This window comes from Rana temporaria, chromosome 1, assembly GCF_905171775.1.
Source record: "Rana temporaria chromosome 1, aRanTem1.1, whole genome shotgun sequence".
Lineage (NCBI taxonomy): Eukaryota > Metazoa > Chordata > Amphibia > Anura > Ranidae > Rana > Rana temporaria.
In genome coordinates, this window is record NC_053489.1 from 204,339,972 (window position 1) to 204,612,460 (window position 272,489).

At 42.8% G+C, this 272,489-nt stretch overlaps 3 protein-coding genes and 1 non-coding gene across 8 annotated transcripts; 1 reads left to right on the plus strand and 3 right to left on the minus strand.

Moving 5' to 3' along the window:
- Nucleotides 1-15,901: 15,901 nt before the first annotated feature.
- Nucleotides 15,902-149,703, minus strand: ZDHHC8 (zinc finger DHHC-type palmitoyltransferase 8). 3 transcript variants are annotated; one of them, XM_040347835.1, is made up of 11 exons: nucleotides 149,641-149,703; nucleotides 63,456-63,577; nucleotides 60,249-60,406; nucleotides 57,164-57,336; nucleotides 54,959-55,061; nucleotides 54,744-54,835; nucleotides 40,552-40,684; nucleotides 40,346-40,469; nucleotides 39,529-39,638; nucleotides 36,549-37,582; nucleotides 15,902-17,931 (listed from the first exon to the last, which is right to left on the minus strand). In XM_040347835.1, the coding sequence occupies exons 1-11, from the start codon at nucleotides 149,676-149,678 to the stop codon at nucleotides 17,751-17,753; spliced, it is 2,268 nt and encodes a 755-aa protein (XP_040203769.1). In that variant the 5' UTR covers nucleotides 149,679-149,703; the 3' UTR covers nucleotides 15,902-17,750. The 3 variants fall into 3 exon arrangements, with proteins under 3 accessions (XP_040203769.1, XP_040203765.1, XP_040203764.1); XM_040347831.1 differs by lacking the exon at nucleotides 149,641-149,703 and adding an exon at nucleotides 149,525-149,630; XM_040347830.1 differs by lacking the exon at nucleotides 149,641-149,703 and adding an exon at nucleotides 149,243-149,513.
- Nucleotides 149,704-199,376: 49,673 nt separating this feature from the next.
- Nucleotides 199,377-216,974, minus strand: RANBP1 (RAN binding protein 1). 2 transcript variants are annotated; one of them, XM_040347850.1, is made up of 6 exons: nucleotides 216,808-216,974; nucleotides 206,309-206,445; nucleotides 205,355-205,512; nucleotides 204,193-204,321; nucleotides 201,596-201,661; nucleotides 199,377-199,956 (listed from the first exon to the last, which is right to left on the minus strand). In XM_040347850.1, exons 1-6 carry the CDS (start codon nucleotides 216,820-216,822, stop codon nucleotides 199,826-199,828), a joined length of 636 nt encoding a protein of 211 aa, XP_040203784.1. In that variant the 5' UTR covers nucleotides 216,823-216,974; the 3' UTR covers nucleotides 199,377-199,825. The 2 variants fall into 2 exon arrangements, with proteins under 2 accessions (XP_040203784.1, XP_040203788.1); XM_040347854.1 differs by having other exon boundaries at nucleotides 199,377-199,953; nucleotides 216,808-216,972.
- LOC120925426 lies at nucleotides 201,431-201,561 on the minus strand. Its single transcript, XR_005746699.1, has one exon. It is a non-coding gene; the product is annotated as a small nucleolar RNA SNORA77 (small nucleolar RNA).
- Nucleotides 216,975-217,166: 192 nt separating the features above from the next.
- Nucleotides 217,167-251,666, plus strand: TRMT2A (tRNA methyltransferase 2 homolog A). 2 transcript variants are annotated; one of them, XM_040347841.1, is made up of 13 exons: nucleotides 217,167-217,292; nucleotides 227,653-227,818; nucleotides 232,989-233,690; nucleotides 234,258-234,366; nucleotides 238,571-238,752; nucleotides 242,483-242,597; nucleotides 242,832-242,947; nucleotides 245,582-245,693; nucleotides 246,782-246,904; nucleotides 247,021-247,096; nucleotides 249,534-249,650; nucleotides 250,295-250,391; nucleotides 251,390-251,666. In XM_040347841.1, the coding sequence occupies exons 1-13, from the start codon at nucleotides 217,265-217,267 to the stop codon at nucleotides 251,607-251,609; spliced, it is 2,163 nt and encodes a 720-aa protein (XP_040203775.1). In that variant the 5' UTR covers nucleotides 217,167-217,264; the 3' UTR covers nucleotides 251,610-251,666. The 2 variants fall into 2 exon arrangements, with proteins under 2 accessions (XP_040203775.1, XP_040203778.1); XM_040347844.1 differs by lacking the exon at nucleotides 227,653-227,818 and having other exon boundaries at nucleotides 217,186-217,292.
- The last annotated feature ends 20,823 nt before the right edge of the window (nucleotides 251,667-272,489 follow it).

The window sequence follows — 272,489 nt, forward strand, 5'->3', positions numbered from 1 at the left end:
TTCTCTAAACAGATATTAGACAAGCACCATACCTTAAGCTCAGGACCTCCACAACACCCTTCCTTCTTCCAGTGTGAATGTTTATAGTCGGGTCCAATTTATTGTCTTAAAGGATAACTACCCCCCAGTATTGTTTTAATATATTGCTGCTTAACATTCTTTACACATGGTGGCTGAATTTGTTTTTATTTTTCAGACTTAAAATATTTTAGGCAAGTACAGAAAATACTGATTGATCATGCCAGAAATGCACTGTTATGCAAATTTCTAATCTCTCCCTCTTTCATGTAACGAAGATGAACAAAGGCAAACATGGTTGACATCCAGCATGGGTGACAAGAAAAAGCTCCCTCCATAGATATAGTGGAGCAGTGAGCGCAGTCAATCAGTGACAACAAATGTGTTATTCCCAAGATCACGAGGTAAAATTACCAAGTTAAAAAAAAAAAAAAACGCACACATGATCTTTTTTTTTTTTTTAAAACAAACACACATTAACCACATCTCGCTCAGCCTATAGCAGAATGATGGACGGGCGGTGATTTCATTATCCTACACGTCATATGACGTCCAGCAGAATAAGCTGCTAACATGCGCCCGTGATGATCGTTAGTGTGGTGTGTCACTCTGACTATGACCTAGGTTCTTTACCATGTGATCAGCTGTGTCCAATCATAGCGGATCGCATCACAACCAGGAAGTGCAGGCTGACAGGGCACAAGTAGAGGAGAGCCGATCAGAAACGCTCCTGACAGGGAGGGGGTTTGCATTGATAATCAGCGAATTATCAGTGCAGACCCATCAGCAGTGCCCACAAGGATGCCCATCAGAAAATCCTATCAGTGCTGTATATGAAGGCCTCCTCATCAGTGCCCATCAGTTAAGGAGAAAACGTATTTACAACATTTTATAACAGAAATTAAAAGGGAAACTTTTTTTAACCACTTCCTGCCGGGCCTATAGCAAATGGCAGCGGTTCAGTTATCACTACTGGGAGTTATATGATGTCCTGCATCATATAACTCTGCGATCGGTGCACACCACTACATCGATCTTGCTAAAAAGCCTCTGACGGAGGCTCTTTACCATGTGATCACTCGTGTCTGACAGACGCGAGTATAGGAGAGTCAATCGGCTGCTCTCCTGACATGGAGGTCTGTGCTGATTGTTTATCAGCGCAGCCCCCCCCCCCTCGGATGGCACAATGGACCACCAGGGAAGGCCACAACACTGGACCACATGTATGGCATATCCCTGGTGGTCTAGGGTGGCAATCCGTGCCCAGGCGGCTGCCAATCACTGGTGGCAGTGCCCACCAGTGATGCCCAGTGTCAGCTATCAATGCCACCCATCAGTGCAGCCTTTCAGTGCCCAGTGTCACCTATCGGTGCCACCTATCAATACCCATCAGTACTACATATCAGTATCGCCCATCGGTGCCGCCTTATCAGTGCAGCTTATCAGTGAAGGAGAAAACATATTTATTTACAAAATTTTAGAACCAAATTTTCGTTCTTTTTTTATTCGATTAGCAAAAAATAAAAAAACAGAGGTGATTAAGTCTGGTATTGAAGTGGTTAAGTTTGTTTCGCAAAAAAAAAAAAAAAAACAGTGGTGGTCAGATACGACCAAAAGAAATTTGTGGGAAAGAAAATGCTAAAAATTTAATTTGGGTACAGTGTTGCATGACTGCGCAATTGTCAGTCAAAATGCGACAACACTGAAAGCTGAAAATTGGACTGGGCAGGAAGGGGGTGAAAGTGCCCAGTATTGAAGTGTTTAAAGATACATGGAAAGGTTTTCTAAAAGCTAGATATATAGCACAGAGGATGCTTTATTTCAGAAACAATTTAATTAAAACTGTTGAAATAAATCTTCTAATAAAGGAGTATAGATTTTGATTTGTGCTACTAAATTCTGTAAACAATGGTCTTCTTTTATCAAAGCAAACATAGCCTGTAAAATGAGTAAATTCCCCTAAAGCTCCCTCTGCTGGCTAAAAAGAAAATTAACATGCAATATTGAATGTTTTCATATTACTTCTCTGGTGAGTGCCTAACATTTCTCATTATGTAGCATGGTGATGGACACATTTTATTACTGGATTTTTTTTAATTTCATTTTCTTTTGTTGTTACAGTTGGCCACTATTCTTTAGTTGTAATGGAGTGCTAGATCTTGTATTAATTACAACACATCTTGGTAGAGAATATATAAATTTACCCGTGCTAACACTATTAACCACTTGACCACTGGGCACGAAAACCCCCTTAATCACCAGACCAATTTTCAGCTTTCGGTGCTCTCACAATTTGAATGACAATTACTCAGTCATACAACATTGTACCCATCTGAAATTTTTGTCCTTTTTTTCCCACAAATAGAGCTTTCTTTTGGTGGTATTTGATCACCTCTGCGGTTTTTATTTTTTGCGCTATAAAAGAAAAAAGACTGAAAATTCTGTAAAAAAAAAAAAAAAAAAATCTAGTTTCTGTCATATTAGCAGGTTATTTCTCACACACAGCATATGCATACTACAAATTACACCCCAAAACACATTCTGCTATTCCTCCCGAGTATAGCGATACCACATGTGTGCGACTTTTACACAGCGTGGCCACATAGAGAGGCCCAACATGCAGGGAGCACCATCAGGCGTTCTGGAGCACCCAGGCCAATTCTGACATTTCTCTCCTACATGTAAAAATCATCATTTATTTGCTAAAAAAATTACATAGAAACCCAAAACATTATATATGCTTTTTTTTCAAAGACCCTAGAGAATACAATGGCGGTTGTTGCAACTTTTTATCTTGCACGGTATTTTCGCAGCAATTTTTTGAACGCGTGTTTTTAAAAAAAAAACAGTTTTGTGCTTAAAAAAAAAAAAAAAACAGTAAAGTTAGCCCAATGTTTTTGCATAATATGAAAGATGAAGTTACGCCGAGTAAATAGATACCCAACATGTCACCCTTCAAAATTGCACACGCTCGTGAAATTGCGCCAAACGTTGCTACTTAAAAATCCCCATAGGCGACGTATTGCAAGGTATTGGAGTATTGAGGGTATTGCGGAGTATTGGGGGGGTATTGCAGAGTATGGGGGGGTATTGCAGAGTATGGGGGGGGGGTATTGCAGAGTATGGGGGGGGGGATTGCAGAGTATGGGGGGGTATTGCAGAGTATGGGGGGGGGTATTGCAGAGTATGGGGGGGGTATTGCAGAGTATGGGGGGGGGGATTGCAGAGTATGGGGGGGGGTATTGCAGAGTATGGGGGGGGTATTGCAGGGTATGGGGGGGGGGTATTGCAGAGTATGGGTGGGTATTGCAGAGTATGGGGGGGTGGGTATTGCAGAGTATGGGTGGGTGGGTATTGCAGAGTATGGGGGGGTGGGTATTGCAGAGTAAAATAAAAAAAATGATGAGTGCAATACTCTGCAATACCCCACCCCATACTCTGCAATACCCCACCCCATACTCTGCAATACCCCACCCCATACTCTGCAATACCCACCCCCCCAGGGTGGGTATTGCAGAGTATGGGGTGGGGTATTGCAGAGTATGGGGTGGGGTATTGCAGAGTATTGCACTCATCATCATTTTTATTTTGCAGAGTATTGCGCAGGGATGGCTGGATCTGTGACTGCAATTGTCACAGATCCAGCCCACAGTGCGGCGGCTGCTGCTGCCGCCCGATCCCCCCCCCCTCCCTCTCCTCTCACACTGTACCGAACGGTACAGAGAGGAGAGGGAGGAACCGGCGTCATTACATGACGCCGGTTTGTTTCCAAGTGATCGCGCCGTCATTGGACGGCGCGATCACGTGGTAAGGAGCCGCTTCCATTGGCTCCTTACCGCGAGTGCTGTTGCTGCGGGTCCCGTAGACCCGGCGAGCACCGGCGATCGCGTGTGCGCGCCCGCTCGGGCGCGCACAACGCAGTCTCTGGGAGGACGTACATTGACGCCCTCCTAGAGTACAGGAACCGCTCTGTAGCCGTATTTTGGCTATAGGGCGGTTACCAACTGGTTAATGTATCAATAAATTAAAAACGGAGTTCCACCCAAAATTGGAACTTTCGCTTATCCCACTCCTCAACCCCTTATATGCCACATTTGGCATGTCATTTTTTTGGAGGGGGGGGAGTGGGGGCTTCAGGAGGAGTGGGACTTCCTGTCCCACTTCCTCCTTCCGCCGAGAGACTGGTTAGGCGATTAAGCTTAATCGCCTACAGCAGCCCCTCCCTGTAGGCGATTGCCTAGGACACGTCACAGGTCCTAGGCGATCTCCTGTCCAATCAGACGGCGCAGCCCTGGGCCACGCCGCGTGCAGTGGGTGCCCGGCCGTGAAGCCGAAAGCTGTCACGGCCGGGTGCCCACAGTTGAAATGAAGACGCCGGCCGGGGAGGGGGGGAGAGGAGCGGACCCCCGGCCGGCGCGTCGCTGGAACGCTGGAGCAGGTAAGTGTATGTTTATTAAAAGCCAGCAGCTACACTTTTTGTAGCTGCTGACTTAAACATAAAAATTGGCTGGAACACCCCTTTAATGTGCCAAAATAATAAAACATGCTTGACATGAAAACCAAAATTGTGTTTTTGTGATAAACTATCAAAACAGAGTTCCAAAGCATCGTAAATGAGCGGAAAGTCTCCAGTTTTCATCATCCAATCACGTGCATGTAAAAACATTTTTTTACATTTTTTCCTTGCACGTGATTGGGTATTCTTTGCAAGCACAGTTGTCCTCTGCAAGTGCAGCTGCACCAGAGTTTAGTAAATGAGATGAAGCTTCTCTTTGCAAAGTTGGGGGCTATGGATGCGAGATCTCAGCACAGTAGTTTATATGTTCAACTGCTGGTCACAGGAAACTTTTGCTGTTGTGAGCTCTTTTCAGAGCAGGTAGTAGGTTAGAATGCCAGATACTGCTAGGTTGAAGGACTTTTGCTCTCCCTGTTGTATCCTTTATTTAATATTGTGACAAACACCCCATAGTGGGTGGGCAAAAAAAAAAAATTGCACATATGGCAATGAAACCTTGTTAATAATGTACATAGGAAGCCTTTTTTTTTTTTACCGTCATGCATTCAATTCATAAAAGGGGAGGGGGACTTCTGTGCAGCAGCCCCGGGAACTCTCCCTGCTCATTGGCTGAGGCAACAGCAGGAGCCATTGGTTATTCACAGCCAGTGAGCCAATGAGAAGAGAGAGAGAGAGGGGCTGCCACAGCTCTGTGTGTGAATGGACACGCAGAGCAGCAGTTTGGTAGCAAGCCTGCTTAGGTGGCCCAATTTCAACCTGCTTATTTTGGGTGCATTCAGCAGAAGGGCAGGGGACTTAATTGCCTTTGATATTACTTTAACCACTTGCAGCAAAAGGACCTTGCCCCTTTTTGCGATTCGGCACTGCGTCCCTTTAACTGACAATTGCGCGGTCGTGCAACGTGGCTCCCAAACTAAATCGGAGTCCTTTTTTCCCCACAAATAGAGCTTTCTTTTGGTGGTATTTGATCACCTCTGCAGTTTTTATTTTTTGCGCTATAAACAAAAATAGAGCGACAATTTTGAAAAAAATTCAATATTTTTTACTTTTTGCTATAATAAATATCCCCCAAGAATATATAAAAAACATTTTTTTTCCTCAGTTTAGGCCGATATGTATTCTTCTACCTATTTTTGGTAAAAAAAAAAAGAAAAAAAAAAGAAATCACAATAAGCGTTTATCGGTTGGTTTGCGCAAAATTTATAGCGTTTACAAAATAGGGGATAGTTTTATTGCATTTTTATTAATAATTTTTTTTTTTACTACTAATGGCGGCGATCAGCGATTTTTTCGTGACTGCGACGTTATGGCGGACACTTCGGACAATTTTGACACATTTTTGGGACCATTGTCATTTTCACAGCAACAAATGCTTTTAAAATGCACTGTTTATTGTGAAAATGACAATTGTAGTTTGGGAGTTAACCACAGGGGGCGCTGATGGGGTTATGTGTGAACTGAAGTGTGTTTACAACTGTAGGGGGTGTGGCTGTAGGTGTGACGTCATAGATTGTGTCCCCCTATAAAAAGGGATGACACGATCGATGCTGCCGCCACAGTGAAGAACGGGGAAGCCGTGTTTACACACGGCTCCCCCCGTTCTTCAGCTCCGGGGACCGATCGCAGGACTCCAGCAGCATCGGGTCCGCGGGTCCCACGACTGGGTACTAGTACAGGACCTACCTGTATGTACATGTGCCCAGCCGTGCCATTCTGCCGACGTATATGTGCAGGAGGCGGTCCTTAAGTTGTTAACTAATATCCACCCCCTGATTAAATTCAGTTTGGATGGACTGGCTCTTACATAAGCACAGTGTTTTGGATTTAAAGACATGTAGTTACTATCTAGTGTGGCATACTAGCCCTTATGGTCCTACTACTTTGAGTGGGAAAAACACAATCCAAAGAAATCACTATCATTCTAAACACTGACCTGACACAAATAACAATTTGGTCCTGTTTGGGTATGGACTGCTTTTCAGGCTGCACCATGAATATACTTCCTGCAATACCCTTTGTCAATTTTAGAATCACAGCATGCACAGTAACCAGCCAATACAGTAGGCCTGAATAATACCAAACGCATAAACAGGTGGATGAACAAAACAATTTCCCTTTTACAAAAAACAAAAAAAACTTTTAATGAAATAGGACAAAAATATCTTGAAGTAACTTAAAAATACAGAGATTTTGGCAAGTTATAAAAGAAAATACAGAAAACAGCAGAAAAAAAATTACTTAAATTGGGTTAATTACAGTACTAAAAAAACAAGCCTCTTCTTTAATACAAGGAAAAATAAATACTTTGCTTTAACAGTTAAATTAGCTCATGCAATGCTTTTATTTTATTTATTGTTTATTTACACATACGCACAACTCATACGAAACTGCTGCGAGTGTTCACATTATGCAACTATTTTCTTAAATTTTTTTCCAGGACCCAAAAAAACTGGGCAACACTTTTTCCCGCAGCAGGAAGCTAAATCCATTCATGGCGGTGGTCAACTGTAGATGGCAAGATAATTTCAGCTGGCAACAAGTCTATCAAATGGTCATCTCCCACACCCCAACTGTAGACATAAAATCTATCATTTACATTTTATTTTTATATGCTCTCTCACGTCCAATTGCATTGTGATTTTTGCAGTGCTTGATTACATTTGTTATTGTCAATAAAAAAAAAATACTGCAATAGAAATGGTCATCTGTAACAAATGCAAAAGATTAAAAGGTGAACAGGTGAACTTGAACATGAGCTTTAAGAATATCTAAGCAGTTAATTTGTACATTCAATATAAAATTGTTTAAGGTTCATGAGAAATTTCCTACTCATCAACCAAGCAGACATTTATTCCTTTATTTGGCAACTTTTTTTTTTATAATTATTGTGGGCAACTGCAATGGAAACAGTTTGTTTGCTTCAGATATATTAAATCACCAAGGTAGGAAAAATCAATCCACACAACATGGCTCAAGTGAGCTGCGATTTTGCAAAAAAGAAACAATTCAAACAATATGGTTCCAGTCAGTTGGGCTATTTTTTGTGTCGGTTGTAGAATACAAGGAAGGTATACCCAAGGAAACCCATACATTACATTCACACAAACTCTTTAAAATGGACCTATACTCAGAGACCAGGTGCCAAGGTTAAATAAAATAAAGGAGCATCGGAGTTCAGAAGGGCCTCCCCCACAACAAAAAACATAAGCCCAGAAATTAAAGAAGACTAGAGAATCATTTTCTGCAAGAAAGAAAGTATTTCAGCCCTTTGATTCCTACCTTTTCAAGAAATATTGTTAAAGCAACCCTGTCATGGTAAAAGAAAATGGTACCCTGCAAGAGAAGAGCCATTATACTTATGTCTCCAGCAGCTTGTGTCTTCTAACTTCCTTATGGTTCACTTCAACATTTCCGTGAGTATTGAATGCCTGTGTTCCCACCATGCACCGTGGTTCCTTCCCCCAAACCCTATGTCACTACAGGAGACAACATTAAAGGAGTGGTCAAAGAAAGGTACCACATGACCCGGGAAGTGGAAGTACATGGGCAGCCGACATTCACGGAAGAGTTGAAAGCTGAAGAGACCAACAAAGGCTGCAGTGCTAAAAACAGAGGAGGAAATGTAGGAGACTGGGTTGTCAGAAATCTCTTCTTTCAGCTCACTTTTTTAAAGTGGTTGTAAACCCTCGGGGACAAGTTACACCTACAGGTAAGCCTAGATCAAGGCTTACCTGTAGGTGCTTGCAATATCTCCGAGACCTACACGCTGTGCAGTTTCAAGCCGGGTCATGCAGTGAAAAGCAGCTCCCGCAGGCATGCAACGTCACGCGACTCCGGCCATTTAGAGAGCTGGCGTTCGCGGCCCCCGGAAGAAGAGGGGGGGTGAAGATGGATGCTCGCTGCCAGTGTGGAAGATGGTGACATCGCAAGCTTCTAGTAGCCCATTATGCTTTAGCTTTGCAGGGAAAGATAGAGGAAGTAAACCCCATCAGGGTTTACTTCCTCTTTAATGGTCAGTTCACGGCACAATTTCTGTGTTCTAGGAGAGTTTCTAAATGTGCTTTTTTTGATGCATGCCAGTGCATTTTTCCTCTTGTTTGTTTTTTTTTTTTATTCAGGACATGCATGTTCTGGTGCGTTTTGTATGGATTTTGCCATGTTCCAGATGTGTTCCATAAATTAAAAAAAAATGCAGCATGTTCTACTTTTGTTGCCTGCACTGTAATGCACTACACTGGTGTGAACTAGGGCCATTGGAATACATGGAAATCTGCTTCACTGCCGGTTTCCCTTACTTACAATTCCGGCACCTGAACCAGAAGACGATTGACAAATCGGCTCAGGGGAAGACATCACAGGATCCCTGGACAGGCAAGTATACTTATATTGAAAGTCAGCAGCTACAGTATTTGTAGCTACTGACATTTTTTTTTTAGCTAGTCTTTAATATAACATTATCACCAAATAAACAAGCCTATGTGACGTTCTCTGGTCTAGAAGAGCTATATAGGCACAAGAGCTGAAGTGATTAAGATTCTTTTACTCTGACAGGGCTGATTAAACATAATTTGTAAAGTTTTAGTGCAGGCCCATTTGAAGAATCGCAGGAGAAAAGTATATGTATTTGCTGTAACGTTTGAATACAATAATCTCTCGAAATCTTGTACCGTCTGGACATAGTTTAAATTAGCATCTGATCATGAAAATAACTGGTTACAGACAATTATATTAAATGGATTCTAACCACTTTTACAAGATACCAGATAAAAGCGTATGTAGATCAACTTGCAACAAGGGGGAAGAGGCGAAGTTGCCCATAACAACCAATCATGTTTTCATATAGACAAAAGCAAACATCCGATTGCTTGCTATGGGTGTCACCGTTTTTAATAAAACTGCTGAATGTTTGCACATCTGTAATATATGGCAGTTGAGAATTTGGAAAATCTAAAAGCATTGTCACTAATATTTTAAAATGCATCGTCACTTGGAAAAATAAAGAAACAAAAAATTGAGATTTACAAAAGAATAAAAGGACAATCTTACAAACACATTTGTTATTCATTTTTCTTCTTTTAAACAGGTATCAATATGAGCATACAGTATAAAGAAATAGACAAAAATAATAGGGGCATTTATTAAACAGTTACAGTCAGAAATTACTTCATATAAATTTACATATTTTGGGGTACCAGGCAAACACAGACATTTTCAGATGCTTGGTTGACATTTACAGACATAACGGAAATAGCAGATTAAAAGACCAAAAAGGGCAAATGGCAAAGAGCCAACATCTTGAACCAGTTTACATAAGTAATATTAGGAACGCGTGACAGTTATAAATATTGATTGTATTGTATAAAGTGTGGTGTGTTTTCACCATTACAGAGCTGTGTGATAATTTATATACAATTACTACACTATCAATACACTCTCAACAACAATGAAGGGATACATTGCATTTTTCCAGAAAACCTAATGAAATGATTGCACCTTGTGTAGGTGTAAAATACCTACAGGATAATGTGGATTCAATCAGTCCTGAAAGAAATGTAGAAAATGCCACTGTGGACTTATTTTAGAAGATGCTAAAGGCCTGCTATGCTGTTCAAGTTACTCGGAGTCATTGACCTAGGACAATAACATCGGTCAGTAGTTCTGACCTCGGCTGTTACAAACTAGCTCAATGTCAGACAATGCATAATCAAGATTAAAGATCAGCATGAAACGTTCACTTTAAAGCAGATTCAATGAAAGGACTCCTAAAGATGCTGAAATGATTCCTTTCTCCCATCAGAAAAAAAAAGTTGTTTATTCACTGGTTGCCATGAGCTACTGCAGACGACTTTTCATGGCCTCATTAGTTAGGCCAAATTGTGTAGTAGATCAAAGAAAAATGCATAAAATGCAGTAATATTAGCCAATTAGCAATGGTTTCCGATTTACCTTAGGCCACTTTCACACGTGCATCATCTGCTCAGTCACATTCTTGCCAAGAAAAAAAACGGACTCCATTTACATCAGTTTATATCCATTTTTTGTCCACTTTAGTTTTTTAAATGGAACAAAAATGCAGACTTGTTTGGTTAGAAAAACAGACCTAAACAAATGAAAAACTGTTGTAAATGGACATCTATTTACATACGTCTGCCATTAGGAATGCATTGCTGCCCTTTTCCTCACCCAACAGATGAATGAAAAATAGACAGACTGAACGCCAAATGAAAGGGGCCTAAAGCAAATCTGCGTTAGCCTAGGTTCACATTATAGCAATCTCAGACATCGCATGTGATTCGCACCTGCACTGTAGGTGCTGTTCATATGCGATGTCTGAGCATTAAGAGTTCAGCCATACAGTTTGGTGCAGGGACTTCTTTCCCCCCCACACATGTTCTCACCCATGCAATCCGATTCCTGTACGAATCCACAGTTCACACTGCAATCTGTGAACCGTTCTGGGGGTGTTATTAACATTGTATTGACACCCACAGTAGTTTGCAGTGTGAACTGTCTGCGGGAGAGAAGCGATGCAGGAACACGCTGGTTTCCGCATCGCACTAGTCTGAATCTAGGCTTAAAGTGGTTGTAAAGGCATCAGTTTTTTTTTTTAACCTTAATGCATTCTCTGCAATAAAGGTATAAAATCTTTTTTTGTGCAGCTCTTCCCTTAACTCCTCCTTATACTTACCTGAGCCTGAAAGCAGGGAGCAGCGCCAAGCCACACTGGTTGCGTCAACAGACATACACAGAACTCGTGCCACCATAGTAAGCAGCTTCTCTTGTGCACAGAGCTGGTAAATATGACACGTTTGTTAAAAAAAAAAAAAAAAAAAAGCCTTTACAATTACTTACATTTTAAAGTGTATTTCCACTTTTGCAGTCATATTGGGGTAACACCTACTTTATTTTTGTAACACGTCCCTATTCAAATAGCATAACTTAACGAAAATATAAAAAAATTCTAGCTGATGTATTTTAGATGCTCTATTATGGACCCTTGTAGCATGGAGAAAACCTACATAGTTCTCTTTGTTTATGAGGGGCTGGGTTGTGTGTTTGTCCTCTTTAACCCTGTCTGTATGCATGTTAATGAAGACAGACTGAGGACAGACTCACTCTGACATCGATCAAAAAAATTTGCAGTCAGGCATGACACCTTCTGCTGAGAAACATCCAAGGTAATGAAAAAAATATATAAAAATGATGCATGCTTTTTGAATAGGAACACATCATATAATGGGGTTTTCTCAAATTTGCCTGCAAATGTAGAAATATAGGTTTGCATTTATGGCGGTTTAATATGCCATTTGGGTCTTGTCTGCATCAGGTTGCTGTCCAGGGACATTTAATATGCAAGTATTCAGTTTCTGAAGTTGCACTTCATCCACCCCTACTCGTCTATCCTCATGACGGATAGCCTCAGTGACCAATAGTGAGGCACCAGTGATTAGGCCAGGGCCAAGAGTGATTTAAGCAACTACAGTCATTGAGGTCAATTTACTAAAGGCAAATATACTGTGCGCTGCTCTAGATCCAAGGGGACACTGCTGATTTCTATCATTCAATCATTTACAAACAAGGCATGTTTTTATTTTCCTTGTATGTTATTGGGTATTCTTTGCAAAGTGAAGCTTTACCTCATTTACCAAGCTCTGGAGCAAGTGCACTTGCAGTGCACAGTGTATTTGCCTTTAGCAAATCAACTTCATTATCTGTTTATTAGACATCCCTAGTGTAAAGGGCTTCTGGAGAGAACTATACCGGCTCTGGCAAGAATTTAAGCGAACCTAAATTCACTTTATAAACTTATGAAAACTGATTGGTTGCTAGTGTTTGCTGCACTGCTGCTTCACAAATAAACCCCTCAAACTAAGGCTGGCTATACACGGTGCAAATTACTTTTCTGCAACCGCAGGTTGCAGGAAAGAAATTTGCACGATTCCCCCATCAACACGGACAGTGTCGACAGGAAATCCCTCCAGCCGAGCAAATGTCTGCCCCTCCCCAGAAGCAGCCTCTAGCCATAATTGTAAAATAATCCCGCAGGCTGGTTGTACCAAAGGTGATCATATAGGTACATTCAGCCTGCCCATTAACGGTTTAAATCTTGGTTGGTTCATGCTGAACCTGCTGAAATTTGAACTGTGTAAGGCCGGCCTAAGATTTCCAAATTGTTTTAAAAGTTTGGCTTTATTCCGCTAGTCAAAATTTAGTGGTGTGGTCAATATTTATAGCACAGGTCAGTGTAAGACCAGTGTAGTTATGATGTTCACTAGAATGTATGAAATGAAAACAGGAAGTTTAGGCATCGCAATAATGGTCTGGTGTGTGTATAAAGTTGCTAGCAGCAGGAAGAGGTAGAAATGCTAAAACATAGATCCATGGTGAGACTTTACATGGACCTTATTGCAAATAGGAAAGGTAAATCTACAGTAATTATTCAAAGGCTATGAAAAGTAAATATATCTAGTCTCTATACAGTGTTTAAAGCTGAAGCTTAGTTTTTTCCTTGGTATACTGCACCAGAGACATAACTTGCCTCTCATGAAGAGTGTCCTACATTTCTTGCTGACTGCTTCTTATTGTAGAAGCTCTGAACTTCTGGTGCTGCATGGGTTAAGAACAGTGTCTGTGAAAGCTTCCCAACACCAACCACCCCCTCATCCATTTAGAAAATGCTTTGTATTGATTTTACAGAATGCAACACATTCTGTGAGTAGAGGAGGGAACCCTATCGTTTATCTAGGAGGGTAGGCGTTGAGAGACTTTTGCAACCACAGCTCTTAACCCATGCAGTGCCAGAAGCTCCAAGGAAGATCTGACATCAGTGATAGGGAGGATTTCTACAATAAGAAGCAGCCAGCAGGACATTGGACACCCTTCATTCCCTCATGCATTATAGCAAAAAAAAAAAAAAAAAATGAACTTCAGCTTTAAATAACAAAAAGTAGGAATATTGAATGCATATACATTGCAGTAAATACAAGTTTTTTTTTTTTTTTTTTACCAAGGAGTAATTTAAAAGAGAAACTGTCAACATAGAAATATCTTATCTGCTTCTGTTGGCTTGAAGCTAAAAGCCTCATTGCAGTCACCTCCATCTTTTACTACTTAAAGGGGTTGTAAAGGTTCGTTTTTTATGTTCATGGGTTCTCTTCATAGGTTTTCATAGGTTCCTTTAAGCTAGTGCATTGTTGGTTCACTTACCTTTTCCTTCCATTTCTCTTCTAAATTATTTTTTTTCTTTGTTTTCTTTGTCTGAATTTCTCACTTCCTGTTCCTCCTCAGTAAGCTGTTCTGGCTGACTAACTACCGCTCGGATGATGGTGTGAAGTTTACTGAGGAGAAACAGGAAGTGATAAATTCAGACAAAAAAAAAAAAAAACATTTAGAAGGGAAATCGGAGAAAAAGGTAAGTGAACCAACAATGCACTAGCTTAAAGGAACCTATTTAGAAAATAAAAAAGCTGGCCATACTTGGCTCAAAAAAAAAAAAAAAATGGAAGGAGCCAAGTGGAAAGATGTTGGCCAAACAATGACTGCATCCTGACAGTTTTTGTATTCAAGCAGTCTGTCTAGAAAAATCTATGCATGTATGGCTATCCTTAGTGTCATTGCCCTAAACAAGCAAGTCAGAGTCTCCAAGGGTTTGTGTGTTACTGAAAAAAATATAAAAGGTTAACCAACACAGAACACCCTCTCCACCACCCTACCACCCACTGTATTTACTACCAGGGCTGCCAAGATGTCTGAGCTCCCACAGCCAGTCCAGCAATTCATGCTCTTCTGTGAATCGCATCCGGCATGGACCAGATCTATTCTGATTAGTCAGCGTTCCTCACAGTGATGGCACTGACCAATCAGAATTGCTCTTGTCCTTCCTAGTAGCGCTGATGGAGAAAAGTGGGGATTTCAAATCCCTGGACCGCTGGGCCAGTTGCCCCCGCAGCTTGGCAACCCTGGAGATAAATGCCGGGGTGGGGGTGGGTCAAGTGTCTGTTCACCATTACAGAAAAATTGTAAATGGTGAACTAACCCTTCTAGGAAATATAGGCATAATGAAACTTGCAGCTTAACAAGTTACTAATTACGTTTTTCATACTTTTATCCTAACAAGTTTGCGTAAGTTTCTCCCCCCCCCCCATCTTTACAGCAGCACATTGCAGTAACTGGTGCCAATACACCATCGTTGGTGCAATGCAGCGTTATTAAATTAAAATGGCAACCCATTACACCATTACTGCAACTCACAGGGTGGGTAATTTCAGATTTTTTGAGCCAGGTTCGTGACTTGGCAGCCCATTCATAATGAATGGGCTACCTTATTGAAATGCGTAATATAGCACAGCAACGGCCTAAGAAAAGTGAAGGGGGCCTCAGATTGGAGACTTGTAATGAACACCAAAATATAACATAGCCATTTACTGGGAACTGGGCACTGCAACAGTTATCTATTTTCTAATGAATTAAAAGTATGATTTTTACAATATAAGACACTTTATCTTACTGTGTTTTGCACTTATAAAGTCTTTAATACTACATTTGGGGGGAAAAAAGACTTTGGTTCAGGGAGAAACAAGCACATCATCCTTATCTATGTGGTCTGAACTACCCAATCCACTGTCTAAGTCCTCATGCGACTAGTTTCTAGGACCCTTAGCAGACTTTTAGTTTTCTCTATAGTACAGAATTCTCCTAAGGTTTGTACACGTAAATATCTAATACTGGTATAAGAGAAGGGTACTGTGATTCTTAAAAAAATAAACCACAGTGGGACTTGTAGCCAGATTGGGTTCAGACAAAAAAAAAAAAAAAAAAAGAAAAAGTACTACTTACCACTATGTATGCACCCCCAGATAGTCTTTATTTAAATTGCAAGTCGTTCCTTAGCAGCACCATTCTCTGTTCCACACCTACCCCATCCATTCAATAATCTGCATAAAAAGCTTAGTGAAAACATTGATTAGAAAGTGTCTGTGCGTTTACCCAACATATTTGCAGTTTAATACAGTCTGCTGCAAACTGCAGGGTGGTGATAAAAAAAAAAAAAGGCCCATATATTTAGGCTGAATCAAGATTTTTTTTTTTTTTTTTTAGGCAACAGCCTGAAAATAAAATATGAGCTACCAACAAAAATTGTGACAACTCTTTTCCAATTTTTTTTATTATTATTTACTAGTCTACCTTAAAATAGTCCAATTTCATTGTGATAAGACAAACATAGTAAATACACAATATTTCCTTCATTAAAATAAATTAGGAAAAAGGTCATGTAAAACAGAAGGGAAAAAAAAACTGAAGCAAAGCATAATAACCAAGTCTCAGTTTTCATTTGATAACCTGAGCCAGGAAAAAAACAGACATTAATGCTTACTTGCGGCTATGTGCTATAGCTCCATTTATTTGCGCAAGGAAGGGTAATATTACCCTGATGAAGCCCTAACCTTTTAGAAAAAAATAAAAATAAAAATAAATAAAAAAAGAACATATTTTATAAGATCCATGTTGGTAGGGACACATGGCATACATTAAAATGTTTTGTTTTTTTTTAAAAAAGAGTAAATATAACAAATATGATTTCTGCTCAATGCCATAGTTCATAAATAGTTTATTAGGATTTTTTTTTATAGATCGGAAATGGAGGACTTCTCTTTCCAAATGGTACTTTGACTCTAAATTGTGTTTCAGCATATTTTTACTTCTGTTTGCACTTCAACTTCTTCATCCTCTGTTACTTGGAAGTAACAACTGTTCCTGTAAATCTCCTTGATAAATAGCAATTTGGTAACGATCTTTGAGTGTTGCTCGGACTTATCAAGAATTTGATTCACTACATTGGCAAGTAGAGGAGCATCCCACTACGAAAATTAGGAGTGGCACAGCACCACGTTGCTTTACCCCTCGTTTCAGAGGCAATGGTTAAGGCAGGATAACATCTGCATGTATTATAACACTGATGTACCACGGCAACGGAGCAAAAAAAAAAAAAACAAACACACTATGCACATACACGCACTCACACAAAATAACATGTTTGCAAGAGTTCATATATAAAATAAAATGTAAAAGTTACAAACTGCTCCTGGATAAAAAAAATATACTGCAGTTTCACAGATTGTTTGTGTTGTATTTTCTTGCTCTAATACTTAAATATACAAATGAAACCCGCGTTACTGGCAATACATGACATGGGTAAACCATATAAACTATCTGTAAATAATCATTTACCAAAGCTTTTATTTTTTGGGTGGACAGGTTGTATAAAAACAGACAAAGCAGTATTATGGGATAATTTAGCAGTCAGCCTCTGAATGCAGGAAGTAGTAACATGATACCATCCGATTACTAATTTACCCTCAAAATGGCTACTGCCAATAGGTGCCTGTGGTTAGAATCATTTAAAGGAAGCACTACCAATGGCGGTTTAGCACTGTGATGTAATAATTATTCTCACCTGTGGCTGCATTACAATGATCCTTCTGTCCCACGCACTGATGCAGCACTTCGTTCTGTTAGCCTGCCACTCTTATCACCTGTTTTTTTCCTATAGAGGTCTTAAAGATATACAGTTACTGCAAGCACAGGATGCTGTAGGGTGAAGAAAACCAGAAAGCAAGACTGATGCCATCCACACCCTACCGCAACAGGCTTCAAAATGGATGAAAATTGAGTGCACACTATTCTGCTGCTTTTTGAGTCATCCTTCCACAACAAAACAGTATATTGTACTGCATAATCCCCTGAAATAACAGATTTTCAAGCACATGCATTCATACACACAGTTATTTTCACCATGGTCAATATGTGAAGAATGAACAGAACACTCGGGCAGTTTTTTTGTCTGGATTCATAGATCTTAGGAAATCTTTCATGAATGTTATTCTCACTCTGAAAATCAGAAAAAAAAAATGAAAATAACTTGAAATAAAAAAAAAGAAAACAGTTGTCCCACACGTCTCACATCACAAGTTTAAAACATTTCTTCTGTGTTTGTTGGACAGACACACGTACAATGGCTTAATTTTTCTTTTTTTCCTCCGAATATGACCAGTCTTCTTTTTAATAACCATTGTTTTCATAATCCGAGGTCCTTCATCAGTCATATTTAAAGCTCCCATTGACCGTTTAAGAATTCTCTCCTTCGTTTAAGTCTTCGGAACGGTCAGAAAATATGCCTTGTAGATTATTAGTTCATCACCTTCAGGCATGTCAAGTGCTACACGGATATTTCATATGTAGTGCCTCCAACTCCTGTTACCTTCTTAACACTAGAATGCCTGGAAGGACTCACTGCGTTGGTGCTTTGTGAGCTGGACGTGGATCCCAGCCGACACTCAGGCCTTGATAATCCCTTTGGCTGTCCATTTATCTTACTATGAGGCATCTTTAGGTCCTCCCTAGAGAGAAGAGAAGAATACTAAATAGTATTTATTCAAATAAGGAAAAAACCTTTACAAGGATTTACATTCATATTTATTAGCAAACGTGTCTGGTCATGTAAAATGTTTTTGGCCTCTGACTATTTCATTAGACAAAGGTATGCACCACTATCTAAAATCGTACAATATTTTAGCCGGACGCCCATTATTTGGTCAAGTGTGCCAACTTGATTCATCTATTATGGTGGGCAGAAAAAAACATCTGTCAATAGTGAATCAGGGAAGTGAAGACATGGAGGAAGAAAGACACACACACACACGAGCTGCAGCTGCTCATGAACTGTGGATGACAGAAAAGTAGGAAGACTAACAACCGATTGTGGACCAGGGGTGGATGCAAGAGAAGGCAAAATAGCAACCAAGTGGGGACAAGAAAGCGAAACGCATGAGAAACTGATCACACTAAAAGATGGAGTGGAGAGAGGAGTAGTGGCGGACTGATTAGCTTTAAAAAAAGAAAACAGAAGGAAGTAGGGCATGGGCTGAAAAACAACCGGACAAAGCGAGGAGAAAGAGGAATCGGGTCATACACAGGTAAAATAGGAAGGTGGTGTCTGTGCATGACCCGAGGAGGTGAGGGCCAAGACAAAGAGGATTGTTGCTGGGGGTATGCAAGCACAGTGGGAGCCAATCATGGACAGGGATGAGAAGAGGTCAAGCAAGACCTGGCCCTTGTAGAGGCGTGAAGTAGAGAGGGAAGGGACAGCTAATTGCAGCCAACTAGGAGAGAATGCAGAGCAGGGGCTGTTCATGGGCCGATGAGAGGGCAGGGAGGGAGCTAAACATTATTTAGGTGAAGGGGCAAGAGTACAAACCTAATTGAGATACACAGATTGAGTAGATAGATTGGGAGCTTATCCAAGGTCAAAAGGGAGAGGGGGGTGGCAGAGATTGTGGAATTTTAGGAGAGGAAGCAATGCAGGAGTCACATACAGGGGATGTGTTGAAGGAGAAGTCGATCATGGCTAGAGGGTGCAGTTCACTAAAAACACATTGCATTCTTCATCCTCCATCTACATATTCCAGTGCTCCTTTATGCTCCAAGGTAGGACAGGGTATATTCAGCTGACCAAAGTTTTAAATCAAAATTGTGGCATAGATGAACAAAGTTTGCAAGTAAAAACAGAATTTATAGATTGGCATGCTGTGGTGTTCCATGATATAGTACTAAAGGGGTAGAGAAACGTCACCCAGGGCTGGTTCACACTTGTACAGAGAGCTGCATGTTTCTGTACAATGGCTTTCTGTGTGCCCAGTTCACACTCCGAGGAGTGCGGGAAACTGTAATACATTTGCATATTTCTGCATCGCTCCGCAGCCGCATATATCTCTGTTTTTTAGGCACAGCAGATGAGCTGCAGTGCATAGAAATGAATGCACTGCATTCCTCTGTCAGAGGCTCTTTACCGAGATCGGTGTAGCAGTGTGTCAGACTGACACCACCGATCGCCGCAATGCACAGCCCCATGTGACGCCCAGTCAGGATAACTGAACCACTGCCTGGCCGTCAAGTGGTTAAAAGAGGCTGCAGGAATATGTGGAAAGTACTGGCTGTGTGGTACATGTGACAATATCCTGTATTCTTCATATGTCTGGGCTATGGGGTAAAGTGGCAAGTCAGAAGCCTTTTCTTATGAAGAAAAACATCTAAGCCCAGCTAAATGTTGCAAAAACACATCTTAAGCCTCCATATTGGCACAAAACCTTCAAGCTTCTGCAAGAAAGCGGAACATGAATAGGTACTTCAACTTTTAGCATGACAACGACCCAAACCATACATCGAAAATCAACAGAGGAATGGCTTCACCAGAAGATTAAAGTTTTGGAATGGCCCAGCCAGAGCCCAGACCTAAATATGATTGAAAATCTATGGGGTGATCTGAAGAGGGCTGTGCACAGGAGATGCCCTCGCAATCTGACAGATTTGGAGGGTTTTTGCAAAGAACAGTAGGCAAATATTGCCAAGTCAAGATGTAAGATGCTGATAGACTCGTACCCAAAAAGACTGAGTGCTGTACAAAATCAAAAGGTGCTTCAACAAAGTATTAGTTTAAGGGTGTGCACACTTATGCAACCATATTATTTAATTTCTTTATTTTAACTTCCCTCCACCTAAAAGATTTCAGTTTGTTGTTCAACGGAGTTGTACAGTTTATAGGTTACATTATGACCCCTTTCACACAGAGGTGCTTTGCAAGCGCTATAGCGCTAAAAATAGCGCCTGCAAAGCGCCCTGAAAGAGCGGCTCCAATCACTCCAGTGTGAAAGCCTGAGGGCTTTCACACTGGAGCGGTGCACTGGCAGGGAGTCAGAAAAAGTCCTGCCAGCAGCTTCTTTGGAGCACATTAGGAGCGGTAAACTCACCGCTCCTAAAGCGTCCCTGCCCATTGAAATCAATGCGCAGCGGCATCGAAACGCTAGCAAAGCGCTGCTATAACGCCGCTTTGCCGGCAGTTTTAACCATTTTTCATCCGCTAGCATCCGAAAGGCGCCACAAAAATTACGGTAAAACACAGCTATTTTTGCCGCTGATGCCTGGGGGCTTTTAGTGTGAAAGCAGCCTAAAAGGTGGAAAAAGTTCTGAAATTATTTAGCTGTCTCATTTTTTTACATCACAGAAACTTGACATTTTAACAGGGATGTGTAGACTTTTTATATCCACTGTAGGTGATGTAAAGGGATCTCCAAACTACAGTGATTGCGGTGATACCAAAAATAGGTAAAGATCCCATTGATTGTGCCAGTTATTGTCCCATATCCCTGTTAAACCTGGATGTTAAAATCCTCGCTCTACGATTAGGACCACTTCTTCGGGAGCTCATTGGCCTGGTAGAGAAGCCAAAGACAACGTGACCAAAGCCCTCCTCCTAATTCATGTGGCAAGAACTAGAGACATTGAAGGCTTTCTCCTCTCCACTGATACAGAGAAGGCCTTTGATCGTGTTGCCTGGGACTTTATGATGGCAGTGTGAAGGCATGTGGGGCTAGGCCCACATATGCCATCTTGGATCTCTGCGTTGTACCAAAACCCCTAAACTCGCTAAACTCTATTTTACTAAAGTTCTTATGGAACCCAACAGAAACCTAAAATTAGTCTTAAAAGTCATTGTAAACCCTCATTTATTCTTATTTTTTTAAATAACATATCATACTTAAAAAAAAAGTTAAAAAAAAGGGGGTAATGCTGCGCTGTGTGTATATATATATATATATATATATATATATATATATATATATATATATATATATATATATATATAATATTATACTATACACACACACACCAGCCAAAAAAAATTGCTTTTTTTATTGAAATGTACAGTTTAATGTCCCAATGTACTCTGAAATAAAAGCCTAGAGCAAAAACATTTAAATAAAAATGGATAGCCTGAAATCAAAGTAGCCATTTTTTTTTTAATGATGATACAAAATCATAGAAGTATTTCTTCAGTTAGACCAAATATTGTTTAGAAAGTGCTTCCAAACATTGTTGCTAAATTTCCTACAAATATGTTGCACTTGAAGATTGCTTTGCTTTCACCCAACACTAGCTCAATTGGATTGGACTGGCACCTTCTCAGTACCAAAGAAGTGATCAGGTGGCTCTATAGCCACCAAGATCGCTTTTACTGAAAAAAAACAAAAAAAAAAACAGGAGGAGGAGACGTCTGAAAAAGAATGGTATCCCTGCTGAAGCTGCATCCACGTGAAGTCCAGGCTGTGTATATACTGACTACGGATGTCAAGTGAATAAAAAGAGATTTTTAATACAGCTTACCTGTAAAATCTTTTTCTTGGAGTACATCACGGGACACAGAGCGGCATTCATTACTATATGGGTTATATGGAGTACCTTCAGGTGATGGACACTGGCAATCTCAAACAGGAAATGCCCCTCCCTATATAACCCCCTCCCATAGGAGGAGTACCTCAGTTTTGTAGCAAGCAGTATGCCTCCCAAAATGGTCCTCAAAAGAGGGGTGGGAGCCCTGTGTCCCGTGATGTACTCCAAGAAAAAGATTTTACAGGTAAGCTGTATTAAAAATCTCTTTTTCTTTATCGTTACATCACGGGACACAGAGCGGCATTCATTACTATATGGGATGTCCCAAAGCAATGCTTACAATGAGGGGAGGGAGAACATCTCCAAGACAAAAGGATTTAATTTAGAGAAATACTCAAATCATAATAAATCCAACTTAGTTGAGAAAAATAATCTTAAATTTTAAATTTAACTCAAAAAAGAGGAGCCCCCGGAATCCGAGGGTCTCAAACTGCAGCCTGCAGCACTGCCTGCCCAAAGGCTGTATCAGAATTCCTTCTTACGTCCAACTGGTAGAATTTTGTAAACGTGTGGACAGAAGACCAGGTTGCCGCCTTGCAAACTTGAGCCATAGAGATTTGGTGGTGTGCTGCCCAGGAGGCGCCCATGGCCCTAGTAGAATGAGCCTTTAATGATACTGGGGGAGGCAACCCTTTCAAGCCGTAGGCCTGAGTGATTAATTGCTTAATCCACCTAGAAATGGTGGACCTTGCAGCTGCCTGCCCCTTCTTGGGCCCATCCGGTAATATGAACAGCACATCCGTTTTCCGGATCTTCTTTGTAGCTTTAAGATAGGCCTTCATGGCCCTGACGATATCCAAGGTATGCAGCAACCCTTCCTTTCTGGAAGTAGGTTTAGGGAAGAAGGATGGTAATACCAAATCCTGGTTCAAATGAAAACTGGATATAACCTTCGGTAGGAAGGAAGGATGAGGGCGGAGAACGACCTTGTCCTTATGTAAAATAAGATATGGTTCCTTACAGGATAAGGCTGCCAGTTCCGATACTCTTCTTGCGGAAACTATGGCGACCAAAAATACTAACTTCCTTGTCAGTAAAACCAAAGGAATTTCAGCCAACGGCTCAAACAGTTGTTTCTGTAAACTTGACAGAACAAGGTTTAAATCCCACGGGCAAAGCGGGGATTTAACTGGAGGTTTAATACGTAAGACCCCTTGAAGGAAGGTCTTAACCAGCGAGTGGGTGGCCAGCGGCCGCTGAAACCACACTGACAGAGCAGAAATCTGTCCTTTGATTGTGCTTAATGCCAATCCTTTATCCACTCCTAGCTGGAGAAAACTTAAAACTCTATCAATGGTGAATTTGCGAGGAAGCCATAGCTTGGACTCACACCAGCCTACATAGGCCTTCCAGACCCTGTAATAAATCACCCTAGAGACCGGTTTCCTGGCTCTGATTAGGGTAGAGATTACTTTCTGAGACAGACCTCTACCCCTGAGAATCAGGGATTCAGCTTCCAGGCCGTCAAATTTAGATGCCGTAAGGCAGGGTGGAGGATCGGACCTTGCGATAGCAGGTCTGGCCGTAGAGGAAGAGTCCAAGGGTCTCCCACTACCATCCTTAAGATTAGTGAGTACCATGCCCTTCTGGGCCATGCTGGAGCTACCAGGATGACTGGTATGTGCTCCACCCTGATCCTGCGCAGCAGGCGGGGTAGTAACTGAAGCGGGGGAAACGCATAAAGAAGTTTGAACTGATGCCAAGGGCAAACCAGCGCATCGGTTCCGCAGGCCATCGGATCCCTTGAGCGGGACATGAACCTGTCTAGCTTCTTGTTGAGTCTCGATGCCATGACATCCACGTCCGGCACTCCCCATCCTTGGCAGAGTGCTTGAAAGATTTGTGGATGCAGAGACCATTCCCCCGGCCATAGAGTCTGGCGGCTTAAGAAGTCCGCCTGAAAGTTGTCCACTCCGGGAATGAATATTGCCGATATGCAGGGCACATGAGCCTCTGCCCATAGGAGAATCAAGCTCACCTCTCTCTGAGCGGCTTGACTCCTGGTTCCCCCTTGGTGATTTATGTATGCCACGGCCGTGGCATTGTCTGATTGAATTCTCACCGGGAACCCCTGCAATTTTGACGTCCAAGCCCTGAGGGCTAGTCGAGCAGCTCTGAGCTCCAAGATGTTGATGGGCAACTGCTCCTCTAGCTTTGCCCAAGTACCTTGGCGAGTGCAACCATCCAAAATTGCTCCCCAGCCTGTCAGGCTGGCATCTGTGGTCACTATCTTCCAAGCCACTGGGCTGAAAGATCTCCCCTTCAGTAGGTTCTGAGGGTCTAACCACCAACACAGACTTTGTCGGACTCTTGATGAGAGCGGCAACGGGATATCCAAGGCCTGTGGCCTTCTGCTCCATGCTGACAGGATGGCTGCCTGCAGGATGCGAGTGTGACTCTGGGCGTATGGTACCGCCTCGAATGTGGCCACCATCTTGCCTAGTAACCTCATACATAGGCGAATAGTCGGTTCCCTTTTTGCTTAGAACCAGTAGGATTAATTCCTTGATGGCTTTGACCTTCCTCAGAGGTAGAAACACTCTTTGTTGTTCTGTGTCTAATCTCATGCCGAGATATTCCAACTGCCTTGTGGGCAGGAAAGCTGACTTTTCTCGATTTAGGACCCAGCCGAACTTCTCGAGGTATTGGACCGCGAGGGCCACTGCTCGCTCCAAGCCGGGAGACGAGTGATCTATGACTAGGAGGTCGTCCAGGTATGCTAGGATCGTGACCCCTTGGATCCTTAGTTTGGCTAGGATTGGAGCTAGGACCTTCGTGAACACCCGGGGGGCCGTAGCCAACCCGAAGGGAAGCGCCACGAATTGGAAGTGACGCGAAGCCACCATGAAGCGTAGATATTTTTGATGTGGCTGATAAATTGGAACATGAAGGTAGGCATCCTTTATGTCTATGGACGCCATGAAGTCGTCCTTTTGGAGTGTGGCAGCTGCTGACCGCACGGATTCCATCCGAAATGAGCGGATCTTTAGGTATGCATTTACCATCTTTAGGTCCAAAATTGGCCTGACATCTCCATTGGACTTCGGGATGATGAATAGGTTGGAGTAGAAACCTAGCCCCTGTTCCAGGACTGGTACCTCTACTATTACTTCCTGGGAAAGTAGATGATTTAATGCCGACATTAATGCGGCTCCTTTCTCCGGATCGTTTGGAATCCTCAACTCCTGGAAATGAGGAGGAGGAAACTTTAGGAAATCTAATTTGTAGCCCGTGGCCACGGAAGACCGTACCCACTCGTCGGGAATGCTGGCTTCCCAAACCTCTGAAAAGAGTCGCAGCCTTCCCCCCACCTTCGTGGGTGGGGGCGCCCCTTCATAAGGGCTTGGGGGCTGGTTTTGCTGGTTTGCGAAACCACTGCTTTCTGCCTCTAGCAGCTTGTCCTTGAGACTTGCTGTTGAAGCCGAAGTTTGCTTTCGCAGGAGGCCGTCGATACTGTTTGGCATTAGAGGGCCCCTGCCCAGGGGAGTACTGTCGTTTAAACGCAGGCCCCTGAAACTTCTTCTTAGTTGGCAAGAGAGTACTTTTGCCGTTTGAAATGGTCTGAATGTATTTATCTAGGTCTTCTCCGAAGAGTCGTCCTCCATAGAAGGGAAACCCTACCAGGAGCTTCTTGCATGGGGGCTCGGCCTCCCAGCTCTTTAACCATAAGAGTCTTCTCATATGGATAAGGGATAACGATAAACGTGACGCTTGCTGGATAGAATCCTTAATTGCGTCTACTGTAAAACATATGGCCCTAGGGACATCCGAAAATTCTTCTGCCTGCTGGGCAGGAATAAGTTTAAGCATCTGCTTAATTTGATCCGATAATGCTTGAGCAACCCCAATCGCAGCCACAGCTGGCTGTACTACTGCCCCTGCCGTAGTGAAGGAGTTCTTAAGTAGTGCTTCCAAGCGTTTATCAACTGGATCCTTGAATACCTGTATGTTTTCTACAGGGCATGTTAACGACTTGTTAACACATGAGATGGCTGCGTCCACTGCAGGAGTAGCCCATTTCTTGGAAAATTTATCTTCCATATAGGGCAGAGAATCTCTTAGGTGGTAAGAAGATTTTATCTGGCTTGTTCCAATCTTGGAACAAAACTCCCTCTAATAGAGGGTGGATCGGAAACACTGCATTGCTTTGAGGCGCCCTCAGTGAGCCCAAAGCTGAAACCGTCGATACCTGGAGATCTGGTACTGGCAAGTTGAATGCATTATGGACCAAGTCCGTTAAGGCTTGAATCCACCAGCCCTCCCCTTGGGAGACTGCTCCAGACTCCTCTGTATCCGGATCTTCGATCCCTGAACCTACTTGGTCCTTGTCCAAGAGATCGTCCAATTCCCCTGAGGAAAGGACCTCCTCTTCTGAGGGTCCACGCTCGGGCGACGGAGATCTAATCCGTTTACTGCCCCGCATAGCTGTGGCTATCATTTTTCCCATTCTTTTCTCCATCTCTCTTAAAGAGGTGAGTAATACCTCGTCCGTGACCATCTTAGGGGTGGACTGACCCGCGCCAGCTCCAGCCCCAGATCCCGATGGCCCCAAGGCTCCCTGTGGGGAAAGCAGCGGCATAGCTTTGTCCGAGACCTCAGACTCTCTGGGGGAATCCCCACCTCTTGTACCCTCTGACCCGGATGCCATGGTACAATACCGAGGTACACCTGCTACCTATTGGTACTTGGAACTATAAAAGTTAATTGCCCAAACACCTGTTTGGGGGATAAAAAATGCTTCCTCTCCCCTAGATGACCTTTTTTTTTTTTTTTTTTTTTTTTTTGTTTCAAATCCAGGAAAGAAAAATCATTCTGTCCCCCTGAGTAGTATTGCAAGAAAAACTATGAGATGGAAAGAAACAGCCCATTTCTAGGCTTGAAAACAGTCTTCTGAAGACTGCAATATTCTTTTTGGCCACTGTGTGTCCTCGGCGCCCCGTGCTGCCGCTCTGGTCTTTCCTCCCCAGTTCCAATGTATCGAATGCTGTTTGGAACGAAAAAGGAAGGGCCGCCCCTTCCTTAAACCACTGACCCGCCCTTCCCCCCTCAGCTAAACGGCGCGAATTGCGCCTATAACACGTGAACGCGCCTCAGAACAGGCTCTGAGGAGGAAGACTGATGGAGCATCGCCTGGAGGCTTGCAGGTAAGCATAGCTCTCTGACACACACATACACTTTATATTACACAGGCCCTACTCAAATGCTTTTCCAACACTACAAGGGAGGTCACTTCTTATGGGGAAAAAATACACATAGAGCCATCCTATCATTAAGATATGTGACTAGTTTGCCAGATGCAGCGCATAACTTTAGGCATGTCCCCTGTGACCCCCCAGAAAAAACCTGCTAAGAACCAAGTTCCGCAAGTTTTCCCCTCACTTACCTGCTCCATGCCGCAGGACTTTGCAAGCAAGAGGCCCAATCTTCCCCCATCTCCGTGGGGATGTCTAGACCTTCAGGCCCTGGGTTCCTATGAAGGATCCACTGTCCTGGGCCCATATAGCACTCTGGCAACAGAAACATTAGGCACCCAAAGGTTTCTAAGTTCTGGGCCCAGGGTCCAGCTCTCTAAAAAGAAAAGCATTATGGGCTATACCCCAAGGGTTTGGGGTCCGGTTACTGACCACTTTAGCGCTGAGGCCTTTGGACAGAACCGGTTAGCTCACCTAATCCCAAGGATGCGGAGGCAAGCTAAACCATGACCAACACCTAAGACACTGGCGTAAAAACTGAGGTACTCCTCCTATGGGAGGGGGTTATATAGGGAGGGGCATTTCCTGTTTGAGATTGCCAGTGTCCATCACCTGAAGGTACTCCATATAACCCATATAGTAATGAATGCCGCTCTGTGTCCCGTGATGTAACGATAAAGAAAGCAGGTATATGCATTTAGCGTTTCCAATCACATCCAAAACACGCAGAATTCTATTTTATGTAAACACAGATTATTAGCCGCTTCTCAGTGCTGGGAAACGTTCAGCTTAAAGGTCACCACTGAAAAAACATTACCCACATTCATATGCCTTTAGAAATGTCCGCTAAAAGAACATAAGTGGAGGTCTGACAGAGCTAATGTCAAGTGATATTAATGTTTTTTTTTTTATTTATTTTCAAACATGTTATACTTACCTGCTCTGTGCAGTGGTTTTGTACAGAGCAGCCCAGATCCTCTTCCGGGTCCCTTTCCGGTGCTCCTGGCCCCTCCCTCCCGATGGGTGCCCCCACAGCAAGCAGCTTGCTATGGGGGCACCCAAGACGCTGCTGTGCAAGTCCATTCAGACACAGAGCCATGGCTCGGCCTTGCCCCCTCTCTCCCATTGGCTTACTGACTTAGATTGGCAGCAGCAGGAGCCAATGGCGCCAGCTGCTGTTTCTCAGCCAATGAGAAGGGAGAGACAGCCGAGACTCTCGTGCAACATCGCTGGATCGAGATGGGGCTCGGGTAATTATTAGGGGGGCTGAGGGGGGTTGCTGCACACAGATTTTTTTTATGTTAATGCATAGAATGCATTAAGATAAAAACCCTTCAGCCTTATAACCATTTTAAGGTATTTGCAAGCATCTTTGGATGGATGCTCTTCACTAAATAGCTTTGCTTCTCAACATCCATGGGAGTTCAGGGTAACAGAAATCTTCACTGACAGAAACAGAGGATGCCTTTTGTGCCAATTACTGGATCACTGCTAAAACGCATGCAGTGAACAAACTCAGAACAATCAATCTGTACATTTTCAATCGTTTTCTTTTTTGGTTGAGAAGGAAAACACTATTCACGGCATGTGTAGATTTCAGTATGTAGGCAATGGATGTGTTACTGGTGTCTTGGGGGTTTTCTACAGCTCATTGCCTTTGGATCCCCACAGACTGTTTAGTATGACATCATTCTTAATTGGATCAAGCTGGCCAACTTGTACTCCAAAGATAAATGCAACTCTCCGAATCGGGACATTTACAAAACAAGCAATGCTTTTCTGCATCGTTGGGTCTTCACAAAATGTATTCGTTAGCCAACATACGTAGGACTGCCACTACTGGCAGGCTGAAACTGTTACTTGCCTGGCTGCCTCTGGGATTAAACAAGTATGCAGTAAAATATGCAAAACTCATGAGTTGCATGCATTTTTGTGCTCAGCGTCTCAGAGAGCAAGGATGATGTGAGAAAGGCATCACAGCCAGGGAACTAGTATAAAAAAGGTTCATAATTGCAGCTTTGCATATATGCTGTCTCCTAACTTGTGCCACGGTTTAAAAAGGCTGTTTACCGATGCAGACAAAGCAAAAAGAAACATTTTAATACCAGACCCCACAGCTGCTAAAATGTACCTTCCCTTTGCTCCCAGGAATGTTCTGCAGGGATTTTTTTGCTTTAATATTACTTGTACAGGGGACTCCTGACTGAGAAAGAAGGTTGAGTCGCTACTGAGATAGAATGTGTTAATGGATGCTTAAATTACTGACCATGGATGCAAATCTTTCTATTTTTGGTTTACAGATCTGAAATGTATCTTTATTCACGGTGTACACTGACTCATAGAAAAAGCAAGTTAAGATACAGTGCCTTGCGAAAGTATTCGGCCCCCTTGAACTCTGCGACCTTTTGCCACATTTCAGGCTTCAAACATAAAGATATAAAACTGTAATTTTTTTTGAAGAATCAACAACAAGTGGGACACAATCATGAAGTGGAACGAAATTTATTGGATATTTCAAACTTTTTTAACAAATAAAAAACTGAAAAATTGGGCGTGCAAAATTATTCAGCCCCTTTACTTTCAGTGCAGCAAACTCTCTCCAGAAGTTCAGTGAGGATCTCTGAATGATCCAATGTTGACCTAAGTGACTAATGATGATAAATAGAATCCACCTGTCTGTAATAAAGTCTTTGTATAAATGCACCTGCACTACGATAGTCCCAGAGGTCCGTTTAAAGCGCAGAGAGCATCATGAAGAACAAGGAACACACCAGGCAGGTCCGAGATACTGTTGTGGAGAAGTTTAAAGCCGGATTTGTATACAAAAAGATTTCCCAAGCTTTAAACATCCCAAGGAGCACTGTGCAAGCGATAATATTGAAATGGAAGGAGTATCAGACCACTGCAAATCTACTAAGACCTGACCGTCCCTCTAAACTTTCAGCTCATACAAGGAGAAGACCAATCAGAGATGTAGCCAAGAGGCCCATGATCACTCTGGATGAACTGCAGAGATCTACAGATGAGGTGGGAGACTCTGTCCATAGGACAACAATCAGTCGTATACTGCACAAATCTGGCCTTTATGGAAGAGTGGCAAGAAAAAAGCCATTTCTTAAAGATATCCATAAAAAGTGTCGTTTAACCGGTTAACGCCCACCGCATGTATATGTACGTCCACAGAATGGCACGTACAGGCATATGGGCGTACATGTACGTCCCTGCCTTTCCGCGGTCTCCGACCCCCCCCCCCCGTACATGCGGCGGAAAACCGCCGGGAGCGATCCGGGACGAGGGCGCAGCAATTTGTTTTTAGCCGCTTCCTCGCGATCGATCCCTGGAGCTGAAGAACGGGGAGAGCCGTATGTAAACACGGCTTCCCCGTGCTTCACTGTGGCGGCTGCATCGATCGAGTCATCCCTTTTATAGGGAGACTCGATCGATGATGTCAGAACTACAGCCACACCCCCTTACAGTTGTAAACACACACTAGGCGAACCCTAACTCCTTCAGCGCCCCCTGTGGTTAACTCCCAAACTGCAACGGTCATTTTCACAATAAACAATGCAATTTAAATGCATTTTTTGCTGTGAAAAGGACAATGGTCCCAAAAATGTGTCAAAATTGTCCGAAGTGTCCGCCATAATGTCGCAGTCACGAAAAAAAGACGCTGATCGCCGCCATTCGTAGTAAAAAAAATAATAAAAACTATCCCCTATTTTGTAAACGCTATAAATTTTGCGCAAACCAATCGATAAACGCTTATTGCGATTTTTTTTACCAAAAACTGGTAGAAGAATACATATCGGCCTGAACTGAGGAAAAAAATAAATGATATATGTTTTTGGGGGATATTTATTATAGCAAAAAGTAAAAAATATTGAATTTTTTTTAAAATTGTCGCTCTATTTTTGTTTATAGCGCAAAACATTAAATACAGCAGGAGGTGATCAAATACCACCAAAAGAAAGCTATATTTGTGGGAAAAAAAGGACTTCAATTTTGTTTGGGAGCCACGTCGCACGACCACGCAATTGTCTGTTAAAGCGACGCAGTGCTGAATCGCAAAACCTGGCCTGGGCCTTAAGTGGTTAAAGTTTGCCACAAGCCACCTGGGAGACACACCAAACATGTGGAAGAAGGTGCTCTGGTCAGATGAAACCAAAATCTAACTTTTTGGCAACAATGCAAAACGTTATGTTTGGCGTAAAAGCAACACAGCTCATCACCCTGAACACACCATCCCCACTGTCAAACATGGTGGTGGCAGCATCCTGGTTTGGGCCTGCTTTTCTTCAGCAGGGACAGGGAAGATGGTTAAAATTGATGGGAAGATGGATGGAGCCAAATACAGGACCATTCTGGAAGAAAACCTGATGGAGTCTGCAAAAGACCTGAGACTGGGACAGAGATTTGTCTTCCAACAAGACAATGATCCAAAACATAAAGCAAAATCTACAATGGAATGGGTCACAAATAAACATATCCAGGTGTTCGAATGGCCAAGTCAAAGTCCAGACCTGAATCCAATCGAGAATCTGTGGAAAGAACTGAAAACTGCTGTTCACAAACGCTCTCCATCCAACCTCACTGAGCTCGAGCGGTTTTGCAAGGAGGAATGGGCAAAAATTTTAGTCTCTCGATGTGCAAAACTGATAGAGACATACCCCAAGCGACTTACAGCTGTAATCGCAGCAAAAGGTGGCGCTACAAAGTATTAACTTAAGGGGGCTGAATAATTTTGCACGCCCAATTTTTCAGTTTTTTGTTAAAAAAGTTTGAAATATCCAATAAATTTCGTTCCACTTCATGATTGTGTCCCACTTGTTGATTCTTCAAAAAAAATTACAGTTTTATATCTTTATGTTTGAAGCCTGAAATGTGGCAAAGGGTCGCAGAGTTCAAGGGGGCCGAATACTTTCGCAAGGCACTGTATGTAAAAACAAGCAAAACACTGTACTGATAAAAATTATGTCTTTTGCACTGCAAAATCAGATGTCCAGACTAAAATAAATTAGGCTTCAGCATATGGATACTTTCATATATGTATGGTCCATTCCCTTAAAGGGGTTGTAAACTCTCCAGGTTTTTCACCTTCATGCATTCTTTGATGCAACAGCCCCTAGAGCCTCCCTTTTACTTACCTGAACCCAGTCTTTCCAGCAGCAGGGAAGAGCACACCAGCTCCAGACAGTTTCTCAGGTCCCGTTTGGATAAATGGATAGCAGAGCAGCCATTGGCTCCCACTGCTGTCAATTAAATCTAATGATGCGGGAGCCAGGGGGGCTGGGCCGAGTCCTGCTGTCTGTGTCAATGGACGCAGCAGCAGGACACGGGAGCACGCCCACACGAGTACCTTGAGGGAGAGCGGCTCTCCTACGGGGCACTCAAAAATAGGAGGAGCCAGGAGCGCTGCTGAGGGACCCCAGAAGAGGAGGATCAGGTCCACTCTGTGCAAAATCAACTGCACAGAGGAGGCAAGTATGATAGGTTTGTTTTTTTAAACCGTCATTAAACCCACATCATAAACTATGAATAAATGCTGAATTACATGTGGTGCATACTCCGTTTTTATGCTGAGCATGTCCCCCCCTATCAAATCTGAGCAGCCCATGTGACTACAGAGTCACACATTTGGGCACAGTAGTAAATGACAGACCACTCCCTCCCTCCTCCATGCCCACTAACCATCTAAACACAATGGGTGTGGGATATTACATGTAGATTAATAGAGGCTTCGCCTCCCTCTTATGCCAAGTTATAGGCTGAAGGGAGGGGTGATGACAACCTGTGACTGGCAGAAATCCGCCAACACTGTTATTTCCACCAAAAAATAAGGATTTGATTTGAAATATATATTTGTATGCCAATTTAAAACAGGTTTAATATTTATTTTTACTTTGTACTCCAAAGGCTGTTATAGTCACTATCTCTGGTCTCCCACAGAACATGGAAATGTAAATATTTTAGTAAATATAAACTGATAAATACCTTTTCTCATTAGCAACACATAGCAGTCTTGTGACCTGTATCAGTACCTAGTGAAGCTTGTAGGAGGAGTTTTCATTCTCCCCCAATCCTCTGTCTGGACAATGCTGATCACATGCACTCTCCCATTAGAAAAAAAAAACTCCCTAGCAATACACACCAAACTGAGCATGTGCAACCAGTCCACAAGGCTCTGCAAGTATCAGGTTATTTTTTTTAGAGACAGTGGAAGAGGAAGCGGATCAGAGAGACAGGATCAATACCCGTCCCCCCCCAATACTTACCTGAGCCCAATCTCGATCCAGCGCTGTACATGAGAGCAGCAGATCTCTCCTTCCTCATTGGCTCCTGCTGCTGTCAATCACAGCCAGTGAGAAGGGAGTAGGGCCGAGCAAGGAGGAGAGGGGAGGGAGGAGGAGGATGCTCTGTGCAAAACCACTGGGGGTTTACAATCACCAAGTGTTTTTGATGCTCTCAATCATTTTCATAATTTCCTGTTCCTCCAACATATTACTGGACAGGTTGTGAGGGGGAAATCTCTCAAATAGCAATGTAAACATGACAGGAAGATCATATATGCATCACATTTTAAAATAATATAGTGATAGAAAATGTGATAAGGCACCCCCTAGAGCATTCCCATAATATATGTACTTGGTTACAAAGAATAGTCACACAAATACATAAAAATGTAAAAATAAACATACCTATCCCTTCCCATTAAAAACAGGACTATGATGTTCGTTTTCCAACAGACTCTAGTCAGTCACCCCATTACATTCTATTCACCCACAGGGAGAGAACGCATAGCAACAGTAATTTTACAAAAATAAATCTAAACACAACAAAACACACACAAAAAAACCTCAGTCTACTATCCATCTTCATGCATACTTTAGCATATTGTTTTCTCAGCGTTACAAACCTTTTTTATGAGACCTGTACTAAACGAAATAAGCAAATTTTGGCTGTCATACTAATGTAATATTTCCGGTATTTTCTGATTCATTGACCTGGAAGAAGTATGCAAAGCAGGAGCTCTGACTTCCCATGCATGCTTGTTCCGTGTCAGTGATTTAGGACAACTAAAGCTAAAGGGCATGAAATTGGTATTTTCTAAAGGAAATCAGCAATAGTAACATACTTTTTCCCAGTGGCGCAAACAAACGAAAAAATTCTGAAAAACACTTAAAAAAAACATCAATTGCAGCCTCACTGTGCCCATCAATTGCAGCCTCACTGTGCCCATCAATTGCAGCCTCACTGTGCCCAAAAAGTTTTGGCATTACCAATATAAAATGTACCCATTGACATATGCAGCAGACAAGGAAGGAAAAAGCTAAATTATTTTTTTTGAAGAGGATGCTCCCCAATTCAAAAAAAGGCAAAGGGATAAACAGAGATCAATATTCATATTTCTTCTGCTGGATCTTTAACATGTTATCAGCAGGAGTGCCATCAGGCATTTCAGGTCGTAAAACTGGGCAAATCAAAATTCTGGTGCTCAACTATATTTTCTGGGATTACACAATTTTTTTTTTTATTGCCATACTACAACTTTAGGCTAGAGTCACATCTATGCAACTCTGAGCCGCGTTTGCGTAGGCATGGCAGCCCATTCCTTTTAATGGGTTACTGAGTCTATTTTCCATGTAGGAAAAACGTTCCTGCACCTGTTTTAAAACGCAGCCGGAAGGACTATGATTTCCAGAAACTGAAAACGCTCTGCCGTTTCAGGTAGATACTTAGGGGAGCCATCAAGAATAAATAGTAGACCCACAAATCTGCAAAGCAGCAATAGTGCAGTTTGGCTGTGGGTGGTTGCTAGCCTAAAGCAGAACTTTACCCAATTTTAAATGGCTTGCTCTCCTGCCTTCTCCACCCTCTCAAAAAACTTTCTGGCTCTGGCCTAGGTCACAAAGACATCATGGCCCCCTGCATGCACAGAGATGGAAGAGCCTCACGGCAGGTCTGTGCATGTGCTGGATCTCATTTAGGAATGGCAGTGCTGGATAGGCGAAGGGAGAGCTTTTGCTTCAAGCGAGACAACGCTGGACTCCATAGTCCAGTAAGTATGCTTTTTTTTTTATTTTTTAAGACAGGGACAAGAGTTAGGGACTTTTGAGCGTAGGTTAGGTAAAGTCAAGTTTAACTGTAAAACATTGTGGGTTTGCGATGTCACCATCACCTTACGAAGACCCCATGTCTGAAACATTGTGCTTAAAAACTGTAGTATGGCAATAAAATGAAGCAACTCCAGAAAATAAAAAAACCTAACCCTAGGATTTTGTTGTTACTTTGTACTTAGTATAATTGTTATATCCATGATGTGTAACAATATATATATATATATTTTTTTATGTTATCAAAGAGTAACTCTTTTGTTGAGGAAAAAAAAAAACATTCCTCTGTGAGTGATCTACGTACAGTACAAGGATTTTGACAAACTTTGCAGCAGATTCCTACCTTCTGTTTTTCTGAATAAATCCTTGTGTCCATGTGCAAAAGTGTGTCTAATGGGAGGGGTTTCTTAATTATCAACCAGCTGCTTCACCTGCAAAGCTCTAATAAAGAAAACTGCAGGGCCTGCATCCCTTTAGATGCGTTTTCCTATTTGGAGCATCGCACCAAAAATATTTTTGTTGCAAGGGATGTCTGAAATCTAACTTGTATTTTAGTGAAGACTTCTGGTATAATCAGTGAGCCAATCACACAAGCAGGAAATGTTGTTTATGGGGGGCGTTCTGTACACATTCTGTGTAAAGAACACCTTCAGGTAGCCATATTGCATAGCATTTTACAGAGGGTTAAAACTGTTGCAGATTGAAAAAGGAAAGGTAATTTTTATTAACATTCAAATACAATAGGACATCTTAACCACTACTTACTATATTAAACCCCTTCCTAAACTGACGGTGAAAATCTTTCTTCCAGCTGATGCCGCTTATCATTTGTAAAGTCTTTGTGATGAAAAGTATACATGTTAAAAGGAGTTGTAAATAAAATAAAAAATGTATGCTGAAATGACTGTTTACAGGGTATAGAGACATAATAGTTAACCGATTCCTTTTAAAAACGATTAAAAATAGATAAAAATCAATCATATAATGTACCTGTAGTTTCTAGTTTCGTTTTGCATGTTGTTTCCTGCCTCTCTGCTGTACAGAGCCACAGAGCCAATACAGGGCAGTGATGGTTTGGAAAACGAAACAGATTGGTGCTGAGGGGTTTTAGACACACAGTAATCACACCTTCTTAAAGTTAGTGATCACAGAGAGAAAGCTCCCAGCACTGTGGTTATCAGGAAACAGACAACCAGGAAGTGTGGAGATCAGAGAAGAATTACAGCAACTTGAGAGCAATAACGAACAATGATGACATGAAAACAGCACTGCATTAAGGTAAAGGAAGCTATTAAAGGTAAAGATTTTTTTTTTTTTTTTATAAACCCTTTAAACTGTGCTTGGAAATATTTAAACACATTAATAGTACATTGTGATTTAATGCAGTTACAATCCAAAGATACAGATCTGTACCACAGAACATCTTACCTTTGACCCGTAATGGAAGGTCCTTCTGCAAATTCCATGGTGTTAAGAAATGTGACAGATTTTGCTCCTCCATAAGAGGGAGACCTAGGTATACCAGAGGGTGATGATGGAGCCTGATGGCCAGGCGACTTGTATGACCCATTGCTCACTCGCCCTTGTAAGGGTTGGTGACTTTGTATATTGTTATTGGCTAGGTCGGCCTGTAAAGAGGTGGTGGAAGTCCTAGGTGCTCTGGAGACTGTACTGGAAAGAGAGGATACAGAGGACTGAAGAATAGGATTTCTGGAACTGAAAGTGACCGCCCCAGTCAGCAGATTGTCCCTAGAACCATACCGTCCTGGAGCAGCACGTGGATTCTCTGAGAGTGAGCTGACCTGCTGTAGGCTGTATGTGCTCGGAGTATCATAGACCCCTGAGTCTGCAAACACAGAATCTGTGTGAGAATGTAACAACTTCTCCCGTTCCTCCATCTCCTTTCTTTCCTGGATAGAGGCCATAATGGATTTGGAGAGGTTATCATAGCGCACAGGAGAAGGTTCTCTCTGATGTCCAGACGCCCTGCTCAGTACAGGGCTGAAACTTTGCACCGGTTGGCGCTCTGCTCCTCGTAGGTGGCACATTTTGGCAGACATATATGGTGAGTGGTATCCCACAGAACCAGTGGCAGTGTGAGCAGTACATTTAGCAGATGCTGGAGACATTGGGTTGAGTAAGCTGTCATAAGATAAGCTCCCATTGCGGTTAGACAGGGCATTGGGGGAAAATACACTCTTGTACGGAGTATTGGGATCACCCTCAGATTTCACCATTTGGAGTGGAATCTTCACAGACTCCCGACGCCCCGTATTCTTCAGGCTCAGCGAGCGTGTGTTGGCAGTGAAGCTGTCTATCTGCAGAGGGGATGACTGGTAAGACTTATGTAGGGAGTTCTTACGATAATCGTGGACATCTAGGTTGGGCTCCGACTGATAATCATGAGTGCGGCAATCTTCCTCCAAGAAAACACGGTCCTTTAGATTTTCTTGCATAGAAATCTATAATGAGAGAAAAACCTTAATGTGTGTTTACAGGTTCTCTTGCTACCAATACAAGAGTAAAACAGTATTGTCCAATTGGGGGGGGGGGGGCGACTGGTTTCCAGCTATTAAAAATTCAACAATTTGTAATTTCTCAAAACAAAATATTGCTTCTGTTTAGATAGATTTGAAAGCAGTCCGTACCATCTAAAGCAGTCTTTACACTTTGTGAGAATGGACAGTCGTATGGCTACATGCACTGTACATCCATAACTCTACACAAAATACATTGTGAGAACAATTACACAATATATTACCTACCTAAATCGCTATAAAAAGCAGTGGTGGCATCCCAAGCCATTTCTTCTTCTTCAAAAACGGACCTATATTGGCTAGTCTATTCCAGTCACTCAGCCAGACAGTCAGACAGTCAGTGACACCTCATGAATGGCAGCTCTCTGCTATGGAGAACAGATTCCACCCATGTGGACCACAGTCTGGTTTACTTCAGTCAAATAGCTTGCTTGATGGTGTAGAACTAGCAAACCCCTTAGTTGTACCAGCTTAGTATTGTATTAACAGCACTGTGTTAAAGGATCACTAAAGGAAAACATTTTTTTTGCTGAAATGACCGTTTACAGGGTATAGAGACATAATAGTTAACCGATTCCTTTTAAAAACGATTAAAAATAGATAAAAATCAATCATATAATGTACCTCTTAGATGCAAAAACGAAACTGAAAGTAGTTTAGTCTTTGCATGTTATTTCATGCCTCTGTGCTGGACAGTGCCATAGAGAGTCATGGCTAGGAAAACTAAACTAAACTCTCCCATGACTTTTTTCATAAGGAGCCAGACAACCAGGAAGTGTCCAGAACAGAGCAGTTTTACAGCAACATCAGAGCAAAAATGAGCAATGAGGACGTGAAACCAGGACTGCAGTAAGGTAAAGGAAGCTATTTAGCTAAAAAAAAAAAAATTCCTTTAGTGACTCTTTAACTAAACATTTTAACTTTTGTTAGGGTTGGTCTTCAATGTTTCCATAATTGTCCACTGCATCCAATTGAGACTAGACTTTAAGGTCAGATGCATGGTGCAGTGTGGGATACAAATACCCAAACCAAATGCACTTGGAATAATCAACATCAGAGTCTTTAAAGTGGATGTAAACCCAATTTTTTTCTTTTTGGTTTTGATGTCGCAATGTAGAGTATAAGATTTCTTATCATCTGTGCCCAGTCTTGCCACACAGAGTTAATCTAGCTATGAGCAATCCTCTTTTATTGTTCAGTGAAATAAAACAGACTTACAGAGGAAAACCTTGGTCTGTTCCGCCCCCTTGCTGTGAATGACAGATTATTTACATATCTCATGCACTAGCTTCAGACAGGCATTATTTTTTAAATTCCCACCCCCACTCCTTTTCTGAAGTCATGTGGTTACTTTTCTGGATTTTGACTGGATGTTAGTGATCACAGCAGAATTCAGTGTAAGAAATACATAGGAAAAAATGCATGTTGATAAGTGGAGTGTAGAGGTGGGCGGAGAGTCTACTAACATCACAACTCCACCCACCAAGCTCCAGACAACAGATCCACTCACAGAATCTGCAGTTTTACAGGTCTCATAACAGACAGAGGGGAGACATTTGACAGGTAAGGATATATGAAGGAGGCATGTATATCCTTATAGATTAGCACTATGGCAATAGTTTAGAAAGGATGAGAGTGGGTTTACATTCACTTTAAGTAACACATGGAAATATATCAACCAATTCCTGCTTGTGTAAAAAATACCCCTATTTTCATAGAAAATTCCTACATATGCCATGAAGTCATGAGTTATAAAGGCATTTGAAAAACAAATGTACAAAAGACAGAATGTCAAGTCATGATCTAGAATGATTTTCAAGAACAAACATCAATGAGTGGAAAACACATGATGTACACTATTTCCCATTTACCTGTTCTGTAGCTGGATGGTAATGAACTTTGGGGTTTGCTCCAAACCCTGGACGATATTTATACATGGCTGGAGTCGGAGGGCTGATCATTTTTGGTGATAATCCACTGTCTGAAAGTAGAAATATTAAAATGCACATTGAGGAAGGGGGGAGTTATAATTCAAAGAATCTTACTCTAATGTCACTCTTGTGACCTCAGTAGAAATTATACTATAATCCTTGTGGATATTTTGAAATGCAAAAAAAATATTAAAAAGATAGATATTTCTTCATACAGTGAAAAAGGCAGCTTTGAAATGTAAGAATACTACATTTCGAGAACAAAGGACACATAATTGTGACTAGGAGCAGCAGCTGCGACCGTGAAGAACACAACATTTGCCTTTTCCTTCCTGTCCTCTCATCTGTTCACAAAACTTCTAGAATTCTTCCAGTATGCAAGGTGCTCTGCGAATGGACAGGGGGGAGTCTGTCAGTGATCCACTTCTAGCTGATTCATAGAATGCCTTGGATTTTAAAAGAATACTAGGAATTTTGAGAATGCACAATGGGAAAGGAAGTGGAAGATAAACAGTCACAGCCGCTGCTCTTAACCCCTGCAGTGCCAGAACAACTGTGGGGAGTATTCAGCATTACTGGAGGGAGGATTTTTAAAGTAACCAGCAGTACATGGGATATTCTTTACATATGCGCTTGGTGCTCTGTGCACAAACCTTTTTCGCCAAAGTTTAGCTTTAATAACCACTGCCCTGGCACAAGTGAACTTTATTTAGAATTTCCAGTGGCATTGAATTTTGTATAAAAGCACGTTACTTGCCTCTACCTTCACCGTTTCCCAGAGGTCCCTTCAGGTCTGAATATATGGTGAGGTCACCTTTAGGAGGTAGAGGTGGCTGTATATCCAGAGACTTATCATTTATGCCTTCTAGACTACCTTTGGACTAAAATGAAAAAAAGGAAAGACAGTTAGGCTATAAACATTTTCTGCTACATAAAGTTACTGACAAATTACAAAAATATCACCTTGGAACGGTGCAAGTTAGCTTGGATGCCATTGTCGCTGATCTTGACCGTTATCTGCCTTTCTGACAGATCTTGATGAATGAATGGAGGTTTCAGTGTGATTTGGGGTCTTTTCTTTGGTTCAACCACATACCTTTTAAAACAAAAGAAACCACTCTGTTAGACTTTAATTTTAGATAAGGAAACGGTCACTGTATATTGCAACATTTGCCTTAATCATTCCGGTTTCTTTATTATTAGGTACCCTTAAAGTCTTGCTAAACCCAGGACCCTGCATTCACTATATCTGGTCTACCACAGTACACAAAAAATGGAAATGCAATTACCTGCTAAATACCTTTGTTTTTTTTTGTTTTTTTTTGAGAAAACACCACCTCTCTAGAAATACACACCAAACTGAGCATGTGCAGCCTGACTTCATAGGCTCTGTGTTATCAGGAAATTATCAGGGGACAGTGGAAGGAGGGGAAGATCAGAGAAGCTAGGATAAAACAACCTTTTTACAGAATGCAGAGGATTAAACTCTTAGGTTCCACAGTGAGTATAACCAGCATACTTTACTGCATATACATACCGATTTTACTGTTGTGGATTTAGTAACACAAAATGTATCCCATGATAGCTTTTATATCAAAATATACGTCACAGCATTATAATAATAATTTCCAAAATAGAACAGTGATATTAGCAAGGTACAGGTACAAAGCAATATACATTTACTAGGGCAGTGGAAATTAACTATTATTTTTTTTGATCGATCAAAATTCTTTTGATCGGTACTCACCTCTCCGCCAGAGTTCCGTTGGAGATCCGGTGACATCACGGACACCGGCGGGGCTTGCCGTGTCCATCTGAAGGGCTCCTTTTCTGTGCCTTCATATCTGCATTGCCGGCGGGACCTTACTATCTGCCACACGCAAGGGCTGTTACACTTCCCTCTATCAACCTGGGATTCTACAGCCATCCACCATCCACTGACTCCCGTGCGTGTGCCCGGCGGGCTCGATCGCCGCCGGGACCGGGAGCTGTGTGTGTAAACACACAGCTCCCGGTCCTGTCAGGGGGAGAAATGCTGATCCTCTGTTCATACAATGTATGAACAGAAGAAGATCAGTGTTTCCCCTAGTGAGGCCACCCCCCCCCCCACAGTAAGAACACACCCAGGGACATACTTAACCCCTTCCCCGCCCCCTAGTCTTAACCCCTTCACTGCCAGTGGCATTTTTATAGTAATCCAATGCATTTTTATAGCACTGATCGCTATAAAAATGCCAATGGTCCCAAAAATGTGTCAAAAGTGTCCGCCATAATGTCGCAGTACCGAAAAAAAACAAAAAAAAAAAAACGCTGATCGCCGCCATTACTGGTAAAAAAAAAAATATTAATAAAAATGCCATAAAAATACCCCCCATTTTGTAAACGCTATAACGTTTGTGCAAACCAATCAATAAACGCTTATTGCGATTTTTTTTTACGAAAAATATGTAGAAGAATACGTATCGGCCTAAACGGAGGAAAAAAAATGTTTTTTTTTATATATTTTTGGGGGATATTTATTATAGCAAAAAGTAAAAAATATAATTTTTTTTCAAAATTGTCACTCTATTTTTGTTTATAGCGCAAAAAATAAAAAACGCAGAGGTGATAGAATACCACCAAACGAAAGTGTGGGAAAGTGTGGGAAAAAAAGGATGCCAATTTTGTTTGGGAGCCACGTCGCACGACCGCGCAATTGTCAGTTAAAGCGGCGCAGTACCGAATCGCAAAAAGTGGTTAATGCTATTCCCATCGAGCACTGCCTTTATGTGTTTTTTGTATCCTGCTATCCATTTTTCCAGTGGTTGGTAGCTGCACTGGGAATCAGCCTGCAAGGAGATCAGCTAAAAGTAGTTGCATCTGTATGTGCGTTAATTAATCAAAATTGGTCGATTAGAAAAAAAAAAGCGATTAAAATGAACATTTTAATCAGTAACAGCCCTAAAATTTTGTAGTAGATTTTGGCCAAAAAGTTAGCCAACCCATAAAGAATGTTAGAAAGTGCCAATAAGTTTGACTCTTTTTAAAGGAAACCATTCCCTCTAAACTATGGCTTTCAACATTACACTTTTTTTTTTTTTTTTAAGCCATGATAAATTTTACTGATAAAATGCACTACTGTCTTTCTTAGATTGTTGCTTAGCAGCAAATGCTATAAGAATGTTTCTAGATGCAATAATGGATGCCTGACTAGGTTTTCCAATATCATACTAACAGACACAGATTGCAGATAACATAGGCATGTTGTTTAGGTCTACAATAAAAAATTTCACTCGTCTTCTTGAAAAATCCTAGAACCCAGGACAGAATTTTTACCAGGACTAGCTTTTCAGACTGCTTTTTTCTTACCTGCTCAGTGTGATCATAATACATCTTAGAAGACCGATACAAAATTAAGAACTTTCTTTTAAACTCCTTTACTTTTTATTTAACTTACGGTACTATTTCTTTAAAATGCTCATATACCAGCTCTCGGATTCTCTTTAGATCTTTTCTCCCCTTTTCTCTTTCATCCATCTCCTTTGCCTATTCTTCCTCTTTTCATTCTGCTGGGAAATATTGGTTTGAGAGAATCCTATATTTCCTCAAACTCCCCACTAACCCCTACCTTGATTTTTATTAGGGATCGAACGATATCGTTTTTTCAGTGCCGATGCGATAGCGATATTTCAGCCACCTCTCCTGCCGATAGCCGATATTTTGTACATTTAAACAAAAAAAAAAAATCTACACTGTCATACATTTTCTTTGTTTTTTTTATCACTGTTATTGCTGTTACAAGGGAGTGACAGTAATAGGCATGCGAGGGGTACTCTTTATGGAGAGATCGGGGGTCTATAAGACCCCAAACCCCTCCTCTGCACTTCAAAGTATTAAAAACTTCAAGATCTGCATTTTTGAATACTTTATTTTTTAAAGCTGGCACCTTTAAGATGCCAGTAATCCGGTAAGTGATGTTATGCTTCCGGATTACTAGATTAGAGGTAGACCGATATATCGGTCGGCCGATATTTGGCCGTTTTTAAGAAATCGTCATCGGCCGATTATTGTAAAAAAATCGGCCGATTTTCAGCTGCCATGCTAAACCCCGCTCCACCTCCAGCAGCACGAGAAATTAATCCTTCAGCCTGGTAGCCTGCGCGCCGACCCCCCCCCCCCTCTACCTCGGCGGGCTGTACTGTACCATAAAGCAAACTTGTCACAAGCCCGAGCAACTGCAGTAGTTGTCTGCACGAAGAGATCACACTTGTTATGCTTCCTGCATGCTGGGATGGTGGTGGGATTACTGAACATAGGTTCTAGGCTACGGCTCCAGCCATAGCCTAGAGCCCATGTTCAGTAATCCCGCCACCTTCCCAGCATGCAGGAAGCTTTTGTGATCTCTTCGCGCAGACAACTTGTACTGCAGCTGCTCGGGCTTGTGACAAGTTTGCTTTCTGCTACAGTACAGCCCGCCGAGGTAGAGGGGGGGGGGAGGTTCGGCGCTCAGGCTACCAGCAGCGTGGCTGAAGGATTCATTTCTCGTGCTGCTGGAGACTGGGGTAATGTACAGTATTACTATCATCTCTGATAGGTGCCTCGGCTCTCTAGTGATTGTACATAGTACTCCAACTCACGTGGGAGCTCACAGGTGTCATCCAATGGACAGTGTGTACATGTCAGAGCACACCCCTCTCCTGTATGCACACTAATTTTATATATATCCATCCCCACCCACGGCCAGCTCCATCCATCCACCCCCCTCTACAAAGCATCTCCCACCCATGGCCAGCTCCATCCATCCATCCCCCTTCACCATCCATCCCCCACCCATGGCCAGCTCCATCCACCACCCTCCCTCCACAGCCAGCACCATCCATCTCTCCCCCTCCACAATGCATCCCCCACCCACGGCCAGCTCCATCCCTCCATCCCCCTCCACTATGCATCCCCCACCCACGGCCAGCTCCATCCATCCCCCTTCCCTCCATCCACAGCCAGCACCATCCATATCTTCCCCTCCACAACACATCCCCCCTCCACGGCCAGCAGCATCCAGCCATCCCCCTCCACAACGCATCCCCCACCCACGCCCAGCACCATTCATCCACCCCCCTCCACAATGCATCCCCCAGGCACAGCCAGCACCATCTTTCCCCCTCCACAACGCATCTCCCCACCCACGCCCAGCACCATCCATCCTCCTCCACAATGCATCCCAATCCAAAAATCGGCCGAAAATATCGGCCGCAAAAATCGGCAACATATATCGGCCATCGGCTGCCCCGATTTCTAAATATCTGCATCGGCCAGAGAAAAACCCATATCGGTCGACCTCTATACTAGATCCGAGACCCAAACAAAGCATCAGCTTTACCCGCTTCTACGATGATCTCGCTACGCTCAAACTCTTCCTTTTCAATGGCAAACTAAGGGCTTCTCCTACTTGGGGGTTACGATCCCTGCCAACTTGTCCAAACTATGGGCCAGATTCACGTAGGGGAGTGGTGGCGTAACGTATACGTTACACCGCCGCAAGTTTTCATCGCAAGTGCATGATTCACAAAGCACTTGAATGAATGAATGAATGAATGACTTGTATAGCGCAACTCATGCGAACTGAATCGCCTCTGGGCGCTTTTTCCAGCCAGAGTCTGCTTGGCTGGTGCGGTCATTTTATCCCGTAGGATTTCGACACGCTGGGACACACAGTCATACACACAGATATACATATATATACTGGGCCAATTTTGGACAAGATCCAATTTACCTACCAGCATGTCTTTGCGATGAAAACTACGCCGGCAGCCTCCGGCGCAAGGCGGGCCAATTCAAATGGGCGTGTGCCATTTAAATTAGGCGTGCTCCCGCGGCGGACCTACTGCGCATGCTCCGTTTCACAAATTCCCGTTGTGCTTTGCGCGCCGTGACGTAATTTTTTCGAACGGCGACGCGCGTAGCGTACTTCCGTATTCCCGGACGTGTTATGCAAACGACGTTAAATTTCAACGCGGGAACGACGGCCATACATTAGACAGCAATACGTTTGTTGACTAAAGTTAGGGCACCCAAAACGACGACTAAATTTGCGACGAGAAACTAGACTAGCGGCGACGTAGCAAACGCGAAAATCCGTTGTGGATCGCCGTAACTCCTAATTTGCATACCCGACGCTGGTTTACGACGCAAACTCCCCCCAGCGGCGGCCGCGGTACTGCATCCTGAGATCCGACAGTGTAAAACAATTACACCTGTCGGATCTTATGGATATCTATGCGTAACCGATTCTATGAATCAGTCGCATAGATAGAAACAGAGATACGACGGCGTATCAGGAGATACGCCGTCGTATCCCTTTTGTGAATCTGGCCCTATGTTCCCCTCCTTTTTTGGGTTTGGAAGGATTTGGAGTCTTGGGAAGGCTCCTCTTTACCTTGGTTTGGACGCATTAAAATACTATTAAATTGTATACCCTACCCAAATCATACCCATCCTAGTACCCAAATAATTGTTTGCTTCCCTGCGTTCCCTTTCTATCAGATTTCTCTGGAACCAGGGCCTAGAGTTAAATATAACCTGCTTACACTTCCAAAACTTTAGGGGGGTACGGGACTACCCAATTATGAGATTACAATGCTGCTCTTTAGAGTGGTTTCCACGTCCTTTCATGAAGGCTTCTGTCATGATTGAACAGGACTAAAGCCTTGTACACACAATCGGATTTTCCGCAGACAAAACTGACTTTTGTCCGAAGGGCGTGTGCCTGGATTTTGTCTTGCATACAAAAGGCACACAATTGTCGGCCAACAAACACGAACATAGTGAGTGTTCAAGCTCTTTAGCGCCACCATTTGGGCACCTTCTACTAATGTTGTGTTTGGTGAGCATTGCTTCCGAGCATGCCGTTTGGATTTTCGTCTGATGGACTTGTGTACACAGGATCGGAAAATCCGACAACAGACCGTTGTCCACGAAAATTTTTAAAGCCTGCCATCCAACATTTGTCCGCGGAAAATCCGACAACAATTGTCCGATGGAACTTACAAATGGTCGGATTTTCCGAAAATCCGATCGTGTGTACGAGGCTTTAACCCCTAGTTCATTTACGCACACTTTCTGGGGTTATACAGGTGATACTTGAAAAATTAGAATAGCGTGCAAAAGTTCATTTATTTCACCAATGCAACTTAAAAGGTGAAACTAATATACGAGATAGACTCATTACATGCAAAGCAAGATAGTTCAAGCCGTGATTTGTTATAATTGTGATGATTATGGCTTACAGAAAACCCCCAATCCACAATCTCAGGAAATTTGAATATTGTGAAAAGGTGCAATATTCTATTCTAAAAGTGCCCCTTACACAGCAGCTTCAGACATGGGCTCCCTGGAGCAGAGAACCGGGGGGGAGGGGGGTGGATGTGCTGCTGCCTCAAATTGAAGAGGGGGGGTGTAGAATTGAGAAGCGGGGGGTGCCACGAAAAAAATATATATTTAAAAAAGGGGGCCCTGGGGACCTCTTCTGGGCCCTTTAATAATAATAAAAAAAAATTATATATATATATCCCAGACGATGATTGAGAACAATCCATGACAGGTCTCAGCTTTGCAAAGGGGGCAGTGCATGCTATAAATTCTGCAGGGTGCCCAAACTTTTGCAAACTTCCAGATGCCATTTTTTTGTTTTCTGTCATTTCGAAAGTGTAAATGATGTAAATAAAATCTAACTTTTTTTTGACATATTATAAGAATGTCTAATCTGTAATTTGATGCCTTTTGGAGATTTTTCCATCTTTCCTTGGCTTTGTTATGCACATTAATACAAATTTTTACCTGGGGGGCCCAAACTTTTCGATCCCCACTGTATTAGTTTCACCTTTTAAGTTGCATTAGTGAAATAAATGAAGTTTTGCTCAAAATTAAAATTTTTCGAGTATCACCTGTAATCACGCTTAACCTCTTCCTCACTGCTGACATTTGCTGCTCTTAGGCTATGTTCGGTCTTATCCTCAGATGCCTCCCCTTCAACTACTTTATTATTCGACAACCCCGGCGTTCCCCAGGGTATAGGAGTCCCTACGTTGGGATCATTCATACGCTCAAAATGGCATCAGGCACGCGCGTTTGTTCGACATCAAGTGCAAACCTCAGCAGTCCCTGCGGTTATGTGCGATTTGGCTTGCTACCCTTCACCTATCTTCATTCACAAAATCATTGCTCCTTTCTTCCCAAATACGTCTCCCTTACACCGAATTTGAAAAACTGTGTTCCCTCCAGGACACGCCAAGACATCTACTTTCATCCCTATACGATTTAATTTAAGCCCTATACCTATACCAGGATGTGGTCCGCACATCTGGGAAAGGAATTCGAGGGCAGAGTGGAAGACCTCATTTAATTTTACTCACAAATCTACCATCTCCTGCCACTCACAAGAAAAGAACTACAAGATCCTATCACGGTGGTACAGGGGTCCTTTACACAGAATCTTAACGTCTACACCTGCCTCATGCTGGCACTGTGGCACAGCTTCAAGCACTTGCTTACCAATGAACCTTTATATGGCATTGTTTACTGACACAAGTCTAGCTGTGGGCGATAGCCATTGAGCGGACTCACTACTTCACTTAACTATTTGATGTCATTCGTCTATATTTTGAATGTTTGAAAATTTAATAAAAATCTACTAAATTAGAAATTATCTACCGTCATAAACAGACCGATACAATTTGAATTGATGCTGGCTTACAAAAATCACTCCATCACCATCTTTAGTAGAAAATGGAAAATGTGGTTATTCCACCCTGGAGCTTCCACCTACCTAAAAGAATGTAAAATTTGAATCTATCCCACTGTCGGAAAAAACTATCATCCAATTAAGCATTATGTCGGTGTAGAACAATATTTCAGTTATTCTTTATCCTATGGTTTTCCTATTATTTGAATTCCCCCTTTCTAATATTATTTCCCTAATTAAAGTTTGCAGAGGCTGAACCATTGTTTATCATGATGACCTACCAGTCCTACAGTTTGACCCATTAGGGGTAGACTGGTCTAGGCCATCAAGGCCCGACCAAAATCTAAAACTTTATGCCTTTACAGTTTATTGTATTACAATGTTGTGTAATATATGTAGCAACTTTGGTCCTTGTTTGTCATGTTCTTAATGGATAAAATAAAAAACAATTAAAAAAGGTATTAAAAATAAATAAATAATTTGTAATAAAAAAAAAATTTCAACCCTAAAATGCTCATGTTCCACCATACAGTTTAATTACAAGGAAACAACGCTTTATTAAAAATGTGCAAGAATTGTGCACAATTTGGGAAATTAGTTACACCTGCTCCATATGGCATTTTTTTTTTAAATAGGCAAGACACCAATAATGAATTGTTCATTTTGAAGTGAGTAGTCCTACAAATGTACTGTGTGTTGTTATCCAGCCTTTAATATTAGTTCAAACATGAGGCAGGGTAACTCAATAGAAATTTTGCAATAATTTTGTTTAAAATTTTAATTATTTGGTTGTTTTATCACTAAATATAAGGAAGAACTTCTTGTAAAAATGAAACTGGTAAAATGCTCATACATGAGTCGTTTTACCTGCCAAAAATGTTTGTGTTCAGCAAGTCATGTAATCCAAGCATTTGTGCTCAAGATAACAAACAGGTTGGTAACCTTGTTTTATCCACTGTAGTTAAGCAGTACTACATTGATTTAAAATGGATGAGAAGCAGCAGGCCAATGAAATCTGTGAGTAATGTGGGTTAAAATTTGTATGTCTGTTATAGGGGGGTTCTAGGGGAAGGCAGGGACAGACAATGGGGGGAAGCATGTGTGAGAAATTATAAGATGCTAAGCTTGTTCAAGAATAGGTTTTCTGAATGTAGGCAACAATAATATGGGTCAATGGAGGTCAATAAAAATTACTCTGGACTGCTGAGCGCTTGAGCGGTGATAAAGGAAGGGCACCCTGTAGGGTAATATCCATGGATCAGGGAAGAGGAGACACCATAGGGTTGATTTACTAAAACTGGAGTGTGAAAAATCTAGTGCAAACAGAAGGAAAAGCACAGATGACTTATAAGTGAAGCTGTATAGCAGGGATGTATTACAAGTAAAATTAGAACTACACATCCTTGGTCTGCCAGTACGTTCCACGGATCAGGAAGCTCCTGAATCCACTGGCCCCGACCACCTGCACAACTGGATAAATGTCAACGTCCCTTAGGGACCACCTGGACAGCACTGCGAAGGGCCGTACCCTACACAGTGCCTAGCTACTGTACATGCATGATTTTAAAGCGGAGTTCCACCCATAAGTGGAACTTCCACTTAAACCACTCCTCGCCCCTTTACATGCCACATTTGGCATGTAATATTTTTTTGGGGGGGGCTTCAGTAGGAGTGGGACTTCCTGTCCCACTTCCTCCTTCCACCCAGGCACCGCTTAGGCGACTCGTCATATCGCCTTTAGGCGGCCCCTCCCTGTAGGTGATCGCCTGGGACATGTTACAGGTCCCAGGCGATCGCCTGTCCACTCAGGGAGCGCAGCGCATGCGCAGTGAGTGCCCAGCCGTGAACCTGAAAGCCGTCACGGCTGGGTGCCCACAGTTAGAATGGAGGAACTGGCAGTGAGGGGGGAGAAGACTGAACCCCTGGGCATCCGCGTCGCTGGACAGTAGAACAGGATACTGTCTGTTTATTAAAGGTCAGCAGCTACACTTTTTGTAGCTGCTGACTTTTAATAAACATAAAAAAAAAACGGAAATCCATTTTAACCACTTCGTTACCGAGCCTGTTTTTCAGATTCAGTGTTTACGAGACTAAAACAGTTTTTTTTGCTATAATATTACTTAAAACCCCCAAACATTATATATATATTTTTTTCTAACACCCTAGAGAATAAAATGGCAGTCATTGCAATACTTTTTGTCACACCGTATTTGCGCAGCGGTCTTACAAGCGCACTTTTTTTGGAAAAAATTCACTTTTTTAAATAAAAAAATAACACAACAATAAATGTGGCCCAATTTTTTTATATATTGTGAAAGATAATGTTACGCCGAGTAAAATGATACCCAACATGTTACGCTTAAAAATTGCGCCCGCTCGTGGCATGGCGTCAAACTTTTACCCTTAAAAATCTTGATAGGCGACGTTTAAAAAATTCTACAGGCTGCATTTTTTGAGTTACAGAGTAGGCCTAAGGCTAAAATTATTGCTCTCGCTCTAACAATCGCGGCGATACCTCACTTGTGTGGTTTGAATACCGTTTTCATATGTCGGCGCTACTCGCGTATACGTTCGCTTCTACGCGCGAGCTCGTCGGGACGGGGCGCTTTAAAAAAAATTTTTTTTGCTTTTCGCATTTATTTTTAATTATTTTACAATTTTTAACACTGAAATAAAAAAAAATAAAAAAATTATCACTTTTATTCCTATTACAAGGAATGTAAACATCCCTTGTAATAGAAAAAAAGCATGACAGGTCCTCTTAAATATGAGATCTGGGGTCAAAAAGACCTCAGATCTCATATTTGGGCTTAAATGCAAAAAAAAAAAAAAAAAAAATTTGGAAATGTCATTTTTTCAAATGACAAAAAAAAAAAATGTCTCTTTAAGAGGCTGGGCGGGACTGACGTTTTGACGTCACTTCCGCCCAGCAGAGCTATGGGGACGGACGAAGGAGATTTTTCCTTCAGTCTCGTCCCCGCTCAGCTGCCGGACACATCCGATCCCCTCCGCCGCTACCGACGGCTCCGGTAAGCGGCGGAGGGCGCGGGACAGCGGCGGGAGGGGGGGGGCCCTCTCCCGCCACCGATGACGGCGATCTCGCGGCGAATTCGCCACGGAGACCGCCGTTATCGTGTACAGGACCGTCGGCACTAAAGATGGATACCTCAGTTGTGGCAGCAGCTGCTGCCGTTACTGAGATATCCATCTTTAAAAACAGGACGTCATTTGACTATGGGCCAGTAACCAAGTGGTTAACTACACTTGTAAGGTAGTTCTAATTTTACTTGTAAACAGAGTGGATAAAAAAAAACAAAAATCCAAATAATCAAATTTTTGGGATTCCAAATACATTTTGGGGATTTTTTATCACATTTATTTTAATAAAATGCTTTTGGAGTAAAAACCTAAATATAGTTTTCTATTCAAGATACATTAATAATTTAGTTTATTCAGCATGAAATGGAGCGTAGTTCATTCAATGAATACAAGCTCTGTAAGCTGAGATAAAATGCACTGCATTAATGCATTCACACAATATCACAGTAACCATGAGATAAAACAAAGTTCAGGAATATTCATTTATCCCATTGTTTTGAAAATCTATGTACATTGCAAACTGTATGATTAAATCGGTTCTGATAGCGCCGTTTTACAAACCCAACATCTTTTTATTCTAAATAGAATTTTTAATATTTGCAAACAAAATTAAGGTTTCCCCAACTACCAGCAAGAACGAATGCTTACATTTAAAGCGCACCTGTCATTTCAGATCCATCATGGCAGCGCCTGTTGGCAGTCATCAATTTACCTGCTGCCGCCACGTCCCTCACCTTGGTGTGTCAATGCCGCATCCCCAGCAATCCCATTAAAGTGAATGGGACGGTCGGCGATTCAGCAGCGGGTCAGAGGAGCCGCTGTGGGACAGAGATGACAGTTGCCCTTTAAAAATTATGATTTAAAATCAAGCCTTTTTACTAGCAATTTAAATCGACTTGATTTAAATCAAACCCCACCCTGCTTGTAATAAAATCCATACTATACAGCTACAATTAGAAGACGCTTGTGCTTTTCCTTCTAGAACAATTTCTTGTCTCAGTGAGCTATACACGGATCCTTTATGGACTTCATTTTCTAATGGACTCTGGTGCATGAGCCTTTTTTTTTTTACAGTTTGCCACATATACTTTTCATAAACTGGTTCCTTCTTAACATGAACATTGTTTGCAGAGCCAAGTGCCCATCTTGCGCCAATAATCATCCCCTTTCCTTGTGCAAAATCTAATGCAGCTGTTCATAGAAACCAATTGCCTACCAGTTTTTAAAAAGCTGAAGCAAGAAGCTGATTGGCTACCATGTACAGCTACACCAGATTTTACACTCCAGTTTTAATAAATCAACCCCCATGTACAGGGTATAGTGTCTATAAGCTAAAAGGAGATGGCACTTAATATGGCGATCATACACTGATAGGCGTCTTTTTCTGTCCAGACTGCACGCTGAACGAAAATAAAACACCAGATTCTTCCGTCCACACTATACAGCGCAGGTGGATAAATCTCCTGCTACAACTACCCCATCAATGGCTGGATCTGATTGAATGAAGACTATTTCCAGTTAGCAATTTTTCACCTGGCACCTTTGAAAAGGTGAAAGATGGGACAAAAGACTAAACAATATGTCCTGAAACTACTCTATTTCACCTGTGCCATACAGCCTATTAGATGTTCCAGACATCGCTTAACTTCAATATCCCATCGCAAAAATTAGGATCAAAATACATTTAAAAGCATTTTTTTATATAACTTGTTTAAATGTGTTTTTATATCTGCTTGGGGTTCAGCTTTAACAAAGCATTTAACCACTTAAAGACCTCAGGTGTTTTTCAGATTTGGTGTTTGCAAGACTAAAACATTTTTTTCTGCTAGAAAATTACTTAAAACCCCCAAACATTATATATTTTTTTTTTCTAACACCCTAGAGAATAAAATGGCGGTCATTGCAATACTTTTTGTCACACCGTATTTGCGCAGCAGTCTTACAAGCGCACTTTTTTTGGAAAAAATTCACTTTTTTTAATTAAAAAATAAGACAACAATAAATTTGGCCCAATTTTTCTATATATTGTGAAAGATAATGTTACGCCGAGTAAAATGATACCCAACATGTCACGCTTTAAAATTGCGCCCGCTCGTGGCATGGCGTCAAACTTTTACCCTTAAAAATCTAGATAGGCGACGTTTAAAAAATTCTATAAGTTGCATTTTTTGAGCTACAGAGTAGCTCTAGGGCTATAATTATTGCTCTCGCTCTAACGATCGCGGCGATACCTCACTTGTGTGATTTGAACACCGTTTTCATATGCGGGCGCTACTCACGTATGCGTTCGCTTCTGCACGCGAGCTCGTCAGGACGGGGCGCTTTAAAAAAATTTTTTTTTTGTTTTCTTATTTAATTTTATTGATTTTATTATTTTTTACACTAAAATATAAAAAAAAAAAAAAATGATCACTTTTATTCCTATTACAAGGAATGTAAACATCCCTTGTAATAGAAAAAAGCATGACAGGTCCTCTTAAATATGAGATCTGGGGTCAAAAAGACCTCAGATCTCATATTTAGGCTTAAATGCAAAAAAAAAAAAAAAAAAAGGAAAATTTGTCATTTAAAAAAATGACAGAAAAAAAATTGTCTCTTTAAGAGGCTGGGCGGGACTGACGTTTTGACGTCACTTCCGCCCAGCAGAGCTATGAGGACGGGTGGGGGCCATCTTGCCCTCACTCAAGTCCTCACTCTCCTGGCGGCAGCATCGGATCTCCTCCGCCGCTACCGACGGCTCCGGTAAGCGGCGGAGGGCGCGGAAAAGCGGCGGGAGGGGGGGGGCCCCTCTCCCGCCACCGATAACGGCGATCTCGCGGCGAATCCGCCGCGGAGACCGCCGTTATCGTTTACACGGCCGCCAGCTGAAAACATGGATATCTCAGTTGTGGCAGCAGCTGCTGCCGTTACTGAGATATCCATGTTTAAAAAGAGGACGTACATATACAGTGGGGGGTCCGTAAGTGGTTAAAATGGGGTTGAGAACTAATCACAGATTCTCGCTCCCAGCAAATATATCATTCTCTGGAATATTCATACAAGGTACACACTTTGTATTTGGTGTAGAAGTATTTTCACTTACCCTTATATCCATATCAGATTCATACCATAAACCGTCATGTAATGACTATTTTTTAGAAGTTGCGATTTCATTAAAATAAAAGTCCCCCCCCCCTTGTAGATTTTCATACTCCTTTACTATCCAAAACTAGTTGTATGAAGAGGCACCAACCCACAGAGCTGGGTATGGTCTCTCGAATTATGTAAAAATGTGTCGTTTGGAGTGTTTTGGAGATTTGTGTCAGATTTGGAGTGTTCTACTTCACAGTGACTCTCTTACCTGGGTGACAATGGACTGCATAGCACATGCTGTATGTTCCCACAGCATCCTCTGGTAAAAGGATTGACGCCTCCACGGAACTTCCCAGTCACCTAGGCAGAAGTACAAAGCCATGATATAAGAAAACAGCAAACGATACATTGTAAATATAGCCAGAGAAGGGGGACAAGAAAAATAGGTCATGAACATTTCTAAATGTTAGACACCGTTATTACCTGCTCATTGGTGGTGCGGCCTCTAACAACCAGCACTATATGGAATCCGGTGAGGCCAATGACAGGGATGAAGAACAGTCCGGTCACACACATGACTGATATTCTGAGCACAAGTGCTAAGGAATTCTGCTTTATGTTATGTTGTTTGATTGTTGCAATATAGTATTTTCAGGCTCATTTAATAATACATCTTTTCCTTATAGCTGGTATTGTCAGAAAATACCATTAGTTTACTGTAGAATGAAACACCAAACTCGCAATTCCATCTGACTATAACATGACGTCTTGTCCTAATATTAGGTTCTTTAAACGAAGAACTGGCAACCCTGCAGCTAACCGGAAACTATAATGCCACGTAGACACGACCGTTTTTCGGGTTGTAAAAAAGTACGTATTTTTTTTTTTATGTCATTAAAAACAATCGTGTGTGGGCTCCAGAGCATTTTTCACGAAATAAAAAATGGGCATTAAAAATTTCGAACATGCTCTAATTTTTTTCGTCGTTTTTTACGTTGTAAAAAATGGTCATGTGTGGGCTTTAACGATGTGAAAAACCCACGCATGCTCAGAAGCAAGTTATGAGACGGGAGCGCTAGTTCTGGTAAAACTAGCATTCGTAATGGAGTAAGCACATTCATCACTAACAGACTGAAAAGCGCGAATCGTCTTTTACAAACACGAAATCAGCTAAAGCAGCCCAAAGGGTGGCGCCATCCGCATGGAACTTCCCCTTTATAGTGCCGTTGTACGTCACCGTGCTTTGCTAGAGCATTTTTTTTCACAATTGTGTGTAGGCAAGGGCGTTTTAATGATCGGGTTGAAAAAAACGTTGTTTCTTCTATCTAGACCCTTAAAAAGTAAATTTTTTACAACCCAAAAAACGGTCGTGTATACGCGGCATAAGTCTTGGAAAGTCTAAAGCCAACCATACATTAGAACATTTTGGAACAACTATTTTTTACAAAAATTCTCCAGTACATTCCACGACAGATTTTGAAGCAAATAGACTTTCCTGAACAAAAAACACATTCACTGTTAGACATGTGCTTATTCGATAAAAAATTTCCATCCTGCACCTTCAATTTTTTCTCTACTGTGATCGAACAAGCATGTCAACTGGACCCCACTATTTGAAAATCTAACAAACATCTTTTAGTCTAGGTTCATGTCTATGCGGCTGCTCTTGATGTGTTTTTCAGGCACTTTTACAGTGCGTTTTTAAACCCTTGGTTTTTTATGCATTTTTGCATGCAGTTTTCATGCGTTTAACCTTTTTTTTGCTCTTTAAAACACACTGCATATAGCCGGTTGCCAAGCAGGGGGCCAGAAAGCCGGCATCCACGTCCTTAACAACCGATGAGTCATCAGCTGTCAGTGTGGTTTCCCGCTGACAGCTAAATTAAAAAAAAAAAAAAAAAATGCAGACAAAAAAAATTTAATAAGAAAAAAACAGCTTTGAGTCAGACCCACGTTTGCAGAAGCACCTTGACAGAGTTGTACTTCTACAAAGACTTCTGCTTTTAATATGACTAGGTGGAGGTTTGAATTTAACACAATAGGAGCAGTTTCTTGGCATGCACTGTCCAGAGGATTTACATGTCGGCTACAATTAGGATCTTCAAAAGATCTGACTGTTATGCCGCGTACACACGATCGCTTATCCCGTCGGAAAAAGTCAGATGTGAGCTTTTGGACGAGAATTCCGACCGCGTGTATGCTCCATCTGACTTTTTCTGTCAGGATTTCCACCAGAAAAAGTTTGAGAGCAGGTTCTTTATTTTCCTGACAAAAAAAAGTCCTAGCGGAAAAAACATTCGTCTGTGTGGAATTCCGACGCGCAAAAAAACATGCACGCTCAGAATCAAGCAGAAGAGCCAAACTGCCTATTGAACTTCATTTATCTTGGCTCGTCGTACGTCACCGCGTTCTTGACTGGCGGAATTTGGTGTGACCGTGTGTATGCAAGAGAAGCTTGAGCGGAATTCCGTCGGAAAAAAACATCCAAGGTTTTTGCGATGGGAAAACCGATCGTGTGTGCGCGGCATTAGAGGATCTTGTGTAAGAGCACCTTAAAATTGAGAAGTATATCGGTTTTGTGCAGTAACATTTTCTAGCATGCACATTAAAACACAAAACAAATGAATAATAAAAAAAAAACTATATGTATTCTAAAAACACACACACAAATCTTTGTAGATAGGATACGTAATACTGGTGTGGGCCTCTCCCAACATCTCCAGATGGTGGAGGACAAATATGAGGCCAAACGAAAACACCCCGACCATATGGGTGCTAAGAGATATAAGGAACAGAAAGAAATAGCGGTAGTTTCTGCGTCCTATGCAGTTATTCACCCAGGGGCAGTGATGGTCAAAATCCTACAATTGGAGAAAGAAAAACACAAAACAAAGATGTATAAATGCACTAATGATTTACAAAAATACACAGTCTCAAATTATATATACGGTACACATAAAACAATTACCTCAAGGAAGGAATTGGTTGGAACCCTCAAAATATCTGTATGAGTAACCATTTTAACTCAGAAAACTTAATGTACACAAGGTTTGTTAATGCCATAAGGACATCCTTTGTAGTATAGAGGGTATACACACCAGAGCCGATGTTTTTATAACTGTACTTAAAATTTCATGTCATTTTGGATCAATAATTTTTTTTATATACTCAACTGACTAATATTTTGTATTCCTTGCTGACTAATGCCCTTGGGAGCTTTTTGTTTTTGGTTTTCCTCAAAATACAGTATCTTGACCTTCAAAAAAAAAAAAAAAAAATCTGATTAATTTTCTTCTTTTCCATTAATTATTAAATAATCTCCCAGAATTACATTCATTGTAGTCATCAGGCATACTGTCTTGTGCACAGCATCAATCTGTTTAATTATGAAAGTTTGTCTACTTAAGGCTGATGATGACCTGTAAATGGACAGTTTTTAGCATGTGAAATTTAGTCTATATGGTGATTTGTCACATCATCCTAAAGCTTGGTACACACCAATTTTTTTTTTTCATTCAACCCAGCGGGTTGTACAAAATGAAAAAAACTGTCCAGTCCGGTCGGAGACGCTGAAGTTAGTGCAGCAAACTTCTCCGCTGAGCTACTGTGTTGACAGGGGCAAGCCCCCCCCCCCCCCCGCCAGAGCACACTGATCAGCGCTCTCTGTCATTGGCTGAGAGCGCTGATCGGTAGTCGGTCAGCTGCTGGTTTTCCAGACCAACCTACGTACGACATACACATGGGCCGATGTCCTGTGTGTACCAGTCTTTAGTTTAACGTGATTGTGAAGGTTTAATTTAGAGTTGCACCGATACGGGTATCTATACATCTAAAGCTAAAAACTTTTTTATTCTCCCATTTAGGATAGAGCAGGGAATAGGTAAAACCTTGCCAGCTTTTTCCTATGTTCAATTAAGGATATTTTTTTTTACTTCCTGTCCTGTAACCGCAACAGGAACTAGGGGGGGGGGGGGGGGAACAAAAAACTCCAAAATCCTCTCTCAGTTGTAATCACAATAAGTGCCCCCCCATGGAAGGATTTCCCCCCTTTTCCATTTCTAGTGGAAAGTCAAAATTTCAACGATTCCCATCACTATCTTTCTGAGCAGCAATGATCACAAGGAGAAAACGGGATGCATTTCCCAAATAGAGAGACACAACAATAAAAACCTGACAATTATTTTAATTCTTGCCTGCTTTATCTAAAACTAGGCTTTGATATATTTAAAATAACCCAAGCAATACCTCAAAAAAATGTCAGTCACTTTAACAGCATGTTTTTATAGGGAGATATTTTTTTTTTTTTTTCGGTTGACCTATTAAAGTAAACTCCTTAGGCCGGGTACACACTTTTGTAGTGTGCGAACACAATGCACACTGACAAGCGTTACTTCGTCCATCAACTTGCATGGTGTTAGGGCCTTCCATCCATTTCAATTTTCTCCTTAAAATGCAACAAAAACATGCATGTACTTTTATTTTTCAAAGCCAGTGCACAATAACACACTGTATTGCTTTACCATGTACTTTGTGAGCTAAACCACACGTTGGTAATACATGTTGAGTATATGTATTATAGTGCTACTGATATCCTGCAGCCTTATTAAACCACTTCTGAGAGTACGTTGTGCAACCTTGCACAAGACTGACTTCCTGATAGTAACAACAGCAGACCATGTCAGTGCAATATGCTGCTTGTAATCTTAACCAGGAGCATGTGACTGAGTCAGAACGTAGGAGCGCAGCAGTTGTCACCCCAAAACAGGAAGTGCCTGAACCAGAGCAATATTTTTGAAAGCTGTCAATTTCAAACAGTGAACGTATGAAAGGGATAACTTCTTCCTTCCTTCCTTCCTTCTTGGCCGGTTTCATTTATGCCATCCCCGACCCCGGCTACTCAGGTTTGGGACTTGGGAATCATTGTGGATTCCAAATTGTCATTGAAGGCACAGGTAAATCAGGTGGTAAGCGTATGTTACTACCAACTGAAACTCCTGCGTTCTACATTGCATTTCATTGACGAGGTGGACAAAGTCCACGTGATTAATGCTTTTATTGGTAGTCGGCTGGACTATTGTAACGCGCTATACATGGGGTGTTCAAAAACCCTTCTGCATAAGCTTCAACTGATCCAAAACGCTGCAGCTAGGTTATTAACGGGTGTGGGTCGTAGGGACCATATTACACCTTCTCCGAAAGCCCTGCATTGGCTACCTGTTGCTGAACGGGTTTTGTTCAAAGTGGGTTGTATCGTCCACAAAGCTATCCATAAGATAGGCCCAGGGTATTTGCAAGAAAAATTTACCTGTTACGTTCCCAACAGATCATTGAGATCTGCTGATCAGGCAAATCTGACTGTCCTTAAATTTAGAAGAACTAAATGTGGAGGGAGGACGCTGGATGCGCAGGGTTCAATATTCTGGAACTCTCTACCTCTATACATAAGACGTGAGAAGGATTTATTAAAATTCAGGAAGTTTTTAAAAACGTTTTTATTTCTTCAAGTGTATGGCCCTAATTAGGGTAAGATAGTAGTATTTTTAGTTCTTTTAAGTGTTATTATGTGGTTTTATATTGTTATCTTACAGTAATGAGAGATGCGTTTTGTACTTGTATATGTTGGTTCTATGAGCGCATCGAGGCCTTCTGGTAATGACTGCGCTCCCAATAAGCATTTTAATAAATAAATAAATAATCTGATTGCTATGAGCGTCAAACAGCACCACATCCCCTCTGTTTTTTTTTTACCAATTGTTGTAAACACAGGACTTACCTCCACACAGTTGTCACAGACACTGCAATGTGAACAGCGAGGTGGACGATAGAAGTGACAGGTAGCGCACCACTTCATCCGTACTTGTATTCTTTTGATTTCCACATTCTTGTAGAGGGGAGCTCGAAAGTCATCGTCCTTATCTTCATCCTCATCAGCTTAGGAAAAAAAATGAATATTCATCAGTAAAATTATCTGGTCACAGAAATTTACAATTTTACAGTATAGAAGGGAAATAAAAAAACATGGACTTGTGAGATGCTTAAAAGGGGTTGTAAGATGCTTAAAAGGGGTTGTAAAGGTTCGTTTTTTATTTTCTAAATTGGTTCCTTTAAGATAGTGCATTGCTGGTTCACTTACTTTTTCCTTCGATTTCCCTTCTAAATGTTTATTTTCTTTGTTTTCTTTGTCTGAATTTCTTACTTCCTATTCCTCCCCAGTAAGATGTTCTGGCTGACTAACCCCCATGAATGATGGGGGCAAGCTTACTGAGGAAAAACAGGAAGTGAGAAATTCAGACAAAGAAAAAAAAAAATTTAAAAGGGAAATCGAACGAAAAAGGTAAGTGAACCAACAATGCACTAGCTTAACCTGCCTGGCGGTATCCCCGAGCGTGACTCGGGGTGGGTTTTTCATGCTGCGATCGGTATCACCGAGTCACGCTCGGGGTAGCTATGCAGAGCCTACAGCGTGCGCTGGCTTACCTTGTCCTGGATCCAGCGATGCCACCGCGCTGTGTGAGCGAGCGGGACCTCGCTCGATTCACACAGCGTCCTCCTGTTCCGCCAATCTCCGTTCCCTGCGACGTTACGACGCACGGGAGCGGAGATCGGCGCCAAATTCAAAAACGTACACAAACACTATACATACAGTATACTGTAATCTTATAGATTACAGTACTGTACAGTACTTGTCCCTAGTGGTCTGCCCAGTGCCCTACATGTCATTTTATATAATAAAAAGTGTCCCTTTATGTCAAAAATTTGTTTTAGATCAGCTAAAAAACAGCGAAAATAATTTATAATCACTTGCAGAATTGTGCAATAGCGATTTGTGGGGAAATTCGTCATAAAAAAAATAAAAATAATAATAATGACAGCGACAATTTTGCAACTGAGAAAATTTCAGTGATTTTGATTTGATTACATTATTGAATAATTTTTATTAGAATTATATTATTATTTGTTATAATTATTTATAATTATTTATTATATTATAATTTAGAATTTTGTTTTTTAAAAAATGTCATACTCGGGATGCCTATTAGATTCTTGTTTGGTCAGATTTAAGTGAGTTATTCCTAAGAATTACAGGCCTACAGTATAAAACGCCAAATTTCCTTGCAAATAATTGTACCGCTTTTGGTACGTAATTCCAGACAGAATCATACTGCCAGGGAGGTTAAATGAACCTTTTTAGAAAATAAAAAATGAACCTTTACAACCCCTTTAAGATTATTTGTTCTCAGCACTGCAATGAGGTTTCACGCTGTTGCAGTTCTCTTGGGGGCGTGTGTATATATCTATATATAGAGAGAGTGTGTGTATTGCTCTCTTTTTATATATATATATATATATATATATATATATATATATTTATATATTTCTAGTATATAGCACACATACATTTTAAAGATGATCATGCATTCAGCTGTCACAACACGTCAATTCAAGAGGCAGAGAGGAGCCATATCAATGATGTATCTCCATATACAAGACCTTATCTGCAGACTGAAGATATAGAGAGGACTGCCTAGTTACTATAGCAATGCTACTAGAGTAACTGCACAGCACTGGAAAAAGAAAAGACTCATAGAAGGGAGGACAGGCACTTAGCGGAAGCAGCCTCCATGGAAATAAAGACACTGTAGAGATGAGAAATACATAGACCTCTGGGAATTACAGATGCTAGTGAGAAGAGAGATTTACATGGGGGTACAAGAGAGTCATTTACTAAGAAAAAGTAGGTGGGAATGTAGGGCGAAAAAAGGTGGGAGAGCAATATGGTGAACATCAGTAGACATTGTACCAATTCACTCACACACACACACGTTAAATTGTGTTGCATTGAGGTGTTTAAATCATCTGAATGGTAAATACTCAACAGCACACCTCATCATACAAGACTGTTTTGCAATTCAATTTAAAACAGAAGTGTGCATTTTCTCTCATCCATTCATTTTGTGGTGCCTAAATATACAGAAAGGTATGGTGATTGGTCTCAGGCAGCCCAGCATATAAGAAGTGTATGTGCATGGCCAAAACTGAACAACCAAGCTGTCTGCCTTTCCACAGATATTGCACTGTGTGGGAAACAAACGTCTACATATATGGGCAGGTCTGGTCATCGTACAATTGGAATACTTATCCAGCAGAACAATATTTGGATGGCAACAGGGTGGGGAGAAGGTGCAGTATCTGCAATAAAGCTGTGTGGATGATCAAGAGCTTCCCTTCCTCCATTCAGAGATCCTGTGTTATTCAATGAAGCTGTCGGCAGGAAAGGGGCAGGTATTGTGGAGCTCCTTTGATGAGCGCTTCTGACAGCCCATTAGCTGTGTTAACCCTCAACATACCAAAAATTACAGCGGCAGGAGGGGCCAAGATTTCTTCTGAAACAAGTAAAATCAACACATGGGGCATATCATACCGAGAGCTATGTCCCTTGTGCTGATTTTTATGTTTGTAATTGTAGCTACGCTAAGGCTTTAACAAGTATGTCAAGCACACAACTTGCATAGACTTAAGCCCCTTAAATGCTTTGGTTATACAGCAACAAAGGTTTGAGGAATAAAAAAAAAAAAAAAAAAAAAAAAAGGAGAGAGGTGCATATGCTATTTAAGGTACATTTGTCTAAATTTTTCACTTTGTGTGGAATAAATGGCAGTGTCCTGCCCAGCTTAATCATGCAGCCTTGTCGTCTTATTAATATTGATTGCATGGAGCCAACGATGGGTTCAGCTCGAGGTCTCCCTGTGATGTTAGCTCTGTTGAGAGTCTGCCTATACAGCAGATGGGAATCAGCTGCTGCAATCACAACAGATAAAATATTTAACAGTTATACTATAGGATTCCATATTTCATAGTACCGATACGCAGAATGGAAATCACAAATGAATGGAGGACTCTGTATAAGGTCAGTCTATCGGCAAAATGATTAACCAGCTTTTATTTTGTCCAAGTCACAAGAAGAAAGTAAAGTAATTACCTCTTGGGAAGATACCAGGATCCATAAAGGTTGCCATGCTGAAATTTGCCAGGACGAACAGGAACACGAGCCCATTGTACACTGGGATGGCTGGAGAGATTTCTCTTGTTAGCCAGGGACACCTGTGGAGGAGCAAAAGGATTTGGGGTAAATACACAGAAAAACAAGGCTGAGATTTTAGTTAGGCTGGATTTACATGTGCTTTCTGTTTGGTGTGCATTAAACACGCTTGAGGTGACATACATTAAATGGTGTTTTATGTATTGATTTGCGTTTTTGACAGCACAGGTCAAAACACTTTTTTAGCTTGTCATTGTGTTGCGCAATGCACCCAAACAGATGTGGTTTGAATATGTCCTTGCCCTTTTACCACAGTAATGGTTCATTTGGTGTCTTATGGTATGGCTAGTAGTTCATACTCCTGCTATGCTCCCACATATGACATAAACCTAGTAGCATGCATGTAGGGGTTTGTATGATGGTTACCCACAGTGCTAATACTGAGCCATCAGCATCTACTATGGACAACATGGTGTAATGGTTTGAACCAGTATTACTTGTTACCGTCACCGGTGGACAAGACAGATTAATGTAATGGTCAGTCAGTCATGACAGGAGCATGCCAGAGCACCTGCTTTTAGAAAATTATAAATCTAAATTTACAAAAAGGCCTAAAAATTTAAAATCTAATTTACAAAAGGCCTAAAAATATTCCTGGTCAATAATATATACATTTGCTATAAAAGGGTTCTCAAAAAGTTTTTCAGCCATCCTTCACCACAGTGTGACAAATCTACTAAACTGCAAGGTAAGCCAGCTTGCCAGACTAGTCACATGACACTCTGACACGACCAATTAGGTACTATTCCTCCCGCCCTCACCATTTTCACTGAAAATATAAAAAATGACGAAAATATAGCAAGACCCTCTCGTAGTAAAATGAAAAAGACTAATCAAATCTAAAACAGTATCGGCATTAGACAAAATTATCACATGTATGTTTGGCCGCCCCAGGAGAGCAACAAAGCAGTTGAGTTGGGGAATTTAAATGTATAATCTGTTTAGAGAATACTGGTATAATTTACAAAAGAAATAAAAAAAAAAAAAAATACACTCCCACGTTTATAACTGGTTAATAAATCCTGTTTCATCTAGTGATATGTGTGGATGTATTTTTGGCTTGAAGCCAGTTGAGACATTTCCATATAACAGACTAGACTAATGAACAGAGCGGTTAAATTAGCCAGAGAAGGAGGTAACAACATAGGGGAATGCTCATTTATCCTAGATTATGTGGGAACTCTGGAGAAGCTAGTAAATTTGACCGCAATACTCGCCATATAATCTAGCTGAAGAGCACATAAGCAGAAGCCTTAAATCGGATGCAAAAGCTCAAGTTTTTTTTTACCCCTTTTAAAAATAAAACCTGTGTACAGCATCCCCCCATTTATATGAGCCCCATCTCGATCCAGCGATGTGCCCAAGAGCCGCAGCTCTCCCGGGTCGCTTCCTCCTCATTGGCGGAGCAGCAGGAGCCATTACTGTCAATAGGACAGTAAGCCACTGAGGAGAGAGAGGGTGCCGGACTGAGCTCCGCGTGTGAATTGACACCTCGAGAGTGATCCTGCTTGGGATTTAATAGCAAGCAGCTTGCCATGTGGGCATTCGGCAGGACGGAAGGGCCAGGAGCACCAGTGGGGGACCTGAGAAGAGGAGGATCTGGGCTGCTCTGAGCAAAACTACTGCATAGAGCAGGCAAGTAGGCCACATTTGTGAATTAAAAACAAAAATCTTCCAATGTGACCAATACTGGAACACAGATTATGAAGGGCAGGCGATTATATCAGCCTTTCTCAACCTTTTTACCCCAGAGGAACCCTTGAAATACTTTAGGTCTCAGGGAATCCCTGCCAAGAATAATTCATAGAGTAAGTCAGTTAAAAAAAAATGTTGACAACTGAAAAGATCTGCCAAGTGGCACAGGACCAAGAACTATACAGGTACAATCACATAGGAGGTCAGTTACCACAGCTCAAGGAACCTCCAGCAACCCCTAGAGCGGGGCCGGCAAGCTGTCGATCGCAATCGACCCATCAACCGCTGGCAGCCGACGGGTTGATTGGGGAAACACAGCCCCACACACACACAGTCATTTCCCCGGCCGCCGCCGCTCTCCTCTTCACAGAGAATGAGAGAAATCACAGTACTGAAAAGTTGGTGGGGCAGGAGCTTCTGGAATTCACTTTTTACATTAACCAGCAGGTGAATAGTTGCCAGGCAGTCCTAGCAAACCCCCCCAAACACATTTCCTCAGGGATCTTCCACTGGACCCTTGTTGAGAATGAATGGTTCATTACTACCCTCATGACAAACTCAGCAAAGCATTTATTGCAAGCTTTCTATATATTTGTGCATTCAATGCAGAGACGAAAAAAAGACAGAGGGGGTTGGGAGAAGGTGGTTAGCACTGCCTTATCAGAGAGGAAATATATTGAACAGGACAGGTTTATAGAGCTGGTCAATTGCTACTTTCCTCTGTCAGCAGTCAGCTGGCTGGCTTGAGGCCATGCATACGGTTAAAGCTGAACTCCAGGAATTTGTCCAGCCTGGAGAAATGTATATACGTACTTATGCATGTACGATATTGTGTAAAAGTAATAGTCATGTGTGAAGAAACACTGTAAAAGTAAATGCTTTCAAAAATATATATTTTGCAAAATGAGTGAACAGAAGAAAAAAAAAATCAAATCAATATTTTGATTGACTACCCTTCGGCTTCAAACCAGCATCAAATTCTTACACTTGCAAAGTCAGGGATATTGTAGAATTAAATGCACATTGGTGCGTTGTGACATGCAATTTGACATGTCAAATCGACAGAAATTTACGGCAATGGCATCGTCCTAATCGGTGCGACGCTGCATTTGCTAAGCAGCACCAATTTCAAAAAGTAATTTCTGTACTATTTGCCATTTCGGCATGCGATATCCATTGACATCTGTGCAGAAACCCACACAGATATCTGTAAAATCGCCACCAAAATCGGGACCGACATGCGGGAGTGAAATCATGCAAGTTCAGCTGAACTCACACGGCTTTATACCCGCAGCTCAGTGTGAACCTCGGCTTTCACACTGGGTCGCTTTGCAGGCGCTATAATGCTAAAAATGGCGCCTGAAAAGCGTCCTGAAATAGCCGTATAAGCCCAGAGGCCTTTCACACTGGAACGGTGCGCTAGCAGAACGGTAAAAAAAAGTCCTGCTAGTAGCATCTTTGGACCACTAAGCAACAGACCAGGTCTGTTTTTCTTTAGCCCAGGTAAGACGCTTCTGACGTTGTTTGTTGTTCAGGAGTGGCTTGACAAGAGGAATACAACATTTGAAGCCCATGTCCAGAATCCGTCTGTGTAGTGGCTCTTGATGCACTGACTTCAGCCTCAGTCTACTCCTTGTGAAAATCCCCAACACTTGAATGGCCTTTTCCTGACAATCTTCTCCAGACTGTGGTCATTCCTACTGCTTGTGCACCTTTTCCCTTCCACAAAAAAACAATTTTCCTTTACAACTCCTTTAATTAGCTGATTAGATTGGGACACTTTGAGCCTAGAATATTGCACCTTTTCACAATATTCCAATTCTCTGAGATTGTAGATTTGGTGTTTTCATGAGCTGTAAGCCATAATCATCGCAATTATGACAAATCACGGCTTGAACCATCTTGCTTTACATGTAATGAGTCTAATATATTAGTTTCACCTTTAAAGTTGCATTAGTGAAATAAATGAACTTTTGCACGATATAAAATTTTTTGGAGTTTCACCTGTACTATAAAGAAAAAGAAAAAAAAAAAAAAAATTGCCCGAAATTTGGTCATTTAGACAGTTCGTTCGTTTTTCGGACAGTTAATGGACACAAAATTCATAATCTTTGGGACCAAGATAAAATTACACATTAGGATAAAGATATAAAAAACATTTTTATTCCACAAAAAAGAACATGACAGACATTTACAGAATTAAAAATAGTCACAACCAAGCAACACCAAAACAGAGGTCCCCGGTAGGGGAAAACATTGCGATGAGTTGAGGGTTGTGGCAGTATCTCAACTAGTTTCGCGGGTTAACCCGCTTCGTCAGGAGAAGATCTAGAAACAGTTAAATGATATATCAATAATAAACTAAAGAACAATGTACATAAACAAAAGGGAAAAGACACGGGTATAGCTGCTCACCTACTTGCCGTAGGCGAGAAGCTATACCCATTTTTAATTCTGTAAATGTCTGTCATGTTCTTTTTTGTGGAATAAAAATGTTTTTTATATCTTTCTCCTAATGTGTCATTTTTCACCGGTACCGCGATAGTCCTAATTGGCCCCTTTTGCTCCCTCTTGGCTCTTTGGTTCAGGGACCTTAGATCCAAGTACCCTAAGCTTGATCCCAAGGATGATGGTACCCCCCACTACAATACTAACTTAGTTTACCCCTGAGGCTCCCTTTTTCATAATCGTTGGGACGTTTTTGAGCTGAAAAAACAAGGACAAGTTTGGAAATTTTCTGCCGAACGAACAATAAATTGAAAGGTTAATGCGTTTTCCGGTCGAACTGTCTGCACTAGGTATATGCACTCACGGCCGAATGTTTGTTTTTCCAAAATGGGTTTGGTCGATTTTTCGTACAGTGCATGGCCAGCATAAGGTGAGGTTGTGGAAGATTGTTTCATGTCACAAGTCATACACCATGGCAAGACTGCGCCCAGCAAAAAGGCACAAGTTAGTTATACTGCATCAGTAAGGTCTCTCCCAGGCAAAGATTTCAAAGCACGCAGGGGGTCCAAGATGTACTGTTCAAGCTCTTTTGAAGAAAAACAAAGAAATAGGGAACCTTGAGAACCGTAGACAATTGGTTGCAGTATTTGTTGGGGAAAAAAAGGGTTCTATAAATTGCGGTAGTGCTAAAAAGCCGCTTGGTTGTTATCCTGGAGGAGCGGGAGGGGACACCCCCCCTCCCGTCACTCTTACCAGGCCTTCCGGTCCCATCGGAAACCCCGATCCGCCATTTCCAGCGGCTAGAGACAGACAAAGCTGGAAACGGCTTTGTTCCAGTCTGTCAGTAAACAAGGAAGCGACGTCACAACGTCACTTCCAGTTTACTCGGCTGCCAATGGCGCCAGTTTAAAAAAATAAAAATAAATACAGCATTCAGAATCGCAATCTCAATACTTCGAAGTGCAAAGGAGGGATTTGGGGTCTTTTAGACCTCTGATCGCTCCATAAAGAGAACCTGTCACCACCTATTACTGTCACAAGGGATGTTTATAATTTAATTTTTTTTAAAACACAATGTAAAAAAAAACTAAGAAAAAAATAATTGTTATAGCGTTGCCTATGGAGATTTTTAGGTACCGTAGCTTGTCACCATTCCACAAGTGTGCACGATTTAAAAGCGCGACACGTTTGGTATCTATTTACTCAGCGTAACATAATCTTTCAGCATGTGGTTAAACAGTTTTAAAGTATTTATTTAAAAGAGTTTTGGTGAATTGGTAATTGTTTATATTTGTGAAAACCAATAAACATGGCCGTGGCCATTAATAATAGTTTGGTGTTTCAAGTGTTTTGTATGTTTGGCGTTTAAGCCGCCTACCGTCCCATGTTACATCGTTTTCAATGCAAAAACTGGTCGTGACTGTCACACCTGCAAATCATGTAGTGTTTACATATTCTTGTCCAAGCCATGTACTTCAGATGCTTCCAAGCACCAGCATCCTCATATATGAGAATTCCTACATGTGTGAACAAGGACGCTTTAGTATGCATTGCTTTAAAAATTGTAAGGGAAAAAATTATATTGAAAACTCCAAATACCAAGAATTCCAAAAGTTAATCGTCATATTACAGCACAAAGCATATTCCACTCTCCTTTACAACAAAGTGTGGAAGGAATTTGTACCCAAGGCAAACCTTGTGAGAGAAAACATATATTTCTGGTTTGGAATAACAAACAAAGAGTCAATTAAAATCGAACCCAGGAGGCAAGTGGCTAAATTAAATGGTTGTGACAATTGTAACCTTCTGATATCTGAGGAAATGGTTCATGGTTGCTCAAGGACACAGCACAGGCATTAACCCGCCTGCTCCAAGATTATATGAATACTGACAGCCACATAGGAAGTTAAAATAACCACATAAATTTGAAAAGCATATTGCCAGCAAATGTTAAATACTGGAGGACAATAGTAATAGCCAACATTACTGAACAAGGGCAAGAGTACAAACTTTCTCTTTGCATTTGTAACCTTGTATAACCCAGTCACAGCATGCCAAACTGATCAACCCACCCAAATAGGATTAGAACTATTTTGCGTGGACTGGGCAGTTTTCACAGCCTCCCACCCAAGCCAGACAGACACCGTACCCTTAGCTTTAAAGGCCAACTCCACCTTTAAGAAGTAGTGGATATTAAAATGTCACTAAACCCACATCATACAAAAATGTATCTATAAATGCTTTATTACATGCCGTTTATACTCATTCACTATGAGATTCATTTTCTGTATACTGCAAAACACTTGGTTGATCCTGCTGCTCTCTATCTTCACCTTCTGGCCAAGCCCCCAATTCAGCTAGGGATTTTGCAGCTGTAGTGGCAACTCTGCACATGCTCAGTTTTCAGTGAGTTTCTATGCTGAGCATTTTCTCCTTATCGCATCTGAGCAGCCCATGTGACGATAGAGTCACACATGTGGGTGTATACACAGCGGTAAATGACAACCCATTCTCTCCCTCCTATGCCCACTAACCAGCTTAACACAATGGGGGTGGGATATTACATGTAGATTAATGGAGGATTCACCTCCCTCTTATTCAAAGACACTGGCTAAAGGGGCACGACACCGCCTTTGACTACTCAGCGCGGTGCCTCGTGCCTGGCTTTGCATCAATGGCTCCCTTTCCTCCTCATTTTTTCTACCTAGGGGAATTAGGCATGCCTTTTCCCTAGAAAGTTTTCTTTTCTCCATTTCAGAGTACCAATAGTGATTAGCGGCTGTTCCAGAGACTACATAGGTTTTGGGGAGACCGATTTCCCTACGCTGGGCGAGACTGCTGGCTAGTAGTCATCGCCATCTGGTAAGCTGGCCATCCTTTAACCACTTAAGGACTGCCTCCTGCACATATACATCAGCAGAATGGCACGGCTGGGCACATGTACGTACAGGTACGTCCTGTACATGTACCCAGCCGCGGGTCGCGGGCGCGCTCCCGCGACCCGGTCCGAAGCTGCTGAACCCGATCGCCGCTGGGGTCCCCGGAGCTGAAGAATGGGGAGAGCCGCGTGTAAACACGGCTTCCCCGTTCTTCACTGTGGCGGCTGCATCGATCATGTCATCCCTTTTATAGGGAGACACAATCGATGACGTCACTCCTACAGCCACACCCCCCTACAGTTGTAAACACACACTAGGTGAAACATAACTCCTTCAGCGCCCCCTGTGGTTAACTCCCAAACTGCAACTGTCAATTCCACAGTAAACAATGCATTTTAAATGCACTTTTTTGCTGTGAAAATGACAATGGTCCCAAAAATGTGTCAAAAATTGTCCGAAGTGTCTGCCATAATGTCGCAGTCACGAAAAAAATTAGTAGTAAAAAAAAAAAAAAAATTTATAAAAATGCAATAAAACTATACCCTATTTTGTAAACGTTATAACATTTTGCGCAAACCAACCGATAAACGCTTATTGCAAAAAGTAAAAAATATTGCTTTTTTTTCAAAATTGTCGCTCTATTTTTGTTTATAGCTCAAAAAATAAAAAACGCAGAGGTGATCAAATACAACCAAAAGAAAGCTCTATTTGTGGAAAAAAAAGGACGCCAATTTTGTTTGGGAGCCATGTCGCACGACCGCGCAATTGTCAGTTAAAGCGACGCAGTGCCAAATCGCAAAAAGGGGCAAGGTCCTTTAGCTGCATTTTGGTCCGGGTCTTAAGTGATTAATCTGGTTGTGGAATTGCATGTCATAACTCCTTTGCAGTTTTTCATCTTTCTACACGGATGGGTGTTCCTTTTCTGCCAGTTTATGGACTCAAATACTAATGGGACTCGGCTTTATTTTTCACTTTTTCATTTTATTACCAATATATTTTTTCACAGGATATTTTGGTCTATAAGAATTGTTTGTTCTTGTTTATCACATATGGGCTGAAATACTATTGGAACTTTTTATTTTTCATGTGTAAATTATTGTTTTTTCACACTTAATTATTTTTTACTGTAATATTATTATTTTGTATTAGCGCTGCATCCATTTTGGTTAATTTTGATTTAAGTTTGGTACTAGACTTCAAGGGGCTAGCAGCTTTTTTTCAACATTTTTTTATCACAAATTTATTTCTAGCACAGCTTCAGCCTTCGGGTTTTTATCACATTTTGTGTACTTTTTGTATGATTTTTCCAAAAAGGGAGATTACGTTTCCAACAGCATAAAAACTGAAAGGAAGATTAGGTCATTTTAGATCCGCCATTTGTCAGTTTATGATCCCATGTGGGTTTTTGTGGTTGACACACATCTAACCGAGTACAAAAAACAGCTGGAATGGAAAAGAAGATCAAGAGTTATCAAACATTTGGACAGGCCAGATTTGTCCATCACTGTAAAACTATTGAAACCATTAAAAAGGAAGGGACTGCCCAAGCCCGAATTACGTCATGCTGGCACGATTGTATGCCTACTGCTTATGTGCAGAGCTGCACTACTTTATCAAATACAAATACAGGAATCGCTGTACAGATGATCAACATTCTGAAGAAATTTCAAGCATTGTACAAGGCTACACACTGCGCAGTGCACAGAAAAGTCTTTGTTATGGAGAAGAAGTAATAACAGACCTTAGGAAATTGACCTTTAACTGATGCATTAGTTCAAGAATGGCCTTCTTGTCTAAAGAGTGAAGGAGTACACCCACATTTATAAGATAACCACATGGTTTTTAATACATAATCTTCAGACAAAAAAAATAAAAAATATGTCGTTACAGAAAATATTTTCACAACGGCACATTCAGGGCGTCTCCCACACACACTCTATGTTAGTTATTTAGATAAATAAACTACTTTAAAAAAAAAAAAAAAAAAAACACTTACCTTTTTTCTTTTATTTAAAAAAGTATTTTTTTTTTTTTTTTTTTTATGACCATGATCAAATTACGTTAAAGTTTTCCTTTTTATGCAAAAAAACAGCATTGTCTTTCTTTATCAGAAGGTATTTTTACACATCCTAACTTACAGCACAACCCCCCCAAAAGTAAAGGACTACAGGTCCCAGCATAAACCCACCAGCGCTAAGGATGCGACACTCCCCTGCATGAGAGCAATCACTTTGGCAGCCAGCAGTGGGAGGAGCGTTTACCTTCCGGGTAGTCTGGTATGTTGGACTTATGGCAGGCTGCAGATGGCACTGGCAAGTGGCACTGCTTCTGGTGGCTAGCTATGGGTGGCAAGTGGCACACTGCATCTGGTGGTAGGCTACAGTCGGAAAAAGGCACACTGCATTTGGTGGCAGGCTACAGGTGGAAAAAGGCACACTGCATCTGGTGGTAGGCTATGGGTGGCAAGTGGCACACTGCATCTGGTGGCAAGCTACGGGTGGTGGGCAGCAGGTGATGGTGGCAAGTAACAAGTTGCATCTTTTGGCAGGCAACAGTAGCATGCTGCATCTGGTGGCAAGGGACAACCTCAGGGTTTCCACTGATTCTGCATTATGGCGCGTTGAACCATTTCATTTTATATTACAATGTACTGTAGTTATAGAAATAATGTGATTTGATCATCCTGAATGAATGAATTGTATAGCGCAACGCATGCGAACTGAATCGCCTCTGGGCGCTTTTTCCAGCCATATCAAGCATGGTGTCGGAATGATTTAAGTGCCAACACCAGCCATTTGCCAAACAAATCACCCAAAGCTAGTTAAACCCCCCCCCCCCATCTTTTTTTGGGAAGTGGGGGGGGGGTGTTCCTGAGTGGGAGTTTGAAAATGTGGTCACCCTACCCTCAGCTGATTAAGTCCATGTAAATGTTGCATATTTGTGCAAGGAAAAAAACACAGGTCTCTGCACATGGTGTAAACAAGCAGGCCTCCTTGACAACATGCATGCAAAAAGACCTTTATAAAAAAAAAAAACACAAAACAGATTTGCATGGATTATTATAAAGAGCTCTCATGACATGCTGGAGACTGGGTGAAAGTCTAAACAGGGCATTTGCACATACACATTTAGACCCAATACATGAAAAAAAAATAAAAAAAGAAGGGGGATGAGTTTTTAAATACATCACCTGGCATTGGTCAATTAGTCTACAATCTGTTTATTTACAGCATTTGTATATTTCTGTAAGCACTTCATGAGTTAAAAGCTTGGAGCACAGCAGAGTTCAGCAACCCACACATGGAGAACAAGAGCAGACAATACATGCGCAGGCGGATCCCACACACTGTCTCTGCATCAGTACGTCTAGCAGACTGCTACAGTAGGGTCACTCAACAGGAAGGTGGAGTAAGCAGGCACTTCCTAGTGTAAACCTCTACAGTATTACATCTGATAAAAAGACACAACATTTACTGACGCTTTGCTAGATTGTATTTTATTTAAAAGCACCTATATATGTGTATATTATTTTATAAATAAGAAAAAAAAACACACACACACACACACACACACACACACACACACACAACTTCACAAAAGTACATTCCAGCCAAACAGGATTAAATTGTGCTCAGAGTCTGCCTGATGAAGAACTTTAAAGTGTTTGCAAAGCTTCATGTTTTTCACCCTAATACAACCTATGCATCAAGGTTAAAAAACACCTTGCACTCTCCGCCCCCCCCCCCCCCCCCCCCCCCGTTTTACTTACCCGAGCCCCGAATCTCCGTGGGTGCGATCCCTCGTTACTTTGCCCCAGGTTTCTTCATTGAATAGATTGACAGCAGCGGGAGCCAAAGGCTACGCCGCTATCAATCAAATCCAATGACGCGGCTGCCGGGGGTGGGGCCGAGTCATACATTTGGCAGCTATGGACGCCAATAGTATGGCATGGGAGCACGCCCACAAGCTAACCCCCCTCGGGAGAGCGCTTTTCAGAGGGGGTTAAGCTCTTGTGGGGAGGAGCCGCGAGAGACGCCATGGGACCCCAGAACAGGAGGATCGGGCCACTCTGTGCAAAACGAACTGCACAGTGAAGGTAAGTTTGACATGTGTTTTTTTTTTTTTTTTTTTAAATAGCTGAACCTTTACAACCCCTTTAATTTTCATGTTACAATCTGCCTAGCATAGGTATCCTTATCTGACTAATCCTGAAGCAGTGCCTAAATAAATCCAGGACAGTGTATGCAATGGTTTATGAATCACCCAACCTAATGCAGCATGAGTCAATAACACGCACACGTCTTCACAGGAAAAAAAACAATAGCGAGAATGTACATCACAAGGGAACCACCATTACCCGAAAACAAAGAAAATAATGGTGCATGTAGAAAAATAAATAAATCAAAGAGACATTCCAGACCAAATGGAGACACAAAGAGATCAGAGTGGGCACAAAGGCGTTATACCAATACTACAATAGTCATTGAAATACAACATAGAAACTGTAGAAAACCACATTATTAAAATCAGTTACCAACATCATGGGTGGTACAAGTAACATTAACATCTATGTAGCCATCATTATGCTACGAGTAGTAGATTGGCAGATGCCACCCACAAAACCAGTATATAGAGATCCAGAGGTCAAACAGCATACAAGTATCGCAAGACCCCTTTAAACTGTGTTGGTTTGCAGGCGCTATAACGCTAACAATATCGCCTGCAAACCGACCTGAAACAGCCGCTGCTTTCACACTGGAGCGGTGCGCTAGCAGGACGGTAAAAAAAGTCCTGCTAACAGCATCTTTGGAGCGGTGAAGGAACGGTGTGTATACCACTCCTCCACAACTCCTGCCCATTGAAACCAATGGGGCACTGTGGCTATACCGCCGGCAAAGCGCCTCTGCAGAGGCGTTTTGTGTGGTTTTTAACCCTTTCTCGGCAGCTAGCTGGGGTGAAACCGCCCCACTAGCGGCCGAATAGCGCCGCAAAATTGTAATACGGCGCTTTACTGCCGATGCCGCCCCCCACCCCAGTGTGAAAGGGGCCTAAATCAGACGGATTAAAAAAAGGTAAGTACACAGATATTTTTATGTAGGGTATGGAGGACAGATAGGAGGGAGGGAGGAGAGAATGATTTTAATAGTAGCTGGAGTAACCTTTACTACTTTAACCTTGTCTAGGGTAGCTTATTAAATGAAAGGTTCTGGGTGCAGGCAACATTTTGTATTAGTAATGGGAACTGATGGCTTATGAAAACAAAAGAACATAAAGTAACCAGGACTGACTGAATGCCAGTAGGCGACTTAAGATCATAAAAGCCTGTATGCATTCTAGAAAAGTGTTTCTCAACCTTTTTTTTTTTAGTTACGGCATCCTCCAAAATTATGGACAGTCTCAAGGCACCCCATCCTAAAATGTAAACATTATTCGAATAGTTTTACATAATGCAGCAACATCCACACACGTAGGAGACACAACGTTAGAGGTGCAAACTGGTACCGACTAGTATTCCAAGTAGGGATGCACCGAAATGGAAATTTCAGAACCGAAACGAAACCGAAATAAAAAAAAAAAATTCAGTCCGAAACCGAAACTGAAACCGAAAATGACTTTTGTTTTTCCCCCATTTCATTTTTTTTTCAATAATTGTATGCATTACATGAGACATTTTGATGGCACAGTGGCTGCATTTGATGGGCACAGTGGCGACGTGTGATGGCACAGTGGCTGCGTTTGATTGGCACAGTGGCTGCATGTGATGGCACAGTGGCTGCATGTGATGGCACAGTGGCTGCATGTGATGGCACAGTGGCTGCATGTGATGGCACAGTGGCTGCGTTTGATGGGCACAGTGGCTGCGTTTGATGGGCACAGTGGCGGCAATTGATGGGGCAAACTGGCAGTGGCAATAATAATTGATGGTTACAGTGGCTGCGTTTGATGGGCACAGTGGCTGCGTTTGATGGGCACAGTGGCTGCGTTTGATGGGCACAGTGGCTGCGTTTGATGGGCACAGTGGCTGCGTTTGATGGGCACAGTGGCTGCGTTTGATGGGCACAGTGGCTGCGTTTGATGGGCACAGTGGCTGCGTTTGATGGGCACAGTGGCTGCGTTTGATGGCACAGTGGCTGCGTTTGATGGCACAGTGGCTGCGTGTGTTGGCACAGTGGCTGCATGTGATGGCACAGTGAGGCTGCAATTAATGTTTTTTTTTTGGTAGTCAGATAAGGCAAGCATGGCTCAATAACACACAAACATTTTTTTTAAAAAAACGTTTGTGTGTTATTGAGCAATGCTTGCCTTATCTGACTACCAAAATAAATATCAATTGCAGCCTCACTACGCCGCTGGACTAAACCAAGAGAGCGTGTGGGTCTGCATATATTATGAATATGAACATTGCCTCCCCCCCTCTAGTAAAAAATGGTATCACCCAGCTTTATTATCAGCATTTTAACTTTGTTTCGGCAGAGACCCAGAAATGCAATTTTCGGCCGATATGTATCGGCCACCGATAATCGGTGCATCCCTAATTCCAAGGTTTCTCTTCTTCCGGTAATGTGACCCCCAAAGCGGATGGAGAGAGGCAGAAGAGGGTCAAACCAGGATGCTATACAGGTGACCGACATCCTCCTCATCAACTGATGATGTCATTGGTTGTTAGGAGGTTGGCAACTAGAAGGTTGCAATGGTGCACAATGAAAACTTGTGGCTTTTTGTAACAAAAAAGGTAGGCTTCATCCACTTGTCACCTTGATTACAATTCCCAGGCAATTTTTAGGCATTTTTTCCCCAAGGCACCTCTAAAGAAACCCCAAGGCACCCTGGTTAAAAAAAAAGGCTGTTCTAGAATCCTAGAAACCACACATGATCATTTTTACTCTATAGGCTGGATTCACACCTATGCATTTTTAGTGCTTTTTGCACTACAGAAAGTGTTTCATAGGAAACCATGTTAAATGGACTGTAGTGAAAAGCTACTAAAAATGCATAGGTGTGAATCAGGCCTAAATCTGCTAGTCCAACCTTGCCAGACACAGTAAAGAAAAAAAAGAAACTGCGAGAAAAAACAGAGGCTGCCATGGTGAACCTCCATCAGAAAATGCTCGTTGCTCAGCTGTCTCTTCCTAATACTTTGTTACTATGGAAGACAAGCATGTAGCCAGAGAAGTCAGTGCTTTTGATGTGCATGCTGGTTTCAGGTCAGTGGCAGTCCCTGTAGCACAGGTTTCCTTTAATTGCTGTTTCTCTGGGTAATGGAAGTTATTTCCTGACTATTGTGCTGCTGAATATGAAGGAAAATATGCAGACATACAAGAAATTGTGTTCATAATATCCGCTTTCTATGCAATGAGTAAAGCTATTAAGTGACTCAGGACCAAGTCACATATTATGCATTCATTATATTAAAGGTGAGCGTATCAAAGCCTGGGCTGGCAAACAAATTCTGTCTGATAATACACCACAGAATAAAAAAATTATAAAAAAAAAAAAAAGTACAGTAGGACATAGCTAAGGTAATAAAAGTCATATCAAGGTGGATAACCTTATTTTGCTATGGACCTGCATTTTAGTGCACCACCTGTGGGTTGCTTAAAAAAAAAAAAAAAGGGGTTCTCAACCTATTCAAAAATCAACAGGCCACGATCACATACTACACAAATTATAAGGCTCAACTGTAGGTAAAAAAAAAATCTCCTAAACCTTTACGGTATGGGAGATATCCCCCTCACAACTAGCCGCTGAATGCAGTGGCACATGCGCACAGGGGATGTTCGGCTTAAGGCCCGGCAGCCGCCGGACCTTGCCGGACAGAAGTCTCCCACACGCATGCGCGGGAGTGACGACATCGCGGCTCCAGCCATTCACAGCGCTGGAGCCGCGATACCCGGAAGACACGCCGAGGGGAAATGTCATCTCCCTCGGCGTGGACCGGCATCGACGCCTCGTTCCAAGGTAAGTATTTAATAATGAGCTAGTATGCGGTGCATACTAGCTCATTATGCTTTTTCCTTTACAGGTGCCAGGAAAAAAATTTAAATAATTTGCCTTAAGGACCACCTCCTGCACATTTCCGTCGGCAGAAGGGCACGTGCACGTACAGGTTCGTCCTCTGCTAGTGCCCGGGCGCGTGACCCGGTCCGAAGCTCCGGGACCCGATCACCGCTGGAGTCCCGCGATCGGTCCCCGGAGCTGAAGAACGGAAAGAGCTGTGTGTAAACACAGCTTCCCCGTTCTTCACTGTGACGCCGTCATCGATCGTGTAATCCCTTTTATAGGGATACACAATCGATGACGTCACACCTACAGCCACACCCCCTGCAGTTAGAAACACATATTAGGTCATACATAACCCCTTCAGCGCCCCCTTGTGGTTAACTCCCAAACTGCAATTGTCATTTTCACAGTAAACAATGCATTTTAAAATTGTCCGAAGTGTCCGCCACAATGTCGCAGTCATGACAAAAATCGCTGATCGCCGCCATTAGTAGTAAAAAAATAATAATTAATAAAAATGCAATAAAACTATCCCCTATTTTGTAAAGGCTATAAATGTTGCGCAAACTAAGCGATAAATAGGTAGAAGAATACGTATTGGCCTAAACTGAGAAAAAAATAAAAATAAATTATATATATTTTTGGGGGATATTTATTATAGCAAAAAGTAAAAAATATAGATTTTTTTTCAAAATTGGCGCTCTATTTTTGTTTATAGTGCAAAAAATAAACCCGCAGAGGTGAGCAAATACAACCAAAAGAAAGCTCTATTTGTGGGGGGGGGGGAAAGGACGCCAATTTTGTTTGGGAAAATCCGTCGCACGACAGCGCAATTGTCTATTTAAGAAACGCAGTGCCGAATCGCAAAACCTGGCCGGGTCTTTTAGCTGCCGGAATCTGGCCCTAAAAAAAATATGTATTACACTTTTTGAATTTATGCCAATTGCAGGGATTTAACAAACTGTTGCAGATTCCTACCTTTTTCTGCTCTGAAGAAATTTTTTGTTTCACTTTGTCCTTTGGATACTAATCTTGAATGCAAGTGACTGGGTTATTATAATATGCTGGTCGACTCTGACCACTTTGCTCTGAACATGGTCTTTCTATTAATTTATTTTTTAAATTTAAAAAAATTATTATTATGGTATATAATATTTTTTTTTTATATTTGCTGCTGCTGTCAACAAGAGCAATTGTTAATTTCAGACACTGCAAGTGTTGTTCTTTTGTGCTACTGTGGGAGATTTTTGGCTGATCCTTGCATTTGTGTCATCATAAAATCTCTTATGCATGCTTATGGACCTATTTACACTTATCCCTTTTCCTGCAGGAAAACATGAATTTTAAGGCTCCATGCACACTGAAGCTGATAAACTGCAGTTTATTGGCGTTTTGTCTTTTTTTTTATTTAAAAGCCCATGTTAGCCTATGTGCCCATGCACACCTGGGCGTTTAGTGTTAATGAGCTTTGGAGTTTATTGGCTTTTTTCTGAACGCCCACAATTTGTGTTCAAACTTTCTAAACAAAAAGGGCCAATCTCCTGTCCTTAAGACTTTAGGGGGTTGGACTAGTTCCAGTGGGAATAAACAATGCCCTATCTTTGGTGTCAGTGGAGGAATGGTGCCCCACCGCTGGTGTCAGTGGGAGGAATAGTGCCCCGCTGTTGGTGTCAGCGACAGGAATTATGCCCCACTGTTTGTGTCAGTGGATGGACTAGTGCCCCAAGCGCTGGATATATGCAAACAAAGGGTCACATCCAACCCCTGGGCTGCAGTTTGGAGACTTTGGTTCTAAAGGACAGACTGTTAAGCAAAAAATCTTCGGCCCCTATTCAAGTCTATATATGTGCAGAGGGGATTAATTACTGATAGTTTCTGCTACGTGATTCAGTTGTGGCATTGTGCGATCATGAGAGATTGATTGCTCAGCTGCACTACTAAAAATCTCTAGCCGCTCATATTGGAATTCCTGTGATATAAAAAAAAAAAAAATTCAAGCACCCCTACATGAAAAATCTTCACCTATACATTATATTATCTTCGTCATGTACATTACCAAAGTAGTATAGCAGCTGCAAGACCCAGATTTCTGCACACTCTCTCCAATCACAAAAAGACACAGCGGCACACATTGGATTTTTAAAAAATACAGTTACACTCCTTATGCATATAGGTAAGGCTTTAGATATCTTATATATGAGTATGGGGGGGGGGGGAGATAGCCATGGAGTGGAGGGGAAAGGAAGGAGACAGCGACAGAGAGACAGAGACAGAGACAGAGACAGAGAGACAGAGACACAGACACAGACAAACACAGAGAGAGAGAGAGAGAGAGAGAGAGAGAGAGAGAGAGAGAGAGAGAGAGAGAGAGAGAGAGAGAGACACAGAGAGAGCTATTATACTGGGACCACCTACAAAACAGCAGTCCCAACTCCTACCATCATAAAGCCTTACTGGACAGCAAGAACCAGTCCCAGCCGTGTGGCCTGCAACAACTCATCAACACCTTGTCTATCCCAAACTCTCAACAATGCGGCCTGACAAAAATCTCAAATAAAAAACATAATGGATAACTCCAAAGAAAAACATGTTGGAGATTGGAGATACAAAATAACAAACTCCAAAAAACTAACGATTTACCAGTCACTGCAGAGAGACTACAAACTGGCCCCGTACCTGGAGGTGCTACAAGACCCCAAAGACAGACAGACAATGAGCCTGTATAGACTGAGTGCCCACAGCCTGGAAATGGAATTAGGACGGCACAGACAGACCTACAAGCCCAGGGAGAGTAGACTGTGCCAGCAATGTGACCAGGGGGTCCCGGAGGATGAGGAACACTTCCTGCTACATTGCCCCAAGTACTCATCAGTGAGGGACACTCACTTCCAGAGACTCTCCGCTCTCATCCCGGACTTCAACTCTGAGCAAGGGGGCATGATTAGTGCCCACAGCATGGGATTGTGGCTATCCCATTAATAGTAAGGATATGGAAGGGGTTAATAGGTTTAAGGTCTGTGAGGTAGTTTGGGCGGGAAGGTCACGTTTTTAAACAAGGGACACAGGTGTTTTAGAGCGGGAACATCACGTGTACTGCAGGACGCAGACACGTGATGTAGGGGGTATATAAAACCTTCCCTCACAGAGGCAGGCAGGCACTTTTACCTGACGGATTGAAAAGCTCCCAGCAAAGATGATTCTCCTGGCTTCTGAGGCGATGAGGTCGCTGGTGCGGAGGATCCTCGAGAGAGCGGAGACAGAAGGCGGGGAGGAATGGCTGGAGAAATGCCTGTCGGGCATGGAAGAATCGGGTGCGGCAGAGCGAGGCGAAGATGTCCGTGATGTGACGGCGGATGGCCTAGAAGAAGGTGAAGTATCGTCACCGTGTGAGCCGCTCACGCTCGATGTGCTCTCTCCACCAGCCCGCAGGTCCCAGCGCAACCGTCCGCCGGAGCGGCCGTCAACGTCAGAAGAGTCTCGCGAGGTGCCAGGTTTCCGTGTGTCAGAAGAGACCGGGAGTGACGTCAGAGCCGGGGACAGCGGTGCACGGAAGGCAGCAAAAAAGCGTAAGAACGCTTCCCTGTCCCCCGGGCGGGGGAGAGGAGGGAGGAACAAGGCGACTCCATCCCCGACTAGGGGAGAAAAAGTGTCTTTATTTCCGCAGGTCCCAGGAAGAAGTGCAGCAGGACCAGCAGCTTTGCATGTCTCCAGGCTGGATCAGCTGGGTACGGCGAGAGCAGATACAAGACAGGACAGGAGATCAGGTCAAGCTTCAGCTGCATTAGGTGCTCCAGCACCCCCTGCTGGTGAGTCATCAGAAGAAAGTTTGATTGCTAAATTATTGATGAAAATTGACCAGTTAACAGATTCTTTAAAGCCTGCTACAGTACCTGCCAATTCTCCTGCAAGTGTTTGGAATGATTTGTCTGCAAACACTTGCGAGGTTAGGGAGAGGTGTCAAAGTAATGTACAGGATAATTGTTTTAAAGAGGTTTTACCGTGTGAAATCTCGCCTTTGGGATTTCACCTGTCCAACACTGTAAAAGAAAAAATTTGGAGCAATGAATTCATAGATTTGATGACGTTGCTTCCTAATACAAAAGATTTAGGCCTATTGTATTTTTTCGGCAGTGTTGGGGGAAAAATTTCCTGAGAAGTGTAGTGGACTCTTCCAACATCTGGAACCCATTTTAGAAGCTTATAAAAATTTCGGTGGATTCGGCTGGTATAATTACGACGAGTCGTTTCGTCAAAAACTATCAGTTTACAAAAATCTAAAATGGGGAATGAAAGATGTGGGGTTGTGGCTAAACCTCATACTGCCTCAAAGACCAGTTTTTACAAAAAAACAGCCGAACGTTGCACAAAATGTTTCGTCTTCAATGTATAAGAAAGGAATATGCTATGCTTTTAACGAGTCGCAATGCCGCTGGGCGGCATCGTGCAAGTATAGGCATGAATGTTTCTTTTGTTTCGGGCCTCACCCGGTTGTGAAATGTTTTAAAAGAAATTTCCAACAAAAAGACAATCCCAAAGGAGCGAACTCCAGTGAAGCTGGAAAAAATGTTACCTTGGCTTCTGCTTTACCCCGACAAGGGGAGGGCGGAAGCTTTAATTAAAGGCTTTTCCACTGGTTTTATATTACCCGCATTTTTGGGTACAGGTTGTGAGACAGTGAACAACTTAAAATCGGTTTTGCAAAATGAGGAAGTGGTGAGGAAAAAATTGCTAAAAGAAATAGCGGCGGGACGCATGGCGGGTCCATTTGTTTCTCCACCGTTTAAAGATTTTCGGGTATCACCGTTGGGTCTCATACCTAAAAAAGAACCCAATTCATTCAGGTTAATCCACCATCTCGCTTACCCTAAAGGTAAATCGCTGAATGATGAAATCGATCCTGCGTCGGCTTCAGTGTCTTATGCCACGTTTGATGATGCCGTGAGGCTTATAAAAAGATTTGGGATAGGCGCGTTGTTAGCGAAATCCGATATTCAATCGGCTTTTCGGTTGTTACCAATTGCGCCCGAATCATTTTGCTCCCTTGGTTTTTGTTTTGAAAATAAATTCTTCTATGATATGTGCCTCCCGATGGGTTGTTCACTGTCTTGCTATTATTTTGAGTTATTCGCATCGTTCTTGCAATGGGTAATTATTTTTGAGTCAGGTAGTGTGGGAATCATCCACTATCTGGATGATTTCCTATTCATAGGACCTCCGGATTCGCCCATTTGTAATCTAGTACTGAATCTTTTCCTAGTGATTACGGAATACTTTGGTATTCCGATTGCAACAGAAAAGACTTTCACACCGGTGACAAGGTTAGAATTTTTAGGAATAAGCATTGATACTGAATTTTTTCAGTTTCAACTGCCGTTTGAGAAAATCGTGCGCATACAACAGTTAATCTGTTGTCTGTTACGTAAGAAAAAGGTCATTTTAAAGGAATTGCAATCGCTTCTCGGGCAATTAGCTTTCGCATCAAGGGTCATGCCTGTTGGCAGAATATTTTCCAGAAGATTGGCGTTGGCGTCGGCAGGTTTAAAATCACCTTTTTCCCATATACGCCTTACCACGGAATTAAAAGACGACCTAATGGTATGGTCCCAATTTTTAGAGGACTATAATGGTCGTACAATGTTTCAGGAGGAATTCATTTTTTCGGCGGATATACATTTATACACAGACGCCGCGGGTTCATTAGGTTTCGCGGCGATTTGGAAAACACATTGGTGTTGCGGATCTTGGCCTCCTTTTTGGGTACAGTGTAGAGCGACAAAGAATATTGTTCTGTTGGAGCTCTTCCCCATAATTGTGGCTTTTGAATTGTGGGGGAAGCAGTTTCGCCAACAAAAGAATATTAATACATTCTGACAACAAAGGAGTTTTATTTGCCATAAATTGTTTGTCATCAAAATCAGAACAGGTTATAAAGTTATTGCGTTATTTTGTTCTGTTGTGTCTGAAATACAATATTTGGGTAAAGGTAAGACATGTGCCTGGAAAGGAGAATTCAGTGGCTGATTCGTTATCTCGCTTTCAGATCTCTCGGTTCAGGATGCTTTTTCCGGAAGCGGATTTGGTAGGTTTCAAATGCCCAAGCCACTTATGGGAATTGATTTGACGCCAGTCTTAGAATCCATTAAACAGTCGGTACTTCCTAGGACATGGATGGAGTATTCCATGGCATGGAAGAAATGGTTATTGTTTAATGACAATTTGGGCTGCTCAGGATTGTTACCCTCGGAGAACTCGTTATTAGCTTTTCTGAGTTCATTAATGAAGGGAGGTTTCTCCTTCAATCATATAAATAAGACGATGGTGGGTATTTCTTTTTTCTTTAAAATGAATGGTTTACCAGTGTGTAAAAGTTATTTCTCTATACGTCAAGCTTTGAAGGGATACAAAAGAAAGACTTATCGGCCAGATACTCGCAGACCAATCTGTCGATATTTTAAAAAAGATTTGCGTAGCTACTGTTACGTTGTGTAGCTCGGATTATGAGGCTCTATTGTTTCAGACGGCGTTTATTTTGATTTTCTTTGCAGCTCTGCGAATTTCTGAGCTAGTCCCTGCAAACAAGCTAGGTGCATCGGGTTTGAAGTTTGGGGAAGTGTCATAGACAAAGATAAAGTGCGAATTTTTGTTAGCAGATCAAAGACTGACGTACAGGGAAAAGGTTTGCCCTTTATTGATTTTATCAAAATATCTGAGTAACAGACCTCAGTGTACGGGAAGTTTTTTGGTTCATCAAGATCGCCTACCTTTAACGAAATTTCAATTTTCAGCGATATTGCATAAATGCATATCACACATTGGCCTTTCACACTTAAAAATTTCATCGCACTCTTTTAGAATTGGTGCTGCAACCGAGGCAGCCAGAATGGGCCTCGACAATGCTGTAATTAAAAGTTTGGGAAGGTGGGAATCTAGTAGGTTTAATTTGTATGTTCGCCCTAACCTATCTGTTTAATTTCCAGGTCAGATTATCTGGATATTTGGACACTCGTTTGTGCACTGGGCGCATAAGAGGGCATGTTTGAGATGTTATACTGCTAACTTATCTTTTTCTCCTGATGAATGTCAAATCTGGTGGAAGGGTATTCGAGGTTTGCAGTGGAACAATTTTTCAGTGCAATTTTTCAAGTTGACTGAAAATTGGCCTTCCCCGGACGTTATAATTATACATGGGGGCGGTAATGATGTGGGAAAACAATCCACGTTAGAATTATTGTGGAAGGTTAAGAATGATTTCCATTTAATAAATCAAAATTTTCCCAAGGCAAGATTAATTTTTTCAGAAATAGTCCCTAGGTTAGTTTGGTTGTCGGCCGGGAAGCAAAGAAATTTGGAAAAAATAAGACGAAGGTTTAATCATTCTATGGAAAAATTTATGCCCAGTTTGGGTGGATTTTCTTATAGACACACAGAGTTAGAAGGGGGGTTTCCAGGCTTATATAGACAAGACGGCGTCCACTTGTCTGATGTAGGCCTGGACATCTTTAACACTGATATCCAAACCATGATTGAGAAGGCCGCGGTGTTGGGGTAGCCTTTTTTGTTTTTTAAACAAAATAGGCTAGGTGGGGACTTTTGTTTAATATTTTATTGATGGTACTCGCTCGAGTCCTAAGACTAAGTGAGATTTTGAAATATTTGGAAAATAATTTAAGTTTTAAATATTTATTTATTTATTGATCGAATTTAATAAAGATAAGTGTTAATTTATATTACGATGTTTGTATTATATTTACACCAATAAAAGGTGCCACGGCCTATTTATCACCATCTTTGATGGTCTTGGTTTGGTGTTTTATTATTAAGTTAAGAGTTGGTATAGCCTACATTCCCATGAGCAAGGGGGCATGATTAGTGCCCACAGCATGGGATTGTGGCTATCCCATTAATAGTAAGGATATGGAAGGGGTTAATAGGTTTAAGGTCTGTGAGGTAGTTTGGGCGGGAAGGTCACGTTTTTAAACAAGGGACACAGGTGTTTTAGAGCGGGAACATCACGTGTACTGCAGGACGCAGACACGTGATGTAGGGGGTATATAAACCTTCCCTCACAGAGGCAGGCAGGCACTTTTACCTGACGGATTGAAGAGCTCCCCCACCCCCCCACCATGTCGCAGCACCTTTCATGTGGTCTGTCACCCTTGTATCAAGGGGGGACTTTTGTTTAATATTTTATTGATGGTACTCGCTCGAGTCCTAAGACTGAGTGAGATTTTGAAATATTTGGAAAATAATTTAAGTTTTAAATATTTATTTATTTATTGATCGAATTTAATAAAGATAAGTGTTAATTTATATTACGATGTTTGTATTATATTTACACCAATAAAGGTGCCGCGGCCTATTTATCACCATCTTTGATGGTCTTGGTTTGGTGTTTTATTATTAAGTTAAGAGTTGGTATAGCCTACATTCCCATGCAGAAGAGAAGAGGAAACTCCAATTTCTACTGGGAGAAGAGGAGCCAATGGTGAAGATAGCTGCCCAATATGTGACAGCGTGTCACAGACAGAGGGACATGAAAAACTGAGGACTTTCACAGACTTATGTCCATTCCCCTTTATATTACCCCCCTTCCCCTATACAAACTCAACTGCTTGAATGAGAGAGAGAGAGAGAGAGAGAGAGAGAGAGAGAGAGAGAGAGAGAGAGAGAGAGAGAGAGAGAGAGAGAGAGAGAGAGAGAGAGAGAGAGAGAGAGAGAGAGAGAGAGAGAGAGAGAGAGAGAGAGAGACACACACACACACACACACAGAGTCCGAGCGAGAGAGATACAGAGACAGAGAGAGGCTGGGTTCACACTGCTGTGAATTATTTTGCTCAAATTCGCAAGTCATTAAAATAACATTGTTTTCCTTTAGTGCCGTTCACATCAGCGCGGTGCGAATCTAAGCTGCGGGAAAAAAGGGTCCTGTGCGAGTTTGATCCGTGTGCGATGCAAATTCAGCTCTATAGGATTGGCATTCCCTGAAATCACAGCCGCGAATCACGGCAAAAATGGCAGCAAATTTGCGGTAAAATTGCGTGATTTTGAATTTGCAGCAGTGTGAACCTAGCCAGAGAGAACATAGATGTCCTTACTACAGAAAGCAGAAAGAAGGAAGCCAAGAGTTTAATCAGACTTTTTTTTTTTCCTTGCAAACTTTGCCTGGTGAAATAGAAATGCCCTTTATAATTTACATAGCTGCGACAGCGAGAGGGTTAAATTTTCCTCTACAGCTGCTGTGATCTCATTGAAACCCAATCCTGGTCTGTCTGGAATATTTCACAGCTTGTTAAACAGAAATGGCCTAATCACTGCAGTTGTTAACCCTTTCACAGCCCCACATTGTATGAACTTGGAATCAAATTAGCGCTCATCTTTACTTTAAAGGTTCAAAATGTCAGACAGCCTTTTAACTATTTATCAAGTAACTGAATTGATAATTGTGGCCGACTCATGCAAATGTAAGCTTAGGTAGAGCCTGAGTCTGGGTGAAGCCTTCCACAAGGACAGTTTTAAGACATAAACCTGTCAGGGAGGAAAAAAACAAAACAAAAAAAAACTGTTAATGGTCTTAACAGGGTCACCCTCTGTCAACAAAAAGAGGTATGTGCACTTGCAGTAGCCTATGCTAGCCTGCAGGCTCTGCTACCAGCTTCTATTTTTAACTAGAGGTGACAGATGCTCTGAATTTGCATGTGCCTAATGGGGTTCGTTCCATCTTTATGTGTGTGTGAAGACAAAAAAACAGTAGCACATAATATTTGAAATAGTGAGGTGGCTCAGATTTTCTTACAATCCCCATGTTATAAATTAAAGGAAACGAGCACAGAGAAATGAAGAGCTGCCATTGCTGGCCTTAAGAAAATGCTAGTTGTCTCTCACGAAACACCAGTAGTGGCCAACAAGCATACGGATCAGGAAGGCAGGGAGAGGTCAGTAAACTGATCTGCATTCTTGCTCCTGGTTCAGACAACTAGCATTTTTCAGTGCGTCACGATTTTCCGAAAGTAGCCGAACGTCGGTGCGCAGGCGTCGTATAGAGCCGCGCCGACGTTCGGCTTCTTTCGGCTACTCATGACGCGATGTATGCGACCGTCGGAAGTCTGTCAATCAAATAGGAACGCCCAGTCCCGAAGACCATACCCGGAAGCAGCGGAGAAGATCTCTCTCTAAAACGGTAAGTACTGCTTCGATTTTAAAAAAAATACCCGATTCCCCTTGACAAAATGAGCATCAATCTAATGTTAAAAAAAAAAATTCAGGTGAACTCCCGCTTTAAAGGCCAAGTTCACCTTTGCCCACTTTTTTTCCTAAACCCCAGCTCCCCTATAGGAGCATAATAGAGCATTAATGTACTTTTTTTTGCAAAAATATCAAAGCTTTCCATAAAATCTACAAGACTCGTACCTTACTGTCCTCCATCCATGTTTCCAAACGTATCTATTGCTTCTGTCTTACAGACTGTAGGTCATGACACAGGAAGGAGTTGACCAGCTGGCCTCATTAGCACACACCCTGCATCATCCACCCACCCACCCACATTAGCACACACCCTGCATCATCCACCCACCCACTCCCAGCTGCAAGTTTTTTAAATGAAATGCAATCAATGATCACCCTTCTCACTAAATACACAATATACAATTAGACTGCATAGTGTATGACCATCTTTATACAAGTACATAGGAGGGAGTGGACAGAAAACACTCAGCTGTCAAACCCTGTTCACAGCTCTGCATAGCGGGTACTCTCATTCCCACATGCGTTTTTTGTTGCGGGGGGTGTTTTTGAGCATTTTTACTTATTACACATAGAGCAGCCCATCCACCTGCCCTGTTGAAAAGCTGACTGCATGGCTCTCAAGCCAACAGAAGCCTGCAAATCAGAAGTTAAAGGAACACTAAAGGTACAATTTTTTTTTTTTTTTAAACAACATACATGTTATACTTACCTCCACTGTGCAGATCGTTTTGCACAGAGTGACCCGGATCCGTGTCTTCTGGGGTCCCTCGGCGGCTGTCTCGGCTCCTCCTCGCAAAAGCTTTCCACGTTCATGCGAGCTCCCTCGCATGGTGGAAAGCTTTTGCGAGCGCGCTCCCGTGATACAGCAGCGGCCATAGCCGCCGACTGCATCACTCGGCCCCGCCCCCCGGCGCGCCGCGTCATCTGCTGTGATTGACAGCAGCGCCAGCCAATGGCTGCGCTGCTATCAATCCGCCCAGCCTAGCCAATCAACGGCCAGGCTGGGAACCGAGCAGGATGACAAGCACGCGCCCGGGACTTTCGAACGGTGAGGTAAGTAAAACAGGGGCTCGGGGGGGGGGGCGGTGCTGTCAGATGTTTTTTTACCTTAATGCATAGGATGCATTAAGGTAAAAAAAAAATTTACCTTTACAACTCCTTTAAAAAGACAAAAAGAAAGCCAGGAAAATTGATTTTTTAGAAGGAAGACTGCAATGTAGGTCTACACATATCTACCAGTACATGCTAATAAGAAGAGAAACCAATGCTGGTTTTAATATTTCTCCCATCTGGGAAGTTACATTGATTTTATAAGTTGGCCAGCTTGGTTTAATTAGGAATGATGTCATACTAAACACAGTCTGTAGGGATCAACAGGCAAGTGAGCTGTAGAAAATCCTCAAGGCACCAGTGGGACATTCATTGTCTACACAGAATGTGAAAATTGTATATACAATGATGCATGCTACAGAAAGAGCTTTTTTTCCCTGCTAAATACAAAAATAAATAAAAAAGAAGCTATGTGGCATTGCAAACCTGTTTACTGAGATTACTAAAAAGGGGGTACAGTAGCATGCAAAATAAATGTTTGCTCATGCATGCAGCAAAAAACACAGCGTCATCAGCATTGAATTTTTTTCTATTTACAGCTCTGAATGTAGTTCTATTGCTGTCTATGGGCCCATGTACACAGTGTGTAAAATCACAACAGAAAATCTGAAAGAATTTATGACTGATCAAATATAAAAAAGTGAAAATGCATGTATACATGTACAATGAACGGGTGTTTCCGCATTTTTATGCAAACTTGTTCTGCAAGATCCTGCATAGATAATCAGTAAAGGCTGTGTGCATGTATCTTTACCCACAATTTTGACTTAAAGCCTGTTGTATTTCGAACTTGCAAAAAGTAAAAGGCAAAAAAATAAAAAAAAAAGAAGCACTGGTATTACAATGGAAAAAAACAACAAACAAAAAAAAAAAAAAACAGAACCCCAAAAAAACTTAAAGTGGTTGTAAAGGTAATTATTTTTTTCCTAAATAGCTTCCTTTACCTTAGTGCAGTCCTCCTTCACTTATCTCATCCTTCCATTTTGCTTTTAAATGTCCTTATTTCTTCTGAGAAATTCTCACTTCCTGTTCTTCTGTCTGTAACTACACACCGTAATGCAAGGCTTTCTCCCTGGCCCCTTGAGGGGGGAGGGGGCGAGCAGGAGTGTCAGGACACGCTACTTTGCAGATAGAGAAAGGAGCTGTGTGTTAGTGGGCGTCCTGAAACTCCTGCTCGCCCCCTCCCCCTTAAGAGGCTTTCTCCACACCAGGGAGAAAGCCTTGCATTACAGTGTGTGGTTACAGACAGAAGAACAGGAAGTGAGCATTTCTCAGAAGAAATAAGGACATTTTAAAGCAAAATCGAAGGATGAGGTAAGTGAAGGAGGACTGCACTAAGGTAAAGGAAAAGGAAGCTATTTAGGGAAAAAAATGTTTTCCTTTACAACCCCCTTAAAGAGCAGCTCCAATCTCTCAACAAATATTTAAAAGTCAGCAGCTACAACTACTGTAGCTGCTGACTTTTCATATAAGGACACATACCTGTCCAGGGATCCAGTGATGTCCTCACCTGAGCCGATTCTTTCATTTTAAAGTAAGGGAAACCAGCAGTGAAGCCTTTCTACTAAACATGCGCGAGTTGTGCGAATGGAGGGGGGGGAATCTGACCATAAGTGGGAGCAGGTACCTGTCTAAATTACCGCTAAACTGGACCCGACATTCCTGTAAAAAAACATTTTAGTACTTAGTTTTGGTGTCTTGCGCGGCGTCCATCGGCGGCCTTGTCGGGTCCGGCGTCAGTCTGCGGCTTCGGGTGTCCTCTTCGTCGGGTCCGGCGTCCTCCCCGCTCGAACCCCGCGCCGAGTTTGAATACTGCGCCAGCATATACCGAGCGCAGTACACTCGTGTATAAATCGGGCAGGCTCGGCTACTCTCGCGCTCACGTCCTGTACATCCAGAACATGAGCGTGACAGGAGCCGAGCCTGCCCGACTATACACGAGTGTACTGCGCTCGGTATATGCCGGCGCAGTATTCAAACTCGGCGCGGGAAAGCGGGTATCGGCGTATATCGCCCCCCCCCCACGATTTTGCCCTGATTTTCAGGGCAAAAAAGTGCGCGGTATACGCCGATAAATACGGTAGATATCCGCTCCCCACAAAGAGTGCCAAATGTGGCAGTGGAGGAGGCAAACAAGCTAAGTTTACGCTTTAGGTTTTTGATTGGTTTGAGCAACCAATCTCTTCCTTCGTATAAGCCAACATATACAACCAGAGGCTATCCATAGATATATGACATAATTTGGTGGGTGTCATCACCATCCACATCTACATAAGCTTCTCCCACTATATCTGGTCGAAAAGATTTAGTATTTTTTGTGCAACTTTACTAGCTGTAACAAGGTGAAAAAAAAATAAAAAAAAAATAAAAAAAGTGTTGTCATTTTGTAAAAAGGCACTATATATTTATTCACACAAACTTTGTAGCCAATTCCGACGCACAACGTTCGGAATTTCAGACAACATTTGTGTGACCGTGTGTGTGCGCAAGACAAGTTTGAGCCAACATTCGGTCGGAAAAAAAATCCATGGTTTTGTTGTAGGAATTTACAATCATGTGTACGCGGCATTAAAGTTATAAACATATCTGTCCATATAGTGCCTAATAAACTGATTACAGAAAACTGAATGGGTACTGCTTCAATAGGAAATGTGTGAAAATGTAATCATTTATAAAACCTTTTACTTTCTTCAAAGCATTGCCTTTTTTATGCGTTTTACAATTGGAAGGGTATGATAAAGCATTTTGTTTTTAAAATAAAATTCTAGGCCATAAAAAATACCTATTTGTAACAGGTGCAGGTTTCAACATACATTTTTACTTCAAAATCACATTGAGCCCTGGTTCACACTGGGCTGCGGGAGTGAAGCCGTGCGAGTTCAGCTGAACTGGCATGATTTCACTCCTGCCGGCAGTCCCGATTTCGGCCGCGATTTAAGAGACATCTGTGCAGGTTTCTGCACAGATGTCTATGTAAATCGCGGCCCGAAATCGCAAAAAGTAGTACAGGAACTACTTTTTGAAATCGGTGCAGCGCCGCAGATGCGGCGTCGCACCAATTAGGACAGTGTCATTGCCGACAATTGGCGGCAAATGCCACCGATTTGAGATGCGATTTCACATGTGAAATCGCATCTCAAATCGAAGGAAATCGTACCCAGTGTGAACCTGGGCTTAGAAAAATGCTTTCCATTTCCCAAGAAACCCCTCACATTTTCCTTATTGTACCTCACTCCGGTTGTCATGTTTTTATATTCTAGATGTAGTTAACTACTTAAGGATCAGAAGATTTTTCCCCTTAAAGCGGGAGTTCACCCGAAAAAAATGTTTTAACCTTAGATTGATGCTCATTTTGTCAAGGGGAATCGGGTAGTTTTTTTAAAATCTAAGCAATACTTACCGTTTTAGAGAGAGATCTTCTCCGCCGCTTCCGGGTATGGTCTTCGGGACTGGGCGTTCCTATTTGATTGACAGGCTTCCGACGGTCGCATACATCGCGTCACGAGTAGCCGAAAGAAGCCGAACGTCGGTGCGGCTCTATACGGCGCCTGCGCACCGACGTTCGGCTACTTTCGGAAAATCGTGACGCGATGTATGCGATCGTCGGAAGCCTGTCAATCAAGTAGGAACGCCCAGTCCCGAAGACCATACCCGGAAGCGGCGGAGAAGATCGCTCTCTAAAACGGTAAGTACAGCTTCTATTTTAAAAAAACTACCCGATTCCCCTTGACAAAATGAGCCTCAATCTAAGGTTAAAAATTAACTTTTCGGGTGAACCTCCACTTTAATGACCAGACCATTTTTTGGGATACGGCACTGCGACACTGTACCCAAACAAAATGGACGTCTTTTTTCCCCCCACAAATAGAGCTTTCTTTTGGCGGCATTTGGTCACCTATGTGGTTTTTATTTTTTGCACTAACAAAAAAAGCGACAATTTAAAAAAATAAATAAAAATGAATAAATAAATAAATATAATAATAATAATAATTAAAAAAATAATTTCTTCCTCACTTTAGACCGATATATATTCTTCTACGTTTTTTTTTTTTACCAAAAAACGCAATAAGCATATATTCATTGGTTTGCGTAAAAGTTATAGCGTCTACAAAACAGGAAATAGATTTATGGCATTTTTCTTTACTAGTAACGGCGGCGAACTGTGATTTTTAGCGGGACTGCGACATTGCGGCGGGCAGATCGGACACATTTTTGGGACCATCGACATTCATACAGCGATCAGTGCTATAAAAATGCACCGATTCCTGTGTAAATGTCACTGGTAGGGAAGGGGTTAACACTAGGGGTTGATCAATGGGGTTAAGTGTGTTCCCTGCTAGGTGTTTCTAACTGTGTGGGGATGTGACTTACTAGAGGAGCAGCCAGATTCGTTGTTCCTACTTAGTAGGAACACACGATCTGTCTCATCTCCTTACAGAATGGGGATTTGTGCGTTTACACATACACACCACACCCCCACGTTCTGGCTCTCATGCCGGCCACGCGCATAATGTCCCCCACCGTGCAGTGGGCGCCTTCTAGAGCTGTTTAAAGGGCCGATGTACAGCCAAGGCTATTCGCAGGAACGTGTCGACCTTTCGCCCTATAATGGCGGCAGCTGGTCGGCAAGTGATAATAGTGTATGTAAAGCCAAACTTTTTTGCCAAGAATGAAAAAAGGACTGGAAAACTTGTTTTTACTATGTAAACGTTCTCTATTGGTGCTGGTGATTATTGTTTCTGGTACAGAAAGTGATGGGAAATTATGAAATTGTAATAGGACAAGGGTAAATCTTTTCTTAGGGAAACCCTTCTGGTGACAGCTGTCCAATAGAATATCCCCTTGTATTGGAGAGATCTCATGTTACTTCCTGCTGTGTGCCTAGGACAGGAAGTAAAGGGAAATCTTAAAAAAAAAAAAAAACACAACAACACCACACCACTTCTTACTCTATGCAAAACTAGAAAAAATAAAATAAATTTGATATACTGTTCAACAGTCTAGGCTAGCTGTATTCTTCTCATGCAACGCCTGGAAAATTATAAAATAGTACTAAAGACTCCACTCTTTAGTGCTGTGCATCCTAGCAGGCCTGTAAGACAGTCTACAGTACGCATTTTGCATTCTAGCAGGCCTGCAAGATAGTCTACAGTACGCATTTTGTTTTTCTGTGTGACAAAATTACTTACATTTCCCTGCTTTTACAACTGCTGGGCCCAGGTACAAGAGGAGAACTTCCCCAAAATTCCAGATAGAGGAGCAAGTACCCCGATTACATAACATCACAGGCTTAAAGGATCACTAAAGGAATTTTTTTTTTTAGCTAAATAGCTTCCTTTACCTTACTGCAGTACTGGTTTCATGTCCTCATTGTTCGTTTTTGCTTTGAAGTGGCTGTAATGCTGCTCTGATCTCCACACTTCCTGCTTGTCCATTTCCTTATAACCATCGTACTGGGAGATTTTCACTGTACGTCTAAGCTGTCATTACTGTGTGTCTAAAACTTAACAGAACCAATCAGATTCATTTTAAAAACAAAACACTGCCCTGGATTTGTTTGTTTTTGTTCTGTGTGTCTCTCTAGTTCACAGGAACATGAAAACAGTTTAAAAGTGAAACTAACCTACAGGCACATTATATGATTGATTTTTTATCTATTTGTAATCATTTTTAAAAGGATACAGTTTACAGGGTATAGAGACATAAAAGTTAACAGTCATTTCAGCAAAAAAAAAAAATCCTTTTAGTGACCCTTTAAGCTACACGGTCTATCACTTAATGGGAGGAAGGAGGAGCAGGAGAAGGGCTTTATGTCCTATGGATGCAACTAGATGATGGAAAGTCATACACAGGTGCCAGCAGTAATGTGCACACATAGGTGTCCTTTATGGAATGCTTTCAATAAGGAACAGCATTCGGAGGAAAGACACAGGCTTCATTGTAAGACCTGAGGCCTGCAGCAATATTAGGCCTTTTATTGTGAGCGTTTGGTATAGCTTTATAAACCTCTGAGGTTTTTACTGCTCTGTTCCAGCTAAAAGAGAAGGAAAGCCAAGCTTTTTTTTTTGGCTCCACTTGCCAATGTATTTGGGTGACCCAAAGGCAGCCAAGAGCAGTCCATTTGTCACGTGATTGGTCAGCTATCAGTCTTATAGCTGATGTGGGACAGCTTGAGCATCACAAGTACACTAAAACATCGGAGCAAGTGTGAATGTTTACCAATTTGATCACTTGAACTTCTTTTTTACCAACTTCCTGACTGGCATTACCAGTGACATGAAGTGAGAGGAAGGGAACTTGGACATTATGAACAACTAGCGTTGCATGGATACAACTACCAGTATACTAAGCATTTGCACAAGTACTTGTACTTATACAAATGCTTCGATACTAAAACTGTCATCTTCAGACTCGGTTCACATATGTGTGGATCGGTTTGCAGTGCGATTTCATTCATCGGTTCATGTGTGATTCCAATGTGAATTGTAGTGTATGAGATTACAAATTGCACCTGAACTGGGACTAATGCCATTTGGACGTATGAGGATCAGATCACACTCTCACCTGTATAGCTGACACTCTGAGGGGGATACGAGTTCGGCACTCGTGGATTTATGCCCGCTGTCCTTTTATTCATGAGAGTGCATTTTCTCAAATCTTTACCTGTTCGAGGTACCCTCAGTGTCACGCTATATGCATTGCATATATCTTCTCTTTTCCATGACACACATTGGCCGCTGAGAGCTGTCTTAGGAGTCAGGAGGTGGTGTTTTATCAGCCCACACATCCAGCTGCGATCAGTATCTCTGTCTGCTGTTTGGACAAACAGCCGTGAGGTGAGCTGCTAGCACATTTAGAGGGGTCATCACTGAAGATTTAATTTGTGCACGTTGCATTTTTGGTGGAGGGGTTTCATCTAGACACTGTTCTGTGGAGGAATTACTGGACTGCTAGATCTGATCCTTATTTATGAACAGGACTTTAATCACATGTGTGATTAATAGTTTTGCACTCCCCCCCCCCCCCCCCACTTATTTTATGCTAGTTTTGGTGTTTGTATATGTAGTAGCCATTTTACTATGTATTTTCACTGTTAAATCTTTACAGAATTATAGGTGTTTGTTCACTTTCATCTGTATTGCTCATTGTAGTATCAGATACCTTTTTTTTTTTCTCTCACTGTTTAGTTCACTCACGATCCCTTTACTTCGCATTCCCTTTTCACTTCCACATTCCCATTCCTTCCCCCACAGCGCAGCTACCATACTTCACATTATTATCACTTTTTCTGTTGGGATCAGATCCACAGGTGCTGCTGCTGCTGCTGCTGCTGCAGTTCTCTCCCCCCCCAGTCTATCAGACAGTGCCGGAGATCTCCATTTCTATAGGAGTCATTCAAATCGCACTGCGGCCAACCAGCACATATGTGAACAGCCTGTAAAAACTAACTGAAACGCACATGAAAACTGATGTAAAAACGTGTGCATTTTTCCATCAGTTTTCAAGCATGTATGGTGTGAACGAGTTAAAAAAAAAAAAAAAAAAATGTCATATGACCCATCGTATTTGGCATCACTTGAGGGGAAAAAAAGTATCGGTACTTGTCCTCGGTCTTACAAAAATGGTATCGGTGTATCCCTATTAACATCTAGTAAATCAGGGACGGGTCAGAAGCTCCGTTAGGTAATGGTTGCTTCCTGCGAAAGTGGGAAAATTTCCCTTTACTTCCAGGTTTAATTATCTGTGCTACCTAGTAGAGAAAGCAGATTAAAAGCATTACCAGTTGGGACACAGACAGCAATATGAGGCATGGTGGTAATATCATGCTTTCCACCTCGACCAGAGAATGCTTTGCATCCATTCAGATAATGCAAACGTTTTCTGATAGGCGACCACGCTGAGCGGCTGACCTCTTATTTTTAGAATACATAGGGCCAGCTACTCAGCACAGGGCCCACAAGCTAGTGGAGATCACTGGAGTAGTGATGTCAACTTCAGTGTTTTACAGCTTCCAGGGGCATCAATCAGATATGGTATATCCATTGGTCCAAGCTGGATCAATATAACCATGTATAAAATATCCATGCCTGGAATACCTCTTTAACCACTTGCCGACCAGCTCACGCCGATATACGTCAGCAGAATGGCACGGCTGTGCAAAACAACGTATGGGTACGTTGTTCCCCTTTAAAAGCGACCAGAGGTGCGTGCCCGCGGCACGGCGGGGGACCCGATGTGCGTGGCTGGCGGGCACGATCGCCACCAGCCATGCGCAATCACGGGCACGAGAGCCAGCACAGGGATTTGTGTGTGTAAACACACAAATCCCTGTTCTGTCAGGGGAGAGGAGACATATTGTGCTTTCCTAGTAAGTAGGAACAGTGATATGTCTCCTCCCCCAGTCAGTCCTATCCCCATACAGTTAGAAACACTAACTAGGGAACACATTTAACCCCTTGACTGCCCCCTAGTGTTAACCCCTCCCCTATCAGTGACATTTACATAATGATCAGTGCATTTTTATAGCACTGATCACTGTATAAATGTCAATGGTCCCAAAAATGTGTCAAAAGTGTCCGATCTGTCCGCCACAATGTTGCAGTACTGCTAAAAATCGCAGACCGCACAATGCAGTGGAAAAAACCCACTTCCCCTTCATTGGTTCAGTGGAAACGGTTGGTAAACGACAGCCTTCCTTTGTACAAAGAACAGGGGCTGCCCACTAAAGTGTGATAAAGTCTGGCGTATATGGTTGGCTGAACCTGAAACGGCCGGATGATGAACCTTTTATTTTCCATTTTTTTTTCCTGTGTTTGTTTGTTTTTTTGCTGAAGCCCACTCTGACACTTTCCAAGAGCATGCTCTAGGCATTAGGTTGTGTACCGTACAATTGATGTATCTTTATCCATCATACCCGTTTTTGCAGAATTGTAATGTAGCACTGTTGTTGTTCATGAGTACTGTAAGCACTTAGAGCCCATTCACACAGGGGCAACACAACTTCTAGCACGACTTTAGGAGGCAACTTGGAAACGACTTGAGTATGAATCATCAGGCAACTTACAAGGCAACTTCAAGTCGCCTCCAGGACAGGAGGCTTTCCAGTGGCCAATCAAACAACAATCAGCTCTGTGGGAGGGAGGGGGTACGAGGGGTTTGCCTGGGAAATGTATGTTATCTTCCTGGAAAGTTGCTTCAGTTAAGACAGTGATCTGAAATCAATGGGTATAAGTTGCCTAGAAGTCGGATTGAAGAAGTACAAGAACCTTTTCTGAAGTCGGAGCGACTTCAGTAGTGTACATTAAGAAAGGCTCCATTCACTTACATTGATTTTCTCGACCGGGCAACTTGGAGTGACTTGAAGTCGGATCCCAGGTCTCCCCCGTGTGAACCGGCTCTTAAGTTTTATGTGTCTTGTCTGTCTATAAAACTTGCAATAAAAATTATTTTCAAAAAAAAAAAAAAAAAAAAAAAAAAAATCGACATTAAAAAAAACAAATGCCATAAAATGTTTCCCATAGTTTGCAGAAGCTATAAAACTTTTGCGCAAACCAATCAATGTATGCTTAGTTTAATTTTTTTTATCAAAAATATGTAGAATATATATTGGCCTAAACTGATGAAGAAATTCTTTTTTTTTTTTTTTTGAAAAAATTTTTTTGGGGACAATAAAAAGCAAAAAAGTAAAAAATACAAATACCACCAAAAGAAAGCTCTATTATTGGGGAAAAAAAGGACACAAATTTTGTTTGGGTACAGCGTTGCACAATCGCGCAATTATCAGTTAAAGTGACGCAGTGCCAAACTGTAAAAAATGCACACTCTGTTTGCAGCAGACTGAAAGCTCACGGTGCCTCTCCTCACTTCTTGTCAGAGACATTGAGCTTAATGGACAAAAAAAATTCTGCAGTGGAGTCACGACCCTCATTTCCGTGTCATAGAAGGGGGCATGTGTATAAAAGACAAGTACTCCATTCCAGCCCAGCCCACTTAACTAGAAGGAAAAAGCATGTGTTTATGGGTAGAACATTTACCCATAATCCCATGTTTTCCTAACACATTTAAGGAGGGATAATCAGAATTTGCTGATGAAAAAGGTACTGTTTTAATCAAGCTAAATTATATAATTTATATGCTATGTTATAACATAATTTATTATTTACCCATTTATTGTGAAATTACTGGTTGGAAGTAATAACTTTAAAACTTCAGTAAATGTATTCGTTAAGCCACCTGCTTAAGTACAGTCTTTGAAAATATAGTAAATTACTTTAAAAATATATAATTATTTGTATATCTTAAAAAAAAAAACACTTACTTATGGTAATTAACACACACACACACACACACACACACACACACACACACACACACGGGTCTCAGCTGCCCCGCCGCCATACTCAGTGAGGGAATCAGGAAGTGAAGCCTTGCGGCTTCACCACCCAATTCCCTACTGTGCATACACGAGCCGCGCCGTGGATGGATGATGTCTCCTGGCACACACACACACACGGTCCCAGAAAACACCGTTCCCCCCCATTCCACAGGAGGCAGCCTAGGAGCAGAAGAAAGAAGATGGACCGCAGATCAGGAAGTGGCAGATTAGGACAATGTGCCTAGCAACGGGCACTTCAGGTATGTATTTAAAAGAAATATATATTATTTATTTTTTGCAGCATTTTCGATTTTTTTTTTTCTTGGTGGAGCTCTGCTTTAAAAAATCTCTATAGGCGACACTGTAAACTTTTTTACAGGTTACACGTTTAGAGTTACAGAGGAGGTTCGAGTGCTAGAATTATTGCTCTCACTCCAACGATCGCGTCTTATGTAATCTGTGTGCATCTGGCTCTGATACTAGCCAGCGCTTCACCAGCCACTGACCTCACCACACGTCCGACATGCTGCCATCTACAGGCAAGAGAACAATGAAATGAGCATTTGAAAAAGTAAGCTTTCTTTTACAAAAAGGAGCACTGTATTAATATAATATAATTCCTCCCCATTACACGTATGACATACCCCACTCACCAGCAGTGGGCATGCTGTGAAATGGTGTAGAACAAAAAGCACATTACTATAATTCAAAATGATTATGTTTTAATTAGAAACAAAAAAAGGATCACACAAACACGCAGATCACATCACAAAATATACACCTACTATTGGTGTTAGGCCAGACCTGGCTAAGATCCTGCATGGGGTGAGAGGACAGAGGCATACGGTTGTGGCAAGGCTCATTCCAATAGGTTATTTTGAGACTAATGTTCAGCAATGCAGCTACTATATATACAGGGACTGCCCAAAATGGATTCATATTTAGCATGGCTCATCAGGAACGAATAAGGGTATACCATCATACACAGAGGTTGCTTATAGCAGGCCTCTATTCTGTAAAACCAACTACACTGCAGCACTCAACGATTGCCAAACTCCTGGGCCTCAATACAGATTGTGATGGCTCTGTTATGAGCATCATACCCAAGAGCACCACAATGGGTGTCTGCTATTAACCATTTGGCCAGAAAAGTCTCCTCTGTTCCCCGTACTTGCATTTAACTGCAATATGGTATGGACCAGACTTTCCTTGACCTTAAGGTTAAGCTCCACCAAATGCCAACCTCTTACCCACTAGGGGATTACCTTAAGGGTTTCTTTGAACTGTGACATAGTAGTAAGCAGGGCCTAGTTATAAAATCAAAGAGGGACACAGTAAGGATTTTGTAGCAAATTAAGATAATCGCGAGCATGTTACGGTTTCTGCTCTTAGGCATGGGACTTTTACTCAGAAAACCTATTCATACTTGCGCATTGTGGAGTGTTACTGCAATGTATGGCAATGCATCCATTCTTTTTGCAGTGAACTGCAATGCCATTCATTGTGAAAGGCACCCCGTCACATTGTAAAGTAGAGCCCAATGCACTGCAGAGCACTACAACACTGCATTTTAAAAAAAAGGGTTATGTATGTTTTTACATCCATTGTGTTGCAGTGACAACCCATTCATAACGAATGAGCTGCTCCAACACGAGACACATTAACAAGCCCCATATAGCTAAACACTGCAAATACCCACCTAAACCTGCCAGCTCCTTTTTTGTGTGGTGCAGAGGCAGAGAGTTCTTCTTCAAATATCAATAATCACCGACTAGCGACATTAACACTTTCTATTGGCTGTCCAGCACAGCAGTCGTCTTAAGCCTCGTACACACGATCGGTTAAACCGATGAAAACGGTCTGAAGGACCGTTTTCATCAGTCCAAACCGATCGTGTGTAGGCCCCATAGGTTATTTAACCTTAGATTAAAAAATTGGCAACTTGCTTTAAAATTTAACCTATGGATGGTAACTGATAGGTCAAAACCGATCAGTAGTATGCAAAACCATCGGTTAAAAACCTGTGCATGCTCAGAATCAAGTCGACGCATGCTTGGAAGCATTGAACTTCGTTTTTTTTTCAGCACGTCGTCGTGTTTTACGTCACCGCATTCTGACATGATCGGTTATTTAACCGATGGTGTGTAGGCGCGACAGACCATCAGTCAGCTTCATAGGTTAACCTAGGACAACTGTCCTTCAGACCGTTTTCATCGGATGGACTGATCGTGTGTACGAGGCTTTAGACTCCAAAAACGCAATGGTACAAGGAGGAGTAAGCCCAGGAAGTACAGAGAGGAGCATTGGGACTGTACTCACTACAACCAGAAAAGGCTGTTGAAGGACACACATAATGACTGACAGACAATGTGACTAAAGAACAGGTTACTGGCAGTATAGGCAAGTGGTACATTTTTATAGGTAGGCGATTATTCTTACAAAAAAGGGAAACATACAGACACTGCAATGACAAAGTGCATTTCCTCCTTTAGAGAGGTTGTTTTCAGGGACCTCAAGTTATATGTTCAAATCCGCAGTACTCTATTTTTGAATCTTGTATCAAGCTTAATATTGGGCAAGTCAGAATTTGTTTGGCTCTTGTAACAGCTGCTGCTCAGCCTACTGCCTACAAGAAAACCTAAAATTCATTGCGCACCACGGGTTTCCCAACTGTATCCCATTTCATATGAAAATAGCACAATTGTTGCCAAGCCAATATACACGATGTAAGCTGCATTGATCCCCAGTTGCCCTTTCCCCGACATGATCACGGCTCTTTCTATACCAGTAAAATTCTGCTGCAAGTTACTAATTGTAGGTTATTATGTTATGGCCAACAATATATGTTATTAAACCTGGTTATTATAGATTTAATAGGAAAAGTAATAATAAGCAAAGTGCAGAAGCCTATAGTAACCTGCGGGAACGTTTAACTTGACTCGAGCCAGATCAGTGAAAGTGGTAGTTAACTAATAATTGTTTTTAATAAAAAACGGGTCCCTTGCAGGTTTGTGCCATAAGGTGCTAGTATGCACCACATACTAGCACATGAACATAGATTTACCTTTAAAACAGAGCCTTCCAGGGCTAAGCTGTCAAAGCTCCCAATGCTTCCTTCTGTGTTCATGTTCTCTGGGAAATTGAATGGCCAAGGCCAGAACGTCACTCCCGACATATGCAGGGGAGACACCATCGTGGCATGGCGCTCTCTGCTTGCAAGGAAGACTCAAGAGCATTCAGGGAATACACAGTGATGACATTGGGATGTAAACATTTACTAAATGATAAAAATGTTGTGATATTTACTGGTAAGACTTATTATGAAAACGTACAACCTCAAAATCTAAATTGGTTCCTATGGGTTACTGCAATCAGCAGTTGTGTTTCACTTTGTACAAATCAGAATCTTTCTGCCATATACTGTATGTCTGTCAAAGATTACTTCTGCAATGCCTCATTTGTGCTTAGAGATATTTTAAAATTGAATTGTATGGGTCTTCCCACTGGAGGAAAGGTGAGGTGAACAGATACATATTATCTAATGTATTAAACCAAAGTGACAGACATGAGTATTGCTTGTGCCCATCACGTGCTGAAAGATTCCCAAGCTTGCAGGTTAAGGACTCATTCCCACGAGGCGGATCCATCAGCGGCGTCCGCCAGCTCAGCGGGATATCTCTCCGTTGATCTCTGCTGAGCCGGCGGATGACAGGTCCCTCTCTGCTTACTGAGCGGGGAGGGGCTTGTCGAGCGCCGCTGATTTTCTATGGAGAGATTGGACGAAAAACGGACAGCATGTCGGTTTTCATCAGCTCTCACCCGATCAGACGTATGGCGATACGTCGCCATCCGTCTAATGTTAGCGGATCAGATGTCAGCGAACATGGTCACCGCTGACATCCGACGCTCCATAGACGTATGGAATGCCCGTTCAGGTCCGCTGAAAAAACTGACAGGCGGACCTGAGCGGTCCACCGGTGTGAAAGGGGTCTAAAAGTAGAAGTTTACAAGCATGCTGCAAATCATGTGTCCAATTTTGAACTGTTACCGATCGGCAGGGAAATGTATCAAACTGGAGCAGACAGAATCTGGAGCAGGTGTGCATGGCAAACAAACAATCTGCTTCTAGGTTTCTTTCAAAGCCTAAAGTGGAATTTCTAATCAAATTCTAAGGCCAACTCTACTCTACTCCCACCCCCATTCTTCTTCTATCTACCCTGTAAAAGAAAAAAAGATGCCTATAGTTATCTATTCTGAAGCTGATCCAGTCACACGATCAGGTCCCAGCACCAGCTTCCACGTAGAGGGTAGAGGAGAGGCTGTGTCCATACCTGCAGAGCCTGGGCAGCAGGGCCGGTACAAGGGGTGGGCAGAAGGGACAGATGCCCTGGGCGGGACCATTTACTGGAGGAAGGGGGGCTCAGTCAGGGCCGTCATGCTACTTGATCGAGCAAACGATCCCCCCGCTCTCCCAAGCAGTGGCCACATTATAACAGGAGAGCGGGACAGCTTCGGGCTTCCCTGACAGACCTGTGTAGCACACAGCCGAGTGAAGTGTTGTGGCTGTGTGCTGGGTCTGATAGCTTGAGACTGTACTGTGATGCACCGCTGGGTCCCCCGTGATGAATACGTTCTGTCATCAGGTGAGATTGAGAAAGAACCGTGGAGAGATGTGAGAAATGGGGGTACAGAGGTGAACATGGATGGGGGTACAGAGGTGGATGTGGGTACAGAGGTAAATGTGGATGGGGGGGGGTACAGAGGTGAATGTGGATGGGTGGGGTACAGAGGTGGATGGGGGGTACCGAGGTGGACGGAAGGATACAGAGGTGAGCTGTGAATTGGGGGGGGGGGGGGGGATACAGAGATGAGCTGTAAGGGACGGGAGTTTGCTTAATTGGCAATTGTATTGGTAGTATGCAGCAGGAAGGGGGTTAATGCACTGTCACTGATGCATTAGTATAGATCGCATCCTCTGTAGGTGCTGTAGCTTTTCACAGCAGGGGGGGGGGGGGGCACTTTTCATCTTTGCCCTGGGCACCGGATGACCTTGTCCCAGCACTGCTGTGCAGTAACATATCCCATAGGCTTACTCTGGGGCAACCTTGTCAACTGTCCCTCCTTTACGTTTGGTACAATTTAATTCTTGATCCAGCTCACTTTTCTGTGCAGCCTGGTCAGGAGTTACACAGCCTTGCTTAAAAAATGTTTTAGTCTGGTTCTCTTCAGCCTGCGCATGCATGCTGCAGCCCAATTCATTCCTAAGAAGAGCCGTACTATGTAGGACTGATGAAGAGTGCCATGAGTACAGCTTCACATAGGAATGAATGAGGTCACAGTGTTGGGGAAGTTTCTGTAATCATTAGTACATTTGAGCCTGAGTGTGCACTTCAGCTGTTGCGAGACACGTGTCTATTGGGGCCACACACACTTCTGCAACACGCTTCTGTGCAGGTGCTTGTTTTGATACGACGTAGTATGTATGTTTTTGGTTGTACGCATGAAAAGCATAAAAATTAATAAAGCATATACATACAAACACGAAAGTGTAAACCTAACTTTACAGAAAATGTTGTACAAAAAGGTGCTACTATTCCTTGAAGCAAAAAACTTCACCCTCAAAAAGGAAATTCCGTTTTTGTGTAGGAGGGGGTGAGGGGTACCGGAGTACCTAGTTATGGGAGTTGGATTGCCAAAAAGATTTTACCCCCCTCCTCCCCCCAGACAGAAATCTTCTGGTAGACATCACAGGTCCCAGGAGGCTGCGGGACCAATTACACTGCGGCCACAAGGAGTCACAGTCAGCTTCCCACGCTACAAGATGCCGGGGACCTGAAGACTGGCAAAGAACTAGCCTGAGTGAGGACAGTGCTGGATCCTTGGACAGGCAAGTGTCCTTTCATTAAAAAAGTCAGAAGATACAGTATTTGTAGCTGCCGACTTAAATTTTTATTCAAACAGGCTGAAGATCCTCATTAAGTATAACCTCAGCCAATGATTTTTTTTTAAAGCAACTCTGTCGTTAAACACACAAAGCAATCCAAAGCACTCTGAAAAAGGAGACTGGTAATACTTTCCTGCCTGCTGGGTGGCGACTCCAACCTTTACTTTTTTGCAGAGCTATGGCTAGCACTACTATTAAACACTTCCATTTTTTGGAAGATGACTTCAATCTCCACACTGGTATCTGACACTTGTGTGTTGAATACTGTATGCCCCACCGTGTGGTTAAACCTGCTGTCTGCCAATCACTACTGTTTCTTGTAGAGATGCAGCAGGTGGAACTACAATACACAGCAGGGACCCACACTGACTGAAGTAAGATTAAAATCACGGGTAAGACTGATGGACTGGTAAGTATTACTAATCTTCTTTTGTTCAATGCTAATGGATTATTTTACTAGGGGAGAAGGAAGTGTCCCTCCTCTGATCACTCAGGTTGTTTTATCACAGTATCTGCCCAACATCACAGTTAAACCCACAGCAGAGATCTATTCGCTTAGCTGCAAATATGAAATATGCATATGACCAAAAAGGTGTGTAGAAATCTAGCAAGCCCGCACCACCGAATAAAACCAGCTCCATGTGGTATGGACAACAATAGATCTGTCAGAGAGACAGGAGGGAGCAACAAACAGCTCAGTAACATCAGAAATCTTCTTTGGTTTAGCTTTTGGAGTAACATTAATATTAAAATAATTTATCAGTTGAATCTTTCAATTCCTTCCGACAAGAGCATTAAATATTCCTTTGACCTTTCAAGACTTGATTAAAAGGAGATTCTCAGAATATAGAGCCAGGGGCAACACATCTATATTCTGCAAGTACTTGTCATTATGTAGAGAGGTAACCAATCATCCTTCAACAGCTGAGGCCTTAAAAGCAGTTGTATACCCGCAATAAAAAAAAATGTTTACACCTGCAAGGCAAAAGGCATAATGAGCTAGTATGCACCGCATACTAGCTTATTATGAAATACTTACCTTGGAACACGGCATGGACTTACCTGGTCCATCCCGAGCTAGATGTTATCTTGCCTTGGCGCGTTTTCCAGGTATCGCCGCTCCAGCGCTGTGATTGGCTGGAGCGGCGATGTCGCATGCGTGCGGGAGACTTCATTCCGGCAAGGTCCGGCAGCTGCCGGCCCTTTAAGCCAAGGATCCCCGCTGCGCATACGCCGCTGCAATTAGTGGCGCATGTTGAGGTGAATATCTCCTAAACCGTACAGGTTTAAGAGATATTCTTTATACCTACAGGTAAGCCTTATTATAGGCTTACCTGTAGGTAAAAGTGGTAGTAAAGAGTTTACTACCACTTTAATAAAGGGGTTGTAAAGGTACAATTTTTTTCCCCTAAATAGCTTCCTTAACCTTAGTGCAGTCCTTCTTTTACTTACTTCATCCTTCCATTTTGCTTTTAAATGTCCTTATTTCTTCTGAGAAATGCTCACTTCCTGTTCTTCTGTCTGAAACTCCACACAGTAATGCGCGGCTTTCTCCCTGGTGTGGAGTGTCGTGCTCGCCCCCTCCCTTGGACTACAGGAGAGTCAGGACGCCCAACACACAACTTCTTTCTCTATCTGCAACGTAGAGAGCGTCCTGACTCTCCTATAGTCCAAGGGAGGGGGCGAGCACGACACTCCACACCAGGGAGAAAGCCTTGCATTACTGTGTGGAGTTACAGACAGAAGAACAGGAAGTGAGGATTTCTCAGAAGAAATAAGGACATTTAAAAGCAAAAGCGAAGAATGAGGTAAGTGAAGGAGGACTGCACTAAGGTAAAGGAAGCCATTTAGGGGGAATTTTTTTTTTTACCTTTACAACTCCTCAGGTAGAGGCCTTAGATCAATGGTTCTCAATTCCTGTCCTCAGGACCCACCAACAGGCCAGGTTTGCAAGATAACTTAAATACATCACAGGTAATATAATTTGCTGCTCCGTGATTGCAGTATTCTAGTCTGCATCTCCCCAAGGTAATACTTAAAATCTGGACTGTTAGTGGGTCCTGAGGACAGGAGTCGAGAACCGCTGCCTTAGATATACATCACAGCATGGATCTCGCAGGTCTGCAGACACTGCAAAATACACACATTATCTATTGAATAAAGAGGATTCAAGGGTATAGTTACATTTAGTTGCTTTGAGGGCAGGATAGCAAGCGCAAAGCAGCGCCAAAGAACTCTTCCCCCCTCCCCTTTGTGCCGTTTTAGCACCACTTTGACACCTGTGTAGCTCCTGAAGCAGAATTGAAGTACAGAGGCTCAGTACATTTTCTACATATTGCCTCCAGCAGTACATTCTGTTTGACAAAATATATTTTATGCATGCCACAAAAAAGGAAACATGGTTTACAGCCAGCTCAACAAGTGCATCGGACCTGCATTGCTCAAACCTTTATAGTTCCGGACCCTTAAATACTTAGGGATACCAACCTATGCTCCCTCAAATATCCTGGCCTTACAGGCATCTATTTAAGCCATACCACACCATACCAACACCAAAACTGCCTATTCATATTTTAATATATGGATGCAATTTGAAAAGGGGAAGTGTTCAAGCTGTCAATGTTGTACCCGATGCTGGAAAAAATAAAAATACCACCAACCATGAACTATACACAAAGCAATATATGGCTTGGCTGTATCCCTAGGACTTCATGCACACTGGACGTTTTTAACGCTGCCGTTAGGGACCGCTCTTTTTTTTTTTTTGTCTCTAAAACACCCCTGCATTTTTGCGTTTTAATAGAACGCTTGAGCGTAAATTCATGTCAGTGGCCAGAATAAATTATTATTCCAGCCAATGAAATAAACGCCCAAGTGCTTGATGCGCCTAAACGCATTATACACATTTACAAGCGTCAATTGTTTTTTTCTGCAATAATGCTGCTACCAGAAAATAAAAAAAAAGTGTCCAGGAGAGATGGCTAAAGCATCCAATGTGCATAAGGCCTTAAAAGGGGCTGGAAGGTTCATTTTTTTTTTTTCTAAATGGTTTCCTTTAAGCTAGTGCATTGTTGGTTCACTTACCTTTTCCTTTGATCTCCCTTCTAAAAAAAAAATCTTTGTTTTCTTTGTCTGAATTTCTCACTTCCTGTTCCTCCTCAGTAAGCTGTTCTGGCTAACTAACCCCCATGGATGATGGGGCAAGCTTACTGAGGAGAAACAGAAAGTGAGAAATTCAGACAAAGAAAAAAAAACATTTAGAAGGGAAATCAAAGGAAAAGGTAAGTGAAGCAACAATGCACTAGCTTAAAAGGAACCGATTTAGAAAATAAAAAACGAACCTTTACAACCCTTTTAAAGGGGTTGTAAAGGCAGAAGGTTTAACTTAATGCATTCTATGCATGAAGATAAAAAGCCTTCTGTGTGCAGCAGCCTCCCTCAGCCCCCCTAATACTTAACTGAGGTTCCTCTCTGTCCAATGATGTCCATGAATGTCTCAGCCATTCGAGATTCTCCTTCCCGATTGGCTGAGACACAGTAGCGGTGCCATTGGCTCCCACTGCTGTCAAAGTCAGCTAGCCAATCAGGGGGAGAGATGGGGCAGGGTGGGCCAGGACGGGGCTCTGTGTTTGAATAGACACAAAGCTGTGACTAAGCTCAGGTGCCCCCATAGCAAGCACTGAACAGGATGGAGGGGCCAGGAGCACAGAAGAGGGACCCAAAAAGAGGCGTATTGGGGCTCCTCTGTGCAAATCCACTGCAACAGAGCAGGCAAGTACATGATATTTTTTATGGGGGAAAAAATGAGACGTTACAAATCACTTTAAGCTAGCCATACACATATACATATACAAAGACTTAAAATCTGATGTATTATTCCATCCACACTAAAACAGTGTGGACAAAGGAAACCCCCCCCTTGTTGACTAACATTCTGACAGCCAGGGCCCACAGCTATCAGGAGTACCTGAACAGTCACTGCATAGTCAACAAATTTTCCACTTGGCTCCTTCAACCAAAAAGTAAATAAAAAATAATATTCAAGCTGGGTAATGTGGTTCAGGCCACCCATAGCTTGAATTTCAGCTGAATCAGCAGGAATCGGATGAAACTCAAGTAGCATTTAGTTTGTTTCCAACCGGATAGTTAACACTTATTAAAGCTGCTATTTAGATATTCAAGAACTAGACAATGAACAGAGGAACACCCCATAATAAGTAAAATTATTATATCTGATGATTGACTTAAAAACACATTTAAAAAAAAAAAAAAAGTAAAATTAAGTTGCAGCTGTTCGCATTTTGATTAATTCGATTTGCAAATGTTTCCTCCAGAAGAGAAGCCATCTGCTAGGGGCCAAAAGGTGGCCAAGCAAAAATGTATTTTTTGCCCAAATATTTATATGAAAAGCCAACATTTTTATGGACCCCAAAAGGACAGCAGAAACACATTTATAACAATGGTGCTCTTTAATTTTTTTAGTAAGAAAATTATGTTGTTGGTAGCTCTTGTGTACGTGACATATGCAATGTTCATGTAAGTTGGCATTACGTTTTAGAGAGCAGTAGGGGCACTGCGGGAACAGAATAAGGAACTTCCTAGGATTAAGGAGACAAACACCAAATTGATATATTTTCTATAAGATGCTAAAGGGGATCAAAAAAAAAAAAAAAGTGATTGCATGCCATTCTCCTTCTGAAAATGCTAGTTTTGCTCCAGATTTTTACCCACTTGAGCTTTACACCCTTTACGACCAGAGCAATGTTTTCTATTGAGCACTGCGCTACTTTAACTGGGAATTTTGCTGTCATGCAATACTGCACACAAAATACCATTTTTTTATTTCATACATTACAAACAGAGCTTTATTTTGATGGTATTTGCTCACCACTGGGTTTATTTTTTACAATATAAAACATAAAAACAGAAAGATTTTGAAAAAAAAAAGCAATATTTTCTACTCTGTTATAAAAACGTATGAATGCAAGTTAGGGACCTTAGATTGTAAGTAGGCGGGGACTGATGTGAATGTACAATTTATATGTAAAAGCACTATGTAAATTGAAGTTGACAGCACTATACAAGTACCTGAAATGAATAAATAAATATTGAATGAAAAAATCTAATTTCGTCATAAATTTAGGCCTAAAAACGTAGTCTATTACGCACAGCCAGGAAAACTGACCACATTGGGATGAATGAGTTTCAATACCCAGTGTGATCAGTTTGAAATAGGAAAGCAGGACCACCAGGTATTTCACACAAAGAAAGCAATACAAAGAACAGGGTACTTTTTCGTACATGGTAACAATGACACATATCAGGAATATGAAATGTTCGGGTAGCATACACCAAGTTATTCAACTATAAAATGTTGATGGCATACCGATTTGGCGGCAAAAATGGAAATCACCACTCAGAACAAACTCTACTTGGCATACTTTATCCCAGGTCTTTAATGCAGAAAATACTGAAGTCAGAGGGTCAGCAAAAACAGCCATACAACTAGCATTTTCAGAAGGTGGAAACAATAGCCACCCCTACATTTCTCTCACAAAGAGTTTTAACCAACTTGGCACAAGCTACCGCCACCCAAAAAAAAAAAAGTGCAAATCTCTGTCAGTAGGCAGTTAGCAACAGAAAAAGAAACTTGCTACACTCCTGCCCATTGTCGTGGTCCTTATTGTGTGGCATACGTTCCTTTCTGCTGAAAGGGGACTGTTTTTTGGATTAATGGCATAACTCAAAGCTTTAATGGCTGAGGTATAGATATAGTTCTCAGATGTACATATGTGCAAGGATATATAATAATATTTTAATTTGGTGTAAAATAGTTGGTCAGATGATAAAAATTTTATTGCCAATAAAAAAGGGCCGCGGCCAATTTAGATCCATTAAAAGTATGTGTAGTGTTTTTATGATCACTAATATGTTATTATTGAAGTTTATTATAATTAATTTGATATATTAGTACCGTCTATGATCCCATAAGCCTACAAGTATACAAGTACCATGGACTATTCTCGCCTATAGATACTAGAGGTACGCCAAATGGAAATGTTGGTGCCGAAAACAAAAACCGAAAATTCGTTTAAAAAAAAATATATAGAGATTATTTTTATATATACATTTTATTATATATTTGACTTGTCAATTAATATCCATTTAAAATTTATATGAATTTGTCCTCGGTCATTATTGGCACCTTTGGTGTAAGAAAAATGTATCCCTTTAAAAAAAAAAAAATTCTATGCATGTCTGCACACTGTTTTTTAACACCACGTGCTTCAATTGTGATGTTAAAAATCCTGCTTGCTGCATTATTGGTCAGGAAGAAAAAAAAAAAAAGAAAAAAAAAGCAAACACACCCACGCACCTCCCAGTTGAAATGCATTAAAAAACGCAGCAAGAACGTATTAACACACCCACGTTATGTTTTTTATGGGGTTTTATGTGGAAAAATACCATAAGCACAGTAAAATTGTGTGTAAAATCAACGCAAAATCAGTGCGACTATGCAGTAAAATCAATGCGCATTCGCTGCAAAATCACGTGCATTTTCGGTGCCATTATTGGCACCTTTTTATCTTACCGGCTGAATGCCGATAACACAATTTTCGCCCAAAATGTTCGCCCAAAATGTTTCGGCGGCCGAAATTTTGGTGCATGTCTAATACATACATTCACTCAGCAGGTTCATTCAACGTGGCGAAGGATAGAAGTTAAAAACAAAGTGCTGTTCTGTCAAAGAATCAAAGAGATATGCTACACTTCAGGCTCCATTCACATTTGCAAATGAGGCCCATTAGCGATTACACGCTGGAGACCCACCAGGGCCAAACAGCTCCCACAGGGATTCAGGACTGCTGGCATGTACTTGCACAAGCAGCGATTACCTTCGAATTTTCAGCCCTGGACGTAGATAGTCTGCATCCAGGGCCAATCATTCGCAGATAACAGCTTCATGAGCAATTACACGTGGGCTGTCAGCATCCAGTTGCTGCAGGAGCTGTCAGCATCCCATCGCTTTCCACAGGGCTTCCACCCACAGCTAGTCGCAAGGAACCTCTGGACTCCATTCATGTAATCGCTAACAGCCCCATTCAAAAATGTGAATGGGGCCCATCTGTCAACTTTTTTCCCCTTCCAAATGCATGTTATACAAAACAATGGATAATAAGTAATAAGTATTGAGAAAGATATATCATGCGTTTGTAAGACATTTGACTTTTACAGCTTGGACATGGGTACAAATGATGCTGCGTTCTGATCACTAATGTGTACTTTTTTTTGTATGGATCTGACTGCAGCTTTATGTTATGCTGTGAGCTCATAAGAGAAACATCTGCATCCACGTTCTTGTGTGTGGGCTGTATTTAACCACTTTAAGACCAGGCTTTTTCTGGTACTTCTTGTTTACAAAAGTTGAAATCAGTAATTTTTCCTAGAAAATTACTTAGAACACTCAAACATTAGACATTTTTATTAGCAAAGACCCTAGGGAAGAAAAATGCAAATCGTATTTTATTTCATACGGCATTTGCGCAGTTTCGTTTTAAATGTGAAATAGGTCACGCTTTAAAATTGCGCACACTTGTGGAATGGTGACCAACAACGGTACTTAAAACTCTCTATAGGCGATGCTTTAAACACCTCTACAAGTTACTTGTTTAGAGATACTGTCATGGTAGACGAATGTTCAGTACCAGCTGCCCAAGAAACCCTGGATTTTTTTCTCCCCCAACAACAAGTTACTTCAGGAGACAATGGCGAAAACCCAAGAACATAATAAGGAGGTGTTTGACAGGAGGAGGAGAACTTGACCTAGCACCAGGAAACCAAGTTTGGCTGTCCACCCTGAACCCAAAATTAGCCTGCCCGTCCAAGAAATTAGGTCCCAAGTTTGTGGGTCCCTTCCAGATACTCAGGAGGATTAATGAAGTGGCCTACGAATTGAAATTACCTGCTTCCTTTCGGATTCACCCAGTCTTCCACGTGGCATTACTCAAGCCCACAGTCCTGGATCCCTTCACCAACCGGAATGTTGGTCCTCCCAAGCCAGTACTTATTGACGGCGAAGAGGAATTTGAGGTGGAATCCATCCTGGATTGCCGGAAGAGACGTAACCAGGTGCAATACCTGGTGAAGTGGAAGGGCTACAGTCCGGAAGAAAATTCCTGGGAACCAGAGGCCAACATTCACGCTCAGAGACTGATCCGGGCCTTTAAGAGGGCGCACCCAAGAAGGTTGGCCCAGTTGGGCATCCGGAGGCTGCGGCGAGGAGCGCGCGGCGGCGTGCGATGGGAGCGCATGCGCTGACGACGTTATGGCACCAAGACATGCTATTTAAACAGTCTGGTCCCTCACCATCTTGCTGACCAGTCTACAGCGTTCCCTGAAGAATCTGCACCTGCCTATCCGTTTGTTTCCTGTTTACCTGACCCGGCTTCCTGTGACCTCTTCTGCCTGCAGCCTGCCCCTGACCCCGGCTTGATCCGTTCCAGTTTCATGATCCGCTAACCTGAACTTGATCCGGTTTGTGCCATCCGCTTGGCTCCTACCCTGCAAGTGCCATATCTCTGTTCCTGTTTGCTGTGGTATCCTGCCAGGACGCTTCCAACACCTGCCTGCTTCCACATCCGGTCCACTAACCAGCTTACCATCAGGCACTTGTGCCCCTCTAGACTCTTGACCCTCTGTCTGCTCTACCAGGGGCTCCTGAGTCAGAGTCTTATGAGAGGCCGCTCCCTGCACGTTAGGCTCCACAGCCAGGTACGTGACAGATACAGAGGAGGTCTAGCACTATAATGACTGATCTCACTCCAACGTTTGCAGTCACATGTGTGGTGCGAATATTGTTTACATAAGCATGTGCAATTTATGCATGCAATCTACTCTTTGATCGCCATCCGGCGGCACCGTCAGATCATTTCTTAGGCGAACTGGCGGAAACAGTAAGCCTGAGAAACACAGTCCAGTACCAGTGCAGTCTGTAATTGGTCAACAATGCAAGCATGGAAAACTTTGTTATGTTTACATAAGTAATGCATTTAGCATAAACGTATGCCATTGGTCCTAAATACCAAGCAAACTAGGTGGCAAAAGCAGCCGCCTGCCTACTAGCAAACCTCTTTATTACAACTACAGGTATGAGTGTCAGGATTAGACATTTTATGCTCCCTCTCTTCCTGTTTTGGTTAATTACCATTAACCAATAATTAATTTATTTTACTCATTTTAGATGACCCCAATTACTGCTCCTGATGAGCGGATATTACTCCACAAAACGCGTCGAGCCTCACTACCAATTGATGTCATATCACAGCAATCATGAAGTTACCATGGGTCATATTGAAAAGTTTGAGTCATATATCAATGCTATTTTACTGTACTATTTTTATATGTTCAACATTTGAGTTACCATTGACATCTATGTGAATCATGGGTTACTATGCATTTTATGCAACCATTTTTTACTATGATTTACCAATCCTCTTATACCATACCTGGTAGTGTCTTATGGATGTACTATTAATGTCATTTTATGTATCATACTCAATGATGTTACTATTAAATGTTCTGTTTATCCTATTGATTGACTCATCCTGCCCTAGTGTTTTGTTTCATTGGAAAGTCCCACTGCCCCTCCCCCGCCCCTTCCCCCATTGCCATTTTTCTGCAACTATTTGGGGATGGAGACCCTTGTACTGTATAGTCATGGTCTCATATAAAGTCCCAACCATCTTTTTTCATACTAGCAACCTAGGACACTAGGCAAACTGCATCCTTGTTTGCACTGTATGCATGTAAATTTTAGCACACGCATTACATGTGTACTCAGTACATACAAGACTTTACGATGGATCTTGCGGCTAGCAAGATCCAACGTAAAATCATATGGCCGGATGGTTGTAAAAAGACATGGATTGATGAGTTTGATGTGAAGAACTTGAAAAGGCCTGCACAGAGAACTGATCTCAACCATACTGAACACCTTTGAGATGAAGTGGAATGCTGACTGCAAGACAAATCTTTTAATCCCACATCACTGTCTCACCTCACAAATGCTCTTGTGGTTGAACGAGTAGAAATTCCCCACAGACACTCCAAGATTTTGTAATCCTTCCTAGAAGAGTGAAGTTGGTTACAGTCACAAAGAGGGGGGGGGATTCCAGAACATGCTCATGGTTTGGAAACAAGATGTCCATGACACTCAAATAGGTGTGACAGGTGTCCACAAACCTCTGCCCATATAGTTAAGTTTTGATACATTTGAAGAAGGGTTGTCCCGATACCACTTTAAGACTAGTGTTGAGCAGAATATGCCATATTCGATTTCGCGATATATCTCGAATATATATTCGAATATTCGAGATATATTCGCTAAATTCGAATATTCGTGATATTTTATCGAAATTAAATGATTGCGATTTTTCGCTATTGCGAATGCGAAAATAATTGCGATTTTTTGATAACTGCGTTAGGAGCACTCTGATTGGCTCAGAATATTCGTGATATTTTATCGAAATATCGCAACATGCGAATGCGATATTTATTGCGCAATTTCGAGAAATGCTGGAGGAGCGCTCTGATTGGCTCAGAATATTCGTGATATTTTATCGAAATATCGCAACATGCGAATGCGATATTTATTGCGCAATTTCGAGAAATGCTGGAGGAGCGCTCTGATTGGCTCAGAATATTCGTGATATTTTATCGAAATATCGCAACATGCGAATGCGATATTTATTGCGCAATTTCGACAAATGCTGTAGGAGCACTCTGATTGGCTCAGAATATTCATGATATTTTACAATACAAAATAATTGCGAATATTCGGCAAATGCGGAAGGAGCACTCTGATTGGCTCAGAATATTCGTGATATTTTACAATACAAAATAAAAAGTGTTTTGCATTGGTGGTGATTCTTTACTCTATCCATCTGTCACAGCCGTTTGTCAATCAAACACCTTGAAGATTGAACACGTTCATGCTGCATGCTTTGGACATTTTTTCACTTCACATATCAAAGACATTTTTATGAAAGATTATTTTTCTATTATTGGGACTATATTTTTTTATATATTTGTTTCACTGTGTATTTCACAAGTTATTTGCGCTTGCTTATTTTATAATTTGCCCACATGTCTTGTCACTAGACATATTTTTTATTCTTGTAGAGCGACTCCATTTTCTGTCTTGTATTAATTTATGTTGTATAACATTTTTGAGTTGCTGCTGTATTCTCCCCTTTTTTTAAGGTATGCGCAATTTTTTCCTTCTTGCAAAAAATAATAATATCAAACATACAAATATTCATAACATACACAAAGCCCCCCCCTTTTGCATCAGAGACAATCAGAGTTCTCCTACCACAGTTATCGAAAATTCGCAATCATTTTCGCATTCGCAATAGCGAAAAATCGCAATTTTTTTTTTTTCAATTTGGCAACATAAAAGGATCGCCTCAGCTTAGCTACTCGGCCCAGGGTCTCTAATCATACCAGCAATGCTTTTAGACGTCGATAGGATGTGATCTGTTTTAAAAATCAAATTGAAAAAATGCGAATATTCGGAATTGCGAATATTCACCGCGAAATTCGAAATATAGCGCGATTTCTCGAATATGCTATATTCGAGTCGAATATTCGCAATGCGAATATTCGTGAGCAACACTATTTAAGACCGAGTACATGTACCGATACTTTTTTTTTTTTATTGTCATGTGGCACGTGTCAGTATTTTTTTTTTTTACTATTTTTGTTATGTTTTTTTTTTTTTTTTACAGTGCTTTCTCCTTTTTTTTTTGGGGGGGGGGGGTGGATTGTGTCAGTGTGTTTTTTATTCAAATTTTTATTTTTTACAATTTTTTTTATTTTTATTTTTTAGCCCTGTTGGGGAGCTTTGGTGAGATTTGATGACCCCTGGCATCTCCCATTTGAGGCAGAGAAAGGGATTAAGGACACAGATTCCCCAGTCCCTTTCTCTGCAGCCTCAGCTAAAATGGACAGGAGGCTCCTCTCCATTCATAAACTGAAGCATCGTAAACACAGGTTACGATGTTTCAGTTATATGAATGTGTCGAGTCAGTGATCACTGACTCTGTTCATTCGGAAAATGTAGGAGCCGGGGTTTAGTGGCTGTATGTGTGGGGAGGAGCTCTTCTGTGTCCCCAGTGTCGGCTTGTCCCATGAGCAGGGACTACCTACTCGCCGGTGACGCCATCACACTGGGCGTGGCTACGCCGCGCGCCTTGATATCTGGGAGACGCTCAAAGCTCCGCGATCAGCTGTTTTTTGTACAGCCGATTAGGTGGAGCAAATGTATGCCGCCCACTTCCATCCCGATTGGCTCTTCCCATATTAGGTATACCACCTAAAGCGGGAGTTCACCCAATTATGTTTTTTTTTCTCTTTTCCCCTTAGATTCCTGCTCGTTTTGTCTAGGGGAATCGGCTAGTTGTTTTAAAATATGAGCCGTACTTACCGTTTTCGAGATGCATCTTCTCCGTCGCTTCCGGGTATGGGTCTTCGGGAGCGGGCATTCCTTCTTGATTGACAGTCTTCCGAGAGGCTTCCGACGGTCGCATCCATCGCGTCACTAGTAGCCGAAAGAAGCCGAACGTCGGTGCGGCTCTATACTGCGCCTGCGCACGGACGTTCGGCTTCTTTCGTAAAATCGTGACGTGATGGATGCGACCGTCGGAAGCCTCTCGGAAGACTGTCAATCAAAATAGGAACGCCCAGTCCCGCAGCCCATACCCGGAAGCGGCGGAGAAGATGCATCTCGTAAACGGTAAGTACGGATCATATTTTAAAACAACTAGCCGATTCCCCTAGACAAAAAGAGCATCCATCTAAGGGGAAAAAGTGTCATGTGCGGGTGAACCTCCGCTTTAAGGAGCAGACACCCAGCTGGCATTTGTCAGTCTATGGACTGCCGCCCGCCCTGGGGTCTACACCTGTGAACCATAAGATCATAACGGTAACATATCGAATCCAGAAAGACACACAAGGTATACATGCTCCCTTGTCTCTCTGCTATTACTCTTTATACACATGCAGGATTCATTTAATTGTCCCCTTTCTTTATGATTTAATTCTAAACAGCACACCTTGGCTGCTAACTGCAATCAGGCGTTTCTTGTGAATGCGCTGCAGTGACTGGTTCTGAGCCCATGACTGCCCACCCTCTGTGGACTTTCTCCAGCCAGCCTGTAGTTTACCATTGTTTTTATCTTCTTATATTTTCAAGTCAATTCCATTTTTGCAAGTACCAATAGCCATGTCAGAATACATTGTGCAAAGTGTAGCTGGTGACACGTTTTCACATTACTGTATATAGAAAATATTACTATACCATTATATTTATATTACAGATGAGGATTAAATCACCCAAATTGCAAATCTCCCCTGATGAAGGAATATTTAGCAATATGATTTTCCGAAACATGTCGGGACGCATGCTGTAAATCTATCCGACTGACCGTAGCCTGACCTGGGCAGTGGATTGTGAGCTCTGGGTTGATATATCTACCTTGTATATTATATTTGATGTATTTTTAAAGTGAATTTTGTATTCATATATATTTACCATCACTTTTCTACCTAATAGTCAGCTCTTATGTGCGTTTTTCTACACTCTCTACTTCTCTGCCTAAAATGTCCTAAGGGCCGACCCCCCCATGCACTTGTTGCATATCTCTTTACGGATATTGCCAGTATTATACACTTCCAATTCTCATATTACTTCTCTGCCATTGTCAACTTGCATTTCAATATTTTTCATTGACAAAATATAGTACAAAGCATCTCACACTTGATACAATTGTTCCACCAGCAGGGAGAAAATAACTACAAATATTATATACTTTGGCCATTAGAGCTTCCTGATGTCTGAACAGCTTTAAGTTGAAGTGAACAAATGCTATATAATTAAATTATATAGGATTTATATAGCGCCAACAGTTTGTGCAGCGTTTTACAACATGAGAAATAATGACCACCTGTAAAGAATCCCAACTAATTACTAAACAATTTACAGTAAAACCTTGGATTGCGAGCATAATTCGTTCCAGAAGCATGCTTGTAATCTAAAGCGCTTATATAATCAAAGCAAATTTCCCCATAAGAAATAATGGAAACTCAGATGATTCTTCCATAACCATTTATTCATAAATATTTCAGCTCACAGTCCATATAAAAAGATTATAGCAATGTGATAGGTTGTGTAACCATAAAATGTCCATCCACAAATGGAAGCCTCCACTAGAGGATTACAAGCAAAATTCAGCACGAGCTACAGAGTATAAAAGAGGCGCCTCTAAGTGTAGCTAAATGTTGTACCGTCGTCATTAAATGTAACCATATTGCTACACTTAGAGGCGCCTCTCTTCTATTTTATACTCAGTTGTGACATGATGCTACTTGTATATCAAGACATCGCTTGTATATCAAGTCAAAATTTATAAAAAAAATAATAATTGATTGTCTTGCAAAACACTCCCAAACCAAGTTACTCTCAAACCAAGGTTTTACTGTACTTGGCGACTGGTAGACAAGGTGCAATGGGGGTTAAATTAATATTTTAAACTGGTGTTCCAGTATGATTTAAAACTTATTAAAGTATAATAATCCACGAGAATCCTGAAAAATGTGATCCGCACATCCTTGACTTGAAAACCTAGGGTAATGTTTAATCATTTGCTTTTTGTTTCTGTGGGATAATAATGGCTGCTTTAACCACTTAAGCCCCGGACCAATATGCAGCCTAAAGACCCAAGGTGTTTTTACAGTTCGGGACTGCGTCGCTTTAACAGACAATTGCGCGGTCGTGCGACGTGGCTCCCAAAGAAAATTGGCGTCCTTTTTTCCCCACAAATAGAGCTTTCTTTTGGTGGTATTTGATCACATCTGCGTTTTTTAGTTTTTGCGCTATAAACAAAAATAGAGCGACAATTTTGAAAAAAATGCAATATTTTTTACTTTTTGCTATAATAAATATCCCCCAAAAACATATATAAAAACATTTTTTTCCCTCAGTTTAGGCCGATACATATTCTTCGACCTATTTTTAGTAAAAAAAAAAAAAAAAAAAAAAAAATCGCAATAATCGTTTATCGGTTGCTTTGCGCAAAATTTATAGCGTTTACAAAATAGGGGATAGTTTTATTGCATTTTTATTAATTTTTTTTTTTTTTTACTACTAATGGCGGCGATCAGCAATTTTTTTCGTGACTGCGACATTATGGCGGACACTTCAGACAATTTTGACACATTTTTGGGACCATTGTCATTTTCACAGCAAAAAATGCATTTAAATTGCATTCTTTATTGTGAAAATGACAGTTGCAGTTTGGGAGTTAACCACAGGTGGCGCTGTAGGAGTTAGGGTGCACCTAGTGTGTGTTTACAACTGTAGGGGGGTGTGGCTGTAGGACTGACGTCAGCGATTGTGTCTCCCCTATAAAGGAGATGACACGATCGATGCGCCGCCATAGTGAAGCACGGGGAAGCCGTGTTTACATACGGCTCTCCCCGTTCTTCAGCTCCGGGGAGCGATCGCGACGGAGCGGCTATTAACAAATAGCCGCGCCGTGGTCCCGGATCGCTCCCCGAGCGAACCCGACCGCCGCATGTAGCGGGGGGGTCCCGATCAGACCCCCCACCCGCTAATAGGCAAGGACGTACATTAACGCCCATGTGCCTGTACGTGCCATATTGTGGACGTACATTTACATGCGGAGGTCGGGAAGTGGTTAAACTAGTCATTATGATGTAGATGTCTTCTATTATAAGAAAACTCAAACTGTAGGGAGAATATATATATATATATATATATATATATATATATATTTTTATTTATTACACACACACACACACACACACACACACACACACACACACACACACACACACACACACACACACACACACACACACACACACACACACACACACAGTGCTTTGCGAAAGTATTCGGCCCCCTTGAACTTTGCGACCTTTTGCCACATTTCAGGCTTCAAACATAAAGATATAAAACTAATTTGTTTTGAAGAATCAACAAGTGGGACACAATCATGAAGTGGAACAATTTTTTTTGGATATTTCAAACTTTAACAAATAAAAGAAAATGAAAAATTGGGCGTGCAAAATTATTCAGCCACCTTAAGTTAATACTCATCCATCCCAGTCTCAGGTCTTTTGCAGACTATCAGGTTTTCTTCCAGAATGGTCCTGTATTTGGCTCCATCCATCTTCCCATCAATTTTAACCATCTTCCCTGTCCCTGCTGAAGAAAAGCAGGCCCAAACCATGATGCTGCCACCACCATGTTTGACAGTGGGGATGGTGTGTTCAGGGTGATGAGCTGTGTTGCTTTTACGCCAAACATAACGTTTTGCATTGTTGCTAAAAAAGTTCGATTTTGGTTTCATCTGACCAGAGCACCTTCTTCCACATGTTTGGTGTGTCTCCCAGGTGGCTTGTGGCAAACTTTAAACAACACTTTTTATGGATATCTTTAAGAAATGGCTTTCTTCTTGCCACTCTTCCATAAAGGCCAGATTTGTGCAGTATACGACTGATTGTTGTCCTATAGACAGAGTCTCCCACCTCCGCTGTAGATCTCTGCAGTTCATCCAGAGTGATCATGGGCCTCTTGGCTGCATCTCTGATCAGTCTTCTCCTTGTATAAGCTGAAAGTTTAGAGGGACGGCCAGGTCTTCATAGATTTGCAGTGGTCTGATACTCCTTCCATTTCAATATTATCGCTTGCACAGTGCTCCTTGGGATGTTTAAAGCTTGGGAAATCTTTTTGTATCCAAATCCGGCTTTAAACTTTTCCACAACAGTATCTCGGACCTGCCTGGTGTGTTCCTTGTTCTTCATGATCCTCTCTGCGCTTTAATAGGATCCCTGAGACTATCACAGTGCAGGTGCATTTATACGGAGACTTAATTACACACAGGTGGATTCTATTTATCATCATTAGTCATTTAGGTCAACATTGGATCATTCAGAGATCCTCACTGAACTTCTGGAGAGAGTTTGCTGCACTGAAAGTAAAGGGGCTGAATAATTTTGCACGCCCAATTTTTCAGTTTTTTATTTGTTAAAAAAAGTTTGAAATATCCAATAAATTTCGTTCCACTTCATGATTGTGTCCCACTTGTTGTTGATTCTTCAAAAAAAAAAAAAAAAAATTACAGTTTTATATACTTATGTTTAAAGCCTGAAATGTGGAAAAAGGTCGCAAAGTTCAAGGGGGCCGAATACTTTCGCAAGGCACTGTGTGTGTGTGTGTATGAGAAAATGTATATATATATATATATATATATATATATATATCCCCCCTGATTTGGTATAGATAAAACTGATTTTAAAATAGGTTTTCTTTAAACTAAGAGTCTTTAGTAGCTAGATTAATTTGAATTTTAAAAACAAGGCGTCTGTTCACAAATATATTTGCGTCTTTTCTTCTCAGTACTGCACAGCCAACTCACAACAAACATTTCCATAATGAAGTGCAACAATAATCTGACTGTATGGATGCCGGCCAGGCTACTTTACTATAAAAAGCAGAGCGATCTTCTTATGTTCCCTTAGACCCAGGATTAGCTACTTATTAGTTTAATGTATGGGGATATGTTTATACAATTATAAGATCAAGACAATGCAGGAACAGCAAATGAAATCAATGCCAGACAAGTAGCTCACAGAACAACACCATATGCTGCCATGCTGTCACTTTGATCCCTAGTCCCTACAGTAACATGTTTACATGAAGAGTCCACATATACAAGCCGGTTTACCCTATTCCACACTCCACCATTAGCACTGTACGGCTTCCTAACTTGAAAACATAAGGCAACCTCAGTCAAGATGAAAATCGTGCCATTTCTTTTTTGGATTGTGAGCTGCAGATGAACCAAACAGAATTTGTTTTCATTACAGTTATCTGAATGTTGATGAGAGGGGGGACTGGGTACCGGCTGGTCGTAGGTCCCCTGGGCCCGGAACTTGGCACACGTGTAGCCCCATTTCTCCTCTACAAGTGTGCAAAGATTGTTGTCTAGGAGACCTACGGCTGGGGAGCACCGAATTTTCAAAGTCTGGCACCCCTTCCATAGTTAAACGTCAGTCTAGGCATGAGCACGGACACAGTGAGGCATACAGATGGACACCCTAGGCTTATACTCAAGTCAATACGTTTTCCCAGATTTTGTGGTAAAATTAGGTGCCTCGGCTTATATTCGGGTCGGCTTATACTCGAGTATGTGTATATATTTATATATAACACACACACACACACACACACACACACACACACACAGACCCTTGCATCTTTCCTCCAGTGCTGCACTGGCGTTTCTGGATTCTGAATCATGGGCAAAGCAAAAGAATTGTCAAAAGGATCTGCAGGAAAAGGTAGTTGAACTGTATAAAAACAGGAAAGGGATATAAAAAGATATCCAAGGAATTGAGAATGCCAATCAGCAGTGTTCAATCTCTAATCAAGAAGTGGAAAATTAGGAGTTCTGTTGAAACCAAACCACGGTCAGGTAGACCAACAAAAATTTCAGCCACAACTGCCAGGAAAATTGTTTGGGATGCAAAGAAAAACCCACAAATAACTTCATGACACCTGGGAGGAGGGGGAACCGACGGGCGCGCCAGGTTGCGGCTGGGTGGCCCTGCCCCTTTTTCAGCTCCATTATCCGCACTTTTCCCTTTTACCCGCCTGTCGAAAACACAATTTTCGGCCAACATGTTTCAGCAGCTGAAATTTCAGTGCAACACTACAAATAGAAAAACAAAAAAGCCCCACACAATTCAGAAAGGGGGCAAATACTTTTTCACAGCACTGTAGCTGTTGACTTTAAATTCTTCAATATATGACTGAACAACCGCTTTAAACATAAATGCAGCCACATCTGGCTGACCTAGATGTTTGGCTTCAAAGTTCCAATTCCACATGCAAGACCATGGTGGTGAACCACATAGATGCGACCATCATGCAACCACACAGACATTCGATTTCAAAGCAGATATATGCAGGCCTTGGGATATGCTCAATAATCCGGCACTGATTTTGTGCTAGAACCAAATCCAACAATACAAAATTGTGTCTGGAGCCAATACTAAACATTTAAAATCCAGACTCATGGCAACTGGCAAGCAGACATGATAATCTAGTGCTGTGCAAATAAAGTCTGAGAGGTCAAAGGATGACTAAGAAGGTGAGGTGGAGCACAAAGCAGACTGAATACAGCAACATATGTGGCTAAATGTGATATGCCTTAAACAACAAGACCATATGGTCACCATCAAGAGCCAAAACACACTATGGTTCCAATCATTCATCATGACAAGCCAATCTCTGGAATTGTTCTCAATAACAAATTTAATGTATATACAGTAATAAAAAAATGCAGCAGGGCCGTGTCGGCAACAGAGCAGCAAGGGAGTGTGTAAATTTGTCAGAATGATGCCAAATGCAGTTTAGATATGCTTCAAGGTTTTCCCCTCAGGCATCCGATCATGTGTACACAAGTTCATCGGACTAAAGTCCAAAGTACAAACACGCATGCTCAGAACCAATGCTAAACATCAGACAATAGCAGAAGTTGCCCAAAGGGTGGCGGTAAAGAGCTGAAAAACTACATGATTTGGTGAATGTTGGCTGAAAAAGTTCTGTGGTGTGTATGCAGAACAAGTTCACGACCAACGCCCTTCGGACAAAAATCCACAGAAAAGTCAGATGGAAGTCTGATCGTGTGTATGAGGCTTAAAGCGGAGTTCCACCCAAAAGTGGAACTTCCGCTTAATCCACTCTCCACCCCCTTACATGCCACTTCCTCCTTCCGCCCAGGGACCGCTTAGGCGATAAGTCAGTTACAATGGAGGCGACGGCAGAGAAGGGGGGTGGGGGAGGGGCGAAGCTCTGGGCGTCGCGTCGCTGGATCGTGAAACAGGTAAGTGTATGTTTATTAAAAGCCAGCAGCTATGCTTATTGTAGCTGCTGACTTTTAATAAACCTAAAAAACGGCTGGAATTCCGCTTTAAGAGACATTTTGCAACCGTCCTGTTAATTAAAAAAAAAAAGGGAACTACCAACACAGGTTGCTATATGTCATTTGAGACTATGGACTTGGACCAAGTTGAATAGATAGGCTATTCATTAGCCAGTTGGGACTTGTTACAGGGTAAGGCTGGACATAAACAAGGCAATTTATGTTACGGTCACCCTCAGAAGAGTGGTGGCTACCAACAATAGGAAATTGCAGGGCAAGGTGACTTCTCAGAAACCATTATTTTACCAAGCATTACTGCAATGTTCATTGTGGTACACTACAATTCATTTTGAATGTGCAAACTGTATACAGCACCTTGGTTTTTTAAAGAGATCTTTAACTTTTTAAATGCTGCTCCCCCCTGCAATAAAAGACAGTGTATGCTCACCTCTCTAACAGTGCATTGTTCTTCCAGTGTTGCAGTCTCAAATGCTCTCTGGCAGGAGTGTAGAATGCCCATTTGTCCAGTTTCAAGCTGGTTTCTACCTCCAACCCTATGTATTGCACTTAGCAATGACGTAGGAGGAAGAAACAACAGCACCTGCCAAAGGGCTTTCGCTAGAGTGTAAGATGGTTACGCTGCCGTAAAGATAGCCACTATTCTGCCCTACATGGTTAAATATAGAAAATGGTGTTGCACAAACTCTGAAGTATATATGTATTTATCAAATCATAATCATTTCATAATACAAATAAATCACATATAAAAGTGCATAACAATAGTGCAGTCCATTTATAGTCGTCACGTCACTGCTGGAGAATGAACTGTTAAACACCTTTGAAATGGACTGCACTAATGTTATGCACTTTATATGTGATTTATTTGTATTATGATATAGATCACGGGTTATAAATTATTATGGTTTCTATATGAACACACACACACAGTGGGTGGCTGCAGCAACTCGTTTTAATACTGTATATTACTATTGGTTTATTTTTACTTTATGCACACATTTGGATCACTACTTTGCACCTTGGTAGTGCAGAGGTACACATTTGTTTAATTTCAAAAGTGGTTAGCACTTCCTCCTAGCAGCCCTAAGGTCGCCTGTTCGAAACCCAACCACGGCACTACCTGCCTGGAGTTTGCATGTTCTTCCTGTGCCTTTGTGGCTTTCCTCCCACACTCCAAAAGACATGCTGGTAGGTTAATTGGCTCATGTCTAAAGTGGTCATAGTACAATATAAATATAAATGTATTATATATACACACACACATATATATATATATATATATATATATATATATATATATATATATATATATATATATATATATATATATATATATATATATATATATATAGGTCACCACCGTTTACGCTATTCCCATTCCATCAACCCACGACAGCTTATCCGACAAGCCAGCAGACATCAGACACGATCCATTCCATTCCCCAGAATAACCGAGACTCACACAGCTCTGGTACTGGTTTCAAAATGTATTAACACTTTTAATGGTATCTTAGCTTTCTTATATACAGTACAGCATGTTAAAGTTAATCACAGGGACAAAGAACTCTCCGCCCACACAGCACACAATGGGGGGGCTTCAAAACACCTTCTCTTAGACAATGACATCCAGTTGAGCTAATCATTAGTCAGACGTCCTGTCTCCGCAATTAGAGGAGGTAATTACTACAGCTTGACAAGTCACATTCCACATACAAAACAGTGTCATTAGCATCACACAATGGAATGTCTAGGAGCAGATGCAATTAACACCTCAAAAGCATGTGTCCCTCCATTGAATGAAAACACTCCATTTGGAGTCAGACTTTAACAACCTGTAAAATTCCAAGATATCCTTCAAAACATGAATTATCAGTAATGTCCCATCTCATGTAATTTATAATTAATATTTCTCAGTCACCCTATGCCCAAAAGGGGCACAGGGTGACCCAAGAGGCATTAGTGACGCTGGAACAGGAGTGGCCCCCCATCCTTTCAAAAGTCTCTGGTTGTCACAAGTCATTACGTTACACACACACACCAGTATATGAAAAGTGCTACATAAATTGACAGCGCTATATAAACTACTTGTAAAAAAAATATACCATCTACTACAGTGAAGTACAACTTTTAAATCTTTTAGAGAACCTACAGGATTTCTTTAACCGCTGCCGACCAGCCGCCGCAGTTTTACGGCGGCAAGTCGGCTCGGCTGCGCGAGATCACGTAATATTACGTCATCTGGCGAATCAGCCAATAGGGGTGCGTGCTCGCCCCTGGTCCCGACGCACGTGCCGGGCGGGCGCGATCACCGCTGGGCAACCGCGATCGCTCGTTACAGAGCAAGAATCGGGAGCTGTGTGTGTAAACACACAGCTCCCGGTCCTGTCAGGGGGGAGAAATGCCTGATCGTCTGTTCATACAATGTATGAACAGCGATCAGTCATTTCCCCAAGTCAGTCCCACCCCCCCCTTCAGTTAGAACACACCTAGGGAACATAATTAACCCCTTCCCTGCCAATGGCATTTTTATAGTAATCAATGCATTTTTATAGCACTGATCGCTATAAAAATGCCAATGGTCCCAAAAATGTGTCAAAAGTGTCCGCCATAAAGGTCGCAGTATCGATAAAAATGGCTGATCGCCGCCATTACCAGTAAAAAAAAAAAATATTAATAAAAATGCCATAAAACTATGCCCCATTTTGTAGACGCTATAACTTTTGCGCAAACCAATCAATAAACGCTTATTGTGATATTTTTTTTTAGAAAAATATATAGAAGAATACGTATCGGCCTAAACTGAGGGGGAAAAAATATTTTTTTAATATATTTTTGGAGATATTTATTATAGCAAAAAGAAAAAAAATATTCATTTTTTTTCAAAAATTGTCTCTTTATTTTTGTTTACAGCGCAAAAAATAAAAACCGCAGAGATGATCAAATACCACCAAAAGAAAGCTCTATTTGTGGGGGGGGGGGGGAGGATGCCAATTTTGTTTGGGAGCCACGTCGCACGACCGCGCAATTGTCAGTTAAAAGCGGAGCAGTGCTGAATCGCAAAAAGTGGCCCGGTTATTGACCAGCAATATGGTCCGGGGCTGAAGTGGTTAAAGGACAAGTTCACCTTTGGGAACATGTCCATCCGTTTTTAGCGTAGCGCATGTAATATGTTCCCGACCCTGCAGCCGTTCCCCAATCCCTGCACTCCCTGTGACAGCAGGCTAGGATCTTCTCCCTGTACCTGTTGGCACTAGTTAAAAAGAGTGTGGCTGTGCACAACTACACAACCGTGTCATTCATTTACAGAGTTCTGTGTATGGATAAACTAGAAGTATTGACAGCCTTTACAGCTGTCGGCTTGTAGCTCTGAATGAACTACCAGGGCGCAGTTGAGCACTCTAGTAGTTCATCGAGTCATCCTGTCTTTGTAAATTTGCCTGTCTGTATGGACAGACAGCATACACTGACAGTCTGTAGTAGCCATGCATTGCACCTGCAATTTGACCTATTTGAATTTTTGTAGGGTTTCCAGCTACCTCCAAAAAATACCTGCAAAATGCATGTGCATTTATTTAAGAGAACAGATCCTTAAAAAAAACAAAAAAAAAAAAAAACACACAACAACTTGCTTCTATGCACAAAGTGGCAACCAGGTTTGCAGGCTCTATTTCCTGCTAATCAGTGCTGCATAATGGTTTTGCCTTACTGTTCTCTTATGGTAAATCTGCCTGTCGGGTATGACCTACTAAGAAACAATGCATTCTCGTTGTAAACTCTTAGCTGTTGTTGATCAGGGAGGCTCAGTGACTCAGACAGCCATACAGATCTATACCATACAGGCATTCCCCACTTTACGCACACTCACGAGTACAGACATACCCGCGAGTGTATGTAAAGTGTCTCACAAGTACGGACAGTGGCATTGGGAGTGCGGCCTGGGTCACATCAGGCCTGCATGTCCCAACAAGCAGAGTGCACTTGAAGAAAAAGAGACCGCCGCTTCAGGCAAATGCAATAAGCAATCAATGTCCTCCTCAAAGACCGTGGGTGCTGGCAATGCACAAGGCAAAAAAATCAATGAAAATAATTCATGGACAGCCGCACACCAAAATTAACCTAAAAAGGTAGCCTTTATTGGTGTAAAAAGGATAAAAAGCACTACAAAACACAGCACAGCAAGCAGTGGGGTAAAAATCTGACGCGTTTCGCACAATCAGTGCTTAGTCATAGCTATGCCAGGCACCAGCACCCCTTTGAGTCACCCCCATTCCCTTCTATTCTTTTTCACAAACTTTAAAAGCCAGGTGGGCACAAGTGCCATAGCCAGACCATGCAGGCTGGAATTTACATCAGGCTGACCCTGCACCAATGGTCAAGGTGATAAGTGAAAATAGCTATTGCTTCACTTTACGTACATTTTTGTTTTACATAACAGACGTGTAAAATAATAATGGAGCCAAGAACAGAAGTTAGTCAAAATTTAAGTTACATCAAAAATGTTTAACGTACACATTAGAATACCCTACAGCAGCCTCTCTCAACCAGGGTTCCTCCAGAAATGACTAGCGGTTCCTTGATTTCTACCCCTCAAATAAGTTCTTGCTGACACCAATGGATTTTTAGGCCCCTTTCACACATGCAGATCAGTTATACGAATTCCGCTTCCTCAGCAGGAATCGTTCTGTTGATCCCCGCTGAACCGGCGGATGACAGGTCTGACTCTGTACTGAACTGTACAGAGACAGTTGGCACTCAGATCTCAGCTCTCCTCTATAGGGAGATATGATGAAAACAAACCACCTGTCAGTTTTAATCCGATCCACCAGACGGAGGGAAAATAGGACCACCATCCGCCTGGATTTAACAGAGCGGAGCAGATGTCAGCGGACAGGTCACCGCTGACATCCGTCAATCCATAGAGATGCATGGAGCATCCACTCAGGTCCACCTGAAAAAAAAATAACAAGCGGACCTGAACCGTCAACATGTGTGAAATGGGCCTAAAGCTAACTATAAGGGGGGGGGGGGGGGGTTCCACTGACCATTACAATAATGTATGCTGAGCTGTAAATAGTCATTAGGAGGGATTCCCAGAGACTGGAAAGTTATTTCAAAGGGTTCCTCCATGTAAAGAAGGTTGAGAGGGGATGACCTACAGTTTTCTTTGAAAGCCATCATTTGGAGGTGGTTAGACTATGGGTTAATATGCAGCGGAAAAAAGTTATTTATAGCATTTTTGTTTCCCTCTGAAATCAATTTCTCTTCTGTGTTTTCAACAAAAGATTATAGTGCAGCAAAGTAAGTATTGGTCTGCATAACCATGTACATATTCTGCTGACAGATGCATAACAGGCATTTACTCACCGTTCTTAATAGCTATGTGTACTAGAGACTGGAAATTCTAATTACAGAACTGCAGTTGAGGTTTTATGGTGTGATTATATTCTGTAATACATACATTAATGGAAGATTCATGGTGAAAACATCCAAATTAGGCAGAGCAGGGATATGACACAGCAATACAGGTTTCAGTTAATATGTTATAATGGATGTATAAAAATATACATTGCATGACCAAAGTATCACGGAATGTTCTTTTCTTAGCCGTTTGTCTAACTGCTTGAACAACCCATTATTAAACTTAGTTATTAAGTAATATGAAAGGTAAATGGATGTTGTGATACACTTTCAAATACACGGCACCATTTGCATAATATTTAATACACTCCACCCTGTTATTAAGTACAGATCAATCCAGTCTGCTGTACTGAACTACAGGCTTCTCCACGTTACTATGGTAGGCATCCATCCTCTACTCAATTCTGAAAGAATAATTAAACCGAGGAACATTTAAAAGAAATACGAATATTTACAAGATTTTTTTTTCTGAAAATGCTGGTGTAAATAAGCAGTTAAAAATGCACTTCCTACAAGTCACCCATGTCTACAGACTCCTCTTAGGATGTGTTCTAGATGCTGCCAGCCTCACTCAGCCTGGATAACAGTATACGGTACATGATTTATTCGCCACTTTTGGATTCTTGCATTAGACAACCCTGGCTTATCAGGAGATGCGACTGATCAGACAGGTTAGAAAACGGTACTTTTTACTTAATATTTGGTAATCTCTTCCCCACATGCCTCCTCATAAGATGTAAATATTGCAGACATCAGAAGCAGTACCTGCAGGTCTCTAAATGTACAGCCTCCCACCATGTGAGGCAGTGTCTACATCTCGTCTTAAAAGGAGCCTCTATTGTAGTTCAGATGTACTATATCTGGTCTCGCACAGTACACAGAGTAATGCAATTATTTTTAGCAAATATAAACTGCTAAATACCTTTTCTCATCAGCAGTATAAGCAGTCTTATGACTTCTATTAGTATCTGGTTAACGCTTGTAGGAGGAGTTTTCATTCTACTCCGATTGTCCTATGAGGCTGCAGGATCCCTTACCCTCTGTCTGGACAGTGTCAATTGGCCCTGTGCTGATCACATGCACCCTTCCAAGGGGAAAAAAACACACACACACACAAACAAAACTCACACCACTCTCTAGCAAAACACATCAAACTGAGCATGAGCAGAGTGCCCCCAAGGCTCTGTTCTATCAGGAGATGGATTGGGGACAGTGGAAAAAGGGGAGGATCAGAAAAGACAGGATTCAACAGCCTTTTTACACAATGCAGAGGATTAAAGAAGAACTGCAGTCTGCTCACATAATTTGTAATAAAAACATCTTTGCCATTCTGAAGCTTCCCTCCAACCACTTTGCATATTATTTTATACATACTGCAATTCTGTACTTGCCAAATATGCTGCAGAAATCTCCCTACACGGAGTCTGGCTGCAATCAATTTAGCTGTGGGCAGCTGAAGCTGCTGCCTATTCACTTCCTAGATTTACAGAGGTACACCTCCAGCTCTGCAGCTCTTATTGGCCCTGCTATGACTCACCCCCCTGGAAAACCAGATGGAAAGATAAAAAAATATGACTAAAGTTTTGCTTTAAGACATTAGGTTCCACAGTGAGTATAACAAGCATGCTTTACTGCATATACAGACTGATTTTACTGTTGTTGGTTTAGTAACACTTTGCCGAGTATACACGAATAATTTTTTATTTTTTCGTTTAGCCCAAAAAAAAGCTATCACAGTTTAGAAGGAGATGTTGTACTAACAAATCATCATTAGTACAGCTTTTCTCCCCTGCTGTGCCATTGTGTTCTGACAGGTAGACCCCACCGCCAGAACACTCCGTTCAGTGCTCCCACTGGCTGTGAGCGCTGATCAGAAGACGATTTTGGGTTTGTCGGATCGGCTGCCATTCACAGGGGCCAAATGTCAGCCGTTTTCTAATGAACTGGCTGATGCTGCTTGACATTTGGCCCGTGTGTACTAGGCTTATAAAATGGCTGGAATATGCCAAAGGTAGTACACACAGTAATAAAAAGCAAAAGAAGTGTCAGGAGCACCACTGTAAGGTTTGCCATAGAGATCCAACTATGGAGCCATAGATGTATTTTTCAAGAAAGACCTCATCTTCAATAGACACCCCACTGTTCCACAACCAGCTTGCCAGAAAATCTGTCAGGGTTATGTAATCTTAATTTCATTGCGTAAAGTCAGGGGAAGAATGACAGCCACAGACCATGTACCTATAAAACCGAATTAAGTCATCCATGGCAGTTACTATATTCCTCATCAAGAAAGCCCATAGATACAATGTAAACTATGATCTTCTCATCCTTTTACATATACATTAACCCTTGCACACACATATTATTGTGGGTGCTTCTATAGCACTGTCAATTTACACAGTGCTTTACGCATGTATCATCAATTTACATCAGTCCCTGCCCTAAGTGTATACAGTAAAACCTTGGTTTGAGAGCGTTTTGCAAGACAAGCAAAATATTTTAACAAATTTTGCCTTGATATACAAGCGATGTCTTGATATAAGAGTAGTGTCATGTCACAACGGAGCATACAAAAATAAAAGAAGAGAGGAGCCTCTAAGTGTAGCAATATGGTTACATTTGATGAAGGTACAACATTTAGCAACTTATTGCTACACTTAGCAGTGCCTCTCTTCTCTTTTATACCCTGTAAAAAAGGGTATACGCCACTCCCCCCACTGTCTCCTGGGGAACACACTGTTCGCAGGAGAGAGTGGGGACCAATGAGGGAGCGCCACGCTACTCACACAAGCTTCACTTCCGGATTCCCTCACCGAGGATGGCGTCAGGGGCAGCAGAGGGAAAAGCGATTGCTCGCCCTCGACAGATAAGTGTCCATTTTTTAAAATTCCGCAGCTGCACTATTAGTAGCTGCTGGCTTTTAATATATATATTATATATATATATATATATATATATATATATATATATATATATATATATATATATATATATATATATATATATATATATATATACACACACACACCTCTGCTTTAAAATATGTTCTTAGGATTTGCACACAGATCTTCCATTGTATACCTCTGTTGATTTAAGACTTTCCAGCCTTTAGCTTGAATCTGCTTCCTGCCAGCCAGTCCACTGAACAATGTAACTTTCAGCGGCTGCATTAGTATCAAAACAAGCCTGAGTTGCAGTTCTTGCCGGTACATTGTTGATGCCTTCACTAGTGATGTGATTTTTGAACCGCGCAAGCAATTATCAGGTCAAGCACTAAAATGGATCATTTGGCACAGCCAGGTCTCTGAGATAGTCGCAGAGACATTGCTGCATGTTGGCAAATCTGTAAGGCTATATTCACACCTGAGTATTTTATGAATGCACACCAAGCAAGTTCACAAAATGCAGAGAAAGTGTGTGTGTGGTGCCAATCATTGTTAAAAGGCACCCCAAAAACACAACAAGCAGAGGCATGTAAAAACGCATTAAGTGCAACACCCAAAATGATACATGAGCTACTCTGTCCCATGCTTGTATCGTGGAAACAATTTATAAAATAGATAACGAAATAAAAACAGCCTTGAGCTAACAATCTGATTATGCAGTGCAAGAAACAGAACCACCACCTAGGTATCAAACAAAGCAAAGGACAATTCAGGACAAAGGGGGTGGGTCAAGGCAGCTAGGGACAAAAAAAAAAAAAAAAAAAAAAAAAAATGGGTCAAATGTACCATTTGATCTTTTCAGAATGTCTTCCAGACTCCTACAAAGCAGCCCTTTAATCACAGAATCATCCTGTTTAGGGCAATGGAGGCATCAGACATTTATCCTGTTAGGTAACTTGTCTCCTAGCAAAGTTTAGGTCCGTTTTGTGTTGCCATACTCGACAATGGACTGCCACCCAAATAAAATGATAATGATGATTGGCAGTGGAAGGCATGTTACCATATAGGGGGGGGGGGGGACAGACATAAATCTACATCCCCCAACACTTGTACAGGTTAATGTACACATTTTCCTGTATTGGGACATGCTGCTTAAAGGCATCTCAATAATTCTGAATGGGCTGTCAGCACACCTCAAAGTATTAGAGAACACCTGCAGAATGTTTGCCAAAGCAGCGTATCACAAAAGGTATGTGTGCTATGTTATGCTGTAATGTAGGTATGTTGTTATTGCTACTATATATGCAAAATACATGCAAGGCAATGTATATAGTACCACACGTCACCACAAAGCACAAGTGTGGAGCCTGCCTAAAATTACCAAAAACTATTGCTATACACTTTTGGAGTCCAACTACGTACATAGGCATTACATCAATGGGCACTACTGTGGGTGCTGCAAAAACCTTGTTTGGCCAGCTCCTGATTATAGATGCCATGATGGTGGCAAGCCAATGTAACATACATTCCTGCAATTCCCCAAAATGTATTTAGTAAGTCACTTGTTACAATGCCTGCTATCAGTGGTGGGTTATTTGAAGCAGTTCTGTCCCTCTATTTTTGAGTCAATGTAAAAGGCATTACAGAAAAATGTGGGATGCCCCATCCAACCAGACATCAGTCCTACAGGGTCAAAAGCATAAAAAGTGTAAAAGGTTTCAGTGCCATTTCTAGACTCTATTGGCACACACATAGAGCCATTCAGAGGAACAGGAGATACAAACACACCACAGTATGTGACCACTTCCAAGAGGTGTAAGTGCTTACTTTAACCACTTCCTTACTGGGCACCTTAACCCCCTTCCTGCCCAGACCAATTTTTAGTTGTCAGCGCTGACGCATTTTGAATGACAAATTGCGCGGTCATACAACACTGTACCCAAATTATATTTGTATGATTCTTTTCCCACAAATAAGAGCTTTCTTTTGGTCGTACTCGATCACCTCTGCGGCTTTTATTTTTTGCGCTATAAACAAAAAAAGACAGAATATTTTGAAAAAAAAAAAAAAACATTTTTAACTTTGTTATAATAGTATCCCAATTAAAAAAAATAAAATAAAAAAAAGTTTAGGCCGATACGTATTCTTCTACATATTTTTGGTAAAAAATACAAATAAAAATAAAAAAAACGCAATAAGCGTATATTGATTGGTTTGCGCAAAAGTTATAGCGCCAAAAAATAGGGGGTATATTTATGATTTTTTTTTCTAGTAATATCGGCGATCTGCGATTTTTGTCAGGCCTGCGATATTGCGGCGGACATATCGGACACTTTTGACACTATTTTGGGACCATTCACATTTATACAGCGAACAGTGCTATAAATATGCACCGATTACTGTATAAATGTGACTGGCAGGGAAGGGGTTAACACTAGGGGGCAAGAAAGGGGTTAAATGTATTCCCTGTGAGCGATTCTTACTGTGGGGGGGGGGGGGACCGAGCTGTGTCCCTATGTACAAGGGACACAGCATCGGTCTCCTCTCTCCTTGACAGGACGTGGAGCTCTGTGTTTACACACAGAGCTCCACGTCCCTGCTCTGTCATTGACGATCGCGGGTCCCTGGCGGACATCGTGGCCGCCAGGCACACGCATCGGCATCATGTGACACGCCGGGCACAGTTTTTCCCCGCTGCGCACCCTTTGGCGGCGTGCAGGGGGGAATGTAAGCAGCAGGGCGTCCAGGGACGTCCACCCGGCAGGTGAGAGCCGCGCTGTGGATGTCTATAGCGCGGCTCTCAAGTGGTTAAACCAGTCTATAGATGGTTCGAATCTTGGCTGGTTCAGCAGGGACCGGTCTAGATTCGAACCATGTATGGGCAGGCAGATTGTACCAATGTTGATCAATCAACTTGGGTACAACCAGCATGTTAGTTTTTTTTAATGCGATTGCTGCTGGTAATAACCACTAAGTTCTCCCTGTAGGGACGGCTACTCGCCATATCTGGGAGAACACAAAAGCTCAGCGGGAGGAATTCCACCATCAATACTGATTGTGTTAATAGGAGAAAGCCTGTGGTTGCAGGAAAGAAAATAAACAAACATACAATCTATGGCCGGCTTTAGTGCTCATGTGTCCAAGATCCAAAGATGTGATAATCCCTGGTATGTTCTCTAAATGACACAATATAAACATTGGTACGCCCATCATGAACGTACAAAAACTGCTAGTGAGGTTAATATCATAATGCCCTCTGTAATACTATTAGCATGAAGAGAAGGCTGCAAAAAGAATTGCTCCGAGTAGGGTAGCATGATCAAAAATAAATACATTCTCTGAACATTCAAAACAAACAATTGGAAATCCTGCATGGCGTTCAGCAAGGACAGTATAGAATCGGAAGATTTTCCATCTCAATTTTTTCCCCAAAGTTCGCCTTTTACAATTGCACCTGGAACATTAAAAGGGGTTGTAAAAGGTACAATTTTTTTTCCTGAATAGCTTCCTTTACCTTAGTGCAGTCCTCCTTCACCTACAGTTGTGTTCAAAATTATTCAACCCCCCAATGCTGTAAAGGGTTTTAGGGAATTTAGTGTACATTTGTAATTGTATTCAGAATGAAATCCTACAAGGACTTCTTAAAGAACTATATGCAACTAAAATGACATCAATTGGTTTTGTAATACAGTAGTAAATGTTTATTTTGTGAATTCTTCATTTACACAATTATTCAACCCCTTAAAGACTACCTTGTGGTTGAACTGGATGGACTTGTGTCTTTTTTCAACCTGACTAACTATGTAACTATGTAACTATGTAACTATGTAACTACCACTCTGAAGAACAGAGGTTCATTGAAGTGTTTTCAATCAGGTATTGAAAACACCTGTGTATGTCAGGGAGCAGCAATAAAGCCTAATAAGCACCAATCAGGCAGCTTTAAAATTACTGTGATACTCAGCTCCTTCTAGACATTTACTAGTGTGGTTACAAACATGGTGAAGTCAAGAGAATGGTCCGGGAAGACAAGAGAAGAGGTGATTACTCTTCACAGGAAGGGCAATGGCTATAAGAAGATTGCAAAGATGTTAAACATACCAAGAGACACCATAGGAAGCATCATTCGCAAATTCAAGCCAAAGGGCACTGTTGAAACGCTACCTGGTCGTGGCAGAAAGAAGATGCTGACTTTGACTGCTGTGCGCTACCTGAAGCGTAGAGTGGAGAAAAGTCCCCGTGTGACTGCTGAGGAACTGAGAAAAGATTTGTCAGATGTGGGTACTGAAGTTTCTGCTCAGACAATACGGCGCACACTGCGTAATGAAGGCCTCCATGCCAGAACTCCCAGGCACACCCCCTTGCTGTCTCCAAAGAATAAGAAGAGTCGACTGCAGTATGCAAAAATCATGTGGACAAACCACAGAAGTTTTGGGATTGTGTTCTGTGGACTGATGAAACAAAATTAGAAGTGTTTGGGCCCATGGATCAACGCTATGTTTGGAGGAGGAAGAACAAGGCCTATGATGAAAAGAACACCTTGCCTACTGTGAAGCATGGCGGGGGGTCAATCATGCTTTGGGGCTGTTTTGCTTCTGCAGGTACAGGGAAGCTTCAGCGTGTGCAAGGTACCATGAATTCTCTTCAGTACCAGGAGATAGTGGATAACAATGTGATGCAGTCCGTCACAAACCTGAGGCTTGGGAGACGTTGGACCTTTCAACAGGACAATGATCCCAAGCATACCTCCAAGTCCACTAGAGCATGGTTGCAGATTAAAGGCTGGAACATTTTGGAGTGGCCATCGCAGTCACCAGACTTAAATCCGATTGAGAACCTCTGGTGGGACTTAAAGAAAGCAGTTGCAGTTCGCAAGCCTAAGAATGTGACTGAACTGGAGGCTTTTGCCCATGACGAATGGGCAAAGATACCCGTAGATCACTGCAAGACACTTGTGTCAAGCTATGCTTCACGTTTAAAAGCTGTTATAACTGTAAAAGGATGTTGTACTAAGTACTAAGATTGAATGTCAATTGGGGGTTGAATAAAACTGATAATGATGTGAGCACAGAAAAGACATTTGTGGTTATTTCATTATAAATGTTATGTTATATTTGTCTGACCTACACGTGCCTCTTTGATTTAATTGTAAGCAGGATGATCAAAATCAATGTCAAACTGGGCAAAACAATCAATTTCAGTGGGGGTTGAATAATTTTGAATACAACTGTACCTCATCCCTTGATTTTGCTTTTAAATGTCCTTATTTCTTCTGAGAAATCCTCACTTCCTGTTCTTCTGTCTGTAACTCCACACAGTAATGCAAGGCTTTCTCCCTGGTGTGGAGTGTCGTGCTCGCCCCCTCCCTTGGAGAAAGGAGCTGTGTGTTAGTGGGCGTCCTGACTCTCCTGTAGTCCAAGGGAGGGTGCGAGCACGACACTCCACACCAGGGAGAAAGCCTTGCATTGCTGTGTGGACTTACAGACAGAAGAACAGGAAGTGAAGATTTCTCAGAAGAAATAAGGACATTTAAAACGAAAAATCGAAGGATGAGGTAAGTGAAGGAGGATTGCACTAAGGTAAAGGAAGCCATTTAGGGGAAAGAAAAAAAAATGTACCTTTACAACCCCTTTAACTGCTGTTGAAAGTGCCAAACCCATTTGTGCTGGGTGAAAATAGTTCAGTGTGTAATACCACCTTAAGTAGCCTGGATACAGATCCAAGAGCTTTCAGATTAGGCCAAACAGTGTCTTTTATTGTATGGGGCCAATTTAGCCCTGCCAAGCTAATTAGCTAAAACAAACACCAATTATTGTAGGGCCATGAAATGCGACATGCAGCAGACAATGAGTGAGAAGAGCTGCATTTGACAGCTACAGCTCCACCCAGATCTGGTCACAATAGTATAGACTTATTTTTAGAGCGCAAAGGACCTGTATAATAAACCAAATAATTATCTCTAGTGCCAAATAGATTTCAGTCATTACCAAGTGTGATGTAAACAAACAGTCTTGTTTTTAAGGTATTCATAGATGTACGAAAACAGTAGACCGGCCAAGATAACGGTCAGCTCGGGTTGTCCCTTAACTGGAAAGAGACCCTTGGAACGAATGATCTCAAGGCAATAAAACATGGTTTAGGAATAATTTCCACAAAATGGATTGTCCTTGTTCCCCAAAGATTAGGCCAGCATTGGTGGTGTCTGCACACACGCACACAATTGGTCCATTTGTATGGCCAGGTTTATGCTTATGGGATTAATAACCGATTAGCACCAGTCATTTTATGTTTAGGATAGTACCCAGACATAACTGGCTCATCAGACATGAGGTGCAATGCAACTACAGGCATTGTTCAAACTGTTAGCCCTATATAAATCTGAATAGAAATAATAAAGCAAAATTAAACTGAATCTGAGCACCGCAAACTAAATAAAAATTGTAATATTCAAACTCACACATCCATCCACCTATCCATTCTTAATTTTGTGAGAAATCACTTTGAAAAAAAAAAAAAAAGCCTCCATTGTTCCTAGCCATGGCCATCTTGAGCAAGAGCAGATGATACATGTAGCATTTACTTCCTGGACTCCATCTACCCTTAGATCAGGCATGCAGACAGGAGGGTGTGCTTAGCTGAGATAGCCCCTCCTCCAAAAAAAAATGTAAACAAGTAAATATATCATACCTTCCTATCTTTTACTATTGCTAGCAGCAGAAGGAATAAAAACATAGTTAATGTTGATTGAGAGAGTTCTGCTTTTATTAATATGCAGAGGGCTTCACAAACTTGTATACTCCAAGCTACTTTCTAGAATGGAAGCAGGAACATGTTCTACCCATAGCAGTTACAGTTGTAGATCACACCAGACATGAAATTATTGCCCGATGCAAAACAGCCAGCCAGATCAGTCTACTGGAATCTCCCATCTATAGCTACCGTGTGCTGTGGTCATAGGTGTGCGCAGCCTATTGCATTAGGGTGTGCACACCAAAGCTCAAACACACATGCGTGTGTAATATACCATATATGGCAGTGGGCAAGTCAGTAGGGCTTTGTCAGCAGGGCAGAGATCGCTGTCAGTTTATCTTTATTTGTATTATATTATTTTTTTATTATTATTTTTTTATATTTTTTTAATGTTTTTTTTTTTTTTTAGGAGCCCTGTTTGGGGGCTTTGGTGAAATTTCAGTGGTCTAAACAGAAATCTGATGTCTAACTTTAGAGACAGAGAAAGGGACTGATGGCTAACTATGGAGCTCATTTATAAAACTGGAAGTAGGCACAATTGATGTATTTTCCACAGCAACTAGACACTTGGGGGGGGGGGGGGGGGTACCAAAAAATTGAGTAATCTAGTGCAGGCTCCGCCTAGAAAGCTGTCAGCTTCCAAATTATATTGTCAAAGCTTAACAGCACAAGCTAGTTAGATGCAACTATGCACAGCTTGCACAAGGTTCTGAGAGCACCAGTTTTAGTAAATCCCCCCCCCCCCCCCCAATGTATTTCATCCATTTAGGAATATATGAATAAGATTTACAGTCCTTTCTAGTGTACAGAACCTTAGTGTACACAGAACCACACCAGTCCTGTTGGGAAGAGCTTACCATCTTATTATATTCAGATTTATATAACACCAACAGTTTGCGCAGCGCTTTACAAAATGAAGACAGACAGTAGAGTTACAATTTGGTACAAGAGGGCTCAGCTTGTTAGAGTTTACAATCTAAGACACGTATGGCCCTACATTCATATTAAAAAGGCACCGAGGTCAATCTGGGTGGAAACCAATAAACTTGTCAGAATGTAGATGAATTATGGCACCCACAGCAAACTCATTCACATGCAAATTAAAACCAGAACCCTGGAAATGTAAAATATAGGTGGCCGTCCCTTAGTTATTTTCCAATGCAAAACAAAGGTTGGAAGATTCAATGTCACCCTAATTGCAAAAAGAGAAAAATTATGCAAAGAGAAAGAAAACAGGATAGAAGTAAAATCTTCACAACAGCCAATTATGTTTTTTGTTGTTTTTTTTATCTACATAGTTTGTATAAACTTAGGCCTCATGCACATAGGATGTTTTGCAAACTCTCTTACCTCCTAGCAGCCGTGTTTTGGCAGAAAGAACACTGACTCTTGCAAAAGTGTATGCATTTAAGGCATGTTTGGGGGCATCAAGCACTTGGGCATGAATTAATTTCATTGGCTAGAATAATAATTTATTCTGGCCATTGAAATGAATTTTACGCTCAGGCCCTAAACACATCTAGCGTAAATGCGTTTAGAATTTTTTTTTTTTCTGCCAAAACTCAAAATGTCACGTACACACCCTCGGACATCAAGACATTAACACCGTGGATTTTTTCCCAACGGATTGTTCTCTCAAACTTGTGTTGCATACACTCAAATGTTGTCAGAAATTCCAAAAGTCAAGAACGCAGTAACGTACAACCCTACAATGAGTCGAGAAAATGAAGTTCAATGATTCCGAGCATGCGTGGATTTTTTGTGCGTCGGAATTGGAATTTCCAACAAGAACTTTTGTTGTCGAAAAAATTGAGAACCAGCTCTCAAACATTTGTTGTTGGAAATTCCAACAGCAAATGTCCAATGGAGTATACACACGGTCGGATTTTCTGACAACAAGCTCACATCGAACCTTTGTGTACGCGGCATAAGAGTCTGTGTGTGCGCATGGACACCGAGGCTAACATACAAGGGCATTTAGAGGCAAAAAAACACCACACACACACACACACACACACCTCTAGGAGCAGCTGAAAAAACATCCAGTACGCATATGGCCTTACTGTTTAAAAAACCTGTGACATCATCACTGCCAACAGGAATAATCTGTCATGCCTGGGCAAAGTAAATGAGAAACTTTAAAAAGCGTCAACATTTCTCTCGTACAATACCAGATTGATTTTCGTTTAATCAGTACAGTTGTCATCTGAAAATACAAATACACTACAACACATAACATCACTTCTGATTTTTTATTCTGTCGTACGAGAATTTTCGAAACTTTAGTAAACTCTTCAGGTTTGATATACGATTAGCATGGACACAGATTGTGTGCCGGTGGCATTGGTCTGCTGAAGTTAGACCAGGACAAGCTTGCTTCTACTTGGTTGTTTTGCTGCAGATAATATAATATGCAGGAGCAATTCCCACTTTACATTAATGTATCAATGCATGTTGTATCTGCCCATTCCTTTCCTATAAGCCAAAAAAAAAAACACCCTGAGCCCTTATTTTTTCCCGAACACACTGCATGTTTTCGCATGTATGCGTTGCAGGGCATTAAATGTGGTTTTGGGCCAATTAGTAATGAGCACACATGCCATACTGGTTGTCGATATTGTAAAAAAAATAAAAAAAAAAAAACGTAAATTTAAAAAAAAAAATAAAATATATATAAATAATTTTATATATATATATATATATATATATATATATATATATATATATATATATATATATATATATATATATACACACACACACACACACACACACACACACACACACACACACACACACACACACACACACACAAAATCATGGTTTGTTATAACATTTTGCAAACAGGTAACTTTTCGCCTTTACCAATGTGCCCTGATGGACACTGAAAGGTGTCACTGATGGGTGACTGATTATGGGGCACTGATAGGTGCCAATTTCGGGCACTTATTGGCACCTATGTCCCTGTAACAGAAGTCGGTTACCGACTTATTGTCCTCACGCTGATTGCGAGGAGAAAAAAAAAAAAAAAAACACACTGATCAGATCAAAAAAAAAAAAAACAGGTTGAACAAGAATGGTTTGATTACATGAGAACAAAACCAGAAGTGATGAAATCTTTGTCACTTCCAGTTTCTGACATCACACGGTGAGAGAAACTACATCCGTTCCTCTCACTCATATGTCAGCAAAGAACTGGCCCGGGTGAGGATGGCGCTGGATCCCTGGCTTACCTATAGATACTGAAAACATCTTCTCAAGGTCAGGATGATGCAGGGGGTGACAGGATTCACTAAATACAGCCCCATATGGGACAATTTATACTACCGAGAAATAGCGAAACTACCGTATGGTCTGAAGTGGAAACAATATGGGGTGTCCCTCTTATCGCACATAGTTAAAGCAGGCCGGTTGAGATCCTTTGCTGAGCTCAGGGCTGACTTTCAACTTCCAGCGTCCATGCACTTTTACTATCTTCAACTCAAACATGCATTTGATGCTCAGAGGGAGGATGATATATGGTCCATGGACGCGGCGCCGCTCTTTAACTACTTGTCCGAAGTGTCCACCTACAAAGGGTTCATATCCAGTTGTTATGCTATGCTGTTAAACCTCTTCCTGCCGGGTGCCCCTCTCAGGGCGGTGGCAACAGGATGTAGGAGCGTTCGAGGATGAGCAGTGGGAAGAGGCCTTGCAGGCGATTCCCGCATGCTCCCTGAATGTGGCACAAAGACTCTCGCAACTTTACATCCTCTTACGGGTTCATTACACGCCGGCCAGGCTGGCACGGATGGGACTGGGGGTAGACCCCTGCTGCACCAGGTGCTGCAGGGACCACGGAGATCTCATCCACCTTCTGTGGCGGTGCCCGAAGCTCCATCTATATTGGACGGGGGTGGTAGACACGATTAACAGGGCCTTTCAGACCCAAATTCCCCTGGAGCCCAAGGTGTGTCTCCTGGGGATCACTGAGGGTCACCTGATGGATGAAGTTCCCAGACAGGCTATAGGCAGGGCCCTGTTTCAGGCTCGCCTGGTGATACTGAGACACTGGAAGGACACTGAACCACCTACAGTGCAGGAATGGATCAAACAAATGGGAGTCACTTTGAGGTTGGAAAAGGTGGTGTATCAGAGAAGGGGGACAAGCGGCAAATACGAGAAGTTATGGGCCCAGTGGCTTGATGTTCCGGGGCTTGCCCCGATAGACCTAGTGTATGACAGGATATTCTAGGTTGGCGCCCAGCCGGATTGGGAACACTGGTGCATGCTCTGGAGGGGGGAGGGAGGGGGGTGATTGCAGGGAAACCTACTATGTTGCGGGGATGTGATTGAAGTGCACTGTTTTGCTATAAATGTACTCCCCCATGGGAATTTAAATGTGACCATGCTCTGGAAATTGTAAACTGTTTTCTTTTTTACATATGCTCAATAAAAACCTTTGTTTGAGAAAAAAAAAGAAAACATCTTCTAAATGTGCACAGTTTTAAAGATATTTACTTGTGAAGCCGCTGTAAAGGCCACCAATGCATGTGCTCAGAAAGTGGGTGGGGGAACCCACACAGGTGTTCTATCAGATTAGCGAACCCATCAGGTTAGGTAACGGAAGTGACGTTCCGTCAGTTGCACATGCGTTCCACCGCTATCAGGTTTGGTAATCTGACAGAACCCCTGCAGTGAGAAGGCGCCAGAAGACATCTTACTACACCCAGCTACTTCTTGAATTTCAGAGTAATTTTAGCAATAAAGTGAGCGTATATAAATATAGTATATTGACACTTGTGATGCCGTTTAATTTTGAAAGCTTAAAATGTTTAGCGCTAAGCAGTACAGGGTGTACCGACCAAGCCTCCGCCACCTTGCTACTGCTGCCGTCCAGCTTATTTCAAAATGTAACATCCAAACAGCATCACACATGTCAACATACAATATTTATTTATATACGCTCACTTTATTGCTAAAATTACTCTGAAATTCAAGAAGTAGCTGGGTGTAGTAAGATGTCCTCTGGCGCCTTCTCACTGCAGGTGTTCTGTCAGATTAGCAAACCTGGTAGTGGTGGAACGCATGCGCAGCTGACAGAACGTCACTTCCGTTACCTAATCTGACAGGTTCACTAATCTGATAGAACACCAGAAGTTGACTACCGCTTTAAGATTGTTTACTTTATTCAAACTTTATGCATGTCATATTTGTATTGTGGTGGCTCCTAGCTTAGGCATTTAGGTTCCAGATGTCAAGCAATGAGGACCTGTCGGAGGCTGGGTTCACACCAAGAAAGCCATGAGCTAACAGAACACAAACACTGCCATAAAGTTTGAGGCCAGGAAGCAATACATGTCTATAGAGTCTATGATCTAGTTTAGTATAGTACAGAGAGTCTATGGTATGGTATGGTATAGTATGGCATATAGAGTCTAAGCCCAGGGTCACCAGGCCTTGTGTTTGACAACGCATGTGCAGCTGACGGAACGTCACTTCCATTGCCTAATCTGACGGGTTCGCTAATCTGAAAGACCACCTGTGTTTTTTGTTTGTTTTTCTGCACAGATGTCAATTGAAATTTCCCCCCCGAAAATCACCAAAAGTAGTACAGAAACTACTTTTGGGAATCGGTGTGGCGCCATAAATGCAGCACTGCAGCGATTCGGACGCTGCAATTGTTGCCGATTTGGCATGCGATTTGACATGTCAAATCGCATTAATTTGAACCAGGGCTGAAATGTTTGATGCAGAAGTTACAAATATATTAACACCAACTGTATCAGTGCCCATCAGTTCAGCCTCACCTGTGCCCATCAATGCAGTCTACCTGTGCAGGGGAAGAAAGGAGAATAATAGAATTGCCAGCCGGATCATCAGACACAGAGGAACATCGCTGTAACAGCTTTCATTTGCATTGCTGTGTGTTCCCCCCGCTCGCCGTCACATACAGCCCCACCTCCTGGCCCGGGTACTTTGAAACATGTCACACATCCCGGCATTGGAAAGGGGATCCGTCTATCAAAGTACCCGGGGCTAGGAGACTGTGTGTGACAGCAAGAGCGGGGAACACTCTGCAATTCTAACGAAAGCTGTTATAGCGATATTCCTCGACACTCTTATGATTCGGGCGCTTGATCTCCTCTGTCTTCTCCAGGGCGACCGCTGGAAGAACAACGCCCATTCAACCCTGCCTGCCGGCGGTGCTCACCCCCCACCCCAGGCAGCCCATGCTTGCCAGCCCTCATTTTCCACAAAATGCAAGTGGAAAGTTTGAGGGCCAAAATATTGTACAGAGTCTATGGAATAGTATGATACAGACTCTATGGTATGGTACATATTGTATGGTATATAGAGTCTATGGTATATTATACAGTATTTGCTATAGTATACAGAGTCTATGGTATATAGTGTCTATGGTATAGTATACAGAGTCTAGCGTATGGTATACAGAGTCTATGGTATAGTATATGGTACAGTCTATAGTATCTTGGTATAGTATACAGAGTCTATGGTATATTGTGTCCATGGTATAGTATATGCTATAATATACACAGAGTCTATCGTATGGTGTATAGTGTCCATAGTATAGTATACAGTATATGCTATAGTATAATATACAGAGTCAATGGTATGGTATAGTATACATAGTCTATGGTATAGAGTGTCCATGGTATGGTATACAGAGTCTATGGCAGTGATTCTTAACCAGGGTTCCTCCAGAGGTTGCTAGGGGTTCCTTCAACATTGGGCAATTTCTAGCTCTCAGATAAGTTCCCACTGACACCACTGATTATTTTTAGCTATCTGTAAGGTGGCAATTCTTCCCAATGACCACAAGTGTAAGGACCATTCTTCCCACTGACCATCACACAAATGTATCACGAGTTGTAGATTTCACATTTTCAGCAGGGGTTCCCCGAGACCGAAAAACTATTTCAAGGGTTCCTCTGTGTTGAAAAGATTTAGGAAGGCTGGTCTATGGTATAGTATACAGAGTCTATGGTATATAGTATATGCTGTGGTACAGAGTCTATGGTATGTTATGGTATACAGACTCTATGGTATAGTCTACAGAGTCTATGGTATGTTATGGTATACAGACTCTATGGTAAAGTATATGGTATGTTATGGTATACAGACTCTATGGTATAGTATATGGTAAGGTATACAGAGTCTATGTTATGGTATAGTATACAGAGTCTATGGTACAGTGTATGGTACAGAGTCCATGTTATGGTATAGTATACAGACTCTATGGTACAGTATATGGTATGGTACAGAGTCTATAGTATGGTATACAGAGTCTATGGTATAGTATACAGAGTCTATGGTACAGTATATGGTATGTTATAGTATACAGACTCTATGGTACAGTATATAGTATGGTACAGAGTCTATGTTATGGTATAGTATACAGACTCTATGGTATAGTATACAGACTCTATGGTACAGTATACAGTATGGTACAGAGTCTATGTTATGGTATACAGACTCTATGGTATAGTATACAGACTCTATGGTACAGTATACAGTATGGTACATAGTCTATGTTATGGTATAGTATACAGACTCTATGGTATAGTATACAGACTCTATGGTATGGTATACAGAGTCTATGGTATGGTATACAGAGTCTATGGTATAGTATATGGTATGGTACAGAGTCTATGGTATAGAGCAGCCCTCCCTAAACACTGGGCCTTCCATACCCAGCACAGACAAAAGGCCATTTTGCAGCCACAATGCCAGCATTGCCCAGGCTGACACATGTCACGGTAGCAGGCACCCTGGCACAGCTCAGGCCTGTGGCCCTCCTCCCCTCCCCCGCACAGCCCCCCCGGTGTTCCAGGCGGAGGAGCCGCTATGAGGAGATGAGGCGACCAATGGAGGATATCTACTTACGTGAAAACAAAAAACAAAGTGGTGGAGCCCACTAATAAGGCAGCTGCAGTGGAGACTGGGATGTACTTGGTCGGTTTAAACCTTTTTCCGGTGCTGCTGGGCATTCTGTAGGTTACACATCACTAGTCGGATCCCGAGAGAGAGGCACCAGGGGGGGGGGGGGGAGAGGAGAGAGAGAGAGAAGAGACTGGGGCACTGACCGCACGATCCACGGAGAGTGAATGGAGGGAGGAGGAGGAGGAGGAGGGGGAGAAGGAGACAGACATACACAGAACAGCTGACCTGCTCACACAGGAAATCCCACCCAGCGGAGCCCAGCCCTCTTCTCTGCCAGATGACGGCTTAAGGTGGAACCCGAGACTAGTGGAGGAGACTGCCATTCCTGGGGGAGGACTCACCGGAGCACCAACACTTCACTCACATCACTCGTCTCCATGGAGCTGGTACATCCCCTCAGGCAGTGCATGGCCTTTATTGGAGGATGCTAGTTAGCTGCTTGTTGTCTTTATCCTCTAACTTTGCAAATACTGGCTATATAATTAATAAAAGGGTGATGCTGCGCTGTATAAAAACAATAGTGATGGAAGTATGTGTACTTTCTCCCTGTATCTTAATAAATTGCTGTGCAAATAACAAACTGTGCAATAATCTAATGATGCTTAAGTGCAGCAAAGTCCATAAAGTGCAGAAAAAGTCCAAAAATTGCAAAACATGTGACTTCAATATGCAAAAATGCAGGAAAAAAATGCAAAACATGCAACTTCACGTGTGCAGAAAATGCAAAGAATGCGACTTCACATGTGCAGAAAATGCAGAGAAAATGCAAAGAATGCGACTTCACATGTGCAGAAAATGCAGAGAAAATGCAAAGCAGGTGACTTCAAATGTGCAGAAATGCAAATTGACAATCAGTGAATAGTGAAGATATCTGCTCCTTTTCTTCTGCAGGGTGCAAATGGGGAAAAGGGGTGTGTGATGGGGCTGTCTGATTCTCTACCTGTGTAGACACACTTCCATGAGAGAACACTCTAGTGTAGATGGCCTCTTACCTGAGGGCAATGAGGCAAAAGCATATAGTAATTAATACCCTATGTTTCGCCGGGGTTTCGCCGATGAACAGAATCCACATGCTGTATGCCCAGGATACTATTCTCCAGATACTGGGTGCCAGGGTACTTTATGGTCTGTTGTTAGTGAGGTGTCTCATATATATATATATATATATATATACAAAGAAGTATGGATAGAGAGGGAAGATAACAGATAGTGTAGTATGTTCAAACAAAAGTGTTTATTAATCCATAAAACAGTGATAGGAATGGTACTTACAAATTGTCAGTATTTTAAAAATGATTATCTACGAGCAGCGAGCTCATCTGCTAGCGTCACTTCTAGTTGCCGTCCCTACGCGTGGCGTCACGGTCACGTGACTTCATCAGGGGATGAAGTCTATATACATTCATCATTGTGTATTCATTGTATATTCTTACAGATCTGTGCAGGAGGACAGTGTGAGACTTTGCTTCCTGTAATAAAGACCACCTAATGCTGCCCTCTCTCCATTTGCAGGGTGACAGGTCTGTCTCCACCCCCTCCTGTACTTTTCTGCAGGTAGCCTGTAGTGGGCCCCTCCCACAGCTCTGCTTAGGCTATGCACAGCTCAGTGCTGATTTCACTGCTACTTTTACAAGGTAAAATCTGGTAATGTAAAGGGTTTGGGTGCATGCACATCAGTGGGCTTTAAAGTGATTGAAAATGCAAATTTTTTTAAATTAAAATAACAAATATGTTATACTAAAACCTAGTACACACAGACCAAATGTCAGACGACATCGGCCGGTTCAATAAAAACCAAGCGACATTCAGCCCGTGTGTAAGGCAGCTGGTCCAACAGAAGACGGGCATTTAGCGGGCTTATGTAGGATGAGCATGCTTAACTACTTCAGCCCGGACCATATTGCTGGTCAATGACCGGGCCACTTTTTGCCACTGCGTCGCTTTAACTGACAATTGCGCGGTCGTGCGACGTGGCTCCCAAACAAAATTGGCGTCCTTTTTTTCCCACAAATAGAGCTTTCTTTTGGTGGTATTTTATCACCTCTGCGGTTTTTATTTTTTGCGCTATAAACAAAAATAGAGCGACAATTTTGAAAAAAATATATATTTTTTACTTTTTGCTATAATAAATATCCCCCAAAAATATATAAAAAAATAAAATTTTCCCTCAGTTTAGGCCGATTCGTATTCTTCTACATATTTTTCATAAAAAAAAAAACGCAATAAGCATTTATTGATTGGTTTGCGCAAAAGTTATAACGTTTACAAAATAAGGGATAGTTTTATGGCATTTTTATTAATATTTTTTTTTTACTAGTAATGGCGGCGATCAGCGATTTTTATCGGTACTGCGACATTATGGCAGACACTTCCGACACTTTTGACACATTTTTGGGACCATTGCCATTTTTATAGCGATCAGTGCTATAAAAATGCATTGATTACTATAAAAATGCCACTGGCAGTGAAGGGGTGAAAAAACACTTCACTGCCACTAGGGGGCGAGGAAGGGGTTAATCATGTTCCCTGGGTGTGTTCTAACTGAAGGGGGGGTGGGACTGACATGGGGAAATGACAAATCGCTGTTCATACATTGTATGAACAGACGATAGGTCATTTCCTCCCCTGACAGGACCGGGAGCTGTGTGTTTACACACACAGCTCCCGGTTCTCGCTCCGTAACGAGCGATCGCGGGTGCCAGGCGGTGATCGCACCCGCCGGGCACGCGCGTCGGGATCAGGGGCGTGCGCCCCTATTGACTGAACGGCGAGATGACGTAGATCTAAATTTTCTCACGCAGCAGAGCCGACCTGCCGCCGTATAACGGCGGCAGCTGGTTGGCAAGTAGTTAACCACCTCAATACTGGGCACTTTCACCCCCTTCCTACCAAAGCCATTTTCAGCGCTGTCACACGTTAAATGACAATTGCGCGGTCATGCAACACTGTACCCAAATTAAATGCTTATGATTTTTCCCCACAAATAGAGCTTTCTTTTGGTGGTATTTGATCACCTCTGCGTTTTTTATTTTTTGCGCTCCATATTTCTGGGTGGATTCCAACTGTAAAGTCTGGATCTTTCCAGAGCCTGGACTGGCTGGGTGACATCAGCCAAAAGTGGGCTTTAGACGGCTGTCAGTTGGTCACAGGAGTTCAGAACGAACTGAGAGGGACATTGATGGCAGGGGACAGTGGGGATGGGAGATGTGGGGATCACTAATGAGGGGGTGACGACACAGGATGTAAGGACATGCGATGTCAGTTTGTGCATTAAAAAAACGCACATGAAAACGGATGTCAACGTGCATTAAAACTGACTGAAATGCCCATGAAAACTCATGTAAATGGATGTTTCCGCAAGTGAAATCTGTGCTTTTTTCCCATCAGTTTTCATGCATGTATGGTGTGAACGAGCCCATAAAGACGCAGTTTAGGTATGGATATTGTTACATTGGTCCAGCCTGGATCAGTGTAGATATTTGTACCATAGCTGCGGGATCCCCATGGAAATCACTGTAGTAGCCACACTTCAGTGATTGCCACTGGCTTCTGGATGCCCTGTGGTTTAGTGAACACAGGAGGTGGCTTTCTCAGTATCGTTTAGGGAACACTTTGCATTTTCTTAATGAATGCAAAATGTTCTGTGATTAGATGAGGTGTCATCACTGCCCCACCTAATCAAATCAGAGAACACTTTGCAGTCATTGACAAAATGCAAAGTGTTCCGAAGCTGTGCCAAGCAAAACTCCCATGTTCACTATGCAGTAGGGCAGCTCCTCAGCACAGGACCTAGAAGCTAGCGCCGATCATTGTAGTAGCAGTATCTACTACAGTGATTCCATCTCCAAAATAAAAAATTTCAGGACAAGCTTTCGGGGTATGCCCCCTTCTTCAAGGTCCAAGCAGTACTGATTCACACATTTTTAAGCAGAATGTTAAAACAAAACAAGAAGAAAAAAAGGTAGAGGAAAAAAAAAAGAAAGAAAAACAAACAAACACATACAAATCAATGGTAATAAGGATAGCAGCAGAGTTAGGCCCCTTTAGGCACACGGCTGTTTTGCCGCAGCTAAAAGCATGTTTATGTTTTGCTGGAATTCAAGACTCCAGGCACAGCGATCAGCTGCATTTGTACAGTGCTTTTAGCTGCGGTTGCGTTTAGCCGCGGCACGATATTGAACGGGGATCCGACTTGGATCCCTGCCAATACCAAACACTGTGTCTGGTATGAATCTCGAGGGGGAACTCCACGCCACATTTCAAATAAAAAAACGGCATGGGTTCCCCCTACAGGAGCATACCAGGCCCTTGGGTCTGCTATGGATTTTAAATCCCAAAATCCATACCAGACTCGTATCCGAGCAGCAGCCTGGCCAGTCAGGAAAGGGGGTAGGGACGAGCGAGCGCCCCCCCCCCCTCCTTGACCGTGCCAGGCCGCATGCCCTCAACATAGGGAGTAGGTGCTTTGGGGCAGGGGGGGCGCACTGTGGCCCCCCCACCCCAAAGCACCTGTGCCCATGTTGATGAGGACAGGGCCCCTTCCCGACAACCCTGGCCGTTGGTTGTCAGGGTCTGCGGGAGGGGACCTTATCGGAATCGGGGAGCCTCCTTTAATAAGGGGGCCCCCCAGATGCCGGCCCCCCACCCTAGATGAATGAGTATGGGGTACATCGTTCCCCTACCCATTCACCTGGAGGAAAAGAAAATTTAAAAAAACACACTACACAGGGTTTTTAAAGTAATTTTTTAAAGTAATTTATTAGTCAGCTCCGGGGCCCCCCCCCCTCTTCTTTAGCTCTATTATGAAGGGGGGCCTGCTTCTCCGATGTAATCTGGGGGGGGGTCCCGGTCTTCACCGCTGTCTGGTTCTCTTCCGCCGGGGGGGGGCTTTCTTCTTTAGCTCTTTTACAGCGCCCCCCTCCCGGGCTTCTTCGTCGTCTTCGTCGTCTTATGCTGACGTGTCAACATCGAAAAAGAGAAGAAGGCAAAAGGCAGAAGGCGACAGAAGCCCGGACACCCCCCTCGTAAAAGAGCTAAAGAAGAGCGGGGGCCCCCGGCGGAGGAGAACCAGACGGCAGTGAAGACCGGGACCCCCCCCCCGGCGGAAGAGAACCAGATGGCAGTGAAGACTGGGACCCCCCGGCAGAAGACGTCGAAGAAGCCCAGGAGGAGGGCGCTGTAAAAGAGCTAAAGAAGAAAGCCCTCCCACCCGGCGGAAGAGAACCAGACGGTGGTGAAGACCGGGACCCCCCCAGAAGACATCGAAGAAGCAGGCCCCCCCTCATAAAAGAGCTAAAGAAGAGAGGGGGGGCCCCCGGAGCTGACTAACTAATTACTTTAAAAACTCTGTGTAGTGTGTTTTTTTACATTTTCTTTTCCTCCAGGTGAATGGGTAGGGGTACGATGTACCCCATACTCATTCACCTAGGGTGGGGGGCCGGCAATCTGGGGGCCCCCTTATTAAAGGAGGCTCCCGGATTCCGAATAGCTCCCCTCCCGCAGACCCCGACAGCCAACGGCCAGGGTTGTCGGGAAGAGGCCCTGTCCTCATCAACATGGGGACAGGTGCTTTGGGGTGGGGGGGCCACAGTGCGCCCCCCCTGCCCCAAAGCACCTACCCCCCCATGTTGAGGGCATGCAGCCTGGCACGGTTAAGGAGGGCGGGGCCGCCCCCTCGTCCCCCATCCCCTTTCCTGACCGACCGGGCTGCTGCTCAGATACGGGTCTGGTATGGATTTTGGGGGGAACCTCACGTCGTTTTTTCGGCGTATGGGGGTTCTCCTTAAAATCCATAGCAGACCCAAGGGCCTGGTATGCTCCTGTAGGGGGAACCCATGACGTTTTTTTATTTGAAATTTGGCGTGGAGTTTCCCCTCAAGATTCATACCAAACGCAGCTGACACAGTGCACTGCGATTACCTGCGGTTATGTGCCGATAGCTGTGGGATTTCACAGCTGGACGCATCCAGTTCTATTTTTTCTATCCGCACAAAACCGCGGGTAACAAAACCGCAGATAACCGTAGTGTGTGAATGATGTCATAGGAAAGCATTGTGTGCTTCTAGCTGCAGTAAAATCCGCAGCTAAAAGCACCATTCTATCCGTCCGTGTGAAAGGGGCCTTAGTGAGATAAGACAGAGGGAGAGCTATAGACTTAGGGGGGGGGATGCTAGTCACAGAGGGGGGTCATAAAACTGTAGAATAATGGGTAAGGAAACCAATATCTAAATTCAGGCCATTGTTTTTTGTGTCAAAAAGAATTATCATTCTTAGTTCAAATGTTTTCCTTTCCTGAATAGTTCTGAAATTCCGTTTAAGAACTAAAACATTAAGGTCTTCTATAGTGTGGTCCGTCTTTATGTTCCTTGATGGTTTGCAGGCCCGTCCGAACAAGACAGGCAAAACAAGCAACTGCTTTGGGCCCCGAGCTGGCCAGGGGCCCCCAAGCAGGAGCTAGGGTGACCACGTGTCTCGGGTACATTCCCTTATTGTGAAGCTCTGTCCCGTGTCCTGTGGCGTAGCGAGGGGGGGGCAGGGGGGACAGTCGCACCGGGAGCGCAATATTGGGGGGGGGGGAATTCCCGCCCTGTTTGTGTGTCACTTATGGTACCGTGTTCAATTTGATTTACTGTGTCACATGCCCGGTCGCCATGTTGCGCGCTGCGATTGGTCGAATGTGGTCATGTGCTGGCCAATCCTTAAACACGGGCGGGGCATGCGCGAAGGCCCCCCCCGGCGCCCGCGCTTCTGTAAGCCGCCACCATCTTCTCTCCACCCTTCCTCCCTGACCGGATCTGAAACTACGCAGAGTCTTCATATGTGACCAGCGAGAAGTGGAACTCGATCAATGGACAACAGGTCAGCAGCAGTTAGGGAGAGGAGAGTCACGGCACCACCATGCCATCCCATTGCCACAGTACAGAGACCAAAAGCCCCCTCCAAGCCCCCCCCCCTCAGGAATACGATTAATGATTTATTGAGCTTCATGTACCCCACAGGGCTTTAAGCATCATGTGAGGGGTTAAATGAGGAATCTTGCTAGGTATTTGGCATGTCAAATGCCCTGAGGGATGAATTATATAGTATAGCAAGATTAATAATTTAACCCCTTACATGCTGAAAGCCCTGAGGAATGCATTATAGGTGGGACAGTGTAATGTGAGTAGTGGTGAGGTGGGTTGGTGTCAGGTGGGTCAGGGTGTAGTGAAGTGGTGTGCAGGATAGTGGTCAGTGTGCGGGTTAGTGGTCAGTGTGTGGTGGTGTGCGGGTTAGTGGTCAGTGTGTAGTGTAGTGGAAAGCCCGCAGGTTGGTGGGGAGGCGCAAATTTCTTGCCTTGCCCCGGGCGCTGACAAGCTACGCCACTGCCCGTGTCCATTCATTGCGGGACAATACATTCTCCCAATACATTATATGCAACAGCAGTATTTGCACTGTAAACCTTTTTTATTTATATAACGTACGGGTGAACTTAAACTGTATTCATATGCTGTGGTTCCTGTAGGCTTTGCGTGCGGGCGTGGGGGGGTAGGGGTTTCTGGGGTTTGGGGGCCTCCATGTCCATTTTGCTTGGGGCCCCCAAATTCCTTCAAACGGCCCTGATGGTATGTCTGTGCAAATTCATCCTCCCTTGCAACTTCTGTCCTATTTCACCAATATAAGATCCTTTGCCACACCTTTTGCATTGGATGAGGTACACAACATGATATTGAAGGTCCCATTTGTGTGTGTGACACTTTTGGATAGATTTATCTGGTTGCACAGTTTGTAGCGTTTTTTATTGCAGGGTTTGCTACCATTATTTGTGACTTCATAATGAAGTTTGTGTCTGAGGTTGGGTGGTTGTCTAAAAGCCAATAATGGGGGTTGTTGGAATATTCCTTTCAGAGTTTCATCCTCTGTTATAATGGCTTGTTTAATGTGTTGGGGGTGAAAACTGGAATTATGAAGATAGCTGCATCGGTCAGTCGGTTTTCTGTATATCGAAGTGTGAAGCTTGTCGTCCCTGATGTATACTGTAGTGTCTAGGAAGTTGACATGTGTGTTCGAATAATCCATTTTTAATTTGATAGATGGGTGAAAAGTGTTGATCAATGAGAAGAATTGGTTTAGATTTTCTTCACCTTCAGTCCATATCATGAAGATATCATCAATATAGCGATAATATCTGTATGGCTTTTGTTGTATGCTGTTTAGGAATTTGTCCTCCAGGTCAGCCATAAATAAGTTTGCGTATTGGGGTGCCATTTTGCTTCCCATAGCAGTACCCATACACTGGAGATAGATGTCATTATTGAAAGTGAAGTAGTTGTGTGTAAGAATGACTTAGATGAGCTGCGTAACATCCTCAGCAGTGTATTTGTGGTTTGGTAAGGATGATAAGAATCTGTGACATGCTGCCAACCCATCCTTGTGAGGAATCTTACTGTACAGAGATTCTACATCCATAGTGACTAGAAGTATTTTTTGTTGGTAATTGTAGTATATTGTTAAGCTTGTTCAGAAAATCAGTGGTGTCTTGCAGGAAACTAGTAGTGTTCACGACTAACGGTTTTAACATGTTTTCTACAAGGCCTGAGATATGTTCGGTAAGTGTATTCATACCTGTTATAATGGGTCTGCCTGGATTTCCTGGCTTGTGAATCTTGGGCAGCATGTAGAAGTCTCCAATCTCTGGATTATCCAGATTTGCATAGATGAGTTCTGAATGTAGGTGGCTTGGTATTGTCGCAATCAGACCTTTAAATTGCTTAGTAAAATCCTGGGTCGGATCCAGGCCCGTCGGAACAGGACAGGCAAAGCAAGCAACTGCTTGGGGCCCCGAGCTGGCCAGGGGCCCACAGCAGCCGCTTGCTATAAGTGCTGCAGCCTGTAGCGTGGCCCGGGAGTATCCCGGAATCAAATATGGACTGCCTGCCAGCCTGCCGCTGTAATTAAAGAATTCTTAACTCACTGGTTGCTAGGGCTTGGCGTGTAGCAACCAGTGACGTCACATTTTGCCTGCACAGCACCGCGCTCTCTCTGAGACTCCGACTACACCCTCCCACCTCCTCCTCTGCCATATTTAGGTTCTGGTCGGCCCCTGGCGCCCTGTGATTGGGTACAGTGGACATGTGCGGCGGGCGGGGCTGGCCTGGCCTATTCTCAATCGCGGGGGAGCAGGGCTGGCCTGGCCTATCCTCAATCTCAGGGGAGCGGGGCTGGCCTGGCCTATCCTCAATCTCGGGGGAGCGGGGCTGGCCTGGCATATTCTGCTAGCTGTGGACGCTCGCTGTCTCTTCCTCCTCCTCCTCTCTGAGTCCGGAATTGATTCGTCATCATGTCCCCGTCGGGGGCGGCCGGCCAGTGTGACAGGCGGCGGCGCAGAGGCAGAGCAGGAAGAAAAAAAAGGTGAGAGATTCCCTCGTAAGTTTTGCTGCTGACCCGGGGGGAGTAGGTATTTGTCTGGGGAGAGGGAGCAGCCAGAAAGTCGTTGTACTGTAACGTGTAGTGCATTGTGTATTGGTCAGTGTGGGCATTGTGTATTGGTCAGTGTGGGCATTGTGTATTGGTCAGTGTGGGCATTGTGTATTGGTCAGTGTGTGTGTGTATTGGTCAGTGTGTGTGTATCGGTCAGTGTGTGTGTATTGCGTATTGGTCAGTGTGTGTGTATTGGTCAGTGTGTGTGTGTATTGGTCAGTGTGTGTGCATTGCGTATTGGTCAGTGTGTGTGTGCATTGCGTATTGGTCAGTGTGTGTGCATTGCGTATTGGTCAGTGTGGGCATTGTGTATTGGTCAGTGTGTGTGAATTGCGTATTGGTCAGTGTGTGTGTGCATTGCGTATTGGTCAGTGTGTGTGCATTGCGTATTGGTCAGTGTGGGCATTGTGTATTGGTCAGTGTGTGTGAATTGCGTATTGGTCAGTGTGTGTGTGTGTGCATTGCGTATTGGTCAGTGTGTGTGCATTGCGTATTGGTCAGTGTGGGCATTGTGTATTGGTCAGTGTGTGTGAATTGTCTATTGGTCAGTGTGGGCATTGTGTATTGGTCAGTGTGTGTGAATTGCGTATTGGTCAGTGTGTGTGTGTGTGTGCATTGCGTATTGGTCAGTGTGTGTGCATTGCGTATTGGTCAGTGTGTGTGTGCATTGAGTATTGGTCAGTGTGGGCATTGTGTATTGGTCAGTGTGTGTGAATTGCGTATTGGTCAGTGTGGGCATTGTGTATTGGTCAGTGTGTGTGAATTGCATATTGGTCAGTGTGTGTATGTGTGCATTGCGTATTGGTCAGTGTGTGTGTGCATTGCGTATTGGTCAGTGTGGGCATTGTGTATTGGTCAGTGTGTGTGAATTGCGTATTGGTCAGTGTGTGTGAATTGCGTATTGGTCAGTGTGTGTGTGTGTGTGCATTGCGTATTGGTCAGTGTGTGTGTGCATTGCGTATTGGTCAGTGTGGGCATTATGTATTGGTCAGTGTGTGTGAATTGCGTATTGGTCAGTGTGTGATGAAAAAAACTGATAGTGTCTGGGCAAAACGACGTTTAAAACAACGTTTTTAAACCCGCGCATGCTCAGAAGCAAGTTATGAAGCTAGCTTCAATGGAAAAGAGTGCTGAACGTAACTGCGCTTTGCTAGAGCATTTTGAAAAAACGATGGTGTGTAGGCAACGTCGTTTTTGAAAATGAAGTTTCAAAAACGTCGTTTTATTTCATGATTTAAAACGTTGTTTTTTTTCATCACATAAAGTGATGGTGTGTACGCGGCATTATTGTTAAGCCGGCCTTGCCTACACACAATCGTGAAAAAAAATGCTCTAGCTGAGACAATTTCAGGTCAAGGTTGGGCATCGCTTCAGCCGACAGCTTCTTGCTGGCAACATTTTCCATAGGGAGTGGTTCCATGACTTTCCAGGCCTTATGCCGCATACACACCATCACTTTATGTGATGAAAAAAAATGACATTTTCTGTGAAGTAAAAAACGACGTTTTTGAAACTTCAATTTTCAAAGACGAAGTTGCCTACACACCATCGTTTTTTCACAATGCTCTAGCAAAACGAGGTTACGTTCACAACTTTTTTCCATTGAAGCTAGCTTCATAACTTGCTTCTGGGCACGCGCAGGTGTAAAAACGTTGTTTTAAATGTCGTTTTTTGCTACACACGGTCAATTTCTATGAAGTAAAAAACCACGTTTTGAAAAACGACACATAAAATTGAAGCATGCTTCAATTTTTTTTGTCGTTTTTCACAAGACATAAAACAACGTTTTCCCCCACACACTGTCATTTAAAGTGACGTTTTTAAAAATGTCGTTTTTTTCCATCACATAAAGTGATGGTGTGTACGCGGCATCATCTTTCGTCCACTTTTAGGTCTCCTGCCTCCAAATGTTGTCAAGCAAAAATTGTTTACACAAGCCACATTGGACCCAAGGTCTAACTACCAACGTGATCTGTTTACACCCTGGGCACACAAATAACAGCAACTTCATGAAGCTATAGTAACAAAATGCAAAGCCTTGTTTTGCTTAGAAGTGAGGGCCAGTGTACAAGGCAATCACCTTTGTAAACAAGGAAGAATGAGGACAGTGTTGTCAACCTACCGGATTATAATTTACTGACACAACACCCAAAATTTACTGGCACAGCCAAGTTTTTACTGCCATTTACAAAAGTTACAAAATTACAGTTTTAAGTGCAAATTAGAGTATTTAGGCTACAAACAAGTACAATATGCAATTAGCAATATGATTTAAGGTAGATGATAAGGCAAACAACATTTCCTATTTTATTTTTGATATAGTAAGTAAGTAGCTCAGGAACAGGCTTTAGGAGGGCAAGATATTAGAATGGGCGGCGCACACACACATAATTGACTCTCAGGCCCCGTACACACGTCCGAGGAACTCGACGTGCCAAACACATTAAGTTCCTCGTCGAGTTCTGTGTTGAAGCTGCCGAGGATCTCGGCGGGCCAACTTTCCTCATTGAACAACGAGGAAATAGAGAACATGTTCTCTATTTGGCCCGACGAGTTCCTCGTCGGCTTCCTCGCTGAAAAGTGTACACACGACCGAGTTTCTCGGCAGAATCCAGCTCCGATCGAGTTTCTGGCTGAATTCTGCCGAGAAACTCGGTCGTGTGTACAGGGCCTTATAGTTACACTGACAGCAGTGTGCACAAGCACAGATGATGATGAGACCTTATTGACACAACACATCCCATGCTGAGTCACAGTGACAGTCTCTCTCCAAGCCTAGTGATCCCTCCAGTCCACTCAAGTCTAAACAGCACTGACGGTCCCGGTCCCAGCCTGCCTTGCTCCTATACCGCAGACCTGCACACGAGGCTCTGGCCTCTCTCCTTGGCTCCATTGCTCCATGACATCACGTGACATGCTCAGGCACTGCCTCCGCCAGAGATACCCAATCACACTGTAGTAGGCACTCAGATGGTCTCAGCTTCGGACCAAGCCAAGCGTCACAGCCATATTTTTTACTGGCAACCATGGGCGTCCGCTCCATAGGGCAAGGCAGGGCGTTTGCCCCCCCTAGAATCAGTAGTAAGACACTGTGACACACATTTAGATTTAGCTGCGGCCGCCTCTCGAACCAGTGCCACCGATTGTCACTGTCTCTCTCATGTCCGCGGCATATCAAGTCAGTCTGTGAATGTGTTTGTTTACCTTCCGCTCCCCGCCCCTTGTTTTCCGGCCAGCCAATGATCGCTCACTCCCCCTAACTTTGCAGTCCAGCCTGGTGCTCGTCCTGGTGGCGTGACGTCACTCATGCCGGGAGGGGATCACGTCGTGATACTGATGGCTGGGAGGAGCGTAGAGAGCCGTACCAAGAGGAGCCCGCACGCTATTGAGGCAAGTCTAACACACAGACACAGACAGTCTGTAAAGCGCTAATTGTTTACTAATTTTCAGAAGGGACGTCCGTAAAAGCAGGCTGGCTTTGCAGACAGTGCAGTAATGCCAACACACATTAGCACACTTTGTACATGTTTGCACTGACATTTTTTTAATGGCTCCCCAATGCACTAAAGGGACACACCTGCTGCATGGTAATACACTTTGATTTTTACTATATGAAATTGTGATTGTTATTATTCGATTAGTGAGCCATTTTACAAGTGTGTGTGTGTGACACACACACTTGTAAAATGGCTCACTAATCGAATAATAACAATCACAATTTCATATAGTAAAAATCAAAGTGTATTACCATGCAGCAGGTGTGTCCCTTTAGTGCATTGGGGAGCCATTAAAAAAATGTCCGTGCTTTTGCTTTGTAAACTTGATATGAATAATTTTCAATACAAATTATTGGAAAATAAAAAAAATTCAGTGCAAACATTATTATGTGCAAAGTGTGCCAATGTGTGTTGCATTACTGCACTGCAAAGCCAGCCTGCTTTTACTGACTTCCCTTCTGAAAATACGAGTTTCTTGGCTGCAAAGCCACCAGAGACAGCCAAACAACTAGCACTTTAAGCAACAAAAACCTTCACATTTTTCTTTGTATATATATATATATACCCTTAAAATGCCAGGAGCCGGGTGCACTGGTCAGTGATCATAGTAACTCATGTATTAATGTCAGTGCAGGACATTTACCCCCCCCCCCCTGCCGCCATGCTGCATATTAAAAAAATCTTCAGACTGCATTCCGTATGGCATCATGCCATACGGAATGATGCAGTCTGAAGATTATTAACTGTGATGACTGTCTGTGATTTTTTTAATATGCAGCATGGTGGGGGGGGGGGGGGGGGGTAAATGTCCTGCACTGGTTATGGTTACTCATGTATTAATGTCCTGCAGGGTGCAGTGTAATGTAAAGGGGTCCAGGGATGCAGGGTGCTGTGTAATGTTAAGTGGTGCAGGTGCTGTGTAATGTAAAGGGGTCCAGAGGTGCAGGGTGCTGTGTAATGTAAAGGGGTCGAGGGATGCAGGGTGCTGTGTAATGTAAAGGGGTCGAGGGATGCAGGGTGCTGTGTAATGTAAGGGGTCCAGTGGTGCAGGGTGCTGTGTAATGTAAGGGGTCCAGTGGTGCAGGGTGCTGTGTAATGTAAGGGGTCCAGAGGTGCAGTTTGCTGTGTAATGTAAGGGGTCGAGAGGCGCAGGGTGCTGTGTAATGTAAAGGGGTGCAGTAATGCAGTTGTGGAGAGGGGTACACAGTAGTGATAAAGAGATATTGAAAGATGCAGGGGGCACAGTGGGATGTTTTTACATTTCAACGTGGGGGGGGGGGCGCTTTTAATCCCCGCTAGCGGTCGAAGAAAGGGTTAAATGCGACTGTGTATCGCCAGTGCCGAAGCGCCCCCCCCCCCTGAAAAAATTTCAGCGGACGCCCATGCTGGCAACCTTTTACTTTTACTGGCATTTATTGGCTGCCAGCAAAAATACTGATGGTTGGCAACACTGGTGTAGGATCACGGCAAAGAGCTTTAGCTCAGATGCTTGTTAACATCTCCCCACTATCTACAGTCATTTGTAAAGAACTACTAATTCCAAAGTCTAAAACATCTTTGATCCTACCAACTATGTCAAATGTAAAGGGGGAACTCTGCTGACTTATTACCCCATGCAGCAAGGCATATATTTTCCCTTTGCACATTTTTCTAGGGGTTGAAGACCATTCCTGCTGCTTAGCACAAGCACAGGGCACCCTTCTGCTCCCCAAGTCAAGCTTTAGACACTTGGTCATGGAATAGCACAGAACCTTGCAGCAATACAAATAGAATCTCTGATCCTCATATTGCAACTTTTAGCATCCCTTCTTTAGCTTGTCACACTTGTCACAGCAATAGCCCCATAAGGCAGTGTACCCCTTTCTCCTGGGGGAACATGGCGGGTCGCTTGGAAGCGTTCAGCCCGTCGTTCCCGTAGGCGTCTGTCAAGCTGGGTGGCTAATTGGATTAAACCCTCTAATGAGGCAGGTGGATCGACTCTGGTCAACTCGTCCTTGAGGGACTTCCGAAAGTCCTTGGCGAAATTGGTATCTTAAGGCCGCCTCATTCCACCCAGTGTCAGCTGACCACTTTCGAAACTCTGCTATGTAATCCTCCACGGGCCTCCTTCCCTGGTTCAAGTTGTGGAGTGTGGCTTCCGCCGTGGCTGAGCGCAGAGGATCATCATAAAGTTTGGACATGTGTTCAAAAAAAAGAGTCCATAGTGTCCAATATCGGGCTTTTCTGCTCCATCAGGCTGTGAGCCCAGGCTTGGGGTTCATCAGAAAGGAGGGAAATCACAAAGCCCACCTTCACGGCTTCTGAGCAGAAGGTTCTGGGTTGCAACATCAGGTACAGTGAGCAGGCATTTTTGAAGGCCCGAAACTTTTTGCGGTCGCCTGTGAACCGCTCAGGTGTAGGTACACGAGGTTCCGGATGGGTCACGACCATTGCCGGCCCTGAGGAAGACTGGGAGGTGGATGCCCCCGTGACTGGAGTTGCGGGGGGGCCGAAGGTCCAGGTGCGACAGTCAGTTGTTGGAGACGGCTGTCCATCTGCAGGTATCCCTCTTGCAACTTCTGAACCGCTTCGGTCAACGCTGAGACTTGTTGGCTGGTTCGTATTGTCAAGGAGTAACTTACCAAGGCAGAGATGCTAAGGGCGGCTCACCTTTGCGACCTGGTGCGATCCGCCCCCTGGATTTGGGACAGGGGGAAAGACGCACCAGGAGGCACCGGTACCAGTAGCAAGGTGGAGGTCCGATGCGGAGAACAGGAACTGGATGATGGTGGCCCGCTGGGGACTGCTGATGATCAGAACAGGAAACAGACCAGGGACAAGGCTGAAGAGTGATCGGAGAAACAAGCTGTGGTCAGGGATTGGAGAAGGCAGGAAGTCCAAAGTTCAGAGCCGGAGGTCAGGGGTAGGAGGGAGAGGAAGTCCAAGGTTCAAGCCGGGGTCAATGGGTTAGAGAGAGGCAGCAATCCGGGACGTAAGCCAAGGGTCTAGTATAACAGGTGTCAGCAGGAATATTCAGCAGCAAGGTAACTTAGAAGCTGTAACGAACCAGCAACCCGAGAGGAGGAAGGGGCTGGTTTAAATAAGCCGCTCAGGCCTCTACACTACAGGCGAGCGCAACAGCGCTGGCCTGCCACGCAGCTTGAAGAAGGGTATTTTTGTGGATACAAACTATGGGGTTGATTTACTAAAGGGAAATCCACTCTGCACTACAAGTGCACTTGAAAGTGTACTTGTAAATGCACTCGTTGTAGGTCTGAGGGGAAGTTTTGAAATTAGGGGAAGCTCTACTGATTTTATCATCCGCTCATGTGCAAGCAAAAATGCTGTTTTTCATTTTCCTTACATGCCCCCCCTCGGATCTACAGCCACTGCACTTGAAATTGCACTTTCAGTGCAAAGTGCATTTGCCTTTCGTAAAAAAAAAAACTATGTCACTATGTCTCTGTCTTAGGCCCCGTACTCACGACCAAACATGTCTGCTGAAACTGGTCCGCGGACCAGTTTCAGCAGACATGTTTGGCCGTGTGTTGGCCCGAGCGGACCATTTTCGGGCGGATCGGACAGGTTTCCAGCGGACAACTGTTTCCTGGACTTGCTTTAAAACAGTCCGCTGGAAACCTGTCCGCCCGGACATGTACGGTCGTCTGTACAGACCTACCGTACATGTCCTGCCGCCCGCCATCCCTCGCATGCGTCGAATGACTTCGACGCATGCGTGGAAGCATTTTAAAGGCAGACCGCCCACGTCGCCGCGTCATTGTCGCGGCGACACCGCGTCATCGACGCGGCGACACCGCGGACACGCCCCGCGTATTGTTTACGCGCGGACCTCTGTTCGATGGTGTGTGCAGCCATCGAAAAGAAAGTCCCCGGGCAGTCCCCGGGCAGACATGTCCGATGAAAACGGTCCGCGGACCGGTTTCATCGGACATGTTTGATCGTGAGTACTCGGCCTTATGTTTTCCAGAAACACAACGATATCTGCAGGATGTGCATGTACAGAAATGTCAAACCTCACCAATAGCAGACTTATAAAGATGCTGTCTTGTAATGTTTGTTTAGAAAATCTTTTAAACCTTTTAAATTCTTAGGAATGGGATACTTACGTGAGCTGTGATTTCATAGTACAAGGCATGAATGATTCAAGACACGTAAACATTTTTTTTGTCTGGACGAAACCTACACTCATCCAAGAGTTTCACACTTAAAAAAGTGATCTCACAGGTTTCAGGTCACACCTCCATGTCTGATGTATTTAACAATGACAGACAAAGAAAGAACTTTGATCCACATGGTGATCACTAGGAAACTTGTGTTGGTAGATAGATGTAGGCTGCTAAAACTAGTCTTGCTGGATCTGTCAAACTTACCCAATGGCTTCAATATTTTCAAAGTCACTAGTAAAGAACATGTATCAAATAACAGTATTTTATTATTTTAAGTGGGAAATCCCAACCTGCGTATTTGTTTCATATTAGTGGTGGAGAATGGATCAGGCAAAATGGTATCATTTTCAGAATATATTCTATATGTGGGTGTGATGGCTATGTCACATAAAATAATTTCTTGGACACTATAATCCAGATATGCAAACCTCCAATTCTCTTATATGGGATATTAGAGGGGGGGGATGTATTAAATGTCACTACAAACAAAATATAAACGTAATGTAATTTGTATAATAAAACATGCAAAATTGTTAAAATCGAATCAATATCCCAGAGGTTATGATCACAATAAAATAACTGTAGAGCTTAGTGGAACAACACGTTTCGCATATATCCAGGGCTTCATCAGGATCCACGTGCCCTTAGTTTACATGATATGGAATATGATACAGTATCTAAAATCACATAAATGTCACAAAGTCAGTATATCAAAGGTACTCCAGATAGTAGGACCACAGAACAGAATCTGTGTGCTCCGGCCATAAATCCCATACAGATTAAGGGGCCATACAACTATATGTCTTATACATGTAGCAGGGTTGTAGAGATTCCCCTCCCCCACCGACAGATCGTGACAGCAGGGGACACTGTATAAGTAAACAGACATGACTACCATCCTCACATTCTAAGCTCCACAGCTCCGCTGCCTTTCCCGAGAACAGGCACTTTGTTTTTATTAATGGGAAACAAAAGGAATGACAAACAGGAAGTCATGGCCCCAACAGCCAATCGCTTCCTCCATACGAAATGACATCACAGGAAATTACAACAGTAAAGGGGAGGGCATCCATAGGAGTGGGGGTGAGAAGTGCACATGTCTCACCCACTTGAGACATGTACACTGCCCCCTCCCAGCCACGTGCATGCACATCCACCATCTTGGTCAGCATGGAGCCTATTCAATTCTGCTCGGAGTAACCAGTATCTAGTAAGATCATTCTACTTGTTCTCACAGACTTGAGACGATCTGCGGGGACATTGCTACTGCTGTTGTCAATGTACGGTACGAGTATACCAACAAGGCAGATATCAATATCCTCTTATAAAAGCAGATATGTATCCAAAAGGCATAGCGTAGCCACAACAGAGATTTAAGGTTTTTCTCGTTATGCGGACTTCGCATCTCTAATGTGCATAGACATTTGAAGGCAAGAAGCCCAGTGCATTGCGCTTGATTCTTACAAACCGGCAAACGCCCACGCACACCGATAAGACGTCTCCAAGCCAATAAGAAGGTTTTCATACTAACAGTTTTATCGCTGGTCCCGATGCAACCCAAGTACGCACTGCTAGAACGCTCCTCGGTTAAATCAAACACAGGGAGACAGATGACAATCTATAAAGCACACACCCTAGAATAAAATGTCCACATTAGTCCATATAATAAAATGTCCACAACATATCACAATCCAGCTGATAATGCAAGGAGACGGAGGAGTCTTAAAATATCCTGACTTGATCCAGGTTGTACAAGAAGAGGAGGCCATGCTGGAAAGCAAAAAGAAGACCCAGAAATCAGAGCCTGTTGCTGGGGTTACAAAAGTTAGTGCAACTGATGGCAACACAGAGATAGAGCTTTTGAAAACCCAGGTGTCACAATTGATGGAGATGATGACTCTATCGACAGTCAAAACCACTGTTTCACCTGTTGAGGAAGTCTTGGAGTCCAAGCAGTCTGCAAACCCTATGGTTGTCCAGGTCGAGAAGCCAGTGAATCGAAGGGTTTGTTTCAACTGTGGAGGAGTGGGGCACTACTGACATGTTTGTCCAAACCCATCGAAGTCTGAAACCCAGCTTCCAAAGACAGCGGGAAATTTCAGAGGGCCCTGGTGAAGGAGCCAACCGGGTGCTCACCTACAACCGTTAGCTCCATAATTAAAGACTCAAAGAAACCACAGTAAAGGCCCAAATCTTTACAGAGGGCCCCCTGTTCCTGAGCGAACATACAACCCCCTCCTCGACCTCAGGTGACTGGTCACTGAGAGTAGATAGACACCAGCCCTCTGGGGCCCAACAGAGATGAAAGCAAAACCTGAAGTTCATCAAGAAGGGGGCACGAATACAGTCGAGAGGATAAACTAACCACCCTACTCCTTGTAGATTCCCTGACAAACTAGTGGGGTCTTTTTACAAAAGCCGTTCTGGATACGGGGGCGCAAGTTACCCTGCTATATCGAGACTTTTACGACAGGCACCTCAAACACTTACCCCTGCAGAAATTGGAGGAACTAGAGATATGGGGTATTGAAACTCCGAATTTCCCATATGAGGGATACTTAACGGTCAAGTTGACTTTTGACCCCTCCGTGGCCAGACAAACAAACCTTTGATACCCTAGCAGTTGTATGCCCTCGCCCATCAAAAGCCAGCAAAAGTTCCCTGATAATATGAACTAACACTGACCTCATTAGAAGGCTGCTCACTCTTCTTGTATCGAAGTTTGACACCCCAACCAAGGGCATACACCCTATGCTGAGACAAGTGTATCAGCACCTAGTTGAAGAAAAGAGAGCCCCAGCTGAAGGAGTAGGGAAGATTTGGCGATTGGACAGAAGTGAGAACATACTACAACCTAAAGAGGCGCTTCAGTCAAGCTCAATTGGCAACCACTGCGCCCCTTTGTTGTTCTTGAAGCTGACCTCCAGGGAGCGGACACGCGAGTGGAGGTAATCCCAGAAGTCATATCAACTAGGGCTCTGCAAACGGAGTCGTGAGAAGATCCCTGTCAGTGTCCGGAATATTATGTCCCCCCGTTGAAGTTGCATGTCAGGAAAATGGCCAAAGAACTGGCAATCTTGCCAACACCCATCGTAGCCACATCAGGCACGTTCCCATGCGTATTGGCGTACGCAGATTCGCGAATGGGCGTACGCAGATGAGCAACGATGCCAACAGTCGTATGCAGATGTGTATCCTGATCTTTGACCTCTCATTACCGGCCCGGCTTGCTTAACCTGTTATCCTGATCTCCTGGTTTGACCTCCGGCTTGTTTTCTTTACCGTGTATGACCCCGGATTGTTCCAGTTCTGCTACCTGAATCTCACATTGACTTATTTACCGTGCATGACCCCCGGCCTGGCTCATGGTTCTGTTTCCGGATTGTCCATCTGCCAAGTTTGACCTGAAGGTAAGAGTACATGGTTTGCAGCCTGGTGCCTGGTGAGTGTTACTGAGGAACTTGGGCATCCCTGGGAAACACAAACTGGCTGATTGGTGGAAGTTGCAGTCCTACATCATCTGTAAGCAATTGCCAGGTGTCAGGAAAGGTTCCATCCGCTGGTGCTATTTATTACCTGGCTTGCAGTACTGCGTCTCACCAGCAGGTGTCTCCTGACAGTTCCAAACTGTCGGGAGAACGTTTCCCTGCTGGTGTTATATCACCCTTGGGACGCAGTACTGGTCTCCACCAGCGGATGGACCCCGGCAGTGTGGAGCAGACGGCCTTTACTGTGCTCAGGTGTGACCTGAACTCAATTAGTTCACACCTCTACAAATACCCGGCGAGTTCAAGCAGACCTCGCCCTGGTATCGTTCTATCTTCCGGACCTGAGCCTGTTATCCTGACCCTGCTATCTGGACCCTGATTCTGATCCCTATCCTGAGCCCATCCTGGACTTATCCTTCCTTTTGCCTAATTACATTGGTTCCTGTTCCCCTTGGATTCCTGCCCCGCAGCTTGTCCATCCATCCGCTCCCTGCTCCGTTGTGTTCCCATCCTCACCCATCTGCTGACTTCCCCTGTGTATGACCTCGGCCTGGCTTTGTTTACGAATACGGTATCTCCCCTTGATTGTATATACTATTTGTTGCACACTGGTTGTCTTCACATGTTTGTAAATAAACACCTTTTAATTTCACTACATACATTGTTGGTCTCCTCTGTGCAGTCACACAGTACTGGTCTACTATATTCTCTAACACCAGGATTACCAGTACACCAGATTCACCCAGAAGGAAGCACAGGCCCGCTAAAGACCTTGCACCAGAATCATCTGTTGCCTTTATCAGAAGCAGTTTGTATACCTCATAAACCAAAGCCACAGCCTTTTTAAACCACCTCTCAGGAATCACCTCAGTAACCAGGTCCCAATCCTTGCCACCAAACATGGATGCAGAAGACAGTGAGGATGAACAAATGGTCATGGACTGGCTGTGGCAGTCTACGATGCCAGAGACTGCCATTTCCCTTTCTTCCATAAAAGGAGATACGGGAATCCTCAGGCCTGAGGCTTTGGAGTTCATTCCACAGAGACAACCAAGGGTATTTTCCGAGTTCCCTGACTGTAGAGGGCATAGAAGCCCCTCAACCTTATGTAGCATCAGAGGAAGAGGCTACTAAACCTGAAACACCTGAGCCCAAAGAGCAGAGATGAAAGCAAACAATTTGCACATCAAAAAGACTGACATACAATACTTTAGGCAAAAGTTCTGAAGAAGCTATCCTCCCATCTCAGAGAAAGCCCAACCTGCTTTTGCCTCCTGATGTATCTTTGAAGCATGTAACAGGTTGTGGATATTATATATTGATGGACTTTGTCCCTCCGTTGGGTACCAAAGATTCTTCGATGGGGAGTGTGTAGCAGGGGTTGCAGAGACCCCCCCCCCCACGACAGATAGTAATAGCAGGGGACAGTGGAGCGGCTGTGCTGAGGGTGGCTGCGAGCCCCCCATTGGAACGCTGCCACAGTGGAGAACTGGACCTGCATGTGGGCAGAGGAGGGTAGAGTTACGTGTGTGCCCCCCCCCCGTTTGGGCCCACGCAGAGTCATGGCACTGTGTTAAGTACCACGTACCTGGTTGCCAGAGCCTAGTCGCAGGAGAAGGCCTCTCTTACAGCCCTGGCTCGCGAGCCGCTGGGATTGGAACAGCGAGCTCAGGAGCGCAGCGAGTTAGAAGTGCCGGAGTAGCGTGGAAGTTGATGCAGGAAGCTGATCCCTTCTGGAGCGTTGGGACTGGAGGCCACTGGAGTGGAGGAAGTGGGTCAGCGACCCCAGCTGGAGGTGCAGGTACAGCGGCAGCAAGCTGATAAGGTAAGCCTGTTAGCAGACAACAGGAAATAGCAGAGTCAGACAAGCCGGGTCACAACGGGTAATCAGGTAACAGGTTCAGAAGGCTGGAGTGTAGTCACAGGTACAGGCAGGAGGATCTGGCAACGGTGGAGCAATCAGAGGAGCAGGGTCAATGGTAAGCCAAAAGTCAGGGATCTGAGAGGTACGGATGGTCAGACAAGCTGGGTCAGAAGGATAACAGGCAATCAGGTTCAGATACAGGTTATAACTCAGAAGCTGCAGATCAGACAGCAATGTGCTGGAGGAACTAGTGGGCTTTTAAAGGTGATTTGGCGCCAAGCCGGATTAACGTGCACGCGCGCGCTCCCGACGCGCGCATTCCCGTTGTACACTCGCAGGCACGCGCGCAGTAGACTCGCGACGGCGCGCAGTTAGAGGCGAGCGCTGTTCTCTCACCCGAATGATGGCATGTCGGGATTGAGAGGTAAGTCCCTGACACACTGTGAGGAGGAGGAGAGGTCCGGGCTGTCATTGTCTTCTCCCCCGCTCGCCCCTTTCTTCATAGAGCAGCAGAGGATAGCTGGCTGAGGAGAGAGACATCTGAGGGGAGAGAAATCTGAGGGGACACACTGTCTAGCAGTACCTGCTACCCACACTTTTCCTGAGACTACCCAGTGCTGTCCAGCAGAGACGACCCACACCCCTTCAGGGATTGGAAAACCCATCCAGGTGTCCAGTCGGCCACTGTCTGGTCACCTGGCCAGTTTCGCTACAAGCCATCCTGATCGGCTGTCAGGAGGTGATCTGGTGCCTTACAACATTGCCAGGAGCCTGAACCAGCATTGGCAATCAACATTGTGTCACCGCAAAGAGGATTGGTGAGTGGGTGTAAACCCTAACATCCTTCTTAACACAGTACAGACACTGCATACAGACACCTATTCTAGTGTCAGAGGATGCTCATTTGGATCTGCCACCTTTAGCCACTACCTAATAGAATATCCTAGATGTTTACTATCTCAATTTTGCTTGATTAAACCTACTCTCTTTACAAAGGGCCCCAATGTCTGCCAGCAGATGATGGTACACTTCACCCCAGGACTTAACGTTACAGAATTGGGCTTACTGTACCTGTTAACCCATTTCTTTTTTTGTGTTGTTACTTTCAATGGTGTTTGTGGCCCAGAACCAACAGGAGCTGAGAAGTTGACAAATATTCTCGCCTCCCCTGCAATGGACATATAGATTATTGTGCTTTTCTTTCTATTAGGGCTGTTACTGATCAAAAATTTTGTGTTCGATTAATCGATTTTTTTTTAATCGATTAATCGACCAATTTCGATTAATTATAATGCACATACAGATCCAACTACTTTTAGCTGATCTTCCCCTTGCAGGCTGATTCCCAGTGCAGCTACCAACCACTGGAAAAATAGATAGCAGGATACAAAAAACACACAAAGGCAGCACTCGATGGGAATAGCATTACAAATTTTATAGTCTTCAAGTAGGTAACAAAAAAAATATTGCACTGGAGATAAAATCGATGTAGCTACATAAACTGTAAAAATGGTGCGAGTAATACCAAACGGTAGCACAAGCAGTCATAAAAACATGTAGCCAAGTATGATACTGGTATAAAAATGTGTACAACGATGCCACTGCTGAATCCAGATGAGGAGGGGTTCACATCAGTCGGTTGGTATGTAGATGTCCCGTGAAGGGAACTATCACAACTCCCAGTGGATGGCTGTAGAATCCCAGATTGATAGAGGGAAGTGTAACAGCCCTTCAACAATGGTGTAAGTTTCCAAGTATTTTTTTGTTTTTGTGATATTATATTCAGCTCATTTATCACTACCAGTTGTGTCTGTCTGTTTCTGGTAGCAATCCACAGCCAGGATATTGATATTTTCTTTACTCGCATTCCTTAAAAGTGTTTACAGTAATTTTATCTAACCAGGTGTGTCAGAGGGCATGAGGCCATTCTTGGAGTTGAGGCGCAGAACAGAGAACCTAAAATCACCAAGCAGTTTCTACGGGGAATGGCGCCACATACACATGGAGGACTTTGCCCAATTTGTAGACAGTAAGAACTTGGGATTTCTTCTGAGATGCCCCCTCTTATGGAATTTGTCTCCTTTCTGACTTCATTTATGGACATCAAATACAACCATTACAGAACCCTGTTCTGTGTTCCTACTATCTAGATGAAACTTCATATACTAATTTTGTGACGTATGTGATTTTAGATACTGTATCATGTTCCATATCCATGTAAACTAAGGGCACATGGATCCTAATGAAGCACTGGATAAATGCAAAACGCATTGATCCCGTAAGCTCTACAGTTATATTTTTTTGATCATAACTTCTGGCATATGGATTCATTTTTAACAATTTCATGTGTTTTATTATATGAATATGCATTAAGACAGCCCTCAAATTCTCCACTCGCATTTTGCAAGTGGAAAATGAGGTCTGGCGAGCGTGGCCTGCCTCGGAGAGGCGTGAGCACCACCAGCAGGCAGGGTTGAATGGGAGCCGTTCTCCCAATGATCGCCCCCGGGGGAAAAGAATTGCCGCTGGATCACAGAGCGGGGATAGCCTGCTGCCTGTAACAGCTTATATTAGAATTGCCTTGGCTCGCCGACACACACAGCCCCTCCTTCTAACCCCACGCATGTGATAGACAGAACGCTGGTCCAATGCTGGGATGTGTTCTGTCTATCACAGGCATCGGGTCAGGAGGCAAGGCTGTGTGTGACGGCGAGTGGAGACAATTCTAATGTAAGCTGTTGCAGCAGGCTATCCCCGCTCTGTTATCTGACAGCAATCCTCTTCCCCTGGGGGGCGATCGCTGGGAGAAGGGCTCCCGTTCAACCCTGCCTGCCGGCGGTGCTCGACCCCTCCGAGGCAGCCCACACTCTCTTCCCCTGTGATTATCTGGCCGCCCCCTCTCTTCCTCTGCACAGGCAAGGCTGCAATGGTGAGCACAGATGAGGCTGCAATGATGGACACAGGTTACGCTGCAATGGTGGGCACAGAGGACGCTGCAATGGTGGGCACAGGTGAGGCTGCAATGATGTGCACAGACTAGAACTAGACGAGGGTGCGCTTCCCTATGCACCAAAAGGCCACTTAACTAAAGCGTGTGTAAACCAAAAAGAAATGATCCTGCTCCTTTAAAGCATGTTATATGACACAGTGTCCTGTTTCATTTCCCCCCCTGTAACACGTAAAAAACCTGGCTGATCCTGCCAGTTTCTCCCCACCCCTCTGTAAACGGACCACGGTGTATCGTGGCTGCTGAGCCATGACACCGTAGTTAGTTTACGTGCCTCCGTCATCAGCAGCCTGCTATCTGCTCTCCTCTCTGCTCCTGTGTCCTCCCCCTTCCCTCTGTGTGTGAGCCATCCCTTCCCCTCGTGCTGCTCTCATAACACTAACCTGTTTACACCAACAGCCGCCGAGATTGCGATCACATGACCAGCAAGCGTTCTCCTTCTCCCCTCCAGACTGACATCAGCAGGGGAATCTCAGCCCTGCCCGCTGCATCTCTCAGAGGAGAAAAGGAGAAAGCTGGCTGGTCATGTGATCGCAATCTCGGCAGTGAAATTAGGTATTTGCAGCACTTATTTTTATAAATCACACACAGAGGGGATACTACAATAAAAGGCAGTGCTAATGGTGTATACAGGTTAGAGTGGCTTAAGTAGGTAAATGACCTATATGAGGTCAATGCCATTATACAGTATATACAAATCAACATTCTATCTCTATGTGGTAATATTAACTTCTACCAAGTTCAAATGGTGAAAATGTCTCTTGAAACATATACATATACATATAGACAATATGAGGGTTATAATGTCCTCCTATATTCAATATAAAGGCTCCAAGCTGTATTAGAGGATATGTAAATTAAAGGTCTACACACCAACACCACCTGGTATTGAGAGATGGGGATATTTCTGTCTCTCCTGCCATCTATAGGCCACATATAAAATTGAGAGGAACAGAAAAAGATAAAGTTATGCTAGTAAATACTGTCTTACTGAAGATATGGGCTATCCATTATCTGCCCTATGAAATGATCTATCTCTCAGATATGCGATATGGGTACACTCACCCATGTAGACACAAATAACCTCTAATGGCCGAGCCCCATATATCACCATATACACAAAAAAAATCTCTCTTAATCAAGACTATATTGACACAAGGCATATCTCACCCCACAAAAATAAAAATGGAGGGGGGAAAAAATGTGTCAGGACAAAAATTAAATCATGTGAATCTAAATGAAAATAAAGTCAGAAGGTGCTCCCAAACCTAACATGTTTCACTCTTCAAATAGAGCTTCGTCGGAGGTAACAAAGTGAAGAAAATGAGCAACCAAGAGTACAGTATCAGCTACTGTACTCTTGGTTGCTCATTTTCTTCACTTTTTAAAAAAAAATGTTACATGGTGAAAGGAAATGGTGTGTTTTGCTTGTAGTCCCTGGGCCAGATTCACAAAGAGATACGACGGTGTATCTACAGATACACCATCGTATCTCTGACTTACACTGGTCCTATCTATGCGCCTGATTCATAGAATCAGATACGCATAGATAGGACTAAGATCTGACAGTGTTACACTGTGTTACACTGTCGGATCTTTTTTTTCAATTTAAAAATGGCGCCGGGGGCGTTCCCACTGATTTACGATAAATAATATGTAAATCAGCGAGATACGCAAATTCACGAACGTACGCGGACCCGTCGCAGTGTTCTTACGTCGTTTCCGTAGCGGTTTTCCCGTCGTATACTTACCCCTGCTTTCATCAGGCGCAGCCAATGTTAAGTATAGCTGGCGTTCCCGCGTCGAATTTGAATTTTCCAACGTCGTTTGCGTACGCCGATTCACGAACACGCGCGTCGCAAGTCCCGCTCACGTCGAAACCACTGACGTCCTAGTGACGTCAGTGGGAGCAATGCACGCCGGGAAATTCCCCGGACGGCGCATGCGCATTTAAATCGGCGCGGGAACGCGCCTGATTTAAATAGTACACTCCCCTAGCCGCGGAATTTGAATTCCACCGGGGGATTTAGGATCCGCCGTCGCAAGTTTGGAGGTAAGTGGTTTGTGAATTAGCCACTTGCCTCCTAAACTTGCGGGAGCGGATCTTAATTCACGTAGATCGAGCGGATCTATAGATCCGCTGAGCTACGTGAATCTGGGCCCCTGTATTTATAACCTGACCATCTTAAAGGGGTGGTTCCCCCTAAAACACATTGCTAACAATAGATTCGTAAGACCCGTTACACTGCGGGTAGGCTGGCTTTTTTTTTTTTTTTTTTTTAGTACATACCGATATCTCCCCGTCTCGTTCCTTGTCGGTGGGCGTTCCTAGTTGATTGACGTTCCTCGGACGGGCGCGTACGTGACGTCACGACTTTCCGAAAGAAGCCGAACGTCGCTGCGCATGCGCCGTATAGAGCCGACTCTATACGGCGCATGCGCAGCGACGTTCGGCTTCTTTCGGAAAGTCGTGACGTCACGTACACGCCCGTCCGAGGAACGTCAATCAACTAGTTCCGCCCACCGCCTAGGGACGAGACGGGGAGATCTCGGTATGTACGAAAAAAAAAAAAAAAAAAGCCAGCCTACCCGCAGTGTAACGGGTCTTACGAATCTATTGTTAGAAATTAGTTTTAGGGGGAACCACCGCTTTAAATAACTGCTCATTGCTGAGGGAAATCCTATCACCATCTTGTGGATGAAAATCAGAACTACAAGGCAATCGCTTATTACTGATTGTTCCTATCCCATATTTCACTGTTCTGTACATATATAAAATTCCTTTTGAGCAAATAGGGATATAAAATGAATGTAGATTATTTTGCCACGTACACACGATCGGAAATTCCGACAAGAAAACCGTGGATTTTTTTCTGACGGAATTTTGGCTCAAACTTGTGTTTCATACACACGGTCACACAAAATTCCGACCATCAAGAATGCGGTGACGTACAACAATACAACGAGCTGAGAAAAATGAAGTTCAATGATTCCGAGCATGTGTCGAATTGATTCTGAGCATGCATGTTTTTTTCTGCGTCGGAATTTCCGACAAGAACTTTTCCCGTCTGAAAATTTGAGAACCAGCTCTCAAATTTTTGCTGTTGGAAATTCCGACAGAAAAAGTCAGATTTACGACCAAAAGCTCACATCAAACTTTTCTTGTCGGAAATTCCGACCGTGTGTACGCGGAATTTCCCTTTCCTAAATACCAATATGATTCATACAAATATTATTAGACAATAAATCCAAATATTTTTAGTCACGTACAAAAGGTAGAAATGTAAAGCCTTCATTAAACACCTCAGCCCCAGAAGATTTGGCTGCTCAATGACCGACCATTTTTTTGCGATACGGCACTGCGTCACTTTAACTAACAATTGCGCGGTCGTGCGAAGTTGTACCCAAACAAAATTGACGTCCTTTTTTTTCTCCACAAATAGAGCTTTCTTTTGGTGGTATTTGATCACCTCTGCGGTTTATATTTTTTGTGCTATAAACAAAAAAAGAGCACCAATTTTGAAAAAAAACACAATGGGGGTTATTTACTAAAGGCAAATCCACTTTGCACTCCAAGTGCAAACTACGGCCCAGATTCAGATACATACTTATGCCGGCGTAGCGTATCTTTTTTACACTACGCCGGAGCAGCGCGTAGTGTATTCAGAAAGCCATTACTCACCAAGATGCGCCAGCGTATCATATTTTCGACGGCCTAGGGCAGCGTAAGTGTAAGTGGGCGTCACCCCATGTATCTTAAACGGCGCATTCACTGTGAGATGGACGAATTGGCCGCACCCATCTGCGCATGCTCACAACTACGCCCGGCGTAACCCCTAAGATACGCCAGCCCACCGCCTACGCCCAGTGCATAAATACGCCCAGACATGCGCCTGTCAAGTGCAAAAGTACACACGCATTTTTGGGTGCTAGTAGTTTTGCATTTGGAGCCATGTCTGCACCAGTAGTGACTACTAAGGGTCGGAGGAAGCTAAATTTCAGCCCTGAGGAGAAGGCAATAATTATCGAGGGCCTCTCTAAGTACGGCGCGTGCCTCTATGGGGCACCGAGTGGCACTACCAGCAAGGTGCAGAAAGATCAGATCCTGCTGGAGCTAACGACGCAGGTGAATGCCCTTGGTGTGGAGGCTAGGACCCCCAGGGATATCATGAAAAAAATCAACGATCTGCGGCGTCTGGTAAAAGAGAAGATGGCAAAGATCCGGAGGCATGCCAGTGGCACAGGAGGTGGACCAGCCACCAACATCACCCTCACTTCTGAGGAGCAGGTGATTGCCCGATGCCTGGAGATGGAGCAGGTTGAGGGCCTGGAGGGATATGATTCTGTTGATCAGCCCTTGAGGACAGGTAAGTGTGTTTTATCTTCTCTCCGGTGTATCATGTGTGGGGGGGCAAGGGAACATGTGACAAGTGTGTGGGTCCACCAACATGTGAATGTTTTGTGTCATCCACAGATATGCTTGAAGGAGCTGGGCCGTCGTTGGCTGCTGGGCGACCCACGGCATCCCTGGAGGAGAGTGCCCCCACCTCACCTCTAGAGGAAGTAGAGGAGGAGCAGGTCACTATGGAGGAAGGTTTCTTCATTGTGGAGGAGACCCCCATACCAGTACCCTCCCAAACCTCCTCCCCCATCAGGGATAGCCCCTCAAGGGCCACCCCCCTCATCAGGGATAGCCCCTCAAGGGCACCCCCCCTCAGGGATAGCCCCTCAAGGGCCATCCCTGAGGGGCCGGCCCCAAGCCTCTCCTGCCCCAAGGAAGGCTACACGCAAAACAAGGGGTGTTCCGGAGGCATTGGAGGAGAATTTGGCGAGGAACCAGGCCCGCCAAACCCACCATATGGCTACCTTAGTGGGGGACCTGCACCGTGTGGCAGAGAGCCTGGCCTCCTCGGCCCAGACCCAGGCTGCCTGTACCCTAGCTGTGCAGCAGGCCCTCACCCAGCAGGCTGATCAGAATTTTGCCATCAATGACAGCCTGCAGGATGTGGTTGGAAACAGCACAGCAATTGTGACCTGTCTGGGGGAACTGCAGGCCACCACATCAGGCCTTGTGACGGAGGTCCGGAGCCTGGCAGAGGTAGTCCAGGCCAATACGGCTGCAATGCAGGTGGAGGGGAGGAGCCAGGCAGCTGCCGTACAAGAGGAGGGGAGGCAGACAAGGCGCCACCTGCGCAACACCACCACCCGCCAGCTGCGTATGCAGGCGGTGGCAAATAATTTCCTCCACCGCATAGCCCTGGCATTGGAGGGCAGGCAAGCAGCCAGGGAGAGACCGGGGGATGTACCTCCACCAGACAACCCACCATCCCCCCCCCACCTGAGGCTCCCCCCAGGCAACTGCGGCCCCGGAGCCTAGGCACCAGGCGCAGCCCACGACAGGGCAGATGATTTTTTTTTGGTTTTCTTTTATGCTCAAGTGATGAGTTTTTGGTTTTATTTGTATACTCAGGTGATGAGTGTTTTTTTTTTTTTTTAAACTCAGGTTATGAGTTGATTTTTTTTATAATTCCTGCACACGGGGAGTAGTGCAGGCTACAGTGTGACTGGTGTGTGAATGTGGGGGTGACATTCCTGCTGGCAAAGGGGTGTCACCCTGGGTAGTTGGGGAGAAGTTATCCCCACGACCGTGTGAATGTGGTATGAATGGACAGTGACATAATTGGGGTCTTGGTGTGGCGTTGCTGCTCCCAAGTCCTGCATGGTGGACTTGGGCTAATCCAATGTGATGTGGATGTGGTGTGTGTGAGCTAGGAAAGCACAGTGGTGTGCATGCGTGCATTCTCCTTGTGCCATGATGAATGTGTGTGTTTAACTTGCAAAGAAGCCTACCACGAGGCATCTTCTAATTGCTCTTCCCTCAGCAGACAGGGTAGCCTCGGTTAGGGGGGGACTGTGTGGTTCGGGGGTCAGGTCATCACGTATGTCAATCTCCAGGCCCTTTCTCATGGCATAATTGTGCAGCACGCAACATGCACCGATGATCTGGCACACAAAGTTTGGGGAATACAACAGGGTTCCCCCGGACTTATCCAGGCATCGGAAACGGGACTTCAGGATGCCAAATGTACGCTCCACTACGGCACGGGTACGTATGTGTGCAGCATTGTAGTTTCTCTCTCCTCTGGTTTGGGGATTCCGGAATGGAGTCAGGAGATGGGGTCCAAGTGCATATGCAGAGTCACCTGGAAGGGAAAAGACAGGAGGATGTTAGTCGTGCATGTGCCCCTCGTGATGTTTGCATCATGGGGTCGGACAGTCATGCCTGACACCCATGTCACTCACCAACCAGCCAGCTGTTCCCGTACACGTTCTGTTCAAATTCTGTTGGGATGGTGCTTTGACGGTATATGTAGCTGTCGTGGCTGGACCCGAGGTGTTTGGCACGGACGTGCCATATGAGGCATTGGACATCGGCTATCACCTGTACGTTGATGGAATGCCAATGCTTACGTGCCACATGTGTGCAATCAATGGCCCCTACGGTGCGTGGGAATCCTACAATTCTGAAGAAATCCGCCATTGCCTTCTGCCGCAGATGCTCAGGGGTGGGTTTGATGAAGTGGTGGGACATGCGTGTGAGGATTGCGGGGACAACCTGGTGCACACATCTGCTCATGGTGGATTGTGACATCCCAGCCACTACTCCACTTGTACGCTGAAAAGATCCACTTGCAAGGAAATGCAGTGTTGCCAGTACCTTGACCAGTGGCTGCACTGCATGTACGCGTTGTGTCTTGCTGGTGATGTCATCATGCAGGGTTGTGGCTATTTCCAGGATGGCATCAGAGCTGAATCTGAAGATGCGATACACCTCCGATTCCCCCATGCCAAAGACGTTCATGCGTGTTCGGTATATCCTCTCCCGTGCCCTCCTACGTGCCCGTAGACGCAGTAGTGCTATGACCACGGCTGCCCCTGGCATGTTGGCATACAGATGTGTTGTCCTGCAAGTGTGGTTGCTCAGCTCGTCTGTAACGGTGCTGCTGTAGCTGCTCTCCAGCTGACCTGTGCAACTCTGGTGCAAAGTTACCCCTGCTTTATGAGGGGTAACTTTACGCCGGACGTTGCACTTACGCTCACCGCGCGTAGCCTGCGCCGGCCAAACGTACATTTCTGAATCGCCGTATCTCACTCATTTGCTTATTTGAATAGGAAATCAATGGGAGCGCCAGATGCGTCCAGCGTAAATATGCGCCTACGATACGCCGGCGTAGGAAATTTACATTGGTCGGAAGAAGCCTGTTTTCAGGCGTATCTTGTGTTCTGGGTACGGCGCACAGATACGACGGCGCTAATTTACACTTACGCGGCGCATATCGAGATACGTCGGCGTAAGTGCTTTCGGAATCCGGGCCTACAAGTGCAAAGTGCACTTGAAATTGCACGTGGAATTGCAGTCGCTGTAGATCCGAGGGAAAATAAAAATCAGCAGAGCTTTCCCTTATTTCAGATCTACCCCTCAGATTTATAGCGACTGCACTTCCAAGTGCACTTTGCACTTGTAGTGGAAAGTGGATTTGCTTTTCATAAATAACCCCCATATCTTTTCCTTTTTGCTAAAGTAAATATCCCAATTTAAAAACAAAAAAAACAAATATTTTTTATCAGTTTAGGCCGATATGTATTCTACATATTTTTGGTAAAAAAAATCGCAATAAGCATATATTGATTGGTTTTCGCAAAAGTTATAGCGTCTACAAACTATGGGAAAGATTTATGCCATTTATATGGTGTTTTTTTTACTTTTCTTTTACTAGTAATGGCGGTATTGCGACTTTGCAGCGGACAAGTCGGACACTTTTGACAAATTTTTGGGACCATTGACATTTACAGAGTGATCAGTGCTATAAATATGCACTGATTAATATGTAAATGCCACTGGCAGGGAAGGGGTTAACACTAGGGGGCGATCAAGGGGTTAACTGTGTTCCCTATTGTGTGTTCTAACTGTGAGGGGATGGGACTAATTTTGTAGAAACACACGATATGTCTTCTCTCCTCTGACAGCAAAGGGAATTGTGTGTTTAAACACACAAACCCGTGCTGCCGCTCGTGCACACAATCGCGCTCAGCCGGTGGTGATCGCGGCCGCCGGCCGCACGCATTGGGTTCCCTGCATTGCAGCGGGCGCGCACCTCCAGCGGCGCTCGCGCTCCCTCTGGTGGCTCTCCTGGGCGAAGCCATATACAGTATGTACAGAAATTCGCCCAGGAGAGCCATTCTGCCACAGTAAATCTGCATGAGCTGGTCGGGAACTGGTTAAGGCCAGATGGCGCTCGAGAATTGAGATGGAAAATCCATCTCGCTTCCAACTTTAAAAGCTGTTTATCCAGGTCACCTTTCCCTGGTCCAAATTTAAATTGTTTTATGGCCCAAAATTTTAATACCTCAGCTTTACCATGTTTTTCAATGACGTGCCTAGCAATTGGCCTATCTCTTTTTTGTGCAATGTCATTAACATGCTCCAATACTCTTCGTCTGAATTGACTAATTGTTTTTTCCACATACAAAAATGGGCATGGGCATCTAATAACATAAATAATTCGCTGATTGTATACTAATCATTTCTAAATTTTTTGGATTCTAAAATCCTATAACAGTGGGAATATGAGGGCATGCCTTACAGCACGAGTGCCCTACCTTTTGAATACCCATTCATTGTGGCCCACGACTGATTACCAAGTTGCTTAAGTGAAGCAACTTGGTAATCAGTCGTGGGCCACAATGAATGAAGCGGTCGGATATCAGGTCACGGCTACTCTATGGGCCCTCTGATCTGCGATGGAACGGGACAAATTCCCTTCTGTTTTTTTGGATTGGAGGTAGGTGAGCGTAAATGGACATCTGTCGCTCTGTAGAGGTGAATTGAGGGTCCCATTTGGTCAGGGTGATCGTGTGAAAAGTAATACTTATCCTGGCATCGTGATCTCGGATCTGATGCAATCAATCAGGAAAATTCCTTGGCTCTAGCTATGGGCCACCATGGGGGGGGAGCTATTGTTCGTGACATGGAGGTGTCTAAATAAAGTTTTATCCAAGTTAGTTTAAGCGCGCCATACGTTAGGTATTTCTTCATATGGTGCTGGCAGTGTTTTCCCTTAGCCAAAATGGTGCCTGCATTGCTATTGATTGATTTGCATCTCACAACGAGGTCTGGGTATAAGTACATGGTGAGTCACTGCTGCGCACTATCCCATTGAAAACATCTGACCTATGACGAAACACGTCTGAAAAGACGCGCAGTGACGTCACCACGCTAAGGAGGCAGGGCTCCGCATGTTGCTGGCTGGCATTTGTTTTATGTCTGATGATTTTATCTGTTTTGTAAGTACCCCTTACATCCTTTTTAAATAAATACGTTTTTATGGAATTACGCTATGGTGCACCTTTTCTCTATCCATGTTCATCTGGACGAGCCTGTGAATGTGTTGGAAGCTTTATCTGGAAACTACAGTCTCTAAAGGCCACGGCTGGGCTATAGCCGATTGCTAATCGAGCTTGCCCTTCTGGTAAGCGGCTTTATTTTTATTTTTTTACATTAAACAAGGTGTTTATTGAGTAAAGTTGCATACAAAATCAATCAAGGATTCATGTGCACATATTACAACAGGGTCACACAGTAACAGTAAGGTCATACAGTGCAAGTGTTACAGTCATCACAGCTATGACAGTCTTCATACGGTGTTTCGTGTCAGTCTATGTCCAAAACATCACATACATCATGCCAGTATAGTAGAGAAACAGCAAGCAATATCGAGTCCAGTATGGGGGACCACCAATAGGTCCACACTAACTGCAAGTTTCAGTCTCCCGCAACCAGCGGTCCTAAATTTTATAATATTTAGCCGGGCAGCCTCTATTTATATACACATATTTCTTGTAAGGTAGGGTTACATTTATTTCCACTTTCCACTCTGAAAAAGTGGGAGGCAGTGGCCTCATCCATTTTCGGGCTATAATCTTCCTAGCCGAAAATAACGATTCATGGAGGAAGATTTTAGTATATTTGTCCATGTCTGCAGGGAAAATCCCCAGCAGACATTGTCTAGGGTCTAGTGTAACAGGAGAGCCCATGGTATTGTGCAGGAAAGTTACTATTTGTTTCCAGAGGTGTTGGATTTTTGGACAGGCCCAGAGGAGATGAAAGAACGTACCCGTCTCTTGGCCACACAACAGACACAGGGTGGGCTGATTGCGTTTGTATATAGCCACACGAATTGGGGTCAGGTATGCCCTATGAGTTATGTAGATTTGAGTCAGCCGGTCAGAGAGTCTAGGGGACACTGTTTTACACGGCCTCCTCCCACTCCTTATCCTCCAGTATCCCCACCTCCCTTTCCCAACGGGGTTTTAAAGCAAATGTTATCTTAGTGGAAACGGGAGTGGACAGTATGTTATAGAATGTGGATATCAATCTGCTTGGATCCTTACTCTTGACTATGGCCATAATCGGGTGTGGGGTTGGTTGCGGGTAGGTGTGTGAAAATTGCACTTGGGCCACGTGTCTAATCTGAAAAAAAATGAAAAACATACGATTATGGAGTGTAAATTCTTCTTTGAGTGTTTGATAGGTTTTTAAGTTTCCACCAGAAAGTAAATGGTGTAAGTAATAGACACCCTGTGCGGCCCACAGCTCAGAGCCCTGAGCATTGAGGAACTCTTCCAAACCCCTGTTGTGCCAAAGTGGCATGAAATCATTGTACCGAGGTATCCCCAGTTTGGTAGATGCAAGATCCCAGATGCGCTTGTATTGGCCTAACAGGGACTTTGCTTCCCCTGTTGACACAGTACCCCCAGAGCGCGCCGAGATTGCGTACAACGCGTCTCCAGTTAGCTGAACACTTTGTGGACAGAGCAGAAGCAGGAATCTCCGACTGTCAGTTTTATTTATATGAAACAATTGGGACAGTTGTGAAGCTATATAATACAGGTTAAAATCCGGCAGGGCCATGCCCTGTAAGTGGCATTATTACTCGGTGGTGGGTCTTCACTTCAGTGTGAAAACACATTTGATATCACGGTGGTGTTGAAGTTTTGGAGGATTTTATCTTCAGGATTGACCATTTGTGTGCACACTTATAGTGCACATTGGGACTTTACTTATTTTAGTTTCAGTGGACTTTTTATTCTCAATTCTGTTGGTGGCGCAGCTTTAATTTTCCTTTTCTATTCTGCTCTGTGTATCGCACGCAAGCTGCTGGCTTTGTGATTTTAGTTAATTCAGCTCAACCCTGAGTAATCTTTGTATTTCTGTTTACCTGTAATTAGCCCAGATTTTCTTTTTTTCTCAGTAGAGCAGTTTCTTTTAGCTCCCATAAATTGCCCAGTGGGAATGCCTTTTTTTAAGGGATGTAGGGTGTTGGCTCTCCCAGTGTAGCAAATTATTATAGGTTTCTGGTAGATGGTTGTATTAATAGTACCATCAACATCTCTCCCAATCTTAAGATCCAGGAAATTGATGCCGCCATGGTTAATTTCAGTGGTGAAAAACATACCAATATCAGTTTTATTTAGACATGCTACAAATTCCTTAAATGTCTCCCTTTCGCCATGCCAAAAGGTTAAAAATATCATCAATGAAGCGTGCCAATAGCAAAATGTGTACAGTTAATTGTTCTAACTCTTCTGTGAACACTATGGTGCGCTCCCACCACTCAAGGAACAGATTTCCATATGTTGGTGCACAGGATGAACCCATTGCAGTGCCATTAAAAAGAAAGAAATTGTGTTCCAACACAAACTGTAGAACCTGAAGAACAAAATATGTGCGTTTCTGAGAATATACCTCCATCATTAAGGAAGTATTTACATGCTTTAAGCCCCAAGTTATGTCTGAAGTTACTATAGAGCGCCTCCACATCAAGGCTTGCCAGCCAAACATCCTCTTCCAGAGAAATGTCTGAAAGTTTATTAACAAAGTCTTGTGTATCCTCAATATGTGAGCAGATATGGACTTATGAACGAAGGATATAGTCAACATATCTGCTGGCACCTTCAGTCAGATTTTGATTCCCTGAAGCTATAGAGCAGGGGTGTCAAAACTTTTTTCAAAGAGGGCCAGATTTGATGAAGTGAACATGCGTGAGGGCCGACCATTTTGCCTGACATTCTTTGAACCATTAAAATTCGGTCTAAGTGTGTTTGTTCGAGCTCTAATACACCACCCAACAAGAATTATCTTGCCTTTGTGGCTGTGTGTGGTGAAGAGATGAGCTCAGTCGTATTATTTGGATACACTGTACATATCTCTTTTGTGGCCCCAACGAATCCCAGAGTGCTGCTCAGGACTAAGGATGAGCTTGGGTGTGTTATTTGGATATACCGTATTTATCGGCACATAACACGCACAGCCTCACCATTGCAGCCTCACATGTGCCATGAATGCAGCCTTACCATTGCCATCAGTGCAGCCTGATTGATGCCCATCTGCAGCCTCGGAGGGGACAGAGAGGGGGGGGGGATGAGTGCCGATAGATTACAAACAGGAGAATCTGTTTACTCGGTTAACTCTTCAATACAAGTCCCTCCTCCTATGATAGACAGAACAGTCATTCAATGGCATCCCAGGAGACTGGACTTTCTATTACAGACGCCACTGAGTAAACATGAGATTCTCTTCATGTAATCTGATGGAACTTTTCCCACCCCCTCCCTGTCCCCTCCGAGGCAGCGCCGATAAATACGGTATATATCTTTTGTGGCCCTGGGGGCCACAAACAATATATATATATCTATATATATATCCAAATCCCCAGGGGGGCCGCAATTGGCCCCCCTGGTGATTTAATACGGCCCCCCTGGGGATTTGGATAGATATATAGATATATATATTGTTTGTGGCCCCCAGGGACTTTGGACATGCCTGCTATAGAGCGACCTGTGTGGTTTTCTCTGTTCTTATGCACTTTCCTTAAGGAGAGCATAAAAAGTTTCGATTGTAGGATGTTTTTTTTGTAATGAATGAGGATTCATCCTTGAAAAGTATTCTTTGTTCAATACCTCTCTTAAATATTACTCTCAGATCATTCAAGTATTTATACATTGAATCTCAATCAAATACTTCATAGTTCTCATTGCTGAGAATATCATAGCACATTTTAACATACAATGCTCTATCCATTATAATATTCCCTCCTTTGCCACTTTAATAATTAATTCTTTGTTATTACGCAACTCTTCCAGGGTTTATCACTCATCACATGATTGAATGATTTACCTCTTTTCCTTGTATTTTCTCCCACAAGGCATTCAAGTCTCTTTCGACCAATTTGACAAACAGTTGAATAGGACTACCCTGGGGGAAAAGGTGGAGTGTGGTCACTCTTTGATTTAAAATTGGAGAAGGGTCCACACACCTCCACAATACCCCCAGGCCCTTCATTTTGGAGTGATTCAAGAAATCTGAGGGCTTCAATATACTTAGCGGTGTCTAACCTCAAAGGCTGAGTGGTTTTGTCCGTGTTCTTTCTTAATGGACAATTTCCTTGTAAATTCACATCCTTTACCCACTCAAATAGATTGAAGTCCTAAAAGGGCACACAGATAGTCCTGTCTTCAGCAATGTGGTCTGCCATCAATGTTATATCAGAGAGAGAATAAATATCTGCAAATCACTGTCCTGGGTGTTTTGGTCTGAGGAATCCATCACGTCCTCTCTCTCTCTCTCTCTCTCGGTACCTATGTATTCCCATTGATCCCTCAGAAGTTGAATGGGCGTTGCTTAAAAAAAAAATTGCCTATTTTTGGAATATATCTGACCTCTTTTCTGCCATCACTCGAGTAAATTTGTCCCTCACTCCCTTCAAGGTCCTTGATAATGCCTTGTGGGAGGGCAAAACATGTTGACCTGATTTCCAGTGCCAAGTCCTTACGTCACTTCTGGTTACGCTGGATGCTGCGTCCCTGGATTGTATTCCTGTATTTACAACATGCCCATTTTACTTTGTTGTCTCATAAGCGGTAATTTTCTTTGTGCAATAAAGCATCTATTATACAAATAAAACAAGTGAAAATATTGCGCTGTACAGTGGTATACAAAATGAATATAAATATATATAAATATACATACATATATGTATAGGTGAATGAAAGAAACAACGTGAAAGTGACACTTAAATGACAGTGAGTAACAGTGTTGAACAGTCCCTGTTCAGGGACACAACGCAAAAGGTCTGAGAAACAAAGATCCAGCCGTATAAAGATACAGTTCATCAACACTTGATCCAATCAATGCAGTGATGTAAACTTAAAATTAAAATAAAAATAGTTCAGAGGAGAGAGACCTCGTATCCGGAAATGGGTGAGAAACAAAAGGTAAGCCGTAACCAAGATCTCATATATACACCTCTAGTGGTCCCAGCAGCTCACCTCAGATCTGGCAAGCCGGACCGAGTCGTCCTAGTGAATGTGGTCCGGGACTAAATATCAGATGCGAGACTCCGTAAAGTTTGATGCATGAAAAACATAAAAGGCAAATACCGAATGGTGTAATAACGACACAGAAGGGGGGGGGGGAAGCCTTGATCCTAAATTACACCATTCGGTATTTGCCTTTTATGTTTTTCATGCATCAAACTTTACGGAGACTCGCATCTGATATTTAGTCCCGGACCACATTCACTAGGACTAGGCCGACTCAGTCCGGCTTGCCAGATCTGAGGTGAGCTGCTGGGACCACTAGAGGTGTATATATGAGATCTTGGTTACGGCTTACCTTTTGTTTCTCACCCATTTCCGGATACGAGGCCTCTCTCCTCTGAACTATTTTTATTTTAATAATTTTTAAGTTTACATCACTGCATTGATTGGATCAAGTGTTGATAAACTGTATCTTTATACGGCTGGATCTTTGTTTCTCTGGACCTTTTGCGTTGTGTCCCTGAACAGGGACTGTTCAACACTGTTACTCACTGTCATTTAAGTGTCACTTTCACGTTGTTTCTTTCATTCACCTATACATATATGTGTGTATGTATGTATATTTATATTCATTTTGTATACCACTGTACAGCGCAATATTTTCACTTGTTTTTTATATATATATATAAAAATCACTCTTGTCTATTGAGGTAGACCTTCTTATATATTTGCAGCAGTACCCCCATTTTTTTTTTGTCCCCTTTCCTTGCTCCCCTCATTCTAGACAGAGCAGGAGTTCACTTTACCTACCTCTATCTATTATACAAAACTTCACCATCAGTTTCCATTTGGGTGAATATTTCAACCTTAACAAAACACACTGGGGGAGATCTCCTGTGGACCTGTTGATACCATTCTCCACTGCCAAATCTCAGTTTGTGTGACCCTTAGACTGAAAAGCTAGAGACCCAATATATTGGTTGAGTGGGGACACAGAAGGGGAGCGTGTCACATCAGAGTGGAATTTTGGAGCACTTTACACCAGGGCTCAACAAAAATCTAGGCGCCCGGTCGCAATTGCGACAAGAAATTGTGACCTGTCGCCCGCCGGTAATTAAGGCTGCAGCTTTGCGGCCCTCACAGAAGGAAGCTTAGGCCTGCAGAGGGCCGCGAAGCCGCGGCCTCAATTACCCACCGGTAATTGAGGCCACGGCCTTCTGCAGGCCTAAGCTTCCTTCTGTGATCTGACGCCATCTTGTGGTGGCCGTTGGCATTACAAGTCTTACAAGCGCAGTTTGTTGGGGGGGGGAAAAAATTCACTTTTTTAATTAATAAGACAACAGTAAAGTTAGCCCAATTTTTTTATATTGTGAAAGATAACGATACGTCGAGTAAAATGATATCTGTGTCACGCTTCAAAATTGCGCCCGCTCGTGGAATGGCGTCAAACTTTTACCCTTAAAAATCTCTATAGGCGACATTTAAAAAATTCTATAGCTTGTATCTTTTGAGTTACAGAGGAGGGCTAGAATTCTTGCTCTAAAGATCACGGTGATACCCCACTTGTGTGGTTTGAAAACCGTTTTGATATGCGGGCGCTACTCACATATGCGTGCGTTTGCTTCTGCGCGACAGCTTGTCAGGACGGGGCTCTTTAAAAAAAAAAAAAAACGTTTTTTGTTTTCTTATTTTATTAATTTTTACACAAAAAAAATATTGCTCACTTTTATTCCTATTACAAGGAATGTAAACATCCCTTGTAATAGAAAAAAGCATGACAGGTCCTCTTAAATATGAGATCTGAGGTCAAAAAGACCTCAGATCCCATATGTAGACTAAAATGCAAAAAAAAGTCATTTGAAAAAAATAACAAGAAAATGTCCCTTTAAGAAGCATGGGCGGAAGTGACATTTTGACATCACTTCCGCCCTGCTATGGAGACGGGTGAGGGCCATCTTGCCCTCACTCATATCCCAGCCAAGCAGCAAGGACGGACCCGATCGCCCCCCGGTAAGCGGGCCCCTCTCCCGCCACCAATAACGGTGATCTCGGGGCGAATCTGCCGCAGAGACCACTGTAAGCGTTTTAGAGGACTGCTCACTGAAAAGATGGGTCTCTCGGTTGTGGTAGCGGCTGCTGCCGTTACTGAGATATCCATCTTTAAAAAAAAAAGGGACATAGATATAGTGAGGGTTTCTTAAGTGGTTAAAAAAAGTAAAGTTAGCCCAATTTTTTTTTTTATATTGTGAAAGATAATGTAATGCCGAGTAAATTGATACCCAACATGTCACGCTCCAAAATTGCGTCCGCTCATGGAATGGCAACAAACCTTTACCCTTTAAAATCTCTACAGGTTGCATGTTTTGCGTTACAGAGGAGGTCTAGGGCTAGAATTATTGCTCTAGCAATGGCAGCGATACAGAAAATGTGTGGTTTGAATACCATTTACATATGCGTTCGCTTCTGCGTGCGAGCTGAACGGGGCAGGTTTTCTGGCTTTCAACTTTTTTAGCTGGCTCCTAGATTCAAAGTAAATTTGTCAAACCCTGCTTTACACTGTTCAGAGGATTGGAACGCAAGAGCACTTTTATTGGGACATTTCTGCGATAAATATATAAATTTTTAAGTTTTGTTCCCATAGGAATTTTTTTTATATTAACTGTTGCAAGTGTATATTTGTATACAGTAGTTGCAGTTTTAAACACACAATAGCACATTATATAGGATCATTTTTTTAATACATACAAACACAATAGTGGTGAATTTTTTTTGATGCTTTGTCTTTTTTGCACCGATGCGAGGGCTGTAATTAATTTCTTGTGCAATTGACATTACTGTATGGGCTCAGGAATATTTCGAAAAATCACTCTGAACAGTTTGCCATGCCATCCAAAAATGCAAGTTAAAATTTGATCAGGCAAAAAAGAAAGAAACCATATCTTGAATATGATCCAGAAACACAGCCATCTTCTCTGGGTCAACGCAACACATACTGTATATGCAGCCCCACTGCACTGGGCTTTTTCCCGTGGGGCCAGAGATATATACGCACATCTCCCTTTGTGCTAGGAGCAGGTGACCCAGCACAGAGCCTAAGGTCTCAGATTCCCCCCCCCCAGTCACTGTGAAGCCTACCCCTGTGTTTCTCTTTTGGCAAATGGAGAGCAAAGATGTGTAACAAAATAAAATACCCTTTTGAAGAAAAAAGTTCAGTTCACACATTTGAAATGTTTTCTATTGTGAATAAAATATGAGCCAAGTTTAACGTTTTTATGAAGACTTTACACACCGTTACAACCCCAATTCCCAAAAAGTTGGATCAGCCATCGTACCCTGCCATATTGCATGGCAGAGTCTCAAATGTGTATTGCATCCGGACATTAAACATTTGTCTAGAGTCCAGCTTTAAGGCCGCTTTCACACTGAGGTGCTAAAAATAGCAACTGCAAAGCACCGTGAAAGCCTTCTTTCACTCCAAAGCCTGGGGGCTTTCACACTGGAGCAGTGCACTGGCAGGATGGCATCTTTGAGGTCCTGTAGGAGCCACGTATATACCGCTCCTAAAGCAGCACTGCACATTGAAATCAATGGGCAGGGACACCGAACCTCTGCTTTTACGGATGCTAGCTGGGGTTAAATCGCCCTGTTATTGGCCGAATAGCACTGCAAAGATGGTAAAGTGCCGCTTTACCGCCGACACCTCAGTGTGAAAGTGGCCTAACAGGCATGTTGCCCGCACTTTTGCAAAATGTGCAAGGCACTTGTGCAACTGGTACCGCATTTTCCCCCACACAGAAAAATGCACATAATCAAAAAGCGTTCACATCCGATTAGTGGCATGTTGTGTTTTAGTGAGACAGCCCATTGACTTGACACTGAATCGTGCCAGTATTTGGCACTGGAGCTTTTTGGGTGCATTTTCACGCAAGTCAATGGGCTGTCACACTAAAACACAACATGCTGTAATCAGAAGTGAACATGGCCTAAAACCTGCTACTCACCAGCTATGTACTGCATGTATAATTCAACAAATTGAGCAGGCAGAATGACACATTTATGTGCACCTAAAGCAGAGAGAACTCAGGTTTTAGTGCAGATAAGCTTTATTGAAAAGCAAAGCTACTGTTACATGCAAGCATTTGAAATGGTTTTAACAGCACATGGAATAAGTATTTTAAACACGCATGTTGTCAGTTAAAAGTTAACTGAACAAAGGATTACCTTCATAGAAGTGCATAACCAGATTGCAAATACTGCATCAAAAATCTATAGACTATGTTGAAGTGCTGGAAATGTGATAATCTCTGCTAGTTTATGTATGAGTGGATACAAAATTAAGGATTGTGAACGTGTGTTAAAGTAAAACATTAAATTGTACCTGACCTTTAGGCCTCATGCACACTGGACATTAAAAAACACCAGTAGCATTAGCTGTAGAATGAGTTTTGCAGCATTTTTCAGCTGTTGCGTTTATCTTTTTTTTAAAGCAAGACTATACTTCTGCAAAAGCTTAAAGCTCAAAAATGCTGATAACAGCTAAAAAAAAACAAAAAAAAAAACACTTGGCTATTCAGCATTTATCAGTTAAAGCAATTTTACAGCTGAAAAACTCCACACACACACACACACACACACACACACACACACACACAAGTTCTGGGGGAGGGGGGTGTTTCTAACAAGAAAACGCAGATAAAAGCCTGTGTGCAACATAGAACATGCTGAAGAGTTTACTGGCTGCAGAAGAAACCACCTAAAGCCAAAAACAGCAGATGTAAAAAAGAAAAACATCCAGTGTGCATGAGGTCTTGACATTCTGTTCACCCACATATATTTTAGATTTTAAGACTAGTGGGGAGATTTACTAAACCCGGTGCACTCAGAATCTGATGCAGCTGTGCATGGTAGCCAATCAGCTTCTAGTTTCAGCTTGTTCAATTAAGCTTTGACAATAAAACCTGGAAGTCAATTGGTTTCTACGCACAGCTGCACCAGATTGCGTGCTCCAGTTTAAAAAAAATAAAATATAAATAACCCCTTAGGGTTCACACTTCTGCAAAACAATTCTGATCAGACTTTCAGTGCAATCATTTAGAGCTACTTGGATGAAACTTTGATACGGCTTGTATATTCTATACAGCCAAAATTCCACCAAAGTAGTACAGTAACTAAAAAAAAAAAAAAAAAAACACACGCTCAATGCAGAGTCACATTGATGTTTACAGACACCATTGAAAACAATGGGATGCCCCTTGTCATGCAATGCTGTGCAACTCAAGTCACATATGAAAACGCACTAATGTGAAATAGGCCTAACTGGACACTTAAATGGCAAGTTCTGAACTGGCATCTATGAAAGGCAGAGTGTCTAACTCAGCAAAAAGTGAAGTGTTATGCCACAACCAATGTACTGTAGGTAATCTAGTTAAGTATGATCCTAGACATCAATAGTCAGTTTACAAAAACCTATCTTAGACCAATCGAAGCTAAAATTTGTTTGCGCTGGAACTGCCTTTAACAGCCAGTTTGGATTAAACAAAGGCACATTTTGTCAACATGCACCCACAAAGATGCATAGATCGTTGAGACCTATAAAATAGAAAACCACTCTAAAGCTGCAAATATTTTTATATCAAAATTTACTTTAGTGGAGTGTAGTAATTGACCCTTAAAGTGTACCTACACAAAAAAAAAAACTTTTGTCTCAAATGAAAGGAAGGGAGGGGGAATCTAACAGCAACACAGAGAAAAAAAAAAAGTATGGGAATGCTAGAAACTGTCAGCTTTTCATTCTGGTCTGTTTACCTGTTGCAGATTTAAACTTGCCTTCTGTCTGGTAAGAGTGACCACATAACAGGAAGAGATTCCTTCAATGGAGTCCCCATATAGCAATAAAGCATGACAGGGATTCCAACTTTTTCCCACCCCTTCTATAAAACACACCAGAAAGTTTTTATCCCAACATTAACTACTCAGCTTCTTCACTTGTGAAGTCCATATGATTAAGATAGCATTAGTGCAACTAAAAAGCAGACAGTGTGACTTGCACCAGTTGCCATTTCATACAAATAAATGTTGTACTTGCTGCAATATCCTTTTCATGGAATCTGCAGAGTTACATGAAATCTTTAACATTTGGATTATGCTGCCATCTATAGGATAGGGCGATGCCAAAAGAAAAAACAGCACACAAGAAGGCCAGCACCCTCCAACCACCAGCATGCATCAGCTCTGTAGCAAATGGAAACGAAGCAACAGATTTGTCGGTAAAAAAAAATAAAAAATATATATATTTTTTGCCATCCACTTAAAGCGGTGGTTCACCCTCCTTCACATCATTAGACCATTACATTCGGCATCGTAGCGCGAGCTACGGTATGCCGGTCTTAAATTTTTAATCCCCGTACTCACTGTGCTATCGATGATTGAAGAATCCGACTCCCGCGGGGAATGGGCGTGCCTATGGAGAGGGAGGATGATTGACGGCCGGCTCTGGCACGTCACGCTCCCCGAAGACCGCCGGAGTAGGTCTCGGCTATTCACGGCGCCTGCGCACAGGCTATGCGCAGGCGCCGTGAATAGCCAAGCCTATTTCGGCTATTTCCGGAGAAGCGTGACGTGCCAGGGCCGGCCGTCAATCACCTTCTCTCACCATAGGAACGCCCATTCCCCGGATTCTTCAATCATCGATAGCACGGGGATAAAAAATGTAAGACCGGCATACCGTAGCTCGCGCTACGATGCCGAATGTAATGGTCTAATAAAAAAAAACATTTTTTTTTTTTTTTTAACAGGGTGAACCCCCGCTTTAAGGACATAGGAAGTTTAAAGCTGAACAAGGATTTCAGCCACTTTGATAAACATACTATGAGTTGGATCCAATCAGGCACATGCCACCTCATGAACTGCTCTTCAAATTTACACCTGACAAATTTAGGGAGCTCCAGAAAGATAAGAGCTCGAAGCTGGACTTTTTTAGCTGTAAATTCATATGCAGCTACTCTCGGCTGTCCATTCACAGAAGCATTTACAAAATACAAAGGCTACTGCAAATGGGCAGCAGAGGGCAGAGATATGAGAACAGTCTCTCCTCAGAGAACATAAAAAAATGGATAAGTCCACAAGGTGGCATTCACCTCGTTGCACTTAAATCAAAGTAGCTGAATTCCTGGAGTTCAGCTCAAAATTTTGGGATGTCTAAAAATAGACAAACTGAGGAGTGGCCAATGCAAACAAATACTAAGGCCAAAAAATATAAATAAAAAACTGCCTGCAGTTCAGAGTCACCTGCGGGATATTATATCACAAGCTGGCATCAAGGAAAAAAAAAACTATACTAGCAGCAGGATTGAAAGGAAACTATTGGGCTGAAAGTGTTACTTTCAGGAGCTACTTGGACCGCCTGCACAAAAAAGTTTTAAAGAGCCAATTGCTTCTAAACAGGATAGAAAGGGCAGAAATATGGCCCTCAACAGGGCTGTTAACCAAAAGCTGGTACAGACCCTGCTACAGGAAGATGAATTGTCCCATGGAGGATCTTCTAGGGTTGAAGCCCCAAGACCCACACCAAGCAAAGCATGTCTTCCAAGTCTGATGACAGATCTTATGAAAGTAGCCTTCCCAGCATCATAGAAATCAGATTGGGAGATGCGGCTGTCACAGAGCCTGGGCTTCAACAACCATGCCTTTAAAGCCAGCAACCTTAAAGCATCTTGATTCAACACAGCCACCAGGGAATCTACCGCTTCAGAAGTTCTGTACCTGGAGACAAACCTTTCCAGCAAGTTGAACCTGGGAGGTCCACATGCAATGTTCCAACCTGTAACATGTCCTGTAATACCGCTGGGTGTAGGGACCACTCGCATGGGTCCAGGTGCTGAGAGTCTGATAATTTTCTGTCTAGGCTGTACATGGCACACAGGGTTGGAAAGATATTCTGCTCAGGATCAGATCTGATCTACCCCTCTTGCTGTAGCACAACTTCTCTGACGCCTTTTATGGCTGATCTAAGCCACTCTAATGGAGTTGTCTGAGTGAATCCAGGCGACCTTCCAACAGAAGGGTCCAACACTGCAAAGACAGCCTGAAGCTCAGCATATTTATCAGAATATGGAAACTCCTACACAACCAAGTCACCTGTATTAACAGGTTGCCCATAACTCCTCCCCAGCTCAACATCTGATGGGAATCCCGCAGAAGACAGAAAGAACACACTTCCCTGAGCCAAGTCAGGCATAACTCTGCTTGGTGCCAAATAAAAACAGTCAGTCCAGGGACCCAAATGACTTGCCCCACAACAACCGCATATTGCCTGGTCAAGGCCTGGAGTAAAACAGGGCAAAAAATAAATAAAAATCACTGCCTTTAATTTAAGGAGGATACCATCAGACCCAATACTGCCATGCAGAAGTGGAAAGTTTCACAATGCCTGAACAGAAGAGATAACATTGAGATTAGAGAGTCTAAAGGCTCCGTTGTGACAAACTCTGGCTAGAGCGGTGTCCAGAACCAAACTCAGAAACTTCAAATAAGGAGCCAGTTTTAGCAACCATTTCTAAAGTGCGAAGGTTCAGAATCTACCCAAACTGCTGTAATATCAGGACAATTAATTTAAAGTTAAATGACAGCTTGTACTGACTGTTCCCTCAACAGGACGTCATCCAAGTACCACACAATCAAGATCCTACAGGACGGCCAATATTGGGGCCTGCACATTGTTAAACACCCAAGGTACAGAAGTTAGTCAAAAGGGCAGGTCCGCAGACTGGTAGTTTAGAGCAGTGGTTCTCAACCTCAGTCCTCAAGTAACCCAAATGGGTCATGTTTTCCTTTACTTTCTTTGCACAGCGGCTTTAAAAATATCAAATGACATGGTATTATTGATAAGAGCCATTTAATCTAAGGGAATTTCCCAAAACATGGCCCATTGGGGGTACTTGAGGCCTGAGGTTGAGAACCACTGGTTTAGAGGCCCTAAAAGCTAGAAAAATGCTAAATCTTTGGGGACGGGGACACCTGTCTGCTGAATTTTTGGGTTAGAAAAAGAAATAACTGAGCTTCGAGATCCAATATGGGGGCTCATGGTTTCAGAGCAGCGAACACTTGTGAATATTCTGCCACAGGAATTGGAAACATTACATCTCAACCCAGCTTGGTAAGGTTCTGCTAATCTGTGGTGACCAAGCAGTTTGTTAAAAATGAAAGGTAACGTGTTTTTCCACTTTGGCAGCCAAATTAGTATAAATACTTTATTTCTTACACGCTCCCATTCTCAGAGCACAACTTTAAAACTTTTAAAATTATCTTTTCTGAAAAAATTCTACATAGTCCTCCCTTGCCAAGGTTTATTAGGGGCTGGGGAGTTGTGTTTGCCATAATTAACCCTGCCTGTACTATGCGGTCTTATTCTATCATTACTTAAATTTTCAGAGCGGTCAGTCCTAACAAAAAAGTTAAAGATCAAGACAAATGTTAATATCTCCACATTGACATCTTTCCAAAGCAATAGAATCTGCCCAGATTCCCAAGCATCCCGTTACAAACAAAAAAAAATTCTATAAATATATATTTTTTTATTATTTTCAGGTCTGTTGTATGAAAGAGAACACAATGTGTTTTTTAATTTGACTGCAAAAGGGTGGTGGAAGTACAATCAAGTGGCTAAGGTCCCGGAAAAGTGCTCCATAGCCAATTTTTGCCAGAACAGAGTATAGAAAGGGCCCCTCACAAAACTCATGGACAATGGGTCACTTTCAGGCTATCCCTGCAATGCCCAGATATAGCACTCCAAAAGCCAGGCAAAGGACAACTGTGCCTACATTCCGAAAGACTAGCCAAAACCAGCAGAGAATAATCTTAAAGTACAAAATACCAGCAAAAGAAGCAAGTCTCAACATAGAGACGATTTAAAAAAAAAAAAAAAAAAAAAAAAAAAAAAAAAAAACACACACACACAAGGGATGCTTGTAGTTGGTAGGAGACGGCTGGCCTACAGTTGTCAGCATCCAAACTCCTTGCAGGCAGCAACATAATCTGAAGGTTAAAGACTTCATGCGTTCCTCAATGGACAAGACAGACTGCTGTATGGCATGACACGATAGCATTATGGAAATTCTATACTCTTCTGTAACAATATTCCTTGAACTACAGAATTTAAAGTATCCATAATTAGGTGGAAAAGAAAATACAGAACAGAAAAAATTGCTATGAAACACAACAGATGTGTTAATTCTCAGCTCAAATTTATTTGATTAAACAGCGTAATCTTACCTGGGTCACAACAAAAGAAAAAATATATATATCCCATTCACGCCAACTGAAATGTGATGCTTAAGTCTATTATACCTTTCATCATTAAAAGGCAACACCTATACATTTCCCTGGCCGAGATGCATTATTTTGCGTAACCATTATAGATTCCAGTCCACACTTTATTACATTTTTTTCAAACTGGCTTGTTACTTTGGATGACTATAAATAAGTGTTTCCACTATGGAAAAAGAAAGTGAACACAGTACATTTGCATGACTGGGGAATGGATTTTTGTTTCTCAAGAAAACTTCTGAAGGGCAAAAAGCTTAGAAAAAACAACCTGAATGTTTGAACTCAGTTCTTTTTTCTTAGTTACAAAGTCCCTTGTAAAAATAAAAAGTACAAGGCTCTAGAGGACTTATTGCTTCTCTTCTTCAGTTTTTTCTTGTTTGGCCTCTTCTTCTTGGTCTTTCACCTTGTCTTCTTTTACCGAAAGTTCTTCTAGTTTTTCTGCAACTTTATCAGTACTATCATTTTTGGTCGAGTCTGCTGAAAACAAATCAGGTTACTAAGTGATATGTGGAGAACGCTTTACAACGATTCAGAGAAGCTTCACACTGCCCTGCTGCTCTTTGGGCAAAGCACAGCTTTTGTGCAGGGTTAGCGGTGCTTTTCCATACACTTCAATTATGCCCTGCCGTTTGCTGCTTGCTTGTTGGATGCAGGATTTTTTTGGTGTGCTTTCTGAAAGCGCATTAATGCTGCGAGACAAATTTGAAGTCTATGGGAAAACTCTGCAGGGCAGTGTGAAGCAGTCCTAATATAGCACACAGCCTTTCATCCATCATGTCCAATAAATACACCATTAAGATATTTACTTATAGTCAGAGAAGGAAAAAAAAAAAAAAAAAGCAAACAGATTTAAACCAGTTATTGTCTGGAAAAAAAGTAATCATCCACATCACAGTGTATACATCTTAAGAGCCAGTCTTTATGCTGGCTAAAGACTGGCTCTTAAGATGTACACAATTAAAGTAGAGAACCTACTAAAACAGTGACAAGTTCAGGTTGTCAGCCAATGTCGAGTCACAGCAATTCACTTAAAGTGCAACTAGATGTAACCCGCCCCCCCCCTTTTAGTTTTGGGTAGAGTGGAGAGGTATTAGAGCACCTATGCAATCTATTTATTCCACTGGAAGGCAGACATCACATGTACTCAGTCAAGTAGTAACACAACCATCTTCAGTTTTTTATATGGATATGAGTATACAGCTTGTGATGATTTTGGCCATTCAAATAAATGCCTATTGCGACCAAAATCACTGTATGCACAATGCAGATGTGAATGTTGCCATGTAATGCAAGGTGAACACAGCTGTCAAGTACACCATTGCCTACCTGGAATTTTCGTTTACTACATGGAATAAATCTGTAGTTTAAAACTGTCCCCAAAAGTGGATAGCAGTCACCTAAATATACCTTTACGTTTGTGGTTCTGAAGCCGTGAAACCTAGAGTGCTTCAGTCTGCCCTTCTTTCCCACACCCCCCACAAATTTCCAGCGAGGCTGGTTACACCGCAACACTAGACCAAAGGTGAGTAATAGAAAGGAGAAAAGAAAGCCCCAAATAAAAAGGTAAACGGCTGCATTGCAAAAATTCAAGGCAACTCCCACTGCCTGCATAGAAGAGACAGCAGCCTGCACAAACTATAATTCTTCCTGTGCAAGCTAGAGAATGAGCCTTAATTGAGTCCACACCTTTACTCAATATATTTTAGGGCTCATAGTAATCATACAATTCTCTCACCTAAAAAAAAAAAAAAACAAACAAAAAAAAAAAACGCACTAGTTCCTAGTAAAATGATCAGTCTGAAAGTCGCTAATGGAATAGTAAGAAAAATGGGACGGACACACACTTTAGAGGAAGAAAATGTGTTCAATTATCTAAAGCAAGCAGTGCTTTAATATAAAACTGAAAACTAAATGTAGTGTTGCCAAAAAACAAACTTGACATTTTAAACCACAGTGTATCCCAAGATCATAAAAAAACTTTCCTGAAACAGAAAGCAATATAGATACAATCCTGGTTTTTCTATAGCAGACTGAAAAAGTGCCATTACTGGAGGTTTGCAGTTAGGCACAGAGTAAGTCTGCAGTAAGAAAAAAAAAAGTAGTTTGTTTAATTTACCTTTTGTTTCTTTGCCCTTTGCTTCATTTCTGCATTCATCAAACTTTGCCTTGAACTTCTGGGCATCTAAAATAAAAAGCAAGCACTTTACATTAGGAAAATATCTTACTGAAGCCAAAATCAAAACAGACTTTAAAAAACACCAAATGTAAATAAATGCAAGAACCGAATACTAAATCTAGGGATGAACCAATAGTTTGTTTTTACAGGCGAGTACCAATACTTTTGGTCAAGTACTCGCAGATACCGAATACACATACCTTTGCGGTACAAAATGAATTGACTCTGCAAGATGGCACTGCAAAGAATTGCATGCAATTTAAACAGGAATGTGGTCCCATTCCTGCCCTGCTGCTGTGTAAACCCAGGCTGAAGGCACTATGACAAGCTTGTGTTCACAGGAGCAGTGTGGTAAAACACATGCGATTTGGACAGGAATTGCACCACATTTTTGTGATCGTTTCACAGCGATTACATGGTACAGACATGGCCAATGACAGCCCATCTGTACCATGCAATTAGCTGTGGCCAATCCCATATGTGATAACACTTTGAGACATCCATGCCTAGCTAAACAAAGTGAACCTATTTGGACCCCAATGTCTCACCTGCCTACCACTGAAGCCAATGTAGCACAAATGATGCTTAAGCTTTATATTTGTTACATGTTCTCATTCACAAAGTAGAGCTTCCCTTTCACACATGCGGACCGTTCATTTCATCAATTCAGTCATGTCAGAACAGATCAAGTTTTCCCCATCAGTGCTTTTTTTTATTGTTACACATCTACTACCAATGCCAAAATGGTAGGAAGAAGAAGAAAAGAAAAAAAAAAAAAAAAAAAAAAAATCATCATTCGTCAGTTTACATCTTTTTTTTTTTTAAGAAAAACATCAGTTTCCAAAAAAATGGATGACTGATGCGGATATAAAAGGCTAGATCATCCATTTACAACAGTTTTTCTATAGAGATGCATTGATGTCAATGTACGGATTAAAAAATAAATAAAAAATAAAAACTGACAACGTGTGTAAAAGGGGCCTAAAACATTTGCTGCTTACATGTTACAAACACAGCTTAACCGCTTAAGGACCGCCCACCACATATATACTGTGGCAGGGCGTCCCTATTGCATGAAACTATGTACCCGTAAGTCGTTCCGTGCACTGTAATGTAAACAAAGCAAATCTGCATTCTGTTAGGGGAGTATAGTGCAATCGTCTATTCCTAGTGATTAGAAACAGTGATCTCTGTATGTACTCCCAGCCAGTCTACTACACCCCCCCCCAGGACACCCTCTAGTGTTAACCCCCCTTCCCACTGTCACTTATACAGTGGTGGCTATTCTTAGCTCCGATCACTGCAAAAAAAAAAATCACTGCCCCCCCCAAAAGTGTCCTGTCCGCCGCAATGTTGCAGTCCCGGTAAGATGAGTGCGCCTGCATGTCCCATGGACTCGATGTCCATGATAGTCTCACGGAGCAGAACGGTGAGATGCCGATGTTAACAAGGCATTTCCCTGTTCTGCCTAGCAACAGGACACTGACCTACTGCTCCCCGTCATGTCACTTATAGCCCAACCCCCCACAGTGAATCACTCCCTAGGACACACTGACCCCTTATTCGCTGCCTAGTGTTTAACCCCTTTCCTGCCAGTGTAATTTACACAGTAATCAGTGCATTTTTATAGCACTGATCGCTATATGACCATGGTCCCAAAATGGTGTCAAAAGTGTCCACCATGCTATATGAAAATGGCCCCAAAATGGTGTCAAAAGTGTCCGCCATGTCACAGTCAGGATAATAAAAATGCCAAATATACGCTTATTGCGTTTTTTTTTTTTTTACTAAAAATAAGTAGAAAACATATCGGCCTAAACTGAGAAATTGTATACATTTTGGGGGAGATTATAGCAAAAAGTAACATATTGCCCCCCCCCCAAATTTATGCTTTTTGATTATAGCGCAAAAAATAAAAAATCGTAGAGGTGGGTGATCAAATACCACCAAAAGAAAGCTCCATTTGTGGTGGGGCAACACCCCCACACAAACCTAGCCCCTATTTTGTACAAGCTACAACTTTCGCGCAAACCAATATACGCTTATTACAATTCTTTTCTACCAAGAATATGTAAAATACATATTGGCCTAAACTGAAGTTTTTTATTTTATTTTGGGGATATTGGAGCAAAACAAATTTTTTTTTGTTTATAGCAAAAAAAACGCAGAGATGATCAAATACCAATTTTGTTTGGGTAGAACATTGCACGACCACGCAATTGTCAGTTAAAGGGACGCAGTGCCGCATCACACAAAAAAAAAAATTGCTTGTCGTTAAGGGGGGGGGGGGGGGGGGGGGGGGGGGATTCCTTCTGGTCTCAAAGTGTTTAAAGAATAAAATTAAGCTAAAACTTAAACGATGTCACTTTGTTTGGCAGAAGGCTCCTAGAAATAAGCAAACTGCAATCCCAGCTTTTCAGTTTTGTATCAGTTTCAGCTGGGCAGTATTGTCAAACACCACTTATTTATACCCAAAAGGTCCCAAAACCATGCTCATAATCCAAAATTAAAGTTTCACATTGATCAAAAATACTTACTTTCTGCATTTAAAAAGCGAATAGCAAGCAGCTCAGGCTTCGGTGCCTCATCCGCATAATCTGCATATGTATTCCAGACCCAGGCTCTGTCACTTCCAGCATTGGGCTTTAACTCCATTGCAGGTGTAACTGTAAAGACAAAAGCAACTATTAGGCACCGCATTGGTTTAAGACAAATGCTCATTACAACTGCCTAATCAAAATTTCTATAAAACAGGCTTCATCACCAGATGTGAGGAAAAGGCATTTCCTCCACCCCCCCCCTTTTTTCCCCCAGCTGTCACAAGGGGATATAGCACCGCTTATGTGTATTAAGCAATTTGAGAATAAGGGTCATTAAATTCTTACAAAACCTTCCATACCCAAACAGAAAAAATAAATAAAAAAAGTGTAGACTCACACAATATCCATTGAAAAGGTACTGGATAGGGCCCCGCTCGTTAGAACTTGCTGTAGGGATCTACAACGCCTTTATGTTATGTTTAACGAACGGTGCCCAGCTCTGTTGTCTTAGCAGGCAACAGGGAGGTCAATCTGCAGCGGTCCAATGAAAGCCCACTTTAAATCACTGCTTGGACCAAATAAATAAGGAAAACCTGGAGTTTAGCTTTAGTGTCCATTCACCCTTGGAGACTTAAAAATCATGCAATTGCGAGTTTACTGTGCGACTTGGGCTCTGACCAATGTAAATCGTATGTGCTCTACAATGTGAGCAGGCATGTCCTAAACAACCAATGACTCAGCAGGTTTTCCCACTGACAGAACGTAAATCTTTGGGTCTGGCATGGATTTTAAAAGCAAACCCCCCCCCCCCCCCCAAAAAAAAAAAAAACACAACTGCATTGAGTCCCCCAAAATCCATACAAGACCCTTACCCGAGCATGCAGCCCAGCAGGTCAGGAACCATACCAGGCCACATACCCTCAACATGTGTTGATGGGGACAAGGGCCTCTTCACCACCACCCTGGCTGGTGGTTGTGGGGCGGTGTGGGATAATAAGAATATGCAAGCCCATAGTTATGTTATACTCCTACTATGCACTTCTCTGCCTGCAGGTAGAAAAACTCATACCCCAGGTTAGTGACTAAAATCTTTTGCAACCTGTCCCAGTCCTTACATTTTTCAACATAGTAACAGTACAGAAGAAAATAAGTTACTTACTGCAATGATTTGCACAAATTTTTAAAGTCTTATCTCTTCTCATCAAAAGACGGATAGTTCCCTTCTCTTTGTGTCTGAGAAGTTTTACATCACCAGTCCCCCGTTCTTTCCACTCAGGTGGGTCATTTTCAGAAGCAAATCTGAAAAGCTTTGCTCTCCTGTTCAAAACAATATACACAAGACTTAGGAAATGTAAGGGAATACCACAAAAGCACTTGAAAATAGCCTTTACATCGATGAACATTAGAAGCAATTAATTTTAATGTAAGATTTGCAAACATCTGTGCATTTTCATGCACAGATGTTAATGCAAGTCGCACATGAATATCACCAAAAATAGTGCAGGAACCCTTTTTCAAATCAGTGCAAGTTAAGTCACAACGATTTGATTGATTCCATAAGCACAAAAAGGGTGCGTCTTGGCATTTCAAATTTACATGACAGGTCGCACCCTGTGTGAAAAGGGTCTCAATTTGTATGGGGGTTAGAATCTGAACGGTCTGGATTCTTTATGCGATTGACCTCCGAAAGATTAATCCCTCTTCATGACAAGGCCATTTTTTACTGCACGGCACTGCATTACTTTGACCGACAATTGTGTGGTCATGCGATGCTGTACCCCAAATAAAATTTATGCCATTTTTGCACACAGTTTTTTTTTGGGTGGCATTTGATCACCACTGGCATTTTAAGTTTTGCGATTAGATAGAAAAAAAAAATATATATATATATATATATATATATATATATATATATATATATATATATATATATATATATATATATATATATATATATATAAAAAAAAATTTAGGCCAATTCTGCTTCATATTTTACCACCGAATAACACCGTTATGCGATAATCCAGGCAGTCTAAATATTGACACTTGTCCATGAAAAAATAAAATTTTTTTTATACACAACTTAATCAAAGCTGTATAAACAAAAACTTACATCTTAAACACTTCTGCTTCATCTTCTTCTAGCGTTTTAATTTCCTGCTCAGGCAATGAAACAATAGGTTCAAAATGAGGATCGTGATTGGCCTCATCTGGGTTCTCTACAGAGGGTTCAGGCTCTTCCGGTTTATCCTAAAACAGAATGCACATATTTCAAACACACTGGGATATTTGTCAATTGTCACACAGCGGTGAAACAAATTTACTATACATCTTTAGCTACATTCATAAATTCCTCCCTCTGCTGATTTAAAGTAGCATTGCAACAGAATAAAACCCGCCCCTGACCAAACATCTCAAATCAAATTGAGCCAAAATTAGGGCCGTTGCTGATTTAAATGTGTTTGATTAATCAATTTGTTTTAAAATCAATTATAAAAATGCAAAGATTTTTCAGACCACCATATTTATATAGTCCCCACTGTAATATGGTTCACAGACATCTCCCCCCCCCCCCCCCCACTGTATAGGAAGATTAGTGCTTTCTTGGCCTTACCAGAGAAGCCGGCCGAACACGAGCAGTTGAGGCCGGGTGATGACATCAGTGTGCCGCTCTAGGCAAACCTAGGCCGCCGCTGGGTGGACCAAGATGGCCACCACTCCGGGAGCCAGGCCAAAGCCGCGCCCTTTCCTATGGCCGAGGCAGCAGCGGAGCTCCACGGATCATTTATGATCCCTTGCACCACTAGTATCGATTGATCAAAAGAATTTTGACCGATCTAATTTTTTTTACGAATAACCGAAGAACTAATCTAATTCCCACAGCCCTAAACAAAATACATAGTCAATGGTAAAACGTTTACAATTCTGTAATAGAAAATAGACTGGCATTAACTTGACTGCCTATGTTGGTACTAATCTGTACGTAGCCCAACTTTTTGTAAAAGTGTAAATTGCCTTGCCTCTTTCACACACGATCCAATGCAAGCATCAACTTTCAGAAAGTTGATATTTATACAAAATTTAGTCTGGCCCTTCAGAGCTCAGGTTTGGTGACTGGCTTATTTAGGGAACAACTGCTGTCACGTGAAGTGTGCATATCATTACTTGCTTTATGTTCAAGTGGTGTTCTTCCCCCAAAAGGCACTTTAAAGATGTATACACTCAAAATTGTGTGTGTGTAGAATATAATATATATATATATATATATATATATATATATATATATATATATATATATATATATATATATATATATATATATATATATATATATATATATATATATATATATATATATATATATATATATATACATACACACACACACACACATACATACACACACACACACACACACATATTAGGGGAGCGCATCTTCACCGGTCTCACGATTCGATTACGATTATCTGGTCAACGATTCGATTCCGCGATGCATCAAGATTACCAACGAGCTCTCACTTCCGCTTGGGCCGCCTAGGTGGCCCTTCATCCCTGCAATCTTCTGAGACACATCACAGGTCCCAGAAGATTGCCCAGCTATGCAGGACAGCGCAGTGAGACATGCGCACCTGGCTGTGAAGCTGCAAGCTGTCACAGCCGGATGCCCACACTAGTATTGCCAGCACCATGGACAGAATGGAGGGTTCGGGTGGCCACGTCGCTGGATTGTGGGACAGGTGAGTGTCTTTTATTAAAAGTCAGAAGATACACTGTTTTTTGAAGCTGCTGACTTTTAATAAAGTTTTTTTTTTTTACTGAACTCTTGCTTTTAAATAAAAATAACCTCATTCCCTTAAAGTGGAGTTCCACCCAAAAGTGGAACTTCTGCTTTAAGCACTCCTCACCCCCTGCCATTTTTTGGGGGGAGGGGTGTCCTCTTTTTAATGGGACTTTCTGTCCCAGCTGCCTAGGTGACTCCTCCTTGCCAGCAATCCTCTGGGACACAGGTCCCAGAAGATTGGCTGGCCAATGGCAGATCACAGTGCGCGCCTGGCCATGAAGCCATAAGCTATCATGGCCGGGTGCCCACAGTAGATATGGCGGGATTGAGGAGAGGAGCGGGGAAAGGTACGGGGCTCTGTGGACTGAGGGACAGGTAAGTGTCAGTTTACACTTTTTGTAGCTGCTGACTTATTAAACTAAAAAACGGTGGAACTCCGCTATAAGTAGTGCACTAATCCGGTGGGGTACAGATATACACACACACACACACACACACACACACACACACACACGTGGTGCTGGGAGGTCAGGAGAGATTATAATCCACAGCAAACAGCCCTGTGAAGGTCCCTGTACTGTGTGTTGAAATTTCCCTTGATTCCCAAGTTCACACATTCTAGCACACTAGGAGTTAACACAATGGAATGTGCAAATTAGGAGACCAGGGAAATGTCAACACAGAGCACATGGAGGAGAAAGAATACTGCTGTAACTAAGAATACCCGTTTTGTAATACATGCCGCTCTAAACCATTAGATGTCCACTGCTGCGTGTACTTTTTAAAATATATACAGCTTCTCATACCTGCATTTCTGTCTGTGTATGCTCTCTATATTCCGCACATGTGACTCTGTGCTGTACAGCCCGCCTCTTGCCTCTCGTTCTCCTCTTTCCCGACATCAGTGGGAGTTCTCAGCCCCGCCCACCGTCTGTACTGTAGCTATCAGATGAGTAGAGAGGCGTTTGGGGCTGACGTCAGGAGAGACGTGGAAGGTAAGAGGCGGGCCAGAGCGTGCAGTCACATAAGGGGAATATACAAAAAATATAGGAATGAAACACAGTATATTTTAAAAAGCACACGCAGCAGTGTCCCCTGAATGGATTATAGCAGCATGTATTGCAAAACGAGCATTTTAAAACACACGCTCGGAGCGCTCTCCCAGGAGGGGCGGGAGAAGTCGGGATGACGTCACCCGACATCGATTATTGGGGTCACATGCATCGATGCAGAATCGGGGGCCCCCGAATCTCGATGCAACGATTATATTCAGCACCCCTAATATATATACACACACAGCTCGACAAATCCCGGTCGCCATGGCGACTAGAAATAGTGTCCTGGCGACTTGGCTTGGAAGCAGGGCTGTGGAGTCGGTAGATAAATGTTCTGACTCCTCAGTTTTATGTACTTCCGACTCCTCTGTATTAATATGCGAATGTATTTTATACATTCCTTGAGGGAAAGAAACGCAACCTACCACAGGACTACTGGCTGGGAAGCCAACAGTCTACTGTATTGCACAGTTTAAGCAAAAGACAAACACAATGAAAACAAAGTGGCTGGATAGTAGCAGCAGGCATAAACATCAGGAACAGGATCTTTACCAGTTCTAAAACAACCAAATAATGTGGTTTGTATTTTTGAACAAAAACAAAGCTTATCTATAATGAACCAAAAACAAAATCTGTAAAACCTAGAAATGGTTTATATTAATCTTGAAATGTAGTTATAGGCTTAGCAAATGCAAATCAATTCAATGTAGAGTTCTAAGGAAGAGAATTGCCTCTGCCAGATCCTCTTTCATAGAGGCTCTTAAGTCAGACTTTATTATTTTTAGGGCTGAAAATAATCTTTCGACACTGACTTGGGTGGGTGGCATTGCAGTAACTATTCTGGCCACATCACTAACGATCTCTGGATAAACAAGGATGGCTTCTTCAACAGTAAGTTTTGATGAGCGATCATACTTTTCAACTTCTTTTAGTGCTTTATAAAACTCCTGTTGGAATTTTTTTATTTGGACATTTACTGGTTCTCTAACATGCGTTCCCTGTAACAGCAGAACACAACACTATGGAAAGTATAAGTATTGCCGCTCCTAATTGTGCGTTGCGTGCCATATAGTGAAGCACATGAAAAGCGCGCTTATTCACGGTCACTTAACGTGTTCGTTTTGCGGTTACGTGAGGCACTGCATGCATTGGTCTTTATTCTTACAGTAGAGAAGTCATTAATTATAACTTTTTGTGAATTGGGACATTTAAACTTGCTTTTTTTTTTTTTTATTCCAATCTAAATTTAGTAGGAGTCGGAGTATTGTTTGCCGACTCCAGGTACCCAAAATTTCCCCCGACTCCACAGCCCTGCTTGGAAGGTGGCGCCATCTGGTGGTGAGCCGTTGGTATTACAAGTTATTACCACCAGATGTGAGCGGGCGCCATCTGGTGGTGGCCGTTGGTTTTACAAGTTAAACAGCAATTCTAATGTCATTTTTCACTGCCATCTTCTTCCCTCTAATTGGAACCCCCAAACATTATATATATTTTTTATCCTAACACCCTAGAGAATAAAATGGCGATCGTTGCAATACTTTGTCACGCCGTATTTGCGCAGTGGTCTTACAAGCGCACTTTTTTGTGAAAAAATTACACTTAGTAAGACAGTAAAGTTATCTTCATTTTTTTTAATATTATGAAAGATAATGTTACGCTGAGTAAATTCATACCCAACATGTCACGCTTCAAAATTGCGTCCGCTCGTGGAATGCCGACAAACTTTTACCCTTTAAAATCTTCATAGGCGACGTTTAAATAAATCTACAGGTTGCATGTTTTGAGTTACAGAGAAGGTCTAGGGCTAGAATTATTGCTCTCGCTCCACCAATTGCGGCGATACCTCACATGTGTGGTTTTGAACACCGTTTACATATGCGGGCGCTGCTCACGTATGTGTTCGCTTCTGCGCGCAAGCTCTTGTCGGGACGGGGTGTGTTTTCTGGCTCCTAACTTTTTTAGCTGGCTCCTAGATTCCAAGACACACACACACACACGCCGAAAAAAGTGCAACGCCCCAAAGAAACATTTTGCCTTTTGGGAAGGACTGCAAAGCAGTAGATTAGAACATCCAAGCTCACATATCCCCATTCATTTGCAAGAATGAAAAAAAAAAAAAAAATAGAATGGTGCTGAACCAGCACTGTCAGTCAGCCACAAACAATAGCAGTGAAATTCAGCAAAACTTTTTTCTATGCATTTGAATCAATTTAGCAGAACATTAAAGTGTGGAGCCTTTTAAAAAAAGACACTTAACTGTACTTTTTCTTTTAATAACAGCATTTTTAATGACAAGTTACATATGCTTACTTAAAAGAAATGCAAAATTTTAGCTCAGAGAATGTGCATTAAAGACACAAACTGCCTTTAAAGCGGGGGTTCACCCTAAAACTACAATAGAACGTTACATCCAGCATACTGCTTAAATCTACAGTATGCTGGATTTTTTTTTGTACCGCTGTACTTACGGTTTTATGCTATTTTCATGGTGCTTCCGGGTTCTCGCCTTGCCGGGGAGTAGGCGTTCCTTAGATGATTGACATTTGGGTAAAGCGTGTCATCGCCTTCCTAAAATGTCCGAGGGGGACTCTGCACTTTACGGCGCCTGCGCAGTCAGCTCTACACGGCAGGCGCAGGTGCCGTATAGCTCCGTAAAGAGCCGAGTCCCCGTCGGATTTTTTCGGAAGGCGATGACGCGCTTTACCCGCACGTCAATCATCTCCTGGGAGGATCAACACTCACTCCCAGGAGACATTGCGCAGAGCTCCCCGTCGGGGAAAAGTAGCAACACGCCCACTCCCCGCAAGGAAGAAGACCCGGAAGTGCGGCTGAATACAGGCAAGTGTACACATTAAAAAAAAAAAAAAAGTGACAACGCTACAAGCCTTTATTAAGGCTGGAGATAGGTTAGCGAAAAAGTTAATTTTGAGGGTGAACCTCCGCTTTAAGCCCAGGTTCACACTGGGCTGCGGGAGTGAAGCCGCGCAAGTTCAGCTGAGCTTGCATGATTTCACAGGAACTACTTTTTGAAACCGGTGCAGCGCCGCAGATGAGGCGTCACACCGATTAGGACAGTGCCATTGCCGGCAAATGCTGCCGATTTGAGATGCGATTTGACATCTCAAATCGCACCAGTGTGAACCAGGCCTTAAAGGATGTGCCATTTAAATAAATCACATCCATCCAGGGACCATGGTAAAATAATCAAGACGTTCAAACATTGCTAAGCAAGTGGATGACCTCACTCAAGTCAACTGCATTAACAGGAGAAAGAAAAGCCGAACATGTTCCTACAATATATGCTATATATATTTATAATATTCTATTTCCACAAGTTCACATTGTTTCTTCCACTACAATAGTCCACAAAATGAAAGGGGTTGCAAACCTACGTGTTTTTTCACCTTAATGCATTAAAGTGAAAAAACACCTTGCAGTGTCCGGCCCCCCGTTTTACTTACTTGAGCCCCGAATTTCTGTGGGCGCGATCCCACGTTGCTTTTTACGGGTTCTCAGCTCTTCATTGGATAGATCGATGCAGCCACTGCTGTCAATCAAAAACAACGATGACGGGGCCGAGTCCTACATGACACAGGAGCACGCCCGCAAGGTAACCCCCTCAGGAGAGAGCTTCCCAGAGGGTGTGATCTAATGCAAGGAGAAGCCGCGAGAGCAGCCATGGGACCCCAGAACAGCTGGATTGGGGCCACTCTGTGCAAAACAAACTGCACAGTGGTGGAATGTTTGACGGAAAAAAATTCAGACTTAACACCGTAAATGGTCCTTTGCTAAATGAACAAAATGATGCCCATTAGTTGGCTTCAGTGCTCAATGAGTGCCCAGACATGTACAAATCCAGTATTGGGTGTAAAGCAAACTACGCTGCATCTGAACACACAAACCAAAAATGCCAATTAATTTTTAAAATTTAAAGCAAACTCACCCATCCCCGCCATGCTTTATTTTTCGGAGAAATCACTTTAAAAAAAAAACACCCACTAGCATTTCTGGCAGTGGCCATCTTAATGGCAGATGATTCCATCCACACAAAAAAAATCTAATCTAAATCCTAACTACTGGACTCTTCCCTGTGCTACATCACCAACCTGGTCTCTAAATATTACCCAAACAATCCCATTCGTTCCTCCAAACTCCCAAGACCTCTTGCTCTCCAGCTCATTGTCACCTTATCCCATGTTCACCCCCTACCCCCTTCTGTCTGGCTATCTCCTACCCTTGTCCACTTCTGGGCAATCCTTGAAAAAAAAAATCATCTCTTCAGGGCAGCTTATCCCACTTCTACCCAAATACTGACCTTTTATCTTCTCCATCAGCTCATCCCTCACAGTTATTACTATTTGTATAACTTGTCTTCTTTTAGGTTGAAAGCTCTCATGAGCAGGGCCCTCCAAACCCGGTTATTGCATTGCAACCAAACTAGCTTTTAGTTTTTTTTGTAAAACCCTGTGCACACTGTTGCCATTAATAACAAACGGTCAGGTTTCTCAAACTCCTTGCGGGAAAAAAAACATGCAATTTGTATGTGGGGGAATTGACCAAGAACGAAGCAGCCAGAATCTGGAGCACCTGTGCATTGCAACCACCTTCTAAGCTTCCATTTTTTAAAGCAGTCTGCCCAAAAAAAAAAAAAGAAAAAAAAAGGCCAGCAGCTACACATACTGCAGCTGTGTTTCCTTCCGCTGCTGCCACCATTGCAGGTAAGGGAACCCGGCAGTGTAGCCTTATGGCTTCACGCCGGAAATCAACTGCGCGTGCACGAGGCCCCGCTGCATGTTTTCAATGACAAACTAGATGAATATATTCAAATTTTCATCAACTAAAAAAAATAAAAAAAAATAAAAAAAGTGATGGAGGGACATTTACCTAAACTTTTGCTTTCCTCAGCGCTCTGCCTGTCTGTTAAAGCCCCAGCCCACGACACGCTATATTGGCTGAGAGATGCAGACTCCTGTCTGCCTGAGAGTTCTGGAACAATGGGCCCTTTTCCCTCCCAGCAAGGTAGCAGTGCTTAGTGCTGTGTAATTTAACAGCCTCTACAAACCAGTTCTCTGCCCTGCCCTCAATCCCATTTACTTCCCCATCACCACTACATATTAGATTTTGACTCCAGAAATATATAATGCATTTGAAAATTCAAAAGCAATGCTTTAATAATGCATTACAATTTAATTGAGGCAGGGAGAGATTTCTAGTCAACCCCTGAGGCAGGGAGAGATTTCTAGTCAACCCCTGAGGCAGGGAGAGATTTCTAGTCAACCCCTGAGGCAGGGAGAGATTTCTAGTCAACCCCTGAGGCAGGGAGAGATTTCTAGTCAACCCCTGAGGCAGGGAGAGATTTCTAGTCAACCCCTGAGGCAGGGAGAGATTTCTAGTCAACCCCTGAGGCAGGGAGAGATTTCTAGTCAACCCCTGAGGCAGGGAGAGATTTCTAGTCAACCCCTGAGGCAGGGAGAGATTTCTAGTCAACCCCTGAGGCAGGGAGAGATTTCTAGTCAACCCCTGAGACAGGGAGAGATTTCTAGTCAACCCCTGAGACAGGGAGAGATTTCTAGTCAACCCCTGAGGCAGGGAGAGATTTCTAGTCAACCCCTGAGACAGGGAGAGATTTCTAGTCAACCCCTGAGACAGGGAGAGATTTCTAGTCAACCCCTGAGACAGGGAGAGATTTCTAGTCAACCCCTGAGACAGGGAGAGATTTCTAGTCAACCCCTGAGACAGGGAGAGATTTCTAGTCAACCCCGAGACAGGGAGAGATTTCTAGTCAACCCCGAGACAGGGAGAGATTTTTTGTCACGGTTCACACCAGCACAACCCCAAGATTCAGTGCCAGTTCCTGAATCACACAGTGGTTCACACTGAAATCTGCAAACCACTGGGGGTGTCAATGTAAAGATCGGTTTGCCGTGCGAACGGGTGCAGGAATCACATAGGTGTGAACACCCATGCGATCCGATTCCAGTGCAGACCAAAAAAAAAGATCTGGCACCATTTTGGTGCAAACGTGATGCTATTTCAACTAGTTTGAATGGCTAAAATTGCATCGCACAGACATGGCATGTGATCTGCAATGCAGCATGAATCGAATGTGAGGTCTGGCATTGCACTAGTGTGAACTGGCACTTAGGCCTCATTCACACTTGGCGGACTCCGTCGCTACGGAGTCCGCCTGCTCCCGTCGGCTCAGCGGGAGATCAGTCCGCGGAGCCGACGGATGACAAGCTCCTCTCTGCTCACTGAGCTGGGAGGGGCTTGTCAGGCACCGCTGTCTCCCTATGGAGCGATCTGATGAAAATGGACAGCATGTCCGTTTTCATCAGATCTTACCCGATCCGATCCGCATGGAGACGTGGCCCCCATAGGTCTGTTTTTAGCGGGTCGGATGTCAGCGAACATGTCTCCGCTGATATCCGACGCTCCATAGCGATGCATGGAGCGGCCATTCAGGTCCGTGACAGACGGACCCGGACGGCCCTAAGTGTGAATGAGGCCTCAGTCAACTAAAACAATTCAGGTGACAAATACTAAAACTAAAAGGGCACTTTAGTCAAAGTACTATGGCTAAAACTAATTTTGATGTCAAAATTAACACTGGCCTCTTCCATCCAGCACCTGTACCAGTGAGCAGCGAACAAACAGCTCACTGTACAAAGTCAGCAATGCTATATCTGACTGAATTCCAGCGCAATTGGAAGCGGTCAGCGATCGAGACCTGAAAGCCCAAAGATGCTAGCAGCCGGGCAAGCGCAGAGATGTCGCATTATTGGAGCCAAGTATAATGAAAATAGAAACGGATTACTGTGCAGAACAGCTTCAGATTTAAAAGCTGGGTATTTATGTATCAAAATACAACCAATTCAAAAGGAACTGTCCAAATTTCAATCTGGGTGTAGCCCTCTTGATTGCTGAACTCTGCTTCACGGTCTTTCTGGAAAACTAGAAATTCAATCAGCCGTCGCAAAACTGATCAGTGCATTCTAATGGGGGGATGGAGAGTTCATTGTCAGAAAACAGCCCAGCGGGAGGACCCCCCAACTCCCCAGCATTTGTCTGGACTCAGAAATCACTTTGTTTTCATTCAGCCCACTGGTTGAACAAAAGAGCTTTAGTAACCCCCCTCCCAGAGTGTACATCTACACAAGAATATTCACTTGATGGGTCATTGTAGCCAATCATCCCAATATTCGGTTTGGTACATCCCTAAAGTTTCCATTTCTAAAAAGGAGGTACACCAGGCCTAGTTGGAGCACTGCAGTCACTAAACAGAAGCCAATTATTATTCTATACTATGAACTCTACAAACAATGAAACCGGTGGAGTCCTAGTGATAAGAAGAACCAGTGCCAATCAGGGCAGAAGAGATAAATCAGGGAACACGTGCTACCAGAATGGGAAGTCTCCAAGAACATGGGCGCACCTATCACACCCCAGGCACCAGCCTCGCACAGCAAAAGCCTCCCCCCCCCCCATTTCTTACATGATTTATCCCGGAAAGCAGATAGCCTTACTCAGGTTCACTGAACACTGGCCCCTACCAAACAAAAAAAATAGGGGGTCTACACGAGGTGGTCAGCACATTGCGTACCCCTCTCCTGACGCTTTCGGCCCAGTGACGGGGTGAGCCGGCATAGCTCTCACCTACATCTCAGGCCCCCGCCCTACACTCGCCGCCGGCGCCGCATCCTTACTCCGTTACCTGTTCATACCGAGCTCTGAAGGAGCAGAGGGCGGGAAAGAAGGACGTTTGTGGATGTATACCTTGGTGTCGGCCATCAGACGGAGGATGGAGACAGATTACGCGGCAATGCTCGGGATTTCTCAGTTGTAGAGCTCGGTCCGCGAATTCGCGCTGTTTTTCCTCCCTCCCACTTGCCGCAAATGTCGTACGTACTATATCCTGCGTAACGTCACGCCGTCAGAGGCGCTACCAAGATGGGCCCCCCCATAAGTTTCATTGGTGCCGCAGAATGACATCACATCCGCCCTTTCGTTTACTCCGTTCTGTAGTTCAGCAAAGGCCAGTCTCTATTCAAAACACGTGTTACGTTACAAACATGACATTAACGCCTCGTGTTCCGACTATCAGAAAAGTGGCATAGTTAAAAAGAATAGTTTTCCAACAGTCGTGAAACAACTTCCGGCCTTAGGGGGGTTACGCACGTCGGTGTCCCGTTAGGTGACGTCATTAACATGGCTGCTTCCATGTGAGGGTTCCATGCTGCTCAGAGTGTGGGCGCGAGCAGGTAAATGGAGGGAAATTAGCTTCTGATTTGTGTTATTTATATTGCTGTTGATATCAGCTGTTATTTCATGTTGCGTCTACAGCCGTACAGATGTTAGTCAAATGACTCACGATAAATATCTAGGCACCGAGCAGAGTTTATTCCTCGTTCACGTCCATGCTGAGGGGAGTATAAAGACTGCCATTTGTGAGGTCCTCCTAGTCCTATAAATCACATTGATCTTCTGCTTTCAGTAGTATTAGAAGCACAGTGAACACACATGCACCTCAGTGAACTCAAAGTTCCTGGATGGAGCTGCTGATACAGCATGGCAGCTAACAACTGGCATTTTGAGAAGGAAAGTTCAGCAATGGCAGCTGTCTTCCCCTAAATACACATTTCCTTTAAATCGATTGTAAACCCTTCTATATACCCAGTGAAGTGACTGGCCTCAGATGATACACAGTCATGAAACCAATCCTCCTACATATGTTGTACCTGTTTATTTGGATTTTGTATCTTTATTTAAAGTGCTGAATTTATAAAGCTTGTCTGAGCTGTCAGAAAAAAGGAGGTGGAGAGCTGAAGTTACACTCTGCAAAGCTCAATGAGGAGAGCTCTGACAGCTGATAGGAGAAAAAGGACACACCCCTCTCCACACAGGAACAGAGCTCAGGTTTTCAATCAGCTGGAGCTCCCCCTGTCACCATTTTTCTCTTTGTGTCAGGAAAACCTGTCATAGGTGATTCATCTTGATAGCAGAGGAACCAAGCGGCAGGCAGAAATTACACTTAGTGCTTTTAATTAAGAGAAGTATATGCTGTAGAGCAAGGATGTCAAACTCTATTTCATCGTGGGCCGCACCAGCATTATGATTGCCCTCAAAAGGACCGATTGTATCTGTAAGATTAGATGTCCAGCGCATCCCCTGGGGCGCAGGAGGTGCGTTGGCAGTATAGCGGCGCTATTTTTAGCACAGCCATACCGTCACTTTTACAGCGATATTCGGCCGAAAAAGGGTTAATACCGCCCGCAATGTGTCCCCTGCAGAGGGGTATTACCGCGGTTTCCCCTTTGCTTTCAATGGGAAGGAGCGGTAAACACCCCGCTCCTTCACCGCTCCAAAGATGTGGCTAGCAGGACTTTTGGAGCGGTCCTGCTAGCGCACCACTTCAGTGTGAAAGCCTTCAGGATTTTTTTAGGCAGGATTTAGGTTGAAAAAAACGTGTCCGTGTGAAAGGGGCCTTTACATTAGATGTCAAGAGCCATCCCACCATCAGAAGTAGTGTCCTCCACTCCCCCATACATTACAATGCACCCCCTTTACCTTATGCTGCTGCTGGGAAGAAGCTGGATGCATTGCTTGAAAGCAGAAAGTAAGGATCTGGAGGAGGGCTGGAGCTCTCCGGCAGCTGCAGGAGAGGTGCGAGGGCCACATGAAATGGCCTGGAGGGCCGGATTCGGCCCGCGGGCCTTGTGTTTGACACCTGTGCTGTAGAGGGATATGCTTCTTTCATGTCTGAGGTAGTGAGGGGTTAGTCCTGTAAAGTTGTTGCTGTCTGTGGCTTCCCTGTGAATGTTCACCTCTCGGTTTGTCCTTTGTCACCAGCATAGAGAGTTAGGGGAAGCCAACATGTAGGAAGGTGGGATGCAGACCTCCCTGAATTTGTGGGAGGAGTCTCGCTTTTAAAAGGCCAGCCCCTGATCCTCCTTTCTGTCTGCATTTCTTCTTGTGTTATCCCACCCACTCCCTTTATTTCACTTCTTCTTTATTTCTAATTACTTGTTGGGTATGCCCCCTTTTAGGCATACCGACCTCGTGACCAATGCACACCCCAGGTCACTTTCCAGCTTTCCTTCTATTTCCTTTCCTTAGTTATCCACAAGAGTTTCCAAGTGCACATTTGAATTGTCCTCAGAATAAGGGATGAGAGTAAACCATCCAATGGTGACAACTGTCTTGGATGGGAGTTTTCTTTACTTTAAAGTGGTTCTAAAGTCTAAATATTTTTTATTTTTAACGCATTCTTTGCATTAATATAAAAATACCACACTAACTGTCCCTCCCGCCCACCTATAAACACTTCCCTGACACCTTTCTCTGATTCAGCACTGGCTTCAGCCCAACTGTCCTCTTTCTGGAGTCACAGGTGACTCAGAGAGCAGCGGGAGCCATAGGCAAACTCCTGTGTGGAGGGAGCGAGGGGTGTGGCTTGCTGGTGCTGTGCGTGTCTACAGACACACACAGCCCTGCTCAGGAGCGCACCTGTTCAGGTGCCCCCTTAGCATCCAGCTTGTGGAGGGGGCACTCAGAAAAATAAGGAGCAGACAGGGCTGGTAGGGGACCACCAGCATCGTGCATCGTTGCACAGAGCAGGTAATTCTAACATCTTTTTTCATTTTAAGACAAAGGAAATCTTCCCAAGAGGACAGCAAAAAAAAGTTGATGGTGGTTTCCACCCTTGCCTACCTGTATATCATTGGGTTTAAGTGGTTCTACCAGAATCATAGCTGCAGCCATGATACTTGTATCTTTATTTTTTATTTTTACGTCAAGCGAAGCTTTATGATGTAAAAGTGATCCAAGCAGCTGTACAGCCACCCGGTCACTTTTACAGGGGGTGGCCCTTCCCTCCCACCATTCCTTTTAAAAGGCTCTTCCATTCCACCAGGGAGCCTGGGACTGATGTGGGTGGTTGAGTCGGCACACCATAGAGATGGGTGAACTTCCATTCCCTGATATGTCTATGGTGTATGAAACCAGAAGCAATAAAGATTTTGTCACTTCCTGATTTCAGTTTAATGTTTAGAAGCCATTACTGGCTTGTAAAGCACCTGATAAAACTGGCCTTGGTTGGGTCAGATGCTTTCAAGGGCAGAGAAGAGATCTCGGTACATATCATCAAAGAGCTATCACAAGGGATGCTGATTATCCCTTGTGATAGCAGTAAAGTTACTAGGGAAAAAAAGTGTAAAAAATTAATTAAATAATAAAAGGAAAACATTTATTCGAAGCGTCTCTGTGCTCACGCACAAATGCAAAATCATACCTAGGTCCCACATGCATGTGTAAACAGTGTTCGCACCACACGTATTGCCACAAACGTCATAGTGAGGGCAATAATTCTTGTGCTAGAATTTCTGTATAACTTTAAATTGGTAACCTGTAAAGGCTTTTAAAGCATCGCCCATGGAGATTTTTAGGTACCATAGTTTCACTATTCCCCGGGTGTGTGAAATTTTAAAGTGTGACGTGTTAGGTACCCTTTTACTTCGCCTAACATCATGTTTTTATATTTTACAAAACGAAAATGTCTATTGTATTGTGTTTGTGTGCACTAAAATTAATTTCATTTTTCCCTAAAACTTCGCATTTGATAAACTGCTGCGCAGATATCGCCTGACACACAAAAACAAAAAAAAAAATGCAACAACCGCCATTTTCCTTCCACCCCTTTTTCTTTTAGACCCATTTCACACTGGGCTTTTTTCAGGTGCTTTAGCGTTAGAGTGCCTGTAAAGCGCCTGTAAGAAGCTGCATCTGCAATCCCAATGTGAAAGCCAGAGTGCTTTCACACTTGGACCCCCCTTTCACTCTGGAGCGGTTTGCAGGCGCTAAAAATAGCGCCTGCAAACCGACCCTAAACAGCTGCTTCTGTTTCTCCAGTGTGAAAACCCGAGGGCTTTCACACTGGAGCAGTGCACTAGCAGGATGGGGAAAAATAGTCCTGCTAGCCACATCTTTGGAGCAGTGAAAGAGCGGTGTGTACACCACTCCCACCCATTGACATCAATGGGACAGCGCGGCTATACCACCGGCAATGTGCCTCTGCAGAGACGCATTGCAGGCGGTTTTAACTGTTTCTCGGGTGCTAGCGGGGGTAAAACCGCCCGCTAGCAGCCGAATAATGGCGCAAAATTAGCGGTAAATCACCGCTAAAAATAGTGTCGCTTTACCACCATCGCACCTCCCGCCCCAGTGTGAAAGGGTCCTAAAGTGTCTGAAAAATGCCCCTTCCCATTGAGGCGCTTTTTTTAACGGCAAATCTCTTAAAAAAACGCCCCAGTGTGAAAAAGGTCTCGGAAACATATAAGGTTTGGGTGTTCTAAGTAATTTATCTGTTTTAAAAAAAATACAGATTTTTACATGTATGTGAAAAGTCTCAGAATTGGCTTGGGCAGCAAGTGGTTAAAAAGAACCCACCTTCTTTCCAACGAGAAAATGGAAAAAAAAACAATGAATTTGCAACTGCTACACAAGCCATATTGTAATTGAATGTTTTAGAAAAAGATCTTTCCTTTTCAATTTGCAGTGCTGTAATATTTGTAAAATTTTATGAAATATGGCACTGGTGTACGGAACACCCCCCAGAAATTGAATTCCTGCTTTTTTGATTGGCTCACTGATTTTCCCAGAATCCAACACAAAGTCACAAGTCTCATTTTAGTCATCCTCCTGCAACAAAAATGTAATATTTGGTGGGAAAATCCCAAAGGTTTAACAAGTAGAAATCTGTAAATTGATCAACTAGGGGAGGTTGTTTTTTCTCATCAGCAAAAGTGGAGTTACAACTTACGTGAACAGCAGCTTCTGTAAAGAGTAACACCCACCCCTTCCTGTTCTCTCCTCCATTCATAATGCTCATCTTGCTACTATCACACAGTGCATTGAGTTCTGTGAACAGGCAGAGCAGGTGCGGTCATTCAACACCACCTCCTCCATTCACAGAACTTGATGTGATAGCCGTAAGATGAGTTTCATGATGGGAGGAGAGGACTGGAGGGGGCAGTTAGGTGTCACAGCTATTTATAGTATCTGCAGCTTTTGTTAACTGTCACAACACCAGAGGAAAGCCACTTAATGCAATAGGCAGCTGTGAACTAGCAACTGCAGCAAGGAGCAGGACCTGTAATTAATGGGATACACACTATTACACATAAATTTACATGTTTGGTGTTCTACTCCTGTACAAAAAATAACAAAATCTCAGCTTAAGCATAACTACTCTTAAACTTGTATCTCCTTCCTTCCCAACACCTATGCTTGATAACCTGTGTTAGTCATGTGATCTTCCCCGCGTTGGCCAGTGGTAACTGGAGAAATTGCTCTGACAATGGCTAGTAAAGCCTGGAGTGGTGACATCACCCATAGGCTTCAATGTCCTATCCGTTGCCAGCACTCTCTCCTCTTCCCTTAAGCTGCGCTGGCTGACACTGGGGTTCTGGATCAAATGACTGGACCAAACTGGCCTAAAAATAGTTGGGTATATACATATTTTTTTTAACACAGGCTAGTTAGCATAGGTGTTAGGAGGCATGAGAGAACAGTTTTAAGAGTAGTAAGGTTAAACTGGAATTCTACTTTAAGGCTGGGTTCACACTATTGCGAATTGGATGTTGATTTCCCCTCATCCAATTTGCATGACAGGAGTTTGTTACCGATCTCTATGGAGCTGGTTCACCTATCTCTGGGGGGGCTGTGGAGCGGCTTGCGCAGGAGTCCTGTGCATCTTTGGCCCTGAATTCAGGCAAAAATTTGGCCCTGAAACGGAGAAAGGGGATGCACCCCTGCTGCAAGCCACATTCAGCAGCAGTGTAAAGCCAGCCTAAAAGCTTAACTTAGTATGGTTTGTTTTAGAGCTGCATGATCGTCATAAAAATCATAATCTCGATTCAACCCCCCTCACAATCCTATAATTTCCTGATTCATTCTTGTAACAAGTGTAGAGGGTTCTCTGCTCACTCAGCTGTCAAAAGAAAAATAATGGGCAGCCTGCCAAGATTTCCACAACATTGTCTGCTGGATAACAAGAAACATTGTAATTTTTTTTGTTCTTAGATCAAAGGAATGAACTTCTGTGTGCTAATAAGGGAAGAGACTAACTAAATGCTATTTCACACTAGTGAGATGCGAAAACCCCGCAAATCCAGTTCCCGCATCGCACCTGAAGCGCACCGTGGTTCACACTGAGATCTGCGAACCGCTGTGGGTGTCAATGTAAAGTTAACAACACCCCCAGATCGGTAAAATGGTGCAGGAAGCGGATGCCATAAGTGTGACCACCCATGCGGACCAAAAAAAGGGTCCTGCACCATTTTGGTGCGAATGAGATGTATGGATGAAATCGCACAGACATCGCATGTGATGTGAACAGAAATGCAGTGCAAATCACATGCGATGTCTGTCATCGTACAAGTGTGAATCGGGCCTAATATATATATATATTTGCGCAGCGGTCTTTCAAATGCGATTTTTGGGGAAAAAATACACTTCAATGAACTAAAAATTGTTAAACAGTAAAGTTAGCCCATTTTTTTTTTGTATAATTTGAAATAAGATGTTACACTGTGAGAATCGTGATCTTTATTCTAGGCAAAAAAATTGTGATGCTCATTTTAGCCAGAATCGTGCAGCTCTAGTTTGCATTGTGTAGTTACCCTAGTTCAGCTTGGTCCAATGTAAGTATGCATATTCTATACTTGTTGGGATCGTTGTGGACACAGGGAATCACTGTAGCAGTCACTGCAAAATGTCCTCTGAACGAAGTGGCAGTTGTGATGGCACCACCCCATTGTGGAAAAGAGTACACAGAGTCCTCTGAATGGTGGCATGAGACCCCCGAAGACTACCTAGGGCCTTCTACAGTGGTCTCGCATATGTGTAATATGTATACTTACATTGTTCCACGCTAGACTGTAAACTTAAAGTGATACTATAGGTTCGATTGTTATCTTTTTTTTAAATAACAAACATGTTATACTTGCCTCCACTGTGCAGCTCGTTTTGCACAGAGTGGCCCTGAACTGCATTTTCTGGGGTCCTCCTACGGCTCTTTTGGCCCCCCCCCCCCCCCCCGCCTCAGATAACTCCCTCTGGCAACCCCTTTAAGCCCAAGGTATTGTTTGTGTTGCATCGTTAAAGGTTTTGCCTAGAGATCAATTATTACTATTTTTGATTTAATGCGGCATCTAGAAAAAGTTACCGTGTTTTCCTTTTTCCCAAACCATCAAGGACAGCTACTTAAGAGATGAATGGCTCCACCTTCAACAGGAAACACAAACCAGAGTTGAAATTAAAAAGCCCCTTCCACCCAATAATCCTCCTGTCCCCCCCCCCCTTTTTTTATTTTTTTGTATTATTATATGTGTCTTTCCGATAGGGGTGCAACGGATCGTCACCGATCCGTGATCCGAACGGGTCACCCCGTTCGGATCGGCGCGATCCGCGAAGCGCTCCGGAGCCTAGGCCTAGGAAAGTCCCCGGCTTCGGCCTAGCTCCGGAGCGGCGGCCATGTTGCTCCACCCAGTCTGCTTGCCAGATCCCAGCGTGACACGCCTCCCCGGGGAGGCGTGTCACGCTGTGCACTGGGCTCTGGCAAGCCGACTTGCAGAGGAAAAAAAAAAAACACAGTAGCAATTCACAAGGGTGGATTAAAGAGGCTGTTTGGACAGGACTTGTTAAAAGTACAATCTTGCTGTTTTTACAGCAAGATTATTAACTACTACTGCATGTTATTTCCCCCCAGTTCTGACAATGACTATAAAGTGTGTGTGATATTATATAATATATATTATTTTTTTTGGACCGATGAAAAGGGACTTTTTTTTTTTTGCTGATCCGAAAATTATCCGATCCGAGGATCGATCCGATCCGTGAGTTTTTTGATCCGTTGCACCCCTAATTTCCGACCATTCAGGAGTACAGTTTGTCATGTTTGTTTTGTTTCCCTGGTTCTGATAATTGTGGTTGTCGGGGGGGCCCCCCTCAGGTGACTAGGTACTGGTGTGCCTGTGTTCCTGGTCAAGTTGCTTACCTGTGGGTTGTCCCTGAAGGCATGTGCTGGACCTTGCTGCTTGACAGGTGTATGCAACTTCAGTTCATTGCTTTTTTGGCCTGTTCCTTCTGAAGGAAGTGGCACTGGTCATCATTAGTACCCCTGGTATTCAAATACAAATGTACTTTTAGCCCTTCACTACCTAAGATAAGCCTATACCAATTACCTTGTGATTCTTGCTTTGGCAAAGCTTTTCTAATCATTGTATTTTTAAAGTAATCCAAGAATGTGGAGGTTGTAAAATTTAAAGTGGTTGTTAACCCACTTTCACGTGTTAACATCTGTTTTGTCTCCTCATACAGTGCCCCCTGTCTGTTTTATTAAAAGATTCCTCCTTTACCGTATCTCATGTGGCTCCCGGAACTCATGTAACCAGCCATGTCTCCTCTTTGTGCATGTCTCACAGAAGCAGCGGATGGGGCCGAGATTTCCCCACTGACGTTAGCGGGAGGAGAGAGGAGACATGGCTGGTCATGTGACTGCCGGGAGCCGCTGTGAGATACGGTAAAGGAGGATTTTTTTTTATAAAACACAGAGACGGGGGCACTGTATTGGGAGACAAAACAGATAGTATTAAAATATATTGGATATTCCTGCAGCAGGAGGGAGATGGGGCAGGCCTTTACATAGGGGAGGGGAGAAACTGGCAGGATTAGCCAGGTTTTTTAGGTGTTGCAGGGTTCCAAATTACACAGCACAAGCACTGTGCTGAAAAAAAATGCTTTAAAGGAGCAGGATTCATGTTTTTGTTGGGTTCACAAGCTTTAAACTTTGATTTATATAGCAAGCTTTGTATGAAAAATGTATCCTGGCTATAACTGGATGTGCTGTTTGCATGAGAGTTTTTATAATGTCTATGTGTGGGGGAATGCTTTATCAAACTGGTATGCTTGGATTGTACACTTTCAGTTGTTGTTTGCCTTACCTTGCAATAGTGGATCCAAACACGGTGGCTGCAATTTGTAGTGTCGTGGCGAATTGATTCTCCATGTCCATCCATGGATCCACCTACCCTGTCCCTAGTTCACCAGAAGAACAAGAAACATATTTCTTCAGGTCTTGGGCATGCCTTGCCATTTCTCTGTTGGCATCACAATTTCCCCCATTATCTTTACTACCCCTAGTGATCATGAAGATCATATAGGACCAATCGGAAGTCATTTTGATAGCCACTTATGTCCAAAAGGATTCTGGGACTGAAGTCTCTGGCAGTCGGTTCTCCCTGGATTCTACAAAATTGTATTGAATTTATTTTTACAGGGGACGGGGGTTCCATCTGAATTCTCTGCTCCTCCACCTAATTGCCTGGAGGCTGAGAGGAGGATTCTTAAACTGGTAGTAAACGCTGTACTACCACTTGTATCTACAGGTAAGCCTAATAATAAAGCTTACCTGTAGGTACTGTGACTATCTCCTAAACTTGCACAGTTTAGGAGTAATTTAGAGTGCATGCAACCGATGACAGTGGCGCGTGCGCTCTAAAGGTCTGGCTTACAGTGCCGGACCTTCGGAGCCCGCTCCTGAAACGGCACCACCGAGCCCCCAACCCCCCCTCAGGCAATCATGAAGACCGGGGGAAGATGTCAGCCGTCTCGACGCTGACACTGTGGCACAGGAGAGCTTTGTTGTAAGGTAAGGTTCTCATGATGTGCTAGTATGCAATGCATATAGCCTTGTAGGAATTGTGTATTTGATTTTTTAATTTTTTTATACCACCAATGGTTTGCTATTGCTTTAAGAAAAGAGGATGTTTGGAAAGGAGTATTAACACCTTTTACCTTAGCCATAAAGTGAATACCAGAAAACTATATGCTAAAGTGTGGAAGACGTTTGTATTCCTGGCAAAAATTGGCATACATTCATATTGAATTCCTACAGTTCTGGATGAACTCCCAGGAAGAAGCTAAAATGGGTTTGTTTGCCAGTACCCTTAATATGCAGGTGGTGGTCCTATTATGGTTTTTGGGAAATTAGATTGCCAAAAATCTTTCCAACTTCTAGTTTTGTATAGTGGTCCCATCTCGGGGCTCAGTGCCTTTTTAGTACAATGGGCTGATGGATTAGAGATATTATTACTTCAGCATTCATAAGTTCTGGTCAGGTTTTACCTAGTTAAATTAGAGCTCACTCTGAAAACTAGTTTGACTCTTCTTATATCAGGTATGTTATTTATAAGAAGTGACCCTATGCTTTTTCAGGAAAGTATAGATTTGCATGTAAATTAAGCTGTCCAAATCTCTGGATATACTGGTCATTTTGGCTCGTGGTTTTCATTGGAGATCTCGTTTGTGCAGATTTTTTTTTTCTCTCCATCTTCTCAGTGTGAATTTCACAGGTACGTTTTAAAAGCAACCCAAATCTTCTTAGTGTTAGACAAGCCCTTGTGTTTTACAAACTGTCACTCTCCATGTCCAATAAAGATGATAAAAAATCTCATATTTTATACCTCACTTGTGCATCAGGATTTGGAACACCAGTTAAAATGGAATGTAAATCATATCTGTTTTATGTGCACTTACCATTTCTTTCTTTATTGTAATTTGCAGGGTTTCCTGCACTAAAAGTTTTTGTGAATGCAAGAGAGGCTATTTTAGGAGCGACACAGAAGAGCAAAGTACCACAAGCAAACTTCCATTGCTACAGTCCTAAAAGTTTGTGGAGCTGTACTCTTTCTTCTAAACCATGCACAGAAAAAAGAAAGAATAGACGAGGGTAAATCTTTGCTCAAGATGCACCATATTGCCAAAAGTATTGGGACACCTTACTTTACACGCACATGAACTTTAATGGCATCTTAGTCTGTAGGGTTCAATATTTAGTTGGCCCACCCTTTGCAGTTATAATAACTTCATCTCTTCTAGGAAGGTTTAGAAGTGTGTCTGTGGAAGTGTTTGACCATTCTTTCAGAAGTGCATATGTGAGATCAAGCACTGATGTTGGACAAGAAGGTCTGGCTCGCAGACTCCATTCTAATTCATCCCAAAGGTGTTCTATCAAGTTGAGGTTAGGACTCTGTGCAAGCCATTCAAGTTCCTCTACCTCAAACTCGCTCATCCCCACTATATTTCAAAAAGTTTTAGACCACCCCTCCGAATCATTTGGTGGAGGGGGGATTATGGTGTGGGGTTGTTTTTCAGGGGTTAGGTTTGGCACCTTAGTTCCAGTGAAGGGAACTCTTAAAGGTGTCAGCATACCAAGACATTTTGGACAACTTAATGCTCCCAAATTTGTGGGTGGCTCCTTCCTGTTCCAACATGACTGTGCACCAAGCAAGGTCCATAAAGACATCGGAGCAAGTTTGGGGTGAAGGAACTTGACTGGCTTGCATAGAGTCCTGACCTCAACCTGATGAAACACTTTTGAGATAAATCAAAGCGGAGATTGTGAGCCAGGCCATCTCGTCCCACATAAGTACCTGACCTCACAAATGCGCTTCTGGAAGAATGGTCAAATATTCCCATAGACACACTCCTAAACCTTGTGTACAGCATTCCCAGAAGAGTTGAAGCTGTTATAGCTGCAATGGGTGGACCAACTCAATATTGAACCCTACAGACTAAGACTGGGATGCCATTAAAGTTCATGTGCGTATAAAGGCAGGTGTCCCAATGCTTTTGGGAATATAGTGTATATTTTACTACATTTTGTATGTTAAGATATTTTTCAAAGTGTATGTCCAGGCATTTTTACTTTTAGCCTGTCCATGTTTTTTGCTAGTGTCTAGGGGGTGGATGATCACTCTCTGCTGAGAACAGGCTCTATCTTGTAATCCTGTTTTCATACGGAGAAGTCCTTTCTCTACCTAGCTGCATGTACAGCCACTGCAGTTAATTGCTGCAGCTTTCACATGTGACCCATTAGCAAAGTTGACGAGGGTCTGGCCTCTGGCACTGGGCTCAGTGTTTGTTGGGCACACTTGGTACAGCGGTGCAACAAAGTGCAGTTAGATGTAGAGTGCTCTACAAGTCATGGCAGCTGTAAAACTTTAAATGTGTTGCTGCCATGATATGATGAGCAACACATTCCTCACTGTTGAGGTGATTTTGTTGCATTCCCTTTGACACGTGGGCATGCAATAACCCACACTATGTGCACAGTTTCACAATTGTTGTTTTTACCTCAGCTCTGGTGCTATCTTAAGCACATGCTTTCCTGCAGACAAGGCAAACTTCAGGTCCAACACTACTCTGCTTCAAATTGTGGTCCACGTCTCTGCATTAGCCATCAATGAGTTATCCAGCAGCCTTTAGTTGTGAAGCACAGGGCGGCTGCACCCATCATGCTCCACGAGACTTGCTGTTAGTACCTCCTTAGGGGATCCTCTCAAGCACAGGGGAAATGGGATGAGGGGGCAGAGCCGTGCACACAGCATAGGAACATGATGATGCAATTTAGAGTTCCTCGCTAAAATGAGAAAGTGGAAGGTAAATTCGGAGAACTCTTCCTGGAAGGATGGGAAGTAATCTTTGCTCTCTTCCTAGTTGAGAGACCTCTCCTGGCCACCGCCCCTTCCGAATGCCCCTTAGCAAGCCGCTTGCTATGGAGGTACAAGTACACGCTCAATCCCGACCCAGGCTCTGTGTATCCATTGACACCGCTCAGCCCCGCTCCCTCCTCACAGGCTGTGATTGACCACAGAAGCCAATGGCTCCTGCTGCTGCATCCATGTCCAAAGAGAGCAGCTTATCTCAAACACATCACTGATCAAGATCAGGCTTAGGTAAGAGGGGGGAGGCTGAACACAGGTTTTTTACCTTAATGCGGAGAATGCAATAAGGTAAAAAAAAAACTTCAGCCTTTACAACCACTTTAAGGTTCTGGTGAATGGGATGCAGTAATGTTTGACATTAGAACCGTCTCCACCCTCTGGATCTAAAGTCGCCAGTATGGTATCTCTTTCCATAACCAAGAAACCTATTAGGTTCTTTATGGTCCACTCATAATTACTGGATGATCTGGTCTGCGAAGACTGTCTGTAAGAAAAGTCTGGAAAGCATTCTGTTTAACAGAATGAGAACAACTCATTGGCGAGTCCTCCATAGGAGGTCATGGGCAGAAAGAGCACCCTCTTACCTAGTAAGAAGAAAACCAAGGTACCCGTGTTGAAATGGTCCACTTCCAAATTTCACGAGTCTTTCTCCCCTCCTACACCTCCGCTTCTAAGGCCAAGTCCTCCACTCAGTTCTATTGTAAATAGTGGACATCCAAGCCAGCAAAGCCTGCCCCCAAGACTTCCTCGCAAACAGGGGGGGGGGGTACCCCCACTTCTCGACAACTTGCATTTTGGATCTTTGGGTGCAGGACACAGTGTTCAATGGTTACAGGCTATTATTTCAGCTCTTGCCTCTAATAAAATTGGGGGCCCTTCACACTGCCTTGTAGCAACTTAACTCTTCGGAAATATTTGTGGCAGTTCACTCTGAGGATCTATTTCAGAGCTTTTATTCAAAACTCTTTATGGCCCTGAAGCCCAGTGGTTCAAGTCCATCCAGGATCTTAAGTTTCTCAACACCTTCTTGTGGTTCTAAAAGCTTTGGTTGGAATCTGCCTGGTCTGTGGTTGCATTGTTGCAACAAGGGATTTTTAGCTTGGCAGTTTCCTTCATGGGAACAGGTGTTTACCCTTAATGCTCATGTCTGGACCCTTTTGCTCCAAGAAGCTTGCATCAGTTTTTTTTTTTTTTGCATGAGAGTACTGGGCCTCATGGTGGCCTCCTTCAAGGAGAGATTGTGTGCCCAGTTTCACTGCAGGCCTCTGCAGCCCTGTGTTCTGACTGCAGGGGACAAGCTACCTCCGTTTCCGCACTGGCCCATGTGCCTGTCTCCCAAGGCCAGGATATTACAGCCACCTCGCCCTACGCTGGAATCGTGAAAGTCTTTTCTCCTGTCAACATGGACAGCGTCCTAGGGACAGAAACTGTCCAAAGAACATTGCCTTTGTGGGGGTCCTCATGGGACTTTCCATTAACATTCTTAAGATAATGTGAATTAGCCTTTTTTTGCTGTAATGGACTGATCAGCTTTACGGACAACCAACGAGAGTTCAGTCAGACACAGCCATGGTTAAGGTCTACAGCGGTTGTGAGGGTAACACCAGAAGCTGCATGACTAATGCTGCGTACACGATCGGAATTTCTGACAAAACCGTGAATTTTTTTTCCTACAGAATGTTGGCTCAAACTTGTGTTGCATACACACGGTCACACAAATGTTGTCTGAAATTCAGAATGTCAAGAACGCAGTGATGTAAAACACGACAAGCCGAGAAAAATTAAAGTTCATTGATTCCGAGCATGCGTAGGATTTTTGTGCGTCGGAATTGCATACAGACGATCGGAATTTCCGACAAGAACTTTTGTGGTTGGAAAAATTGAGAACCAGATCTCAAACATTTGTTGTCAAATTCTGACAGCAAATGTCCGATGGAGCATACACACGGTTGGAATATCAAAAGCTCACATCAAACATTTATTGCAAATTCCGATCGTGCGTGGATGTAGTGCTGACCCCAGGGAGCAGTTTTATAGGGGTTGTAAAGGTAAAAAAAAAATTCTTAAATAGCTTCCTTTACCAGTCCTCCTTCACTTACCTCATCCTTCGATTTTGCTTTTAAATGTCCTTATTTCTTCTGAGAAATCCTCACTTCCTGTTCTTCTGTCTGTAACTACACACAGTAATGCAAGGTTTTCTCCCTGGTGTGGAGTGTCGTGCTCGCACCCTCCCTTGAGGGTGCGAGCACGAGAGTCAGGGCGCCCACTAACACACAGCTCCATTCTCTATCTGCAACGTAGAGCGCGCCCTGCTCGCCCCCTCAAGGGAGGGGCAGAGCACGACACTCCACACCAGGGAGAAAGCCTTGCATTACTGTGTGTAGTTACAGACAGAAGAACAGGAAGTGAGGATTTCTCAGAAGAAATAAGGACATTTAAAAGCAAAATTGAAGGATGAGGTAAGCAAAGGAGGACTGCACTAAGGCAAAGGACGATATTTAGGAAAACATTTTTTTACATTTACAACCCCTTTAACTGATATGACTCCCCTTTGCTGTGGATTTTTGCCTCCCCTGCTTCGCGGGACCAAACTACTCCAGATGGACTTGGTGCTCAGACATTCTCTGACTCCTGGGAGAAATTCTGTGGGCACTTTTCACCCAAAACAACCTGCCGTCTCAAGGGCAGGCATGTCATCCTGCTTCACAGTGACCGGTTTTAATGACTTGGCAGTTGATGCTCTAAATCCTGAAGCATTAGGATCTCTCAGACTCCGCTATTGCTTCATGCTTAAACCTAGGAAATCGACCTCTTGGAAGGTCTATCATCGCACTTGGACAGAGCGTTTTCTGATGATGCCATTAATAATTTGAGTCCCATGTATCAGTTCAAAAATAACAAATGTAATGAAAATTACTCCTGGTGTCAGGGGTTCCCAGTGCTTCTAATGCTGTAACACTGGCTGTTGGTGGCAGCTGAAGTTTAGCACTAAGTCGGAAGCTGAATTGATCAGCTCATGGGCTTGAAAACTGCTAGAAAGCACACATTAAAACTGGATGTGGGAACACTGCACATGTAAGGAATGGTACTGTAAATGTGGTTTTGTAGTGGCTGTGGGGGAAGAGGCATAATTTCAACACTTTATGAAGGTAGCCTAGATATTATGGTGAACATTGGTCTTCAAGGCATGCAGAAGATCTGCTTCTCATTTTGACCATTGTTGAACTTCTCCTCCCTAGTAGTCTATGTACTGTATGTTAGCCGTTTTTTGTGGTAGTATTAAAAAAAAAATGGCTGGTACACCAATTATTTTTTTTTTTTTTTGCTTAATTCAGCCAGAAAAGACTATTATTAATAATAATATTAATGTTACAATACATTTTTCTTTTCCAGAACTGCAGAAAGAATGGAAGGTTTTGAGGCAGATGCAAGCTGTCCTAAACAACTAGCACAATCTAGCAGCATTGAAAATGAGGACAAAGGAGAGGAAAAAGTTAAAGCTGATAAGGTGGTCAGCACAGGTGATACAGGACCAGATAAAGATGATGCTGATGATGGGGATATTGCTGCACTATCTGACAGTGCAGCTACCAGCAGTACAATGAATGCCGATGACACTGGAATTTACAGATATATCAAAGATGATATGTTCACATCAGAGATTTACAAAGTAGAGATACAGAACTTGCCAAAGTTTATAGGCTTTAGCGACATTAAGAAATTTCTTGCCAAATATGGATTAAACCCTCATAAAATAAAGTTAATTCATAAACAAACCTTTGCATTTGTGACTTTTAAAAGTGAAGAGGAAAGAGATAAAGCTATGAAGGTTATACATGGAGCAATGTGGAAAAGTCGAGCCCTAAGTGTCCGACTTGCAAAACCAAAGGCAGATCCTATAATGAAGAAAAGAAAACAGGATGATGACAAGGAACAACCTGAATCGAAGCGTCATGCTGCACAGGAGAGTGCCGAAGAGGAGCCTCTCAGTAAGCAGATTGCTGATGTGGTGACTCCTTTGTGGCAAGTTCCATATGAAGAGCAACTTAAAATGAAGGAACAAGAATGTGAACATGTTCTCCAAAGACTAACAAAGTAATTGTTTCCTACTGCTTTGTTACTATAAATTATGTTGCAAACAGCATGGCCAGGCATGCTTCTGAAATAAAGTCAAAACCTGATCGTAGTTTTGCTGGGGTATGTGCATCCCCCTGTCCGAACACAATAGCTTAGTTGAGGGATCGCTGTACTAAATTAAACGCAAGCTTAAAGCCTAGTACACATGGGCCGAATGTCGGGCGACATCGACTGGTTCAATAAAAAACGTCCGACATTCGGCCCATGTGTATGGCAGCCGGTCCGACATAAGCTTGGCCGTACATGCTGTAAAACCAGGCTTAGAGTGCTGACCAGAGTGGGGGGGGGGGGGGGGGGGCGTGTCCGAATACAATAACTCATTGGGGGGGGGGGGGGGGGTCGCTATACTAACCTCTGGTTGTTGGCTGCGGTCAGAGCCGCTGTACTGACAGTTTTGGGTTGAATAAAAAAAACATGATAGTGTGTACTAGGCTTTAGCATAAAAATGGCTGTATATTTTGGGGGTTTTATTTTCTGCCTAATATTCACATTTAACCAATGATTTTGTTTTTTTTCTTCCTCCAGGGAGATAGGAAATACTAACAAGGCCTTATTGCCATGGCTGTTTGTGCAGAAACAGAAGCATAACAAAGTTTGTTGTCCTTTGGAAGGAGTGAAGCCTTCTCCAGCCCAGGTATAGATGCTAAATGGATAGCTTAAAGTGGTTAAGCCACTCTATCCTGTATACCTCACCAGCACTGCCTCCTACTGCAGTATCCCCCTCTGCGTGTGATTTATAAAAAAAAAATGCTGCAAATGCCTCATTTCACAGACGCGATCGCATGATTGGCCAGTTTTCTCCTCTGAGAGATGCAGTGGGCTGGGCTGAGATTCCTCTGCTGATGTCAGTCTGGAGGGGAGGAGGAGAGAGCTGGCTGGTCATGTAATCGCAATCTCGGCTCTTAAATTAGGTATTTACAGCATTTATATTTATAAATCATTCACGGAGTGGGACACTGCAGTAGAAGACCGTGCTGATGGTGTATACAGGTTTAGTGTTATGAGAGCAGCAGGAGGGGGAGGGGCAGCTTAGAAGATAGCAGGCTGCTGAAACGGAGGCACGTAAACTGACCACAGTGTCTGGTCTCGGAAGCCATGATATACCGTGGTCATGTTCTAGTGGGGTGAAACTGGCAGGATCAGCCAGGTTTTTTTAGGTGTTGCAGGGGGGCCAAATGACACAGGAGCACAGTGTCCTATAACATGCTTTAAAGGAGCAGGATCCATTTATATTTTTTATTTTAATTTTTTTGGGTTGACAAACACTTATTGTTTAACATGGCTTATTTATAAGTTTTGAGACAGAATTTATTTGGATACAGCGTCGAATGCATCGACGACGCCGTATCGCAAAACATGGCCTGGTCATTAAGGGGGTAAATCATTCCGGGCTAAATTGTTTAAAATGCAAATCGATTTAACTTTTTTTTTTAAATGCGCCTTTTTTTTTTTTTTTTGTCTTTTACTGTTAAAATAAATTTACCATTAAAATTATAGATCATTTCTTTGTCGGTGGGAAAATGTACAAAATCAGCAGGGAATCAAATACTTTTTTTCCCCTCACTGTATGTATGTATGTATGTATGTATGTATGTATGTACAGTACTCTGCAAACGTTTTAGGCAGGTGTGTAAAAATGCTGTAAATGAAAAATGCTTTCAGTAATAGAAGTGCTTAATAGTTCATTTTGTTTCCATTTTCTTAATTGATAAAAAATAAACAGAAGCGAAATCCAAATCAAATCAATATTTGATGTGACCACCCTTTGCCTTCAAAACAGCTTACATTTTTCAATTCTTCTATGTACACTTGCATGCAGTTTTTGAAGGAACATGTCAGGTAGGTTTTTTCCAAACTTCTTGCATAACTAACCACAGAACTTCTGTGGATGTAGGCTGCATCAAATCCCTTTGGTCTCTTCAGGTAATCCCAGAAAGACGCAATGTTGAGATCAGGGCTCTGTGAGGGCAACCATCACTACCTGGATGATGCATCCGCTAACGTCCGCAACCATCCGCGTCCGCAAAGATCCGCTTTTGCGGACGGAAGAAAACCCTATTTTTCTTCCGGCGGAACGGATCGGATGAATACGGACATACGGTCCGTATTCATCCGATTCCCCATAGGGAAGAGCGGAGGAGAGACAGGGCGGTCTCTGCACAGTGTGCGGGGACCGCCCTGTCCGCCGACAGCTCAGTGGGGATTTACGGAGGAATCCCCGCTGAGCCAAACGGGCTAACGGAGCGGATCAATTACGGATCCGCTTCGTGTGAAAGAGCCCTTACACTGAAGATGGTTCCTAAAGCGGAGCCCTGGGTTCCTTTAGAAGAAGTTAAGTCAGCAGCAGCAAATACTGTAGCTGCTGACTTTTAATATTGGGGCACTTGCCTACCTGTCCACAAATCCAGCGATGACTACATCAGAGCTGATTTTTTTTTTTTTTTTTTTTTTTTCGACCGAGTTGACAACAGGGAAGTCAGCTGGAAATGGGTTTGGGTACCTGTCAAAATCAAGTACCCGCTTCCCCTTTTGGATAGAGCTCCGCTTTAATGACATTGTCTTTGTGGTGGTTGTCCTGCTGCTAAATTTGAGGTCAATCGCATGCCTTCCTGATGGTATGGGAGGATAAATATGTATCTGCCTGTATTTCTCAGTATTGAAAACACCATTGATGCTGAGCAAATATCCAACTCCATTTGCAGCAAGAGTATAATAAATTTAATAAATTGGGTTGTACACAAAGATTGAAGGGGTACCTTCATCCTAATTTCTCTTGTTCATTTGCAGAAATGCAGCCCCAAACTTGCAAGTAACTTCCACCATGCTTTACTGTTGGCTGCACCGGTGCAGAAAATGGCAGCAGGTGCTCTGGATTTTTGAGTCGAAATTTGAAGTATTTGGCTGTAGCAGGAAGCAGTTTGTTTGCTGAAAGGCTGGAGAGTGGTACAATGTGTCAACAGGCAAAATAATGGTGGAGGTTCCTTGCAAGTTTGGGGCTGCATTTCCACAAATGGAGTTTGGTCCGGATCAATGAAGTCCTCTATGCTGAGACATACAGGCAGATAATTATCCATTATGCCATACCATCAAATGGCCCCAAATGTATTCTACATCAGGACAACAATCCTAAACATACATCTAATGTCATTAACAATTATCTTCAGCATACAAAATAATGAGGAGTCCTGGAAGTGATGGTTTGGCCCCAACAGAGCCCTGATCTCAACATTTAGGGTCTAAAATGACATGAAGAGACAAAACAATTTCAGGCAGCTTACATCCACAGAAGGTCTGTATTTTAGTTCTCCAAGATGTTTAGAACAACCTGCCTGCCCAATTCCTTCAAAAACGATGTGTAAGTTTACCTAGAAGAATTAAAGCTGTTTTTGGAGGCAAAGGGCGGTCACACAAAATATTGGTTTGATTTTGGATTTCCCTTCTGTTTATTTACTTTTCATTGTTTGTTAATTGATAAAAATGAACACTACTTTTTCTGAAAGCATTCTTAAATATACAGAATATTTGCACATCTGCCTAAAACTTTTGCACACTAGTGTGTGTGTGTGTGTATGTATGTATGTATGTATGTATAATGTAATTTGATGTGATAATATAAACTGTTGTTACTAAAGCCTTAAAAGCATTTTAGAATCCACTCTATCAAAGAAAAAGTAGAAATTAAGCTTTTGTAGTAGATGCCACTACTGCCCACCACTTAAGCCTCGTACACACGACTACCAGTAGAGCATTTGGCCAGGAACCCCGACTGTGTGTATGCTCCCTAGCAGTTTTCCCGTCAGGAAAACAGCAGAGAAATCCCGACGGGGAAAATAGAGGACTCTGTTCTCTATTTTCCCGTCGGGTTTCCCGGCAGAGTGTTTAGTGCCGAGAAAATTGGTTGTCTGTATGCTTACCTGCAGGGTAGAAAAACCGTGCATGTTCAATAACACTTTGTAGCATACAATGATATAGTGTGGGGTGTAGCAAGATAGCGGCGACGGACTCAAATGTGACGAGACACCGGCTCGTCATAGTCAATGTCACTGCCTTTTTGCAATTAAAAGAATGGCAGGTTTTTGTGTGGCCATGTGTATACACAGCTTTTCAGGGCAAGCCTGCCAGGAGTCCCGTCGGGAAAAACCAACGTTTTTTTTCCCCAACGGGATTCCTGGTCGTGTGTACAGGGCTTCAATCCACTTTCGAAATCTATGAAGGAGTCTGTGCTTTCAAGTAGGAGCACGTGCACTTTCAGCAGATTGGAAAGATCAGGCATTTTATTATACCTGCTATATAATCTTCAAACTAGCTGACATTACTATGAGAGGTGTGTGTAAAGCCCCATACACACCGTCAGGAAAACTGATAGTTTTCTCATCAGGTTTACCAAAACCATGTAGTGCAAGGGCCTGCCTGATTGCATACAAATTGAAACTCTTGAGGTTTGACCTCATATTAGATGGTTTTGGTAAACCTGAAGAGAAAACCGTCAGGAAAACTGATAGTGTGTATGGGGCTTCAGATTGCTAGAGATGAACCGCTGCTGTCACACAGGGATCATTGGTCTTTGTGATCAGCCTGGTACTGGGGTTCAGAATTTTGCGCTGATGCTAGAGTGCACGTAAAAAACGAGGCATTTAACTACTTATATTTTTATGCTCCCTCAGCCTAATTTTTATTTAATACAAAACTACAAATTTTGTAATCCTAAAACCGTATTTATTGAAAATATTATAGAACATGATGCAAACCAATTATAAACTTTTAGTAGTAAATGGTTTGAATTGTTATATTTTTTTATTAGTAAGCATTGCCCTTTCTTTTCTTTCTCCTGTTTTCAGACAGAATACCGAAACAAAAGTGAATTTCTGATTGGCGTTGGTGCAAATCAGGAGGACAAAACAGTGGGCTTCCGTCTTGGAAAATATAAGGGTGGAACATGTGCTGTTGTGGAGCCATTTGATACTATTCACATTCCTTTGGCTGTGAGGAATGTTGTAAAGGCTTTTCAAGGATATATCAGGTACTGTCACTTTCTGATGCTCTGCCATGTATTAGCAAATCCAGATACTAGAAGCCCCTTCAAGGTACTTTGTAATATATTCCCTTGTGTTGGTAATTCTTTGCTGGCTATCCTTTTGGGTTTGGACTACAGGTAAATCTCATCCCTTATCTCTTTGTGAGGAAAAGCCCTTTGTTTACAGAGTCCAGTAGGTTAAGCTGAAATATACTCCTGAAGGAGTCTGAGCAATGACTCATTATGGCTCTTGGACCTGCCTGATATTGTGGTCCCAGTGAGCTACAGCTGCAATGTACTGTGCCTTGAAAAAGTATTCATACTCCTTGAAATTTTCAGCATTCTGTCATGTTACAGCCAAAAATGTAAATTAATTTAATTGGGATTTTATGTGGTAGACCAACAAAAAGGGGCACATAATTGTGAAGTGGAAGAAAAATGATAAGTGTGTGTGTGTATATGTATGTGTGTGTGTGTGTGTGTGTGTATATATATATATATATATATATATATATATATATATATATATATATATACACACACACATACATTTTTTTTTTTTTTTTTTTTACAACTATCTGAAAAGTGTGGCATGCATTTGTATTCAGCCCGCCTGAGTCAATATTTGTAATCTTTTTGGGTATGTTCTCTACCAGCTTTGCACATCTAGAGTGACATTTTTTCCCATTCTTTTTTGAAAAATAGTTCAAGCTCTGTCAGATTGGATGGGAGTGTCTGTACAGTCACTTTCAGATCTTGCCACAGATTCTCGATTGGATTTAGGTCTGGACTTTCACTGGGCCATTCTAACACATATGTTTTGATCTAAACCATTCCATTGTAGCTCTGGCTGTATGTTTTTGGGTCGTTGTCCTGCTGGAAGGTGAACCTCCACCCCAGTCTCAAGTCTTTTGCAGACTCTAACAGGTTTTCTTCTAAGATTGCCCTGTATTTGGCTCCATCCATTTTCCTATTAACGCTGGCCAGCTTCCCTGTTCCTGCTGAAGAAAAGCATCCCCACAGCATGATGCTGCCACCACCATGTTTCATGAAGGGTATGGTGTGTTCAGGGTGATGTGCAGTGTTAGTTTTCCGCCACACATAGCGTTTTGCTTTTAGGCCAAAAAAGTTCAATTTGGTCTCATCGTGTTTTCTGTGTCCCCACATGGCTTCTTGCAAACTGCAAATGGCTTTCTTTCCACAATGGCTTTCTTCTTGCCACTCTTCCATAAAGGCCAGATTTGTGGAGTGCGCAACTAATAATTAACCTGTGAACAGATTCTCCCACCTGAACTGTGGCTCTCTGCAGCTCCTCCAGAGTTACCATGGGCCACCTGACTGCTTCCCTGTTTAATGCTCCCTTTGCCCGGCCTGTCGGTTTAGGTGGATGGCCAAATCTTGGTAGGTTTGCAGTTGTATCATACGCTTTCCATTTTCAGATGATGGATTGAACAGAGCTCCGTGAGATGTTCAAAGCTTGGGATATTTTTTTATAACCTAACCCTGCTTTAAACTTCTTCACAGCTTTATATAACCCTGACCTCTCTGGTGTGTTCCTTGGCCTTCATGATGCAGTTTGTTCACTAAGGTTCTCTAACAAACATATGAGGGCTTCACAGAACAGCTGTATTTATACTGAGATTCAATTACACACTAATGGGCACTAATATGCAGCACTGATGGACACTGATAGGTGCCAGGCGGGGGAAGTGGTTAAAGGATAAGTTTTTTACTTTTTTTTTTTTTTTTAAACAAATAATAAATGCACATTTTATCCAGGTTAAAAAAGGACATTTACAATACATTTTTTATTGTATTTATAGGAGCCTGTAAAGCATTTCACCCATGATCAGCATATCGCGGCTATCATGCAGAACTCCTACCAGACTGTCAGTGTAAGCTGCTGTCTGCCCGTACATTGTGCTGCATACCGGCAGTTTCACAGACAGGAGGAAACTACCTAGAGCCCTCAACAAGCCATAAGCCACGATGGCTGTAGGTACTTGTAGTTCTTTCATTCACAAAACTCTGTGAATGAATGATGCGGCCATGTGGGCGGAGCCTCGCATGGCCACTCTCTTATTTTTAAATAGTGACAGCAGGTACAGGGAGAAGATCCCCCCCCCCCCCCCAGCCTGCTGTCACAGGGAGTGTGGGGAGCGGCTGAAGGGTTGGGAGCATGTTCCTCCCTAAAATCGGGTGTAACATGTTCCCAAAGATTAGCTTTTCCTTTTTAAGGGTGGGTGGTCGTCTGTTGGTCTCCAAAAGGGTACAAAATACATTTTCCATCTCTACCCCTCACCATTTTATTTTAACTAGTCAACATCTGCCTAAAGACAGTCCTGAACCATCTTTTTATCATAGAGCGTGGTTGTTCAGTCCAGAGGACAAGGAGGTTCAAGGTGCTAAACCCAAAGGAGTTGTAGGTGACATCACATGGGATGGACGAGAGAGGATGCCCAGCGGGAAACCGCACGCCAGAACAGAACACATGGCAGCTTCCCTGTGCCTCTTTGCATGAGACGGCGCTTCTATTGTAATGTAGACTGCCCCAATGCATTGTGCCTTTCTGCCTCCTGTGCATCTGTGCAGAAAAAAAGCAAACACATTTTTCACATTTAATGGAATCTTTAAAACGTACCTATTGTTTAATGCTGTTACTAAAAATAATCTATCACTAGGGTTGCACCGATACTAGTATCGGTGCCAATGCCGAGCATTTGTACGAGTATGAGTACCTGTGCAAATGCTCCAATGCCTGATCCGATACTTGGACAGAGTCACTGATTATTTTTTTTTTTTTTTTTTTCTTGGATTACTTTTATTCCTATTACAAGGAATGTAATCGATTCAATTCTTCTAGGTAAACTTGCACCCAGTTTTTGAAGAAACTGCAGTTAGGTTGTAGCAGACATTTTGGAGAACTAACCACAGATCTTCTATGAATGTAGGCTGCCTCAAATCCTGATGTGATCCCAGACACTCGATGTTAAGATCAGGGCTCTGGGAGTCAAACCATCACTTCCAGGACTCCTTGCTCTTTACACTGAAGATCGATGGCTGTATGTTTTGGGTTGTTGTCCTGCTGCAGAATACATTTGAGGCCAATCACGCCCTCCCTGATAGTATGGCATGATGTATAAATAACTGCCTGTATTTCTCAGCATCCATGCATCTCGGCTCCATTTGCAGAAATGCAGCCCCAAACTTCCCAGGAACCTTCACCATGTTTCACTGTTGTCTGCAGACACTCATTATTGTACCGCTCTCCAGCCCTTCACAAACAAACTGCCTCCTGCTTCAGCCAAATATTTAAAATTTTGACTCATCTGTCCAAAGCACCTGCTGCCATTTTTCTGATCCCAAGTTACTATGTTTTTATGCTCTTATGCATAGTTGAGTCGCTTAACCTTGTTTCCATGTCCTATAAGTGGTCCGATTTTAAAAAAAATACCTCAAAGCCTAACGCCATGTAATACTTTTTTACACCACTAATGCAACTTTATTTTTTTTTTATTTTTTTATTAAGTTTAAGTTATATGACTGAAGTTGATTATTCCTGCCAGTATAATCTGGTTTGTCCAAATGCCACTTTTGGGGGACAGCTTACTGTAAGTGAAAAAATAAATCATCATGTCATTTTTTTGTTGTAGGAGTTAACAAGAACTTTGTTTGGACCTTTGTTTACCTACTGTATGCTAGCAGGTATGTCATTTATTTTGCGTATTTCATACAGGTCTACATCATTTGCAGTCTACAGCCCAGAAACCTATGAAGGCCACTGGAAACAGCTGACTGTCCGTAGCAGTAGAAGGGGCCATGTCATGGTCATTGTATACTTTCATCCTCAGGTATACAATCAATTACTACATGAAAATTTCTGTGAATAGCCATTTTTTTTTTTCACCAGACACATCAACTGCAGTGCACATGAGCGCTTCATCTCCTCAGCAAGGAGCAATAGAGAATTGTCTTTTTCTTTCCCTGAAGATTTTGCCCCCTTACACAGAGATATTATCATACATTTGGATTACTATTTTGCTGTGTCATTAAACAATATATAATACATTGTTTATTTTCCACAGAAACTGACCAAGGAAGCTCTGGCAGATTTAAAATCCGCTCTAGCAGCTTTTTTTTCAGAGGGACCCGGAAAAGATAGCGGTATCACCTCTATTTATTTTGTTGAGGAGGGCCAAAGGTTAGTTTTTCAGTAAATGTGTTTTTTTTATATAGGATATAAAAAGCCCCAAAAAGATGGTGCATATATATATATATATATATATATTGGTGTATTCTGTGCAATGATATTCAGTAGGGGTGCAGCGGATCAAAAAACTCACGGTCTGGATCGTTCCTCGGATTAGAGTCACGAATCGGATCATTTTTCGGATCAGAAAAAAAAAACATAAGACAAAAAAAGTAACACTTTTAAATTATTTCCAGGGGAGGACGGAACACTGGGAAGGCAGGGGAGCTCACCTAGGCTGCCGCCGGATTCTGTAGGAGCGCTCTCAGGCACTCCGGAGGCTGAACCAGGAGGGGAGCGAACTCCAGGCAATCAGGAAAGCTTGTTGCGGTCTATCGTCACATTTGGCTGCCTGTCACATTTGGCTACGGAAGTGACGTTCCGTCGCCGTCGTCTTCCTACACCCCGCACTTCTCCATAGTAATGATCGACCGAGAAGGGGGTAAGCTGACATTTTCTTGCACCCTCCGGAGTTTTGCATTCCACAGTTATTTTTAACAGAAAACGGAGCTTGTATGCTTAAATACAGTATTTGGAAATCCAACCGACTGTGAAGTTGTTAAATTTTAAAATCAGCAGCAAACCTGCTGACCTTACATGTTTGCTAATGTGACGCAACACCTCTGATTTTCACATGTAAACAGTCCGTCGGATTTACAAATCCTGTATTTAAGCATATAAGCTCCATTTTGTGTTGAAAATAACTGTGAAATCTAGAACTCCGGTGGGTGTAACAAGATGTCCGCTTACCCCCCTTCTCACTCTATCATTGCTGTGCAGGGTGTAGCAAGATGGCGGCAACGGAACGTCACTTCCGTAGCCAAATGTGATAGATAGCCGAATGTGACGATACAGCGGCCGCAGCCTGGTGGACCAAGATGGCTGCCACTCCCGGGAGCTAGGCCGAAGCTGCGGCCTTTCCTTTGGCTACTCACTACCTGCGGATCACGTGGTGTGCCGATCCAAAGATGTTGATTCGTACGGATCAATGACGATCCGTTGCACCACTAATATTCAGTGTGTGTCTCTATACAGTACAGTATATGATGCACATGCATAGCAGCAGACCGCAAAGCACCTTAAACACACTACCATGGATTGTTGTGCATTGCATCATAAATTACAGGTCAATGAGTATTGGTAGCCCATTCAAAATAATTGTGCAGCTTTAATGCAATGCTTGTTAATGCATGACATAAAACACGTTAATGTAATGAACAGGAATAGAGAAATCTGAATGGGCCCTCAATATTTTTTGTACAGAAAAATTAAAGGATAGCTAAAACCCTAAACAAAAACTTTATAGGTTCTTCAGTCATAAAAAATAAAAATAAATCGGAAGCTACAATAACTCCAGCTGCTGATTTTTAATAAAGGGACACTTGCCTGTCTAGGGATCCATCGCTACCCCAACACCGGCATGTTTACTGTGGGAAGTGTACTTTGACTCCTTGCAGCTTCACAGCTGGCTCCCCACTGTGTATGCACGAGTCGCATTGTGCTTTTGTGAATGAATCTGCAGCCTCCTGGGACCCATGGCATGTCCCAGGAGGTTGCAGATGGTAGGGTGGATGATGACTTCCGGTAGAATCACCTAGGCCAGGGATATGCAATTAGCGGACCTCCAGATGTTGCAGAACTACAAGTCCCATCAGGCATAGCAAGACTCTGACAGCCACAAGCATGACACCCAGAGGCAGAGGCATGATGGGACTTGTAGTTTTGCAACAGCTGGAGGTCCGCTAATTGCATATCCCTGACCTAGGCCATTCCAGTGGGAGTGGGTATCTGACAAAACTAGATGCCCACTCCCCAAGAAAAAAAAAAAAGTGGAAGGGGGAGGGAGGACATAAAGTGTTACACTTTAACATATTGCAGCTGAATTTAATTTTCATGCTTTTTTCTTTTCTTCTGGTGATTCTGCCACTAGAACACTTCTGTCTTAGGGCCCTTTCACACAAGCGGACCGTATGTCCGCATTTTCATCCGTCCGTTTGCGGATGAAAACGGGACATACATGGGTCCCTATGTGATTATGGGTGTCAGCGGATGAACATCCACTGACACCCGTAATTTGTCCGCCTCCACAAAGATCCGCATTTGCAGACGGAAGAAATACTATTTTTCTTCCGTCTATCGGATCGGATGAACACGGACATACGGTCTGTGTTCGTCCGATCCCCCATAGGGGAGAGCGGAGGAAACACGGGCGGTCCCTGCACAGTGTGTGGGAACTGCCCTGTCAGCTGCCAGCTCAGCGGGGATTTTACAGAGGATCCCCACTGAGCAAAGCGGACACACAGTGGATCATTACTGATCCACTCCGTGTGAAAGGGCCCTTAGGGTGAAAACTATAGAAACCTCTCCACTCTACGTTTCCATAGCATACATGGGAGGGTTTTTGTAATCTTGGGAAATAGCTGGGAATAATGTAACTCATAAGAGTGCTGCACATGAATATATCATCTGAAAAAGTTTGACAGAATTTGTTATTTTGCTTGTATTTGGGTTTATTTTGAACTTGCCACAGACTTAAGACCCTTTTGAATTGTTTATTTAACTGACCAAAAAAATTCTGCCTTCTAGAAAATCCCCAAACCTGGAGGGTTTACCTGTGGAGCACGTGAGTGGGGAGCAGTACATCCACGAGGAACTGCTGGGCCTTACTTTCCGCATTTCACCCCATGCTTTCTTTCAGGTAAATAATTCGGAGCAGATGTATTGCAGAAATATTAACAAATATGTAGATGAAAATATTATACTTGTACAGGAAATGCAATACACTGCATTAACTGCATTAAATCGCTTCCCTTTTTTTTTTTTTCCTCCCCTTTAAAATTTCTACATGAGGTTTTACATAATCATGTTGGCTCTCACACTTGGAGGTCCTACATTCCAGTACATTTTATTATTCAATTTTGTCATGTTCCTCACAAAAATAAACTGATGATATTGTCCCAACACATGGCGTGCAAGGGTGTGTGTGTTTTTTTATTTTTTATTTGGTTTGCACATGTTTGCACCAGAAAAGACCTCTGTTTTTTCCTTCTCATCAGGCACGAATATTGCCCTCATTCAATATTTGTCTCAAATTTATACAATGTTTCCTGTTTTTTATATTCCTATGATTGCTTTTCACATGTTTAAAGTGGTTATAAAGGCTACATTTTCTTTTTCTAAAATAAAAAGTTTTACTCGCCTGCTCTGCGCAGTGGTATTGGTCCAGCACTCTCAGCTCCTCCTCATCTGTAAGTGCCCCTACTGCAAGCTTGCTGCTGTGGGGTTCTGGTGCAGGCGCACTCCATAGACGCACAAAACGCGGCTCAGCCCCCCGCTCCTTCCTCGCAGGTTTTAATTGACAGTAGTGCAGGCTAATGGCTCCCGCTGCGGCCTCTGTGTCCTGTGCAGAGAGGAGAGTGCCGATTGTGGACAGGTACATTGATGGATCAAGAGAGGACTCGGTAGGTGTATAGGGAGATTGGGGAGTAGGGGGGAGCCATACTACTACCAAGACATTTTTACCTTAATGCAGGCAATGCATTACGGTAAAAGATGTCCTGATTTTAGAGCCACTTTTTAGGCAAACATAGTTTGAGCAGTAGAGTTTAATTGCTTTGCCTCAATTACTACATGAAAACCTATAATCCTGTTTTCAAAAAGTCTATCACATTTATGTTATGCAATAACTAAAACTCTGATTTTCTAAGAACTGTAAACATTGCCTAAGTTACCAGATGGATTCTTTTTCATTAGCAGCTTTGAAAGAAGGAACATTATATTTTATAGGTTAACACGCCTGCAGCAGAGGTTTTGTATTCAACAATTGCAGACTGGGCTCAGCTGGACCAGAACAGCACTGTATTAGATGTTTGCTGCGGGACAGGAACCATTGGCCTCTCCTTGGCTCAGGTAAAACCTTTCTGCCCTTCAGTAGCATGCTCTTGCACATCTAACCTTACAACCTGCTGCATCCTTTGGCTGTTTTTTACCTGTTAATGTTTTTTTACATTTTGTCTTGGAAAAAGAGAGTGAAGAAAGTAATAGGAATCGAGCTGTGTCAGGAAGCTATTGCAGATGCCAAGGCTAATGCCCAGTTAAACAGTAAGTACCATTTTCTCGCCCCCATTTTCTGGTACTTTTTTGCTTTCACAGAATTGTATTAATGAACACCAGTAGTCTAAAAACTCACTAGTTATTGTCAGCTAGTAATATGACCTGCTGATGTGGTATCCCTTATATAGGTATATTGAAGTGTCTACCTTTTTTATTGTTTATACATTTTTGTTTATATTTTTTATTAGTTTAATTATGTAGTTAGACTGGTACAGCTTGGACCAGTGTAAATATACATATCCTATATTTGATCCATCCTAGTGGAAGCTGCTAATCACTCTAGTAGTCACCACTACTACAGTGATCACAACAGTGTTCTGGATCCAGTACTAAGCGACTGTCCTAAATGGTAACCACAGGCGATCACTCACTAAGCACTGCTGGCATTACAGAATGCCTTGTATTTTTTCAATGAATATAAGATGTACTGTGATTGGATGAAGTGTATATTGAGACATCACTGCCATGCCTCTCCCCCTCATTCAATCAAAGGGGCTTTGTATTCATTAGGAAAAATTAAATGTGTTCTGTGAATGGTGGCAGGCTTCTGCTAGCACTGTATTAGTGTCAACTACTACAATTATTTGAAACTTCACAGGAATCACTCAGGTATGAGATATGCATACTTACATTGGTCAAAGCTGGTCCAATGTAAGTATGCATTACAATTCATACTTAGACTTTCACTTAATATCTATGTTTAATAAAAAGGTAAAAAAAAAAAAAAAATATCAGCATGAGACAATACTTGCTATTGATCTGATTTGTCCCTTGTTATAATACAATTTTTATATACAGATGCAGCATGTATATCGTATACATAGCAGAAGCGGGATAATGTTGCAGTGAAACTAAATGAATGGATCTACAACTGCTGCTGTTTTATTATGATCTCTCCCTGTTATAAAAGGAAGGGGAGGGATCAACTGTGCAAACAATAGCATGTGAGCGCTGTGATAACCAGTCACATGATGCCAAACTTCTCAGATAGGCTTAGTACAGTGTCTCTATCACTGCTGTTTTTTTTTTTCAGCTAATAGGCAGAATTTCTGCCTGATGACTATTTATCCAGTGCTGTTTATAAATGGCACTGGTTAAATGGGCCAATCTGTCATTATGTACTGGTACGTCCCTTCAATGTAAAAGTAATCCTACCTAAAGAAGCAGCTGGATTACTTATACAGGTGGCAGAAAGGAGGTCCCACCCCCCTACTGTCGCCTTTACCGGGCTCTCCTGTGCGATCAGGGAACACAGTAAGGGATGCAACCGGTGGCATACGGTTCCTGGGACACAGTGAGAGGAACTGATGTTGTTCCCCCCACTATGTGACATCAGAAACTGAAAATGATGAGGATTTTGTCATTTGCGGTTTCAGTCTCATGTAAACAAGCCATTACCGGCTTGATCAAACCGATATTTGGTTTTATCAGATGCTTTGGAAGGCAGAGAAGAGATCTGGGTTCTAATAGGTCTAATATGATAAAATAACTTTTTTTTTAAAAATATAAAGTGCCCCTGTCCTTTCGTCCTCCCGCGCATACGTAGATGGTGTTTACACCACACATATGAGGTATCGCCAGCCACAAACTTTATAGCAATATTTATCGGCATATAACACGCACCCTAACTTTAAGAGGGAGGTTTCAGGAAAAAAACTTTCCACGGCCCCCTGCGTATAACACGCAGGCACAGTTTACCCTCTATTTTCAGGGTAAAAAAGTGAGTGTTATACGCCAATAAATACAGTATAGCATCAATACCTCCTGTGTAACTCTTAACTGGTAACCTGCAAAGGTTTATAAAGTGTTGACTTTTTAAAATGCCTTAATTTGCCGTTCCACGAGTGTGCTGTATTTTTAAAAGTTTAACAAGTGTGGTATCTAGATGCTGTCACATCTTTGTTTTACCCAACATTTGGGTATGATATTGTGTTTTTTTGTACATTAGCATTCAATCAAGTGTATTTTTCCAAAACAATTGTGTCTGCAAAACCGATGCACAAATACAATGGGACACAAAAAATTGCAACACCCACCGTTTTATTCTCCTAGGGCTTTTTGCTTAAGAAATATATAATAAAACAGTGTTAAAGAGATGAACTGTTTTTCAGTAGCACAGCATTGAAAATATGTTGAATATTAAAAAGGTAACCTAAAAAAGCTGCATTTCTTTGACAACAAAATGTTATTTTAATTGCATTAGTCTCCAATGACTGTACAGGAAATACCACAAAAGCTATAAATGGTTGTGAACTTGACAGTGGACACATTATTAATAATTCTGTAACAGTATGGTACTGCAATTCTCTGACCCATTGCCCAAAAATTATACATTTGGGGTCGCACATCTGCCCGACGTGTGCAGTATTCTATATGGATATACAGTATGCATTTAATGAATACGGTTGTTGCATTTTGCTTACAGACCTGAGCAATGTTGAATTCCGATGTGGCAAAGCAGAGGACATCTTCCCTAAATTGATTAACACCCTCGTATCTCACAATCCTATTGCTATAGTTGACCCACCAAGAGCAGGGCTTCGTAAGTAATTGCTTGTTAGTAGAACTGTTATCTTTTGTTTTTTTTTTGTTTTTTATATCTTTAGGTAACAAATACTGCTTTCGAAACCGTTCTGAATTACACAATTAATTTCCTTGTGTGTTTTTTTTTATTTTACTTATTTTATTTATTTTTTAATGCAGTTGCCTAATTTAGTAGGCAACTGCAAAGAGTTTTTTTTAAAGAGAAGCGGTCATGAGTGATAGTAAAGGCTGCCATCACTAAACTCTTATTTTGATGCCTTGGCTTTTATTTTGATGCTTTTGATATTTTGATAGCTTTAGTGCTTAGTCGTTGACCGTAAGGATAAGGAGTTTTGAGTCACATACCAATGACTAACATTCTGAAAATGGGCGTCAAAAGTACTGAAATCTAACACCGCAATGCATCTAGAATTTTCAGTAGACCAAAAATGTGTCTCTGTACTCCCATGATAGTCACTTTGTTTTACAGTTTTTTTATGTGCAAGTTCCATACTTTTTTTTTTTTTTTTTTCTCCTAGTTTTAATCAGGACTCTTGTATTTGTCACTTATACTTCTTTATGTAGAGATATATCATAGACATCACATGTCTATCACCATTTCATCTGTATGTGTGTATAACACATTTGTGCTGTTGCTTGTAGATTCCAAGGTAATTATTGCAATCAGAAAAGCAGAACATCTCAAACAGCTGATCTACGTGTCTTGCAATCCAAAGGCTGCCTTTAACAACTTTGTAGAGTAAGTATTGTGCTATCGATGCCATTGCAGTGAATCTTCGACGCCTCAGAAGCCAAAAAGCTTGAGCTCAGTTTGTAACAATGACCTTCCTTCCATTAGCCTCTGATAACTGTTATAGCTCTGGGGCTGTAGTATTACTTAAAATGCAGCTGATTAAGCTAATCTTCACTGTCCTTGAAATAATATGGATCTCAGGAGTGAGAGGATGAAAGTGGATTTAGTTCAGGTATTTTCAGTTATGGTGGATGTGTTTTTTTTTTTTTTTTGTTTTTTTTTAGTGTATTTGTTTTCTTTAAAGTGAGACTAAAGTATATAGTTTATAATCATTAGTGGGGTCAAATCAACGTTTGTTTTCAACCACAGTGATGTGAAAATTCAAAGGAGCAGAATAGAAACCTTGTCTCGATCAAACACATTTTTGGATAGTGTATGTGGTTTTTGTTCAGAAATTACATTCATTTTAAAAATTGATGTTCGTCCATTCATTGAATGTACAGAGAATTTGTATACAAATATTTTCGTCCAAAAATCGATGCATGTATGGCCAGCATAAGACATTTAGTAGCTGCAGCATGCTTTTATTTTATTTTTTCTAATTGAACTGTCATGATGGGGTTAAAAAAAAAGAAAAAAAAAAACCTTTTTTATAATCCAAAAACAGCAGATAATCACTACTGTAATACGTTAACCCAGTTCCACAGTCACCAGGATTGTTTGTAAATCTGAAAAGCAGAATCCTGTCTGTCAAATGGAAGCATTTGGGCGGCTGCACTGGGACATACAGTGGGACCATGCAGAACAAATGTAGCCCCCCCCCCCAGGTCGGATCACAGCAGCCGAGAAAGTTTAGTGTCACTTTAATCTGCACTGTAAAGGTAGAAAAAAAAATACGGATTACAGCATGGTCAAAAGGGTTGAGGCATTTGTTTAGTTTTTGTGGGGATTGAGCCAGCCTGTGTTTTTAAATTTTTTTATTTATATACCTCTGTTTTCTCCAGTCTATGCCGTGCTCCTTCAAATCGAGTAAAGGGGCGCCCCTTCCGGCCGATCAGAGCTGTTGCTGTGGACCTCTTTCCTCAGACACCACATTGCGAACTTCTCATTTTGTTTGAAAGAGTGGAGCATACAGAATCACAACCACCTTGTGAAGACACGGAGCAACAGAAAGACAACCGTATGGAAGCAGAAAGCAACACCGAGGCAAAGACAGTAGTTTAGGTTGATGTTTTCTATCTGCAGAAATGTAAAAAAAAGTTAGTTTAAAAAAAAAAAAAATTATATACATATTAGTTACAATACAAATTTGTTCCTAGAAAAAGAACTGTCCACCATTTGGATGGTTGATGGCTCAGTTATCCTGCTACAGCCCATACAGCAGATGTTAGTTGACCACAATCTGGATACTTGTATAGTATACACTAGCTATCTTACCTAAGCTGTTAAATATTTCTAGGTGGTGAAGCTTTAAAGTGGTGTTCCACCCAAAAGTGAAACTTCCGCTTTAAGTACTCCTCACCCCCTTACGTGCCACTTTGAGTGGGACTTCCTACTTCAGGCCCGCTTAGGCGACTCCTTCTCTCCCCCAAGGAGGCCCCTCTCTCTCTGCAATCTTCTGGGATACCTCATAGGTCCCAGAAGGTTGCCTCTCCACTCAGAGCGACTCACGCATGCGCAGTGCACGCCCGGCCATAAAGCGCCAAGCTGTCATGGCCGGGTGCCCACAGCGAGGCTTTGGGCGGTCGCATTGCTGAACTGTGGGACATGTGGGTGTCTGTTTTTTTAAAAGTCAGCAGCTACACTTTTTGTAGCTGCTGACTTTTAGTAAATAAAAAAAAAGCCTGGAACTCCGCTTTAATGCAGCATGACCAAAAAATTAATCAATCCGCCAAGGAGTGTATTAGTCTCCAATCTAATCCCCATTAATGTATTGGGTTTTTCCTAGATTTGAAAGCTGCACAAAGCCAGTAAATTAGAATGGCTCAGACTTTCTGCTTTTATATAAAGCATGCAGTTTTTCAATACTTTCCATTAAGTAATAAACATGTATGTGCATAAAGGATATTTGGCTTCATATAAATTGTATTGAAAAACATTAACTATGTTGTCAGCTTACGTATTTTTCCTTATATCCTGCTAGAAATATGGCATTCTGAAAGAAATTACTGGCTATATTGCACATTGTTGACACATGACTGCTGACTTGGTATTATTTTTTCTTCAATACCTGAAGGTACAGTGAGGCTGGAAAAAGCATTTGATCCTCCTGCTGATTTTGTACGTTTTCCCACTGACAAATAAATGACCAGTCTATAGTTTTAATGGTAGATTTATTTTTAACAGTGAGAGACAGAATAACAAAAATATCCAGAAAAAACGCATTTCAAAAAATTGATTTGCATTTTAATGCGTTAAAAATAAGTATTTGACCCCTTCGCAAAACATAACTTGGTACTTTCTGGCAAAACCCTTGTAGGCAATCGGAGGTCAGATGTTTCTTGTAGTTGGCCACCATGTTTGCACACATCTCGAAAAGCATCTGCAAACAGGAGTGGGACAAAATCTCTCCTAAGACATTAAGGTTTCGAGGCTGACATTTGGTAACTCAAACCTTTAGCTCCCTCTACATTTTTTCTATGGGATCAAGATCTGGAGACTGGCTAGGCCACTCCAGGACCTTAATGTGCTTCTTCTTGAGCCACTCCTTTGTTGCCTTGTGTGTTGTTGGGTCATTGTCATGCTGGAATACCCATCCACAACCCATTGTTAATGCTCCGGCTGATTTAAGGAGGTTCCCACCCAAGATTTGATGGTACATGGTCCTGTCCATCATCCCTTTGATGCAGTAAAGTTGTCCTTTCCCCTTAGCAGAAAAACACCCCCAAAGCATAATGTTTCCACCTTCATGTTGAACGGTGGGGATGGTGTTCTTGGGGTCATAGGCAGCATTCCTCCTCCTCTAAACACGGCAAGTTGAGTTGATGCCAAAAAGCTCGATTTTGGTCTTATCTGACCACAAAAATTTTACCCAGTTCTCTTCTGAATCATTCAGAAGTTCATTAGCAAACTTCAGATGGCCTGTACATGTGCTTTCTTGATCAGGGGGACCTTGCGGGGCAGTGCAGTATTTCAGTCTTTCACTGTGTAGTGTTACCAATTGGTTTCTTGGTGACTATGGTCCCAACTGCCTTGAGATCATTGACAAGATTCTGCCATGTAGTTCTGGGCTGATTCCTTACTATTCTCATGATCATTGAAACTACACAAGGTGAGATCTTGCCTGGAGCCCCAGACCGAGGGAGATTGACAGTTATTTTGTGTTTCTTCCATTTGCGAATAATCGCACCAACTGTTGTCCGCCTTCTCACCAAGCTGCTTGGCGATTGGTCTTGTAGCCCATTCCAGTCTTGAGTAGGTCTACAATCTCGTCCCTGACATCCTTGGACAGCTCTTTGGTCATGGTGTAGAGATTGGAATCTGATTGCTTCTGTGGACATGTGCCTTTTTATACAGGCAACAAGCTGAGATTAGGAGCACACTTGCTCCTAATCTCAGCTCGCTGCTGTATAGAAGGCACCTGGGAGCCAGAAATGTTGCTGATTGATAGGGGATCAAATACTTTTCACTCACTAAAATCCAAATCAATTTATAACTTTGTTGAAATGCATATTTTTGTAGTTATGTCTCTCCCTGTTAAAATAAACCTAGCATTAAAATTATAGACTAATCATATCTTTGTCAGTGGGCAAAGGTACAAAATCAGCAGGGGTTCAAATACTTTTTTTCCCCTCACTGTATGTAGTCATAATATGGATAAATGTGCAACTATAAACTGTGGCCATGTACACAAGTGCCAATGCTTGTGCTGTAAAATAGGAATACTAAAATATTATCCGTTGTAAATTGTGCAAGTTTCTATTTATTCTGAATAGAAAAAAACCCTGCTCTCCTGGCTAGCCCATGTAGTATGGAAATAAGGAGCGGTCTATGACTAAGCCCCAGTGGGCAGTGTGAAACGCATCAGGGCATTTGTGGAGAACCGTAGGCTGAGGCTACTCCTTATTTCCATACTACATGGGTTGGCTGGGAGAGCGGTGTTCTTTATTTTCACATTCCTGTCACCTTTTGGATGTGTATACTCAGACGCCATCACCCTGTCTTCTGACGGAAGAGTCTACTCTTCAGCTTAGAGTGGCGCTCCAAGCTTTTTAATTATACTAAAGTCATTTGGCATGGTTACATAAAAGAAAAAAAAGATGAATGTCCCAGTGTTTTTTTTGTTCATTTCTTTTAATTAAAAACGGATACTGTGTTTAAAATGACAAGCTGTTGAAATAAAGTTAAACATTTTACCTACTTCATTTGCAGTTGGCTATTTTGTCAAAGCTCTGGTTTTGTAAATAAACATCGGGGGGTGGGGGACTGTATACACAGCACTGTTTTTGGTATGTAATGCATCGGAAAACCTGCATCAAACACTTTGCCCTAGATGTATACTAGATCAGCCATCTTTAGATCCTCCAGCCAACATCCTAATGACCACACCTCCTGCATTAGAGCCTCACGGACTTCCAAATAAGAAGTGAAGCAATATTCCATTGACCTCTTCAATGAAGGTTCTACTGAAAAAAGACATGGCCAGAAAGGATGGTGGCTGGAGGATCTAAAGATGCCTGCAAGCTTTCTCTGAAACTACCATTTTCTTTTTTACTTGCTTATTTTTGTTTGTTCTCACTATGTCAAGGGTGTTATTGTCTCTATGAAATTATTAAATGCAATGAAGAATTGCTGCTGGGGCAGTAAGGGAGGATTTTTCAAACGGAGTTCATGTTGTCATACACCATAATACCTGATCTGCTTTTGTGTGTGTTCTGCCAATAATGGGCACACAACTTGAGCCCTACCCAGCATATACTGCTTTACTCCCTCTTAATTCATTATTCTGTATGCTCTCACATGTATTTACCATTACATTAGCTGAGTGATGTAGAGCATTTGCGGAGAAGAAAAACAATGCTAGTCAGTGCCAGTGTGCAAAGGTTTTTGCTTTTGTAAGAATAAATCGTCTTAAACTTTGGTTGTCCTAAATGTGTGAATGTTGCTGCATTTTGTAAAACTATTAGTTTAGCTTTTTACTATTTTAGAATGGGGTGAATTGAGATTGTGCTGAATTTTAAAAGGCGCTTTGACTGGGGGGAAAAAAAGTTGAGAAACACTGCACTAGTCTGACTGTGGACCTGCTGAGAGGTGCCTACCTGGTATAGGCCTTGAGGGCAAGTGTCCATTCTTTAAGCATAATCTAGGTCTCCCAGTTATTTAAGATATCCAATCTTTTCTACATATTTCCTGGCAGTTAATAAGGCACTTGTACCCCATGCAAAAGTACTTTTAAAAGAAAGATGCAAAGTTATCATTGGATTCAAACATGTGGCCATTTAGCCTGGGTTCACACTATTATGATTTGGGAACCAGTGCCACTCCAGTGGCGCTTTCCATATCACTGGAGGTTGAGACGCTTCTTGTGGAGTTTCCTGTTATTCCTTCTGAAAGGGCAAGTCCCCTATCCTTATATGAGGGAGAGATCACTTTCACAATCCAAGAAGCAATCGCACTGCTCAAACTCTGGCACACACCCCCCCTCCCCTCCTGAGAACCACAAACGGGCAATCCGATGACTTGAAAGTTGGGGTAGCATTGATATAGGTCTTCAACGTCTCCCTGACATCCAATGGACTAAATTCTTGTCCATCTTCCAGACCAAAAAGTAGGCAACACGATTTCTTAACTTAAGTGGAATCTTGAGGCCACTTGGAATAGAATCCAGCATTGGGAGCAGAACGACTCTGGAAGGACATATATGGGGTGGGGTTCTTTATACCCTAGAGCCGTCAACTCAGAAACCCTCTTGGCTGAAGCTACTGCTACCAGGAAAGCCATCTTTAGCGACAATTTCCATAGTGACAACTGCATCATGGATTTTTGGAGCGCACAGGTAGTTGAGTATATTGTGAGGTCCCATATAGAAACGTGGGGCTCTGGGAGGCCTCAGCTGACTATGGCTTTAAGAATTTAAGAATCGGAAGCTCAATGAGTCCTGGTAAGTGCAGAGATGTGCCCTTTTAAGCATGTTGAGACCTTGTGGAAGAAAATCGAGGACATTACAAACCCAGGAGAAATCTTCTCCGACAGCATATTCTTTGAAATCTAACCAAACTTTGTTCGCACTGCTCTTCTGTGCTCTCATGAGGTCATCTAACATTTTGAAGAGCAACCTAAATCCGTGAACCTTCACCTCAAAATCCAGGCTGCTAACTTAAGCTTCTCCAGTGCTGGATGGAGAATTGTACCTTGGCAACTGAGACTTTTTTTTTTTTGACTAGGCGTCTGTGAGATAGTCTGGTGCATATCCACTGTTGAGGAAAAATGTTGGAAAGGGTATTTTCTCCACTCAAACACAAGGATAGGTGAGACCATGGTCTTGATAATCAGGCATGCAGGTGCTTGACAGGTGAAGAGAGGAACGCCAGGACAATTCAGCACCTTACTACCAAGCATGTTCTTTAGCAGCAGAGAAAGGCATCCTTGGAACCATGATTAATTGGGCTTCTAATTACAGAAGGATTGTGTAGGGGTCAGTAGGACCCCTGTTCCTTCTTCACAACCAGCCAAACACCCATCCTAAAATCGCATCTGTTGGGATTGGAACTATCATCCTGTCACCGGAGCAAGGCATTCTTGTAGCACAATCAGAGATGGTAAGGATTGATGCGCTTTCAAGTATGGCCTTAACAGTTTGCACTGAGGGCCCAAGCTTCCAAGATCAAGGTTGTTTCCATTTTGAAAGGAGTAACCAAGCTCCCTAAGACATGTATGGTGATACAATCCCCAAAATAGCAGGAAGCGTTCTTGCATGGAGCTCTTTGCGGACTTCTGGATGATGTGTTGGCATTACAATTTTTTTCCTGAATTGACAGCCAAGACTGGTGAGACTAACCTCCAGTGGAAACTGACTCTTCAACTGCAGTCCCCTCTCACTCAGACATTTACCTGGAGGCAGGGAGCTAGACTATTCAGAGAACCTTAAATGGTGTAAAACAAGCTGCGCTACAATACAATAACTAAAAGTGAAAATACCAACAATGATAGTTTGAAGATTGGCTTATTTCAATCTCTATCGATCACTTAAAAAAAAAATGAGATTAAAAAAATTGGTGAAAAACCACATAGAAAAAAGTCTTATGAAGACAATCCAATGGGGTCTTAAAAGTGAGACAAATCGCATAGAAAAAGTCTATGAAGAGAAATACAATATAATCTTTAAGGTGAAATTAAAGGGCTTGTAAAAAGGTTTTTTTTATTTTCTAAATAGGTTACTTTAAGCTAGTGCATTGTTGGTTCACTTGCCTTTTCCTTCAATTTCCCTTCTAAATGTTTTTTTCTTTGTTTTCTTTGTCTGAATTTCTCACTTCCTGTTCCTCCTCAGTAAGCTGTTCTAAATGACTTTCCACTGCTCGGATGATGGTGGAAAGCTTACTGAGGAGAAACAGGAAGTGAGAAATTCAAACAAAGAAAAAAAACATTTAGAAGGGAAATCAAAGGAAAAGGTAAGTCAACCAACAATGCACTAGCTTAAAAGGATCCTATTTAGAAAATAAAAGACGAACCTTTACAACCCCTTTAAGTCCCAGACTTGAAGGTGCCATCAGAAATACTGAATATAATTTCACACCACAAAACACTCGTGATCCACCACGTAAGGATTTTCTGCTTACCAGAACAAGCTGGTAAAACAGTGGACCTGCAGGTACCAGTCACACCCCTCCGATTCAGACAAAGGCTGGATAATAGTTGAACTGCTAGCACTCAGAGGTCATCGCCATTCCACCAAAAAGATGTAAAAAGCTCACATAGCGTAATAGTTAAAACCAAGAATATTTATTCAAAAGACAAAATGTGCACTAACAAACTGACGTTTAAAAGAAGCGTATTGTTAAAAGCGTTCGTATGAAAAAGTCGGCCGGCATACGATCGCCGGTCTCTATTGCGACGACGTGAGCAAGATGGTTCCTCCAGCAGAGAGGGTTTGTGTGATACGCAGATCACCGCCATTACTAGTAAAACAAAAAAAATGACATAAATCTTCCCCGTAGTTTGTAGACGATATAACTTTCGTGCAAACCAATCAATAGTCGCTTATTGCAAATTTTTTTTTTTTTAAACCAAAAATATAAAGAATACATATCGGCCTAGACGGAGGAAAACTTTTTTTTTATTATAGGGGGTTAGTCAAGAATGGCAAATCCACTGCACTACAAGCGCACTTGAAATTGCACTAAAAATGGTGTGTTACACTTCAAATAGCAAACATGCATTCAGGCAGGTACCTTCATTCCACCCCAAGCTGCTGTAGATCTAAAAAAAAATCCCAGCTGCCATATGGGGATCCATTCAATCTAGAGAAACATCCCTGATTGAAATAAGATGCAGCATGCATCACCAAGACAAATAATAAGACATTACAATCAGGCAGAATTACATACCATACAGCTGTACAACCATGGTGTCACCCTTGTGAACAGCCATGAATTTAGCAGGGCATCAATCCCAAATGCCAGGGGGGAGCAATAGGTGGATGGCCACTAGTTTATTGCAGCCAGGTAAGGGGTGATCCTTGGTCTTAAGAGGTGAGAAGGAAAAGAAAGGAATGCCAGGGAGGGAGTCAAATTTATGAGTTCAGTCCTGTAGGTGGGGGTTTGGGCAGAGCGTACCCCGTTGTAGGCTGTCGGGAACTATATTATGATTTGAGATACAATATATACTCTGTCTTTTGTTTTGTTTTTTACATCTTTCTTCCCTTGTAGCTCAGTGGTGCTGATCTCTTGCAGTCTTTGTCTAAATTCCCCAGTAAACTGCTGCATAGGAGCAGGGGGTTGGCCTGTCAACTTGTTTCTGCCCAGGGTGCACACGACAGAATAAAACAGATGCACAATTATGAGATAGCTGTAATAGGAAGTCCCTTTTCAATGCTTTTTATGGCAGGTTAATAAGGATTTTGTTTTTATTGAAGGCTTTAGATTAGAAATATATATGGATTGGATTTACTGTAAAAATCCTTTACTTGGAATTATAGGATGAGTATTTAACCATTTAAGGACCGCCACATGACTATATTTGTCGACAGAATGGCACGGCTGGGCACATGGACATATGTATACGTCCTCTTTAAGAGCCCAGCCGGCGGCGTGCTCGCAACTCGGTCCGAAGCTCTGTGACCGCACCCGATCGCTGCCAATGTCCCGCGATCGGGTCACAGGAGCTGAAGAACGTGGAGAGGTGAGTGTAAACAAACCTTCCCTGTTCATATCTGTGTCAGTGATTGTCTGTTCCCCGATATAAGGAACGATGATCAGTGACATCACATGTACAGCCCCGCCCCCCTACAGTAAGAAACACGCATGAGGTCACCCTTAACCCCTACAGTGCCCCCCTAGTGGTTAAACCATTCACTGCGATTTTCACAGTAATCAGTGCATTTTTATAGCACTTTTCGCTGTGAAAATGACAATGGTCCCAAAAATGTGTCCGCCATATTGTCGCAGTCACGAAAAAAAACCGCTGATCGCCGCCATTAGTAGTAACAAAAAATTAATAAAAATGCCATAAAACTGTTCCCTATTTTGTAAACGCTATAAATTTTGCACAAACCAATCGATAAACGCTTATTGAATTTTTTTTTCCACCAAAAATAAGTAGAATACGTATTGGCCTAAACTGAGGAAAAAAAAATTTTTTAGACCTTTTTTGGGGATATTTATTATAGCAAAAAGTTAAAAATATTGCATTTTTTTCAAAATTGTCGCTCTATTTTTGTTTATAGCGCAAAAAATAAAAACCGCAGAGTGATCAAATACCACCAAAAGAAAGCTCTATTTGTGGGGGGAAAAAAAAGGACGTCAATTTTGTTTGGGAGGCACGACCGCGCAATTGTCAGTTAAAGCGACGCAGTGCCAAATCGCAAAAAGTGGCCTGGTCTTTAAGCTGCATAATGGACCGGTTAACAGGTTAAATAGTGGTTAAGGCACTTCAGTCTGGCAGCACTATGGTCATCGGTTTAAATCTAAACCATGGCCATGCCTGGAGTTTACATATTTACCCTATTCTTGCATTGGTTTCCTCCCACACTCCAAATAAATATTGGTAGGTTAATTGGCTTCTGTTTAATGAATGTGTGTGTATATATATATATATATATATATATATATATATATATTTTTGTAGTCAGAGTCTGGATAGAAACGAGACGTGATTGCCAGCGACCCATGTACTTGATGACGTGTGCAGGGACCCCCTGCTTGGAAGCTGCCCCAATCCTAAGAGTGCCCTGTGAACCATCTCGGGTTAAACCCCAACCTACCAATCAAAATCCTGACATGGGAAATTAACTGGCTGGAGGAGAGGCCCTGCGTAGGAAAGGGGAGCAATGGGCTATCGAGAGGGGCGGCAGAAAATAAGCACGTGAGCTGATCCAACACCTCCACCGTAAACACCAGGCAGTGTTGGTTCTGTAGTAATTGATGACGAAACCTTGCCCCACCTGACAGTTCTTGTTGTAATGAGAAATGATCCGGCAACCTGGTGAGATTACCCTTGCAGAGAACTGGAGCATGGAGCCCAGCCCTGGACATCTCCCTAGGTCTGAGGAACCCAAAGAAACAGCGATACACTGCTGCCTTTAGGACCAAGCTGGGACCCAACCCAAAGGGTGAGAGGAATAGTAAATCAGCTAGCCCCCTGAACATCTGCCCAGAAATTGGCAAATGTGTGACCGCTGGTCTCACCTGCGTTTTCTGAATACCCTTAAGCATGGCTCTGATGCGGTGAGCTGCAAAAATTGACGGAGACTCAGGATGAAGCAGGGAAAAGAAATGTTGAATGCCAGAAAGGTATAATTTGATAGTATTGTAGGATAATGACAAACTGTCATGACAATAAGCCATGAATGCCAACATGTACTTGACCCCATACCCCCTGGTGCTGGGGTAAAGGGAGGTGAAGCTACCGAAACACCTCCACGCCGCCCTGTATGCCCCGGGCATGTTCCTGTACAAAGAAGCATTGATTAGGCAGGCCGCTTGTGCCCCGAGAGCGTTTAATCCAACCTCAGCTGGGCAAATGGCGGAACAGGCAAGCCCCTCTGATCTGCCTCCGGATGCTGCAGAAAGAAACACGGAAAACCAGCTCTGGACAAAGCATCAGTAGCCCCGTTATCGATCCCACTAATAAACTCTCCCTGGAAATGGAAATTAAACTTGAGGCCCAACCATGTCTATTTGCGCATGATCAAGAGACCCTGACATCCCCTTGTTAATGATCTCAGCGGTGGCGATGTTGTCTGTAAAAAAAAAAAAGTCTGCCCAGACCACGAGGGCCCCCAGGTGCAAGCCGTGGCCACAATGGGGAAAATCTCAAACAGCGTGGACGTCCGGAAAAATCCCGGAATATCCACACTTCCAAAGGCCAGGGGTCTGTCAGACCAAGAGACATGCGATGACGCCAGTGAGGACCTACCCCTACTGACCTGCGGATGCAGGAGAGCGGAAACCCTGCCACCCGCGGGACAGGCTCAGACCCAGACACCGATCCCATGACCCCCCCCCCCCCGACAGTGATCCTCCGGCGAGGAATAAATGTCAGCCCAGTGAGGGCTGGACATGACTACAAAGCTCAGCAAGACGGATGATAATGCTCATGAAGATGCTGGTGCACGAGAGCCCATGACCCCCCCCTCCAGCAGAACAACCTAGAACAGTGATGCAGTGACATAACCATGGGTGTAGTGCCCCCCCCCTCCAAAGCACAGCAACCGTACCTACCTGAGCGAATATGCAGCAACCCTGACAACCTGCGCGAGGGGTGGCGGAGGCAATGAATTACACAGCAGATAGATGAAATATAACAAAAACACCCCCCCCCCACAATCCTACCACCCAGCAACTAATGAACCCCTGCTGAGCGCATCAGCCAGCCTCCAGCCCCACCTGCTACCCGACTGCCAAGATGCTGGTGACACCCGCGGATGGTACCTGTCCTGAGCGAGCCAGTGGAGTCTTGCGATGCCACCGGAGGATAGCTGGGGATGCTGAAAAGACCACACCGCAACCCCTGCGATACCCGGAAGTGCTGCTGTACCGGCGTTGTGTCCTGCATTAACCGGACAAAGAGGATAGAGCACCCAGAGATACCGAGGCTGCCAACCCCCGTCCAGACCCCCAAACCTGGAACTTGCTGGAAGAGAATGACATAGCGATCGTCCTGCCTGTGACCACGCTGACCCGGAACCGGAAGTGACCCGACAACAAGAGCTTAGGGGGGAAGAGGGTGAGATTGCGAAGCCCCACACTCCTCCTACAAATACAGGCTAGCCAATGGACAGCCTTCTTAGAGACAGATAGGATATATATCTCTCATATACATACACACACACACACGATCTCACAAAAGTGATTACACCCCTCACATTTTATTATATCCTCTTTATGCAGCAACACTGAAGAAACTGCACTGCTACAATGTAAAGTAGTGATTGTACAGCTTGTATAACAGTGTAAATTTGCTGTCCCCTCAAAACAACACACACCCATTCATTTCTAAACCGCAGGCAACAAACGTGAATACACCCCCCAAATGAAAATGTCCAAATTGGGCTCAAATTTTGTGTGGCCACCATTATTTTCCAGCACTGCCATAAACCTCTTAGGCATGGAGTTCACCAGAGTTTCTCAGGTTGCCACTGGAGTCCTTCCACACCTCTATGACGACATCACAGAGCTGGTGGATGTTAGAGACCTTGTGCTCCTCCACGTTCCATTTGAGCATGCCCAATAGAGTTTAGGTCTGGAGACATGCTTGGCCAGTCCATCACCTTTAGGCTGGGTTCACACTGGTACAACACGACTATCGTACCACTTTGGATCCGACTTTGCCTTGCGACTTCAATGAACAGGGATCAGACTTTGATCCCCAACAATACCAGGCACTGAATTTGGTATGAATCTTTAGGAAGAAATTCATGCCAAATTTAATAAATAAAGAATAATGGCATTGGTTCTCCCTTCGGTCTGGTATTGATTTTAAGGGGAACCCCTACGTGTGTAAAAAAAAAAAAAAAAAACACGACATGGTAGTCTCCCCCCCCCCCCCCCCGAAATCCATACCAGAACGCATGCCCTCAACATGGTAATCCCAGATTCTGATAAGCCCCCACTCGCAGACCCCAACAACCAACGGCCAGGGTTGTAGGGAAGAAGCCCTTGTCCTCATCAGCATGGGGATAAGGTGCTTTGGGGCGCAGGGCCTCCTGCCCCAAAGCACACTCCCCATGTTGAGGGCATGCAGCCTGGTACGGTCCAGGAGGGAGGGGGCACTCGCTCGTCCCCACCGCCCTTTCCTGACCTGCCAGGCTGTGTGCACGCATAAGGGTCCGGTATGGATTTTGTGCATGGGAGTGCCCCTTTAAATCCATACCAGACCAAAAGTTTTTTTCCCCCCAATTTGGTGGGAGTGGAGTTGGAGTTCCCCCTCAAGATCAGAGCACAAGTCGCATGCCAAAGTCTGATAAGTCAATCCAACTTAAGTGATATTCAATGGGTTGAAGCAGGATCAAAGTCAGACAAAAAGTAGTACAGGGAGCATTTTCAAAGTCATACAAGTTAAGACGGCTCCCATAGGGAAACATTGATTTTTTCACACGTCATGCAACATGAACCCCCAATATCAGAGCGTTTGTCTTACCAGTGTGAACCCGGCCTGACCCTCAGCTTCTTTAACAAGGCAATGGTCGTCTTGTAGGTGTGTTTGGAGACAGGGCCGCAGGGCAGTATTCCAACATAATGACCCCAAAGGGAGAGGATCATACTCTGCTTCAGTATGTCACAGTACATGTTGGCATTCATGGTTTCCTCGAACTGTAGCTCCCAGTGCCGGCAGCACTCATGCAGCCCCAGACCATGACACTCCCACCACCATGCTTGACTGTAGGCAAGACACACGTGTCTTTTTACCCCTCACCTGGTTGCCACCACACACGCTTGACACTATCTGAGCCAAATAAGTTTATCTTGGTCTTCTCAGACCACAGGGTATGGTTCTAGTAGTTCACAGTCTGTCTTCAGCAAACTGTTTGCAGGCTTTCTTTTTGCATCATGTTTAGAATAGGCGGCCTTCTGGGATGACAGCCATGCAGAAAAATTTGGTGCGGCGTATGGCCTGAGCACTGACAGGCTGACCCCCCACCCTTCAACCTCTGCAGCAATGCTGGCAGCACTCATACATCTCATACATCTATTTCCCCAAAGACAACCTCTGGAATTTGACACTGAGCAAGTGCACTCAACTTCTTTGGTCAACCATGGCAAGGCCTGTTCTGAGTGGAACCTGTCCTGTTAAACAGCTGTATGGTCTTAGCCACTGTGCTGCAGCACAGTTGCAGGGTCTTCGCAATCATCTTATAGCTTAGGCCATCTTTATGTACAGGAACAAATACTTTTCAGAGCCTCAGAGTTCTTTGCCATGAGGTGCCATGTTGAACTCCCAGTGATCAGTACGAAAGCAAGAGCGATAAACGCCAAATGTAACACAACTGCTCCCCATTCACACCTTGTAACACTGAGTCACATGACACAGAGGAGGGAAAATGGCTAATTGGGCCAAATTTTGACACTTTTGGGTGTACTCTTGTTGCCAGCAGTTTAGACATTAATAGCTGTGTGTTGGAGTTATTTTAAGGGGGCCGCAAATTGACACCGTTATACAAGCTGTACACTCACTACTTTACATTGTAGCAAAGTGTCATTTCTTCAGTGTTGTCACATGAAGATATAATAAAATATTTTCAAAAATGGGAGGGGGTGTACTCACTTTTGTGAGATACTGTATGTATGCGAGTTAGGGACCTTAAGCTGACCATAAATTATACAATTTTCATGTTCAATTTCCTTTAGATTTACCTTCAACTACGTAGCGCAAGGGCCTGTCTGATTGCATACAAATTGAAAGCGTTTAGGTTTGACCTTATTATTATATGGTTTTGAGAAATCTAAAAAAGGCAAAAATTGTACAAGAGAATTGTATAATGTATGGCCAGCCTTAGATAAGCATTTTAAAAGGGGATGGACGCGCGCGCGTGTGTATGTATGTGTGTATATATATTATACTTAAAGGAGTTCTCCAAGCTAACACTTTTAACCCCCGCTGTGCCCGGGCTGTAAAACTATACAAAATAAACTTTCACTTACCTGCCTACGATCCCCCGTTGTTCCGATATCGCCGTCCCGTTCTCCGGTCCCGGTCTGTTCCACTTCCTGCGGGTCGGTGACTCACAGTGCGCTCAGCCTATCAGCGGCCGCAGCAATGTCCCGTCGCGGCCGCTGATAGGCTGAGCGCACTGTGAGTCACCGGCCCGCAGGAAGTGGAAGAGACCGGGACCGGAGAACGGGACGGCGATATCAGAAAAACGGGGGATCGTAGGCAGGTAAGTGAAAGTTTATTTTGTATAGTTTTACAGCCCGGGCACAGCGGGGGTTAAAAGTTTTAGCTTAGAGAACTCCTTTAACATGAAAATACTTTTCTTAGGAGTACATTACAGGACAGCATGGAGTATTAAAAACGGTAGCCAGATCCTGTGTGATTGTGTTTTCATTAGGCCGCTAGCCTATACATAAATAAGCCAACAAAACGGTTTGTAATATCAAATTTTATTGCTTAAAACTATTAAATCAAAACAAATAAAAAAAAAAAGTTTAAAAACACAATATGTAAGATTAAGTTTTACATCTGCATTAAAAGCAAAGTCCCTTTTTGAAACAGGTGACAGACATGACAAAATCACAAGCATCTGACAGTCACTCAATTCATACAGCAACCAAAAAATATTTGGCACACAAGTTTTCAGACAATACTTACACTGGTTACTGTGTTTTATACTGGGAACAAAAAGCACTGCTTTGATTTTACCAGTGGCTACACATTTTTGGAACAGTGCCTTGAATGTTAACATCCAAACTGTTATTTTGTATATTTAATATTAGTTTAAACCCTGGACATCAGGGATTACATACAGCAAAGGGTAACAGCAAGGTTACAATGTAAATCAAAGCAGTACACACTCCATAATAGTTTACAAAAAATAAAAAAAAGCCACCAATGTCTTACATGTATGCAGGCAGTACCATAGCTTACTGTAAACACTTAATATTCCACAGAGCCAAAACATGTCATGTGTACCAAACATGATAAAATGACGCCTTCATTTTTATTGTATAACTGTCATTTTCATATAATAAAATTTTGACAAAATGTCCATACAACTGCCATTTGTAATACTATAAAATAAGGAGCACAGATGCTGGAGCATTTGTGCACTCAAATCCATTCAATTAAGAAGCTTTAAAGAAAACAAAAATGTCATGCATTAGAGGTCTCAATATTGCATTAAATATTATCAACAAATAAGCAACAGACATTGATTTGCAGGTCAAACTTTGTGCAACGAGTTGTCATAAAAAAAAAAAAAAGACATTTGTTAACATTTTGTACCAGTGAATAAATTGGGTGCTTAAATTTCTGAGAAAAAGAAAAAAAACACTAGGTCATCCTGCCAAGACCATCAAGTAAACTTGCACTAGGAATTTCACTACAAAAATGGCAGCAGGACTTGCATGGAAGATCATTACAGCAGTTAAAGGAAACTGGTCAGGATAAAAAAAAAAAAAAACAATTAGGGAGCTGCCATGCGACTTGTATTGAGCATCTTGTTTGAAGTATTTTGAAAGTTACAGACCTAAAAATATAATCCTGATTTTACTTGTTGGAAGTCCACCCTAAGTCAGTGTCTCCCTACATAGTAAAGCATGATTGCAGAGAGGCTGCATAAATTATGGCAAGCTTAATTTCCTGCTTCAGGTCTCAGATTTTATGGATTTATTCATTTTAATCCCCACAATAAAAAATACAGAAAACCTATTTTAGGTGATATTTCATTGCCTTTGATACTGAAAAAGGTACATAAAAGTTTAAAAGTTGTATCAGTGCCCATACCCAACCTCACCATTTCCCAAACTATAGAATGTACCCCACTGGTAGTACCAAGCCTTAGCATTTCTCTACATTGCAACCAAATAATCCTCACACTACTGACACTTGTCAATGACAGGCACTTAAAAGTTGATTTAATCTCTCGCTAGAAGAACTGGCTCCATTGGCTATCTCATACACAAGGAAAAGCTCTGACTGGCTTTCCAGACAGTTAGTACATATAGTCATGACCGTAGTAGGAAAATAAACAAACTGCACTTATGGTTAATTTTTTAACAAGTCTGATACATAAATTCATAGTACATTAGCACAGGCTAGGCATTATTTGTGTGCTTGCTTCAGGAACTAAGGGGTATCTGACAAGCCAATTGACATGACAAAAGATATCAATTGTTTTATCTGCTATAGACTGCCAAGCCCTCATTTGGGGCTGCACATAGCAACCAAATACATTGCACAATATATGTGGTCATAAGAAATATATATAATAAAACACGATGAGTTGGCTTCTGACCAGTTTTAGGTGAAGCCTCACCACCAGGACTGCTGTGTGGGAAATATAAGGATACCAAAAGAATGGGGGGGGGGGACCAAAAGGCACAGTGTATAGGCCCCTTCCACACAGGGCAGACTCCACCAGCTCAGAAGGGAATCGGTTTGCTGCTCTCCACTGATCAGGCAGACGGCTGGTCTGTGTTCCCTCCGCTTATGGCAGTGCACACAGCCCACTTTTTTCTATGGGCGCTCAGCTGTAAACAGGCCACCTGTTTACACACGACTGCCATCCGATCCGCTAGCCGGATGGGGTATGGATCCCCATCCGTTTGTTTTTAGCAATTTGAATTGGATGTTGGCAGGTGTGAACGAACACATGTCCACTTACGCCCGCCATTCCATAGAGGGTCCGCCTGAAGTAGGCATAGGTGGATCCAATCAGTTTACTAGAGTGAAAAGGGCCCAAGTTGAAAATGAAAAAGTCCAACAAAGCCATGGAAACCAGAATAAGAAAACAAATGACAATGGTGTAGAGTAGATTGAGGTTTCAGACAATGAACCTGCCCGTAGTCATATTTAGAAGACATTATATAAGCACACTAGAGAATATAGTTATTGCATTACTCTACAACTGCACACTTCTCCACTATCATACACAAATATACAGTTCACACTCAGTTAAAGCTTTGACTGGCCTGACAACTTTTATATAAAGCTCGTAGCAGTATAATATATACAAAGTTTAAAAGATTTGACTATCAATTAACGCAAAATATCAAAGAGCTTATATGGAATAAATAGATTTTGTGTCCATGAAATTAATATTATATATAATAAAGTATGGCACTTTCTGACCTATAACAAAGACAAGTAACTGAAAGCTCTCTTCGTGTCCAGATAATAAAAGTCCCATACTGTGATCACTCCTGCAGTCTTCATGCTTCCTGAACGGAAGCAGCCATTTTGTACTGAAATGAAAGATGACCATGGTCACAACTTCTGCCTCTGATTGTCTGCAGAAAATGGCTTCTGTCACACTGATCCAGGGCAACAGCCAAGGACTTGGTGCTGATCAATACCAATCGGCTCTTCAGTAAACATCAGAAAAAAATGCCGGCTAGCATAGTTTAACTTTCTCTCTTTTACACAAATATATATTTTCTTGCCACATTTAGCCCCTTTAGAGAAAATATACACAAAGAGTAGGATTCAAGTATTATACAGTCAGTTTGCTGTTGCATAAGATATAGGTAGCTTGGCAACCAGCATTACCAAAAAAATAAAAAATGCTGCTGCTCAGCAGAAAAGCAGCAAATCACGTTAGGTGCTGATCTCATGATATGTTAAGTCAGCCTAAACCACTCATTTTAATGCACAGAGATATTCCCTGTCCTTTCTAGCAGTCTTTGAAACTTTATATCTGCTTTCCATTTTTCTTTTAATCATCAAAACTGATCTCCTTACATTAGAATATAAATGTAAGTCTTTATCATTTTGATTTGTTTGCTTTCTATATTTCATAGCTGTAAGACAAAAAGGACATGCAAACATTGTATCATATGTACAGCAGTTGTCATTTTGTTACTTTCTTCCAGTGCATATTATAAACACAATACTTAGAGGTATTGCACACAGCCTATCCCCATTCATCTAAGTGACCTCTATTGGGAACATTAGTATTTATCATTGGCTTTGTGTACACAAAGAATTGGATACTGTGCCACATTCCACAAATGCAGTGAACTGAAACCATAGTGGGTAGACTATATGGAATGAATACCAAGAAAAGAACACACTGAAAGCACTGTTTAACTCCATTGTGCAAAAGACATATGGGTTGATTTACTAAAACTGATGCACACAGAATTTGGTGCAACTGTGCATCAGCTTCTAGCTTTTTTTTTTTGGCAAAGCCTAACTGAACAAACTGAAGTTATAAGCTATATCAGTTACTATGCACAGTTGCACCAGTTTTAGTAACCCCCCCCCCCCACACTATCTGGAAGCTTTACAGCTCAAACATATAAGGGGCAGAGTGACCATGCACCCGTCATTCCGTTCTAAACTCTTTGGCCTCAAGCCTGTCAGACTTCTCCCTGAGCGCTAGCACAGAAATTACACATGTATCAATTCCTGGTGCAGGCCTCAGGCACAGGTATTGTCAGTAGAACATAAGGGCTCATACAGTGCCTTGCAAAAGTATTCACCCCCTTGTCCCTTTACCTATTTTGTTACATTACAGCCTTTGGTTCAATGCTTTTTTTAAATCTGAATTGATGTTGAAAGTGATAGATCAGAACACAATAGTCTAAGTTGGTGAAGTAAAATATATACATAAAACTATTTTTCAGAAATAAAAAACTGATAATTGGCATGTATTCACCCCCTTTGCTATGAAGCCCATAAAAAGTTATGGTGCAACCAATTACCTTCAGAAATCACATAATTCGTGAAATGATGTCCACCTGCGTGAAATCCAAGTGTCACAAGATCTGTCATTACATATACACAACTTTTTGAAAGGCCCCAGAGGCTGCAACACCTATACATCAATATATCAAAAAATTTGATGATCCCTAGGAGCACCATCAAATCTATCATAACCAAATGGAAAAAACATGGCACAACAGCAAACCTGCCAAGAGACGGCAGCACACCAAAACTCACAGGACCGGGCAGGGAGGGCATTAATCAGAGAGGCAGCACGGAGACCTAAGGTAACCCTGGGGGAGCTGCAGAGTTCCACAGTAGAGACTGGAGTATCTGTACATAGGATGACAATAAGCCGTACTCCATAGAGTTGGGCTTTATTTATGGCAGAGTGGCCAGAAGAAAGCCATGACTTTCAGCAAAAAACAAAATGGGACGTTTTGAGTTTGCGAAAAGGTATGTGGGAGACTCCCAAAAATGTATGGAAGAAAGGTGCTCTGATCTGAGAAGACTAAAATTTAACTTTTTGGCCATCAAAGAAAACGCTGTCTGGCGCAAACCCAACATATCACATCACACCCAAAGAACACCATTTTTCCGCAGTCAGGACTGGGAAACTGGTCAGGGTTGAGGGAAAGATAGATGGTGCTAAATACAGGGATATTCTTGAGCAAAACCTGTAGCTCTCTGTGTGATTTGAGGCTAGGACGGAGGTTCACCTTCCAGGAGGACAATGACCCCAAACCCACTACTAAAGCAACACTTGAGTGGTTTTAAAGGGGAAACATGTAAATGTGTTGGAATGGCCTAGTCAAAGCCCAGACCTCGAAACCATAGAAAATCTGTGGTCAGATTTAAAGATTGTCGTTATCAAGCACAAACCATCCAACTGTATGCTGGAGCAGTTTTGCAAGGAGGAATGGGCAAACATTTCAGTGGCAAGATGTGGCAAGCTCATAGAGACTTATCCAAAGTGAATTGGAGCTATGATGGCTGCAAACATTTTCAAAGTTGTGGGCATGCTCTGTAAATTAAATGATGCAAATCCTTAAACAATCCACATTAATTCCAGGTTGTGAGACAACAAAACATGAAAAATGTCAAGAGGGTGAATACTTTTGTAAGGCACTCAGCCATTTAGTTTACTCAACGTCTCGTTTACCCTATGCTAGAGATGTCGCCAGCCAAGGCTCAAGTCTGTTTTCCTGAAAAAGTGTGAGTATGTGATCCTACGTCCCCCAAAGGCGGCAGGGACATGTCAAAATTACTTGTGTATGGCTATTTTTCAGAACAATTACAAAAAAAAAAAAGTCACAGAATAGAATCTGTGAAAATGGTTTTCCAGTTCTCTGCCGAGTATTTTTTAGGAAACAACTTTTGTGAGTGCAGGCCAACTACAATCATCTATAGCAGGGATATGCAATTAGCGGACCTCCAGCTGTTGCAAAACTACAAGTCCCATCATGCTTCTGCCTCTGAGTGTTATGCTTGTGGCTGTCAGAGTCTTGCTATGCCTCATGGGATTTGTAGTTCTGCAACATCTGGAGGTCCGCTAATTGCATATCCCCGATCTATAGAGACTTAGAACTGTTTAAAAGCATTAGATATAAACACTTAATTTGTACACACCCCAGTTTTCTAGTGTAGTGAAACCTCGGATTGCGAGTAACGCTGTTAACGAGCGTTGCGCAATACAAGCATGTTTTTTTTCTAAATCCAGACTCAGTTTGCAAGTGTTGTCTCGCAAAACTAGCAGGATTTAAAGATGAGTTCCACCTAAAAATGGACCTCCGCTTAACCCACTCCTCGCCCCCTTAACATGCCACATTTGGCATGTAATTTTTCTGGGGGGGGAGTGGGGGCTTCAGGAGAAGGGGACTTCCTGTCCCACTTCCTCCTTCCGCCGAGGGGCTGAAAAGGCGATTAGCTTAATCGCCTTTTCACAGCCCCTCCCTGTAGGTGAGCGCCTGCACAGTGGGTGCCCGGCCGTGAAGCCGAAAGCTGTCACCCCTGGGTGCCCACACTAAGAATGAAGACGCCGCCCGGCGAGGAGCGGAGCCACGGCCGGCGCGTCGCTGGAGCAGG

What these genes read in the sequence shown, in the direction of transcription:
- ZDHHC8 (XM_040347830.1), bottom strand. Translation starts at nt 149,346, where the DNA reads ATGCCCAGCAGCACCGGAAAAAGGTTTAAACCGACCAAGTACATCCCA. An exon ending in GCCGCACCACCAATGAGCAG is followed by an intron (nt 54,836 to 54,958) that starts GTAATAACGGTG and finishes ACTTCTGCCTAG; the next exon opens with GTGACTGGGAAGTTCCGTGG. An exon ending in GGGAAACGGTGAAGGTAGAG is followed by an intron (nt 39,639 to 40,345) that starts GCAAGTAACGTG and finishes TTCTACTTTCAG; the next exon opens with ACAGTGGATTATCACCAAAA.
- RANBP1 (XM_040347850.1), bottom strand. An exon ending in GAAGCAGAAGTGTTTAAGAT is followed by an intron (nt 205,513 to 206,308) that starts GTAAGTTTTTGT and finishes TGTTTTGAACAG; the next exon opens with GAGAGCAAAGCTTTTCAGAT. An exon ending in TCGCTTTTTAAATGCAGAAA is followed by an intron (nt 201,662 to 204,192) that starts GTAAGTATTTTT and finishes TTTTTATTTTAG; the next exon opens with ATGCCCAGAAGTTCAAGGCA.
- TRMT2A (XM_040347841.1), top strand. Translation starts at nt 217,265, where the DNA reads ATGCTGCTCAGAGTGTGGGCGCGAGCAG. An exon ending in AAAAGAAAGAATAGACGAGG is followed by an intron (nt 227,819 to 232,988) that starts GTAAATCTTTGC and finishes TTTCTTTTCCAG; the next exon opens with AACTGCAGAAAGAATGGAAG. An exon ending in CACCCCATGCTTTCTTTCAG is followed by an intron (nt 245,694 to 246,781) that starts GTAAATAATTCG and finishes TATATTTTATAG; the next exon opens with GTTAACACGCCTGCAGCAGA.